Genomic DNA, 288,358 nt, shown 5'->3' with positions numbered 1-288,358 from the left:
TTTTTTGTTAAAGAGATTAAGCCTGTGACTGTTGGATCTATCCAACTACCATATCAGAAAACCCATCAGCTTAGAGTAAAGGGGACAGAGAAAGGAAAGAAAACCGTCTTTCTCATGGAATTCTACAGGCAGGAAACAAGCCAAAGGAACTACACTTGTTGCCCTCCAAGAAAAGAAAAAGACCATCTCTGGAGCAGCTTGAAGATCAGCAGAACTGTTGGAAGGAGCATGGGAAGCTGGGTCTTCTTATTTTCAAAGGGTAGGGCTACAGCTTCCTAGGTTTCAAAGAGTTGGATCTTTGCCAACTCAGTTCTGAAGTGTCGGGCTGACATTAAGGTGTGTCAGCGGATGAGGCTGCTGCACAAGCTGAGTGGGCAGAGCTGCCATGCCCAAGAGGCAAAAGAATGGGGCCTGCCAGGGCCAAGGTGGTGAGATTGCCACTCAGATGGACTATGAGAATAAGGCTGCACAAAGCCAAGACAGCAGAGTTGCATCCCAGTGGGCCTGGAAGGCAAAGGTGAAGCTCTGGGTCAAGGGGCCTCTACCCAGAATTCAGAAGGCATGGCCAACACCCAGAATCTGGAGGGTGGGGCCAGAAAACAGGTCAGTGGTTGCTGAGAATGGAGTGGAGGGAAGAATAGATAACAAATGGGCAAATGAGAAAATTTTGAAGGTGTTAGAAACAGCCTGAATGGTATTGCGGTGGTATAGGGGTGATACATGCCTGTATATATTTGTCAAAACCCATACACAAAGCTATACACAACACTACATGCAATTTTTTTAAAAAACCAGCCAGAATGTTGGGAGGAGCCCAAGATGGAATGTAGACTGTGATATATGAATCTAACTATTACAAATGTATGGCATAACCACACTGAAGGAGGTGGGAAAGAAAGGAGATGACTTATGTAACTTTGTAAAACAGTACTTTAATTAGATATTTTGAGGTTAAAGACAAAAAGAATGGTACACAAACATTTCACTCTAATAGTTTCTCAGGGAAATGGGTGAGTAAATTTGAAAGTACTTTGTATGCATAATTGCTGTTGTTAGCTGCCATTGAGTCACTCTTGACTCACAGTGACTCTCTACAAGACAGGATTGCACCATTGTGATCCATAGAGTGTTTGTTGATTTTTGAAAGTAGATCACCAGACCTTTTTTCTTAGTCTGTCTTAATCTGGGAGCTCTACTGAACTCTGTTTAGCATCATAGAAACCCTCAAGCCTCCACTGACAGATAAATGGCAGGTGCACTTGATGGGGATTAGCCTGGAATTGAACCCAGGTCTCCCCTATCTTTTTGTTATTGTTGTGTGCTGTCAAATCAATTTTGACTCATAGAGACCCTATGGGACAGAGTAGAATTGTCCCATAGGGATTCCTAGGTTGTAATCATTATGGAAGCAGATCACCAGGTCTTTTCTCTTAAACAGCAGCTGTGGGTTAAAATCACTGACATTTCAGTTAGCACCAGTACGCTTAACTATTGCACCACCTGGGCTCTGAATTTCCCCTATAGGGCTGAATAAATAAATAAATATATTGTATATAATGAGAATTGGGTATCTCACTGTTAGGAAAAGACTTAAAAAATAAGGCTATAATGAATTTTGTAGTGTTGGGTTAGTGTCTTTGAAGATATCAGCATGAACTATGCTAATTTTATAATAGATAAACAGAAGATAGACAGACAGATAAGAGAGACAGAAAGATAGGAATATAAATATAGATAATGTATTTTTATATATATATATATATATATATATATATATATATATATACATACATGGGTTAGTTACATTTCTTTGTTTACTTAGAGGGCCTTAAAAACAATGGTACTCTAAAAGCAATGAACAAACCCAACACCTAGGTTTTGAATTCTAAACATCATTATTCAATACAAGGAACCAGAATTTTGTGTGAAGTGGTTGAATTTAGGCTCTGGCTGGGAAAAAAATAAGGTGAGTCTGAAGCATCTTATGGTGTCTCACAAAGGAAAGAAGTGCTCAAAAAAAAAAAGAAAGAAAGAAAGAAAATGGATGGGGTATGCCAACCAGAAATTCTCTAATACCCAAGCTGGAATAATTTATACAACAAAATAAAAAACATACTAATGGATTATAACCCAAAGTATAAATAAATATCAAAGAGTTCATACTATATAAACAAATGATTGAATAAATAAATAGGTGAGAAGAGACAATTTTTCCTTTTAGAAGAATTCCAATTAATAAATGTAGAAGATATGAGGGGAATATAAAATCACCATTAGAATATAACGTTAATAATTGCTACCATCATTTGTGGGTTATAGTGGGATACTACACAACGATAAAAAACAATGACGAATCTTTGAAACAGCTGATAACATGGATGAATCTGGAAGGCATTATGCTGAGTGAAATTAGTCAGTGGCAAAAGGAAAAATATTGTATAAGACCACTATTATAAGGACTCAAGAAAATGTTTAAACACAGAAGAAAACATTCTTTGATAATTACAAGGGTAGGGAGGGAGGGAAAGGGGTGTTCAGTAACTAGATAGTAGACAAGAATTATCTTAGGTGAAGGGAAGGACAACACACAATACAGGGTAAGTCAGCACAACTGGACTAAACTAAAAGCTAAGAAGTTTCCTGAATACAACCAAACACTTCAAGTGACAGAGTAGCAGGGATGAAGGTCTGGGGACCACGGTTTCAGGGGATATCTAGGTCAATTGGCGTAACAAAGTTTATTAAGAAAATGTTCTGCGGGCCCAAGATGGCTGACTAGGTAGACGTTACATCGGATCCTTCTTGCAACAAAGACTCGGAAAAACAAGTGAGTCAATCACATACATGAAAATTTACGAACCCTGACCATCAAACACAGATCTAAAGAGTTGACCTGAGTGTCAGAGACTGAGAACGAGCAACCATGGAGAAGCAACGACTGTTTTTGGAGCCTGGAGCCAGCGTCCCAGTCAGAAAACCTTGGCACCGAGCTTTGGACTGGACGCGGGGGGGCTGAGCATGGCATCCTGAGACAGCACAAACACGGGACACAGCCCTAGCCCCCAGAAGTGACCTCGGGGGAAGCCCAGCCCGTGCACGCAGGCAGCGCAGTGATGCAGCTGACAGGAGAAGTCACCGGGAGGCAGCAAATGGTTTTGGATCCTGGAGTGCAGGGTCACGGCCAGGGAACCTTGGCACTGGACTTTGAACTGGGAGAGGAGGAACTGACCATGGCTTCTGAGACAGCACAAGCAAAGGATGAGGGCCTGACCCTCTGGGACAGTCTGGACCCAGCCAATGTGCACAGGCTACACACCCCTCCGGAATCTCAGATAAAACAGTCATCACCAAACAAGATAAGTAACTTTGTCTATATTCCAGGGTGCTACTCTTTCCTATCTATCTGATCCCTCCCCTCCCCCTCCCAGGCAGCTTCATTAACATTGGAATTTCCTGAGCCAGAGAGTGATGTGCTCTTCGGTTTATTTATTTATTTATTTAGGTCTTTTCCTAACCCATTCTCCTAGCCTGAGAGAAGCGATACAAAAAACCCAGGGACCAAAAATCCTTCCCAGACTCCCCAAAATTGGAGTAAAATTACAGAACCATCTCCAGCCAAGCATATGAGATCCACAGTCTTGGGCTTTCATCCCTACAGGGAACAAGGTGGCTATTATAATGCAAAGGAAATTCTGATAGGGATCTGACTGTAACTGTTTTAGCAGATTACTGGAAAGACAAGTTTCCCAGGTCTGATAACTCTGCATATTCAACAGAGCCCTCACTGATCCACAACGGGAAACTGAGGGCTGAAGTTCCCCCCATACCACCTAGCTTCCTGCCTTAGGGGTCTGAGGATGGTGATACCTACCAATTTGTAGAGGTACATCCATTGGGTGCCTAAGGTACAGCTACAGAGCCCACCCACCAAAGTGCTTTAAGAATAGAGACACACCTACCTCACTGGCACCTGGGGGAAGCCTATCAGCATACTGCCCCCCCCCGAGGGTGACCCCCTGGTGCTACTAGAATCTGGTGCACACAACTAGCACGACTACTCCTCTTGGTGGATAGGGGACAGTCTGCACCACACACTTGGTGACCCAAAATCAGATTCTACTCAAGAATAGTGAATGGACTCTTAGGCTTATATATCTGGTAACAGCCCAAACCAGCTGGTAATAGGACATAAGTGATTCAAAGGCTAAAACAATCAAGACAGCACAATCTAGTACCCCATCTGGGTATACTGAAACAAAACAAGATAAGACCCAGTGAGCAAATATAAAATAAATCATTACAATATCTTATAGATGGCTCAAAGACAGCAGTCAATATCAGACCACATAAAGAAGCAGACCATGATTGCTTCTACAGCTCCCCAAATTAATGAATCAAAATCTTTCCCAAATGAAGATACAATCCTGGAATTGCCAGGTGCAGAATATAAAAAACTAATTTACAGAATACTTCAAGACATCAGGGATGACCTCAGAAATGAAATAAGGCTATCTACAGAAAAAGCCAAGGAACACACTGATAAAGTTGAAGAAATCAAAAAGATTATTCAAGAACATAGTGGAGGAGGCGGGGCCAAGATGGCAGACTAGGCAGACGCTACCTCGGATCCCTCTTGCAACAAAGACACGGAAAAACAAGTGAATCAATCACATACATAACAATCTACAAACCCTGAACAACAAACACAGATTTAGAGACGGAGAACGAACTAATACGGGGAAGCAGTGATTGTTTTCAGAGCCTGGAGCCAGCGTACCAGTCAGGTACGGCACAAGCACAGAGGGCTGCTCCACTCCCCTGAACTAACACCAGGAGGGGGCCCAGCCGGTTCTCGCGGGCGGCGTGGCGACGCAGCCAGTGGGAGAAGTCCCCGGGAGGCAGTGACCAGTCTTGGAAAGCGGAGAGCAGCTTCCCAGCCGGGGAACCATCCCGCCGGGATTTGGACTGAATGCAGGTACGGCATAAACACGGAGAGCGGCTCCACCCCCCTGAACTAACCCCGGGAGGGGCCCAGCCGGTTCGCTTGGGCGGCGTGGGAAGCAGCCGGTAGGAGAAGTCCCCGGGAGGCAGCGACTGGTATTGGAGTGGGGAGAGCAGCGTCCCAGCTGGGACACTCAGTCACGGCACAAGCACGGGGAGCTGCTCCACTCACCTGAACTAACCCCGGGAGGGGGCCCAGCCGGTTCGCGGGAGCGGCACGGCAACACGGCTGGCGGGACGAGAAGTCCCCGGGAGGCAGTGACTGATTTTGGAGTCGAGAGTGCACCATCCCAGCAGGGGAGCCTTGACCCTGGGCACGGGGCCTGAAGCAGAGGATCTGACTGTGACCCCCCGGGGGCAATCTCGACACAGCCAGCATACATAGGCGACGCGCCCCGCGGGAATCTCAGATATAATAGTCATTCCAAGCAAGACAAGCAACTCTGGCTATATTCTGAGGTGCTACTCTCCTATCTCTCTGTTCCCTCCCCCACCCTCCCCAGGCAGCTTCATTAACATCCGAATAGCCTAAGCCTGAGGGAGAACTCTGATAGGGATCTGACTGCATTTTTTTTTTAGCGGATTTTCTGGAAAAACTAGTTTCCCAGTGATGGCTCGGAGACAGCAGTCCATAGCAAACCACATAAAGAAACAGACCATGACATCTTCTCCAACCCCCCAAACAAAAGAATCAAAATCTTTCCCAAATGAAGATACAATCCTGGAATTATCAGATACAGAATATAAAAAACTAATTTACAGAATGCTTCAAGACATCACAAATGAAATAAGGCAAACTGCAGAAAAAGCCAAGGAACACACTGATAAAACTGTTGAAGAACTCAAAAAGATTATTCAAGAACATAGTGGAAAAATTAATAAGTTGCAAGAATCCATAGACAGACAGCATGTAGAAATCCAAAAGATTAACAATAAAATTACAGAATTAGACAACGCAATAGGAAGTCAGAGGAGCAGACTCGAGCAATTAAAATGCAGACTGGGACATCTGGAGGAACAGGGAATCAACACCAACATAGCTGAAAAAAAATCAGATAAAAGAATTAAAAAAAATGAAGAAACCCTAAGAATCATGTGGGACTCTATCAAGAAGGATAACCTGCGGGTGATTGGAGTCCCAGAACAGGGAGGGGGGACAGAAAACACAGAGAAAATAGTTGAAGAACTCCTGACACAAAACTTCCCTGACATCATGAAAGACGAAAGGATATCTATCCAAGATGCTCATCGAACCCCATTTAAGATTGATCCAAAAAGAAAAACACCAAGACATATTATCATCAAACTCGCCAAAACCAAAGATAAACAGAAAATTTTAAAAGCAGCGAGGGAGAAAAGAAAGGTTTCCTTCAAGGGACAATCAATAAGAATCAGTTCAGACTACTCAGCAGAAACCATGCAGGCAAGAAGGGAATGGGACGACATATACAGAGCACTGAAGGAGAAAAACTGCCAGCCAAGGATCATATATCATATATCAAAACTCTCTCTGAAATATGAAGGCCAAATTAAGATATTTACAGACAAACACAAGTTTAGAGAATTTGCAAAAACCAAACCAAAGCTACAAGAAATACTGAAGGATATTGTTTGGTCAGAAAACCAATAATATCAGATACCAGCACAACACAAGGACACAAAACAGAACGTCCTGATATCAACTCAAATAGGAAAATCACAAAAACAAACAAATTAAGATTAATTAAAAAAAAAAAATACACATAACAGGGAATCATGGAAGTCAATAGGTAAAAGATCACAATAATCAAAAAGAGGGACTAAATACCGGAGACATTGAACTGCCATATGGAGAGTGATACAAGGCGATATAGAACAACACAAGTTAGGTTTTTACTTAGAAAAATAGAGGTAAATAATAAGGTAACCACAAAAAGGTATAACAACTCCATAACTCAAGATAAAAGCCAAGAAAAACGTATAACGACTCAACTAACATAAAGTCAAACACTATGAAAATGAGGATCTCACAACTTACTAAGAAAAACGTCTCAGCACAAAAAAGTATGCGGAAAAATGAAATTGTCAACAACACACATAAAAAGGCATCAAAATGACAGCACTAAAAACTTATTTATCTATAATTACGCTGAATGTAAATGGACTAAATGCACCAATAAAGAGACAGAGAGTCACAGACTGGATAAAGAAACACGATCCATTTATATGCTGCCTACAAGAGACACACCTTAGACTTAGAGACACAAACAAACTAAAACTCAAAGGATGGGAAAACATATATCAAGTAAACAATAAGCAAAAAAGAAGAAGAGTAGCAATATTAATTTCTGACAAAATAGACTTTAGACTTAAATCCACCACAAAGGATAAAGAAGGACACTACATAATGATAAAAGGGACAATTGATCAGGAAGACATAACCATATTAAATATTTATGCACCCAATGACAGGGCTGCAAGATACATAAATCAAATTTTAACAGAATTGAAAAGTGAGATAGATACCTCCACAATTATAGTAGGAGACTTCAACACACCACTTTCGGAGAAGGACAGGACATCCAGTAAGAAGCTCAATAGAGACACGGAAGACCTAATTACAACAATCAACCAACTTGACCTCATTGACTTATACAGAACTCTCCACCCAACTGCTGCAAAGTATACTTTTTTTTTCTAGTGCACATGGAACATTCTCTAGAATAGACCACATATTAGGTCATAAAACAAACCTTTGCAGAGTACAAAACATCGAAATATTACAAAGCATCTTCTCAGACCACAAGGCAATAAAACTAGAAATCAATAACAGAAAAACTAGGGAAAAGAAATCAAATACTTGGAAAATGAACAATATCCTCCTGAAAAAAGACTGGGTTATAGAAGACATCAAGGAGGGAATAAGGAAATTCATAGAAAGCAACGAGAATGAAAATACTTCCTATCAAAACCTCTGGGACACAGCAAAAGCAGGGCTAAGAGGCCAATTTATATCGATAAATGCACACATACAAAAAGAAGAAAGACCCAAAATCAGAGAACTGTCCCTACAACTTGAATAAATAGAAAGTGAGCAACAAAAGAATCCATCAGGCACCAGAAGAAAACAAATAATAAAAATTAGAGCTGAACTAAATGAATTAGAGAACAGAAAAACAATTGAAAGAATTAACAAAGCCAAAAGCTGGTTCTTTGAAAAAATTAACAAAATTGATAAACCATTGGCTAGACTGACTAAAGAAATACAGGAAAGGAAACAAATAACCCGAATAAGAAACGAGAAGGACCACATCACAACAGAACCAAATGAAATTAAAAGAATCATTTCAGATTATTATGAAAAACTGTACTCTAACAAATTTGAAAACCTAGAAGAAATGGATGAATTCCTGGAAAAACACTACCTACCTAAACTAACACATTCAGAAGTAGAACAACTAAATAGACCCATAACAAAAAAAGAGATTGAAACGGTAATAAAAAAACTCCCAACAAAAAAAGCCTTGGCCCGGACGGCTTCACTGCAGAGTTCTACCAAACTTTCAGAGAAGAGTTAACATCACTACTTCTGAAGGTATTCCAAAGCATAGAAAATGACGGAATACTACCCAACTCATTCTATGAAGCCACCATCTCCCTGATACCAAAACCAGGTAAAGACTCCACAAAAAAAGAAAATTACAGACCTATATCCCTCATGAACATAGATGCAAAAATCCTCAACGAAATTCTAGCCAATAGAATTCAACAACATATCAAAAAAAATAATCCACCATGACCAAGTGGGATTTATACCAGGTATGCAAGGCTTTTTTTTTATGCAAGGCTGGTTTAATATTAGAAAAACCGTTAATGTAATCCACCATATAAATAAAACAAAAGACAAAAACCACATGATCTTATCAATTGATGCAGAAAAGGCATTTGACAAAGTCCAACACCCATTCATGATAAAAACTCAGCAAAACAGGAATTGAAGGAAAATTCCTCAACATAATAAAGGGCATCTATACAAAGCCAACAGCCAACATCATTCTAAATGGAGAGAGCCTGAAAGCATTTCCCTTGAGAACAGGAAGCAGACAAGGATGCCCTTTATCGACATTGTGTATTCGACATTGTGCTAGAGGTCCTAGCCAGAGCAATTAGGCTAGACAAAGAAATAAGGGGCATCCGGATTGGCAAGGAAGAAGTACAAGTATCTCTATTTGCAGATGACATGATCTTATACACAGAAAACCCTAAGGAATCCTCCAGAAAACTACTGAAACTAATAGAAGAGTTCGGCAGAGTCTCAGGTTATAAGATAAACATACAAAAATAACTTGGATTCCTCCACATCAACAAAAAGAACATCGAAGAGGAAATCACCAAATCAATACCATTCACAGTAGCCCCCAAGAAGATGAAATACTTAGGAATAAATCTTGCCAAAGATGTAAAAGACCTATACAAAGAAAACTATAAAGTACTAGCACAAGAAACTAAAAGGGACCCACATAAGTGGAAAAACATACCTTGGTCATGGATAGGAAGACTTAACATAGTAAAAATGTCTATTCTACCAAAAGCCATCTATACATACAATGCACTTCCGATCCAAATTCCAATGACATTTTTTAAGGTGATGGAGAAACAAATCACCAACTTCATATGGAAGGTAAAGAAGCCCCAGATAACTAAAGCATTACTGAAAAAGAAGAAGAAAGTGGGAGGCCTCACTCTACCTGATTTTAGAACATATTGTACAGGCACAGTAGTCAAAACAGCCTGCTACTGGTACAACAACAGGCACATAGACCAATGAAACAGAATTGAGAACCCAGATATAAATCCATCCACATATGAACAGCTGATATTTGACAAAGGCCCAGTGTCAGTTAATTGGGGAAAAGATAGTCTCTTTAACAAATGGTGCTGGCGTAACTGGATATCCATTTGTAAAAAAATGAAACAGGACCCATACCTCACACCATGCACAAAAACTAACTCCAAGTGGATCAAAGACCTAAACATAAAGACTAAAACGATAAAGATCATGGAAGAAAAAATAGGGACATTAGGAGCCCTAATACAAGGCATCAACAGAATACAAAACATTACTAAAAATGACAAAGAGAAACCAGATAACTGGGAGCTCCTAAAAATCAAACACCTATTCTCATCCAAAGACTTCACCAAAAGAGTAAAAAGACCACCTACAGATTGGGAAAGAATTTTCAGCTATGACATCTCCGACCAGTGCCTGATCTCTAAAATCTATATGATTCTGTTAAAACTCAACCAGAAAAAGACAAACAACCCAATCAAAAATTGGGCAAAGGATATGAACACACACTTGACTAAAGAAGATATTCAGGCAGCTAACAGATACATGAGAAAATGCTCTCGATCATTAGCCATTAGAGAAATGCAAATTAAAACTATGATGAGATTCCACCTCACTCCAACAAGGCTGGCATTAATCCAAAAAACACACAATAATAAATGTTGGAGAGGCTGTGGAGAGATTGGAACTCTTATACACTGCTGGTGGGAATGTCAAATGGTAGAACCACTTTGAAAATCTACCTGGCATTTCCTTAAAAAGTTAGAAATAGAACTACCATACAACCCAGAAATCCCACTCCTCGGAATATATCCTAGAGAAATAAGAGCCTTTACAAGAACAGATATATGCACACCCATGTTTATTGCAGCACTGTTTACAATAGCAAAAAGCTGGGAGCAACCAAGGAGTCCATCAACAGATGAATGGTTAAATAAATTATGGTATATTCACACAATGGAATACTACACATCGATAAAGAACAGTGATGAATCTGTGGAACATTTCATAACATGGAGGAACCTGGAAGGCATTATGCTGAGTGAAATTAGTCAGGGGCAAAAGGACAAATATTGTATAAGACCACTATTATAAGATCTTGAGAAATGGTTTAAACTGAGAAGAACACATTCTTTTGTCATTACGAGAGGGGGGAGGGTGGGAGAGGGTTATTTACTGATTAGTTAGTAGATAAGAACTACTTTAGGAGAAGGGAAGGACAATACTCAATACACGGAAGGTCAGCTCAACTGGACTGGACCAAAAGCAAAGAAGTTTCCGGGATAAACTGAATGCTTCGAAGGTCAGCGGAGCAAGGACGGGGGCTTGGGGACTATGGCTTAAGGGAACTTCTAAGTCAATTGGCAAAATAATTCCATTATGAAAACATTCTTCATCCCACTTTGCAGTGTGGCTTCTGGGGTCTTAAATGCAAACAAGTGGCCATCTAAGATGCATGAATTGGTCTCAACCCACCTGGATCAAAGGAGAATGAAGATCACCAAGGTCACACAATAACTATGAGCCCAAGAGACAGAAAGGGCCAGATGAACCAGAGGCTTACATCATTCTGAGACCAGAAGAACTAGATGATGCCGGCCACAACCGATGACTGCCCTGACAGGGAGCACAACAGAGAACCTCTGAGGGAGCCAGAGAACAGTGGGATACAGACCGCAAATTCTCATAAAAAGACCAGACTTAATGGTCTGACTAAGACTAGAAGAATCCCAGCGGTCATGGTCCCCAAACCTTCTGTTCGCCCAGGACAGGAGCCATTCCTGAAGACAACTCGTCAGACATGGAAGGGGATGGACAATGGGTTGGAGAAAGATGCTGATGAAGAGTGAGCTATTTATATCAGGTGGACCCTTGAGACTGTGTTGGCATCTCCTGTCTGGAGGGGAGATGGGAGGGTAGAGAGGGTTAGGAACTGACAAAACCAGCATGAAAGGAGAGACTGGAAGGAGGGAGTGGGCTGACTCATTAGGGGGAGAGACAGACTGACTTGATTTGTAAACTTTCACTTAAAGCACAATAAAAATTATCTAAAAAAAATAAAAATAAAGTAAAGAAACTTAAAAAAAGAAAGAAAATGTTCAGCGTCCCACTGTGGTGAGTGGTGTCTAAGGTCTTAAAAGCTAGCAAGTGGCCATTTAAGATGCATCAATTGGTCCCAACCCACCCGGAGCAACAGAGAATGAGGAAAACCAAAAACACAAGGAAAATATGAGCATAAGAGAGAGAATGGACCACATAAACCAGAGACTCCATCAGCCTGAGACCAGAAGAACTAGATGGTACCTGGATACCACCAATGACCATCCTGAAAGGAAATACAACAGAGAGTCCCTGAGGGAGCAGGAGAAAAATGGGGTGCTGAACTCAAATTCTAGTAAAAAGTCCAAACTTAACAGTCTGAGACTGGAGGAACCCCAGAAGACATGGCCTCCAGACTCTCTGTTAACCCAGAACTAAAACCATCCCTGAAGCCAACTCTTCAGGCAAAGATTAGACTGCACTATAAGATATAAAATGATACTCCTGAAGAGTGTGTGTCTTAGTTCAAGTAGATACATAAGACTAAATGGACAGCTCCTGTCCAGGGGCGAGATGGGAAGGCAGAAAGGAACAGGAGCTGGTTGAATGGACGTGGGATATCCAGGGCAGAAAGGAAGAGTGTGCTGTCACATTACAGAGAGAGCAGCTAGGGTCACATAACAATGCGTGTATAAATTTTTGTATGAGAAACTGACTTCAGCTCTAAATTTTCACTTAAAGCACAATAAAAAATAAATAAAGTTTGTGGGTGAAACTTTGAGAAGAAACAGGATATTTGCATATCCGCAAAATAGCTCCCCCTAAATTTGACTAATTATCGTGATTTTTTTTTTAACATACATTCACAAATTCGTTGATACTTCTCTCCAGTAACCGCATTGCCATCAAGTCGATTCCGACTCATAGTGACCTTAGGGTTTCCAAAGAGCTGTTGGTGGATTCAAACTGCTGACCTTTTGGTTATCAGCCAAGTAGGTGAAGCCTAATTCCTATCCTCCTCCTCTTAAAAAAAATAAGCATGGGATAAATTTAGTAATTGTTATGAGTATGAAAAATAGGATATGAAAATAGAGTATGGAAAGGAAAAAAAAGTCAATTTACAGTGAAGAAACCTGGCAACATATCTTTAACCAAGAGTTCAAAGTTAACATCACCATAATGAGACATTTTTATATCATGTTGTTGTTGTTGTTGTTAGGTACCATTGAGTGGGTTCTGACTCATAGCAATCCTATGTGCTACAGAATGAAACACTGCCTGGTCTTATACCATCCTCAAAATTGTTGTTATGCTTAAGCTCATTGTTGCAGCAGAAACCCTGGTGGCATATGGGTTAAGAGCTAGGCTGCTAACCAAACGATCAGCAGTTTGAATCCACCAGGCGCTCCTTGGAACTCTATGAGGGAGTTCTACTGTGTTCTATAGGGTCACTATGAGTCAGAATTGACTCGACAGCAACCGGCTTTTGGTTTTGTTGCAGCCACTGTGTCATTCCATCTCATTGAGGGTCTTTCTCTTTTTCGCTGACCCTCCACTTTACCAAGCATAATGACCTTCTCCAGGGACTGGTCCGTCCTGAGAACATGTCCAACATATATGAGATGTAGTCTCTTTATTCTTGTTTCTAAGGAGCATTCTGGTTGTACTTCTTCTGAGACAGATTTGTTCATTCTTTTGGCAGTCCCTGGTATATTCAATATTCTTCTCCAACACCACAATTCAAAGGTGTCAATTCTTCTTAGGTCTTCTTTATTCATCGTGCAGCTTTCACATGCATAGGAGGCAATTGAAAACCCCATGGCTTGCATCAGGTACACCTTAGTCCTTAAAGTGACATCTTTACTTTTCAACACTTTAAAGAGGTCTTTTGCAGCAGATTTGCCCAATGCAATGTGTCTTTCGATTTCTTGACTGCTGTTTCCATGGGTGTTGATTATGGATCAAAGTAAAACAAAATCCTTGACAACTTCAATCTTTTCCCCTATTTATAACATGGGCCACTTAATATGATTTAATGAGAAGCATACATTACTTTTTGGTATTCTTCCCCAAAATTCCTAAAGTCAGTCTAATTGTGAGAAAACACCAAATAAACTCAAATTGAGGGACATTCTATAAAATACCTGAGCAGCACTCTTCAAATGTGTATCAGTCATGAAAGACAAAGAACAACTGAGGAACTATCCTTATTGGAGGAGACTAAGGAAACATGACGACTAAATGCAATGTGGTGTATGGGTCCTAGAAAAGAACATTAATGGAAAACTGAGGAATCCAAATTAAGTCTGTAGTTTAGTAAATACTATTTTACCATTTTGATAATTGCACCATGGATATGCAAGTAAAATTTTGCTAAAGATCATTCAAAAGCAGCTGCAGTGGTATAATGACAGGGAACTGCCAGAAATTCAGGCAGGATTCAGCAGAGGACCTGGAACCAGGGATATCATTGCTGATGTCAAATGGAACATGGCTGAAAGCAGAGAATACCAGAAAGATGTTTACTCTGTTTTATTGACTATGCAAAGGCATTCAACTTTTTGGTATTCGTAACAAATTACGGATAACATGGGGAAGAATGAGAATTCCAGGACACTTAATTGTGCTCGTGAGGAACCTGTACATAGATCAAGAGGCAATCGTTTGAACAGTATAAGGGGATACTGTGTGGTTCAAAGTCAGGAAAGATGTACGTCAGAGTTGTATCCTTTTGCCATACCTATTCAGTATGTATGCTGAGCAAATAATCTGAGAAGCTGGACTGTATGAAGAAGAACAGGGCATTAGAATCGGAGGAAGACTCATTAACAATTTGCTTTATGTAGTTGACACAACCTTGCTTGCTGAAAGTGAATAGGACTTGAAGCACTTACTGTTGAAGATTAAAGAAAGACTACAGCCTTCAGTATGGATTGTACCTCAACATAAAGAAAACAAAACTCCTCACAGCTGGGCTAATAAGCAACATCATGATAAACAGAGAAAAGATTGAAGCTGTCAAGAATTTCATTTTACTTGGATCCACAATCAACAGTCATGGAAGCAGCAGTCAAGAAATCAAGAGACGCACTTTGTTGGGCAAATCTGCTGCAAAAGACCTCTTTAAAGTATTGAAAAGCAAAGATGTCGCCTTGAAGACTAAGGTGCACCTGACCTAAGCCACAGTATTTTTATTCACATCATATACATGCGAAAGCTGGACAATGAATAAGGAAGACTGAAGAAGAATTGACACCTTTGAATTGTGGTGTTGGAGAAGAGGATTGAATATGCCATGGGCTGGCAAAATAACAAACACATCTGCCCTTGAAGAAGCACAACGAAAATGCTCCTTAGAAGCAAGGATGGCGAGACTACATCTTACATACTTTGGACATGTTATCCAGCGGGATCAGTCCCTGGAGGAGATCATGCTTGGTAAAGCACAGGATCAGCAAAAAACAGGAAGACCCTCAATGAGATGGACTGTCACAGTGGCTGCAACAATGTGCTCAAGCATAACGATTATGAACATGGTGCAGGACCAGGCAGTGTTTCATTCCGTAGTACATAGGGTCGCTATGAATCAGAACTGACTCGACGGCACCTAACAACAGCAACAACCACGGTTATGAACATATTCAGGTATTAACCAAAAAGCTGGTGGTTCGAACTGACCCAGGGGTGCCACGTAAGAAAGTTCTCATGATCTGTTTTTAAAAGGTCGCAGCACATTTCTACTTTGTAACAGAGAATGTCACCACGAGTCAGAATCTGCTATTTTTGCGATACTTCCGAAATACTTTTTTTAATTGTGTTTTAGATGAAATTTTACAGTGCAAATTAGTTTCTCATTCAAAAATTTATACACAAGTTGTTCTGTGACATTGGTTGCAATCTGCAATTCTTAAAATATTTCAAAATAAGCAGTTACAAATTCTAATTATAAATCAATGTGATTCTTGGTTTGATAAAAATAGTGTTTTAAAATACTAAACCAGCAAACTGCAAACACAAAATACATAACTCATTTGAATTTTTAGGTCTTTCTTTTCTCCAGACTTTTTCTGCATTTCTGTTTTTTCCAATTTTCCAAATAAAAATGATTTTTTTGCCTGTTCTGAACAAAATGTTTTAGTTTAGCTTTGAGATTCTGTCTTTTGCATTCCTTTTATTATGTTTTCTTTTTAAAAAACTTAAGATATATTTGTTATAAAAACCCAAAAAAAACAAACCCAGTGCTGTTGAGTCGATTCCGACTCATAGCGACCCTATAGGACGGAGTAGAATTGCCCCATAGAGTTTCCAAGGAGCGCCTGGAGGATTCGGACTGCCAACTTTTGGTTAGCCGTAGCACTTAATCACTATACCACCAGGGTTTCACTGCACACTTTCACATTTTTTAATGCAATTGTAATTGGTATTTTAAAATCTTAATTTCTGATTTTTTATTGCTAGTGTATAAAGTAAGACTGATTTTTACACATTGAGCTGGTATCCTGAAACCTTGCTAAATTCATTTATTAATTCTAGTAGATTTTCCATACACTTCATGGTACCATCTACATACATGACCTTTCATCTGTGGATATAGGCAGATTTATTTCCTCTATTCCAGTCTGATGCTTTTATTCAATTATTTTTATTGCACAGGTTAGAATTTCCATAAAAATGCTTAATAGGAATGATGACAGCAGATATCCTTGCCTTGTTCCAAATTCTAGGAGGAAATAATTCAATCTTTAACCAATAAGTATGATATAATTTACAGGATTTTTGAAGATACCCTTTATCCAATTGAGTAAATTTCCTTTTATTCTTAGTTTGCTGAGGATTTTATTTTTTCGGGAAAGGATGTTGAATTTTGTCAAATCCTTTTCAGCATCACATGTATCATTTTTAATCTGTTAATTTGGTAAATTGCACTAATTGATTTACTAATAATAATCCTGTATTACTGAGATAAACCCCACCTTTTCATGATATATATTCCTGGGTTTAATTTGCTAAAATTGTCTTAATATTTTTGCAATGATTTTCATGGGAATATTGGTATGTAGTTTTCTTGCAACCAATTTTTCTGGTTTTAGTAATGGTAATTCTAGACTCATAGAGTAAGTTAGGATGTATTTCGTCTTCTTCAATACTCTCGAAAAAGTTGGTGTATACCAAAACCCCCTGCCATCGATGGATAGTTGGTATTATTTCTTCTTTAAATATTTGGTAGAATTTACCAGTGAACCTCACTCACTGACTGAATTTTTTGTGAGAAGATTTTTAACTACAAATTCAGTTCCTTTAATAAATACAGGGCTATTCCATTTGTGCATATCTCATATTTCTTACTGAGTTTCTTTCAGGGAATTCGTCCATTTCACCTAGGCTGTTGAACTTACTATTGCAATGATTTTTATAGAATTTCCTTATAATCCTTTTAGTATCTGGAGAAACTGTAATTATGGCATCTCTTATTCCTGATGTTGGTAATTTGTGTCTTCTCTCACTTTTTTCTTGATTGGTCTGAATAGGGGTTTATCAGTCTTATTTATCATCTTAAATAACAAGCATTTTGTTCTCATTACTATTTCGTTGATTTCCACCTTGATATTTACTATTTCCTTTCTTTTGCTTACTTTGGGTTTTATTGGTTCCTCTTTTTTTAGTTTGTTAAGGTGGAAGCTGAGGTCGTTGATTTGAGATTCCTTCTTTTCTAGTATAAATGTTTTGTGGCATGAATTTTCCCTAAGCACTGCTTTGCTTCATCCCACAAACTTTGGCATGTTATGTTTTTGTTTTCATTCAGATAAAAATTATTTCTAATTTGTCTTTTTATTTCTTCTTTGACCAATGGACAATTTAGCTCTGTATTATTTTGTGTCTAAATACTTGGGAATTTTCCATAGATCTTTTTATTTTTGATTTGTAATTACTTCCATTGTAGTAAGACAACATACCTTATATGATTTGAATCCATTTGTTTTACAGAGACTTGTTTTATTGTTCAGAATATGGCCTATCCTGGTAAATACTATGTGTGCGCTTGAAAATAATGCGTATTCTGCTGTTGTTGGGCAGAATGTCCCAGAATTAGGTCAAGTTGGTTGACAGAGTTGTTTACATTTTCTATGCCATTATTAAGTATTGTATTGTACTCCATTATTCAGATATTCCATTGTATTATCATTTTTGCAAGAAGGATGATGAAATCTCCAACTATAATTGCGTATTTGTCTGTTTCTCCTTGTAGTTCTAGCAATTTCTGCTTCATTACTTTCGAAATCAGTTAATAGCTTCATAAATGCTTAGAATTGTTGTGTCCTCTAGATGAATTGACCCCTTTATCATTATTAAATGAACTTCTTTATCGCTGGTAATACTTTTTTGCTCTGAAGTCTACTTTTTCTTAATGTAGCCACTTAATTTTGAATGTTGGTAGCATTTGTTTCCTATTTGTTCAATCTGTTCTTTCTCCTTTTTTGTCTCCTTTTGGATTTAGTATTTTTTATAATTCCATTTTATCTTTCTTGTTGACTGATTAGCTATAATACTTTGTTATTTTAGTGGTTGATTTAGCATTTATGGGGTATATCTTTATCACAGTCTACCCTTAAATAATATTATTCCCAAGTTATCTCAAGTATAAATTCCTTACAACAGTATACTTTCATTTCTCCTCTTGAGCCTTTGTGTTATTACTGCCTAACACTTACTTCTACACAGGGTGGATTATCCAATAAACAAGGTAAGCGTGGGCTTATTTGTGCTTACTTACTAATCTGTAGTGAATAATTTCACATGGGTTTAATCACATCATCCACCCCTGTCAGGGATTTTAAATTTGAAAAGAGGCTTTGATTCAGTAGGAAGGTGTTGTGGGGTTGGGAGAGAGACGGATGCCAACCATACGTATAAACGGAACCTTTGATGTGGTAAGAAAATGTGAAATTACTCACTATAGATTAGAAAGTAAGCACAAGTAAGCCCGTGCTTACCTTGCTTATTGGATAATCCATCCCTGCATCTAAAAAAAAAAAAAAAAGCCTCAGAACACAAAGAAGAACTGCTGCTCTCCACATGCTGTTGTTTCCCCTGAAGCCGATTTACATGGTAGAATAGTATACTGCTGAGAGAACTGTTCTCTTTCTCTTAATCTGGAAGATGTCCTCTCCCTGCCTATACTTAGGGATACCAAACCTATTGTCATAGAGTCAATTTCAACTCGTAGTGACCCTACAGGACAGAGTAGAACTGCCCGACAGGATTTCCAAGGAGGAGTTTGTGGATTCGAACTGCCAACCTTTTGGTTAGTAGCCAAGCTCTTAACTGCCATGCCACCAGGGCTCCTGACACGTAGAAAGGAAAAAACTAAGGTCTTTTAATGCTTTAGTAGACCATTTTTATTATTAAACCCACCCACCCAGTGCCCTCGAGTGGATTCTGACTCAGTGACCCTATAGGACGGAGTAGAACTGCCCCGTAGAGTTTCCAAGGAGAGCCTGGCAGATTTGAACCGCCGACCCTTTGGTTAGCAGCCGTAGCACTTAACCACTACGCCACCAGAGTTTCCTTTTTTTATTATTATTGCTTTAAAATAACTATTTCTAAGTTTAGATCTGTTTTGCCAAACTTCAGCTGATGTAGTTTTCTTTTGATGGTGCTAGCCAATAATTGACTTGCGTTTTGTGATCTTATGGGGGAAAAAAATCACACTTGTTATATGTTAATGCTAACAGTTAACAAGTAGTCATTGTTTATGATCATTAATATATATTGTCTTTATAATTCAAATTTAAATTTCTGTGTTGTTTAACATTTAACATGTTAACTATTTTGCATATGAATATAATGCATAAAATGCTTATAAAATTGCAGGCACATCTGAGTCTCTTGATAAATTCAAATTCTTGATAAATTGGTCTATGACTTCTGGAAAATGGATATAGTCACTGATAAGTATATGGCAATTCCTCAAGAAATTAATCATTGGGCTCATTAGTTATATAAGAGAAGACAATGAAATATTTGAATAAATGAAAAAAGTATTTTAATATTTTAGTAACTATTAAAATATAATTAAATGGTGTATGTTATATACAACTATTTTAACAAGAAAAGTACTTTTTTTTTACTTACTGAAAAAAACTATTAAATGGTATTGACATACATACAATACAACCTGAATAAATGCAGAAATATTCCATATTCCAGTGTTAGGTCTAATATCTTTCAAATATCAGTCCTTTCTAAATTTATGTGTCCCTTCTGTGTATGTATATTTAAAGCAATTAAATTACATTGTGTTGTAATTCCTAATAGAATTTTTTGAACTGACCAAAATCATTCTAAAGTTCATAATGTATGAGAATTTTCAAGAAAATTGCCTTACCAGACAATAAATCTTATTAAAAAGCAATGATGATCAAAAGAGTACAGTACTGTGATGATTAGTTTTATGTGTCAGCTTAGCTAAGTTAGAAACCCAAAAGCCAAGCCCGTAGCCAACAAGTCGATTCTGACTCATAGTGACCCTACAGGACAGAGTAAAACTGCCCCACAGCATTTCCAAGGCTGTAGTCCTTAATCACTCTAGTCCTTATGGACGCAGCCTGCCACACCTTTCTCTTGTAGAGTGACTGGGGGGTTCGAACCTCAAACCTTTTGGTTAGCAGTCGAGTGCTTAACCACTGTACCACCAGGGCTCCTTGGCTAAGTTACAGTACTCAGTTAATCAGTCAAACACTAATTTAGGTGCTATCGCAGAGGTATTTTGTGGATGTGGTTAACTCTACAATCAGTAGACTTTAAGGAAAAACTACATTGATAATGTTGGTAAGTCTCATCCATTCAGTGGAAGGGTTTAAGAGCAAAACTGAGGTTTCCTTGCTGAAAAAGAAATTCTGCCTCAAGGCTGCAGCATCTGCTCCTGCCTAAGAGTTTCCAACTTATGGATTTCAGCCTTTCCAGTTGCAACAATTACATAAGCCAGTTCCTTTAAGTGGATATATTAATAGATAGATGATAGATAGATAGATGATAGATAGGTAAATAGATGACAGATGATAGATAGATAGGTAGGTAAGTAGGTAGATAGATAGATAGATGATAGATAGATAGATAGATAGATAGATAGATAGATAGATAGATAGATAGATAGATGATAGATAGATAGATAGATAGATAGATAGATAGATAGATAGATAGATGATAGATAGATAGATAGATAGATAGATAGATAGATAGATAGATAAATGATAGACAGGTAAATAGACAGATGATACATCATTTAGTCCTACTAGCTCTGTTTCTCCAGAGAACATTACTGATACAGATTTTGATGGCAGGAATTGGCATGCTGCTGTAACAAACACCTAAAATGCAAAAGTAGCTTTGGAATTGAATAACGGGTAGATGCTAGAAGAATTTAGAGGCACATGTTAGAAAAAGCCTAGACTGCCTTGAAGATACTGTCAGTGAAAATACGGATGTTAAAGGTAATTTGCATGACAACTTTGAAACAAGTGAGAACTGTAAAGCAAACTTCTACCATCTTATAAAAATAAAAATTTTTAAAATTGTCTTAGAGAATACATATATTATGATAAATAGAATGTTGGTGGAAACATGAACATTAAAAGTGCTTCTGGTGAGGCCTTAGGAGGCAATAATAAACATGATATTGAACACTTGAGGAAAGAAATCCTTGTTATAAAGTAGCAGAAAGCTTACCTGAATTTGTTCTACTGTTGGGTGGAAAGTAGAGCTTGTATGCGATGAACTTGTATATTAAGCTGAAGAGATCGCCAAGCAAAGTATGAAAGGTATGGCCTGATTGATGCTTGCTGTTTATAGTAAAATGCAAGAGAAAAAAAAAAAAATGCAGGAGAAAAGAGGTAAATTGAGAAAGGAAATGTTAAGCAAAAAGGAAACAGCACTTGATGACCTGTAAAATTCTCAGCATTTCCTGGTAGCAAAAAATGAGAAAGAATGTTCTGGAAAGGACACCAAGATTGTACCTGGACAACTTTTTGCTGAAGAGATTTGGCATGTGACTCACGGATCCAACCAACCATCTCAGCAGGAGCCAGGAGTAGAGATGGGGTATTGAAGAAAAAACTGTGGAGGACCCTTTTGTTTGATGACTTAGGCCCCCAGGAATTTCACAGATCAACAAGTTTTTGTTGAGAATGTTATACCAGCAGAAATAGCACTAGTCTGGACTGAAAGGGGCAGAGACACTGTAAAATGAAGGAAGGCTATGAGACTTCCAAAATTCCATAGGCAGAAAATGGCCTGATAGAGGTATTCAACTGAAAAAGAATGATGCCACAGGTGGCTCAGAGGCTGGCAGAGGTCTGAGCCCAGAGGATGAAGCCATGGGTCCAGTGGGCAGAGCCGCCAGGCACAAAAGATTATTCCCAGGCTTTGAAACCTAATAAAAATTGCCCTCCTTGGTTTAGAACTTACTCGGGACAAGTGACCCCTTTATTCCTTCCATTTTCTCCTTTTCAGAACAGGAATGTGTATCTTATGCCTATCCCACCATTGGATTTTGGAAGCAAATATCTTTTTTTTAGGCTAAACAGGTTCACAGATGGAAAGGAATTTTACCTCAGGATAGACCACACTGAGAGTCTCACCTATACCTGGTTTAAATGACTTAGATAATGAGATTTGAGAATTTGGGGGTTGATGATATTAAGATGAGATGATAGTGTTGATGCTCCAATCAGTTAAGACTTTTGAGAACTTTGGAATGAGGTGTATATATTTTGCACGTGGAATGGACATGAATTTGGGGGGTCATGGGGAAGACTGCAGGGTTGAAAAGTGTTCCCCAAAAATTCATGTCTGCCTGAAACCTCGGAATGTGACTTTATTTGGAAATAAGGTCTTTGCATACGTAATTAGTTAAAGAACTTGAGATAAAATCACCCTGGATTTAGCGTAGGCCCTCAATCCAATGGTCAGTGTCCTTATAAGATGACGAGAGGACACAGAGAGACACAGAGAAGAAGGCAATGTGAAGATAAAAACATAGATTGGGGTGAGGCACCTATAAGACAAGGAATGCCAACGATAGCTGGAAAACACCAGAAGCATGGCATGGTATCTCTTTCCCTACCTCCAGAAGGAACCAACTTTGCTGACACCTTGATTTTGGATTTTTGGTTTCCTGAAGTGTAAGAGAAGGAGTAACAATGTATCTAGGCCTTAAGAGGCATCCCCATGTTTCCACTTGTCCCTTTGACTAATTCCACCCTTGACCACAATAAGAACATGTCCGTGATAACTACCGTCCCTCAGTCCGGGCCCCAGCTAACCCACAGACCACTTAATAACAGGCATTGTCTTAAATGTTTTACATAATTTAAGCAAATTCTATCCTTGCAACAATGCTTTGAAGTAAGTAGCTATGTTTATTCTCTCCATTTTACAGATGAGGAAACTGAAGCAAAAAGAGCTGAAGTCAATTATCAAGTTTAAGACAACAGTTAAGATTTAAATATACTTTAGCCTCGGACACTGTAATTTTAGTCACATGATATACTTATTTTAATAAATGTCTTCCTTCTTCAAAAGATTGCAAAGATATCATTCTATATTTTATTATAAAAAGTTTTAGAATTTTCCTTTCACCTATGTTTTTTTTTTGTACAGTGAGTTTCTCTTTTAACTTGGAATGCTAGTTAAACTCTCAGTACTTTAGATTCTCAAATCTAAAATCTTTTTAGAATTAAAGTAATTTTTATTTTGATGTTCGAATTACTTTAATTTTAGGACTATCATTTACGGGTCATTTAAAATTTAATTCACACTAGCAGCTGTCCACTCTTGGTTCTCTAAAGTACAGTTTTCGTAGTATGCATTTGCATAGGTAAATAAATGGATAATATTTATAATATAGAAACAGAAAGAAACACAACCACCACAATCCAGAAAGATTTGTGAAAGTACAAATATTTCAGTTTTGCTGTCTGAAAACTACCCAACAATCTCCACCCTCAAGCTCATTATATAAACAGACCACAGGAATTTTCTTTCTATCGTGATTAAAAGAATCCCAGTAAGGGAGACCAGGGAGAAAATGCATCCATCTTCAGTAAAACCAAATAAGCATCTCCACAATGCTTGGCATGAAGAAGGAGGGATCAAAGAGAGTAACTGAAGATGCTGAAATGACCAGCATGCTATAGAGAACCCACTTATTAAAAATTTATACTTACCTGTTTTACTTTTGGATGACAATATAAAACAGTGGAAAGCATAATATATAATGGATCAGAGAAAGCTCATCTTAAAAATACATTAAGCTAAAACTATATTATGAGAAAAAATATTTTATCTTTTGCACTTACTGTAACTTTTGAAAACGAAAAGGTGAGTAAAAATATAATTTTAAAAATCTCATTGTTATGTGATTTATATATTACATATCTTATTGGTTATTTATATCGTGTCTGCTATCAATAAAAGATTAATGGAATTGCTCATGGAATATTCAGAGCCTGAGAGAATATAGCTTTTAATGGAAATATAAATCCAATACTTTTTATGGATTATTCATTGTTTTCAGCTTCTCATAGCATTTACGTAAAGTCATATGTTTAAGGTGCTGTGCAATTATTTCTAAGTTTTGCTTCATCATTTGTCAATGATCTAGCTTAATGTTTTCATCTCTGTTTAATTGGAAAGAAACGTGAAATTAACAGATTAAATGAAGTATTTTAGCTACTCACACAAAAGTAGGACATGTGCTAAGATTATTTTTGTTAGACTTTTCAGACAAAACTAAGAACTTACTTAACTGAATTATAATTTACTCGAGTATAATGTACACTTTCTATTCAACGCTGAATGTTTCTTACAGTAGCACAGCATATTCTCAAACAGAAAAAGAAAAAAACCTCATTTTAATAAGAACAAGCTAGTAACTGAAGGCCAAATTATGTCTCTAATTATTTTGTATATTTTAGTGTGTGTGTTTACATGTACATCAACCACCCATTCTCCAAGGATTCTTCCTGTTGTTGCCCCATCAGGAGGACTTCCCTCAAGATGGCTACATATTCTAGTACAAAATATGCAATACATCATCAACTATTTCCAACATTTGCTTCCTGGGAATACTAATCTCCCAATGGAAATAAAAATAGAGTAGACGCTGGTGCATTAAAAGAATAAAGGGAAGGAAAGAATTAGATATTGGTGTGGCAGAGGAGTAAAGACTAGGGAAGGACACTGACATTTATGTGTGCACACCAGGTGTTCTGATAAGAGTGGCCTTTGCAACCAAAGGTTAGGTGCTGCCTCTAGAGGTCATTCAAAGTCTTTTATACCTTCTTTTAGCTATTCATACTTTTGTGATTCAGGATGTAGAGCATACATATTACTAGATTATTCTTACAAACAAAATCCCCAAAGAAAATGCTGTTAGGAAAAAATTTTCAAGTGACATTTATTTTTAGTCTTTAGTTTCAAGCATGGATGCTGGGTGTATGTGTGTATAGTGTGTTTGTGTGTGTCTGTGTGTGTGGCTTTAAGGACATTCCTACGGAAAGTCTCATCAAGTGTTACAGGCTCCCAGCTCTGCTGTCCAAATAACGCCCAACCTCCACCTGCTTGGCAACGGAAATTTAGCTAAAGGCTGTATGTGCATGTCAGCCTAATTTCCAGGTCAAGATCTAGGCAAGTAAAATCTTTCAGTGAACAAGTAGGATGTAAGAGGCTATAAAACAAATTCCATGTGTCTTCTGACAGTAAATATAAGACTTGCATAAATCTATTTGCAAAGGTGTAATGAGGAAGAAACAGGAACAACAACAATAACAATAGGAAGCCTTTGAAAAACATTTTGCTGCCAAGGGAAAAAAGAACTATGGAAAAGAAAACTAGGAGAAAGTATTAACTTTGAAAATGATTTAATACAGAAAACAGAAGGACATTTTAGAAACATACTTCATATCTTCAGTAAAATCAAATAGGTACCTCTACAATGTACCATAAGTAAGGAACACGTGAAGGTAAAGACAGAAATGAAAAGGAATATTACGGAATAAAATGTAATTCAAGGACACAAAAATAAATAACGGGTCTGCACTTAAAAAAGTATACACATAGACACACTCTAAAAATATATAATGGATATCAAGAAAGACAGGAGAGGCAAGACTAACTGAGAAAAATTCCAGGATGCACCATCTTCACCGGAAACAAGCTAGCAGAACACAGGGTGGAGGAGAAGCCATGCATGGCCAGCTGGCTCTGACTGTCAACCTTCCCCAGCATAAGAGAAACAAAGGATCCAGACTAGATTGAGTCACACAAAAACAGTGTTTACCAGACTTCTCTGTGAGCTAGAGTTCCATTCATAGCATACAGGGAGAGAAAACACTTCCTTTAGTTATTGTCCAAAGCCAGCCTAAGATAATAAAAGTGAGGACCAATAGTACCATTGGACATTAATGCAAAAAAAAATTCTTAGGTTTAAATGAACATTTCATCATGATCAAATAGGCCGCCACTAGGAATAGATGGATGATTTAATATAAAGCAATCTTTTAATATGATCTACCATCTTAATGTGTGTGGGGTAGAGGGAAGGAGATAATTATCTTCGTAGACTAAAAAGCACTAGATAAAATTTGAAGCAGTCATTTAAAGAAAAAGCCTCATTAAACTGGGAATGGGGGGTGCCTCCCTACAATAATAAATAAATAAGTATACATATGTTCTTGTACACATAATGTAAAACCTTAAAGTGAACGTGTGTGTACATCAGTCCAAAAGCTAACATCAGGCGGAATGTTGCAGCAATAAAAGCATTCAGATTAAAACCAGAAAGAAGACAAATGCTCATTATTGTCGCTATCATCAATTACTCAGGCAGAACTAGCCAAGGTAAGCAGCAAAAGACAGAAATGAAAGGAATAAAAATTTAAAAGGAGAATGCAATATTATCTTTGGTTGCAGATACTATTATTGTACCTGAAAATTTTTAGAGAATAAATTGTACAGCTATTAGAAATAGTGAGAAAAAATTGTACAGCTATTAGACACAAATAGGTATGCTGGATACATAAAAATTAAATGCATTTCTGTATAGAAACATCAGCCAGTTAGAAAAAAATAATGAAAATAAAATCTGTGTTTACAAAACCACCTTCGATATGAAACATCAGAAGTGATGGATTAAATTGTGTCTTCAAAGCATTTATGTTGAAGGCCTAAGCCTTGGCACTTGTGACCTTGTTTGGAAATAGAATCTTTGATGAAATGTTACCAGTTAACATGAGATCATACAAGAGTAGGCTGGGTCCTAATCCAATCAGAGTGGTGTCCTATAAAAGAGAAGAGACGTAGGGAAACAGAGAGGGGCAACGACCATGTGAAAATGCATCTAGGAGACAAAATACACATGGGACTATGAGAAGCTGAAAGAGACTAGAAAGAATCTTCCTCTAGAGCTGTCAGAGCGATCATGGCTATGCCAGCACCCTGAATTTGGACCACTAGCCTCCAGAACTGTGAGACAATGAATTTCTATTCTTATATTAAGCCACCCAATTTGTAGCACTTCATTACCACAGCCTTAAGAAACCAGTACAACTGAGGAAAGACTTAAGAAGAAAGACAGTATATTTATATAATGAAAGCCTTAAAATGCTGTTGAGAGACATTCAAATAAGACTTGAATAAATGCAAAGAACTATCATATTTTTGGATAAGAGAAATCAATATTGCAAAGATGAGAATTCTCTCTAAATTTTGAAGCTAGGTAAGCTGATTCTAAAATTTATATGAAAAAATAAAGTTAGTGGGAATAGTTAGCGAATTTTCAAAAAAGGAAGTAAAGAAAAACTAATGCTACCAGATATTTTAAAGCCACAGCAGTTAAACTCTACAGATAGAAAAATGCATATGCCAAAGGTAGGAATAAATGGATTATCCAATAAAAGGTATTAAAGTAGTGATCAACTATCTGGAAAAATGAACCATTACCATATTTCTTTTATCAAATTAACTTTGAAACCTGCAAAGATTTAGTAAAACTAAGATAGTTCTAAACTGGCATATGAGATTTTTTTTTTTTAATAATCTTAATTAGAAATGTCTTTCTAAGTAAGACACAAAGCCCAATAACGATAGGGAAAGAATACTAAATTTCACTGCAAGAAAATATCTGCACAAAAACATAAAGTCAGAAGACAGAAACTAAGAACAATGCAATACATTGTGCATAAGTGATGGCTAGTGTTTTTCATCTATGTAGCAGTGTTTCAAAAAAAAAAACTAAATGTAGCGGTGTTTCAAAGCAATAAGAAAAAAGAAAAAAAACAGCAACAACAAAGGGGTAAAAGAATAATTTTGAGAAAACAAAAAATATTAGGCATTTAAATATGTTTTAAAAAAACATTTGACTTAAAAGCTATACAATTTCTTAACCTATTATTTTAAGAAAATATTTGAAAATTCACTGATGGAGAGGTTATGGAGAAAAGGTATCCTAGGACACTGCCAGAGGGAGTGTAAATTGGCATAAACTCTTTGCAGAACAATTTGGCAAAGTCTATCAAAATTAGAAACGTATACACTTCATCTCGTTGTTTACCTTCAAGAAATATGTACATGTCTACCAGTAAAATTAAGGTACGCTAGTAGTGCAGTGTGTAAGCACTCAGCTGCTAAGTGAATGGTCAGCGGTTCGAACTCGCCAGCTGCTCCGCAGGAGAAAGATGTGGCAGTTTGCTTCCATAAAGATTTACAGCCTAGAAAATCCTATAGGGCCAGTTCTACTCTGTCCTATAGGGTCTTTATGAGTCAAATCAACTCCATGGCAACAGGTTTGGTTTTTGGACTAGCACAACTATCTAATAGCATATGTACCTATTTATGTATTGCAGTATTGTTTTTAGTACAAAAGGCTGGATTGTATAGATGACTTTCAGTACTTAAATAACTTACAGTTCACTCAAACATTGACATGTTTTGTAGTAATGCAAAAGAATGAAGTATATCTATATCTATATCTCTATGCTTTGATATGGAATACTTTAAAAACAAATTAAGTGAAAAACAAGATGCAATGGCCCCTCAGATTGCCCACTTTATATTATACCTGTGATAAAATATTAATGTCACACACTCACCTTTAGTAAAACCATAAAACGTGAAATGAATAACAAGAGCTTGTATTTTAAAAATCATTTGGAGTTTAAAAAATGATTTTTAAGGAGTAAATCTAAGGAAATAAAACATATTTTTACACTATTTTGAAAAGAGTAAAAATAAGAATGATTGATATTATTTGATGAACTGACGATAAGATATATAATATATACACTATATTAAGCATCTTAAGTTCATGTTTGATTGCAGCTTTCTGGGTCCATTAGAAAAAGAGACAAAAAATGGAAATAAACCTAAGTTAACATTGAAAACCAGATACTTGCAGGAAGTAAATACAGGACTTCCTGGACTCCACGAGTAGAAATGGATGAGCGCTAGAAGAGTGGGCAGGCAGTGACACCTAGAGGAAAAGCTCTGATTTTAGCTCATTTAAGTATTTCTTACTGGCGAGATTCCAAAACAGCTACCTCTGGACGCTGAGAGTTGTGAACATAAAGTATAAGTCAGTTGCAGCAGCAGCTCTGAAGCAGCAGATTCCCAGGCAATGGAGTTCTTATTCAATGTGATATTTGCCAGGGGCAGTGTTTTTCAAGCCTTTTAACCATGACCCATGGTAAACAATGCATTGTAGTCAGAACACGCCCACGATTAAAGCAAAACTTCACAAAACAATAATTGCCTTTACTACATGCAAAACACTTTGATAGTTCCTATTCTGTCTTGTTTTATTTTTTAATAATAGCTGCAAACAACGAAACTGATTTTATAAGCCATTGATGAGTTATACTCTGCATTTTGAAGAACACATATCTAGTAAACACTGGAATAAAGATGTTCAGCTAATCTGGCAACATGGAGCAGGCCTAACTATATCAATTGTAGCATCCCACAAAATTTGTTACAAAAATCAGAGAAGAAACAAAAATTAATTGTAATGTGATTCCCTATGACCCCAGCTCACTCTCTGGTCCTCCTGGAGACCTAGATCACAAAATTACCATATTTTTTACACAAATAAACAGATGCCTTCTGCATTTGTTTGCTGGCCACACCTTCCCCCTGCGAGGCACCCTCACAAGCGTCACCATGCTAACACTCCTCCACATATCGTTGTAAAAAAAAAAAATTAGCATAGTGCTCGTGGGGGGAGGGTCCATCCAGCAGACAAATGCAGAAGGTGTGCGTTAGTTGGATAAAAATACAGGAATAACAAAACCCCCATTTTCAGATCTAAAAGGAGATTTCTAAGAGAAGTTGCATAAACTGAAGAAATTTAAGAATATTAAATGTACCACCTTCTGAGAAAACCCTGGTGGTGTAGTGGTTAAGACTTTGGCTACAAGCCAAAAGGTCAGCAATTCGAATCCACCAGCCACTCCTTGGAAACCCTATGGGGCAGTTCTACTCTGTCCTGTACGGTCATTGTGAGTCAGAATCGACTCTTTGGCAATGAGTTTCAATTGGTTTGGAAGTAGAAAAGCAATAATATGAGAACTATGGAAATATCATTGAATGTAGGAAGAACACAGGGAAATAACAAGTATAGAAAGAATAAGTGATACAAAAAGATTTACTGTGAGAAATAGAAATTAATTTTGGGCATAATTTTATAAAGCATTAACTTTATAAAACTCTCAGTAAACTAAAGAAAACAAGTTACTTATAAAACAAGACATATAAGATGAGATGGAGCATAGAGTGAAAGTTTAAAAGGTTGTCAGATGAAAGATAAATAGAATAATAAATAAATAAGTAGGATTGTGGGTTTCAGCTCTGACCTATAAGGAGATTGGGAGTTGTTACTTCAATCCTTATAATGACAAAATGCTGAACAAAATAAAACCAAAGACTTTTGGCATCCATCAGAGAACTGATATCACAGGGCAAACCGCCACCCTGAAATATGGAGAGACAGGTAAATACAGAGAGTCACACCTGAGATCAGTTTACCTAGAGCAGAAACCACTGGAGTCATAAACTGGTAGGAACACTTAAATGGTAATCTTAATGAATTGCTGGAAATTGAGAGTGAGAAACTCCTGGGGGATCCCCACACTTCTGTAGGTATTAAGTTCAGGAAACCCACTAGGTTCTCCTGGTAAATATCTAAGAACAATCCCCTTTTTCTGACAGGGGGAGAGGGAAATTAATCATTTGAAATACACCCAGGACGTTATCCATAACAAAGTCTTCCCCAAGAAGGCAAAAAACTTTACATGATCTTAATCATGCTTTAGAAACATCAGTTAGCCAATTAAAACCCTCTCTAGCCATTCTGTCTCATCTAGGGGAGAAACCAAAAATCTAGAAATACTGAAGACCATAACTGTAGGAGTCAGGCCTACGGAGACTGAGATTTAATCATAAAAAGATAGAATGCTTTCCCTCCTTCACATTTTACCACAGTGTCACTAGGACTCCTATATAAAAACAGTGGATTAAAACAAAAAGAGCTACAAGGCACAGAGTCCATTCTTAGGGAATTCCTTCTTAGGAAAGAAAATAAGTGGGAAAAAAATAAGCATATGAAAGAAAATTGAAGTCCATGTCACCTACAGCTACAGTTAACATTGAACACAGCCCAACATAAACCAACATAAGCCAAATTAACAAAAACTCTCACACTAAGGGTCTATATACCTCAGATCCTATAGTCCACTATATGATGTAGAACTGTCAACAAAAAAATTACAAGGCAAACTAAAAGACAAGAAAAAGTACAGCTGAAGAGGCAAAGAAAGCATCAGAATCAGGCTCAGGTGTGACACAAAGTTTGGAATTATTAGACACAAAATTTAAAATAACTATGACTAATAGAAAGCTAATTGAAAACATGCAAGTACAGATGGGTAATGTGAGCAGGGAGACAGAATAGAAAGTAAATGCTAGAAATTAAAAAAATAAAATTATAAAAAGAATAATGAATTCTTTTGATGAGCTCATCAATAGGAAAGAACCAGTGAACTTGAAGATATGTCAATAGAAACTTCCCCGAACTGAAATGAAAACAGAAAAAAATGAATGAAAAACCAAAGCAGAATAGTCAAGAACTGTTGAACAATCACAAAAGTTGTAATGTATGTATAATTGGAATACCAGAAAGAGAAGAAAGAAGGAATATTTGAAGTAATAGTGGCTAAGAATTTTCCAAATTTAATGACAGACACTAAATCACAAACCCAAGAAGCTCAGAGAAGCCTAAGTAGGATTGATTCTGAAAAAACTGCACCTGGGCATATCATATTCAAACTATGGAAAATTGAAGACAAAGAGAAAACCTGGGAAGAAGCCAGGATTGGGAGGTACTTACCTATAGAGGAATAACAAAAATAAGAGTAAGAATTACATCAGTCTTCTCATCAAAAACCATTCAAGCAAGAAGAGAGTAGAATAGAATATTTAAAGTGTTAAAAGATAAAACCAAAAACATCAAACTAGAATTCTACAGGCAAAAGATTATACTTCAAAAGAATAAATACTTTCCCAGACAAATAAAAACTGAGGGAATTCATTTCCAAAACTTCTCTGCAGGAAATGTTAAAAGAAGTTCTTCAGAGAAAAGGAAAATGATACAAGTCAGAAACTTGGATCTACATAAAGAGAGGAAAAGTGTCAGAGAAAGAACAAAAGAAAGTAAAATAAAATCTTATATTTTTCTTATTCTTAATTTATCTAATGGATCATTTTTTATTCAAAGTAATAATAGTAACAATGCACTGGGTGATTATAGTATATTGATAATGAAATGAATGACAGGAATATTATAAGAGAGAAAGGGAGAATTCAGAACACCCGGCTATAAGTTAGTTGTGCTAACCATGAAGAGGTATAGTGATATTTGAAAGTAACCTTAGATTCATTGGAAATGTATTCTCTAGGGCAACCACCAATCCAATCCTGATGGTGCATTCTTCTTCATATAGTCCACCTTCTTGGATTATTTGTTGAGCGTACAGATTGAGTAAGTATGGTGAAAGGATACCCGTAACACACGCTTTTCCTGATTTTAAACTACACAGTATCTCCTTGTTCTGTTTGAATGACAACTTCTTTGTCTGTGTACAGGTTCTGAATGAACATAATTAAATGTTCTGGAATTCCTATTTTTTTGCAATGCTATCCATAAAAAAAAAAAATTTTTTTTTTTATCCATAATTTTTTATGATGCACACAGTCGAATGCCTTTGCATAGTCAATAAAACAAAGTAAATATCTTTCTGGTACTTTCTGCATTCAGCCAAGATCCATCTGACATCAGCAATGACATCCCTAATTCCACACATTCTTGTGAATCCAGCTTGATTTTCTGGCAGTTCCCTGAAGATGTATTGCTACAACAATTTTTGAATGATCTTCAGCAAAATTTTACTTGTGTGTGGCATTAATGATATTGTTTGATAATTTCCACATTCTGGTGGATCACCTTTCTTTGGAATAGACACCTATAAGGTTCTCTTCCAGTTGGTTGGTTGGTCAGGTAGCTGTCTTCCAAATTTCTTGGCATAGATGGAGCACTTCCAGCGTTGCATCCATTTGATGAGACATCTCAGTTGGTATTCTGTCAATTCCTGGAGTCTTGTTTTTCACAAATGCTTTCAGTGCAGCTTGGACTTCTTCTTTCAGTACTGTCAATTCTTGATTATATGCTAGCTCCTGAAACTGTTGAATGTCAACCAATTCTTTTCAGTACAGTGACTCTGTGTACTCCCTTATTCCCTCATTTTCTTTTTTTTTTTCTTAGCAGGAATTGTTTATTATTATTATTATTATGGTAAAATATATATAACAAATCATTTTTCACTTCAATAGTTTTTATCTGCATAATTCAGTGACATTGATTACGATCTTCACCCTGTGCAACAACTGTCACTATCCTTTTTTAAAAAATAATTTTTATCGTGCTTTAAGTCAAAGTTTATAAATCAAGTCAGTCTCTCACATATAAACTTATATGCCCCTTACTTCATACTCCCATTTACGCTCCCCCTAATGAGTCAGCCCATTCCCTCCTTCCAGTCTCTCCTCTTCTGACCGTTTTGTCAGTTTCTAACCCTCTCTACCCTCCCATCTCCCCTCTAGAGAGGAGATGCCAACACAGTCTCAAGGGTCCACCTGATACAAGTAGCTCACTCCTCATCAGCATCCCTCTCCAACCCATTGCCCGGTCCAATCCATGTCAGATGAGTTGTCTTCAGGAATGGTTCCTGTCCTGGGCCAACATAAGGTTTGGGGACCATGACCACCGGGATTCCTCTAGTCTCAGTCAGACCATTAAGTCTGGTCTTTTTATGAGAATTTGGGGTCTGCATCCCAATGTTCTCCTGCTCCCTCAGGGGTTCTCTGTTGTGCTCCCTGTCAGGGCAGTCATCGGTTGTGGCCGGGCACCATCTAGTTCTTCTGGTCTCAGGATGATATAAGTCTCTGGTTCATGTGGACCTTTCTGTCTCTTGGACTCATAATTATCTTGCGACCTTGGTGTTCTTCATTCTCCTTTGATCCAGGTGGGCTGAGACCAATTGATGCTACTTGTTAGCATTTAAGACCCTGGCCATCACACTTCAAAGCGGGATGCAGAATGTTTTCATAATAGAATTTATTTTGCCAATTGACTTAGATGTCCCCTGAAGCCATAGTCCCCAAACCCCCGCCCTTGCTCCGCTGACCTTCGAAGCATTCAGTTTATCCTGGAAACTTCTTTGCTTTTGGTCCAGTCCAGTTGAGCTGACCTTCCCTGTATTGAGTGTTGTCCTTCCTTTCACCTAAAGTAGTTCTTATCTACTATCTAATCAGTAACTAACCCTCTCCCACCCTCCCCCCTCTCGTAATGACAAAAGAATGTGTTCTTATCAGTTTAAACCATTTCTCAAGATCTTATAATAGTGGTCTTATACAATATTTGTCCTTTTGCATCTGACTAATTTCACTCAGCATAATGCCTTCCAGGTTCCTCCATGTTATGAAATGTTTCACAGATTTGTCACTGTTCTTTATCGATGCGTAGTATTCCATTGTGTGAATATACCATAATTTATTTACCCTTTCATCCATTGATGGACACCTTGGTTGCTTCAAGCGTTTTGCTATTGAAAACAGTGCTGCAATAAACATGGGTGTGCATGTATCCGTTCATGTAAAGGCTCTTAACTTCTCTAGGATATATTTCAAGGAGTGGGATTTCTGGGTTGTATGGTAATTCTATTTCTAACTTTTTAAGGAAACACCAGATAGATTTCCAAAGTGGTTGTACCATTTTACACTCCCACCAGCAGTGTATAAGAGTTCCAATCTCTCCACAGCCTCTCCAACATTTATTATTGTGTGTTTTTTGGATTAACGCCAGCCTTGTTGCAGTGAGATGGAATATCATCATAGTCTCAATTTGCATTTCTCTAATGGCTAATGATGGAGAGCATTTCCTCATGTATCTGTTAGCTGCCTGAATATCTTCTTTAGTGAAGTGTGTGTTCATATCCTTTGCCCAATTTTTGATTGGGTTGTTTGTCTTTTTGTGGTTGACTTTTAACAGAATCATATAGATTTTAGAGATCAGGTGCTGGTCGGAGATGTCATAGCTGAAAATTCTTTCCCAATTTGTAGGTGGCCTTTTTACTCTTTTGGTGAAGTCTTTAGATGAGCATAGGTGTTTGATTTTTAGGAGCTCCCAGTTATCTGGTTTCTCTTCGTCATTTTTAGTAATGTTTTGTATTCTGTTTATGTCTTGTATTAGCGCTCCTAACGTTGTCCCTATTTTTTCTTCCATGATCTTAATTGTTTTAGTCTTTATGTGTAGGTCTTTGATCCACTTGGAGTTAGTTTTTGTGCATGGTGTGAGGTATAGGTCCTGTTTCATTTTTTTGCAAATGGATATCCAGTTATGCCAGCACCATTTGTTAAAAAGACTATCTTTTCCCCAATTAACTGACACTGGTCCTTTGTCAAATATCAGCTGTTCATATGTGGATGGATTTATATCTGGGTTCTTAATTCTGTTCCATTGGTCTATGTGCCTGCTGTTGTACCAGTACCAGGCTGTTTTGACTATGGCGGCTGTAAAATATGTTCTAAAATCAGGTAAAGTGGGACCCCCCACTTTCTTCTTCTTTTTCAGTAATGCTTTACTTATCCTGGGCTTCTTTCCCTTCCATATGAAGTTGGTGATTTGTTTCTCCATCACATTAAAAAATGTCGTTGGAATTTGGATCGGAAGTGCATTGTATGTATAGATGGCTTTTGGTAGAATAGACATTTTTACTATGTTAAGTCTTCCTATCCATGACCAAGGTATGTTTTTCCACTTATGTAAGTCCCTTTTAGTTTCTTGCACTAGTACTTTGTAGTTTTCTTTGTATAGGTCTTTTACATCTTTGGTAAGATTTATTCCTAAATATTTTATCTTCTTGGGGGCTACTGTGAATGGTATTGATTTGGTGATTTCCTCTTCGATGTCCTTTTTGTTGATGTAGAGGAATCCAAGTGATTTTTGTATGTTTATCTTGTAACATGAAACTCTGCTGGACTCTTCTGTTACTTTCAGTAGTTTTCTGGAGGATTCCTTAGGGTTTTCTGTGTATAAGATCATGTCATCTGCAAATAGAGATAATTTTACTTCTTCTTTGCCAATCCTGATGCCCTTTATTTCTTTGTCTAGCCTAATTTCTCTGGCTAGGACCTCTAGGACAATGTTGAATACGAGCGGTGATAAATGGCATCCTTGTCTGCTTCCTGTTCTCAAGGGAAATGCTTTCAGTCTCTCTCCATTTGGAGTGATTTTGGCTGTTGGCTTTGTATAGATGCCCTTTATTATGTTGAGGAATTTTCCTTCAATTCCTATTTTGCTGACAGTTTTTATCATGAATGGGTGTTGGACTTTGTCAAATGCAGTTTCTGCATCAATTGATGAGATCATGTGGTTTTTGTCTTTTGTTTTATTTACACGGTGGATTACATTAATGGTTTTTCTAATATTGAACCAGCCTTGCATACCTGGTATAAATCCCACTTGGTCATGGTGGATTATTTTTTTGATATGTTGTTGAATTCTATTGGCTAGAATTTTGTTGAGGATTTTTGCATCTGTGTTCATGAGGGATATAGATCTGTAATTTTCTTTTTTTTGTGGTGTCTTTACCTGGTTTTGGTATCAGGCATATGCTGGCTTCATAGAATGAGTTAGGTAGTATTCCATCATTTTCTATGCTTTGAAATACCTTTAGTAGTAGTGGTGTTAACTCTTCTCTGAAAGTTTGGTAGAACTCTGTAGTGAAGCCGTCTGGGCCAGGGCTTTTTTTTGTTGAGAGTTTTTTGATTACCTTTCCAATCTCTTTTTTGTTATGGGTCTATTTAGTTGTTCTACTTCTGATTTTGTTAGTTTAGGTAGGTAGTGTGTTTCTAGGAATTCATCCATTTCTTCTAGTTTGCAAATTTTTTAGAGTACAATTTTTCATAATAATCTGATACAGTTCTTTAATTTCAGTTGGGTCTGTTGTGATACGGCCCATCTGATTTCTTATTTGGGCTATTAGTTTCCTTTCCTGTATTTCTTTAGTCAGTCTGGCCAATGGTTTATCAATTTTGTTAATTTTTTCAAAGAACCAGCTTTTGGCTTTGTTAATTCTTTCAATTGTTTTTCTGTTCTCTAATTCATTTAGTTCAGCTCTAATTTTTATTATTTGTTTTCTTCTGGTGCCTGATAGATTCTTTTATTGCTCTCTTTCTATTTATTCAAGTTGTAGGGACAGTTCTCTGATTTTGGCTCTTTCTTCTTTATGTATGTGTGCATTTATTGATATAAATTGGCCTCTGAGCCCTGCTTTTGCTGTGTCCCAGAGGTTTTGATAGGAAGTGTTTTCATTCTCGTTGCATTCTATGAATTTCTATAACCCAGTCTTTTTTGAGCAGGGTATTGTTCAGTTTCCAAGTATTTGATTTCTTTTCCCTGACTTTTCTGTTATTGATTTCCACTTTTATGGCCTTGTGGTCTGAAAAGATGCTTTGTAATATTTTGATGTTTTGGATTCTGCAAAGGTTTGTTTTATGACCTAATATGTGATCTATTCTAGAGAATTTTCCATGTGCACTAGAAAAAAAAAAATTACTTTGCAGCTGTTGGGTGGAGTGTTCTGTATAACTCTATGAGGTCAAGTTAGTTGATTGTAGCAATTAGGTCTTCCGTGTCTCTATTGAGCTTCTTACTGGAAGTCCTGTCCTTCTCTGAAAGTGGTGTGTTGAAGTCTCCTACTATAATTGTGGAGCTGTCTATCTCACTTTTCAGTTTTGTTAAAGTTTGTTTTATGTCTCTTGCAGCCCTGTCATTTGGTGCATAAATATTTAATATGATTATATCTTCCTGGTCAATTGTCCCTTTAATCATTATGTAGTGTCCTTCTTTATCCTTTGTGGTGGATTTAACTTTAAAGTCTATTTTGTCAGAAATTAATATTGCTCCTCCTGCTCTTTTTTGCTTGTTGTTTGCTTGATATATTTTTTTCCATCCTTTGAGTTTTAGTTTGTTTGTGTCTCTAAGTCTAAGGTGTGTCTCTTTTAGGCAGCATATAGACGGATCGTGTTTCTTTATCCAGTCTGAGACTCTCTGTCTCTTTATTGGTGCATTTAGTCCATTTACATTCAGCGTAATTGTAGATAAGGGTGAGTTTAGTGCTGTCATTTTGATGCCTTTTCATGCGTGTTGTTGACAATTTCATTTTTCCACTTACTTTTTTGTGCTGAGACGTTTTTCTTTGTAAATTGTGTGTTCCTCATTTTCATAGTAGTTGAATTTATGTTTGCTGAGTCATCATGTTTTTCTTGGTTTTTATTTTGAATTATGGAATTGTTATACCTCTTTGTGGTTACCTTAATATTTAGCCCTATTTTTTCTACATAAAAACCTAACTTGTATCGTCCTACATCACCTTGTTTTCCTCTCCATACGGAAGATCTATGCCTCCTGTATTTAGTCCCTCTTTTTGATTACTGTAATCTTTTACATAATGACTTCAATGATTCCCTGTTTTGAGCATTTTTTTCTTTTTAAAATTAATCTTATTTTGTTTTTGTGATTTCCCTATTTGCGTTGATATCAGGATGTTCTGTTCTGTGACCTTGTGTTGCGTTGGTATCTGATATTATCGATTTTCTGACCAATTTCCTTTATTAATTCTTGCAGCTTTGGTTTGGTTTTTCAAATTCTCTAAGCTTGTTTTTATCTGTAAATGTTTTAATTTCACCTTCATATTTGAGAGAGTGTTTCGCTGGATATATGATCCTTGGCTGGCAGTTTTTCTCCTTCACTGCTCTATATATGTCATCGCATTGCCTTCTTGGCTGCATGGTTTCTGCTGAGTAGTCTGAACTTATTCTTATTGATTCTTCTTTGTAGAAGACCTTTCTTTTATCCCTGGGTACTTTTAAATTTTTCTCTTTATCTTTGGTTTTGGCAAGTCTGATGATAATATACCTTGGTGATTTTCTTTTTGGATCAATCTTATATGGGGTTCGATGAGCATCTTGGATAGATATCCTTTCGTCTTTCATGATGCCAGGGAAGTTTTCTGCCAACAGATCTTCAACTATTCTCTCTGTATCTTCTGTTATCCCTCCTTGTTCTGAGACTCCAATCACACGCAAGTTATTCTTCTTGATAGAGTCCCACATGATTCTGAGAGTTTCTTCATTTTTTTTTAAATTCTTTTATCTGTTTGGTTTTTTTTCCAGCTGTATTGGTGTCAATTCCCTTGTCCTCCAGCTCCCCCACTCTGCATTCCAATTGCTCGATTTTGCTCCTCTGACTTCCTATTGCGTTTTCTAATTCTGTAATTTTACTGTTAATCTTTTGGATTTCTGAATGCTGTCCCTCTATGGATTCTTGCAGCTTATTAATTTTTCCACTATGTTCTTGAATAATTTTTTTGATTTCTTCAACTGCTTTATCAGTGTGTTCCTTGGCTTTTTCTGTAGATAGCCTTGTTTCATTTCTGAGGTCATCCCTGGTGTCTTGAAGCATTCTGTATATCAGGTTTTTATATTCTGCATCTGGCAATTCCAGGATTGTATCTTCATTTGGGAAAGATTTTGATTCTTTAATTTGGGGAGTTGTAGAAGCAATCATGATCTGCTTCTTTATGTGGTTTGATATCGACTGCTGTCTCCAAGCCATCTATAAGATATTGTAATGATTTATTTTATATTTGCTCACTGAGTCTTATCTTGTTTAGTTTTCTTTCAATATACGTAGATGGGCTACTAGATTGTGCTGTCTTGATTATTGTAACCTTTGAATCACTTTTGTCCTATTACCAGCTGGTTTGGGCTGTTACCAGATATATAAGCCTAAGAGTCCATTCACTATTCTTGAATAGAATCAGCTTAGGTGTTCTGATTTTGGGTCACCAAGTGTGTGGTGTAGGCTGTCACCTATTAACTTAGAGGAGTAGTGGTGATAGTTGTGTGCACCAGATTCTAGTAGTGGCAGGAGGTCACACTCCGGGGGGGAGAGGGCAGGATGCTGACAGGCTTCCCCCACGTGCCAGTGAGGTAGGTGTGTCTCTATTCCTAAAGCACTTTGGTGGGTGTGCTCTGTAGCTGTACCTTAGGCACCCAATGCTTGTACCTATAAAGATTGGTAGGCATCGGTGTCCTCAGACCCCTTTGGCAGGTGGCTAGGTGGTTTGGGTGGAGCTTCAGCCCTCAGTTTCCCGTTGTGGATCAGTGAGGGCTTTGTTTAATAGGTAGAGATATCAGACCTGGAAAACTTGTCTTTCCAGTGATCCACTAAAACAATTACAGTCAGATCTCTATCAGAATTACCTTTGCATTATAATAGCCACCTGGTTCCCTGTAGGGGTGAAAGCCAAAAACTGTGGATCTCATATGCTTGGCTGGAGCTGGTTCTGTATTTTTATTCCAGTTTTTGGAAGTCAGAGAAGGATTTTTCAACCCTGGGTTGTTAGTAGCTGCTTCTCTCAGGCCAGGAGAACAGCTTAGGAAAAAAAAAAGTCAAAAACCTATAGCACTTCACTCCTGGCCCAGGAAATTCCAATGCTAATGAAGCCACCTGGGCAGGGAGGGGGGGATCAGATAGATAGGAAAGAGTAGCATCCAGCAATATAGACAAAGTTGCTTATCTTGCTTGGTGATGACTGTTTTATCTGAGATTCCCAAGGGGCGGAGTGTAGCCTGTATGCGATGGCTGGGTCGAGATTGCCCCCGAGGGTCAGGCCTGCGTCCCGTGCTTGTGCCATCTCAGAAGCCAGGGTCAGCTCCTCTGCTCCCAGTCCAAAGCCCAGCGCCAAGGTTCCCCTGCTGGGACACGGCCCTCCAGGCTCCAAAACCAGTCACTGCCTCTCAGTGACTTCTCCTCCTGTCAGCCGCATCGTTGCACTGCCTGCATGCGCTGGCTGGGCTTCCCCTGAGGTCACTTCAGGGGGCTAGGGCTGCATCCCGTGCTTGCGCCATCTCAGGAAGCTTTGCTCAGCTCCCCTGTGCCCCGTCCAAAGCCCGGCGCCAAAGTTTTCTGAGTGGGACACTGGCTCCAGGCTCCAAAAACAGTCGCTGGCTTCCCGTGGTTGCTCATTGTCTCATTAGCCATGTCAGTGTGCAGCCTGCTTGCGCTGGCTGTCTCTACCAAGGTTACCCCTGGGGGCTAGGGGCTAGGGCTGTGTCCCATGCCTGCCCCACCCCAGCAAGCCGCAATCAGCCCCACCACTCGGCACCAGGGAACTGCGAGGGCTCTAGGCTGTGGAGTGTGGAGTGGGACGCCGGTTCCAGCAGCAGTCGCTGCTTCAGGGCTCAGCTTTCCACTCCCCTGTCACTCAGGTCAACTCTTTAGATCTGTGTTTGATGGTCAGGGTTCATAGATTGTCATGTCTGTGATCGATTCACTTGCTTTTCAGAGTCTTTGTAGTAAGAGGGATCCACAGTAGCTTCTACCTAGTCAGTCATCTTGGCCCCTGGGTATGATGACTCCACTATCCTTTTTTGACTTATTCCTCCACCATTAACTCAGTATCCTCTAAATAGTATAGCAAGATTTTTTTCTCTAAATTTTAGTTTGTTGTTGAGAATATACACAGCAAAACATATACCAATTGAACAGTTTCTACATGTACAATTTAGTGACACTGATAACTTTCTTTTAGTTGTGCAACCATTTTTACCCTCCTTTTCTGAGATGTTCCTCCCTCATTAACATAAACACACTGCCCCTAAGGTTCCTATGTAATCTTTTCAGTTGCTGTTGTCAGTTTCATCCCATATAGATAGTTCTTAAAAGAGCATATGCTCAAGGCACACCTTTTTTACTAGGTAAGCTAAACTATTGTTCAGTTTTAAGATAACTTCAGGGACTATTTTTGGTTTAAGGTTTAAAGATTATATCAGGGCAATAGTTTCAAGGGTTCATCCACTCTCATCTTCTTCTGATGCTTTCTGCATTCAATATTTTACACATAAAATCCTTCAATATTGCAACTTGAGGCTTGAATTTTTTCCTTGGTTCTTTCAGCTTGAAAAATGCCTAGACCGTGTTCTTCCCTTTTTATTTTCTAATACCAGGTCTTTGCACATTTCATTATAAAAATTTACATTGTCTCCTTGCTTTGAAATCTGTTTAGCTCTTTTACTCCATCACTTCTTTGGCTCGCTTAGTACTCTACATTCAAGAGCAAGTTTCAGAGTCTCTCTTGACATCCATTTTGGTCTTTTCTTTGTTTCCTGTCTTTTTAATGATCTCTTGCTTTCTTCATATATGATGTCTTTGATGTCATTCCACAACTCATCTGGTCTTTAGTCATTAGTGTTCAATGTGTCAAATCTATTTTTGGTATCTAAATTCTGGAGAGATATACTCAAGGTCGTATTTTGGCTCTTGTGGACTTGTTCTAATTTTCTTCGGTTTCAACTTGAACTTGCATATGAGCAATTGTTGGTCTGTTCCACAGTCGGCCCCTGGCCTTGTTCTGGCTGATGATATTGACCTTTTCCATTGTCTCTTCCCACCAATATAGTTGATTCAATTCCTGTGTATTCCATCTGGTGAGGTCTACATGTATAGTCACCACTTATGTTGTTGAAAAAAATGTATTTGCAATGGATAAGTTACTAGACTTTCAAAATTCTATCATGCCATATCCAGCATTGTTTCTATCACCAAGGCCATATTTTCCAGCTACTGATCCTTCTTTTTTGTTTCCAACTTTCTCATTCCAATCACCAGTAATTATCAATGCATCTGGATTGCATGTTTGATCGATTTAAGACTGCAGAAGTTGGTAAAAATCTTCAATTTCTTTACTTTTGGAATTAGTGATTGGTGCATAAATTTGAATAATAGTTGTATTAGCTGGTCTTCCTTGTAAGTATATGGATATCATCCTGCCACTGACAGTATTGTACTTCAGGATAGATCTTGAAATGTTCTTTTTGACAATGAATTGATGTCATTCCTCTTCAATTTGTCATTTCCAGCATAGTAAACCAAATGATTTCCATAGGGAAATCACATCAGATGATAAAATGGTAGACAATCATACAAAGGAATCATGACTTAGCCAAACTGACAGATATTTTTGGATGGCACAATTCAATTCGTGACACTTCACTATGGATTACACTTCGACATAAAGAAAACAAAAATCCTCACAACTGGACCAATAAGCAACATCATGCATGACAAATGGAGAAAATATTGAAGTTGTCAAGAATTTGTTTTACTTGGATCCACAATCAACGTCCATGAAAGCAGCAGTCAAGAAATCAAACAACATATTGCATTGGGCAAATCTGCTGCAAAAGACCTCTTTAAAGTTTTAAAAACTAAACATGTCACCTTGAGGACTAAGGTGCACCTGACCCAAGCCATAGTATTTTCAATTGCCTCATAACTACGAGAAAACTGGACAATGAATAAGACAGAAGAATTGTTGCATTTGAATTATGGTGTTGGTGAATAATATTGAATTACCATGACCTGCCAGAAGAACGAACAAATCTGTCTTCAAAGAAGTACAGTCAGAATGCTCCTTAGAAGTGAGAAGGGACAGACTTTCTCTCACTTACTTTGGACATGTTCAGGAAGGACCAGTCCCTAGAGAAGGACTCTGTGCTTGGTAATGTAGAAGGTCAGCTCAAAAGAGGAAGATCCTCAGTGAGATGGATTGACACAGTGGCTGCCACAATGGGCTCGAACATAGCAAGGATTATGAGGATGGTGTAGGATCGAGCAGTGTTCCATTCTGTTGTACACAGGGTTGCTATGAGTTAGAATGGACTTGATGGCACTTAATACCAACAACAATCACTTAGAAAAAATTAAAATATGTATAACTAATACATTAAAAAAGGAGAGAAATGGAATCATACAAAATCTTTGAAACCAGAGATGGCAAAAATTAAAAAAAAGAAACAAATATCAAGTGTATCAAACAGAAAACCATTACAAACATTTCAGGAATCACTTTATATGCAGATGATCTAAATATATCAATTAAATATAGAGACACAGTGGATAGAAAATATAAGGCACAAGTATATACTATCTACTATTTACAAGAAACCTACCATACTTATAAAGGAACAAGTAGGTTAAAAGTAAGGGGATAGAGAAGGACATACCATTCTTACATTTAAGACACCTGGAGTAGCAATGTGATTTTTGACCTTAGAACAAGAAAAATTTTCAGGAATAAAGAGGGGCATTGCATAGTAAGAAAGAAGTCAATTCTTCAAGAAGACACAACAATCCTTAACATGTATACACTTAACAAAAAAGCATCAAAATATGTGTGATAAAAACTGATAGGAGTGTTTAATACACAGAGATAGTACATTTATATTTGTTGACTTCAAGGTCCCTCTTTCAATAATTGACAGATTAAGCAGGCAGAAAAATCATTAAGGATATTTCAACTGAATAACACCATTACTCCACTTTATCTAAATGACATTTATGGGATACTTCAACCAAAAATAGCAGAATACACTTTCTTCTCAAGCTCACATGGAAGGTTCATCAAGAAGACTAAATTCTGGGCCATAAAATATACTTTAACAATTTTAAAAGAATAGAACTCATGCAAAGTATAATCTCAGGCCATAACATAATTAAACTAGAAATCAAAAATAGAAAGATGGTTGGAAAATCCCAAAATATTTGGAGATTAGCTGACACACTTCTAAGTACTGCATGACTAAAGAAGTCTCAAGAGAAATTAAAAAATATTTTAAACTAGATGTAAATGAAAATACAATTTGTCAAAGTTTGTGGGATAAAGCAAAAGTGGTACTTCTAGAGGAAAATTTATGGTGTTAAATGCATATGGAAAAGAAGAAATCAAAAATCAATAATCTAAGCTTTCACCTTGGGAAACTAGAGAAAGGAGAGTAATATAAGCCTAAAGCAAGCAGAAGAAAAGAAATAATAAAATTTAGAGCAAAAATCAACAGAATTTAAAATAAGAAATCAGCAGAAAAAAATTTAAGAAAAGAAGAAGAGTTGGTACTTTCAAAAGACCCAGATTTCATACGGACCAATGTCATATGCAAAAAAGAAAAAGAAAAAAAAAAAACTGAATTTTAACAGAGACCATACAACTTTCACAAAAATTGACTTAAAGTGGATCATAAACCTAAATGTAAAATGCAAAACTTAAATCTTCTGGCAGATGACATGGAAGAAAATATAGGTGACCTTGAGTCTGGTGAAGAGTTTTTAGATACAAAACCAAAACCAAAATCCATGAAAGAAAAATTGACAATTTGAACTTCGTTAAAATTTAAAACTTCCGCTTTCCAAAAGGTACTGTTAAGACAATAAAAAGGCAAGCTGCAGACTGGGAAAAAATATTCAGAAAACACACATTCAATAAATAAGAAAATAAACAATCCAATTACAAAATGGGAAAGAGATCAGAATAGAGACCTCACCAAAGAAGATATACAGATGGCAAATAATCATGTTTAATGATGTTCAATATCACTTGTCATTGTTGTTGCTGTTAGTTACCATCAAGTTGGCTCTGACTCATGGTGACCTTATATACGTAAGAGGATGAAACATTGCCTGATTCTGTGCCTGCCATCTTCATGATTGTTGATATGCTAAGTCCTTTATTGTGGCTATCGTGTCAATCAATTTCATTTAAAGTTTCCTTCATTTTTGCTAATCCTCTACTTTATCAAAGGTGATATCCTTTTGTAGTGATTAATTAAAACAATGAGGTACCACTACACAACTTTTAGAATGACTAAAATCCAAAAATGTGACAAGGCCAAATGTTAACGAAGGTGCAGAGCAACAGGACTTCTTATTCACTGTTGATGGAAATGCAAAATAGTAAAGCCACTTTGGAAGAGAGCTTGGTAGTCTCCTAAGAATCAAGGCATAGGCTTACAGCACTATTCAGTCATTGCATTCCTAGATATTTACCCAACTGATTTGAAAAGTTATGTTCACACAAAAGCCTACTCGTGGATATCTGTATAGGTTTATTTATAGCCACCAAAAACTGGAAGTGAACAAGGTGTTCTTTAATAGGTGCATGAATTAACAAAGTGTGGCACAGCCATACAAAGGAATATTATTCAGCAATAAAAAGAAATAAGCTATTGAATTGTGAAAAGGTTTGGAGGAAATTTAAATGATATTGCTAATGAAAGAAGCCAGTCTGAAAAGCAACATATTGTATGATTCCAACTGCATGATATTCTGAAAAAGGCAAAACCGATAGTAAAAAAGATCAGTGGTTGCCAGGTGCTAAAGTGGAGAGGGAGAGAGATAAATAAGTGACGTACTTTTTTTTAACTGGGGATATTTTAGAGCTGTGAAACTATTCAGAATGATGCTTTAGTGGTAGATTAGTGACATTATACATTTGTAAAAACCCACAGAACTTTACAGCACAAAATAGAACTTTAGTGCTCAAAAATTAAAAAAAAAAAAACATTCAGGAGCTTGGGGTAATCCCAGGAAAAAATGCAGATTGTGAGAAGAGAACCTGTGGTTGTTGTCAGTTTCTTTCAAGTCAATTCTGATTCATGGTAACCCCCCGTGTTTCAGAGCAGAACTGCTCCATAGGGTTTTCAAAGCTGTGACCTTTCGGAAGCAGATCACCAGGCCTACATTCCAAAGAGTCTCTGGGTGAGTTTGAACTGCGAGCCTTTTGGCTACTAGTTGAGCGCTTAACCATTTGTGCCACTCAGAGTCACCGTAGAGAAGAGAATCTAACTCTGTTAAAAATGTATGAAAACACCTCATTGGAAGGAGTGGAAGGAAAGGTGCTGATGTAAGTGATTTCAAAAATGAACAGAGTGTATAAGGCTAAAGGCAATGACATTTTTTAGTTTTCTATCTTTTTTTATATAGAAGACTGTGAAGAAGTATATATAGATTATATATAATTTCACTATATTTCTAGGAATTTAATGTTTTAGATACTCTAGTTGGTTGAATAGTTCATGTCTACTTGGAATCTCAGAATGTGACCTTATTTGGATATAGGGTCTTTCCAGAAGCAATTAGTTAAGATGAGGTCATGTTCAATTAGGGGGGACCCTAAATCCAATGACTGGTGCCCTTTAAGAAGAGAAGAGAGCACACAGAGATGCCAGAGGGAGGAAGGCCTTGTGAAGACAAAGGCAGAGATCGGAATGATACAGTTACAAGCCAAGAAGCACCAAGGATTGCCGGGAGTTACCAGGAGCTGGGAAGAGGCAAAGCAAGATTCTTCCCTAGAGCCTTCTGTGGCAGCACGGCCCTGCCAGCACCTTGATTTCAGACTTATACAGCTTCCAGAACTGGGAGAGAATAAACTTCTGTTGTTTTAGGCTTCTCAGTTTGTGGTAATTTTAATCAAGTGACCAGTGACTTTGAGCAACTCTGCTTCTAAGTAGAATTTTGTAAGATTTTGTTTGAAAAGAGAGTTCTTCAGCTTAAAAAAAATAAAGTTTGAGAAGTAATGCTCTAATCCACAGATAAGAATACAATTGGGAACAGATTAATGACCATTACACTCAACCTTATTAATGGCGAAATTCTTGCTGGTTCACACATATTATTCACTTTGCTTTTTTCAATAACACTGTAAAATTACCTGTGTAGATATTATTTTTGTAGTTTCACAATTGGAAAAAACTAAGGTTTTAAATAGGTCACCCAAAGTCATATAGTTTACAATAGACAAAGATTCCATTAGAATTTAGATTCTCTGAAATAAGATCCAAGAGTCCCTGGGTGGTGCAAACAGTTAATAAGCTCCACTGCTAAACAAAGTTTGAAGTTTCCAGTCTACTCAGAGGTACCTTGGAAGAAAGGCCTGGCAATCTACTTCCAAAAAATCAACCATTGAAAACCCTATGGAGCACGGCTCTACTCTGACACACATGGAGTCACCGTGAGTTGAAGTTGACAATGGCAACTGGTAATATAAGATCCAATGTATTGTCCAGAAACCACCTTGCCTTCCACTGTAGACTTAACCTCTTTTGAGGCCAAAAAGGAATAACATGCTTAAGGGGAGCCCTGTAAACCTTAGCATGTCATTCTCTTTTTCAGTAATAACGAATACTTTGGTACTTATATTTGCAACACATTTTACTAAGTGTTTTTCAGGGATTATGTCACTGAATTCTCACAACTATTGTTATCTCCAATTTAGAGATGAAAAAACTAGGGCTTGGAGATGTTAAAGAACTATCACATGGTTGGTAAGGGGCAAAGCCAAAATTTTATACCAGGCACTCTGAATGCAGAGCCCACACATTGAATCATTACACTTTAACGTCTCCTATATAGAAGTATTCTTTAACAAAGTTGTGAAAACGAACATTTTCATCCTAAATGTCTGAATGAATAAATGAAATTTTTATATTAGAACTAAAAATGGAGTGAATAATCATTTGCATATCAATGTAACTTTGAAACAAAATAATTTTTTTTAATAATTTTTATTGAGCTTTAAGTGAACGTTTACAAATCAAGTCAGCCTGTCACATACAAGCTTATATACACCTTACTCCATACTCCCACTTACTCTCCCCTTAATGAGTCAGCCCTTCCAGTCTCTCCTTTCGTGACAATTTTGCCAGTTTCTAACCCTCTCTACCCTCCCATCTCCCCTCCAGACAAGAGATGCCAACACTAAGTGTCCACCTGATACAAATAGCTCACTCTTCATCAGCATCTCTCTTCAACCCATTGTCCAGTCCCTTCCATGTCTGACGAGTAGTCTTCGGGAGTGGTTCCTGTCCTGGTCCAACAGAAGGTTTGGGGACCATGACCACCAGGATTCCTCTAGTCTCAGTCAGACCATTAAGTCAGGTCTTTTTATGAGAATTTGGGGTCTGCATCCCACTATTCTCCTGCTCCCTCAGGGGTTCTCTGTTGTGCTCCCTGTGAGGGCAGTCATTGGTTGTGGCTGGGCACCAACTAGTTCTTCTGGTCTCAGGATGATGTAAGTCTCTGGTTCATGTGGCCCTTTCTGTCTCTTGGGCTCAGAGTTATCGTGTGACCTTGGTGTTCTTCATTGTCCTTTGATCCAGGTGGGTTGAGACCAACTGATGCACTTTAGATGGCCGCTTGTTAGCATTTAAGACCCCAGAAGCCACATTTCAAAGTGGGATGCACAATGTTTTCATAATAGAATTATTTTGCCAATTGACTTAGAAGTCCCCTTAAGCCATAGTCCCCAAACCCCCGCCCTTGCTCCGCTGACCTTTGAAGCATTCAGTTTATCCTGGAAACTTCTTTGCTTTTGGTCCAGTCCAGTTGAGCTGACCTTCCCTGTATTGAGTATTGTCCTTCCCTTCACCTAAAGCAGTTCTTATCTACTAATTAATCAGTAAAAAACCCTCTCCCACCCTCCCTCCCCACCCCGTAACCACAAAAGTATGTGTTCTTCTCAGTTTATACTATTTCTCAAGATCTTATAATAGTGGTCTTATACAATATTTGTCCTTTTGCCTCTGACTAATTTCACTCAGCATAATGCCTTCCAGGTTCCTCCATGTTATGAAATGTGAAACAAAATAATTTTTTAAAAATAAAGTTGATAGAAACAGTTGAAGTCTAACACTCAACTGAAATTTCCTTAACTTTACTAACCCGCACCCGTTGCTGCTGAGTCAGTTCTGTCTCATAGCAACCTTATAGGACAGATTAGAACTGCCCCACAGGGTTTCCAGGGAGTGGCTGGTGGATTGGAACTGCTGAACTTTTGGTTAGCAGCCAAACACCTAACTACTGCACCAGCAGGGCTCCTAACTTTACTAAAGCGGTTCCATTTTCCAGTGTTAGAAAGTTTTAATAACTTTACTAAAGTGGTTATCAAAACTTTCTAACACTGGAAAATGGAAATTACTACATATTAGTTTCTGAAGTGAATATGTAAGCTTTCATAATTATTCCGAATGATGACTTTTGTTAATTTAAAATGTGATCCCATGTTCAAAGCAAATTCTATTGAAAAGACTACTATTATTTTTTCAATGGCTTTGACACTATCGTTTGCTAGAATTTGTACCACTTTAATATTCTTTCTCGCATTAATAAATACTCATGAAAGGCAAAGCCACTTTACTTCCTCTCACACTATCTGAACTGTACCATGAAGGCTCGTATATCACACCATACCTCCACAATATTTCCATTTCTATAGTACCATCAATTACTTAACAAAAGCTACTCAGTTGTCAACTGAATTGACAAATAACATCAAGCATAACATGAGTCACTGTTTTTACAGTCTAAATAGATTTTTAAAAACACTTATAAAAAAAGTTATGGAAAATCTCTTTTTGAAATATAAATGACTGCCTAGCAAATGCATCAAATAACAATGGAAGTCACAAAAATGATTTTCATAAAGTTTTTTTAATAATTACAATGGAAATGGTCATATTTAGAATATGTTGATGTGAAAAACTTTAAAAATTGATCTTATAAGGATAATAAAATACTGTCATAATAATAACATTTGTTCACGTTGTCTGCCCAATTGGTTGACTTTTACATCAAGCCAACTAAGTGCTTTTAAGCTTCTTTTTTTGCCTCCTTGAGCCAGTAACAACACAGCTGCTCAGCTGATAAATAGTGTTGCTCCACGAATCTTCAAGGCCTGGAAACTGTCATTGCTTTTCCCGATCGAGAATCTAAAGCTTATGCAATTAAATTAGTCCGCATCCCCAAAACTGGTACAGGACAACTAGCCATCTCATTGGAATATTTTGACCAGATCTTTTAGATGCCTAGTTTGCTATCTCTCCCAGGACACTGAGGCTTATGGGAGAAGCCCTGCCTCACCTCCAGTCAGCTGGCTCCATTTCCTACACACTTCTTCTCTCCTTAGTCTTCTGTCGGGAGAAATTTCTGGCATGACATACCCAGCTCTATATTGGACACACTTTAAAATCTTTACTCAGCATTTGCAAAGCTGTTTCTACCATTTCCCCAATCACATCTCCTAAGATCAATCTGAACCTTTAGTTCCCTGAACCCAGCCTAAAATGAGACTGCATGCTCCCAGAATGCTGGTTGGCTACTCCCCACCTCCCAAACCATCCCAAACCCTGCGGAGGTTTCTGTTCTGCCTCATTTTCTTATGTCTGTATTACTGTCTGTTAACTCCACTTCCCCTAAAGTCCAATTCTCCTTTGCTATTAGGATTTTTTTTTTTTTTTTTTATTAGGATAGGCACCACTGTTAGGGAGAAGAGTAGTCTATCTGCCTTCTGGGAACAACCCCGAGAATTAAACTGAAAGTTGACCTTGGACTGAAATTCTTGCTCAAAGAATACCACGGAACTGATGATAAGTGAGAAATATTGGTAGGGTTGCTATGATCTTTGTAATATTCTGGGGTTGTCCTGAGCTGGCTTTACCTGTTATTGAGATTGTTTGTTGTGTGATCTTTATTATGGACTTCAGCTGCACCAAAGAATGGGAACTAGCTAGAGAAAACCCCTTTGCAACTTCAAGACTATGGAAACTGGGAGGATCAAACAGTGCCAAGTGGTCTGTGCCCAGGTCAGTCTCACCTCTTGCAATCAAGCATATTCCAAGTGGTGGTAGACGATTAGAGGATGGGAAATAGTGTCTGGTTCATTGTGGGTCCAGACGATGTTTCCGCACATGCTATACTTCTTGTCCTGTATTCTCTCATGAAACTTAAAAAAAAAAAAAAAATGGTGCCAAAGTTAAACGTATTTTGTCCTGTGAGTTTGATAGTCTAACCAAATCCAATAACCATTTTTTGTGATCATTTAGCACCTTTGAGGGAATTAGAAGAAGACGTCTCCTTCAGGAAAATGAAGTCCCAAGAGGCATTGCTTAGTAACAAGATGGTATTTTGTGTAAATTATAAAATGATGTCACATCAGAACAGAGGGCCTGGTGAGTCAAACTCAGACTGAATTTCAGTGCTTACTCATCCTGCAGGCCAGGTGAACCACTGGAAGCAAACTAACTAAGCAGCCTTTTTTTTTAATCATTCACCCCAAATTTGCAAATTTTCTTTAGATGACTTTACTGAGAATATAAAGTTATGAACACCAAGTCTCTCAAATTTAGTTCTCTTTCCATAATTGAGTATTACTTCAATTCACAACTTACCTAATAGATTTAACTACCTTTGTTTTCTTCCTGTTTGTCTTATAGGGGAAAAAAGAAAAAGCCCTTACCTCTTCGCAAGTCAAGTAAAAACCCTATGTAAATTCTTTTAGTCGTTAAATTTTTTTATTTTCTTTTCTTGGTTCCTTTATACATCATATTCACATACATATAATTTTATATAAATGAATAAAGACAACATTAGTATACATGCCGGGGGTCTTTTTGTTTTTTTCCCAACCACAAACCCCAATGTCCAGATAATTTAACAATTAACTCACAGCTTCTGTACTTTTTTCATGATCATATATGACCATATCCAAACATTTATAAGATTACATGTAAATACATATGCATACACAAATACAGATTTTAAAAATCTTGGTTTTACAAAATAAATATATTTTTGCCTATAAATATATGTCACCTATAGACATAACAATATTTTGGAAAACCCTTCCAAGTCAATATGTATGAAAGAAATTCATTACTTATACTGCCTACATCACATTCCACAGTATGAGTGTTTTATAATGTATTCCTCTAGTTATATATAAGTAGCCATTCACATTCTTTTCAGGGTTAGTCACTATAGAAATAAAAATGTAGTCACTATAGAAATAAAAAACTATTATATAAATAAAAAACTATTATATAAATAAAAATTGTTATATACTGGTTCTTTTATTTTTAAGGAATATAAATCATTTTAAAAAGTTTTAATACATATATTTTATCTCTTAAGAGATATTATGAAATTACTTCCCAAAAGAGCTGTGAGAATTAATTGCTGCAATAATTTACCTACCTATGGGTATTTATGAGGGTAGCTTTTACCCGCATCCACAATAATAGCGGGTATGATTAATTTTCTTCTGCAGTAGGGGAGGGTAGGTACCTGGCTCCAGGGCACAAGGAAAGGGACCTGAGGACCCAAGTGTCCTTCAGCCCATATATTTACAGTCAAAGGTACTTACGGATTGCCATCTAGTTGATTCCCACTCACAGCAACTTTACAGGGCAGAGTAGAACCGCCTCATAGGGTTTCCAAGGCAGTAAATCTTTATGGAAGCAGATTGCCACGTCTTTCTCCTGCTTAGTGGCTGGTGGGTTGGAACTGCTAACCTTGGTTAGCAGCGGAGCACTTAACCACTGCACAACCAGATCTCCTCAAATGTACTTACGGCCTCCAATTCCTGAACATTTCTGGGTGTCTGAAGTGGAATTTAGTTGACCTGTGGTTGGGCCCCCATATTTTCCCCAACCCCAAGAGACTTGCTTTTTTAGCTTTCTTTGATGTGCTAAATCAGCTACTACTCCCCCGTCTCATTTCATGCCTCCGGGCTTCCTGTCTGGAAACCCTGGTGCTGTAGCGGCTAAATGCTAGGGCTGCTAACCAACGGGTCTGCAGTTCGAATCTGGCAGGCTCTCCTTGGAAACTCTGTGGGTCAGCTCTACTCTGTCCCGTAGGGTCGCTATGAGTGGGAATCGACTTGACTGCACTGGGTTTGTTTTTTGGTTTTTTTGGCTTCCTGTCTGGTCTTTTGTTACATGCTTGCCAATTTGCTTTGTCCTTGCAGGTTAAAGCCTTTCATTTATTTTTTGTTTTTACACTAATTTTCTTGAGGTGTCAGAAAGGAACAGAGTTAGACGAGTATGTTTCCCCTGTGGACTCTTTCATTGGTAGCTATTCATTCAACTTTCAGATTTTATGTAATCAGTCTACTCTAGTTTTTCATTTCTTCTAAGTTTGTTTGGTATTCTTTTGTCAGTTTTGGTTATTTATATTTTTCCATTATCTGATTGCTGCAGTTTCTCCAATATGTGGTCATAGAGTTCATGCAATATCCTTTTATAATTATCTTAATCTTTTTATTTATAGTTGTGACTCCTCTCTCATTTTTAATCTTTGATATTTTGGTTCTCTTCTCCTTCACTACGCTTATGAGGAGTTCATTTTGTCTTTCACAAAAGTAGCTCTTGCATTTGCTTTAACTTTTTCCTTTTCAATATTTCAGATTTTATTTTATAATTACTTATTCCTACTTTTGTATTGTTGTAGCTTTCTAATTTCTTAACATGTGTATTTAACCGTTTTGTTGTTCATCTCTCTTCTTTACTGATGAAGGTAAAGAAAGCCAAACATACTCATCTGGCTGCATATTTCACTGGGTCCATAGGCTTTGGTGTGATGTATTCCTTTTTCATTGCTTTTCTAGATGGTTTGCTAGTTTATTTATAAAGATGTTACGGAGTGCACTTCACCAAAGAAGACATTCAGGTGGCTAACAGACAAGTGAGGAAATGTTCGCAATCAGTAGCCATTAAACCAAAGCCAAACTTGTTGCCTTCAAGTTGATTCCGACTCATAGCAACACTATAGGTTAAAGTAGAACTGCCCCATAGGTTTTCCAAGGAGCAGCTGGTAGATTGAAATTGCTCCAGCTAGCCATTAGAGACATGCAAATCTAAACTATAATGAGATACCACCTCACCCCAACATTACTGGCACTAACCAAAAAAAAAAAACAGAAAATAACAAATGTTGGAGAAGTTGAGGGGAGATTGGAACTCTTATTCACTGCTGGTAGGAATGCAAAATAGTACATCTATTTTGGAAAATGATACAGCTCTTCCTTAAAAAGCTAGAAATAGAAATACGATATGATTCAGAAATCCCACTCCTAGGAATATATTCTAGAGAAATAAGAGCTGTCAAATGAATGACATATGCATACCTGTGTTCTTTGCAGCATTTTCCACAATAGCAAAAAGTTGGAAACAACCTAAGTGTCCATCAACAGATGAATGGCTAAACAAACTACGGTACATACACACAATGGGATATTATGCAATGATAAAGAACAATGATGAATCCATGAAACATCTCACAACATGGTGAATCTAGAGGGCACTATGCTGAGTGAAATAAGTCAATCACAAAAGTGAAAATAATCTATGAGATCACTACTATAAAAAGTCATAAAAAGATTTACACATGGAAAGAAACAACATTTGATGGTTATGAGAGAGGGAAGGGACGGGGAGGGAAAAACACTAACTAGACAATATATGGAAACCCTGGTGGTGTAGTGGTTAAGTGCTACAGCTGCTAACTAAAGGGTCAGCAGTTCAAATCTGCCAGGCGCTCCTTGGAAACTCTATGGGGCAGTTCTACTCTGTCCTATAGGCCGCTATGAGTCAGAATCGACTCAGTGGCACTAGGTTAGACAATACGTAAGTGGTAACTTTGGTCAAGGGTAAGACAGTAAACAATACTGGGGAAGTCAGCACAACTTGGTCAAGGCAGAGGCATGAGAGCTTCATAGATGCATCCAAACTCCCTGAGGAACTGAGTTACAGGACTGAAGGCTCTGGGGACCATGGTCTCAGGTAACGTCTAGATCAATTGTCGTAATATAGTTTATAAATAAAATGTTGTATATCCAACTGTTCGTGAGTAGCATATGGCATCTTAAAAGCTTGTGAGTGGCCATTTAAGGTACTCTACTGGTCCCACCCCATCTGGAGCAAGGGACCAAAGACACAAGAGAAAGATTAATCCAAAGTACTAATGGACCACAACTTCGACAGCCTCCACTAGACTGAGTCCAGCACAACTAGATGGTGCCTGGCTACCACCACCAACTGCTCTGACAGGGATCACAATAGAGGGTCCTGGACAGAGAGGGAGAAAAATGTAGAACAAAATTCAAACTTACCAAAAAAAGACCGTACTTACTGGTCTGACAAAGACTTGGGAAACCCTGCGTAACCCCAGATTCCCTTTAACTCAGCACCGAGGTCACTGCTGAAGTTCACCCTTCAGCCAAAGATTAGAAGCCTATGTAACAAACAATAACACACACAGTTCAACCATATATATGAGACTAAATGAGCACACCATCCTAAAAGCAAAGACGAGAAGGCAGGAAGGGATAGGAAAGCTGGATGAATGGAAATGGGGAGCCAAAGTCGAGAAGGGGAGAGTGTTGACACATCACGGAGTTGGCAACCAATGTCACAAAACCATTTATGAATTAATTGTTTAATGAGAAACTAATTTGTTCAGTAACTTTTATCTAAAGCACAACAAAATAAATAAATAAATGCATGAATCAATGGAAAAAAAAAGATGTTATGGGATGTATTTCTTAATTCCAAAGCAGTTACATTTTTTGGAGATTTATTTTTTATTTATCTCTAGTTTTATTCATCTAGTCAATAAATACTCACTGAGGGCCAACTATGTTCCCAGAACAGTTCACAACACCTGGAATACCTCTGTGAACAGATTCAATATGTAATCTCTCTTATTGTTTTTCCTGTAATTATTTTGAAGTCTCGCATGCTTTGTCTCTAAGTTTGTCCACAGCCTGTGAGCCAGAGGCATGCTGTCTTACCTGCCTATCTTGGGTTCACCAGCCCCAGTGGCTACATGAGTCAGAAGAAGCCTCCAGCCTGACCCACGGATTTGGGACTTTCCAGCCTCTACAACTGCATGAGCCATTTCCTTGATATAAATCTCTCTCTCTATATATATATTTATATGCTTCACTGGTTTTGCTTCTTCACAGAACCCAGCCTAAGATACCTGTTTCAAAAATTTTTGCATAAACTATCCTAAAATATTTCACAAGTATTAATTAGTTTTTGCTTTGTATTATTTTTATTCTTAAATCCCTTCTTGATTTTCTCTGGTTATCTATATTTTTTTCTTGGGTGACTTGTTTTATACTATGTCTTCTCCTTCCCTTTTATGCTACTCCTTTTCTTCATCCATTTTGAGTGAATTTATCCAAAAAAATGGAAGATTCAGATGATTTTTCTAAAGAGCTGATACGGATTATATTTGTAGGCCTGTTCTTTTCTGCTAGGTTTCTGTGTTAAGGAGTCAAGAGCTCATGCCCAGATCCAGTGATTTACTAGAAGGACTCACAGGGTTCAACATAGAGTTGTGCTCATATTACAATTTATTACAGAAAAGAATGCAAATAAAATCAGCAAAGGGAAAAGGTGCATGGGGAGGATTCTGGAGCAAACCACATACAAGCTTCCAACAGTCCTCTGGAGTTGCACAGGATGCATTTAATGTCTTCAGCAATGGGTTGGGACAATGTGTGCAAAGTATTCTCTACCAGGGAAGCTTAATAGAGGCTTAGAGCCCACGGCTTTTATCTAGAACTGGCCAAGTTCCCAGATTCCAGCAAATGGTAAACCTTTCAATCAAGCCTTTGTAAAGATAGTAGTCTCAGACCTACCAAATTAACTCTTTTCTGCACAGTACCTCTCATGAATAGGATGTTTACTTTAGAGCTCTGTATTTGTGAGTTCGGTTTGTTAATATTCACATTATAATGAGTAGGTGGGGAGCTGGCCTTCAGATCAGGAAAGGTGAATACACATGCTGGAGAGAAGAAGGAGTGCAATGTCCCAGCACCCATATTTCTCCCTAGCAGTTCTAATTTCTTTGGAGAAGAGACCTCAGTCTTTTGCCTACAGTTAATTTCTAGACTTCCAGGTTCATTTTTTAAAGACGTGAGGAAGGAAGTAGAGGAAGAAGAAGGAATTGTGGAGAGACAACTAGTATAGTTATCCATTGGACAAACTTTCAACTACATTGACAAAGAGCAATCAAAATTTCAAGGCACTTAGCATTACTGAAGGAATTGACAAAGGAGTAGACCAAAACTCCATTTTATTTCTGTTCCTCTTTTTATTCTGTGTTTAAAATTAACCTCTGTACTAGCTTTACAAGTAACAAAAGGGGGTAGCATGAATATGATTATGCTTAAACCAGGAGATAATGTTCCAGGAAATATATGATAAGATGTAATTTGCTTAAGATTGCTTTTGTTCTCAGAAACTACCTAATAAAACCATGTTTCGCTTAAAATTCTTTTGTTCTCAGGATGTACATACATAAGACCACATTTTGCTTAAGATTGTTTGTGCTAAAACCATCCCCAGAAAAATGTGTTCCTATATGGAATGTGTCCCTGTCAGTAATCATATGTGAAAACCTTATGACCAGGATTTGTCATCATTCTGTAAATATTTCACAACATTAATCATATTCTGTAATTGCTTTAGAAATATCAACCAAACCTGTATAAAAGGCACTGTAAAAATCCTACTCCTGGGAGCACTTAGCAGAGAGCATTTAGCCCCTGGCTTAGTGTTTCCACCGGCGATGGCTCTATGGCCATGTTTGCTCTTTAACCTCAATAAAAACTCTCTTGCTTTTAATTTTAAACAGGCTTCGTGACTTTTTCAGCTCTTCGACATATTTGGTGTCAAAAGTCAGTGATTTCTTTTCTTCTACAACCACATCCTCCCTTCATGTACTCCTTTGCATGCAAATTTGTATACTAAGTCAACCAACTTGAACCAAAAATTATTATAAAATTTTTTATCATTTTTGTTAACATGGTGAACATAAACAGAAAACTTCCATGTTATTAAAACACACTTTGACATCTCTATACTTTTTGTAGTATTTAGTCAAAACTTCTTCAAATGGAGCATTCTAGGCCTTTGACAAGCTGAACATGGCCACTTTCCCTTCTCTTTCCATTGTGCATGAACCCTACGCTATACTCTATTACAGCTCCCCCGCAAAGCCCTGCTTATGCAAACCCCTGTGTCTTTGTGCATGCTTTATTCTCTGTGTGGATTCCACAAGTCTTCCCTTCTCCACTTTTCAAAAACACCCTCTTGTCTCAAGAATCAGCTGACACTTCCATTACAACTTTCTCCAATGTCATCGTGCAAGACTACTTAATAACGCAGTCAACAAAAATGTATTGAGCAATAGGCATTGTGCTAGGAGATTAAGATATTAGCAAAATTCCTGTCCCCCATAGAGCTTGTAAGTGCTAAGATTATATTACTAACCTCATATTTTATACCATATTATAAAGAAGCCTTAGTGACACAGTGGATAAGTGCTTGGCAGCTAATTGAAAGGTTGATGATTTGAACCCACCCACTGGCTCTGTGGGAGACTGACCTGGCAATCTGCTCCCGTAAAGATTATAGCCTAGAAAAACCCTATGGGAGCAGTTCTACTCTGTCACATGGGGTCACTATGAAAATTGCCTCGATGGCACCTAACAAGGAAAACATAGATTTATATGCCTTTCCTAATAAGTGTTGATTTATTTGTGGTTCTATATTTATTCTTACGTTTATGCTAGCACAGAATGTATTAACACAATAGGTAGTAAACGAAATGCATTTTCTTCAAAGACAAACAGAGGTTAATGCAGTTGAATAAGCATCTTAGAACGTTTAGAATGTCCCACTCTGGTATGTATCTATTTGGGTGTACACATCAGCTATAAAACTAAAAAGAAGGAAATGACACACTAAGAAGAATGTGAGTAGAGTGGATGGCAGTGATTTATCTTTGGATGCATATTACATTACCTCTGAAACTTAAAAGAAGATGAAAATGGTGCCCACTTTTGATCAGTAATCATAAAAACCTTCTTCTAGCGCTCTAACATCAAAACGCATCCAATTCTACTTTCATTTTCTGGGATGAAATATTTCTAATGTTTTATCTTTAAATGAAAGACATACAGCCATCTTGTAAGCGACAATCCAAACCAAATTGGTTTCATATGGGATCACAATTATGCTTTCTTTGTTGTTTCCACTATCTTTGTGATACTAATTCTAGGTAAAATCAGAATTTAAACCCGAGCACATGAAGTTGCTCATATATGTCTCCTCAGTGGACATCTTGAGCAAAAGAGTTTGAGAAACTCAAATGCCTCTCCAGAGAGGGGAATTTGGAAGCCCTTGCGATTTTTTTTTTTTATTTTAATGTAGTTTATCCGGAAGACTTACTAGAATTTTGTTTAAATTACTTAGCACATTTTTATTAGCTTTTCCAAAAACAATCAGCATGTTTCTGCTTTTGTAGAAGCAAAGATACAGGCAGAGAATAAATTTTTTCATTTTTAAGAACCTAAAACCTTGTTTTTCTACTGATTCCATTATTAAATATTGCATATTTTAAGTACAGTGATTAGTTATCCCTACAGTGAGTATCTGTGTTTGAAAATTAATGTTTTTAAATAATTTATTATTTCCTAACACACTGATTGTGAGGATAGCGCAGGACCGGACAGTTTTTCCTTCTGTTGTACATAGGGTAGCTATGAGTCGGTACCGACTGATGGCACCTAACTACACCACCACCACCACACCGGTTACCGTTTCTCAGTATCTTTTGCTGGTTTCCTCTCATCTGCCCAATCTAAGCTTTGGAGTTTTACAGGCTCAATCTTCAGATCTCTTCTCTACTCTTTACACATTAGGTGAGCATATTGAATTTCCTTTGAAATACCATCTATATCCTGATGCCACCACCTGTCTGTCAGTTTGTTGTACTGTGGTGGCTTGCATGTTGCTATCATTCTGGAGGCTATGCTACCAGTACTTCAAATAACAGCAGGTCACTTAAGGGCAGGGGTGGATTACCAATAAGCAAGGTAAGCACACGCTTAGGGAATCAATAAAACAGGGGCACCGGTTGTCCAAACCAAAGGTCCATAGATGCCATGTAGACAGCACACAAGGAAAAGTAAGCACCAAAGTGGAAAGGAACTGGCAAGGCACTGAATGATACTGATACCAGCTCCAGTGCATGAGACTCTGCTGGCCGGAAATAAAGGTCACGAAGGGTCACAAGGGTACCCATGTGCAAGGTTGTTTAAGCTATGAGGCTGCTACCACTACAACAACTTCATTGACATCTATCTCCTATGGACCCTCCCCTGTGATTTAAACTCCTTATCTCAGAGGATCTCTTGGAAGTACACTATGTCTTTCTAATAAACAAGAGTTGGGGCTGGGATGTCAAGTCTAACTCTTACCACATTCACCCAATATGCAACTAGATCCAATATGAGCTGCTATTTGGCAAGAACAGATTACATTCATAGATAACAGGGCCCTGATCCATTCTGAGAGAACTGTCTTTTACATCCACATCTGCTGATCCATCAACTCCAAACAGGTGGGACAACAACGTTCTTTGCCATGACACAAAAACAAGAGTGTGCTCTTGCGCATGTCCTGGTAAACAACCAATGGGAACTCCAGTCCCAGATGATGTGCAAAAGCAAGGGAAGTCTAGTAAATTGACCATTGTAATGAATTCAATCAAGTTACTTTTTAACTGTATAGCATTTACATACAGAATTATGACATAAGTGTTGTAAGAAATAATACTTATAATTTTAGCTTTACAATAGTTAAACATGCACACAGTATACAGGTAGATGCAGTCGAGTACACATTTAATATAATATTGACATGGGCAATAATTTAATACTAACATAGCAAATATCCAAAAATACTGGAAATGTTAATATTTATCTAACATGAAAATTTTTCATTTATGTATCAAGTGAGTTTAGTTTTTAATTGTCTGTTGCTTGAGATGCAGTGCTTGATATTACTCTATGTATGCTAATAAATGAGGTATTAGGCACACTAACCAAAGATAAAAACCACTTGTTGCCATCGAGTCGATTCCAAATGATAGTGACACTGTAAGACAGAGTAGAACTGCCCCATAGGGTTCCTAAGGAGCAGCTGGTGGATTTGAGATGCTGATCTCCCATTAGTTTGTTGTTGTTGCTGTTAGGTGCCATTGAGTCGGTCCTGACTCATAGTGGCCCTAAGCACAACAGAACGAAACACTGCCAGGTCCTGAGCCATCCTTACAATCGTTGTTATGCTTGAGCTCATTGTTGCAGCCACTGTGTCAGTCCACCTCGTTGAGGGTCTTCCTCTTTTCTGCTGACCCTGTACTTTGCCAAGCATGATGTCCTTCTCCAGGGACTGATCCCTCCTGACAACATGTCCAAAGTATGTAAGACGCAGTCTCACCATTCTTGCCTCTAAAGAGCATCCTGGCTGTACTTCTTCCAAGACAGATTTGTTTCTTCTTCTGGCAGTCCATGGTATATTCAATATTCTTCGCCAACACCACAATTCAAAGGCATCAATTCTTCAGTCTTCCTTATTCATTGTCTGGTATTCACATTCATATGATGACCTCATTAAGAGGACACAAAATTCAATATTTATTTATTGTGCAAAATGTTTCTATTTTGCAATAATGAGTGTGTATCCAAATTTGACTTCCAAGAAAGCAACAAGGGATGTTTACCAGAACATTAAATTTATATTTTATCAGGAGGGTACCACTCAGGTTATCAATGTTTAGGGTCCTCACATGCCTTAATCTGGCCCTGCTCGTGGTGAACAGATTTCAGCAGAACTTCCAGACTAAGACAGACCAGGGATTCATGCCCAAGGCAAACAGTGTACCTAAGGAAGAATAGGTTTGACATAAAGAAGTTCATCCTCCTTTGATTTAGTTATTAAGAGACTGTGTCTTGATATTAGAAAGGGACAAACTGTCCCAAAGATAATTCTCTCAAAAGATCTGAAATTGAGATCCACCTTGAATAAAAAACTAGTACAAATGTACACACTTTAAAGGGTCCACAAAAAGATAGTGTCACAGCAATTGAGATTCTGAAGATCTTGTTATACCCAGATGGCTATGAACTCTTGCTACTGCTATCCCTGAGGCTGGCTCTGCTTTATGTCTTAGAAGCAGTGGGGCCTGATTTTTGAGCTGGTTGCCTTTGCTTCTTCGCCTCCTCAAGGGTATTTATAACAGCAACATTTTCTAAAGTTAGTATGTTCACGAGGATTACAAATAAACTGTTTTGTGATCAAATGTGGGTGGGAGGAATTCTCGGTTTAATAAAATAAAATACAATTCTTTATTGACCAAGTGAGAAGGAATACAGCACATTTATTAAAAGCATGGACTTTGGATCCAGAGTTCCCGAATTCAAATTCTGACTGCTGCTTACTACCTACGTGGACTTGTGCAGTTATTTAACCTCTATGTGCCTCAATTTCCTCATCTATAAAATGGAGATAATATAATTACTTACCTCAGCGTACTTCTTAGATGACAATACTATGACCTACCTACCTATCTAATTCTTGCTAAGATTAAATAAGTTAATATACTTGAAGGTCTCAGAGAAGTGCCTGGCACATAGTCAGCATTCCATTAAGTATTCTGTACCGTGGTATGCGATCTCATTTAGTCCTCACAAATCCACAAGGCCAGTTCTAATATGCCACATTTCTGGTATGAGAAAAGCAATGCTTAGAGACTGTTTAAGTAATATGTCTGTGACTGAGCCAGGATTCCGTGCTTTATTCCTCCAAACTCCATGTGGCTAACCACTCTGCAGTCCCAAAATCCATTCCTTTGTGGATCTTTTTTCCTCAAGACCACTCAAGAAACATTGGTCTGTCAAACATGCTGACTCAACATAAATAGGGCTAATTTAACAAAATTGTAGTTCAAGACTTTTGAAGATCATCCTCAGAAAAATTTTAAATGGTGCATTTTTTTTATTGACTTTTATTGAGCTTCAAGTGAACGTTTACAAATCAAGTCAGTCTGTCACATATAAGTTAATATACATCTTACTCCTTGCTCCCACTTGCTCTCCCCCTGATGAGTCAGCCCTTCCAGTCTCCCTTTTCGTGAAAACTTTGCCAGCCTCCAACTCTCTCTATCCTCCCATCCCCCCTCCAGACAGGAGATGCCAGCACAGTCTCAAGTGTCCACCTGATATAATTAGCTCACTCTTCATCAGCATCTCTCTCCCACCCAACTGTCCAGTCCCTTTCATGTCTGATGAATTGTCTTCGGGGATGGTTCCCGTCCTGTGCCAACAGAAGGTTTGGGGACCATGACCGCCAGGATTCCTCTAGTCACAGCCAGACCATTAAGTATGGTCTTTTTATGAGAATTTGGGGTCTACATCCCACTGATCTCCTGCTCCCTCAGGGGTTCTCTATTGTGCTCCCTGTGAGGGCAGTCATCGATTGTGGCCGGGCACCAACTAGTTCTTCTGGTCTCAGGATAATGTAGGTCTCTGGTTCATGTGGCCCTTTCTGTCTCTTGGGCTCTTAGTTGTCGTGTGACCTTGGTGTTCTTCATTCTCCTTTGCTCCAGGTGGGTTGAGACCAGTTGATGCATCTTAGATGGCCGCTTGTTAGCTTTTAAGACCTCAGACACCACATTTCAAAGTGGGATGCAGAATGTTTTCATAATAGAATTATTTTGCCAATTGACTTAGAAGTCCCCTTAAACCATGGTTCCCAAACCCCCGCCCTTGCTCCGCTGACCTTTGAAGTATTCAGTTTATCCCGCAAACTTCTTTGCTTTTGGTCCAGTCCAGTCCAGCTGAGCTGACCTTCCATGTATTGAGTGTTGTCCTTCCCTTCACCTAAAGCAGTTCTTATCTGCTAATTAATCAGTAAAAAACCCTCTCCCTCCCTCCCTCCCTCCCCTTCTTATAACCACAAAAGTATGTGTTCTTCTCAGTTTATACTATTTCTCAAGATCTTATAATAGTGGTCTTATACAATATTTTTCCTTTTGCCTCTGACTGATTTCGCTCAGCATAATGCCTTCCAGGTTCCTCCATGTCATGAAATGTTTCACAGATTCGTCACTGTTCTTTATCGATGCAGAGTATTCCATTGTGTGAATATACCACAATTTATTTGCCCATTCATCCATTGATGGACACCTTGGTTTTTTCCAGCTTTTTGCTATTGTAAACAGAGCTGCAATAAACATGGGTGTGCATATATCTGTTTGTGTGAAGGCTCTTGTTTCTCTAGGGTATATTTCGAGGAGTGGGATTTCTGGGTTGTATGGTAGTTCTATTTCTAACTGTTTAAGATAACGCCAGATAGATTTTCAAAGTGGTTCTACCATTTGACATTCCCACCAGCAGTGTATAAGAGTTCCAATCTCTCCGCAGCCTCTCCAACATTTATTATTGTGTGTTTTTTGGATTAATGCCAGCCTTGTTGGTGTGAGATGGAATCTCATTGTAGATTTAATCTGCATTTCTCTAATGGCTAATGATGGAGAGCATTTTCTCATGTATCTGTTAGTTGCCTGAATATCTTCTTTAGTGAAGTGTGTGTTCATATCCTTTGCCCACTTCTTGATTGGCTTGTTTGTCTTTTTGTGGTTGAGTTTTGACAGAATCATGTAGATTTTAGAGATCAGGCACTGGTCGGAGATGTCATAGCTGAAAATTCTTTCCCAATCTGTAGGTGGTCTTTTTACTCTTTTGGTGAAGTCTTTAGATGAGCATAGGTGTTTGATTTTTAGGAGCTCCCAGTTATCTGGTTTCTCTTCATCATTTTTGGTAATGTTTTGTATTCTGTTTATGCCTTGTATTAGGGCTCCTAGGGTTGTCCCTATTTTTTCTTCCATGATCTTTATTGTTTTAGTCTTTATGTTTAGGTCTTTGAACCACTTGGAGTTAGTTTTTGTGCATGGTGTGACGTATGGGTCCTATTTCACTTTTTTGCAAATGGATATCCAGTTATGCCAGCACCATTTGTTAAAAAGACTCTCTTTTCCCCAATTAACTGACACTGGGCCTTTGTCAAATATCAGCTGCTCATATGTGGATGGATTTATATCTGGGTTCTCAATTCTGTTCCATTGGTCTATGTGCCTGTTGTTGTACCAGTACCAGGCTGTTTTGACTACTGTGGCTGTATAATAGCTTCTGAAATCAGGTAGAGTGAAGCCTCCCACTTTCTTCTTCTTTTTTAGTAATGCTTTGCTTATCCTAGGCTTCTTTCCCTTCCATATGAAATTGGTGATTTGTTTCTCTATCACCTTAAAAAATGACATTGGAATTTGGATTGGAAGTGCATTGTATGTATAGATGGCTTTTGGTAGAATAGACATTTTTACTATGTTAAGTCTTCCTATCCATGAGCAAGGTATGTTTTTCCACTTAAGTATGTCCTTTTGGATTTCTTGTAGTAGAGCTTTGTAGTTTTCTTTGTATAGGTCTTTTACATCCTTGGTAAGATTTATTCCTAAGTATTTTATCTTCTTGGGGGCTACTGTGAATGGTATTGATTTGGTGATTTCCTCTTCGGTGTTCTTTTTGTTGATGTAGAGGAATCCAAGTGATTTTTGTATGTTTATCTTGTAACCCGAGACTCTGCCAAACTCTTCTATTAGTTTCAGTAGTTTTCTGGAGGATTCCTTAGGTTTTTCTGTGTATAAGATCATGACATCTGCAAATAGAGATAATTTTACTTCCCCCTTGCCAATCATGATGCCATTTATTTCTTTGTCTAGCCTAATTGCCCTGGCTAGGACTTCTAGCACGATGTTGAATAAGAGTGGTGATAAAGGGCATCCTTGTCTGGTTCCCGTTCTCAAGGGAAATGCTTTCAGGCTCTCTCCATTTAGAGTGATGTTGGCTGTTGGCTTTGCATAGATGCCCTTTATTATGTTGAGGAATTTTCCTTCAATTCCTATTTTGGTAAGAGTTTTTATCATAAACCGGTGTTGGACTTTGTCAAATGCCTTTTCTGCATCAATTGATAAGATCATGTGGTTTTTGTCTTTTGTTGTATTTATGTGGTGGATTACATTAATGGTTTTTCTGATATTAAACCAGCCTTGCATACCTGGTATAAATCCCACTTGATCGTGGTGAATTATTTTTTTGGTATGTTGTTGAATTCTTTTGGCTAGAATTTTGTTGAGGATTTTTGCATCTATGTTCATGAGGGATATAGGTCTGGAATTTTCTTTTTTTGTAATGTCTTTACCTGGTTTTGGTATCAGGGAGGTGGTGGCTTCATAGAACGAGCTGGGTAGTATTCCATCATTTTCTATGCTTCGAAATACCTTTAGTAGTAGTGGTGTTAACTCTTCTCTCAAAGTTTGGTACAACTCTGCAGTGAAGCCATCTGGGCCAGGGCTTTTTTTTGTTGGCAGTTTTTGGATTACTGTTTCAATCTCTTTTTTTGTTATGGGTCTATTTAGTTGTTCTACTTCTGATTGTGTTAGTTTATGTAGGTAGTGTTTTTCCAGGAATTCATCCATTTCTTCTAGGTTTGCAAATTTGTTAGAGTACAATTTTTCGTAATAATCTGATATGATTCTTTTAATTTCAGTTGGGTCTGTTGTGATGTGGCCCTTCTCGTTTCTTATTCGGGTTATTTGTTTCCTTTCCTGTATTTCTTTAGTCAGTCTGGCCAATAGTTTATCAATTTTGTTAATTTTTTCAAAGAACCAGCTTTTGACTTTGTTAATTCTTTCAATTGTTTTTCTGTTCTCTATTTCATTTAGTTCAGCTCTAATTTTTATTATTTGTTTTCTTCTGGTGCCTGATGGATTCTTTTGTTGCTCACTTTCTATTTGTTCAAGTTGTAGGGACAGTTCTCTGGTTTGGGCTCTTTCTTGTTTTTGTATGTGTGCATTTATCGATATAAATTGACCTCTGAGCACTGCTTTTGCTGTGTCCCAGAGATTTTGATAGGAAGTATTTTCATTCTCGTTGCATTCTATGAATTTCCTTATTTCCTCCTTGATGTCTTCTATAACCCAGTCTTTTTTGAACAGGGTATTGTTCATTTTCCAAGTATTTGATTTCTTTTCCCTAGTTTTTTCTGTTATTGATTTCTAGTTTTATTGCCTTGTGGTCTGAGAAGATGCTTTGTAATATTTTGATGTTTTGGATTCTGCAAAGGATTGTTTTATGACCTAGTATGTGGTCTATTCTAGAGAATGTTCCATGTGCACTAGAAAAAAAAGTATACTTTGCAGCAGTTGGGTGGAGAGTTCTGTATAAGTCAATGAGGTCAAGTTGGTTGATTGTTGTAATTAGGTCTTCCGTGTCTCTATTGAGCTTCTTACTGGATGTCCTGTCCTTCTCCAAAAGTGGTGTGTTGAAGTCTCCTACTATAATTGTGGAGGTGTCTATCTCACTTTTCAGTTCTGTTAAAATTTGATTTATGTATCTTGCAGCCCTGTCATTGGGAGCATAAATATTTAGTATGGTTATGTCTTCCTGATCAATCGTCCCTTTTATCATTATGTAGTGTCCTTCTTTATCCTTTGTGGTGGATTTAAGTCTAAAGTCTATTTTGTCAGAAATTAATATTGCTACTCCTCTTCTTTTTTGCTTATTGTTTGCTTGAGATATTTTTTTCCATCCTTTGAGTTTTAGTTTGTTTGTGTCTCTAAGTCTAAGGTGTGTCTCTTGTAGGCAGCATATAGACGGATCATGTTTCTTTATCCAGTCCGGGACTCTGTCTCTTTATTGGTGCATTTAGTCCATTTACATTCAGCGTAATTATAGATAAATAAGTTTTTAGTGCTGTCATTTTGATGCCTTTTTATGTGTGTTGTTGACAGTTTCATTTTTCCACATACTTTTTTGTGCTGAGACGTTTTTCTTAGTAAATTGTGAGATCCTCATTTTTGTAGTGTCTGACTTTATGTTTGTTGAGTCTTTACGTTTTTCTTGGCTTTTATCTTGAGTTATGGAGTTGTTATACCTCTTTGTGGTTACCTTATTATTTACCCCTATTTTTCTAAGTAAAAACCTAACTTGTATTGTTCTATATCGCCTTGTATCACTCTCCATATGGCAGTTCTATGCCACCTGTATTTAGTCCCTCTTTTTCTTTATTGTGATCTTTCATATTGACTTCGGTGGTTCCCTGTTATGAGCATTTCTTTTTTAATTAATTTTAATTTGTTTTTGTGATTTCCCTATTTGAGCTGATATCAGGATGTTCTGTTTTGTGACCTTGTGTTGTGCTGGTATCTGATATTATTGGTTTTCTGACCAAACAATATCCTTTAGTATTTCTTATAGCTTCGGTTTGGTTTTTGCAAATTCTCTAAACTTGTGTTTATCTGTAAATATCTTAATTTCGCTTTTGTATTTCAGAGAGAGTTTTGCTGGATATATGATCCTTGGCTGGCAGTTTTTCTCCTTCAGTGCTCTGTATATGTCGTCCCATTCCCTTCTTGCCTGCATGGTTTCTGCTGAGTAGTCTGAACTTATTCTTATTGATTCTCCCTTGAAGGAAACCTTTCTTTTCTCCCTGGCTGCTTTTAAAATTTTCTCTTTATCTTTGGTTTTGGCAAGTTTGATGATAATATGTCTTGGTGTTTTTCTTTTTGGATCAATTTTAAATGGGATTCGATGAGCATCTTGGATAGATATCCTTCATCTTTCGTGATGTCAGGGAAGTTTTCTGTCAGCAGATCTTCAACTATTTTCTCTGTGTTTTCTGTCCTCCCTCCCTGTTCTGGGACTCCAATCACATATGAGTTATCCTTCTTGATAGAGTCCCACATGATTCTTAAGGTTTCTTTATTTTTTTAAATTCTTTTATCTGATTTTTTTTCAGCTATGTTGGTGTTAATTCCCTGGTCCTCCAGATATCCCAGTCTGCATTCTAATTGCTTGAGTCTGCTCCTCTGACTTCCTATTGCATTGTCTAATTCTGTAATTTTACTGTTAATCTTTTGGATTTCTGCATGCTGTCTCTCTATGGATTCTTGCAACTTATTAATTTTTCCACTGTGTTCTTGAATAATCTTTTTGAGTTCTTCAACAGTTTTATCAGTGTGTTCCTTGGCTTTTTCTGCATTTATCCTAATTTCATTTGTGATATCTTTAAGCATTCTGTAAATTAGTTTTTTATATTCTGTATCTGATAATTCCAGGATTGTATCTTCATTTGGTAAAGATTTTGATTCTTTTGTTTGGGGGGTTGGAGAAGCTGTCATGGTCTGCTTCTTTATGTGGTTTGATGTGGACTGCTGTCTCCGAGCCATCACTGGGAAACTAGTTTTTCCAGAAAATCCGCTGACTGGGACCCTGGCTCCAGGATCCGAAAACAGTTGCTGTTTCCCCGTATTTGTTCGTTTTCTGTCTCTAAATCTGTGTTTGTTGTTCAGGGTTCGTAGATTGTCATGTATGTGATCGATTCACTTGTTATTCTGAGTCTTTGTTGCAAGAGGGATCCGAGGTAGCGTCTACCTAGTCCGCCATCTTGGCCCCCTAAATGGTGCATATTTTATAGCTAGCAATTTGGCATATTATATGACCACTCATCATTCAGTAACAGGTGTGATGGTAGTATAAGCCACCTGTCTTGTCAGTTTGTCTTACTGTGGTGGCTTGTGTTGCTATGATGGTGGAAGCTATGCCAACAGTATTTCCAAATGTCAGCAGGGTCCACCCATGATGGACAGGTTTTAGCAGAGCTTCCAGACTAAGATAGACTAGGAAGAAAGGCCTGGAAATTCACTTCCAAAAACTGACCAATGGAAACCCTGTGGAACACAATAGAATGTTGTTCGGTATAGTCTTGGAAGAAGAGCACCTTAGGTTGAAAGGAACTGCACAATAGCTACAACAATGGACTCAAATGTAATAATTATTGTGAAGACGGCACAGGACCAGGCAATGATTCGTTTTGTTGTACATAAGGTATTTGGAAGTTGGAGCCAACTCAATGGTAACTAACAATAATAATGACTGACTATATTTCATGGCCATCTGACCAATTAGGCAAGAATTGTTGTTTTACTTAGAGTCAGAATCATTCAATTTTTCAGTTATGAGATTTAACCAATTCCCTTTATTGATTATCTGTGTTCATTGAGTTTTCTCTTACTTTCAACTGAAAACATACTATTACCATGGAGATTTTTTGAAATCCCCTTTCACTTGATTCCAACTCGAGCAAAGCATTAAATAACATTCCTAAGTTTTAAATTTGCCTTCTTATCAAGGAAAATTCAAAGCTTGAATAACTTCCCAAATTGCAATTTAAGAAAATTTTGATATTAGAAATCAAGAAGCACTGGTAAGTAAGTCAAGCAATTCTGAGATCTCTCGTAAGTGCAAATAAAACTAGATTAAGCATAGATAAAAACCTCAAAATTTTGGCTATTCAACCTGAGATATGGAACTTATATCTTGAATAGAAATTGTTTTTGATTCACTACCATAAAGACAATATAACAATTGTAAAGAAATTTCCTTTAAATTAACCACACTCAATCATTCCAACACACATCTGTCAGTTTGTCATACTCTGGTGTCTTACTGTATGTGTTACTGTGATGCTGGAAGCTATACCACCGGTACCTCAAATACCAGCAGGGTCACTCATGTTGGACAGTTTTCAGCAGAGCTTCCAGACTAAGACAGACTAGGAAGAAAGACCTGGAGGTCTATTTCTGAAAAAACTGGCCAGTGAAAAGCTTATGAATAGCAGTGGAACATTGTCTGATATAGTGCCAGAAGATGAGTCCCTCAGGATGGAAGGCACTTAAAATATGACTGGTGAAGGGCTGCCTCCTCAAAGTAAAATTGACTTTAATGACATGGATAGAGTCAAGCTTTCGGGACCTTCATTTGCTGATATGTCACAACTAAAAATGAGAAGAAACAGCTGCAAACATCCATTAATAATCAGAATGTGGAATGTACAAAGTCTGAAACTAGGAAAATTAGAAATCATCAAAAATGAAATGAATGCATAAACATCAATATCCTAGGCATTAGTGAGCTGAAATGGACTGGTATTTTGAATCAGACAGTCTTATGGTCTACTACGCCAGGAATGACAAATTCTGAAGAGGAATGGTGTCAGATTCATTATCAAAAAATTATAAGATCTATCCTGATTTTTTTTTTTTATCCTGATGTACAATGCTATCAGGAAAATATGATTATTATTCAAATTTACACAGCCAAAGATGAGGAAACTAAAGATTTTGACCAACTTCTGCAGTCTGAAATTGATCAAATATGCAATCAAGATGCATTGATAGTTACTGGTACTTGGAATTCGAAAGTTGGAAAGAAAGAGGAAGGATTGGTAGTTGGGAAATATGGGTTTGGTGATAAAAATAACACAGGAGATTGCATGGCAGAATTTTGCAAGACCAATGACTTATTCATTGTAAATACCTTTTCCATCAACATAAAAGGCAACTAACTGTACACATGGAGCTCACAAGATGGAATACACAGGAATCAAATTGACTACATCGGTAGAAAGAGGTAATAGAAAAGCTCAATATCATCACTCAGAACAAGGCCAGGGATCGAATGCAGAGGAGACCATCAATTGCTCATGTACAAGTTCAAGTTGAAGCTGAAAAAAATTAAAACAAGTCCTCAAGAGCAAAAGTATGAACTTGAGTATATCGCAACTTAATTGGAGATCATCTCAAGAATAGATTTGACACATTGAACACTAATGCCCGAAGACCAGATAAGTTATGGGATGACATCAAACATGAAGAAAGAAAAAGGTCACTAAAAATATCAGAAGAAAGAAAAGACCAAAATAAATGTCAGAAAGACTCTGAAATTTGCTCTTGAATGTAGCTAAAATGACTGAAGTAATGAAGTAGAAGAACTTAACGGAAGATTTCAAAGGGCAGCTTGAAAAGACAAAGGGTTATAATGAAATGTGCAAAGACCTGGAGTTAGAAAACCAATAAGGAAAAACACGCTTAGCATTCTCAAGCTGAAAGAACTGAAGAAAAAATTCAAGCCTCAAGTTGCAATATTGAAGGATTCTATGCACAAAATATCGTGCTACGCAGGAAGCATCAAAAGAAGATGGAAGAAATACACAGTCATAGTTCCTGAACGAATTGGTCAACATTCAACCATTTCAGGAGGTAGCGTATGATCAAGAACCAATGGTACTGAAGGAAGAAGTCCAAGCTGCACTGAAGGCATTGGCAAAAAACAAAGCTGCAGGAATTGATGAAATACCAAATGAGATGTTTCAAGAAACAGAAGCGGTGCTGGAGGTGTTCACTCGTCTATGCCAAGAAATTTAGAAGACAGCTACCTGGAAGAGATCCATATTTATGCTCTTTCCAAAGAAAGGTGATCTCACCAAATGCAGAAATTATGGAACAATATCATTAATATCATACACAAAAAAAAAATTTGCTGAAGATCATTCAAAAGTGGCTGTAGCAATACATTGACAGGTAACTGCCAGAAATTCAAGCTGGATTAAGAAGAGGATGTGGAATGAGCAAAATCATTGCTGATGTCAGATGGATCCTGGCCGAAAGCAGAGAATACCAGAAAGATGTTTACCTGTGCTTTATTGACTATGCAAAGGCATCTGACTGTGTGAACCATAGCAAATTATGGATAACATTTTGAAGAATGGGAATCCCAGAACACCTAATTATGCTCATAAGGAACCTGTACATAGACCTAGAGGCAGTCATTCCAACAGAACAAGGGGATACTGCGTGGTTTAAAATCAGGAAATGTGCGTACCAGGGTTATCACCATACTTATTCAATTTGTAAACTAAGCAAATAATCCTAAAAGCTGGACTATCTGAAGAAGAATGTGGTACCATGATTGGAGGAAGACTCATTAACAACCTGTTATACAGATGACACAACTTTGCTTTCTGGAATGTGCAGAGAACTTCAAGCATTTACTGATGAAGATCGAAGACTACAGCCTTCAGTATGGATTGCACCTCACCATAAACACAACTAAAATCCTCACAACAGGACCTATAAGCAACATCATGATAAATGGAGAAAAGGCTGAAGTTGTAAACTATTTCATTTTACTTGGATCCACAATCAATGCCCATGGAAGCTGCAGTCAAGAAATTAAATGGTATATTGCATTGGGCAAAATACTTCTTTAAAGTGTTGAAAAGCAAAGATGTCACTTTGAGGACTAATGTGTGCCTGACCCAAGCCATGATATTTTCAATCACCTCATATGCATGAGAAAGCTGGGCAATGAAAAAGAAAGACCAAAGAAGAACTGATGATTTTTTATTATGGCGTTGGCGAAGAATACTGAATGTACCATGGACTGCCAAAACAATGGACAAATCTGTCTTGGAAGAAATACAGACAGAATGCTCCTTAGAATCAAGGATAGGGAGACTATGTCTCACATACTTTGGACGTGTTATCAGGAGAGACCAGGCCCTGAGAAGGACATCATGCTTGGTAAAGTAGAGGGTCAGTGGAAAAGAGGAAGACCTTCAACAAGATGGATTGACACAGTGACTGCAACAATGGGCTCAAGCATAACAACAATTATGAGGACGGCACAGGGCTAGGCAGTGTTTTGTTCTGTTGTATATAGGGTTGCTGTGAGTCCCAACCAACTCAATGGCACCTAACAACAACATGATGTTAATGAGGCAGGATTAGAAGCTGTTATGTTAATGAGTAAAGACTCAATCTACAAGATTAGGTTGTATCTTGAGTCAGTCTCTTTTCAAGTATAAAAGAAAGAAGTGAACAGAGAGACATGGTGGCCTCATACCCTCAAGAAAGTACTGCTAGGAGCATAGTACGTCCTTTGGACACGGTGTCCCTGTGCTGAGAAGTTCCTAGACCAGGGGAAGATTGATTACAAGGAACTTCCTCTACAGCCAGCAGAGTGAGAATGCCTTCTGCTGGATATGGTGCCCTGAATTGGGACTTCTAGCCTACCAGACTAAGAGGGAATAAATTTCTGTTTGTTCAAGTAATTTCTGTTATAGCAGCACTAGATAACTAAGACAAGTGTTAAGCAAAAGAGATGTGGCACCTTCTCTATGAACTCTTCCTCTCCAAGGTCCACTGTGGAAAGAAGAATATAAATGAGGAAGCAAATAGAGTACTAAATAGTTACATAGTTCTGGTAAGAACTGTGTAGAAAACAAACAGGGTGAAATGATAGAGAACAACGGGTAACAGGAATGATTAACTTGTATAAAACATTCAGAATAGATTTCACTTAGGAAACAATATTTTAAGTTTATGATTAATCTTGGTTATTGTCAGGAATTGAAAGAAGTCCAGTGTAGCTACAGCATAAGAGCAGGGGAGAAATAGAAACAGAGTTCAATTGAAAAGGTTATCAGGGTTTTTATTATTTAAGGACTTGTTGCTTGTGGCAAACATTTAGATTAGAAATGTCTATCCCCTAAACAATGTCACCATTATCTATCTGTTCCCTGGACTGTTCTCCTTACTTGAGTCCCTGCATCACTCTTTAGTCTCTCTATTCTCACTATAGCAGTCAAAGAAATCTTTTTTTAATATAAATTTGATCATGTTTTTCCCTGTTAAAAACTTAAAGGCCAATGAAAATGTATCAAGACATATAAAGTATGGCAAGAGTATTTTTTTTTTTTTTTTGCTACTTTCCCATTTCTACTGTCTTGTACAAACACGCATAAATTATATCGATTGCTGTGAGAAAACCCATCTCTGAGAAATAGGAGATCACCGCAGCCCTGCCTTTCATCTTGTCCCATCATCCCACAGGAAAAGTAAGAGAAAAAGTAAGAGGAAACCTAGCTTAAAAGCCCAGAGATACAGAAAACTTCGAGTATGGGTCTATCAGGACTCTGATTCTGTTTCGCTGAAGTTCTTTTATTGTTGCCCCTTCCATGTGATAGTGTTGCCGGAGACTCTACGCCTTTAGATCAATAGGATTCTTGCCTCTCACTGGTCAAGAATGAGCAGGTAAAGCATGGAGAGTTTTCCACACAAGCAAAGCTTTATTGAAAGAGGCTTGCAAGCGGAGACGAGGAGGGCCTAGGCAACACTACCAAGTCTCACAGAACAAAAACTTTTTTAAAGTTTTTGGGAGGGAAAAGATTCATGTTTATTCATAGGCATAGGTGGGGATATGTTAACTATGGTGCACGCATGGCAGCTTTCTAAGATGGCTCCTGTCCCAGAGGCCTCTGGGATTTGTAGCAGGACTTGTTATGGGGTGTTGCATCTGCACAGTCTCTCGCTCCCTGAGTTCGATTCCCTGGTTGCAGCTGCAGCCCCTCATTGCCTCTGATGGAAGGTCACACAGCCGTCACAGGTGGATGTTTTGCGCATGTCCCTGGGGCTGGTTTCATTCGGCTGCTTCTGAAAGGCAACATTAAGGAAGTTTGTGGCCTGTTTTCTGATACCCTGCCCCATTGTTCTGGGGAATGGCTTTGTTTCTGTGCCCTGGACCCTTTCCTTTTACTTAGTTACTTTAATTTGTTTATGTGAATTGCAGATTTGGGGGCCCCTCTGTTCCCTGTCTTAATAGCTTTTCCCCCCAATTTTTTCCCTTTTTTCACAAAATGGATGTCAGCAGAACACAGGGCTACACGTGTCTTCTATTACTTCCAAGAAGGGGAGATGACATCTTCCAAGGATCGTTGAGAAGAATTCCACCAGCACGACCAGGGAAATGCCATGACCAGAGTGGCTTAGATCTCAGCTCAGTTCTCAGTATGGAGCCAATTACTGTGCCAAGGGCAATAAGACCAATAAGGGCCTACCCATAAAACTGGGGTGGGGTCAATCCTACCTAAACTACGCATCCACTACATTAATGGAGAGGAATGGAGTGGATGTCGTACAACCAAAATGTCATTGGTAAATATCATGGGTCTTAAGGTAGGAGACTGAATCAAGAATGAAGGAATCATCAACTATATTTAATTTTAGTGCAGTTGAATGGGGAGAAGACACACTGAAGAGGGCAGATATGTGAATGAGTGGTGAGAAAATAGAGACAGCATGTACAGGTGATTGAACTGATATGGCTTAAATGGGAGCAGAGTAGCCGAAGTGGGGCATGGGGTCAGATGCTGAATTTTTAGGATAGGAGCTTCTACAACATGTTTTATGCTTTGGGGGGTGATCCAGTTTCAATAGAAAAAGAAAGAAAAATTGATTATACAGGAAGAAAGGGCCATGACTGATAAGTCAAAGCCATTGAGATAAGGAGAAGGCTTGGGAGTAAAAGCATGTGAGGAAAGACTGGTCTTTGATAAAAGGTAGGACACTTCTACCCCTTTAACAAGCAAAGAAGGTTGGCATCAGTGTGGAGATGATTAAGTTCCCATCAATAGTTTCAAGTTTTTTGATGAAATGTGTGACTAATTACTAGTTTTTTTTTTTAGGTGACAAGAAGGATAGGCTGTCAGAGGTGGAAATTTAAGGAGAAAAGAAAGGGACGTAATAATTGCTTTGGTGAGGGAGGAAATAAGAAGAGTCATAAACCAGTTGCCATCAAATTGATTCTGATTCATGGTGATCTCATGTGTATCAGAGTAACAAACTGTGCTCCACAAGGTTTTCAATGGCTGATTTTTCAAAAGTAGATCACGAGGCCTTTCTTCCAAGGCTGCTCTGGGTGGTCTGGAACCTCTCCAATCTTTCAGTTAGCAGCTGAACACATTAACCATTTGCACTTAATTTAGCTTTAATGCTTATTTCTGGAAAAATATCTCACTTTAGTTCTTACACAATATAGAACTTTTATAATTTTCAATCCAAAAAAAATATGAGAAAAGAAAAAAAAGTGAATTCATCATAAGTAGAAACAATTTATTATGCGTCAATGTTTGGATTGAAAAGGACCTCTTTTATGAACTTGGAATTTTTTTAACGTTAAAAGATTAAAACTCTTGGAAATGAGAAAAACAGACTGTCTTTTAAGAATTAAACCAAAAGTTTCACAATTCATGGTCAACTGAAAGCATCAGAAATGTTCTCTGTGTCAGCAGTATTACATGTTTGTCACAAAACAAAACAAAACAAATCTTGAGTGAGAGAAGTAAACATTGGCTATGACTATCCAAGCACACTCCTGGGCACATGAAGTCTCAGCAAATGGATTTCAAATATTTTACATTTCAGTGGAGAGGAATGTTGGGATTATAGCCAATGTCTTCAAGTCTTTCCAGTTGCATCAGAAAGACCATCAAATCATGAGATGGATACATCAGGGTATCTTACTTAGCCTAACACTATTAAACAAATCGTATCTCTACCTTCCTTTAATCCATTTCCAATTTCAAAAGTCACTTTCTGATACCCATGTTGATCTGCCAAAATGGACAAAGGGTACATTGCAAAGGATTCCAACTCTATGACAGTGATGTATTGTGGTAAATCAGTACAGCCGTATCTTATTACGACTTGGATTCTTCTGTTGCTTGACTACAGGGAAAGAATGTGCTGATCGTGCTTACTTAGGTAATTAGGTGGGTAACAATGCCATTCACTATGATAGGGAAAACAGGAAGAAAACCATGGTTGAGAAAGGAAATAATGAATTCAACTTTAAAAATGTTAAGTTTGATAACTCTGAAAGGGGAGGCATCCTGAATACAGTAAGATTTATTAATCTGAAGCTAAAGAGAAAGAAAAATAGAAATATAGGTTTAACAATTATTGACATATGGACACAGTTGAAGCCATTGAAATGACGATGTAACCTAGGGAGAGTATGTATAAGAGAGGAGAGAGGAAAAGATAAAATCCTTAGTACAGCATGGTCAAGGAGATAGCTAGGAGCATCTGACTTAGACAAGCTGCCTAAGATTTGGAATGCCTATCTTTGAACTTCTTGATACCTAAAATAACGATAGTAATAATTCCTCTCTTTTTTAAACTACACTTTTAAAACAAACACTGTAGATGGTATGTATCCAAACACAATCCCAGGAGACTCAACCTATGCAAAGGCATACTCATGACAGTGATATCTATTTTTATACCCCTAACTTGACTACATGCTTTTGTAGCCTCTTCTCTCAACATCTTCCTAGGAAATTCCTGGAGAATGCTGCTCTTTAATTTCTAAAACTTTGCATATTCAGTCCCCTCTTCCTGAAATTCTATCCCCACCTGTACCCTTCACTTACTTTACCTGCATAACTCCTATTTGCCTCATAAGTCCGTCATAGATGCTCCTTCCTCCAAGAAGTCTTCCCAGACCCCAAATATGTGGGTCAGGTTACCTCTGTGTGTATTCCCCTAGTACCATTTATCTCTATTCCACAACCCTGTCTAAAGTTCAAGCCCCTTGGGGGCAGGGTTCCTGTCTGTTTTGTTCACCATTTTATACTGAAGACCAATATACACTTGTCTTAGTCATCTAGTGCTGCTTTAACAGAAATACCACAAGTGGATGACTTTAAAAAAGAGAAACTTATTTTCTCACACTCTAGGAGGCTAGAAGCTCAAATTCAGTGTGTCAGCTCCAGGGGAAGGCTTTCTCTCTCTGTTGGCTCTGAAGGAAGGTCCTTGTCATCAGTGATTCCTCAATCTGGGACCATCTCAGGGCAGGAACCTCAGGTCCAAAGGACGTTCTCTGCTCCCGGCACTGCTTTCTTGGTGGTTTGAGGTCCCCACCTCTCTGCTCGCTTCTCTCTTTTATATCTCAAAAGGGACTGGTTTAAGATACTATCTAATCTTGTAGATCTCATCAATATAGCTGCCGCTAATCCATCTCATTACATCATAGTGATAGGATTTACAACACATAGGGAAATCTCATGAAATGACAAAATGGTGGATGGTCATACAATACTGGGAATCATGGCCTAGCCAAGTTGACAGATGTGTTTGGGGGACGTAATTCAATCGATGACAACACTGAATACATATTTGTGGAATGAATGAAGATAGACATGCATACATATATAATTAAAAATTCCCAGTTGTTCCTTGGGCAGAGTTTCTATCACTAAAGAACTTACTGTTGTTTTACTTCCTATACATTGGAAGGTTATGTGAAATAGAAAAAATAGATCTATATTCATATCCCAGTTTTACAATTTACTAGCTCCTGAGGGGTAATTTACCTAACTCCTAATCCAGTGTAGTGCTATCGAGTCGTTTCCAACTCATAGCGACCCTATGCAATGCCCCGTACGGTTTCGAAGGATTTGAACCAGTATAGGACTCTATATAAGCTGCTAAGGAATTTCATGTAAAGAACTGTTAAGCGCTCAGCTGCTAACTGAAAGATTGACTGTGCAAGTCCACTCAGAGGCACCTCGGAAAAAGGCCTGGCAATCTACTTCCAAAATATCAGCCACTGAAAACCCTATGGAGCACAGTTCTACTCTTAAACACTTGGGATCACCATGAGTCAGAATCAATTCGATGGCAGCTACACTGGATAACCTCGTATACGCACACAGACCTGTGGCAATCAAGTTGATTCAGACACATAGCCACCCTATAGGACAGTGTAGAACTGTCCCATAGGGTTTACACGGCTGTAATCTTTATGGAAACATACTGCCACATCTCCAGTACGGGGATTTAAAAATATCTACTTTATGGAGTTTTTGTGATCACAAACTGGAATTATTTATGTAACTATCTATCATAGCAAACTCACAATAACGTTGGCTCTCTTCCTATCCCGATATGTGTCTTCTCTTCCAGTTAATGCAAGCTCACTCATTCATTAAAGGACCCAGCTTTATCAGTGGACTCAAGATGCCCCTTTACACACCAGCCCTTTTCATTCTCTCACTTTTACAATCACAAAATTTCCACAGTTCTTAAAAGCACATAGAGAAGAGGTAAAGATAAATAATACTTGTTTACAAAGTATTCACAAACATAATAGATTTAAAGAATATATGCGTATGAAGAACTTATTAAGATTTTAACTCAAACTTTGTGAATTCAGGCTGATACGTGACAAATGACTACTAACAACTGACTTGAGTAATGGAAATACTCCATATCATAATTTTTGTTGTGGTTATACAACTGTATACAATTGTCAAAACTCATCAAATTGTACGTGTAAATCTGCTGAATTTAATGAAATGTAAATTATATTATAATAAAGCTGATTTAAATTTTAAAAGCTATAGCACCTATTTCCAGTAATAGGATATTTATTCAGGTCAACCCCTTTACCAGAAAAAAAGTATTACTGCATTAATTATATAAAGGATATGAAATGTGTTTTTGTCATGAAGGCATATGACAATTCAGAAAAGTAGTATTTTAGGGAGTGCTGACACATTGCTGGGTTGGCAGTGAATGTCACAAAACAGTTTGTGTATTAACTGTTTAATGAAAAACTAATCTGCTATGTAAACTTTCACTTAATTCACAATAAAAAATTTTTTAAAAAGTAGAATTTTAGTCCAACCAGTCTTGCAGAAGTAGGAACGAAAGTGCATGTCTTACATAATAGGAGAATCTAACAGGGGTACCCCATCTCACATTCCCCAATAAGCTAGGTTCCCAAAGGGCTGCACATCAAAGTAAGAGTATACTGGCAATGGATCCCTCCCCGCAACCCTCTGTGAAAAGTTATAGCCATTTTCAAATCCCCTTGGACATGATGTTTTTTCAGAATGTAAAAGGCTTTGGGATGTAAATTAATAGAAAAAAATGTAATTCAAGTAACAAACAATAAAGACACATATCACTTCATGCTGTACTGTACAACCATGGGGTATCTGATAAGAACACCTCTAAATCTGATTGATAAAATATCTAGTACTGTCATCAAAGACTGAAGCATTTTCCATCTCCAGGTCTGCCAACTTCATAACATTGGTTTTGTTTTCAGGATAAATTCTCCTGTGGTCCCAAAATGGGTTCAACATTTCCTATTGTTGTATCCAGAATCACCAACTTCCAGGTCTGCAGAGGCAGGCCAAGTATTCCACTTTAAGGAGAGGGAAGAATGATTGCGTGTAAGAAGAAATGAATGGGTCTATATATTTGATAATTGGAAGCTTCTATTTTCTTTATAAAATAGGATGTAAAGTCTCCTGCTGAGAGTAAGGAGGGAGGTTGGGCAAGCAAGTTTCAGAGGACGTTTGAAATAGTCGTTGCAGGGAGTAAGAACGAGAGTTGAACAAAGAAACACAATAGAAAAGCTGAGCATCAGTGAGGGCCCAGTCGGGGTGGGTGACTGTGAATTTATACTGATAACAATCTGCCTTGTTCGGTGATTGTCTCTTCCAGAGCACTCAGTTACTCAAGTGTGACCACTGAGAAACTGAATAGTTCAAATTATCCAGGCTGGGGGCTTTATCGGCACCTGCAAAAGAAAGAAAGAAGGGCAAGGGTTTTGAGGCTTAGAAACAGAATGACAGGAATGAAGGACCTTGAAATCTGAGCTGCGCTGCATAAGGAGAAGTAGGGAGATCAATACCATGGGAGCCCAGGTACACACAAGCATGGTCATAGAGGGAGCAGTTGAAAGAGTATGTTAGAACAATAGAAATTGTGGTCAGGAATTAGTGTTTTTGAAGGCAGGGAAGCTTTTGAAAAATTAATTCTTTATAAACAGGGAAAACATTCTCCTATAAAACATTAGAGGAAAAGCCAAAGTTCTTTAACACATTTTTGAAAAAGCCAGTCTCCTTTGTCCATACCACCTTCTCCCTCTCTGCAAAGATAAACCAAGATAAGACTCTGAAGTATGTTTTATGTACATATATATGTGCCCATAGAAAATATATCTTACTGGTTTTTATGTTTAGTTAAATAGGTAGACAGAAAAAAAAAAAGATGATAGGTAAATAGATATTTGTTGTTTATACAACTAGCAACTTGCTTTTTGTATTTAGCCGACCAACTAAGGAAGCTACTACCTTTGAGGCCACCGCTGTAGCTACACCAAAGTTAGATGCCACCAACACTTCCTCTCAACACCCAGGAAGCTGGGGAGTGGATTCAGGAATGCTGCTGCTGCTGCAGGAAACAATCCATCAAACAACAACAGCAACAACAAAACTCCCACACATTTCTACAACTTCGCTTACCTCCAAAATTAACCAAATAAAAATAGGAAGATGGTGGCCACTTCACTTTTGCCCTCCACATTTCATATGAGTGCATGCAATTCATCAATCCTATTTTGTACCCAGAACCCTAGTTGCAACAGTGTCTGGGAAACAAAGTTTTTAGCTTCCAGACCTCTAAGAATAAACCACAAAGCAAACCCATTGTCGTCGAGTCAGTTCCAACTCATAATGACCCTAAAGGACAGAGTAGAAGTGCCCCACAGGATTTCCAAGGAGAGGATGGTAGGTTCAAACTGTTGACCTTTTGGTTAGCAGGTGTAGCTCTTAACCACTGTGCCACCAGGGCCCCACCTTTAAGAACCCCACCCAATGCCTTCGAGTCGTTTCTGACTCATAGCAACCCTATGGACAGAGCAGAACTGCCCGATGAGAACAGAAGAAGGTAAGATGAAAGTTGAGTGAACTGATTAACAAAATGCAACACTGAAGAAGGCTATCTGAATTATTTCTAGTTCTTTGCAACTACAAAAATGCAATAATGTAATAAGCATCCACGTTTCTATCTAGGGAAGACACTAATAACTGGCATCTCTGGGTTAAAAATATATACAATTTTCATTTGATAAATACCATCAAATTGCTTCTTAAAGGAATTTTACTAAATTACACTCCAATAACAAAATTTGAAAAGTGGAACTTATGGTTCTTATCTATATTTTTATAATTTTTGAGTTTCAAAATCTTTCTATATGCTTAAAGTTTATTTATTTATATTTTTTGACAGTAGGAATGAGTGGCTGACTTAAAGTGGTCAAGAGGCATTTTGAGATAAGGAAGATATGGAACGTAGAGGTCATCATGATGAAGAGATTCACTCAGGATGACTGTAGGGTCTTGAGTAGAGAGAAATACTGTGAACCTGAGGCCAAAAGTGTCAAAAATTAAGAGAAGTGATAGAGAAGTAAGTAGATGACATTATCAAGCACGTGCTACATCCAAATGGCATATGCCTGATATGCTTCAGATTCGTGGGAAAGACGATATAAGGTCTTTGCCTTCGAGTAAGTTCACCAGGATTTTCACTTAAAAATAATTCTTTTGATACAGCCATTCAAATGATATAAGAAATATTTTTACCTAGGACTTCTCATATAAATGCTTCTTGTCAGCTTTTTTAAAAAACAAAACCAACAAAAGAAGTTCTACCTTACAAGACTAAACTTTTACATAAAATGTTTAGAGCAATGTCTTATTCTATGATAACAACTATTATTTTTTCAAAAGGTTAGGTCAAGGTTAAAACTTGTGTTGATTACTTATGAGCACAACTGTTTCCTCTGCTCTCAGAGCATATTAATAATTCACTGTACATTTGCTCTTTTTTTCCTGAAGGTTTTAAATGTTTTAATCTACTTATTCACCTCTTTTTATATATTTGTTTTGCTACATCATTATTTACAATCAAGTAGAAATTTTAGAGTTTTTTTTTTTTTTAACAAGAACACTTTAATTTTCTTAAACATTATGTAATGTAGATCATTTGAAATATTTATCCAGGTCAAAGCCTAGATACCAAGTGCAGATACTAAGACGACTGTTACGTTGCTGTTAGTTGCTGTGGAGTCGATTCCAATTCATGGTGACCCCATGTATGCAGGGTAGAACTGCTTTATAGGGTTTTCAAGGCTGTGACCTTTTGGAAGCAGATCGCCAGGCTTGCTCCTGGGGTACCTCTGGGTGAGTTTGAACCACCAGTCTTTCAGCTAGTAGATAAGTGCTTAACCATTTGTGCCACCCAGGGACTCTTACAGATACTAAGAAAATTGTTATACAAGTTCCATTTGGAAACCGAAATGCAGTTTTAATAAGCAAAAACCAAAGACATTTAAAAAAAAATTAGCTCCCAAACTCTGCAACATAAGAAAAAGAGGTGTGAAAACTACTCTTCCTCTAAGTAGTTTTTTAGGCTTTTTTGTTATTTACAGAAAATAAGCATTAGAGACAACTTCTGGAATGGCCGCATGAGGAGCTTCACAGATCTGCTTCCAAGTGAAATAACCATAAATGGTGAAAATTAAAAAAAAAAAAAAAAACCTAAAGTTTCTGGAAATTATCCTAAAGACATATAAAAAAAAACCTATTGCTGTTGAGTCAATTCGGACTCATAGTGACCCTACAGGACAGAGTAGAACTGCCCCATAGAGTTTCCAAGGAACACCTGGTGTATTCAAACTACTCACCTTTTGGTTAGCAGCTATAGCACTTAACTACTACACTACCAGGGTTTCCTAAAGACATATAGAAAATAAAAAATCATTTATTCAAGAAAATCTACTAAAGCTTGGTAGGAACACTGAGAGTCTATGACACCTGAGCCATGACCTACTTCCTTTCTACTCTCTCTCCTAGCTCGGGGTGATGGAAGTACCACATTGGGTGCAGGTCACCAAGACTATAGGGCTCCCTTTCCCCCAGGTCATAGTCAAGGGCAGAGTATCTCCCAGTGAGGGATAGGCTATCAGCGTTTCTATACTCTCCCCCACCCCTGTGTGGCAGAACTAAATTCCAGGTAAGAGAATAAGGGGTTAGGGGTCTTTTTCTCCTCCAACCCCCATTCATAGGTCAGAGTTTCTACTTCAGGAATGCAGGCCAAGAATAATGGGGTCCTGAGCATTCTTGCCCCAGTTCACCTACTGAGAATAAGTTTCACATAGTGAGAGGCAAGCTAAGAAGACCAGAGGCTACCAGTTCTTCCCAGCACCCTGCTCATAAAGCAGAACGTCACTCCAAGAGAAGTGGGCTAATATCAGTCTACTCCAGCTCCAGAGCAGTGGCTTGGAGATTTTGTCCAGGGAGAAAGTCATGCCCTAAGAACAGAGAACTCTAAAATTCTCCCCAAAGGAATTCACTTTACTTGGAACAGAGTGTGGGATTATTCAAAACAACAGACATTCTCAAAAACAGTGGAGATTTTTGGTGGTAAGCAGTTAAAATGAGGCTGGTAGGATCATGGGAGCAACAAACTGACCCATAGGTAAGCTAGTTTACCAAGAAGAACCAGGGAATGAAACAATTAAGAACAGTCCTTCTGCAGTCAGAACAAACACCAAACACTAACCTCAAAAACTATCCCTGCAAAGGGGACCAACTTTAATAAAAATGATTATAAAGGAATGCTGTAAATAATGTGAGTCAACAAATTAGATTCCTTGGATGAAATGGACAAATTCTTAGAAATTCACTAGTGAATTGACTAGTGAAACTGCCTCAGGAAAAAATAGAAAATCTGAATAGACCTAAAACAAGTAAAGTGATTTAATTTTAATTTAAAAACTTCTCATAAAGATGGCTCAGGCCCAGATGGCTTTACCGGTGAATTATATAAAACATTTTTTTTAAAAGAATTAATTCCAATTCTTCAAAACCTCTTCCAGAAAACTGAAGAAGAGGGAATATTTTCCAATTCATTCTTTGAGGTCAGTGTTACCCCAATAGCAAAACCATATAAAGGCATTCCAAGAATAGAAAACTACAGACCAATATCTCTTGTAAATATAGATCAAAAATCCTTAACAAAATATTAGCAAACTGAACACATAAGCATATAAAAAGGAATATACACCAGGAACAAGTTGGATTTATCCTAGGAAAACAAAGGAATTACTGTGATACACCATATCAGTAGAATAAAGAACAAAAACCCTTGATCGTCTCAATACATGAAGAAAAAGTACCTAAGAAAACCCATTCATGATAAAAACATTCAACCAACTATGAATAGAAGGGAACTTCCTGAATCTGATAAAGGACAAACCCACCAAACCTGTTGCCATCAAGTCAATTCCAACTTGTGGCAACCCTATAGGACAGGGTAGAACTGCCCCATAGGGTTTCCAAGAAGCGGCTGGTGGATTTAAACTGTCAACTTTTTGGTTAGCAGCCAAGCTCTTAACCACTATGCCACCAGGGATCCAACAGCTAACACCACATTTATTAGTGGAAGACTGAATGCTTTTACCCTAAAATGAGGAACAAAGAAAGGATGTCTGCTCTAGCCACTTCTAGTCAGTGTTCAACTAGAGATTCCACACAAGGCAATTAGGCAAGAAAATGAAATAATAGGCATCCAGATTGAAAAGACATGAATAAAACTATTGTATTTTTACACAAATAATGCACGCCTTCTATGTTTGCCAACAGCTTTCTCCCCTTGTGAGATACTTTTGCAAGCACATTATCCTAAATTTTTTTACAGCAACATGTGAAAAATTTGGCATAATGGCACTTACAAAACACCTCACAGGGGTTGGGGAGAGAGTGGTTGCCAAACAAACATAGAAGGCACATGTTATTTGTATAAAAATACAGTATTTGTAGATGACATGATCTAGAAAATCCTTTAAAAAAAAAACAAACCAAACCCATTGCCACTGAGTTGATTCCAACTCATGGTGACCTCATGTGTTACATAGTAGAACTGCTCCATAGAGTTTTCTCAATTGTAACCTTTATAGAAGCAGATCGCCAGGCCTTTCTTTCACAATGCCACTGGGTGGGCTCAAATCACCAAACTTTAGGTTAGTAAACAAGAAAATTCTAAGGAACCCACTAAAAGGGTATATTGGAACTAATAAATGAGTTAAGCATGGTTGCAGGGTATAAGAAAGCTGTTACTGAGTTGATCTGACTCATGGCAACCTCATGTTCAACAGAACAAAATGCCCAGTCCTGTGTCATCCTCATGATTGTTGGCATGTTTGAGTCCATTGTTGTGACTATTCTTCCAGTCCAGCTCACCAAAGGTCTCCCTCACCCTTCCTGACCCTCTACTTCAAATATATGTCCTCCTCCAGTGATTAAGCCCTCCTGATGATGTGTCCAAAGCAAGCTAGTTGGACAATGTTGTGATCCATAAGGTTTTCATTGGCTAATTTTTGGAAGTAGATTTCCAGGCCTTTCTTCCTAGTTTGTCTTAGCCTGAAAGCTTTGCTGAACCCTGACACCATGTGTGACTCTGCTGGTATTTGACATACTGGTAGCACCGCATCACTGTTGAAAGAAATTAAAGAAGATTTATGTAAATGAAAAGGCTTCTTATGTTTGGAAACCCTGGTGGTATAGTGGTTAAGTGCTATGGCTGCTAACCAAAGGGATGGCAGTTCGAATCCACTAGGCACTCCTTGGAAAATCTATGGGGCAGTTCTACTCTGTCCTATAGGGTCACTATGAGTGAGTATCAACTCAACAGCACTGGGTTACAGTTATGGTTCCTATGTTTGTGGACAGAAGGCTTAATATTATTAAGATGGCAATACTCTCTAAATTGACCTACAAATTTAGTAAAACCTCTATAAATATCTGACCTGCCTTTTTTGTAGGAATTGAAAAGCTCATCCTAAAATTCACACAGAAATGCAAGGAATCCAGAATAACCAAAAAATCTTGAAAAAGAATAAAATTGGAAGACTTACACGTCCCAATTTAAAAACATATTACAAAGCTAATCAAAACAGTGTGGTAAATGGCATAAGGACAAACATATAGATAAATAAGATAGATAGAACTGAGAGGTCCTAAATAAACCCTCATATTTATGGTCAATTGATTTTTGACATGGGTACTAAGACAATTCAAAGGGAAAGAACTGTATCTACAAAAAATGGTGCTATATCCACATACAAAAGAATGACGATGGACGCCTACCTCACATAATACATACAGATAAACTTAAAATGGATTGTAGAACTAAAACCATAAGATTCTTGGAAGAAAATCAGTGTAACCTTATATCACGGATTGGATTGTGTCCCCAAAAATACGTGTCAACTTGGTTAGGCCATGATTCCCAGTATTGTGTGGTTGTCCTCCATTTTGTGATTGTAATTTTATGTTAAAAGGATTAGGGTGGGATTGTTTCACCCTTACTAAGGTCACATCCCTGATCTAATGTAAAGGGAGTTTCCCTGGGGTGTGGCCTCCACCACCTTTTCTCTCACAAGAGGTAAAAGGAAAGGGAAGCAAGCAGAAAGGGGGGACCTCATACCACCAAGAAAGCAGTGCCAGGCGCAAAGTGTGTCCTTTGAACCTGGGGTTCCTGCAAGGTGAAGCTCCTAGTCCAGCAGGTGATTGATGACAGGGATCTTCCTCCAGAGCCAAAAGAGAGAGAAGGCCTTCCCCTGAAGCTGACGCCATGAATTTGGACTTCTAGTCTACTAGACTGTGAGAAAATACATTTCTCTTTGTTAAAGCCATCTTTTTGTGGTATTCCTGTTATTCTAGAAGCACCAGGTAACTAAGACACCTTGGGTTTGTAGAAGCCTTCTTAGATAATGCATCTACAGCATAAATGAAAATGTATAAATAAATTATACTTTACCAAAAGTAAAAATCCCCCACGTGTCTGTCAGTTTGTCATACTGTGGGGGCTTGTGTGTTGCTGTGATGCTGGAAGCTGTGCCACCGGTATTCAGATACCAGCAGGGTCACCCATGGAGGACAGGCTTTAGCTGAGCTTCCAGACTAAGACAGCCTGGGAAGAAGGACCGGCAGTCTACTTCTGAAAAGCACTAGCCAGTGAAAATCTTATGAATAGCAGCGGAACATTGTCTGATATAGTGCTGGAAGATGAGTCCCCCAGGTAGGAAGGCACTCAAAATATGACTGGGGAAGAGCTGCCTCCTCAAAGTAGAGTCGACCTTAATGACGTGGTTGGAGTAAAGCTTTCGGGACCTTCATTTGCTGATGTGGCACGACTCCAAATGAGAAGAAACAGCTGCAAACATCCATTAATAATCGGAACTTGGAAATGTACAAAGTATGAATCTAGGAAAATTGGAAATTGTCAAAAATGAAATGTGACGTATAAACATTGATATCCTAGGCATTAGTGACTTGAAATGGACTGGTATTGACCATTTTGATTCTGACAATCATATAGTCTACTATGCTGGGATTGACAACTTGAAGAGGAATGGTGTTGCATTCATTCTCAAAAAGAACATTTCAAGATCTATCCAGAAGTACAACACTGTCAGTGATAGGATAATATCCATATGCCTACAAGGAAGACCAGTTAATATGACTACTATTCAAATTTATGCACCAATCACTAGGGCCAAAGATGAAGAAATAGAAGACTTTTATCAGCTGCTGCAGTCTGAAATTGATCAAACATGCAATCAAGATGCATTGATAATTACTGGCAATTGGAATGCAAAAGTTGGAAACAAAGAAGAAGGACCAGTAGTTGGAAAATATGGCCTTGGTGGTAGAAACAATGCCAGAGATCGAATGATAGAATTTTGCAAGACCAACGACTTCTTCATTGCAAATACCTTCTTTCACCAACATAAAAGGCAACTATACACATGGACCTCACCAGATGGAACACACAGAAATCAAATTGACTACATCTGTGGAAAGAGACGATGGAAAAGCTCAATATCATCAATCAGAACAAGGCCATCAATTGCTCATATGCAAGTTCAAGCTAAAACTGAAGAAAATCAGAGCAAGCCCACGAGAGCCAAAATATGACTTTGAGTATATTCCACCTGAATTTAGAGACCATCTCAAGAATAGATTTGACGTGTAGAACATTAGTGACCGAAGACCAGACGAGTTGTGGAATGACATCAAGGACATCAACCATGAAGAAAGCAAGAGGTCACTGAAAAGACGGAAAGAAAGAAAAGACCAAGATGGATGTCAGAGGAGACTCTGAAACTTGCTCATGAATGTTGAGCAGCTAAAGCAAAAGGAAGCAATGCTGAAGTGAAAGAACTGAACAGAAGATTTCAAAGGGCCTCTCGAAAAGACAAAGTAAAGTATTATAGTGACATGTGCAAAGAGCTGGAGATGGAAAACCAAAAGGGAAGAACATGCTTGGTGTTTCTCAAGCTGAAAGAACTGAAGAAAAAATTCAAGCCTCGAGTTGCAATAGTGAATGCTTCCACGGGGAAAATATTAAATGACGCAGGAAGCATCAAAAGAAGATGGAAGGATTACAGAGTCGTTATACCACAAAGAATTAGTTGATATTCAACTATTTCAAGAGCATATGATCTGGAATCGATGGCACTGAAGGAATAAGTCCAAGCTGCTCTGAAGGCACTGGCAGAAAACAAGGCTCCAGGAATTGATGGCTTATCAATTGAGATGTTTCAACAAACAGATGCAGCGCTGGAGGTGCTCACTTGTCTATGCCAAGAAATATGGAAGACAGCTTCCTGGTCAACTGACTGGAAGAGATCCATATTTGTGCCTATTCCCAAGAAAGGTGATCCAACTGAATGTGGAAATTATGGAAAAATATTATTGATATCACATGCAAGCAAAATTTTGCTGAAGATCATCCAAAAATGGCTGCAGCAGTATATCAACAGGGAGCTGCCAGAAATTCAGGCTGGTTTCAGAAGAGAACGTGGAACCAGGGATATCATTGCTGATGTCAGATGGATCCTGGCTGAAAGCAGAGAATACTAGAAGGATGTTTACCTGTGTTTTATTGACTACACAAAGGCATTCGACTGTGCGGATCATAACAAACTATGGATAACACTGCAAAGAATGGGAATTCCAGGACACTTAATTGTGCTCATGAGGAACCTTTACATAGATCAAGAAGCAGTTGTTCAGACAGAACAAGGGGATGCTGATTGGTTTAAAGTCAGAAAAGGTGTGTGGCAGGGTTGTATTCTTTCACCATAACTATTTAATCTGTAGGCTGAACAAATAATCCAAGAAGCTGTACTATATGAAGAAGAACAGGGCATCAGGATTGGAGGAAGACTCACTAACAACCTGTGTTATGCAGATGACACAACCTTGCTTGCTGAAAGTGAAGAGGACTTGAAGCACTTCCTAATGAAGACCAGAGACCACAGCCTTCGGTATGGATTATACCTCAACATAAAGAAAACAAAAATCCTCACAACTGGACCAATAAGCAACATCATAATAAATGGAGAAAAGATTGAAGTTGTCAAGGATTTCGTTTTACTCGGATCCAGAATCAACAGCCATGGAAGCAGCAGTCAACAAATCAAACAACACATTGCATTGGGCAAATCTGCTGCAAAGGACCTCTTCAAAGTGTTGAAGAGCAAAGATGTCACCCTGAAGACCAAGGTGCACCTGACCCAAGCCATGGTATTTTCAATCACATCATATGCATGTGAAAGCTGGACAGTGAATAAGGAAGACCGAAGAAGAGTTGGCGCCTTTGAATTGTGGTGTTGGCGAAGAATATTGAATATACCGTGGACTGCCAAAAGAACGAACAAATCTGTCTTGGAAGAAGTGCAGCCAGAATGCTCCTTAGAAGCAAGGATGGCGAGACTGCGTCTTACATACTTTGGAGACATTGTCAGGAGGGATCAGTCCCTGTAGAAGGACATCATGCTTGGCAGCGTACAGGGTCAGCGGAAAAGAGGAAGGCCCTCAACGAGGTGGATTGACACAGTGACTGCAACAATGAGCATAAGCATAACAACGATTGTAAGGATGGCTCAGGACTGGGCAGTGTATCGTTCTGTTGTGCATAGGGTCGCTATGAGTTGGAACTGACTTGACAGCACCTAACAACAACAACAACAAAAAAGGTAAAAATATTTTTGCTTCAAAGGACATCATGATGAAGTGAAAAGGCAATCCACTGAATGTGAGACAATATTTCCAAATCACGCATCTCACAAGAACTCCTAGAACATTATAATAATACGACAAATAATACAAATAAAAAAATAGGCAAAGGATCTGCATAGGTATTTCTTCATACCTTATACAATAAGCACATGAAAAGATGCTCAAAATCATTAGTCATTGGGGAAATGCAAATCAAAACCACAATGAGAGACCACTTTATACCCACTAGGATGGTGTCTTAGTTTCTTAGTGCTGCTATAACAGAAATACCGTATGTGGCTGGCTTTAATGAGCAGAAATTTATTTTCTCACACTTTAGGAGGCTTGAAGTCCAAGTTCAGAGTACTGGCTCTAGGGGAAGGCTTTCTCTTTCTTTCATCTCTGGGAGAAGGTCCTTTTCTCTTTTCGACTTCTGTTCTGGGTTCTTTCACAATCTTCAGGTGATATGGTATCTATCTTCCTCCAACTGTGCTTGCTTTCTTCTGTGCCTGGTCTGTCCCTTTTATATCTCAAAAGTGATTGGCTTAAAACACTCCTTACACTGATATGGCGTCATTAACATAATAAACCCAGTGCCCTCAGTCAATTCTGACTCATAGCGACCCTATAGGACAGAATAAAGAAAACTCTATTCCCAAATGGGATTACATCTGCAGAATAGGGGTTAGGATTTACAACCCATATTTTTGGAGGACATATTCAATACATAACAGATGATTATAATCAGAAACACAGACAATAACGAGGGTTGGGAAAAATGTGGAGAAATTGAGACACTCATAAACTGCTGAAGGGAATGTAAATGATTGGTACAGCTGCTTTAAAAAACAGCCTGGTAATTCCTCAAAATGTTAAACAGAATTATTATTTTAAAAACCCGTGGCCATCAAATCGATTTTGACTCATAGCAACCATACAGGACAGAGTAGAACTGCCCTATAGAGTTTCCAAGGAGCGCCTGGTGGATTAGAGCTGTCGACCTTTCAGTTAGTAGCTGTAGCACTTAACCACTATGCCACCAGGGCTTCCATCAAAATTATTATATGTCCCAGAAATTTCCATCCTAGGTATATACCCTAGAGAAATGAAAATATATGTCCATGCAAAAACTTGTAAGCAAATGTTTATAGCAACATTGTTATGGATTGCATTGTATCCTCCCAAAATACACGCTTAAGTCCTGACCCTGGTACCTCTGAATGGGACCTCGTTTGGAAATAGGGTCTTTGAAGATGTTATCAGTTAACATGAGATCCTACTAGAGAAGAGTGGGTTATAATCCCATCTGAGTGGTGTTTTGTAAAAGAGACCCAGAGACAGACACAGACAGGAAATACAGCTATGTAACTACAGAGGAAGATGCACGCCAAGGAAAGACAAGTATTACTGGGACCCAGGAGAAGCTAGGAGAGAGGCATGGTACAGTTTCTTTCTCAAGAGCCCTCAAAAAGCACCAACATGGCTAACACCCTGATTTGGACTTCTGTTCTTTAAAGCCACCTACTTTGTGACATTTTGTTAAGGCAGCCCTAGGAAGTCAATACAAACATTGTTTACAGTAGTCAAAAAGCAGAAACAATCCAAATGTCCATTAACTGATAAATGGATAAAGAAATTGTGGTCTATCCGTATTATGGACTATTATTTGGTGATAAAAAGGAATGAAGTACTAATGCATGGTATATGGTATGTTTTTACAAATAACGCACTCACACATGTAACGCACACAGCGTGGCTAGGGGAATAATGTACGAGGGGGTTTTGCGGTTGGCAAAAAAAAAAAAGTATACCAGCATGTTATTTGCATAAAAATACAGTAACAAGGATTAATTTTGAAAACATTATTCTTTTTGAAAAAGCCACCCATATATTGTATAATTCCATTAATATGAAATGTGTTATATTATTCCATTAATATAAAGTGTCCAGATTAGGCAAATCTATAGAGACAGAAAGTAGATTAGTAGTCAGCTAGGGCTGGTTGGTCAGCGGGTGGGGAGAGTGAATGGTGAGGGACAGCTAATGGGTATAGGGCTTCTTTTTGGAGTGATGGAAAAGTTTTATAATTGATTGTCGTGATTGTTGGACAACTCTGTGAATGTAATAGAACCCACTGAATTGTACACTTTAAAAGGGTGAATTGTATGGTAATGTGAATTATATCTCTAAAAGCCTGTTATTAAAATAAAAACACAATAAGTATGAGAGTCTAACTTCTAAAACATGGTTCCTTTATGTCCATTAACCTCTTCATTTAGAGCCATCACCAAACTCATATAATTTATTAAAACAATTCATGGTGAAGCTTTCTTAAAGTGAAGATCTTCAAGGAACTTTTGTTCTAGAAATGAAAGGGAGTGCACATAAATTCCCATTACACTGGGCACCACCTGAGTGAAATTCCATGATAGCTATAATCTATCCTATAGATCTACCCACAGAAACAGAGTATAGTAGTTCTGAGATGCTGTTAGAAACACCTAAGCATTCCTTTTCAGTTAAAAAACAGCAACAATTTAAAACAAGTTTGGCAATATTAAGCAGTTTTTAAATTGACTCATTCGTCCAATTCATAAAGTAATATTTATCAAACAATTACCTTACTATGCCTAGAGTTCACCCTGTCTTTATTTCAAGTTATGCTGTATAATAAATTTGCTTCCCATTTTTAATGAAGGTCATTCCTTGGTCTCTGCCTTTGATAGTAGGAGCATTGCACCCCATTTAAGAGTAGAGCAGGCCACCATCAGTCACAGAATTACATGCATATTCCATGTTCTTTTGAGTTTTGATGTTTAAAATTTTGCCTCATTATTCTAATGCATTTACTTATTTCCGTGTTACCTATAAATGACAGAGGACTTGAAATTGCTAGTGTCTTAATAGTGAGGCAAACCCTTTTAAAACACATATGCTAGTCAAAGCTGTAAAGCCTTATGTTGCATTACCGGAACTAACCAAAAATTACTGGTTGAGGGTTCAAATGAAATTATGGATCAAATATGGCTATGACATGCTACTACTTAAATTAATAGATTAACAGTTATAGTAATAAAACAATTAAGATTTAATTAGATCTTCACAAATAATTTCTCATGTATTAGCTTCTTTGATTCTCATAAACTTTGAAGTATATATTATTAGTTATCCCCACTTTGGAGATGAGAAAACTGCAGCTAATAATATAAAACATTTGCCCAAGTTCTCTAAGCTGGTAAGTAATTTCATGTACAGAACTGTAAACTAGCAGAATAATTGGGGTTAATGACAGGCTGGTGATTATGGCCCTTCCATCAGCTTGTCTTTGCTTCATGCTAATCACCTGGAATTAACCAGTTATAGGGTGTAACTGTCATTTGTACTATTCACCAAGTATTTCTGACCTCTCTTGTCCTAGGTTGGGTTCTCTAGAGACGCAAAACCAGTGAAGCATATATATAGAGACAGAGAGAGAGGAAGAGAGAGAGTAGAGAGAGAGATTTATCTCAAGGAAATGCCTCACATGGTTGTAGAGGCTGGCAAGTCCCAAGTCTGGGTCAGGTGTCAGGCTGGAGGCTTCATTTGACTCACATAGCTGCAGGAGTTGATGAACACAAGATTGGCAGGTCAGATAGCAGGCTACTGGTTCATGGGTTGTGGAAGCTGATGAATCCAAGATCAGCAAGTAAGACAGCAAGCTGTTGGCTCACAGGCTATATAAAAGCCAACGAATCCCAGGGTTGGAAGGCAATACATCAGGCTGCTGGCTCAAGTCCCAAGAACCAGAGGTCAGATAATGATGAGCTGGATGCAGCATCTAGAGCAAGCAAAAGCCAGCACACTTTGCCAGAATGTCCATATATATTGGATATAGGCCACGCTCCTAAGGAAACTCCCCTTACAACTGATTGGCTGATCATATCAGATCACATTATGGAGCTGATTGTATTATATCACAAAATGTAGGATAAATACATCATCACATAACTGCCAAATTACATCATTATGTAACTGCAGAACTACATCATTACATAACTGGCAAACGCCTGAGAATCAAGACCCAGCCAAGATGACATAACCTTAACCAGCACATCTGCCTACTGGGATTATGGTACTTCCTGACCATCTATAGTTAGGTAGGAGACTCGGTGGCACAGTGATTAAGAGCTCTGCTGCTAACCAAATGGTTGGCAGTTTGAATCCACCAGCTACTCCTTGGAAACCCTATGGGGCAGTTCTACTCTGTCCTATAGGGTTGCTATGAGTTGGAATTGACTCAATGGCAATGGGTTTTTTTTTTTTTTTTATAGTTAGATAGAGCCATGTGACCAGTTCTGGACAATAAGTTGCGACCAAAAGAGACACAAGTTAGTGCTGGGCCAGAAGAGGTGGGATGAAAAAAGCAAAAGTTCTTCAGGTGGATTATTAGGTGTAACAGTGAGAGGAACCACTCTCACTTTCACTCCTTGATTCCTGGTTCCATATTTTCTACCTATGTGAGTGAGAGCATCATTTAATGAATCCAGAGTATATACTGCATCCTCTAAAACAAAAATCCATTATTTCAGGATGTTGTCTCCCAGTTGGCATCACAACTGAATTTTTAGCAAGCTAGTCTATCTTCAGTTAAGCTGGCCACATTCAGGTTACAGAATATGTGGTAAGATCAGTCAATTCCATGGGCAAGGGCCCACGTTGCACTTCCTATTCTGTGAAATGAGTTTCTTGATCAGATATAATGCTGCAAGACATGCCATAATGGTGAATTCTGTGGGTCCATGGATGGTGGTAGCATTGATGGCAGGGAAGGTAAATTTATATCCAGAATGTGTCTATTGCAATGCCCACTTCATCACTGCAGATGTCCTATGTAACTAGCCTGCCACTAGATGGTTGGTTTAGCCCCCACAAACCCAAGAAATAATGCAATACGGAAGGCTTAATGTTGGTCTGTGCTGATGAATGATTAGGCACTCAACAGGCCAGGTCAGCTTCAGCGAAGGAAAGTCCATGCAATTAAACCCATGCATAGGTTTCATCTCTGCCATCTCTACCACCACAGCTACTTTGCTCACAGGACCACTAAGCAAGGACTGTGATGCTGATTGACATCTAACAGAGTACATTTTGTCCACCTGATCATTAAGAGCCTCCTTTGCAATAGTGGCCTTTTGGCAGGCATTCACATGGGACACAGTCTGTGTCCATTTTGCCCATAAGCTCCTTTTCACCAATCTTCTAATATTGTTCTTTCCAAGTCCTTGACCATCCAGCCAAACCATTAGCGACTGCCCATAAATCATAGACCTGTATTTCTAGCCATTTCTCACTCTAGATATTGTGGACAACCAAATGTAACACTTGATGTTCTGACTATTGGGAGGGAACTTCCTGCATGTTACTCCTGACTGGGGCTGTAGTGCTGCAGCTGCCCACTTTCGGGTGGTACTGGCATATCAGGCACAAGATTTTTCTCTTCAGTCAACTGGTTGTAAGGAGATTTCCAGGAGGCCATCTTGGTAGGGCTATCTCCTGTCTCCCGGGACCATTCCTGGTATCAATTCTTTGTTGTTTAGGTCCAGTCAGGAGACAGAAACCACATAGTCATTTGAATAGAGAAAGTTTAATATAAATAGTTATTACCAGGGGAATGCAGTAAAGGGGAATTGGCTAATGAGAGTTAAAGGTAACTGTAAAGATATAGGAATAGCAGATATAAAAAAACCCGCAGATATAAGAAGTGGGAATTACCCTAGTGCTGAAATAAGCATCCAGAGAAATGCCCTCTCCCTACTACAGCTGAGATTCAGACTCATTGGAAAGAGTATGACCTTGGCTTGCTGGATGGTAAAGAAGTCATTGATTACCTCATTGGTGGGACTTGTTGAGAATCTACCCTCTGGAAGCTGCTGAGCCTCAGAGCTTGTTAGGTGCCAGGAGAAGCTACTGGCTGTTGGATACTGCTGGAGCTAGGAGCTTGAGGGGCCTTCCTCTTCAGGTGTCTAGTACACTTCCATGTCCATCTCGGGCTGGGTCAGCTCTGGGCTCGTTGTTTTGTGCACCATCGAGTCAATTTTGACTCATAGCAATCCTATAGCACAGAGTAGAACTGCACTATAAGGTTTTCTAGGCTGTAATCTTTACGAGAGTAGATTGCCTTTTCTTCTGTGGAGCTGCTGGTGGGTTTGAACCGCTGGCCTTTCAATTACCAGCTGACCACTTAACTACTGTGCCTGAACAGGACAAAGGTTGGGAGATGGTTTGCAGCTAGTGGCCTTGGTGTATGTGTGAATACCTGGGACCAATGAAAAGGTATGTTCCAGGATGCAACAGCATGGACTATAAGGCAGGCCCACAATATCTGGGACTCTGGACTATGCCATCACAGCTGCCTGAGTTTGCCAGTGGGTCAAAAACTGTAAAAAGCTACACCCTGCAGGAGACTTGCACAGGACAAACTGTGTAGGAACCGAATAATGGAGCAAAAGCTCTCCACAGGAGCCTGGTAAGATAGCATACCAGAAACAGGAAGACAAAAAACCCTTCCTCCTCCAGTGTCCCTCCAGGCCCACCATGGACAAGGCTTAATATTATGCTGGTTAGCAAAGGAGAAATATTTATAAGGCCCAGCTCCATTATCAGAGAACGAGCACAAAAAGTGAATTTGAAGCTGAGAGGCAATAATTAGACAACTGGCACAATGACTATATTTTTCAGTTTTAAGCTTTTTAGTTCTTTTTTATAGTACCCTGTAGTTATTTTTACTACTTTTTATTATTTAATTATTTATACTTTTGAGGTATTGTTTGATTATTTAAAGTCCTGTGAGGCTCTCATCCTTCTATTAATTTTGTATGGTGATTCTGGCTCATGGTAAATTGCTTCCTTGAATGTTTTTAATTTTGTATTGTGATCTCATCTACAGTATGACTTTATCTTGTTGAATAGGAACATCAATAACAGACATGCTACTTTGATCTTAAGGCTTTTCTTATCCAAGAAGCCAAATATTAAAACCATAAAAAGCCTGCCAGAAACTGCTCTACGGCAAAGTAAATTTATCTCATCCTATTGAAAAAGATAACTGTCAAACCATTCCCTCTTAATTTAAATCTTAAAAAGTCTCATGGCTGAAGGTGGGTGGAAGGTCAAATTACTAGCAGCCAAGCCAGAAGTAACTGATGTCAGTTAATCTCAGTAAAGGGAAGAAGGCACGGTTCAACCAGTCACGTTAAGATTAGCCAATGGTTGATTCTATATTTCTCCCTCTTCTTCTCTTTATAAGCCTCATCGTACCTAGCTTCTTTGAGCCATTTGATGTCCTGGAATCGAAATGGTCTCCCTATATGCATATGGGGAGCCCTGGTGGCGCGGTGATTAAGAGCTGGGCTGCTAATCTAAAGGTCAGCAGTTCCAATCTACCAGCCACTCCTTGGAAACCCTATGGGGCAGTTTTACTCTGTTGTATTGAATCACTACTAGTCCGACTTGACAACAATGGGTTTGTTTGTTTTTATGCATATAGAATAACTGCTCAGAGTAAAGCTTATGTTGAAGTTTTATAATTTTTTAACAATCTATAGAAACTCTATTAAAAGTGAGTTGAAAGAGAGATTTTGTGTTTGTTATGCCAGAGGTCTCAAGCATATTACTAACCCAGGAACAATCTTAGTTTTTTGAATTGTGTCTTCCTGACCCATGGTTACCATTTTTTCGCAGGAGGTCTCTTTCCAAAATAGAAGTACAAAATGATTCAGAAGCATTTTGTTACTGAGTGACAATTTTTACAAATTTACACCTTCATCATTCCTTCATGATAATTCAAACTCAAACCTTTAGACTATTGAGGCCAACCCAAACCACCCAACCCCGGGGGCAGGCCGAGTATCAGCTCAAATATTTACCACTCTCATTCTTTCGGTTTCCTTGGAAGTCAATTACTTTCTTACAAGCTCAACCATGCATTTAAAAGATTCTTGTTATAGTTTGTCAGACTTTGTAGTGGGGAGATTTTAGACTTACCTGTTCTGCTATGTTCCAAGAACTGAGAACCTCCAATATCCTTATAATTCTTCTTTTCTATTTGTATTTATTTATTTATTTTTTGAAGGCAACATATATAACATTTAATGTTGTACTCTGATTCATTTACTGGGTCACCTGAAAGTACGTCACTGGTGAGTGTGGACTGAGAAAATAAAAGCCCTATGACTCAACCAGGCTGCAAATCAAGCAACTCTATTACTTGATTTTATGATCTCTTTTAGACCCTAAAAGCAACCTGATCTCTGAATCCAAACTTAAAAAAAAAAAAAGACTAGCCATCCATTTGATTTCAACTCATAGTAACCCTACAGGACAAAGTAGAACTGCCCCATAGGGTTCCCAAGGCTGTAAATCTTTATGGAAGGAGCTCTGGTGGCATAGTGGTTAAGCACTCGACTAATAACTGAAAGGTTGGTGGTTCAAACCCACCACCTGCTCTGCAGGAGAAAGATGTGGCAGTCTGTTTTCGTAAAGATTACAGCCTTGGAAACCCTATGGGGCAGTTCCACTCTGTCCTTTAGGGTCACTATGAGTTGGAACAAACTTGATGACAATGGGTTTGGTTTTTTGGTAAATCTTTATTGAAGCAGATTGCCACATGTTTCTCCTTTGGAGTGGTCGGTGAGTTCGAACCACTAACCTTTTGGTTAGCAGCAGAATGCGTAACCACTGCGCCACGAGGACTCTTCCAGATCCAAACTACCTGGGTTGAAATCCCAGGTTTGTCACTAACTAGCTGAGCAAGTTAAGCCCTCAAGTAAGTTACTAAACCTTTCTGTTCGTCAGTTTCCTCATCTGTAAAATAAGGATGAGAATCATAACATCTACATCATAGAATGATCCTGAAGATTAAATGAGTTAATTACATAAAGTACTGATAATAGTGTCTGACTCATAATAGGCACTGATTAGCTATTAATGGTAACATTATTGATTTGTCTGTGGAAAAAAAGGATGTTCTCTGAAACCTGTGACAAATTCTGAAAGAGAATCAAACTGAGAATAAAACCCAGTGCCGTCGAGTTGATTACGACTTATAGAGACCCTATAGGACAGAGTAGAACTGCCTCATAGAGTTTCCAAGGAGCACTTGGTGGGTTCAAACTGCTGACCTTTTGGTTAGCAGCCGTAGCACTTAACCACTATGCCACCAGGGTTTCTAAACTGAGAATAGGCCTCTAAATATTTAAAGCAAAACACACCCTCTTCTCTATTTAAGAAACCAGCCCCTGGCTTGTTACTAGGTTTTGACAATGACTAAATTGCTGCAGTAAACCCTGGTGGCGTAGTAGTTAAGTGCTACAGCTACTAACCAAAAGGTCAGCAGTTCAAATCCACCAGGTGCTCCTTGGAAAGTCTATGGGGCAGTTCTACTTTGTCCTATAGGGTAGCTATGAGTTGGAATTGACTCGATGGCAATGGGTTTGGTTTGGTTTTAAATTGGTGAGAATGGGCTATCAAGATGACCATATGACCTGAGAAGCACATCATGAATTGGGTGATATAGTATACACAAAATCATAAGATTGGATGAGTTTTCAGGACACCACACTTGGATAGAAATGGTGCGCATAAAAGTGGTCCTAAAAACATGTGGCTCTCACTCTCAGCAAGCCTACGCCTATGATCTCATAGAGTTCCATCTGAACGGTTAAGTAAGGACTAAAAAAATTCAAATGTGGTTTACACATGGTTCTTTATCATATGCTGGAATCATCTACAGCTGAACTGCTGTGAGTTTAAAGGACAGTGGACAAGGGAAATCCTCCCAGTGATACATAACAAAGCCCACTTGTTTCAAAGGAGGTAGAGTCTAGGTGATGACCCAATGCCATTTCAAAGACAAGGAATAATGGTTTGACTGTATGGAAATTTATGAGTCGGAATCAACTCAATGGCAATAGGTTTGGTTTTTGTATAGGACTTAGAACAAGGTTAGATGTTGGTGTTAAGGAGGTTTGGGAAAATGCAGGTGGACCTTTTGAAATGGTCCCAGAACAAAAGCATATGTGTAGCCCAGGGAAATGCTTTCCAAAAAGCCCCAGTTTTGGAGAAAATGCTTAACAATAAATTGGAAAAGAAATCATGTTCTGTGGATGCTAATCCTACGGCTTTCCGAGGTACTCCAGTGTTTATTCCATGGCCTCACAGACCCAGCAGCCGGGGGCCAGGGATGGATATTTTGTGTTGGCTCAACAATGTTGGAGGCCTGGTGGCTCTGTGGTTAAGAACTGCAGCTGCTAACCAAAAGGTCGGCAATTTGAATCCACCAGCTGCTCCTTTGAAACCTTATGGGGCAGTTCTACTCTGTCCCATAGGGTCACTATGAGTTAGAACGGACTCAACTGTAACTTTTTTTGTGTTGTTAAAGAAGTGGCTACTTCCATTGCTAAATGCTCAGTTTGCCACAGCAGCAACTACTTATGTTGCTCCCAATGCCACATAATGTGGAGGGTGCTATGATTTGTCCTTAATGGAAAAACACTTTGGGTGTGCTTTTTCTGCTGAGCAAGTTTCTCCCAACACCATCATCCATGGACTTACTGCTCTATTCTCATATTTTGCACATAACACGTTTTCTTACCAATTAAATCATTTTCTAGCAAAAGAAGTAAGGCCATTGGCCAGTGTGCGTGGGGTGGCTTGTCTTATCATGAATCCCATTACTAGAAACAGCTGACTTCAGGAACGGTGGGAAGGCACATTGAAGGCTCCGTTATACTGTCAGGAGACCCTCCTGGAAAAAAATTGGGGGGGTGGGGCTTTTTAACAAGATGTTGCATATGCTCTGAACCAAAAAATTTTATGATATTATTTCTCCAATAACTACAGATGGTTTTGAAGGTAGAACTATTAATACAAAGAAAGGACTGCGGACATTTTTGTTTGAGTAATACCAAGGGCGGTCCTCAGAGGCAGCTGAGGTAGTGCTCAGTGACAGCACCTGGTGTCCAGGGACATCGGTATTAAGGCAGGATGTGCAGGCATCCAGCATTCAGCAATGGTGTCAGCAATGTCTGCACCACCAGCTCTGTGGTACGGCTGTGATCCAAGCTATGTAGCTTTGGTTTATTCTGTTCATTTTCTGAGCCTGCTCTCTATGCTTCCTGACAATTTTGTGAGCCCACTCAGTGTCGTTAAGAATTTCCTGGTTCAGCTTGCAATTAGAAAACCCTGAATCTCTATCATTAGCCAGAATGAGTTAAAAAACAAGTTAGAGAGGAAAAAATAAATAAAGTCCTTTAATAACCTGTATTCCTAATAGGCCTTAGAAGAGAGCCTCTTTGAATTAATTTATCTGATAATGTGGTTTAAAAATACATAATGTGATCCCTGACCTAAAAATCTTATGGTTTACTAAGGAATACAAGACATATTTATGAAACAAATATAATCTGTAAGATGGAATAAAATCAAATGCTCAATTGGGTGCAGCCAACTGTGTCATTTGGAAAGTTATCTTGAAAAAATGGGACTATAGTTAATTCTTAAATGATGGGCAGGAGATGATATTTTGGGTACAGGAGCCATAAAGCATAGAAATGAGGTTGGATGTTCACGGAGTAGCAAGACCAGCCTGACTGGAAAGGTGGATACATGTACTGAAATTAACCCCAAAACCCATTGCCATGCAGCCATTACCAACTCATAGCGACCCTACAGGGCAGAGTAGAACTGCCCCATAGGGTGTCCAAAGAGCAGCTCATGGATGGGAGGTACATTTGAATACTGGTTGTTGTTGTTAGATGCCAGGCAGTCAGAAAACAGCGACCCTATGTACAACAGATTGCACCTGGTCCTGTGCAATCCTCATGATAGTTGTTATGCTTGAGCCCATTGGTGTACCCACTGTGTAAATGGTTAAGAGGGAGTATATTACAAAGACCTTGTCCTGTAATCAGAAACACAGAAATTCTCTATTTCCTTAAGTGATAAATTTTACATATATATATATAAAAGCTAAAAATTGTAAACATTGGGCTAAATATTTTGGCAGGAGAAGCTTCAGAAATCAAGTTTGACTTAGCCTCCTCCCTGGCTATAGCCAAACTTCTTAGACATTCTTTCCAGGCTAGGCAACTGAACAAAAGAAGTGGGGCTTGAGGGGAGTAATAACAAAACCTGAAGATAGTTAACAACAACAACAAAACAATCAATTTGCATTCAATTTTCCATTATTTTTAAAATATAGTTTTTTTTTTTAAATAAGCAGTGAATAATTAAATAATTACAGCTTTGCACTGGCAACGCAAAGATCAAAGATCATTTCACGGAGCCATGTACAGCCCCATCTTGATCTTGGCTCTTAAAAACAGTCTTGGTCATTAACTTCAGGAAGAATTCCAGAAGTAGAGATACATTTGAAACTGGCTGAAAATAGCTCTTAAATATCAATTTCCCTGGACTGACAGTGAAATGACCACAGTCCGGTCACTGGGTCAACAATCAATTATAAAACAGAGGTTTTCATGTGTCATATTTTTGCATTAGTCTTAATAAAGACCGACTCGAAAATCACAACCAAAGGAAGCAATCATGAAAATACAGTATTGATTTTTCCTCTTTGCGGGATGGGTCAGCTGCCTCCAGCGCGGCTGTGGATCCCCTAAAGTTGACGGTTCTCCCCTTCGCTTCTTCCCAGACCTCGTCCACGGCGGAAAGCCTCTCTTGCGGCCTCAGTGCCAGGTCGGCGCGAGAACGCCCGCCTCCTACCTTCAAGCCCCACCTTTCCTCCAGGACACTACCGTCCCTTTCCCCACCCTAGCGGGAGTCCGACCACTCCTTGGTCTCCAGCAGGCCTCAGGCCAGATAGGGATGCCCCCGGGCCCCGCGGCAGCCCTTCCCGGGCGGGGAGCTGTCCCAGCAGTTCCGCGTCTGCGCAGCGGGCGAGGGGCTGGAGCGGGGCCGGCCCGGGAGGCGCAGGATGCGAGGGAGCCAATGGGCACGCTCGGGGGAGCTGGGCTGGCGGCGGCGGCCAGCCCGGCGCGCACTCTCGGGATGGAGGGCGAGCGCCGGGCATCTCAGCCGCGCTCCTCCGGCCTCCCGGCTGGGGGCGCCGGCGCGGAGAGCCCGGGGAGCGGCGCCCCAGTCTCGGGCAGCAGTGGCTCCTCCGCCCTGCTGCAGGGGGAGGTGCTGGATCTGGACGAGGACGAGGACGACCTGGAGGTGTTCAGTAAGGTGAGGGCGGCGGCGGCGCGTCCCGGCAAAGTTCCCACGTCAACTCTGAGAGTTGCCTCCACGGTGCCCGAGTAATGCTTTCCAAAAAGCCCCCAATTTTGGAGAAGACACTTAACAGCTGAGGCTCGGAGCGGAGGTGGGTGGGGTCTCCTCGGGATGCTTGACCCTGCCTGGAGCTGTCGCCGCACCCGGGGCTGCGTCCGGGTAGGGCCCTGAATCTCAGCCGCTCCCTCCTCCGCACTTTGACCTTCGGCTCGACTAGCCGTGGCTTAGTGCCACCTACAAAGTTGTAGTGTTCCCCCCCCCCCACACACTTTCTCTTTCTTCTCTGACGGGGACACGTCCTCAGGATAGTGCCCGAGCTCGGGAGCGGGTGACTCGACGCCGTGCCCTCCCCTGCCAGTTCTTTTTTTTCCTTTCTTTCTGGGCGCGGCCAGCCAGCCCTGAATTTAGGGAGAAAAATAACCCGAGTTTAGGGAAATTGCTCTCGATTTAGAGCGGCTAGTTGTGAATTTGAGACTTGAGTAAAACCAGAGAAGAGTCTCCACGTTCAGTAGGAATTAAGTGTGAGAGAATTCTCTCAACACTAGAAAACGGTTCAGTGTGTCCAAAAGGAAGCTTCTCCACTGCGGAGCTAAGGATTTCTCAGACGTTCACCCAGTTTACAGACAACAGCTTTCATTTTCCCCATGTCCAGGAAACCTAGGACCGAAAGTCACCTTAGCTTGTGTTAGAGTTAGGGAGGGATTGGCTCGTGGGGTGTGTGTTTTAGACTTTTGGTGTATGTAGACTGGTGATTTAAGTTTCCTAAAGGTTTTGGAAAAAATACCTTTCTTATGGGGCGGTTGAATGTCATTCTAATTTCTCAAGTTACTGCTAGTATACACTTGAAATCAATACATTGTATTAATTACTATGACGCCTGGGCAATAGTTACCTAACACTTGGGGTGTTAGATAAAGTAACCTACTTAAACCCTTACTTTATTCTGGGAGAATGAACTGACTGAAGTTAGATAGTGAACATGCATACCTTGACCCCAAAGAGGAATACGTAAAACTCATTTTTTTCTTAGGGTTAAATGAAACAGTAGGACCAGTTATATCAGTTTTGTGTTCTTGATAAGGTTATTGGACTTCTCAAGTTATTGAAATTATAAAATAATGGAGTTATTTTATGTTCAGTTATAAAAAGTTAACATTGCCTTTTTCTATTCCATATATTAGTATACTTCATGTTCAGATCAAAGACAGTCGGCTGACTATTTACTGTACTCCTTTCTTCTTTACATCTCCTAAATACTATTAAGAAAAAAAAAAAAAACGTTGCCAGTTGAGTGGATTCTGACTCATAGGGACTCTATAGGACAGGATAGAACTGCCCTGTAGGGTTTCCAAGGAGTGCCTGATGGATTCGAACTGCTCACCTTTTGGTTAGCAGCTGAACTCTTAACCACTGCACCATCATTATTAGTGTATGGCTATGCCTTATGAAACTTCCAATATGGGAAGGGGGCCTGAGGTAGAAACTGTGTATTAGAACCATGTGGGACTGTTTTAAAGTTGTCATATGGTTTCTCTTTCCCTAAGCCCCAGCCTCCTCATAGGTATCACTGTTTTAATGAGCCCCTGTTTTCAGATCTAAGGTGAAAAAAAAAAGGTGAAGCCAATGAAATTTAAGCTTTAGAGCTGTTCATTTGCTTAGGCTTGTGGGAGTGTTGGGAGCTGCTGGGAGTTGTAGATGTTTTAGGTGGGAAGGGAATAAGAGGTTGTAGTAAAAAGCATTTCTTAGTAAGCCTTTCTGGTCAGTTGCCTAAACCTATCTCAGAAGACAGAAATCTGGATCTCCATGGCTCCAATCATTTGTTGAAATGTCTTTTTTTCATTCTAAGTAAATATTGGCTTTTCCGCCTAATTTTTTATTTGTAATTTTGTACCTTTTTAAAAGGATACATTTCAAATTATGTAAGCTTTAGGCTCATACAACTGGGATCCACCCTGCTTATTAGTGTTGTGTTAAGTACATGTGTTAGATACTGCGAAAAATGTTAAGAACCTCTTCTGTAGAAACTGACCACATGCATTAGGGTAAAGATATAATAATGGTTGAAGTCTGGAAAGAACATTTGGAAATTTTTTAAATTTAGCTGCCTGCTTACATTTCCTTAAGTCGAATTTTTTTTACCATTTACCATAGTTCAACAGCCAAATTTAAGGAAGTCCCTGCATTTGCCCTACTCTTGGTACTACTCCCTTTCTAGCCTGTTCCTCTGTAGAACAACACCATTGTCCAGCCTACCTAGGATGGTAGCTAACAATTATGAATTGTACAGTGGTACAGTACCATTGCCCAGCCTACCTAGGATGGTATCTAACAGATACGAATTGTACAGTTGTACAGTACCATTGCCCAGCCTACCTAGGATCTAACAGTTACGAATTGTACAGTTGTACAGTACCATTGCCCAGCCTACCTAGGATGGTATCTAACAGTTACGAATTGTACAGTTGTATAGTACCATTGCCCAGCCTACCTGGGATGGTATCTAACAATTATGAATTGTACAGTTGTACCGTACTATTGCCCAGCCTACCTAGAATGGTATCTAACAGTTATGAATTGTACAGTCGTACAGTACCATAGCCCAGCCTACCTAGGATAGTATCTAACAGTTATGAATTGTACAGTCATACAGTACCATTGCCCAGCCTACCTAGGATGGTATCTAACAGTTATGGATTGTACAGTTGTACAGTACCGTTGCCCAGCCTACCTAGGATGGTATCTAACAGTTATGAATTGTGCAGTTGTACAGTACCATTGCCCAGCCTACCTAGGATGGTATCTAACAGTTACGAATTGTACAGTTTCCACCCTTTAGAACTTTGAGATTCACTACTTGTGTGTTCAGTTTACATTCACATTCGTAGCCCCCTTATTCTCAATATTATTTGTGTATGTGTACCTATTGCCCCTCTTGATGATCAACATTTTAGAGTAGGAACTCAGACAAATTATTCCTTTTCTTCCTACAAGTACGTGCAAATAACATGTTCAATAATTTTGTGTAAGGCACTGTGCTGGGTGCTCTTTGGAAAGAAAGAAATATGAAATTTGTTTTTTGCTATAACAACCCTGCAGTCTAGGTGGGCAGATATTACAGAAACTCTAAATGATAATATAAACAATAGGGATGGAAAGTAAAACAAAGTATTGTTCTGAGTTTTCAAATAATCCACTGAGGAGAAAAATGATGCCACATCTCAAGACACCACTGAGAATGCAGAAGATGTTCTCTTGAGTTGGCTTAAAAGAATAGGTATTCATGGATGTTGGAAGGTAAAAGGGCAAAACTAGTGGTACGAAAAGAAAAAGAAAAGATCCTTGTTAAGAACAGTGTTAGGACAACTAGGCCAGGATAATATAGCTTGGTAAGTAAACTTTGTCTGGGGCCAGTTTCTCTACGTCTAAAGAAAAAAAAAAAAAAAACCTCCTTTTGGGGGGAGAATAGTATTTTAAAAATAAAATAAATTGCCTTTATTTTTACTATATACTGTAATGTGTAGAAGAAACATAGCATACGTGACTAAACCAAAAAACCCAAACCCATTGCCGTCCACTTGATTCCGACCCTTTAAGACAGAATAGAACTGCCCCATAGAATTCCAAGGAGTGGCTGGTGGGTTGGAACTGCTAACCTTTTGGTTAATAGCCTAAGGCCTAACCACTGCACTGCCAGGGCCCCAGAGGTGTGTGACTAGATCACAATAAAGCACTGAGATGCTTATCCGGCAGTCAGTAAATATCTCTCACTGTTGGCCTCTTCAGGGTATTTAGGACCATAAAGTGAGACATATATCATCTAAGGTAATCAAGCACCTTGCAGATATAATCATTCGTACCACCGCTAGTGATCTTTGAGAAATCATGGAATGTAGGAGTAGTGCCCCAAAACTAACAAACCTCCCCCCGCAAACCCAACTCAGTTGCTATTGAGTCGATTCTGACCTTCAGTAACCCTAAGCATATCAAAGTAGAACTGTGCTCCCCAGGGTTTTCAATGGCTGATTTTTGGGAAGTAGATTGCCTGACCATTCTTCCAAGGCTCCTCTGGGAGGATTTGAACCTCCAGCCCTTCATTTATCAGCAGAACACATTAACTGTTTGCACCACCCAAGTAATGCCCCCAAACCAGAAGTAGATAAATTCTTTTTTTTTTTTATTATTTAAATTAATGGGCAAAAAGGAATTTATGGAAGTTACTGATCAATAGCCTTAGTTTCAGTCTCCAGCAAAATCATATAGTGAATTATTTAATATTTTGTTTATAAACACTTTTTAAAAAAGGAAAGATGATCAATACAAGGTAGCATGTTTTTTAAGAATGATGGAACACTGTGATTGTCTTAATGGTAGATCAGAAGTATAACAAAGAAACTGTTTATCTGAGCAAGGCTTTTGAAAGAATCACTCATTTTTGTGGAAAAGATTATTGCTGAATGAATAATAGATTATAGTTCTTTAGACATCCAGCTCCTATGTCTATCGGATTGCTGCCAATGTGGAAATTCAACATAGTGTGGAAGAGACATAATGTACTGTTTAACAATTTTATCAGATACATGGGGGAAGACTTTGGAGGTCATATTAATTTTTCAGACTCATTCTCTGAATAGTCACTCTTTAGTTTCTGTTTTGTGTCTGTAGCAGTCACGGCCTTTATAAGACTCAGAATTCTTCAATGGTTTACATGAAGAGAGTCTAAGGCAGGACTATTTATAGAAGTGTGGGTAGAGTCAGGAACAAGGAATATTGAGGCACTCAGAGACTTGTGGAAACCCCGGTAGCATAGTGGTTAAGAGCTACGGTTGCTAACCAAAAGGTCAGCGGTTCGAATCCACCAGGCGCTCCTTGGAAACTGTGTAGGGCACTTCTACCCTGCCCTATAGGGTCGCTATGAGTCGGAATCGACTCAACGGCAACAGGTTTTTTGGTTTGGTTCAGAGACTTGTAGTAGCAAAAAGCCATTAGCTACTATGTACATATGTGTGGGTGTGCATCGTATTTATTCTCAATTACCCAACTTAAAATCTAGCATGCAGGAATGCAGATAGGCCACATATTCCCCTTTCCACAAGGCCTGCACCCTGATACTGGCTCAATGGGTTCTTACCTTTTTGGTAATTTAAAAGAAAACAAAGGAAAGTAGGGCTAATCTAGGCCTATTTATATTCTTCCCACTGCAAGCTCTACTCTGTACCATAATAGCGCTCTTCTATGTTACCCAGTTGCTGTGGAGTTGATTCTGATTCACTGTGACTCCATGTGTGTCAGAGTAGCACTGCCCTCCATAGTTTTTCAGTGACTGTGATCATTCAGAAGTAGATTGCCAGGCCTGTCTTCTGAGGTGCCTCTGGGCTGACTTGAACCAACAGCCTTTTGGTTAGAAACCCTGGTGATGTAGTGGTTAAGTGCTACGGCTGCTAACCAAAGGGTAGGCAGTTCGAATTCACCAGGCGCTCCTTGGAAACTCTTTGGGGCAGTTCTACTCTGTCCTATAGGGTCGCCATGAGTCAGAATCGACTCGAAGGCACTGCGTTTGGCTTTGGTTTTATTTGGTTAGTAGCTGAGTGCATAAATATGCTACCTAGGGGCTCCTTCTTCTATGTTTAAGTACTCTTTTATATAAAAGTTTCCTTTCCTGGGGGAGGAAGAGTAGGTAAGTCAAGTGGAAAGAAGAAGAAAAATCCTCAGGTTCTTCTTTATAAGTTTGTGTATGTGGTCAACAATAAAATTAAAATAAGAAAACTTCAGAATAAATTTGGAGAGACCTGGTGGCTTCGTTATGTAGTGCTGCCACAACAGAAATACCACAAGTGGATGGCTTTAACAAAAAGAAATTTATTCTCTTATAGTCTAGAAGCCTAGAAATCTGAATTCAGGGCACCAGCTCCAGGGGAAAGCATTCTCTTTCTGTTGGTTCTGGGGGAAAGTCCTTGTCATCAATCTTCCCATGGTCTAGGAGCATTTCAGCACAGGGACTCCAGGCCCAAAGGACACACTTCACTCCCAGCTCTGCTTTCTTGGTGATAGAAGGTCCTGCTCCTCTCTACTGATTCTCTCTTTTATATCTGAAAAGAGATTGACTCAAAATACAACCTAATCCTGTAGATTGAGTCCTGCCTCATTAAGGTAACTGCCTCTAATCCTGCCTCATTCACATCGTGGGGGTAGGATTTATAACACCGGAAAATCATATCAGATGACACAATGGTGGACAATCGCACAATACTGGCAATCATAGCCTAGTCAAGTTGACACATATTTTGGGGGGACACAATTCAATCTGTGACACCTGGTATACGAGTATTTTATGTACAAGTATTCCTAGAGGTTTTCGGTTGACTGAAAGATTACACAATTAACATAGTATTGAATCTTAACAGACACTATGTTTTCAAGGTCATATGGAGTTTTAGTTGTACTGTAATCTGAATTCCCCATATCATTTTTGCCATTGCATTCCGTACTCTCTCTGAAAATGGCAAAAGGATATTATCTCATCCACTGATGCCAGTGCCTCATTATTGATTCTTTGGAATGCTGTGTTCATTTGGTGCCTGAAATCTTGTCTGGTTTTTGTAGAAGAGCTTGCTTCTATTAGCACTGTCTTTCATTGGCACAGGAGGTGGGTGGGTGGGGGAGGACTGAAGTAGCAACAGCCTTGCCACATATCCATGAAGGAGAATAATCAAAGGAGTTTCACTGATGATATGATAATACATTCTGGCAATCATGGCCTGTGAAGAATGGTTGGGGAAGCAAGAAAAATAAATAAAAGTGGATTTATTTGGTAAAGACTTGGGTGTTATGTTAGTTCTTTTAACAACTCTTTGTGAAGTTGCTGTGGTCTAGGTGGATTAAATTTATGTGATTGTGAAGGGCAAAACTAGGACCACTGAGTCAAAAATACCTGGAGACAAGTTTTAAGTCAGCTTAAGGAACAGCGCTTTAATTGCAGGTCCTAAATGAAAGGGACTACCCAGTACATTTGTGAGTACTGTCACTAAAATGTTCTGTTGCAAGCTGAATGACTAATTGTCCCAGAAGTAAAGAGGGTGTGACAGTTGAACTTTTGCCTTTCCACTATTAAGAAGTTTTAACTTAGTAAACTTTAACTGTAAGAGCACTGTACAGTTTTAATTAAAAAAAGAAAAAAATTTTTTTTTTTTAATTAGATGGTCTTATTTACCTCTCCAACTCAATTCCCAGACTGAGCTATCTTCTTTTATTCCTTTTTTTTTATATTTCTCTTCCCAAACCTGTTTCTTTTCCATTTAGTTCTCTGCAAATGATGTCAGAATTTGTCATGGTTATCCAGGATGAAATACTTAATATTGCCTTCTACTTATCCCTCTCACTCTCTTTCCATTTCCATCTATATATTTGAAAAGTCCCCATCACTCTTACCTTCTCCATGTCTCTGTAATCAGTGTCTTCTTTCCATTCCCACTGACACAGAGTAGTTATGTGGTTGCCTCTGGGAACCATTACAGTAGTCTCATTAGATCTTTGTTCTTCCCGTCTTCCGTCAGTCCTACCAGCTCCAAGCAAATTAATGTTTCCAGAGCACCAAGTTGTGATTAGACCATCACATTTTACCGTTGAAGGTCCTTGGTGACCAAGCTGCCTGTATCCTGGCTCTCCTGCCTTCTTCTTCACCACTTTCTCCCCTCTAGAAGCTTACTGTTCAGTGTGTTCCATGAGTCACTTGCATTAGTGTCACCTGGGAGCTTCTTAGAAATGTAGAGTCGCACACCCCACTTCAGACCCAATGAATCTGTATTTTAACAGAATTCCCTGGTGATTCGTATATACCTTGCAATTTGAAAAGCACCCATAGAGAAGCAGTGATCTAGGTTAGTCTACTTGCTATTACCTGAGCTTACTCTGTATTTTTCTACTTCTGTGTAATTAGTTCTGGATCAGCAAAACAAAATCTTTTCTCATGTTTGTGGCTCTGTGAGAAGGTATCTCTTCCCCAAGAGCTGTCCAGCACCCCACTCTGTGCTCCCCTTAATAGTGTTTTGAGTCTTGTAATACTGAATACATTCTGCAGAATAAATAGGCACTTATTTCTCTTCTCTAAAACCTGATGATTGTCTACCTCTAGTAGATTAAAGGAAACCCTGGTGGCGTAGTGGTTAAGTGCTGTGGCTGCTAACCAAAGGGTCGGCAGTTCGAATCCGCCAGGTGCTCCTTGGAAACTCTATGGGGCAGTTCTGCTCTGTCGTATAGGGCCGCTATGAGTTGGAATCAGCTCGACGGCACTGGGAGTAGATTAAACTCCTTGAAGACAGCTCGACGGCACTGGGAGTAGATTAAACTCCTTGAAGATAGAGAGCATAGGAACTCTGAATATTTATGTAATAAATGCATTAATGAGTGACATGGCCTGTGGCTTTTTCCATAGGTATAGACACAATTAGCATGATAATTTGCCAGTGATCTGAATTTTAATAAATTCAGTTTGTATTGTATTGGTCTTTCAGATACTAAACCAAACAGAATTAAAACAAATTCATTTTTAATCAATGGTAAGTAAATGTTATTGCTGCATGATGCAGATATGTTGAGCCTCAATTCTACACTATATCTCCTATTTAAATTGCATTAGAAGAAATAAACACAGAGTATCAAACACCCAAGGGAAGCATTTAAGAATCTTCTTTTAATTGGAAAATGAATTCTTACAGGTTAATAGGACCTGTCTTAGGGAATTTGGTTGTAAGCAGTGGAAACCAACTCTGGCAAGAAAGGAATGTGATGAATACTAGGTAGCTTACAGAGATCACAAGGTTAGAAAGGCAGGTGCAAAAAGGGACAAGCACTAGAGGGAACTATAAACAAAAACCAAGCCTGTGACTGTCTAGTTGATTCCAACTCATAAAAACCGTATAGGACAGAGTAGAACTCTCCCATAGGGTTTCCAAGGAGCAGCTGGTGGATTTGAACTGCTAACCTTTTGGTTAGCAGCCAAGTTCTTAACCATTGTACCACCAGGGCTCTTTACTCAATACTATATTTGGAAAACGATCGGTTGTTGTATAGCCAAAAGAAAAATCCATAGGAACCTACAAGAGAGGTTCAGTTTTATGTAGCAATAATATTTACTTACTTATTGGTCAGGGGCAGTGGGGGAAATTACTACAAATGATTTGGGAAAATATTGTTTAAAAATTCTGTACTTGAATTTATATACTCTTAAAAGCATATTTGTTTCCTTTGAGTTTAAAGATGGAGTTTCATTTTTGCATTCCTGGGATTCCAGATAGGATGCTGTAGCACAACTCTAAGCTGATGGCCTGCTACAGTTTCACAAGTGGCAGTGCTCTTGTTGTTGTTGGTAAGTGCTGTCGAGTTGGTTCCAACTCATAGTGACCCTATACAACAGAATGAAACACTGCCCGGTCCTGCGCCATCCTCACAACTGTTGTTATGCTTGAGCCCATTGTTGCAGCCACACTGTCAGTCCATTTCATTGACGGTCTTCCTCTTTTTTACTGAGTTTCTACCTTACCAAGCATAATGTCCTTCTCCAGGGACTGATCCCTCCTGATAACATGTCCAAAATATATGAGACATAGTCTCACCATCTTCACTTCCAAGGATCACTCTGGCTGTACTTCTTCCAAGACAGACTTGTTCGTTCTGGCAGTCCATGGTATAGTCAATATTCTTCTCCAACACCACAATTCAAAGGCGTCAATTTTTCTTCAGTCTTACTTTTTCATTGTCCAGGTTTCACATGCTTGTGAGGCAGTTGAAAACACCATAGCTTGGGTCAGGCACACCTTAGTCCTCAAGGTGACATCTTTGCTTTTAAACACCTTAAAGAGGTCTTTTGCAGCTGATTTGTCCAATGCAGTGCATCTTTTTGATTTCTTCACTGCTGCTTCCATGGCTGTTGATTGTGGGTCCAAATAAAATGAAATCCTTTACAACCTCAGTCTTTTCTCTGTTTATCATGATGTTGCTTATTGGTCCAGTTGTGAGGATTTTTGCTTTCTTTATGTTGAGGAGCAATCCATACTGAAGGTTGTGGCCTTTGATCTTCAACAGTAAGTGCTTCAAGTCCTCTTCAGTTTCAGCAAGCAAGGTTGTGTCATCTGCATAATGTAGGTTGTTAATGAGTCTCCTCTAATCCCGATGCCCCTTTCTTCGTATAGTACAGTTTCTCGGATTATTTGCTCTCAGGTTGAAGAGGTATGGTGAAAGGATATAGCCCTGATGCACACCTTTCCTGACTTTAAACCACGCAGTATCCCCTTGTTCTGTTTGAAAGACTACCTCTTGATCCATGTACAGATTCCTCATAAGCACAATTCAGTGTTCCAAAATTCCCATTCTCTGAAACATTATCCATGATTTGTTAGGATCCACAGAATCAAATACCTTTGTGTAGCCAGTAAAACACAGGTAAACAAACATCTTTCTGGTATTCTGTGATTTCAGCCAGGACCCATCTGACATCAGCAACGATACCCCTGATTCCATGTCCTCTTCTAAATCCAGCTTGAATTTCTGGCATTTCCCTGTTGAGGTACTGCTGCAGCTGCTTTCAAATGATCTTCAGGAAAATTTTGCTTGCATGTGATATTAATGAAATTGTTCCATAATTTCTGCATTCAGATGGATCACCTTTCTCGGGAATAGGCATAAATATGGATCTTTTCCAGTTGGTTGGCCAGGTAGCTGTCTTCCAGATTTCTTGGTATAGACGAGTAAGCATGCTGCATCCGATTATTGAAACATCTAATCGGTGTTCCATCAATTCCTAGAGCCTTGTTTTCCCCCAATGCCTTCCGTGCAGTTCGGACTTCTTCCTTCAGTATTATGGGTTCCTGATCATATGTTACCTCCTAAAATGGTTGAACGTTGGCCAATTTTTACGCTATAGCGACTCTGTGTTCTTTCCATCTTCTTTTGATGCTTCCTGTGTCATTTAATATATTTCCCTGTGGAATCATTCAGTATTGCAGCTTGAGGCTTGAATTTTTTTCTTCATTTTTTTCAGCTTGAGAAATGCTGAGCTTGTCCTTCCCTTTTGGTTTTCTATCTCCAGGTCTTTGCACATGTTATCTTAATACTTTGTCTTCTCGAGCTTCCGTTTGAAATCTTCTGTTCAGCTCTTTTATTTCATATTTTTTCCTTTTGCTTTAGCTACTTGATGTTCAAGAGCAAGTTTCAGAGTCTCTTCTGACATCTTGTCTTTCTCTCCTGTCTTTTTAATGGCCTCTTGCTTTTTTCATGTATATGTCCTTGATGTCATTCCAGAACTCATCTGGCTTCAGTCATTAGTGTTCAGTGCGTCAAACCTATTCTTGAGATGGCCTCTAACTTCAGATAGGATATACTAAAGGTCATACTTTGGCTGTCATGGACTTGTTCTAATTTTTTTCAGTCTCAACTTGAACTTACGTATGAGTAATTGATGATCTGATCTGCAGTGAGTCCCTGGCCTTGTTTCTGACTGATGATATTGAGCTTTTCCATCATATCTTTCCACAGATGTAGTCAATTTGGTTCCTGTGTATTCCATCTGTTGAAGTCCATGTGTATAGTCCCCGTTTATGTTGGTGAAAAAAGGTATTTGCCATGAAGAAGTTGTTGGTCTTGCAAAATTCAGTCATGCAATCTCCAGCATTGTTTCTGTTACCAGGGTCGTTCTTCCCAACTACCAATCCTTCTTCTTTATTTCTGACTTTCGCATTCCAATCACCAGTAATTATCAGTGCATCCTGATTGCATGTTTGATCAATTTCAGACTGCAGAAGTTGGTAAAAATCTTCAGTTTCTTCATCTTTTGCCTTTGTGGTTGCTGGGTAAATTTGAATAGCCCCCACAGTAAGAGAAACTGACATACACGTAGGGTGCGGTACTCTTAGAGTGTTTACAATTTATTCTATGTGTTAGTTTAGGTATATCCTGCACTTCCCAAAGAGGATGTAAGACTAAAAGTTAAAACAGACATTACAGTTACTTTAAAGAGATATTTTAAGTTTTCTCAATAGAAAAAAAATTTTTTTTTCAATAAACAAGTGAAAAGTATGTGCTTAAAAGATGTCTGTTTTAAACAGTGTTTGATTAACTCTGACATGTTTTGTATCCATCGTGCTGGATAACACAGTGCTACCTGTAGGATGAATGATAAAGGATATAGTCAGGCAATCATAGCCATTAGGCAAATACTGACGTAAAAAAATCAGCAGAGCACATTTATGACAAAACAGCAGAAAGGTAAACCAAGAGCTTTTAGAGTTGAAACTGAAAGGATTTCATCATTATTGTTGTTTTGACTTCCAGAAATGCTTTTATACAACATGCTTTTTTTTTTTCTTGCTTTTAGCCAACTTTATTGAGGTGTAATATGCATACCAGGAAATTCACCCATTTGGGGTTTAAAATTTGTTTTTTTTTAGCAAATTTATTAAATTGTACTCAATCATCACCATAATCCATATTTAGAACATTTTCATCACCCTAATAAGGTCCCTATGTCTAATTACAGTTAATCCCAGTTGCCCCTCCCAGCTGTAGGCAGTCACTAATCTATTCCTTTCTGTCTCTACAGATTTGCCTTTTCAGGACATTTCATAAAAATGGAACCATACAATACGTGGCCTTTTGTTCCTGGTTTCTTTCATTTAGTGTAATGTTTTCAAGGTTCATTTTTGTTGTAATTGTTATTATTTTTTAATCACTTTTTTTTATATAAGAAAGTTTTTATTTTAAAATGGAACACAGAGGACTTAGTCATTTAAAATGAAATATTAAGAATAAAAATTCTGTTTCGAATTCAAGTGAAAACCTTATTATGTGTGGCCAAAAATGAATGGCATACTCTTGGTATATGAATCTTCAAAATTGGGGAAAAAAAGTCTAAGGTTATATACATACATACCCAAAAACCCAGTGCTGTATGTATATACATACATACATATCTATAATTAAAAAAAAAACCAAACCTGTTGCTGTCGAGCTGATTCTGACTCATAGTGACCCTATAGGACAAAGTAGAACTACACTGTAGCATTTCCAAGGAGTGGCTGGTGGATTCCAACTACCGACCTTTTGATTAGCAGCCATGGCTTTTAACCACTGTGCCACAGGACTTCATATGTATAATATATATATTTTGTAGTATAATTGAAAATCAAATGTTATCTCTGTTAGCCTTTACTAGTTTATGCTATAATACAAACCACCTCATGACTGCATTGGCTGACCTACGACAAAGATTTACTTTTTGCTCATTTGCTTGTCAGCTGTGGCTCAGTAGTAATTCTGCTCTGGGCTGCTCCACGTTTTCTTAATTTTGGAGTCAAAACTGACTAGAGCCACCTCTTACTGGGACATGTCATTCTCGTAGCAAGGAAAAAGAACATGAGCACAGATGGAAGCAAGTAGTGGCCCCCATATCTTCCCCAGACACATGCATTGTCCAGTCAGTCACTGGTCAAACCCATTAGTGAGGCACTATTCCCCTTCCACAGGAGACACTGAAAGTCACCTGGCAATGGGTGAGAATGTGTAATCCTCCCACTGAGAGACAAGGGATCGTTGACAGTCGTACCATCTCCCACTATGGTTATGTGGAAAAGTTACAGGCAAATGTCATATTGAAACTTTTCAAATAAGGAAGATCATTGTTTTCCTATGGAATATTCAATACAAAAAACAGAATTTTCCACTGGTTAAGAAATAGCCCAAGCATAACTGAGATGAATGGAAATGCATTAGTCATAATTAACAACCTCCAATTGACTAATGTTCATAAGTAGTCAGAGTAAGACCACACAGATCCTTAAAAATATCTGGCTGTGCAATAGATCTCTTACTTTTGGATTTTCAGCTACAACATTCATTTATCCTGGAGCTCTCCCATTCCTTTTTTTTTTTTTACAATCTATACAGTTACAATGTAAATACTTGAATTCTATCACAGTAAATGTCAAAATGAGTTTTGTTGGTTCTCCTCTTTGGTCTTTACCACCTATATCCTTTCCTATCTTGGGCCTTCTTGGTCCCTCTGCCTGTAGTTGTCTTCCCTCAGTGTTTTCGATGGCTGACTCCTTACTTTACCTCTTTAAAGATGCCTTCCCTGACCACTCTATCAGAAGCATTCTTCTTCCCTGCCTTAATCCCTCACTCCAGCAACCCTCTCTAGAACTTATCCCCCCTCCTTTTGTTGTTGTTTTTTTTTTATTGTTGTAAAAATGTATATGTAACACAACATTTGCTAGTTCAATGTTTTTTTTGGTGAACAATTTAGGGATATCAATTACATTAATTATGTCGTGTGCAACTATTACCATCAGTGCTAAATTTCCCATCACCATAAACAGAAACTCACTGCTTCCTAAACGATGGGTTTCCTCTGCCTCCTGTCCCTGGTAACCAGTAATAAACTTTGGTCTCCATACGAGCTTATTCTTGTCATTTTATATAAGTGAGATCTTAAAATATTTGTCCTTTTGTGATTGACTTATTTCAATCAGCATAATGTTCTTTATTCCCTTTTTTATTAATACTTATTCATATCAGGATTATCTTGTTTATTTGTTTGCTTATTTATTATCTGTACCCTCCTAACTAAAGTATAAGCTTGAAGAGAGCAGCCTTGGTCACTGTTGTATCCCCAGGCACATGGTAGACATTTCAAGCAACATTTGTTGAATGAAATGGAATTGCTATTACACTGGGTGCTTTTTGTGTGCAAATAGATAATTGTCGTCATCTCTATGTCACAAGTTTAATTATCTGTAAAACAGGGATGATGATCAGGTTGTTGAGAGGATTAAATGAAATAATACAAATATGTGGTGCTGAGAATCAGTTCGTGACACTTAGGAAAGACTCAGTGTTTGCTATTATCGTATAAGCATCCATTTTTCATTTGTAGTGACATCTTCAGAGGATCACAAAAGTATATTTGTTCCTCTTTTTCAGGAGTTTATAGTTATTTAACGGAGGTAATGAGGAGTCCTGGTGGTGCAGTGCTTAAGCACTTGGCTGCTTACCGAAAGGTCACGGTTGGAATCCACAGGGGAAAAGACCTGGAAATCTGCTCCTGTAAAGATTAAAAACCAAACCAAACCAAACCCAGTGCCATCGAGTTGATTCTGACTCATAGCAACCCTATAGGACAGAGTAGAACTGCCCCATAGAGTTTCCAAGGAGTGCCTGGCAGATTTGAACTGCCAGGCCTTTGGTTAGCAGCTATAGCACTTAACCACTACGCCACCAGGGTTTCCTAGGCTGTAAAGATTACAGCCTAGGAAACCCTGTGGGGCATTTCTGCTCTGTCCTATAGGGTCGCTATGAGTTGGAACTGACTCAATGGCAATGGGTTTCGTTTTTTATTGTGGTAATATGTTAGTAGTTTGGATGGGACTAAGGTCCCTGGGTGGCATAAAAGGTTTGTACTCAACTACTAACCTAAATTTTTTTGTTTTTTTTTTTTTTTTGTTGGGTATACTAACCTAAATACTGACAGTTTGAATCTACCCCGTGGTGCCGTAGCTTCCCTAAAGATGACAGCCAAGAAAACTTTTCAGAGCAGTTTTACTCTGTAACACATGGGATAGCCATGAGTCAGAATTAACGGGAACAGGAGATAGGACTAATCACGGAACCACTTAGTTAAGAATGGAAAATGTGATAAAAACTTCCATGGTGGCAGAGGAGGCTCCATGGAGATGACATGTAGGAGATAGATTACTTTTAATTTGGGAATAATTAAAGCATATGTTTTCTAGTTACTGTTGAGAGTGATACCAAAATTCTGATATTGTTTCTTAAATGCTATCTTACGGGTATACCTCCCCCACTGAATGAATCATTACATAATAGTATCTGCCAGGCTTTATTTAGAAATACTAGGAGATGAGAATATAGTTGGTATAGTTGTTTTATCTGCCAGTTTTTCTGATACATATGTGTATATTCAGTCTGTTCAGAAATGCCGTATAAGTTTATAGGTGAAGCTAGATAATGAAGGCCACTCAACCCCTTTGCTGGATAGCATCGACAACGATAGAGCTTTGGTTTAGGGGAGTAGTTTTAATTCACTGTAGGCCAGGATCCATGCCTCTTAAACTCGCAGTCAGCTTGTTGCTCTCCTTAGACACCATTTTGATTATATTCCTGAGTGGGGTCTGCAGTATTATCTGTCCATAGGACATGTATTCATTCTCTTGAGAAGTTCAGTTTACTATAATTATTTTTCTTGGCTTGTTCTGCTTTCAGTTAATCATCACTGAATCCACAGTTGGGTAGCTGGCTGATACTGTGTTTCATGTGTATCCAGTACCCAAAGTTGTTTTAAGGCAGTTTCAGTAGGTCTTTATCATTTACGGAGCTCTGGTGGCTCAGTGGTTAAGCATCCGACTGCTAACTAAAATGCTGGCAGTTTGAATCTACCAGGCTGTCCTTGGAAACCCTATGGGGCAGTTCTGCTGTGTCCTATAGGGTCTGTATGAGTTGAAATTGACTTGATGGCAACAGGTTTGTTTGTTTCTTTTATCATTTATAGAGTTAGTATGTATGTATGGCTTTCTATATCTCTGGCATATAGTAATACAACATATTGTTGAGGCATACATATGAACCACATCAGTGTGTTAGAGGACACGCTTCATTAGTGAAGGAGCCTTGCCTTTCTGCCTTAGCATTTTATTTTTTTAAATTGTACATTAGATGAAGGTTTCCAGAACAAACTAGCTTCTCATTAAACAGTTAGTACACATATTGTTTTGTGATATTGGTTACCAAACCCACGACATGTCAACACTTTCCCCTTCTTGACCTTGGGTTCCTTATTATAATTTCCTGACTTCTCTTGCCTTCTAGTCATTGCACCTGGGCCCATGTGCCCTTTTAGTCTCATTTTGTTTTATGGGTCTACCTAATCTTTCATCCTTAGCATTTTGGTTGTTCTTTACTTTTCTTTGCTTTCATATGCAGTAATCTTTATAAAAAAATAGAGGTGATTAAAACAATGATTGTGAGTGTGTGTGTGTGGTTCAGAGTAAAAAGGAGCCCCTAAAAGAAACACAAATGATAAAAATGTAGAACTTACCTCCCACCTCAGGAAAACTTTATTTTTACTTCTTCTAAGTTTCATAAGAAAATTGTGAAAAGAAAATTAATGGACAAATTTTAATAGTCTTTATCCTTATCCTATTTGAATATACCCTTTTAAAGTTTAAAAATGTCTTTATCATAGAATGGTTTCATGCATACAAAAGAATATACATAAATATATGTGTTTATATTACATCTGTCTATGTATCTGTATTAAACAGCTATCTCTGTAGCATCCATAGGATGAAACAGGCAAACGATGACCAGTGAGCCAAATGTGCTTGCCACCAATTTTTGTAAATAAGGTTTTATTGGAAGGCAGCAACTCCCATACACTATGTATTGCTTGTGGCTACTTTCACCCTTTAATGACAGAGTTGAGTAGTTGTGACAGAGACCATATGGCCCATAGAGTACAAACTCTTACTGTCTGGCCCTTTGCAGAACAATCTGCAGACTTCTGGTATAAACAATAATAAAATATACATCCATGTACTCAGCACTTAGTTTAAGAAGCAATATGTAAACAAAAGTTTTGATGTCCTCTATAGACTCCTCCCTGGATTATCTTTCTCTTGCTTAAAAGAAGTTGATAATCTGAATTTTATGTTTATTCTTTTTTTGCTTTACATAAAATTTTACTGTACATATGCACCCCTAAGCAATATACTTTAAGGATTTATGCATATTTGGACTTTGTATGTTTTGAGACTTTTTAAATTGATAGTACCCCAAAAAACCAAACCCACTGTCATTGAGTTGATTCCGACTCATAGTGACCCTATAGGACAGAGTAGAACTGCCACATAGAGTTTCCAAGGAACGCCTGGTGGATTTGAACTGCTGACCTCGTGGTTAGTAGCCGTAGCACTTAAACACTAGGCCACCAGTGTTTCCAAATTGATAGTATCCTATATGAATTCTTTTATAACTTTTTTTTTCTACATTGGTTTATGAGATTAATCCATGTTGTTGCATGAAGTTGTAGTTGATTTTTACTTCTGTGTGGTATATACGCCTTTGTATGCATATACCACAATTTATTTATCCCTTCTATTTGTTTTTTTATTGTGTTTCAGGTGAAATTTACAGAGCAAATTAGCTTCTCATTAAACAATTACTGTACAAATTGTTTTGTGACATTGATTGTTTATCCATGCTTTTGTTTCTAGTTTTATCTAATTTCCAGTAGTGCTGCCTTGAATTTACTTGTTCTTCCCCAGGTTTTGTGTACTACATAGCTGTATATTGACCAGAGAAATTGATCTGCTCTGGCTTTAGATTTCTATTTACTCTTGTGGAAAACTGCGAAAGTGAATTCAGTGACAGAACCCAGGATCAGTAGCATATCTTGATGTAACCTTGAGTTACTGGAAGTTAGGAAGTCAGACCCTGATTCTCCAGTTAAGAGCAAATGATTTAACTTCTCTATTTTTTCATCTAAAAACAGAGGTAAAAGAATATCTACTTAGTAGCATTGCTGTCTGGTTAAAAAGAGGGAAAAATGCAACACATACTCTATGTGTTTGTAATGAGGTTTACATACAATAATTCATATAAAGTCTTCAGCATACTGTGTGGCACATATCAAGAAGCCAGTATGTATGGACATTTATTTTCTTTCTTTAATCTCTTGATAATCCTTCCTTATCCAAGGTGAGTGAGATACGACCTTTCTGAGAGGTTACAAGTGAGAAAACTTAACCTCAGAAAAGTGACTTGACCAAGTTCACACAGCTAGTGTATGTCTAAACTTGGATTAAATTTAGCTCTGCTGACAACGGAGACTTTTCCTTTTAATATACTACATTTTTTTTTTTTTTGACAGAGTGAATATTTGTTAAACAAGGTTAAGTGTTGTACACTCCTTTATAAAACATGACAGAGGTCAGCTCTCCCCGCCAAATCACTTTTTCAACTACGTTCCACAGAAGGCCTTTCTCATTTATTATTATTATAAGCAGGCAGATTGGAAGGATTTGTAAACCAAAACACAGCTGGTAAGTCTAAATTTAGGCCTGTCAAGATGAGTATCCCTCTTAACAACATGGTTTCTCAAGCTCCTTCCACTTTAAGTTGCCTTTTTACCAGATGTCTCTTGGTGTGCGTGTTTCTTGTGCATCAGCTATTTTATTTGCATGGCCTTTTCATGCCAGTATTCTGATTTATCACACTTCACACGTTGATTTTTTTTCCCCTCTACTTGTAAAAAGAAAATAGCTGTTTGTGCACAGATGGTGGATGAGATTTAGTATTATCAGAGTAATTCATGTTATATTTATGAGATGTTCCTAAGTAGCATTTTATAGAGACACATTAAGGAGAGACATATCTTAGAGAGGTCATATTTCACCTTTTAACCTGTTTCTTTAGGTTTTTATCTCCTGAGCACTCAAATATTAACGAGTCATTGTTTTAAATTTCAGCTATATATTCCATTTACTTCAGTAGTAGAATTTTTGAAACTTTCTAATAGCATTAAAGAAGGGAGGAAAAAAAAATTCCAGAAATTATTGGAGCTGATTGTTAACTTGAAAAGAAATGAATGAATGAAAATGAGGATGAAATATTTTAATCATGATTCCTTCCTTCATCCTTGCTTTGTTTGACAAATTTTCAATGAGTACACTTCTGTGTACACACCAAGTACATCAATTTATGCACCAACCACTCATGCTAAAGATGAAGAAACTAAAGATTTTTTTACCAACATCTAAGTCTGAAATGGATCAGACATGCAATCAGGACGCATTGATAATTATTGATGATTGGAATGCGAAAGTTGGAGACAGAAGCATTGGTAGTTGGAAAATATTGACTTGGTGATAGAAATGAAGCTGGAGATCACATGATAGAATTTTGCAAGACTAATGACTTATTTGTTGCAAATACCTTTTTCAATGACATAAATGGCAACTATACATGTGCACTTCCGTGGATGGAATACACAGGAATCAAATCGATTACATCTGTGGAAAGAGATGATGGAGAAGCTCAATGTCATCAGTCAGAACAAGGCCGGGGCAGAATGTGCCAATAGACCATCAGTTGCTCATATGCAAGTTCAAGTTGAAGCTGAAGAAAATTAGAACAAGCCTACGAGAGCCAAAGGATGAGCTTGAGTATATCCCACCTGAATTTAGAGACCATCTCAAGAATAGATTTGATGCATTGAACACTAATGACCAAAGGCATGATGAATTCTAGGATGACATCAAGGATATCATACATGGGGAAAGCAAAAGGTCACTAAAAATTAGAAAAGGAAGAAAAGATCAAAATGGATGTTTAGAAGATACCCTGAAACTTATTCTTGAATGTAGAGTAGCTAAAGTGAATGGAAGAAATAATGAAGTAAAAGAGCTGAATAGAAGATTTCAAAGGGCAGCTCGAGAAGCCAAAGTATTATAATGAAATGTATAAAGACCTGGAGTTAAAAAACCAAAGGAGAAGAATAACCTTAGCATTTCTCAAGCTGAAAGAGCTAAAGAAAAAATTCAGGCCTTGATTTATAATATTGAAGGATTCTATGAGCAAAATAATGAATGACACAGGAAGCATCAAAGTAAGATGGAAGGAATACACAGAGTCACTGTACCAAAAAGAACTGGTCGACATTCAACCGCGGTACCGAAGGAAGAAGCCCAAGCTGCACTGAAGGCATTGGCCAAAAACAAGGCTCCAGGAATTGACAGAATATCAAATGAGATATTTCAGCAAATAGATGCAACACTGGAAGCGCTCAACTCGTCTATGCCAAGAAATTTGGAAGGGAGCTAGCTAGCCAACTGACTGGAAGAGATCCATATTTGTGCCTAGTACCAAGAGAGGTGATCCAACTGAATGTGGAAATTATCAAACAGTATCAGTAATATCACAGGCAAGTAAAATTTTACTGAAAATAAGTAAAAAATGATTGTAGCAGTACATTGACAGTAAACTGCCAGAAATTCAAGCTAGATTCAGAAGAGGATGTGGAACAAGGGATATTATTGCTGATGTCAGATAGATTTTGTGTTAAAGCAGAGAATACCGGAAAGATGTTTACCTTTGTTTCATTGACTATGCAAAGGCATTTGACTATGTGGATTATGATAAATTATGGATAACATTGCGAAGAATGGGAATTCTAGAACACTTCATTGTGCTCATGCAGAACCTGTACAAAGAGCAAGAGGTAGTCATTTGAACAGAACAAAGGGATACTGTGTGGTTTAAAACTAGGAAATGTATGTGTGAGGGTTGTATCCCTTCATCATATTTATTCAGTCCGTATGCTGAGCACATAATCCAAAAAGTCAGACTATATGAAGAAGAATAAGGCATCAGGATTGGAGGAAGACTTATTAACAACCCGCGATAAGCCCATGACACAACCTTGCTTGCTGAAAGCGAAGAGGACTTGAAGCACTTACTGATGAAAATCAAAGACTACAGCCTTCAGTATGGGTTACACCTCCACATAAAGAAAACAAAAATTTTCACAACTGGACCAATACACAACATAATTGTAAATGGAGAAAAGATTGAATTTGACAGGAGTTTCATTTTACTTGGATCCACAGTCAATGCCCATGGAAGCAGCAGTCAAAAAATCAAGGAACGTGTTGCATTGGGCAAATCTGCTGCAAAAAAAACCTCTGTAAAGTATTAAAAAACAAAGTTGTCACTTTGAGGTATGTCTGACCTAAACCGCACTATTTTCAGTCACCTCATCCTATAGAGTCGCTATGAGTCAGAGCCAACTCGACGGCCCTGGGGTTTTTTTGTTTGTTTGTTTGTTTGTTTGTCATATTTGAAGGCTGGACAACAAATAGGGGAGACTGAAGAAGAATTGATGTGTTTGAATTATGGTGTTGGCGAAGAATAGTGAATATGCCACGGACTGCCAGAAGAACGTACAAATCTGTCTTGGAAGAAGTAGAACCAGAGTGCTCCGTAGAATCTAGGATGATGATACTTCGTCTTACATACTTTGGATATCTTATCAAGAGGTGTCAGTCCCTGGAGAAGGACATCATGCTTAGTAAAGTAGAGGGCCAATGAAAAAGAGGAAGACCTGTGAGATGGATTGACACAGTGGCTGCAACAAGAAGCTCAAACATAGCAAGGATTATGAGGATGGCGCAGGACTTGGCAGTGTTTTGTTCAGTTGTACATAGGGCTGCTATGAGTTGGAACCGACTCATGACACCTAACAACCTAGCTACAGAACAACACGCTTGTATGTACAGAAATGCTTATAGTAAACCAAGAGTAACTACAAGAAAATGTTACTCTGAAAGTAACTTTGCCAATAAATTCCAATTGCGGTAACACAATTCTAATGTCGTTTCAGTAAAATTACTTAAGTTGTTTTTTTCCAGTGGTTGTGTTGTTTTACAGTAAGGATAAAAGCCAGTGATTTCCAGCAACAAGTTGTGCTTATTTTTCTCTTGCACATATTCAGTATCTACCTGAAACTATCCCAGGGTTTTTTGTTTTGTTTTTGGTTATGTGTGTATGTGTGTGTGTTTTCCCTTTATTAGCTATGAGAATGGTATTACAGAGATAATTTTTCTGACTTTTTAAATCTCTTGAAGAAAAAATGAGAAGATGTATTTTTACTGTGAAAAAGCCATAAGATAATAGACATATATCCAAATGTCAAGAATGAGTGAAAGAAAAAAAAAAAAAAGGGAAGAAGAAAGGGAGAGAGAAAGCACATATAATTGTGGACCTTTTTTTGGAAAGAACAAATTTTAATGATCCATTCCCCTGAAAAGCATCAAATACAAAAGGTTAAATGGAATTTTTTGGTTAATTACTTTTTCGGATCTTCTCACTTATTTTCCTTAGTTATTCATATCCAAATGTAAATCTTTTAAGTATCATCAGTATATTTTTTTTTGAAGTGAATACAAAACACTTTAGATAGTCATTTTACTGAAGTTTTAAGAATGTTTTTGAGTGATTCATAGTAATTTAAATCTTTCCACTGAAATCTTGGATGTTGCTAAATTTTAGCCTGTAATTTTCTTCCTCCACTAGATGTTGAAGCATATTTTTATGACACCACACTACTCATTGGAATCGTGAGCCTTTGTAAATTCATACAGCTCTATCCCACTCTACAAAAGGGTGCATTTTAAGCAGAAGAAATAGAATGCTAAATTATCTAGTAAAAAGAGTGGTAAAAGGAGTGGGTTGTGACATGTTAGGAGGGTGAGTACAAAGAACCCCAAAGCACATGGTTGTATGCAATGTCAGTAAGATTTAAAGTACACTAGCCTGTGAAGTTAAAACTTGTCAGCTTTTTTAATTTTTTAAGGTGGAAAACTACTATTTATATGAGATGGTTATTGAGAGAGGTTTTTGTATGGGCTGATTGCACATTTATTTGGAAGCTCTAAATTCTGATTTCTAATGACTGTTTGGTATTCCATTGTTAACATTCTATATTTTACTTTGACAGTCTCATTTTTATAGGATTCCATACATATTTTTTTTATAATTTTTATTGTGCTTTAAGTGAAAGTTTACCAATCAAGTCAGTCTCTCACACAAAAACCCATATACCCCTTGCTGCACACTCCCAATTACTCTCCCCCTAATGAGACAGCCCGCTCTCTCCCTGCACTCTCTTTTCGTGTCCATTTCACCAGCTTCTAACCCCCTCTACCCTTTCATCTCCCCTCCAGGCAGGAGATGCCAACATAGTCTCAAGTGTCCACCTGATCCAAGAAGCTCACTCCTCGCCAGCATCCCTCTCCAACCCATTGTCCAGTCCGATCCATGTCTGAAGAGTTGGCTTCAGGAATGGTTCCTGTCCTGGGGCAACAGAAGGTCTGGGGGCCATGACCACCGGGGTCCTTCCAGTCTCAGTCAGACCGTTAAGTCTGGTCTTATGAGAATTTGGGGTCTGCATCCCACTGCTCTCCTGCTTCCTCAGTGGTTCTCTGTTGTGTTCCCTGTCAGGACAGCCATCAGTTGTAGCCAGGCACCATCTAGTTCTTCTGGTCTCAGGATGATGTAGTCTCTGGTTCATGTGGCCCTTTCTGTCTTTGGGCTCGTAATCACCTTGTGTCCTTGGCGTTCTTCATTCTCCTTTGATCCAGGTGGGTTGAGACCAATTGATGCATCTTAGATGGCTGCTTGCTAGCATTTAAGACCCTAGACGCCGCTCTTCAAAGTGGGGTGGAGAATGTTTTCTTAATAGATTTTATTATGCCAGTTGACTTAGATGTGCCCTGAAACCATGGTCCCCAGACCCCTGCCCCTGCTATGCTGGCCTTCGAAGCATTCGGTTTATTCAGGAAACTTCTTTGCTTTTGGTTTAGTCCAATTGTGCTGACCTCCCCTGTATTGTGTGCTGTCTTTCCCTTCACCTAAAATAGTTCTTATCTACTGTCTAATTAGTGAATGCCCCTCTCCACCCTCCCTCCCTCCCTGCTCTCGTAACCACAAAAGAATGTTTTCTTCTCAGTTTAAACTATTTCTCAAGTTCTTATAATAGTGGTCTTATACAATATTTGTCCTTTTGTATCTGACTAATTTCACTCAGCATAATGCCTTCCAGGTTCCTCCATGTTATGAAATGTTTCACAGATTCGTCACTGTTCTTTATCGATGCGTAGTATTCCATTGTGTGAATATATCATAATTTATCCATGCAACCATGAATGGGCACCTTGGTTGCTTCCATCTTTTTGCTATTGTAAACAGTGCTGCAATAAACATGGGTGTGCATATATCTGTTTGTATAAAGGCTCTTATTTCTCTAGGATATATTTCAAGGGGTGGGATTGCTGGATCGTATGGTAGTTCTATTTCTAGCCTTTTAAGGAAGCGCCAGATCAATTTCCAAAGTGGTTGTACCATTTGACATTCCCACCAGCAGTGTATAAGTGTTCCAGTTTCTCCACAGCCTCTCCAACATTTATTATTTTGTGTTTTTTGGATTAATTCTGGCCTTGTTGGAGTGAGATGAAATCTCATTGTAGTTTTGATCTGCATTTCTCTAATGGCTAATGATCGTAGACATTTCCACATATATCTGTTAGCTACCTGAATGTCTTCTTTAGTGACGTGTCTATTCATATCTTTTGCCCATTTTTTAATTGGGTTATTTGTCTTTTTGCAGTTGAGTTTTTGCAGTGTCCTGTAGATTTTAGAGATCAGGCGTTGATCAGAAATGTCATAGCTAAAAACTTTTTCCCAGTCTGTAGGTAGTCTTTTTACTCTTTTGGTGAAGTCTTTGGATGAGCGTAGGTGTTTGATTTTTAGGAGCTCCCAGTTATCTAGTTTTTCTTCTGCATTCTTTATGTTTTGAATACTGTTTATGCCATGTATTAGAGCTCCTAACGTTGTCTCTATTTTTTCTTCCATGATCTTTATCATTTTAGATTTTATATTTAGGTCTTTGATCCATTTTGAGTTAGTTTTTGTGCATGGAGTGAGGTATGGGTCTTGTTTCCTTTTTTTGGCGGCTGGATATCCAGTTATGCCAGCACCATTTGTTAAAAAGACTGTCTTTTCCCCATTTAACTGTTTTGGGGCCTTTGTCAAGTATCAACTGCTCATATGTGGGTAGATTTATGTCTGGATTCTCAATTCTGTTCCATTGGTCCATGTATCTGTTGTTGTACCAGTACCAGGCTGTTTTGACTACTGTGGCAGTATAATAGGTTCTAAAATCAGGTGAAGTAAGGCCTCCCACTTGGTTCATCTTTCTCAGTAATGCATTATTTATCCGGGGCCTCTTTCCCTGCCATATGGAACTGGTGATTTGTTTCTCCATCTCATTAAAGAATGTCCTTGGGATTTTGATCAGAATTGCATTAAATGTATAGATCGCTTTTGGTAGAATAGACATTTTTATAATGTTAAGTGTTCCTATCCACGAGCAAGGTATGTTCTTTCACTTAGGTAAGTATTTTTTTGTTTCTTGCAGAAGTGTACTGTAGTTTTCTTTGTGTAAGTCTTTTACATCTCTGATAAGATTTATTCCTAAGTATTTGATCCTCTTGGGGGCTACTGTAAATGGCATTGATTTGGTGATTTCCTCTTCGATGTTCTTTTTGTTGGTGTAGAGGAATCCAACTGATTTTTGTATGTTTATCTTGTATCCCGATACTCTGCTGAACTCTTCTATTAATTTCAGTAGTTTTCTGGAGGATTCCTTAGGGTTTTCTGTGTGTAAGATCATGTCATCTTTAAATAGAGATACTTTGACTTCTTCCTTGCTAATCTGGATGCCCTTTATTTCTTTATCTAGCCTAATTGCTCTGGCTAGGACTTCAAGCACAATGTTGAATAAGAGTGGTGATAAAGGGCATCCTTGTCTGGTTCCCGATCTCAGTGGGAATGTTTTCAGGCTGTCTCCATTTAGGGTGATGTTGGCTGTTGGCTTTGCATAGATGCCCTTTATTATGTTGAGGAATTTTCCTTCTATTCCTATTTTGCTGAGAGTTTTTATCATGAATGGGTGTTGAACTTTGTCAAATGCCTTTTCTGCATCAATTGATAAAATCATGTGATTCTTGTCTTTTGTTTTTCCATACTTATTTTTTTAAATTTTATATTTAACTCTGCGACTTTGGTGAGTTAAGGAAAAAGAAAAAGAAAAAAAAAAAAAATCAAATGTAATCCAAGGTCTTCTGCCAGGTGGCCCTAGACAATTATTTTGGTTTATCACAGTGGTTCTTACTGTCTCCGGACACATTGTATACACTCTTGCCTCTATCAAATTTAACCTTTATTTTTTCCCCCTGATTGAAAAACAATGTGTTTATTTTAGAATATTTGGAAGATAGACATGCACATAGAAAAATATTAAATTTAACAGTAATCCTAACGCCTGGAATAACTTCTGTTCATATTTTCATGTATAGCTTCTGTCTTGTCATCTAGTGCTGCTGTAACAGAAATAGCACAAGTGAATGGCTTTAACAAAGAGAAATTTATTCTTTCACAGTCTAGGAGGCTAGAAGTCCAAATTCAGAGCACCAGTTCTAGGGGAAGGCCTTCTCTTTCTTTTGCGTCTAGAGGAAGGTCCTTGTCATCTATCTTCCCTTGGTCTCAGATCTTCTTCATGCAGGAACCTCAGGTCCAAAGGACACGTTCAGCTCCCAGTGCTGCCTTTGTGGTGGTGTGAGGTCCCCCTGTCACTCTGCTCAATTCTCTTTTATATCTCAGAAGATATTGGCTTAAGTTGTAGATTAATAATTAATTGAGTTTACATAACTATCACTATAGCATAGAGGTAGGATTTACAACACATAGGGAAATCCCATCAGATGACAGAATGGTGGACAATCATACAATACTGGCGATCATGACCTAGCCAAGTTGACCAGTATTTTGGGGGGACACTGTTCAATTCATGAGAGCTTCTAAATTTGTTTTTTCTCTCTCTTTCTTCCTCCCCACTCCCTCTCCCCATATGCACATAGAATCTGGGTTGTACAACCGTTTTATAATCTGCTGTTTTCTCTTAAGATAATGGTGAACCTTTTTCCAAGTTACTATATATTCTTCTAAAACATTATTTTTAATCACTGTATTGTATTCTATCATATGAATAGTCTTTATTGTATCATGGGTATATAGCATAATTTGTTTCACTGAACTTTGGTTGTGATATATTTATTGCTTCTACATTTTTGTGTGTCTGGTTAACCCAACTGGAATTGCTTTCTACTCCATGGTCCAAATCATGCCTAAATACTTTTCTTTTTATAAATGTTTTTGTGATCAAAAATAGCCTGTATCTCCCTAATTTAAATAACGGTTATTTTCTGACATCTTCCGTTAGTATGTCCTACACATTATCACTTTAAAAACTTGCCAAAATGGTTTGTTATTAGGACAATTGGAGGATTGTGAATGGAACTATGGAATAGATTACAGTATTGTATCAACGTCAGTTTCCTGATTTGAATATTTGTGTTTTGGCAATGTAGAGGAGTGTCCTTGTTTTTAGAAAATATGAACAGGGCTATTTACGAGTGATGAGATATGTCTCCAACTTTACACACAAAGGAAGCAGAAGTGGTAAAATGGTATCAATTGGGGAATCTAGGTACTTTGTAATTTGGCAACTTCTCTCCAAGTCTGAAATTATTTCAAAATAAAAATATGTATGTAGTTTTAAAAACTGAAATCATTCTATAATGCTTAAAATGAAACAAAATTTTTTGAAAAGGCAACATTCCCACCTCCAGTATTGTCATTACCAGCTCATCTTCCTCAGAAGCAAATCACAACTCTCTTAGCTATTTTTTCTTGTTATTTTCTCCTTTCAAATACAATGTTGCTATTTTTATAATTTTTCAATTTAGATGTTATCAGTAAGCTGCCTACTAAGGACGATGAAGAGTATTATTTATCTATTTGTTTAATTATATCACTTATAGATTCCTATTTTACTCAGTGGGCTATAATCCATTAATATATTTTTGTTTTGATGCTCAAACTGCCCGGAATTTGGCTGGTGGGAGCTCCTTCAAGCTGGCATCTGTGCTTCCCTTTTGATATGTCTTCATCATTCCTTGAGTACTTCTTTACTTTCTGGTATAACAAAAGGTTTAGTGTTCATCTTGTACTTTCCCTGTCCTGGTCCCAGAATCAGGCATTTCTCCCAAGGAGCCCTCGTTCCTTTTACAGGAGATTGGAAAGCTAGGAAATGTATATATGATACACACACACAAACACACACTGAGATCCAGATATATAGGTAGAAATATACCAAAAAAACCAAACCCACTGCCATTGAGTCAATTTCGACTCATATGGGACAGAGTAGAACTGCCTGATAGGGTTTCCAAGGAGTGGCAGGTGGATTCAAACTGCACCACCAGACTCCATAGAAAAATAAGTAGATACCAAATATCATGAGTTCACAGTGGTAGCTCCAGTACTGATTTGATGCCACATGGCTTATTCTAGCCTTCCCATTTTTCATATTTATAACTCCCTTCTCCAGTAGTGAGAAGTCTGGCTCCCATTACCTGAATCTATTATTTACTCAATCCTCCTGTATGTAACCAACCTCTGGACCATGCTAGCTGCCTCCTCAGCCCTGAGCACTTTGGCCAAGGCAGCCTGATTCTCAATCCCAATCACGTTGGACACCTCCTCAGCCCCAGTTCCACTGATCACACACACACTGGTCATCTTCTCAGCCACCTTCAATAGATTTTTTTTTTTTAATTAAAAAAAAGAACGAATGGGAAAGGAAGGGCTACATGTTCATTTTAAAATGAAAAATAAAAGGATAATATACAGTAAACTAAAGACTAAAAATATGCTCCAAATTTATTCTCCAACTCTATACTTTCTCTTTTAGATAACTTTTTTTTTTCCCCAAAAGTAAGGATATAGAAGTTAGAATTAAAAATTCTGCCTATTGTTATGAGAAACAGTAAAGTTAACTGACACAGTCGGGGATGAAATCTACAACGAAGCCCATTTTAGGCTTAGGAACACAGCTGGCCAGTTCTGAGAGAGAAAACTGTGATAAGGAAATTGAAACTGGGTCCTAGTTCTGTCTCTGCCATTAGCTAATAACCATCAGGTAAAAGTGCTATTGCTGCTAACCAAATGGTCGGCAGTTCAAGTCCGCCAGGTGCTCCTAGGAAACCCTATGGGGTCGCTATGAGTCGGAAATGACTCAATAGCACTATTTTTTTTTTTTTTTTAACCTGGTTAACTTAGCCTTTTAGGTGAAATTGAAAAGTTGGACTTGATGAACTCCAAAACCTCTTCCAGCTCAATGGCTAAAGTAATAAAAATTCCAAATGCTTTAATATAGTAAAATATAGTAAATTCTGATGCTTCAAGGAAAGGCATCCTTTTTTTTTTTTTTTGGTACTATAAATGAAAAAGAAAAAAATGGATGAAATCATAACATGGACTGGTTTTACCCCCAAAACAAATCAATTCAAATGCTTCTGGAGCACCAGCAACACCCAGAACACTGTTCTAAACACTCTTGCCTCAGAAAGGTTCAGGGAACTATAACAAAGAATTTTGGTAAGTTTTTAATGTAATAATAAAAGTGTCCTAATAATCCTTTAGAGAGATTCGGGGAAAAAAAGTTCTGGTACAGGATCCAATCCAGGATCATGGCTTACATTTAGCTATTGTGTCTCTCTGGTCACTTTCAATCTGGGACACTCCCTCATCCTTTTTCCTTCGTGGCATTGACATTTTTGAAGCTATTTTATAAGCATGGTCCTCTCCCCTCAAATATATACATATGTTTTCCTTCCTCCCATCATCTTAATCAAATTCTATGACCATTTTTAGTTACATCCAGGATTAAGATCAATTTATTATCGACAGCCAATCCGTATAGTGAACTATGATTACGTTTTCATTCTTGTACAGCTTTTTTTTCTCCTGAGATTTCAGGATTAATATATTCATATTCATTCTCTCCCCCTTTTTCCTTCTTCCCTTCCTTCTTCCCTCCCTCTGTGTTCCTTTCCCCCTTTCTCCCTCCCCCCTCTTCCTCCCCTTCCCCTTTCTTCCTCTCTTGCTTTCTTCCTTCCTTTTGGTTTCCTTATACGAATTGTAATTCCTCTCCAAAATCTAATGGAAGTGCGCCTTCTCTCATTATGTTTAAACACATGAGATATTTATGACTTTCCTTCCTCCCTCCCTCCCTTCCTCACACCCTCCTTCCCTTCCTTGCTCCCTCCCTCCCTTCCTCACTCCCTCCCTCCATCCCTCCTTTCCTTCCCTTCCTCCCTCCCTCCTTTCCTTTCTTCCTCCCTTCCTCCTTTCCTCCCTACCTCCCTCTCCCCTCCCTAATTCCTTCCTTTCTTCCTCTTCTCTTTCTCTCTCTTTTCCTCCCTCCCTCAGTCATCTCTCTCTCTTTCCCCCTTGCTCCTTCCTTCCTTCTTCTCTTCCTTTATTCTTTGATCCTCTTCTTCTCCCTGCCTCCCTGGAGACTCTGTCTCCCTGGTCCAGTCTGTATAGGTTTGCTCTAGATCTGCTGCAGATTGTCAACTGTGAACTTCCTTTCACTATATAGGAAATTCCCTTTACTTTTCTATTTTGTTGGATCTCCTGTTTTTAAATCCTAGTTCTTCTTGGTATATAATCTTGTTTAGGAGAAGTAAACAAGCTTCCAAAGAACAGGTGCATGGCAGGGGTGGGGATTAGTTTTTGAAATCTAAGGTATCTGAAATGGCTTTATTATGCCTGTACACTTGAGTAATAATTTGCTTGGCTATAGAATTCTAGATGGAGAATATTTTCTTCTCAAAATTTTGAAGATATTTATTGCCCTTTAGATTCCAGTGTTGCTTTTGAGAAATCTGATCCCATTCTGATTGCTAAGATTTCTGTTGTATGTTACCTATTTATATTCTTTCTGAAAGCTTTTAGGATTTTTTCTTTAACATCTATTATTCTGAAGTGTCAGATGACACTTGCTATCCACCCCACCACTGACCCATCAATTTCGAGGGGGCTTGACAGACCCTATCAATCTGAAAACACTTCAAGGACATTTTCCTATGTTATTGCTTTAATAATTCCATCTTTTCCCTTTTCTGGAATTCTTTTTATTTACGCTCTGTCTGCCTGGATCCTTTAATTTAAAAAAAAAGTCTGTTCTCTTTGATTTCCTGTTTCTTGTTCTTTTCGTTCAACTTAGCAGAAGGGTTCTTGAGGTCCTTTTTTCAAACTTTTGTAGTTTTATTAATTCTGATGTCATCATTTGATTTCTATTAACCTCTTTTCATTGTCGTTAATCTCTGAGTATTCTTTTTACAGTGTCATGTTCTTATTCATGGACTTAATATTTTCTCTTATCTCTCTGATGATTTCATAGTTTATTTATTTATTTTTGCTTTTAGTGCTCTGCTCTATCTACTTCATCTGCCTCCTCTGGTTTTCTGATTTTTCTTTGTGACTTGTGACTCTCTGTCATTTTACAGGCTTTCCTTATGTTTGGTGGTTCCTACACGTGTGACTGAAAAGCTGAGTAGACATTCTGCATGCATGGTGGGCCTCTGCTGTAGGGTGATTATGCAGAGACCTGGCTAATTCAGTAAGGGGCTCTAACTCTCAGTTTTCTTTGGACTTGGTCAGCAAAGAGGAAACCTCCAACCACTGGGGTTTTGCCCCTTGTTGCCAACATTGTTGGGGCAAGTGAGAAAAGAGGTTGGATGTGTGTCTATCTGGTATGTAGGACTTTTTATTTGATACCTGCAATTTCATAAGGCCCCTCCTCTCATTCTGCCTGCTACCCTTGAGTACAGAGACCCTTCAAAAAGTAATTCTTCTAGGTTTCAGCCAAATGGGAGAGGGGCAGTCACCTAGAGACCCTTCAAAAAGTAATTCTTCTAGGTTTCAGCCAAATGGGAGAGGGGCAGTCACCTGATTGCATGGGGTAGGTGAGACAATCTAAGATTCTCTTTTTTGTTTTACTAAATTTTCATCCAGTGTTTCTGGTTTTAGCTCTGTACAGTACCTCTGTGCCCACAGATTCCTGAGCCTCTACTTCCTGAGTCTCCCTGGGATTCTCAGTCGAGTGTGCTTGCTTCATTTGTAGTTTGCCGTCCTTCTCTGTATTGTTATTTCACTTATCCTGCCTGTGATCAAATTTCCAGTTTCCAAAAGATAGTTAACATATCTTGTTTGCTATAGTCTCTTCTTTATCCTTGAAGTTTAATGCTTTATTTATTTATTTAGTTTGTTTCTTTACTGTCATTTTTGGGGTGAGAATTTAAGAGGCAGCAGAGATAAACATAGATATTCACTATAGCATATTTAGGAAACCCTGGTGGCATAATGGTTAAGAGCCACGGCTGCTAACCAAAAGGTTGGCAGTTCGAATTCACCAGGCACTCTTTGGAAATCCTATGAAGCAGTTTTACTCTGTATGGGGTTACTATGAGTCGAAATCAACTCGATGGCAATGGGTATAATGTATTTAACCAGAAATTCAGTTATCCTTTTTATTCATGACATGTTTCATTAATATTATTGATGTTTAAAAAAACAGGATTTTAACTATATTTTCTATTGATGGTAATTTTTTGAATGTTTTCTTCGTTAGGATGCCTCACTGATGGACGTGAATTCCCTCAGCCCTATGATACCAACATCCCCTTTGTCAATGATAAACCAAATCAAATTTGAAGATGAGCCAGATTTGAAGGATCTATTCATTACAGTTGATGAACCTGAAAGCCATGTTACTACAATTGAAACTTTCATTACTTATAGGATTATTACTAAGGTAAACATTTAATGGGCATTTTCTTGAATATAGCTGCTCTCTTTCAACTATCAGAATTACTTCTTGTACATTATAACTCTCCACATTACAAGATCTTAGCTGAATAGACTTATGTGTTCAACCATTTTGGGTAAGACTGCAACTTATCTGCCCTATCTTTATAAGTTATAGTATTTTATTTTTGAAGCCTCAACCTAGCCCAGTGTAGTTTATAAATGTAAAAGTAAACCTCTTTTATAGCTGAATAGTTTCTGGACTGTCTTCCAATATTCACATCTTTCAATGCACCTTCCACACTGCTGCTAGTAATAATTCTTAAAAATGTAGAAATCTGATCTCTTCACTCAAATGTTTAAGATCTCCCTTGCCTCCTCGTTTCCTATAGAACAAAGTGCACACTCCTTTGTATGACATTTTATAAAGAGCAACCTACCATACGCAACTCATCTCTGACTCCCCACATCAGATACCTTGCTTACCACTCTCATAGAACTGCTTCTGTTGTCCGAATATTCTAGGGTATTTCTTGCTCTCAGGAGTTCGCACATGTTTTTCTTTCTGTCTGGTGTGTCCTTCCATCTCTTAGACACAAGAACACCTATTTATTTTTTAAGGCACAGCACAAAATATTAGTTGCCACTGAAAGCTTCTCTGGTTGTTTATTGCCCCCTGGCTGAACTAGTCCTCTTTTCTGTATTCTCATGCTGTTCTAACTTTTCTCTTATAGAATGTAAAATGTTGGAGTCAGTATGGCAAAGAAATTAAAAGCATAAATTTAATTCCTCCAGGCCTCAGTTTTTGCTTCAATAAAACTGAGATGATAATAGAACTTAGTACTGTATAGTTGATTTAAGAATTGATTTAGGGCAGGGGACAGTGGTAGTTCAGTGGTAGAATTCTTCTCTCCTATTATGAGGGAGACCTAGGTTCAGTTCTGGCCAGTGTATCTCAGGAACAACTACCACCTCTCTGTCAATGGAGGCTTGCATGTTGCAATGATGCTGAACAAAGTTTCAGCAGAGAGTCCAACTAAGACAGATTAGGAAGAAATACTTGGCGAGCTACTTTCGAAAAAATCAGCCAATGAAAACCCAGTGGATTACAATGGTCCAGTCACGTTGTATGTGGAAATATTGATAGGAGTAACTGTTTTCTTGTGAGAGGTGAGTATGCTTTAGATAATCCAGATTTTTGTATTTGGCTTGGAATTCAGGCAATAGAAGTGAGATTGAGATTGTTCCCATGTTTTCTTCTTGCCATACATGTTGGCATAGATTTTTCGGTTTGTTGAGAACATATATTTTAATGTCTTTGCTTAATTTTTACGAGCTTGGGCATACAGCTCTATACAAAATTCCTTGGGAAATGGCAGGAAGATTTCCTTTTCACATCAAATATCCATTAATAACATTTTTAAAACAGTGGTAAAATCACTCTGTAAAATGTTAGAATTTTCATATGCTGAAATCACATTTTAGCAAAGCAATTCATTTGAGCAAATCCCAGGAAAACATTTTTCTCAGTTACATCCAGGTTATTTTCCAAACTGTAAAAATAGGACCTTCCTCAAATTCTGAATTCTAATCATCTGGAGAGAAGATATATATTTGAAGCCTAAATTCAGAGCACACTTGTTAGCAAGAAAGTCATGCCAAAGATAATAGTAGTTAAAATCTTGTAGAAGACAGATGGTTGTTATGAGACAGATTTTTGAGTGTGGATTTTAAATTTCAGCATAATGTTTGCTTTCTTTCTGGAAATACAGAAAAGTTTGCTTTGTTTCATGTGCTACATGAGTAGATGACTGTAAAAAAAAAAGTGCAGGCTGGCAAACACTGAATAATTAAGGCTTATTATTTTTTCTTAGAGATCCATTTATTTCAGAATGTCTAAAATAACATTAGGCAACTGTCTCCTGTCTCATATTGCATGGGATGTTATTTTTTTCCCGCTTTCTTCAGACATCTCGTGGTGAATTTGACTCTAGTGAATTTGAAGTTAGAAGACGATATCAAGATTTCCTGTGGTTGAAGGGAAAACTTGAAGAAGCACACCCCACTCTGATTATTCCTGTAAGCTTTACAAGTGTTTCATTGACTGGTTACCATTTTGTTCTGTGAGTCTTTCGAATGCCTAAACACTAATCTGAGACCTTTAAATTCAGTGTAATTCATTTATCGTAGAAATATTTGTTTCTAACTTTTTAATCTATGTATAGATTTTTAAAAGAGCTATTGTAACATTATTTCTAAGATTTTGGTTCTAACACTGTGAATGTAAAAAATAGATTTTTGTAGGAAATGATTAAATGCACACTAGTCTTCCAGAAAGGAAATGACCTATAGAGGAGCTTATAAACTTGTGCAATATAATGTTCGGACATCTTTTTTTTGCTTCAGCCATTGCCAGAAAAGTTTATAGTGAAAGGAATGGTGGAGCGCTTCAATGATGACTTCATTGAGACACGGAGAAAGGCATTGCATAAATTTTTGAACCGAATTGCTGATCATCCAACTTTAACATTTAATGAAGACTTTAAAGTTTTTCTGACTGCACAAGCGTGGGTAAAGAATTTTGATTTATATTCATATAATCCTTGAGTACCTGTGTGTATAGTTGATTGTACACTTCCTCTTTTTTACCTTTATAATCAGGTATCATCATGCTTGACTTAAGGTGGCTTAAAAAAAAAAAAAAAAAACCTTGGAGCGATATCCTTCAAATATAGCCCTGTGTCAATTCTACATTATAACCATTATAAATCTGATACCTTCCCCACGTACAAACACTCATTTTTCTTGATAGATGAAAGAAATTTTCTTTTAATGCTGGGGTTCATATAATAGCCAGTACAGATCGTATGCAAATATATTCTTATATTGAGACTTTTTGCAGTCAGATTGGGTCCGTGTTTTCCAAGTTAATATGAAAATTTCATTAGATAGATATAGATCAATAGGTAGATTGATTAGATAGATGTATGCTACAGTATTCTTACTTGTCTGTCAGCTACCTCGTGGAGGGTCTCATTTCTAATATAGAAAATGTATATGTCCTCTTCCTTTTAATTTCCTCCTTGAGGAAAGATAATGGATGGACAAAGGGTCACTATTAAATACAGACCACTTTTGAGTTTTCTGTCTGTCAGTTCTTGCCAAAGTGGTAGAACCTAAAAAGTGGCTCATCTCAATCTTAACAGATAGACTTATTGTTGGGAAACCTTTTGTGGCTAATGTGAAATTAGCCCAGCTCCTGAACCTTAGAAGCTGTTAGAAACATTCTCTGTAGTCAACAATTGCAGTAACAGCTCGTCAGTTGTGACTTGTGGTATCTCTGATAATGCGTACTGTATCAAATGATGCCACAGACTCCTAGATGGATATGTTGCTTGGTCAAAGATGGGATCTGTTATTATTTGGACACAAATCATACTGACTTAGAAATAAACATGTTTATGTATATTATTTTCTGTAAGACCTTTGGGAAAGAAAATCTGGAGAAAGATGAACAATATTTTATTTAATAATTGGGTAAATAATACATAACATTATTATCTGTGAATTAGGTAGTCATCACTGTTATAGATTTTTTTCTTGTGTGTTCCTCTTCAACTTCTCTTTGTCCCCAGATCTATGTTCAAGAAGCGCTACAGCCATCATTTAGAACCCCTTGTCCTCTTTTTGTTGTTGTTTTTAGACATGGCCATATTTCTGAAGGGATACTTCTATGTAGTAGATCCTTTTATAGCATTTCTTTCATTCAGCACATTTGTAACTGTCCTTTATGGATTCACTATGAAAGAGCTAGTTAGATATCTTATCAAAAATCTTATTAAACCAGCCAGTAGAATGGGTATCACAATTAGCCCCCACCTCATTTGGTTGAGGAGCTATGGCCATGTAGTATCTTTTTTTGTAAACCCACCCCGTGACTTTACAGAAGCAAAATAGGCTAATGCTAAACAGCAGTCTATGGAGTCAGACTGGCAGCATTCAGATTCTTGCTCTACCACTTATTAACTCTTAGACCTTGAGCAAGTTACCTAACATTTCTATGCCTCCATTTTCTTCTGTAAAATAAGGGTAATAATAGAATCTGCTTCATAGAGTTGTTGTGAATTGTGTATATAAAAATGTGAATATAATGCCTAGAATACGTTAAGTTCTCAATAAATGTTAGCTATTATTAAGATCAAAGAATAAATGGAGTTTTCCAATTTTTTTTTTAATGGAATAACTCAGGTCCTGAGAAATCTTCCTTTATTTTTTCCATTAAGTTCCTGTTATAAGATATAGGTTGCACATTATGTCATCCTCATATCTTCTCTAGTATCTTCTTGAGCACTATTCCCTCCGTAAAACCCTGTTCTTATAAAGATGAATGCTTTAAGGAAAGTCTGTACACGTGTTTTACATAAGTACTTAGCAAGGGAATATTACCAAAGAGACGGACTTAGAGGAGAAATTGTACCCTAATGAAACTCATTTGCTTCAAACTAGCATTAAAACATTTCTATTCCATGCTACTAAAAAGACCTATATGAGTATTTTTATTGTCTTTATTTTATTCGTCTAATTAGGTTCCTTTTGTTATTGAATCTGGGAATATTGTTGCTTGCTTCAGTGCAAATATTTCATGTTTTGTTTCTAGGAACTCTCTTCTCACAAGAAGCAAGGGCCTGGATTGCTAAGCCGGATGGGGCAAACAGTCAGAGCTGTTGCATCCTCAATGAGAGGAGTTAAAAATCGCCCAGAAGAGTTCATGGATATGAATAACTTTATTGAAACATTTAGCCAGAAAATAAATTTGATCGATAAAATATCTCAGAGAATTTACAAGGAAGAAAGGGGTATGTAGACTCTCTGATCTGGTATTTCAGTTGTTTAGTTTCTGATGAAGTCATTGGTCTTGCAAAATGCTATCATTTGATCGCCAGCATTGTTTCTATCATCAAGGCCATATTTTCCAACTACCAATCCTTCTTCTTTGTTTCCAGCTTTCACATTCTAATCATCAGTAATTATCAAATGCATCCTGATTGCGTATTTGATCAATTTCAGACTGCAGCAGATGATAAAAATCTTCCATTCCTTCCTCTTTGGCCCTAGTGGTTGGCTCTTAAATTTGAACAGTAGTGGTATTAACTGGTCTTCTTTGTAGGCATATGGATATTATCCTATCACTGACAGCATTGTACTTCAGGATAGATCTTGAAATGTTCTTTTGATGATGAATGCAACACCATTCCTCTTCAAGTTGTCATTCCCAGCACAGTACACTGTATGATTGTCTGATTCAAATGGCCAATACCAGTCCATTTCAGCTCACTAATGCCTAGGATATCAATGTTTTTGCATTCCATTTTATTTTTGACGATTTCCAGTTTTCCTAGATTTGTACTTCAGACATTCCAGGTTCCGATTATTAATGGATGTTTGCGATGACTTCTTCATTGCAAATACCTTCTTTCAACAACATAAATGGCGACTATACACATGGACCTCACCAGGTGGAACACACAGGAATCAAATTGACTACATCTGTGGAAAGAGACGAAGGAAAAGCTCAATATCATCAGTCAGAACGAGGCCAGGGGCCGACTGTGGAACAGACCATCAATTACTCATATGCAAGTTCAAGCTAAAACTGAAGAAAATCAGAGCCAGTACATGAGAGCCAAAATATGACCTTGAGTATATCCTACCTGAATTTAGAGACCATCTCAAAAATAGATTTGATGTACTGAACACTAGTGACCAGAGACCAGATGAGTTGTGGAATGACACCAAGGACATCATCCATGAAGAAAGCAAAGGTCATTGAAAAGACAGAAAGAAAAAGAAAAGACGAAGATGAATATCACAGGAGACTCTGAAACTTGCTCAGGAATGTTGAGCAGCTAAAGCAAAAGGAAGCAATGATGAAGTGAAATAACTAAACAGAAGGTTTCAAAGGGTGGCTCGAGAAGGCAAAGTATTATAATGACGTGTGCTGGAGATAGAAAATCAAAAGGGAAGAACACACTCGGCGTTTCTCAAGCTGAAAGAATTGAAGAAAAAATTCAAGCCTCGAGTTACAATAGTGAAGGATTCTATGGGGGAAAATATCAAAAGAAGATGGAAGGAATACACAGAGTCATTACACCAAAAAGAATTAGTCAATGTTCAACCCTTTCAAGAGATGGCATATGATCAGGAACTGATGGTACTGAAGGGAAGAAGTCCTAACTGCTCTGAAGGCATTGGCAAAAAACGAGGCTCCAGGAATTGATGGAATATCAATTGAGATGTTTCAACAAACAGATGCAGCGCTGGGGGTGCTCACTCATCTATGCCAAAAAATATGAAAGACAGCTTCCTGGCCAACTGACTGGAAGAGATCCATATTTATGCCTATTCCCAAGAAAGGTGATCCAACCGAATGTGGAAATGATAGAACAATATCATTAATATCACACGCAAGCAAAATTTTGCTGAAGATCATTTAAAAATGGCTGCAGCAGTATATCGACAGGGTACTGCCAGAATTCAGGCTGGTTTCAGAAGAGGACATGGAACCAGGGATATCATTGCTGATGTCAGATGGACCCTGGCTGAAAGCAGAGAATACCAGAAGGATGTTTACCTGTGTTTTATTGACTATGTAAAGACATTCGACTGTGTGGATCATAACAAATTATGGATAACTTGCTAAGAATGGGAATTCCAGAACACTTAATTATGCTAATGAGAAATCTTTACATAGATGAAGAGGCAGTTGTTTTGACAGAACAAGGGGATACTGAGTGGTTTAATGTCAGGAAAGGTGTGCGTCAGGGTTGTATTCTTTCACCATACCTATTCAATCTGTATGCTGAGCAAATAATCCGAGAAGCTGGACTGTGTGAAGAACGGGGCATCAGGATTGGAGGAAGACTCATTAACAACCTGCATTATGCAGATGACACAACCTTGCGTGCTGGAAGTGAAGAGGACTTGAAGCACTTACTAATGAAGATCAAAGACTACAGCCTTCAGTATGGATTGCACCTCAACATAAAGAAAACAAAAATCCTCACGACTGGACCAATAGCAACATCATGATAAATGGAGAAAAGATTGAAAGATTGAAGTTGTCAAGGATTTCATTTTACTTGGATCCACAATCAACAGCCATGGAAGCAGCAGCCAAGAAATCAAACAACGATTTGCATTGGGTAAATCTGCTGCAAAGGACCACTTTAAAGTGTTGAAAAGCAGAGATGCCACCTTGAAGACTAAGGTGCCCCTGAACTAATCCATGGTATTTTCAATAGCATCATATGCATGTCAAAGCTGGACAATGAATAAGGAAGATCGAAGAAGAATTGACACCTTTGAATTGTGATGTTGGCGAAGAATATTGACTATACCATGGATTGACAAAAGAACAGATAGATCTGTCATGGAAGAAGTCCGAGCAGAATGCTCCTTAGAAGTAAGGATGGCGAGACTGTGCCTTACATACTTTGGACGTGTTGTCAGGAGATCGGTCCTTGGAGAAGAACACGATGCTTCGCAAAGTACAGAGTGGAAAAGAGGAAGACCCTCTACAAGGTGGATTGACACAGTGGCTGCAACAATGAGCTCAAGCATTACAAAGATTTTAAGAATGACGCAGGACCAGGCAGTGTTTCGTTCTGTCATGCCTAGGGTCGTTATGAATCGGAATGGACTTGATGGCACCTAACAACAACAACAGTTTCTGATGGACCATTACATTTGCTGGCACAATATGGCAATATTAAGTTAGAATTTCACCTTTAAGGAGTGGCTTATGCCCAGCCATGCTGTGAAATTTTCTAATTCCTAAACCATTATGGAGGTAGCCATGGCTAGTCCTTATTGCTTTACTCAGATACTAGCTGTTCTGGCTTCCATTTTGGGTAATGGAAAAGTAAACTTAAGGATTTGGATATAATTATATGAAGTTGCCATCACAGGTTTAATATGGAACAGAGCTTATGATAAAAAAAAAATGATGTTTCAAGGAAAATGGTTTCCATATTTTCTAATGAGTTTTTGGGACAAATACTCTGTACTAGACCTCTCCAAGCATGGTAGATGGATTTATATTTTAGAAAATAGGTCTCTTCTATTTTCTATTACCATTTCACTTCTGTTTTCTATTTTTTCAGTTTATAAGTTAGACTTTATTCTGCAATGATTCTTTCCTAATTGGAAGGAGGTATATTTTTGCATTTGCCTACATTAAAAATAGGTAGGTTTTTTTTTTTTTTTTAACTGAGTTAGGAAATATATATCCTAGCACGAGTTCGTATTCGAGATGAGGAATTAAAGAGAAACAAAAGTCAGTAGACAATAAGGTTCATGAAGGTAAGAAGGCAAAGTTTTAATTTATTTTTAGTATCTAGAAATAGCAATATCTGGTATCTGCTCTCTAGCATCTAACATCTAGAAAGTGCCGAATACATAGATTTGTTCAGTGTTTAAAAAAATAATGAACATAAGATTTAGGAATGGGGATAGGAAAATTTTCTTTATAATGAAATAATTATTCATCAAATAGAGATAAAATATGGAAAATTGTTATAGCTGCTTCTACTTTTTTCTTCCCTCTACCTTCCATTTCCATGCATTGCGCCTGAGATCATCGTGGCATGTGGTGACAGAACATGGTTTGCTTTAAGCCTTCTTAGTTTACCCTTAAGCCCACCCAGTGCCATCGAGTCGATTTCGACTCATGGCGACCCTATAGTTTGCCCTTGCATTTACCATTTGTTGTTTTTGATGTCAAACAGCGAATTCTTTTAATAAGGTTCTGTGAGTCCAATTTTGTTACATAGATTGCTAATGTGTAGTTAGGTGGGATAGTAATTCAAAAAAGCTTCTGGAAACTCCTGACACTTAAGAGCTTTATAGAATGTCATATTGATTTGTGCAAGGGAATAGTTTTAAAATCTTTGATAAAACCAAAAAAAAAAAAAAAAAAACACACCAAACCCAGTGCCATCGAGTCGATTCTGACTTATAGTGACCCCCCGATAGGACTGAGCAGAACTGCCCCATAGAGTTTCCAAGGAACGCCTGGCAGATTCGAATTGCCAGCCCTTTGGTTAGCAGCCATAGCACCTAACCACTACGCCACCAAATCTTTGATAGGTTATACTATTTATGAACTGCTCAGAAGGAAAACTGGATTTTGTGCTAGACTTTATAAATTTGAACTGTCTTTAAAGGAGAGCATTAAATGGTTTTCCTGTTAATGTGAGCTACCACGGTGGTTAAACGCTTAGCTGTTAACCAAAACGTTGGCAGTTCAAATCTACCAGCCACTCCTTGGAAATCCTATGGGGCAGTTCTGCTCTGTCCTGTAGGGTCACTATGACTCAGAATTGACTTGACATCAATGGGTTTGATTTCCTTTTTTTTTTTTTTAATTACATATTTAGGGGACAATGGCAGTTCAGTGGTAGAATCCCCATCTCTTATGCGGGAGCCCCAGGTTCGATTCTCAGCTAATGTGCAACCACCACCACCCATCTGTCAATGGAGGCTGGTGTATTGCTATGATGTTGAACAGATTTCAGCAGAGCATCCGGGCTAAGATGGACTGGGAAGAAAGGCCTGGATAATCTACTTCTGAAAACCAGCGAATGGATCGCAAGGTCTTATCTACAACAATCATGGGAATTTATGCAATACCAGGCTTCATTTTGTTCTGTTGTGCATGGCTTCACTGTAAATCAGGAGCTGACTCAACAGCGGCTAACAGTAACAGCAGTACGTATTTGGAGGTCACTGGCCCAAACTTCAAAGGCTTCTTAGTCTTTAAAATGTGAAGCCCCCCGGCCAAGTTTTATGCAAAATGATGAGATGGTTTCTTCTTTTTTGAAATAAAATCTTATTTTAGCAACATAGAGTATTCATTCATATTCATATCACAAAGAATTTGGTGATTATAACTCGGGGGTTTCCTTTTTATGTCTTTTTGGGTACTATTTTTTTCTTTGGTTTTGTTTTGTTTTTCCCAGTTATTCAGCAAAATTTTACTGATCCTGTTGTGTTACTTCTTTGTGCTGGTGATTAAAGGAAGAATAATATGGTGCCTGTTCTTCAGCTCACAATCTAGTTGGGGAAACATAAATTATAGCGCAGCTCATTAAATGTTTGCATGAAGACGTGATTTGAGTGCTGTGTAAACACTGTTTAGAATTTTACAGAAGCTCTGTATGTAAGAATAAATATTGTACAGGTATAAATAATGACACATTGATATACACACAAATTGAGAAATTAAAAAAGTGGGAAATTTTCTAGAAATATTAGTGGAATGTGGTCATTATTTAAAATAAAGGCCAGGCATATTCTCAGGAGATTGGAGTTTGGAAGAACTCTAAAGGTCATTAAATTTAATACTTTAATTAGGTGACATCTAATATTTTCTTCTTAAAAAAATTTCTTTATATTTTCCATTTATTTGAACATGCAAGATTTTGAAGTTGTAATGGTTTAATTTAGAGCAATATGACCGATTTCAGCCAACATTAATGAGTAGTCAGGTGATTAAATGTATTGTTGTACTCATATGAATATTAAACCAAAACCAAACCTGTTGTCGTCAAGTTGATTCTGACTCATAGCGACCCCATAGGACAGAGCAGAACGGCCCCATAGGGCTTCCAAGGAACACCTGGTGGATTTGAATGGCCAGCCTTTTGATTAGCAGTCGAGCTCTTAACCACTTGACCACCAGAGCTCCGTATGAATATTAGACAAAATAATACATTGTATTTATATGAATGTTGAAATAGTGAAAATTACTCACTGCTAGTAAGTTCCTAGATATAAAAAGTTATTTATCATTGAATGTTGATACTGTTAAAGTAAAAAAAAAAGTAAAAATATTCAGATTTTAAAATGAACTCTAGATTTTTTAATAAACAGCTTATCAAATATTGAAGTCTTTCATTAATCATTCTTTCATTGATATGAAAATATTATTAAGCACATTATGTATCGGGATTTGGGATACAAAGATAAGAAAACTCCGTCCTGTTTTAAGAATCAAGCAAGTTATACACATGATTATAATACAGTGGGATAATGCTTTAATATAAATATAAAATTATGAATGAGCAAGTATTTTGACTCAAGTCAAAATATGTATGGAGAATATCTCCAAAATATGTATGGAGAAAGAGAGAGATCTGGAAATACTGGAATTGGTGATTGATTGGCTTGGTGAAAGTGGGAGTCTAGGATTAACCCAGATTTTTTGCTTAGATGGATGGATTACACACTAAGTAGGGTATGTAATTGGGGAAATGAAGAAAAAGAAGACAAGTTTTGTTTGGAGACCTTCAGGTTCTTGTTGTTGTTGTTAGTTTGCCTTCAAGTTGAATCTGACTCATGGTGATCCATATATGCAGAGTAGAATTTCTCCCTAGAGTTCTCAAGGCTGTCACCTTCAGAAGCAGATTGCCACATCTGTCTTTTGAGATACCTCTGGGTGGGTTCGAACTGCTGACCTTTTTGCTATTAGTTAAGCACTTAACTGTTTGCACCACCCAAGGATTCTTGTTGTGTGGTAGGCAGGTATAGATATATAGTTCTGGAGCTGAGGGTATTAGTCCTGTGAGTAAGAATTATGAATGCATGGTCAGGAGGTTTTAACAATCTCTCCATGCTGATTCACACAGGAATAGTTCTGTAGCCTCATTGTGTGTGCCCTGTGGTAGGTGAAGGGTGTAGCCTTTTGGATGATAGCCTATCGAGAGGATATCAGCTTGGCAGGGCAAGGACTGCTGGATGTCCAAACCTCTCTTTTTCATTTGCTCAACTAGAACCTGGAACCTCTGGTTATCCACACAGTGTAGTGCTGAAATTAAAAAAAACTTGTCAGCAGAAACATAGTATCTTAGAGAAATAAACACAAAATTGTGTAATTCCCAAAAGAGAGCTTCCAAGCAGATTGATAAGTATATATAAGGGCCTAGGCAATACTAGGAAACCCTGGTGGTGCAGTGGTTAAGTGCTTTTACTGCTAACCAAAGGGTCGGTAGTTTGAATCCACCAGGCACTCCTTGCAAACTCTATGGGGCAGTTCTACTCTGTCCTATAGGGTCCCTATGAGTTGGAATCGACTTGACGGCCCTGGGTTTGGTTTTTGGTTTTTAGGCAATACTAAGGATTTGTAGTGTGGAGAATGCTAGGCCTGGAGTCAGGAGAACAGAACTAATATCTCTGCCCTGCCTCTTCTTGGGGTTGGGGAAGGCCTTTATTTTCTCCTCCGGGAATAGTAAGTAATACTCACTTTGGAGGTTATCAGGAGGAAAAAAAAAGGAGGTAACGCTTCTAAATAAAACATGTAGAGCGACAGTAATCACTAAATAGGTGGTGAGTGTTCTTAATATTTTTATTGCCACTTCTTGGAGAAAATGGTGAGAAGGATATCATCAAAAGTGAAGAGCTATACAAGAAGCTCAATGAACCCCACACAAGGTGGCTTCCAAAAGAAAGTCACCAAGACATGTTATAATCAAACTTGCCAGAGCCAAAGATAAAGATAGAATCTTGAGAGCAGCTAAGGCTAAATTAAAAGTCACCTATAAAGGAGAGTCAATAAGACTAAGCTCTGACCACTCAGCAGAAACCATGCAGGCAAGAAGACAATGGCATGAAATATATATAGCCTTGAAGGAAAAAAAAATTGCCAGCCAAGAATTGTATATCCAGCAAAACTGTCTCTTAAATATGAAGGCAGGATTAGGGCATTTACAGATAAACAGAAGTTAAGGGAATTTGTTAAAACCAAACCAAAATTACAAGAAATATTAAAGGGAGTCCACCAGTTAGAGAACCAACAATATCAGATAAAAACCTAAGACTAGAACACAGGACAGAGCAACCAGAAAGCAACCCAGATGGGGAAGCCACAAAATAAGTTAAAGCTAAATGACTGAAAATAGGGAAACAGAGATGTCAATATGTGAATGATGACAACATTAAAACAAAAAAGAGGAACTAAATAGCGTAATCATAGAACTTCCATATGGAGAGGACGTTAAGGTGATATCAAGAAATAAAAGATTGGTTTAGACTTAAAAAAAAAAAAGTGAAGAAGCAAAACAAAAATAAAGAGGACTGACACATTGGGAAAGGACAGAGCAGAGGCACTAGAAGAAATAGGAAGGGGAGATTCTTATCCTAGTAATGTTGAGCCTAGAGACATAGCAAAAGAGTCAGAACTTGTAATTCTGATACTACTTAGTGCTCATTTAGAAGTCCATGATAGATAGGTGGTCATGTAATTCATCTTCCAAACCAGGACACTTTTGAGGGTGAAAAGGGATGTTATTACTGATTACACCTGGACAGTAGTCATTCAGGGACTAACCAGGGCAAACTGGAATGACTGGTCAATTTAATGACAGATAAAATCCATTTTCTTACGGTCATATGCAAGAACATGTGCACAATGAGAGAAATAAAGTCTTTTCTTACTATGATATAGGGACTTTGAAAACTAGTGGAAATTGAAAGAGTTATTAAGAAGTCATTAATTTTTTTTTTGTAGAATATTTTGAGGAAATGAAAGAATATGGCCCAATTCATATCCTTTGGTCGGCGTCAGAAGAGGACCTGGTTGATAGCCTAAAAGGTGTCGCCAGCTGCATTGACAAATGCTGTAAGGCCACTGAAAAACGAATGTCCGGACTCTCAGAGACCCTGCTGCCTGTTGTACACGAGTACGTGCTTTATAGTGAAATGTTAATGGTAAGAACACCTAATTCTACATTTATGTAGTCCCTTACCTGATTATAACTCTTTAAAGGCAGCTTCTATATCTATTTTGTTCAGCACTATCTTCCTATCCTAGCAGGATGCTTTGCAAGTAAATGCGTAATAAATATTTGTTCACTGAATGAATGGTTAAATGTAAGAATACATTACTGAAAGACAGGAATACTCAACAGCCACAAAAAAATGTTCGTAAGATTACGTATAGATTGGAAGCATCCTCGGTCAAGATCTACTTAAAGAAAATGAATAGTTTCCACACCCTTTTTAATTTTACTTTTTAAGAACTTTTAGTGCTTTGGGTATTTCTTTTATCAAAGAGTTGCTTTTACTTTTCCAGATACATTTGATTGAACAATTTACTAAGCACCATTCTGGAAAAAGTACTCGAGTAGGATCTTGATGCTTGTTCTATCCTCTAGATCCTATTGAGGATGTTTCAAAAAAAAAAAAAAATCCTTGAAGTTAAAAATGTTTCTCTCTCACTGTTTAAAAAGTCTTTTATTCCTTTTAAATTAAAGTTCTGCATTTTAAGTCCTCAGTTCAAGTTAAGGTTTCTAGATATTTGGGATTTGGCAATGATTTCTGCAAATTTAATGCTTATCATTCAGTACTGTCCTTTCACAGTCCCCTGTACAGCCAGACTGGCACCCTTAGGTCTCTGGTGTTTTCACATGAAGGTAGGGGAAGGAAGTCAGCTTGCATTCAGATATAGCCCATTTCTTCTACTGTTTATAACTGAAGCCATGTCTGTTTTCTGTTTTCCTGTACACTTGATTTCTAGAATTTTTTTTCTTTTTTAAAACTTTGCCTTTGTCTTGGTAAGGAAAGCTCTCCTAGCCTTGCGGAGCTGTGATAATGGACTGCCTTCCACATCCTTAGGTCCTTCCTTGACAGAGCCTTTAAATATTTTGTGGGATACTTCAGACTTCTGCTGTTGCTTGACTTTATTGAGGTTCCCCTATAAACAAACCTTTCTTCCTTTTCTGGATCTTCTAATGGTTCACTGCTGTGGAGTCTCCGTCCTGTCTGTCAAATTCCTCAGCTATAGCCTATGATTGTACTTCATTGTTATTATTATTGTGCTTTAAGTAAAAGTTTACAATTGAAGTCAGTTTCTCATACAAAAAGTTATATACACTTTGTTAAGTGACCCTAGTTGCTCTCCCTACAATGTGATAGCACACTCTTTTCTACCATGTATTTCCTGTGTCCATTCAACCCCCTCTGCCTTCTCATCCGGCCCCCAGACAGGAGCTGCCCACATAGTCGCATGTGACTACTTGAGCTAAGAAGCACACTCCTCACCAGTATCATTTATGTCTTATAGCCCAGTCTAATCTTTGTCTGAAGAGTTGACTTCGAGAATGGTTTTGGCTTTGGGCTAACAGAGTCCAGGGGCCATGGCTTTTGGGGTTCCTCCAGTCTTAGTCAGACCATTAAACCTGGTTTTTTCAATTAGAATTTGAGGTCTGCATCCCTCTTTTATCCTGCTCCATTGGGGATTCTCTTTTGTGTTCCCAGTCAGGGCAGTCATTGGTGGTAGCCAGGTACCATCTAGTTTTTCTGGTCTCAGGCTGATGGAATCTCTGGTTTATGTGGCCCTTTCTTTCTTGTGGGCTCATATTTTCCTTATGTCTTTGGTGTTCTTCATTTTACTTTATTATTGATCTCTGTCTTGTGCGAGTTCACAAAGAAATCTGATTTGTATCATTAAAAATAGTATATGTTTCTTCCTTAATTGGATGATGTTTTGCCCTTATTATGTCAGCTGGAAATTCTAGTCAGAGCATTTTAAGTCTTGTGTTTTTAAAGGTGTGGAAAAATTATAATAGCAACCAGAAATAATTATTTTTGAGGTCCTCATTTAATTGTGTTATTTTGCAGCCTTTTAGGGTATGATTACTGTATTTATTTTGCGGTGTTCTGGTTCTGTTTTATGTTAGAATTTTTTTTATTATTGTTTTTCAGTCTGAGTTAAAAAATATATGTCTTGACAAAATGATTATTAAGTTTGTGTAATTTTCACAACCGTCCTTCATGTTTTTTGGAAAAAGACCTGAAATAAATGGGACTAAATTACAGTATGAGTCATTTGAGTTAGAGAAAGGAAGGGGTTTCCCAGCACTAATGGCAGTTAAACATTGAAATATATACAAAGGAACTTGTGGTACTGAGTTGAATATTTCTATTGATTTCTTTAAAAATAGAGAAATATCAATCTCTCCTGAATGATTTAAAAGTGACTCCACCAGACACAGGCCCTCAGGATTCTTTTTTTTTTTTTTTTTTGTTCTTTAGATGGTTTACAGAACAAACTAGTTTCTCATCAAACAGTTAGTACACACATTGTTCTATGACTTTGGTTAACAACCCCACGACATGTCAACACTCTCCCTTCTCAATCCTGCGTTCCCTATTACCAGCTTTGCTGTTCCCTCCTGCCTTCTAGTCTCTGCCCCAGGGCTGGTGTGCCCCTTTAGTCTTGTTTTGTTCCATGGGCCTGTTCAATCTTTGGCCCTCAGGATTGTTTTTATCCTTAATACCTCTCAGTTCTCACTCAAACTCTGTAGAGCTGTCTTCTTTGACCTCTGTGTAACTGATTCGTTTCTACATTCTTCCCTTCCTCTGTGAGACACCAAAAGAACTCTACCTCATAAGGCCCTTTTCTTCTTGCATTTCCCCTTTCATTGATTGTTATACTTACCCAGAGTTAGCTCTATTTTTTTCCTTAATCTGTTTAGGCTATTTATGTTCATTATTAGAATTTCATTATTTAATTGATAGTGTGAAAATCAAAGTAATATGAGCACAAATTAAAAAATAAAAAGAGTCCTTATGTCAGTAAAGTCTAAAAGGATGTATTTGGAGAAAAGTGAGTCTTCAAGAGAAAGACATTATAAGAGATTGCCGAAAGTAAAAAAAAAAATGTAGATGGATTCTGCATTCAATTTCTTCACAAGAATGTTTCAAGTTAAAGAAACAAGAAATTGTGCTTATTCAAGAAAACAAGTTGGGATTCCTGTCAGTCAAAGAAAAGGCCATGATTTCTCATCAAAAGCTTGGCTAATTAATGAATATTTATACATTTTGAGCTAAAATAAAATGCTTCAGATGTGAATACACACTTCAATTTTCTGATTCCCCACTATAATTGCCTGTTTTGATTAACCATCTCTTTGGAGTTGGATAAGAGGGCTGCCACTAATTGTAGATATTTTCAGGTGAGAGTCCCATGGTAACCTCTCAGCTGTGACCAGTTTGTACTATAGACTTTATTTCTAGTGCACCTGCTGGTTTTCTTTTGTATGATTGTTTTGCTCTTTGCTCTTTTTAAAGAGTTGTATGTGGTTAGGGTGCCCCTTCAAAAATTGTACATATGTTGCTTAAACAGGTAAAATATGCAATGGGAAGACTAATAAGAAGATTTATGGAAAACATTCTTAATATGTGCTTCTGTTTGATTTAGCTTTTAAAGATTTAAAACAATTTTTATCCCTAAAAGACTGATGGCTTGGGGAGGAGAAGCAATTTATATTCTAAAAGGTATATTTTTATTATAGAAAAGTTTATACCTATTTTATACTCATGTTTTATATGAAGGGTGTTATGAAAAGAAGAGACCAAATACAAGCAGAACTGGATTCCAAAGTTGAAGCTTTGACCTACAAAAAGGCAGATACTGAGCTGGTAAGTTTTCAAGTTTCTTGATATAATCATACAGAGTTCATTGTCAAAAATTTTTATTAGCAATGTAAAGCTCAGTTGCATGTTTTTTCTAAGCATTCAGAAAATGATACTAGAATCTCTGCCAACGAATCTATTATACATTGAATACCAAGTGAGTCTGCAAGTTTAACAATCATGCCTTTCTGCCTTCCTGACTTAAAAGTCTTATACTCTGAGGAAAGCACAAATTTTTTAAAAAGGATATTGTGTGTTAGAAAAAGACATGGAAAGTACCACAATTGTTCCAGAGGATTAATAGATCCCGAATAAATAAACCCACTTATTGCTAGTTTATAAGATATTTATATAAAATAAGTTGGTGTTCCTATATGCTTTTTTTCCTAGTTATTGTAAATGTCTTTACAAAGGAGCTATCATCTTTTGCAAGATGAATGCTTTTCTTAAAATACTTTATAAGGGCAATTTTCCAGCATAAACAAAAAGAGATCTAATAATGTAATGAACTCATCACTGGACTTCAGCAGTTCCCAATAGGATGTTGCCAAACTTTTTTCATAGCTCTCTGTTCCATCTGTTTTTTTTTTTTTTTGTCTGAAGTATGCCAAAGGATATATTTTACCCACAGATATTTTAGTATTTGTGTTTTACTGTCTTTCCATATTTTCTTAATTATCCTATCATATTGGAATTACTCTCATTTTAAAATTGAGGAAGAGACTTGGAAGGTATAGTAACTTGTCCAAGTTTATACAGCTCTTGAAAGACAGAAGTGGGATTGAAGGTGATGGTATCTCTTGGCCACTTCAGACAATGCTGTCTCTCAGAAAGCAAGCATAGAGCTGGGAAAAATTGATTATTATTCTAGCTAACTTCTGTTGAGCAGTCTATAAAAGATGCATTCTCCTTTTTTTTTTTTTTTAGTTTAAGAATTTAGATTAGAGTTGAGTACTGCACAGAGTATAAGGACCTTGGTGGGTCAGTGGTTAAATGCTTGTCTCCTAACCAAAAGGTTCAAACCTACCAGTGGTTCCATGGGAGAAAAGACCTGGCATTCTGCTCCCATAATGATTATAGCCTAGGAAACCCTATAGGGCAGTTCTACTCTGTCCTGTAGGGTTCCTGTGAGTTGGAATCAACTTGACAGCACACAACAAAAACATTAACAACTGTATTGGATATATACGTGTCAGGTAAGTAGAGGAGTCCTTGAAGTCCCCTGTTAATCTGTAGCGTTGTAGCCTCCGTCCTGACTGGGCTGGGGACTCTGCATCCCTCCTCCCTGCTTTAGTTTTCTCCATAGCTTTAATCACTATCTAATATATGATTTTCCTAATATTATGTTCCTCTCTCTCCCTACCTCCAGAATCTAAGCACCTGAAAGGCAAGAATTTTTAATTTATTCACTGCAGTGTTCCTAGCTCTCAGAACAGTGACTGGCACATGGTAACTCATTGCCTTTGAGTTGATTCTGACTCATAGCGACCCTGAAGGACAAAGTAGAACTGCCCCATACGGTTTCCAAGGAGTGCCTGGTAGATTCGAACTGCCAACCTGTTGGTTACCAGCCTTGGCTGTTAACAATTGTGCCACCAGGGCTCCATGGTAGTCACTCAGTAAATATTTGCTGAATGAATGAGTAAATGAATGGATGAAAATTAGTGACTAATCTGATTCATGAAAACATATGGGTGTCTTTTAGCAACAGGTGTCTGTAAAGTCAGGTTTTATGAAAAACACTGAGATTTCACTAAATAGTAATTATGAATTAAATTGTTAGTATGGCTTTTACTTGCTATGTTTCATAACCATAGTTTTGTAAACTGAAATTCTTTTCTCCTGAATGGAATGTGCATAGAGATGGAGGGCTGCAGTGGACAGAGTAGGAGAAAGGAATCTGGGGCAATGAATAATAGAAAATGCTGAATCAATGGAACTAGTGCTTGAGGGAACAATTGTCTATATTTTTACCTTAAAATGAGGAGAAGGGAAGGGTACCCAAGATCAACTTTTTCCAGCCAATAAGGAACTTCTATTTGCTTTTTGGGTAGTTGTACAGAAATTTTATCTTCATCTCTTGAACTTTAGAATTTGTTTGCTATTTGTTAAATAATTATTCAAAATGTCAAAATTGGTGTATAGATAAAATTTTACTGTTGGCCAAGTACTATAAAAAATACAGTATTTTAAAGTTCCAGAAGAGTAAGATGGCTTAAAAACCAAGCATCTGTTCAGGATGGCCTATATTCGTATTTTAAAATGAAAGGAAGATTTCTTGGGATGGTTCCAACAGCAGAAACACGGGAAAAAAAATAGATTTGTCCCAAATATGTGTAGGCATTTCAAACTCAGCTGAAGGAAATTAGTTTTTGCTTTTTTTCCTTAATTTGGTTGGCAAATACTTATCTTTTGCTCCATCAAAATGTCTTTGGTACTCTTATTATAACCTAATGGTCAATATGTATCTATGATTTCATTTGTTTGTTTCATGTCCACTGTAAAGTATTTAATACCTAATTATTTGCTAAATTCTAAGATTGGAGAAATTTGAGACTTTAGTTATCTGTTTTATATTCTGTAGATTACTTTCAATTAATATTTGAAACACATATTTAACAGAGGCATTGTAATCATTATGATTATTTGTTACCCATCAAAACAGATCCTTCCTATAATATATAGGGATTGATTTTATTTGCAAATGGCACCATTTATATCTTGTTTACATACATTCTAACTTTCAAATCTTGATGTGTTATGATGGAGTCTTTGGGGTAAACCTTCCAGGGTTACTCTAAAAATGAACCTGCCATGATTGGTCATGGTATAAATGAAGGGAGGTTGCTTAGAAATACGCAAGCTAGGGTCACCATGGAAACGTGCCCTTGTGAGGTCCTTCTAAGAAGCAGTTCTTTGCAGTCACCATGGCGACCCTGGCAGAGAACTGAATATAGCACTCTAGCCTGGCTGTTTACCATGGCAACCCAGGCAGGGCCATTTTGGGGACAACCCTGGGGCCATTTCTATAGACCTGCTGAAGCTGCCTTCAGAGGCTGCGTCAAAATCTGCTTTGGGTGAGATGCTGTATGCAAACCGAGCAAAGCGACAGAAATGAAAGGGTCGGGTGATGAAGCTCTATCAAGAAGGGCAAGGACTAGGGAAATTATAATTACTGGGTGGTCATGCTCAACGTATAAATTGACCTTTATGTGGGCTTTATGGCTTACAAATGCAAGGCTCTGTTCTTTCTACCTTGCCTATGATTTTGTAAAAGTTATGAATTGACAGTAATGGCGTTATATTCTCATCACACACATTTACCCACAAAAGCTACGGTTTTTTTTTTGAGGGGGGGGCAAACTGACACAATTTTTAGAGTGTACACCTTAATTTATTATCTGGGTAGTTGTAGAGTGGTTCCTTCTTACCTTTTGTGGTTTGTAGTTCTTGTCTCATGGCAATAAAATCAGTAGTTTCAAAATGACCTTAATTCAGTAAAGACAATCAGATGAGCAAATACCTTTACCTTCAAAATATACACAGAATACTCATCTGAAAGTCAGTTCAGCTGTTTTTCCTTTAGACTTTAGAATTAGACCTAGAATCAAAAACCTTGCTCATCTTCTCATTCATTTTGTAATCTAAAACAAGCTCCTTCATTTCTTTTAGCCTCTTTTTTTTTTAATCATCAATAATTTGGGGAAATTATTAATACCTTTCCAATCTAAGGATTAAATGAGATAATACAATTAAATTATTTAGATCACAGTAAGCACTTAGTCATTGTTAGCTGTTCTGATTTTGATGACTTGATAGAAGTGATATTTGAGGTGGGTCCTGGAAAATGACTCAGAAATTGTTTATCAAAGGAGGAATGTTCTTTCTAGGCAGAGGGGGTATTAAGAAAAGCAGTAAAACTCAAAGAACATGCTATACTGAGGAAAGCAGGATCTGTGGAGAGCAGGGTTTCGGGGAGAACTGAAGATATGAGGCTGTTAAGGTAGGCTGCATTCTGATGGAAAGAGGGCCTCATTTTTCATGTTGAGGAACATGGACTTCGGGCAGTTTGGATCCAGTGAGAGCCTGAACTCAGGAGGTGGTGCTGGAGTTACAGAGGGTGTAAATTTGAGAGAGAGAGGTGGGTGATAGACTTAAAGAATGAACTACCAGTTGCCAGTGAGTTGATTCTGACTCATGGCAGTGCCATGTGTGTCAGAACTATGTTCCATAGGGTTTCCAGTGGCTGATTTTTTCAGAAGTAAATTACCAGGTCTTTCTTCTAAGGCACTTCTGTGTAGACTTGAACCTCCAACCTTTTGGTTAGCAACTGAGCGTGTTAACCCTTTGCAGCACCCAGGAACTCCTAGAGAATAAAAGGAAGCCAATGTTTCAAGTGATTAGTGATTCTGACATTTCTAGCTTGTGAGGATGGCAGATAATGGCCCTATAAACTAAGCTATAGAATATGAAAGGAAGAATAAATTTGGAGAAGTGCTACTTTATGTCATGATAAGATGACATTTTTAAGGTAGAGCTTTTCAACAAAAATAAATCAGAAAATTTTATTGACTACCTATAACAGAACTATTCCCAGTACTGGAAAAACAGCATTAAAGAAAACAGGCAACAATTCCTGCCCTCATGAGGCTTACATTCTAGTGGGTAGAGACAAAAAATAAGAAATTAATTAAAATGTATAGTGATAAGTGTGGAGGAGACGGGGTGTTGCATGGTGGTGCACTTTTAAATTAAGAGTTAGGGAAGTCTTCACCAAGAAGATAGTGTTTAAATAAAATCTGAAAGACGTGAGATCTTGAGCCATGTAAATACCTGGGAGATGGGCATCCCAGGCATAGGAAACAATAGGTGCAAAATGGAAGTATGCCAGGCATGGTCCAGGAAAAGCAGGGAGTCTGTGTTGCTGGAATGGAGCAAGTAAGGGGGAGAGTTGTGGGAAATGAGGTCAGAGAGGGAACCAGGGGTCAATCACGTAAGGCCTAAGGCTTTTGGTCTCATGATATAGAGAGCCACTAAAGGTCATTTGAACTGAAGGGTAACATGATCAGACTTAAATTATAAAACAATTACGGTGGTTGTGAAAGACAGAAGATGATGTCTGTATTGTGTGTGCAGGTAATTGGGGGAAGGCCAAAGCTAGACACTAGCTTTTACAATCCTAGTGATACATGATAGCTTGGACCAGGGTAGAAGTGGTAAGAGGCAGTTAGATTCTAGGTATATTTTGAAGGTAGAGCTGTTGTTGGATTGGTTGCAGGTTGTGAGAAGATAAAAGGATTCAAGGATAATTTTGAGATTTTTGGGCTGAGCAGCTGGAAGGTAAAAGTTGGCATTGGTTGAGTTGTGGCAGACTTCGGGAAGAGCAGATTTAATGGGGAAGGTGGGGAAATCAGATTTGGGCATGTGACATTGATGTGCCTATCAGATACCCAAGTGGAGATGTTCAGTCGGTAGTTAGATATAGAAATTCCGAGTTCAGGCGAGGAGTCCAGCTGGAGATATAGATTTGGAAGTTGTTATTAAATACATGGTATGTGAAGCCATGGATTTGTTGAGGTCACTAAAGGATGAGAAAAAAAAAAAAAAAAGGAGAAAGCAATCCTAGGATTGAGCCTTGGTGTATTCCAACATTAAGAGATAATGATAATGGAGAAAAAAGAGGAGTGGCTAGTGAGGATAAGCAAAGTGTAACTTTGGCTGGTGGTAGATAACTGAATCAATAAGATGAATGAAACAGACCTATTTAGGGTTATTTAACATTTTAGACCACTTTTACATTCGTGAGACATTTATAAAAAATATGATACAAATTAGTAGTAATTAGGCAAGCTTAGATAATGAAATATTTGAAGAGACATTGAGCATTGTGTTATGTGCTCTAATAAAGAAGACAGTCAATGAAATAGATATTGTCCTATCAAAGGAAGAAAATTCTGGACTGTGGAGAGAAAGGTGTAACAATGACTGAGATTATGAGGAAAACTCAGATATGTGGAGGAACTTGTGTTTTTTGCAGTTCTTTAGAAGTTTTCAAAGCCAGAGTTTCTGTTTAAAAATGCTTATTCACTTCACTGCTGAACTGTAAGATAAATAAGGTTCATCTGCGGTGCTAAATAATGCTGCATATCCATTTTATTTTTATTTTTGAATGGATGGTTTATAGTTTTCTACTCAAAGCAACATTCAAATATAAATGAATATGAATATATTTGACATTTAGCAACATGTGCATAGAATCTGAGAGTTGGATCTAGAAATAATGCCATAGTTGTTTGGCAGTGTATTTATGTGAGCAAAAAAAAAAAAAGTTTTTTTTCTCCATAAGATCATTATAGTCTGAATTTGCATATAGCCACGTTCATTAGATTGAAACAGACATCAAATTTATTCAAACTGGTCCTTGCTCTGTATAACTGCTATTTTTGAACAAATACTTTAGTCATTCTCAAATAGTGGTTATTAATATTCACATGTACAGTGTAGTGTACTAAATGCTGCACAGACCAAGATTTGCCTTCTTTCTAGTTCTGGGAAGCTTTCAGAAAAGTACCATATTGACATAGTGTTTTTGTGGTTGTGGTGGAGTTAGCCTTTCCCTTTTATCAGATATTTATTTGCTGGCTCACCTTTGTCCCCTGACCTTTTTATAAATGCATTGATTTCTATGTGCCTCATTTTGTAATATAATCATTTTTCCTGTCTCTCTTTTTTGTCTGTTCACATCTGTGTGTGTGTGTGTCTCTCTCGGTCATACACACTCAGACCCCACACATATGCACACACTCACCCAACAGTTAAGGGCATGGCGATATCCAGTGGAAGAAAAAAGGGCCCCAGCAGACATTTTCACATCTCTTTGGCTAGAATTGCAGAAAGTCCATGACCATAAGAATTGTCTTAGACTGGCCACAGTATACCTCTTGGCACAGATACCTGAAAAAATTAGCACTCTCTGAGGCAGTAAGAAGGGGAGTAGGGACAGATTCACTAATAAATGTCTGCCCCCGCAAGTAGTGTTGAGGCATGTTGGCGTCACATACACTCAGCTTGGGGGAGTTTGGGGTGGGTGAATGAGTGATGCTGTAATCAGAAAGGCCCTTGACAACCTTCTCCAGAATTCAGTGTCTATAATTCCCCTTCCCTTCATAACCACACTGGAAGGCCTCACATTCGGGGCCCAACTTGAGTGGTAGGAAAAAAACCTGTGTGTTTCTGTTTATATAAACTTAATAATGAGTATTTGATTAATTTGCAAACAATGTGTCTACCCTATGAACAAGAGTCTGTTGAGCACAGGATCTGTATTTAAAATCTTACCATATTGGCCTTTTCCCTCTCTCATTTATTTTTATGCCCCTGGCACTTCCAAGTAGATCATTATTCTCTGGACAGGATATAATATAAGGTCTAATCCCAATAAAAAACAAAAATCCTCACAACTAGACCAATAAGCAATATTATGATTAACAAAGGAAATAATGAAGTTGTCAAGAATTTTATTTTACTTGGATCCATAATCAATGCCCATGGAAGCAGCAGTCGAGAAATCAAATGCATTGCATTGGGCAGTTCTGCTGCAAAAGACCCCTTTAAAGTGTCGAAAAGCAACAATGTTACTTTGAGGACTGAGGTGCACCTGACCTAAGCCATGGTATTTTCAATCACCTCATGTGCATGAGAAGGCTGGAAAATGAATAAGGAAGAGTGAAGAAGAATTGATGCCTTTGAATTATGGTTTGATGAGGAATATTGAATATACCATGGAGGATCAGAAGGAAGAACAAATCTGTCTTGGAAGAAGTACAGTCAGAATGCTCCTTAGAAGCAAGGATGGTGAGACTTCGTCTCATGTACTTTTGACATGTTGCCAGGAGGGACCTGATGCTTGGTAAAGTGGAGGGTCAGGAAAAAAGAGAAGACCCTCCATGAGACGGATTGGCACAACAGCTGCAGTAATGGTTTCAAGCATAACAACAATTGTGAGCATGGTGCAGGACCGGGCAGTGTTTCGTTCTGTTTTATAGAGGGTCGCTATGAGTCGGAACCCACTTGAGGGCACCTAACAACAACAATCCCAACTGCAGTGTTGCATGTGACCTCAACCACAGCATTCTGTGGCAGAGAGGCCACTTAATGTCTTTGTAGTTTGAGCCAAGTTACTTACATTTCCTTGGTTAATTTCCTCAACTGTGAAAGATGTGGGTATCTTAGTTATCTAGTGCTGCTGTAAGACAAATACTACAAGTGGATGGCTTTAACAAAGATTTATTTTCTCACAGTCTAGTAGGCTAGTAGTCCAAATTCATGGTGTCAGTTCCAGGGGAAAGCTTTCTTTCCTTGTCGGCTCTGGAGGAAGGTCCTTGCCATTAGTCTTCCCCTGGGCTAGGAGCTTCTCTGCACAGGAACCCTAGGTCCAAAGACACTCTCTGCTTCTGGTGCTGCTTTCTTGGTGGGATGAGATCTTTACTCTCTGTTTGCTTCACTATCCTTTTATCTCGTAAGATAAACGGTGGTGTAGGCCCCACTCCAGGAAGCTCCCTTTACATTGGATTAGGGATGTGACCTTAGTAAGGACCCTAATCCTCTTTAACAAAATTACAATCACATAATGGAGGACAACCACACAATACTGGGAATCATGGCCCAACCAAGGTGACACATATTTTTTGGGGGGGGACACAGTTCAATCCATGACAGTGGGTAATATTTTCCCTAGAGTATTGTTAAATCGGCACATGAAAACCTTTAGCCCAGTGCCAAACCTGTGTTAGGTCATAGACATTTTTATAAACAATACTTCTTTGAAGTATATATTGGGTTTTTCATTCTTTTTCTAGATGAAAGGTTGCAAAGTAGTAGTGCAGTTCTGCTTGTTAGACCTTCATATTATTTTTTTAAAAAATGACACAACAGTTAGCTTGAGCTAAATAGTGACCACCCCCCATCGGCCCCACCTAGTCATTCTAGGCAATTGAATAAAAAAACAAAAAAAACAAAAACATTTGCCTTCAAGTGGACTCAGACTCATGGCAGTCCTCTGTGTGCCACAGTAGAACTGTGCTCCATAGGGTTTCAGTGGCTGATTTTCAGAAGCAGGACACCAGGCCTTTCTTCCAAGGTGCCTCTGGGTGAACTCAAACTGCCAACCTTTGGGTTAATGGATGAGCACATTAATCATTTACTCCACCCAGGGATGCCTGGCAATTGAATAGGTACTTTAAAATGTATCTGAATTCATGCAGCCTATGAAAAAGTTGTATTTTGTACCCCCTTAGAATTATTTTAACTAAACTGTACTTGATAGTGTATCATTGATCTATAATGAGGGGCATTTTAAGAAGGGGAGCGCTAGAACCTCTTTATAATAAGCATCTACATCACTGACTACATTATAAATTATGAGGGCTTGTGGGAAAAGTTCCATTTAGGTTTTAGTACCAGCAGTAGCATTTAATTTCTCCTGAACCACTCACTGGCTTCTTTTCAGCCTGTAAATGTGTATTTGTGCCCGACCTTATCCCATGCTTTATCCTGCCCTTGGCATTAATTGCTAGACTACTGAGAACCTCAATTATCCCCTATTTCTCCCTGGCAAGTGTGTGTTTTGTGTATTAACCTCACCCCTGGCTTTACCTTGTTTTCTCCATACCCTTATTCTCCCTTTGCAGTAGTATCTTTACTTAACTATCTTTAAACTAGTGGTAGTGTATAATTTTGGAAGCCATCTTAAATCTAATATAGGAAAAGAAACTAAAATCTAGACGTAAAGATCAACATCATTTTTTTTCTTACAATGTATCTGTGACAAAATTGTGTTTTAAGTTTTTTTTTTTTTTTTTTTTGGAGTCCACAAACAATAGCATGTCTGTTGGAATCACAGGCCTGAACACTGACTGATTCACATAACTGTTACCAAAAACATTCAGGCAGGAGATATTTGAGGGCGAGGTGGAGAAATTGTACTACTTCCAAAATTTTGACCAATGAAATTTGCTTAGGGACGTTACTGCATATTAAGGTTTACTAGTTTGAGAAAAGAACATATAAACTTACAGTCTTGATGAATAAGTCCTGTGTATGTTTGTAAAGGGTGAGGATGGGGGGAGGGGAAAGACAGTGAAAGACTGTGGAAAAAGAGAGTCAGTGTAACATTGTTGTAGATACATTTTCCTAAAGAAAGCTTGTAAGCTTTGTCTTTCTCTAGTAACATTTTTTTTTTTCAGTGTTTAACTGCAATAGAAAAAGTAACAGATGGATAAGTAAAAGAGGTAGTTTAAAATTCCAGTCATTTCTTCTCAGGACTTTTAACAAATGCTACTTATAGCATCCTTATGGATTTGTGCTTTGGTTTGTGGGATTTTGCCGACAATTCATATGATAGTTTAAACAGCTGTCCTATATAGAAACTCAAAATAGATTCAATTTCCTTTTAATTTAGACTTTTTGTTAGTAAGAAATGTATCCTAAGGGTCTGTCTTACATATCTCTTTTACTCTCAGCCCTGTCTGGGCATTCAATAAATATTTGATTATGCTTATAGCAATAGCACTCTGGAAGTCAGAAGCCTGGAGAGGGCTTTGATTCACTTTTACTTAACTTGTAACCTTAATCAGACATTAATTATTCTCTATCCATAAGCATGCAGAAATAATGCTTGTTTTGAGGAATTTTTTAAGGTAAATTAATGTTTATAAATCTGTTTGAAGCCAATTTAGGAACTTGTGTCAGTAAAAATTTTATTAAGTTATAGTAAGAAAGTGTAAAAGAATAATGGAGAATGTGTAATGGTATCATAAAAATATTATTTAAAGTATGAATAATTTAAATAGTACTTTTAAAAATAAAAAATAAGATTTCTACAAAGAGTAGAATGAGTAATTTTTCTTCTAGCTCAGTGGAATATCACTAAATTAGCTGCATTTGATTTATTGTATTTCTAGGATTTAGAAAATAAGTTTTTTCGCTCTACTGAGGTTTAGCTCAGTGTTGTTAGCTGCCATCGAGTTGATTCCAACTCATAGCAACCCTATGCACAACAGAATGAAACACCGCTTGGTCCTATGCCGTCCCCACAATCCTTGCTATGCCTGAGCCCACTGTTGCAGCCACTGCGTCAGTCCATCTCACTGAGGGTCTTCCTCTCCTTTGCTGATCCTCTACCCTACCAAGCATGATGTCCTTCTCCAGGGACTGATCCCTCCTGATAACTCGTCCAGCGTATGTAAAACACGTAGTCTCGCCATCCTTGTCTCTAAGGAGCATTCTGGTTTTACCTTCTCCAAGACAGATCTGTTTGTTCTTTTGGCAGCCCATGGTATGTTCAATATTCTTCACCAGCACCACAATTTAAAGGCATCAATTCTTCTTCAGTCTTCCTTATTCATTGTCCAGCTTTCACATGCATATGAGGCAATTGAAAACACCCTGGCTTGAGTCAGGCGCACCTTAGTCTTCAAGGTGACATCTTTGCTTTTCAACACTCTGAAGAGGCCTTTTGCAGCAGATTTGCCAATGCAGTGTATCCTTTGGTTTCTTGACTGCTGCTTCCATGGGTGTTGATTGTGGATCCAAGTATAATGAAATTCTCGGCAAATTCAATCTTTTCTCAGTTTATCATGATGTTGCTTATTGGTCCAGTTGTGAGGATTTTTGTCTTCTTTATGTTGATGTGTACTCCATACTGAAGGCTGTGGCCTTTGATCTTCATCAGTAAATGTTTCAAGTCCTCTTCACTTTCAGCAAGCAAGATTGTGTCATCTGCATAATGTAGGTTGTTAATGAGTCTTCTTCCAATCCGTTGTTCTTCATATAGTCCAGCTTGTTAAATTGTTTGTTCAGCATACAGATTGAATAGGTATGGGGAAAGGATATACACCTGACGCATACCTTTCCTGACTTTAACCCATGCAGTATTCCCTTGTTCTGTTCAATGACTGCTGCTTTATGTATGCGTTCCTCATGAGCACAATTAAGTGTTCTGGAAGTCCTGTTCTTCTCAATGTTATCAATAATTTGTTATGATCCACATAATCAATGCTTTAGCATAGTCAATAAAACACAGGTAAACATCTTTCTGGTATTGTCTGCTTTCAGCCAGGATCCATTTGACATACACAATGTTCTAATTTTGTAATATCCCTGGTTCCACATCCTCTTCTGAATCCAGCTTGAATTTCTAGTAGCTCCCTGTCCATGTGGTTGGTGGTGGGTGGGCCCTGTCCATGTACTGTTGCAGCCACTTTTGAATGATCTTCAGCAAAAATTTTACTTGCGTGTGATATTAATGATATTGCTCAATAATTTCCAGCTTTGGATCAGCTTTCTTGGGAATAGGCTTAATGTGGATCTCTTCCAGTTGGTTGGCCAGGTAGCTGTTTTCCAAGTTTCTTGGCATAGACGAGTGAACACCTCCAGCGCTGAATCCATTTGTTGAAAAATCTCAGTTGATATTCCGTCAGTTCCTGGAGCCTCGTTTTTTGCCAATGCCTTCAGTGCTGCTTGAACTTCTTCCTTCATTACCATTGGTTCCTGATCATATGCTACCTCCTGAAGTGGTTGAACATCAACCAGTTCTTTTCTGTATAGTGACTCTGTGTATTGCTTCCATCTTCTTTTGATGCTTCCTGCATCATTTAATATTTTCCTGATAGAATCCTTCACTATTGCAACTCGATGCTTGAGTTTTTTCTTCAGTTCTTTCAGTTTGAAAAATACCAGGTGTATTCTTCCCTTTTCATTTTCTGTCTCCAGGTCTTTGCACATGTAATCATAAAACTTTGTCTTCTTGAGCTGCCCTTTAAAATCTTCTGTTCAGCTCTTTTACTTCATCATTTCTTCCTTTTGTTTTAGCTGCTTGAAGTTCAAGAGCAAGTTTCTGTCTTTTCTGACATTGATTTTGGTCTTTTCTTTTTTTCCTGTCTTTTTAATAACCTCTCGCTTTCTTCATGTATGATGTCCTTGATGTCATTCTACAATTCGTCTGGTCTTTGGTCATTAGTGTTGAACACATCCAATCTATTCTTGAGATGGTCTCTAAATACAGATATAATACATGCAAGGTCATTCTTTGGCTCTCATGGACTTGTTCTACTTTTCTTCAGTTTCAACTTGAACTTTTATGTGAGCAATTGATGGTCTGTTCTACAATTGGCCCCTGGCTGTGTTCTGACTGCTGATAATTGAGCTTTTCCATTGTCTCCGCAGATGTAGTTAATTCTTGTGTATTCCATCTGGTAAGGTCCACATGTATAGTTGCTGTTTATGCTAGTGAAAAAAGTGTTTGCAATGAAAAAGTCATTGGTCTTGCAAAATTCTGTCATGCAATCTCCAGCATTGTTCTTATCACCAAGGCCATATTTTCCAACTACCAATCCTACTTTGTTTCTAACTTTTGCATTCCAATCACCAGTAATTATCAATGAATCCTGATTTCATATTTGATCAATTTCAGACTATAGAAGTTGGTAAAAATCTTCAGTTTCTTCATCTTTGGCCTTAGTGATTGATGTGTGAATTTGAATAAAAATCATATTAACTGGTCTTCCTTGTAGGCATATGGATAATATCCTATCACTGATAGTGTTGTACTTCTGGATAGATCTTGAAATGTTCTTTTTGACAATAAATACAACACCACTCCTCTTCAGGTTGTCATTACCAGAATAGCAGACCATATGATTGTCCAATTTAGAATGGCCAATACTAGTACATTTCAGTTCACTAATGCCTAGGGTATTGATGTTTATGTGTTTCATTTCATTTTTGGCAATTACTTATTATTCTAGATTCGTATTTTGGACATCCCATGTTCCGATTATTAGCAGATGTTTGCAGCTGTTTCTTCTCATTTTGAGTCATGCCATATCAGCAAATGAAGGCCCCAAAAGGTTGACTCGATCCAAGTCATTAAGGTCAACTGTACTTTGAGGAGGCAGCTCTTCCCCAGTTGTATTTTGAGTGCCTTCCAACTTGAGGGTCTCATCTTCTGGCACTATGTCAGACAATGTTCTGCTGTTGTTCATAAGGTTTTCACTAGCTAATTCTCTTTAAAAGTAGACCTCCAAGACTTTCTTCTTAGTCTGTCTTACTCTGGAAGCTCTGCTGAAACCTGTCCACCACGGGTGACCCTTCTGGTGTTTAAATACTGGTGGCGTAGCTTCCAGCATCACAGCAACATGCAAGCCCCCATAGTAGGACAAACTCACAGACAGGTGGAGAGTAAATTTAGGGGAAAATAACCCAATCAAATCACCATTCAGTTTTCCAAAAGTCTCTAGGCCAAAGCAGTGCTTTCTTCTGTAAGCATAATTAACATCTGTTCTGTTGTTATTTGCCATTGAGCCAGCTCCAACTCATGGCCACCTCATGTACAACAGAACTAAACATTGCCTGGTCGTGTGTCATCTTCACGATCATTGGTATGTTTACATCCATTGTTTTGGTCACTCTGTATTTTGAGTGTCTTCCAACATAGGGGGCTCATCTTTCAGCACTATATTAACAATATTCTGTTGTGATCTGTAAGGCTTTTGTTGGCTAATTTTCAGATGTAGATCACCCTTTATTTGTAGTCTGTCTTATCTGGGAGCTCTGCTGAAACCTGCACACTGTGTGTGACCCTGCTGGTGTTTGAGATACCAGTGGCATAGCTTCCAGCATCATAGCAATGTGAAAGTCACCACAGTAAGACAAACTGACACAAAGGTGGTGGAACATCTATTTATCACATATGATATGCCAGAAAAAAAAAAAAAACAAGTTGTCATCAAGTCAATTCCAACTCATGGCAGTCCTGTATGTGTCAGAATAGAACTGTACTCCATAGGGTTTTCAATGGCTGTAACCTTTTGGAAGTAGATTGCTAGGCTTTTCTTCTGAGACACCTCTGGGTAGATTGCAGCCACCAACCTTTCACTTAACTTAACTGTTTGCACCACCCAGGGACTCCTAGTATATGCCAGGTGCTGTGCTAATCATTTGCATAGATTTTCCATTAAGTAATCTTGTTAGGTAGCTAATAGTTTATTCACATTTTTTAATGATAAAATTGAGGCTTATAGAACTAATCGGCAAATAGTTATTAGCTTCTTTATTGTTCAAATACTAGGTGGTGGGAAACAGTAGTGAACACTACTGACAAGGTGCTTGTCCTTAAGGAGCTTACAGTACAATGGAAAGAGATTGAAAATAAATGAAAAAAAAAAAAATAAGTACATGAATAGTATACTTTTAGATAAGAAGCCCTGGTGGTACAACGGTTAAGCATGCTGCTGCTAGCCAAAAGGTTGGCAGTTCCAACCCACCCAGTAGCTCTGTGGGAGAAAGACCTGGCAACCTGTTCCCATAAAGATTATAGCCTAGAAAACCCTATGAGGTAGTTCTGCTGTGTCATGGGGTTGCTGTGAGTTGAGAGTCGACAGTACCTAACAGCAACACAGCATACTTTTTAACATTGATTAGTTCTGTGAAGAAAATATGATACAGTAATAGAGAATGCCAGGAGGAGGATAGAATTTTAGCTAAAGTGGTCAGAGAAGACCTTTCTGAGGAGGTGACATTGAGAGGAGAGTGGAATGATGATAAGGAGTACAAGTTCTCTAAAAGGAAAATCATGCGTTAAACTGTGAAATGGGAATAAGCTTAGCATGTTTCAGGGGCAGACTTAAGTCCAGTGTAAGTAGAATATAAAGAACAAAGGTATGGTAAGGGCTGGGGAATGAAAACTAAGAGCAAGCAAAGGCACAGTTTATAGCTCTTGAGCTTTATTCTGGTTACAATGAAAAGCCACAGAGTAGTTTTGATCAGGGAAGAGCTGTAATTGTTATTGCTTTTAAATATGGTACCTTTTTTTTTTTTTTTTTGAAATGACTAGTTTACAGAATAGTTACAAGCCAGTTCACAGACCTCTTTTCCCTTGAACCATTGGAGAGTAAGTTGCAAACCTTACATTCATACATCCAGTGTGTATTGCTTATCAACAAGGATAGTCTCCTACATAACCACAATGCAGTCATTAACATCAGGAAGGTAATGTCAATGCATGTCTATTACCTAATGCTCAGACGCCATAGTTGTTCCTTGTTTTACTAGTTGTTTCCACATTCTTCTTGACAGTGTTTAGTTGTCTCCTTTAGTCTTGAAGAAATTCCTAGATCTTTCCTTGACTTTCATGACCTTTACACTTTTGTACTTCAATTATCTTGTAGAATATCTCTAATTTGAGCTTGTCTGCTATTTCCTTATGATTAGTTACAATTTATGAATTTTCAACAGGAATAATAACTAAATTCACACTGTGATCTTTTCTCAGCATTTTATCAGGGGTGCATAATTTTTATTTTTCCCATTAGTAATGGTGTTCACTTTGATCACTGGATTCAGGCGGTGTCTGTCAGGCTTTTCCACTGCAGAATCACTCTTTTCCCTTTGTGAGGAGTTACTTCAAGTCTGTGTGATTGTCTCATCTCTTATCAGACTTTCAATTTGTGTGTGTGTGTGTGTGTGTGTATGAACTGTGATTTCCTACTTTAGTCAGTGGATTTCAGTTCATTACTACTATTTGTTTTGCTGCTCAAATTGCCTATATTTTGCCCAACAGGACCACCTTCAGGTAGGCTTCTGTATCCTTTTGACACATTCTCATCATTCTTTTAACATTTCTTTGCTTTCTGGTACAAGACATTCCATGATCTTCTTGTACTTACCCATCCCTAGCCCTGGGATTAGCCATTTGTTCAAGGATGCTTTGTTCTTTTTAGTGAAAAAAAAAATAATATTTGGAATCTAAGATCTTGGTGGATAAAGCTGGGGAATATATCTATGTACACTCACACAAAAATACACATATACACATTTTTAGTATCTGTTTTTTTCTGTTTGTATATTCAGAGCAATGAGTTCATACCAATGCCTCCAATTCTAATTTAATATTGTAGTGGTTTGTTCTGGTTTTCTTTCTTTCCATATTTGCAGCTTCTTTCTGACAGTGAGAAACTGGCTCCCATTATCCTTCATAAGTTTTCAAATTTGATCAATCCCCATGTATATGACCAATCTTACATAGCCTGTGCCATCTTCTCACTTAGAAGTATTCCTCTCCCCACGTGGTCAAACCCATGTGAGGGCATCCTCTTTACCTATCTTGGACTCTGATTCCCCATGCCAGGCTACCCGTCTACATAGTACTCTCCTCACTCTTCCTGGACTGTTAGCCAACACACACCAGGCCATTTTCTGCACGTACTTTACCTTACTAATGATCTGACATGCTGCTCTGGACTTACTGTGGCTTCGTCCCCTTATCGTCAGCCAGCACAGACACCATCCTTGCTCTTAAAGTTATCTGATAGCAATACGATGGAGCCCTGGTGGTGCAGTGGTTAAGTGCTCGGCTGCTAACTGAAAGGTTGGTGGTTTGAAGCCACCAGCCACTCCACAGGAGAAAGATGTGGCAATCTGCTTCCGTAAAGATTACAGCCTCGGAAACCCTATGGGGCAGTTCAACTCTGTCCTGTAGAGTCGCTATGAGTCAGAATCGACTTGATGGTAATGAGTTTGGTTTTTGGTGTTTTGATAGCTCCAGGACTGAATTGTTCAGCAAGGGAAAGAAGAAAAGAAGAGCAGATAGCTATTTTCAAATACTCTGTTTTCTGTATGGGAAACCTAGAGAACTGTTATGAGTCTATTAAAGTCTAGGCCGGAGGTGATGGTGGTTTAAGCTAAATTAGTAGTAATAAAGATTTTGAGAAGAAACATTAAATGATTTGATCATAATTTTATAGTTAGTTAAATAGCAAAGCCAGACCTATAACCCTTGCACTATATTCCTGATCTTTTACAAATACTTCCACCCCTCATCCTCCAGTTGGTGGGTTTGAAGTCTAGAGGCGTAGAAAAAATTGAAGGCAAATGACAATGCTTGACTACTAAAATAAAAACAAATAGGACTTTTAAGAGTTAGTCCTTTCTTCTTTTTTCCTCTCTAAAAATAACACTTAGATTTCACAATAAAGTGGAAGCTTTAACTTGAAAACACTTTGGAATATGTAGAGATTAGAGAAAGTAGAAATTCTTTTTTCTTTCAAGGAATTATATAGATTTTTGTTTTAAATAGATCAATAAATGATGCTAAAACTAATTGATGATAATACAGCTAACATTTACTAAATGTTTACTGTGTGTCATGTAGCTGTTTTTTTTTTTTTTTAATTGATCTTTAGATGGTTTACAGAGCAAAGTAGTTCCTCATCAGTTAGTACACACATTGTTGTATGACATCGGTTAACAGCCCCGCCACATGTGAACACTCACCCTTCTCAACCCTGGGTTCCCTATTGCTACTTTTCCTGTTCCTTCCTACTTTCCAGTCCCTACCCTAGGGCTGGTACGCCCCTTTAGTCTTGTTTTGTTCCATGCGTCTGTCCAATCTTTGGCTGAAAGGTGAATCTCACAAGTGGCCTCATTACTGAGCTGAAAGGGTGTCTGGGGGCCATAGTCTCAGAGTTTCTCCAGTCTCCGTCAGGCTAGCAAGTCTGGTCTTTCTTTTTGAGTTAGAATTTTGTTCTACATTTTTCTCCAGCTTTGTCTCGGACCCTTTATTGTGATCCCTGTCAGAGCACTCAGTGGTGGTGGCTGGGCACCATCTCGTTGTATTGGATTCAGCCTGGTGGAGGCCATGTGTCTTTAGTTTTCTTCATTCTTCCTTGCCCCCAAAGGGGTGAGACCAGTGGAGTTTCCTAGATGACCGCTCACAGGCTTTTAAGATCCCAGACGCTACTCACCAAAGTAGAATGTAGAACATTTTCCTCAAAAACTTTGTAATGCCAATTGAGCTAGATGTTCCCTGAGACCATGGTCCCCACCACAGCCTTCAGCCCAGCAGTTCAGTCCCTCGTGGAGTTAGGGTGTGTCTATGGAGCTACTATGGCCCTGCCTGGTACAGGCTGTGCTGGCTTCCCCAGTATTGTGTACTGTCTTACCTTTCACCAAAGTTACTGCTTATCTATTGTTTATTAAGTGTTTTTCCACCCCCACCCCTTCCCACCATCATAACCATCAAAGATTGTTTCTTTTTGTATGTAAACTTTATCACGAGTTTTTACGGTAGTAGTCTCATACAATATTAGTCCTTTTGTGATTGACTTACTTCACTCAGCATAGTGCCCTCCAGATGCATACATGTTATGTGATGCTTCACAGATTCATCGTTGCTCTTTACTGTTGCGTGATACTGCATTGTGTATATGTTCCACAGTTTGTTTATCCATTCATCTGTGGATGGACATCTAGGTTGTTTCCATCTTTTTGCTGTTGTGAACAATGCTGCAGTGAATATGGGTGTACGTATATCTATCTATCAGTGTGACAACTCTTATTTCTCTAGGATATATTCCTAGGAGTGGGATTGCTGGATCATATGGTATTTCTATTTCTAGCTTTCTAAGGAAGCACCATAACATTTTCTAAAATGGTTGTATCATTTTGCATTCCCACCAGCAGTGCATACGAGTTCCGATCTCACCACAGCCTCTCCAACATTTGTTATCTGTTGTTATTATTAATTTGTGCCAGTAATGCCAGGTTGAGATGGTATCTCATTGTGGTTTTGATTTGCATTTCTCTGATGGCTAGAGATCCTGAGCATTTCCTCATGTGTCTGTTAGCCACTTGCATGTCTTCTTTGGCGAAGTGTTTGTTCATTTCCTTTGCCCATTTTTTAATTGGATTGTTTATCTTTTTGTTGTAGAGGTGTTGGATTTTCTTGTAGATTTTAGAGATTAGGCCTTTGCAACTGGTTTTAATGGTTCTCAGGGGACAGTGGTGGTTCAGTGGTAGAATTCTTACCTTCCATGTGGGAGACAGGGTTCAATGCTCCGCCACTACACCTTATGCACAGCCACCGCCCATCTGTCAATGGAGGCTTACGTGTTGCTAGGAAGAAAGGCCCAGTGATCTACTTCTAAAAATTAGCCAATGAACACCCCATGGATAACAAAGTTCAGTCTGCAACTGATCACAGGGATGGTGCAGGACCAGGAAGCATTTCCTTTTGTTGTGCATGGCATCACCATGAGTTAGGGGCAGCCTCAGCATCAACTGACAACAACTACAACAACATGTGCCAGGCAGAGTTCTAAGTATTCTTCATGTATTATCCCACTTAGGATATATTATGATCATTTTATAGATGTGAAAACTGAGGCACAGAGAAATAAAGTTCCTGGCTCAGTATTGCACACATAGGAATTGTTGAAGCAAAACTCCAGAAACTGTGCTATTAACCTTATTCCAGGCCTTGAAAACAGACAACAGCTTTAAAGAGAGTTCTGCTTTTCACCCAATGCAGACACCACTGATATTTCGTGGGCCTTTACTTTTGAGCCCAGACAAATCCCTGAAAATACTTATGAGCATGCTTCAGACACCATCGATCAGTTGGAGTCTGCATTTGTGATGAATTTTATTTGCCATCCTTGCTGCAGAAAATTATTGATGATTTGAAATATCTTGTCATAATGAACTGGAAGTTTTAATGGTATTTATTTTAGAGTAATTTGACCGGCCTTGCTTGTCTCACTGTAAAAAGGAGGGTATGAAATGAGTGAAGGAGGTGCAATTTCTTCCCTTTATCTGTGTAAGTGGCTCTCAGTGGCCAGGAGAGGGGAAGAGCAGGATCACTGGAGGAATTTTCAGGGTATACAAACTTCCAGAGAGCCTATCCTTCCCAAGACATACCACACTCTTTTTGGTGAGACCCTCTGATCTACATACTTTTAATCTAAAGCATGTAAGAGATGGAGATATCAATGAAGTGCGTTCAAACCAAATCACCAGTGCACGAAAAGGCCTGTCACAGACCCTTGCACTGGAAACAAGCCGGGCACGTTATGGGTTTTCCGTAAATGAGAGGATGAAAGGGGCATGAACATATGACAGATGGACAAGGGGAGTAGCAGAGGTGGTCATCATTTATTACACGTACAAGTGCAAATGTAAGGCTACCCCAACACAGTTTTCCCAGGAAGATCCTTCACCAGGAGACAAGGCTTTTGTCCTCATAGTGACCCTGAAGGACACTATAGGCTTCCAGTGAGTGGCTGGTGGATTTGAAGTGCTGACCTTTTGGCTAGTAGCTGAGCACTTAACCACTATGCCACCAGGGCTCTAGTTATATATGTAGATTAACTTAATTACAAATATTTAAGATCACACACTTAAAGGTATGTGATTTATGTATTGCTATGGATTGAATTATGGCCCCCCAAAATATGTATTGTAAATCCTAACCTCTGTGCCGGTGATTATAATCCACTTTGGGAATGGGCTGTCTTTATTATGTTAATGAGGCAGGATTAGTATAGGGTGTATCCTGAGTCACTCTCTTTTGAGATATAAAAGAGATTAAACAAGCAGCAGAGGAGAAATGGGGAAAGATAGATACCAAGACACATGGAGATCTCCAAGGAACCAGGAAACAGAAGCTGAAGAGACAAGGACCTTAGGTCCTCCAGAGCCAACAGAGAGAAAGAGCCTTCCCCTAGAGCCAGCACTCTGAATTCAGACTTCTAGACTCTTAAACTGTGAGAAAATAAATTTCTGTTTGTTAAAGCTATCCAGATTTGGCATTTCTGTTATAGCAGCACTAGATGACTAAGACGTGTGTGTGTGTGCGCACGCGTGCACGCGTATGCGTGTGTATGTATGCACGTGTGTATTTATCTATATGGAGCCCTGGTGCCAGAGTGGTTAAGAACTCGGCTGCTAACCACCAGGTCAGCAGTTCAAATCCAACGACTGCTCCTTGGAAACCCTGTAGGGCAGTTCTACTTTGTCCTATAGAGTCGCTATGAGTCAGAATCAACTGGACGGCAATGAGTTTGGTTTTTGTTTTTAATGTGTATATAGACATGTAATACATACATATATATGTCATGTAGAAATAAAACTATTTTCCATTCTCACATTTCATAACCCAACCTTACTCTCTTCACATGCGTTGTCAACAGTTATGCCTCCATCATTACTAGAGCTACTTCTCGAGTCATCTAACACACTTTATTCGAAGAAGTACTATGTTCACTCATCAATCAGAAAAATAGAGCCCAGTGTTTCTGTTCTCATGCCTCACTTTTTGAATCCTTATGTAATGGGGTCCCTACAAATACAATCTCCAACCATCAGTAGTCTTTTATATAATATCAGTAACTTTGATTTTTCATTTCTCCCATATGGTACATATTCTTGGTCGTTAACATATAACTAGTTAGCACATTGCCAGAAAAAGAAAGATGGTTTATATGAACTGGTAATATATTCACATGGTTTAAAATTCCTAAATTTATAAAACACATTGAGGGAAAAGTTGCCTTCCCACTCCTATATCCTATCCTCCTAGTTCCTACTGCCTACGTTGCAGGTAAATATTGTTGTTCATGTTTTGTAACCTTCCAGATTTCTTTATGGATTTACAACAAATAAAAATATACGTTCTGATTTCCTTTCTTTTGTGTGTGTGTGTGAAAGTGATAACATATGTTATAAATATTTCTGTACTTGGCTTTTTTCACATGATAACATCTTAGAGATCATTTCTCTTACTGCTATTTTAGTTGATATTCCATTGTGTGGATGTACCAGAACGTATTAACCTGGAACCTGCTGATGAACATTTGTTCTTTGTAATCTTTTCCTGCTATAAACAGTGCTCCAGGAAATAAGTCTGTACATACATTATTTTATAAACATACCAGTATATCTGTAGGATAAATGTGTAGAAATGAAATTGCTAAATCAGAGGATATAAGATGTTGACAGCTCTTTACTCTGTGGTCTTGGACAGGTTAGTTAACTTCTCTGTGCCTCAATTTTTAATTTGTAGATTAGAGATCATAATAGTACCTATCTTATATGACTAAATGTGTTAACACATAAAAACCAAAAAAACCCATTGCCTTCCAGTCGATTCCGGCTCATGGTGACCCTATAGGACAGAGTAGAACTGCCCCGTACAGTTTCTAAGGAGCAGCTGGTGGACTCGAACTGTTGACCTTTTGGTTAGCAGCCAAGCCCCTAACCACCAATTTTATCAAATTGCAGAGCTGTTGCCATCTGGGTATCTACATGTATCAGTACCAGTAGCTGTTGAGTACACTTACTCATGGCGACTCCATGTGTCAGAACTGTGCTCCGTAGGGGTTTTACCCAAAAAACCAAACCCATTGCCGTCGAGTCAACTCCGACTCATAGTGACCCTGTAGGACAGAGTAGAACTGCCCCGTACAGTTTCTAAGGAGCAGCTGGTGGACTCTAACTGCTGACCTTTTGGTTAGCAGCCATAGCTCTTATCCACTACACCACCAGGGTTTCCATAGGGGTTTTAGTGACTGATTTTTCATAAGTAGACCACAAGCCTTTCTTCGGAGGTGACTCTGAGTGGACTTGAACCTCCAGCCTTTCAGTTAGCAGCCAAGCTTGTTAACCATTGGTATCACCCAGGGACTCCATATGATGTATAAGTTTAATATAAATGTACATAAGTATATGTAAATATATATGCATAAAGAGAATTAAATAAATAATTTGTTAGATCTTGTTCAGTAAGTAGTGAGTGAAATATAAATATTTCATGACAGAAAATGGTATAGCCTGTGAGTCTGTGAAATAAGTAAATTTAGATTCTGGCTTTAAAGGGGTTTTAAACCTTGGAAAACATAATGATAATATAGCATATTACTTAGGCTAGATTATTTCTAGGCTTAGGTTATTTCTACAGAAAGAAATACAGGAACTTCACATATTTAAAAGACCTTGAGTTTTTTTTTTTTTTTTCTTTTAAGGAGCCATATCTTTCCTTTTTTAGTGGCTTCTTTTAATGCAACTCATGGAATCTCCTGAAAAGAAATGAACCCTTTTCAATCCAACGTGTATTTACTGAGCCAATGTTATGCAGGAGATTCAAAGGAGATCTCTATATTTATGAAACGTGACAGTTAAATCACTGACTTTCTGTTGCCTGCAGTGTCCCAGGAAATCAGGAATTTATTCTTTCTTTCAGGGACGATGCATCAGCTGCGTATGTGGGTGTTGTATGACTCCATTTATCATTTTTAGAAAATACATTGTTTTTAACTGAACAAGTTACATTTGAGTAACAAAATCCACAAAGAGTTTCAGGGAGAGAGGTTTGTATTATAAAGTATATAATTACAAAGTATATTTGTATTATAAAATGTATAAAAAAGCACTGCTTAATAATCATACGTATGCCTGCAAAGCATTGTATAATCAAGCCCCTAATTTCTTCAAACACATCTTACCTCTGTTACACATCAGAAAATAATATAATTTTATTGTTAAGAGGCCTCTTATCTCTCCCCTGCAATTTAATTAATACTTGTTGAGGAGATGTAGCTGTCACATTAGAACTGAATTTTTGATTTTTCCATTGTCTTCTGATGGAGTGGTAATTAAATTTTTTTATTTAGGTATATTATTTTCAAGAACTTTTCAAAATGATAATTTCCCAGCCTTTCTGATTATAAAGAGAAAATTTCAGCATTTGAATAAATAGATTGAATGGTTGAATTTTTTTTCCATAAAAGGAAATAATAGAGAAACCACTTTAAAAGGAAAATGATGATATTTTTATGTAAGAGTAACTATCGTATTCAAATTGCAGTGTTTTGCTAAAAAATTTTGGTGATATACCTTATGGTTAGGTATAGATAAATTTTAAAGTATTGTGGCATTTAAAAGTTTAAATAAATCTTTGAAAAGGCAGTAGGAAAACAAGTCTAGTTATAAGTAACATTTTGCTTTTCTAAAATCATTCATTCTACAAATACCAAATTCCCACATAGTGTTATAGAAAACAGTTGTCATTAAGTCAGTTCAAACTCATATGTGTCAGAGTAGAACTGTGCTCCACAGGGTTTTCAGTGGTTGATTTTTCAGAAGTAGCTCACCAGACCTTTTTTCTCAGGTGCCCCTGGGTAGACTAGAACTTCCAACTTTTTAGTTAGCAGCCAAGTATATTAATAAGATAGTGTTAGTACCAGGGATACAATGGTGAAACGGGAGATTTTACCTTTGAGTGGTAGAACTTACATTCCAACAGGAAAGTACGTAGACAAAAAAATTAAAATAATTGCTAATTCTAATGAATACTCCCCCATGCATCTGTCAGTTTGTCCTACTGTGGAGGCTTGCATGTTGCTGTGATGCTGGAAGCTATGCCACCAGTATTCAAATACCAGCAGGGTCACCTATTGTGGACAGGTTCCAGCTGAGCTTCCAGACTAAGACATACTAGGAAGAAGGACCTGGTGGTTTATTTCTGAAAAGAATTAGTGAGGAAAAATCTTATGAATAGCAGCAGAACATTATCTGATACAGTGCTGGAAGATGAGCCACCCAGGTGGGAAGGCACTCAAAAGACGACTGAGGAAGAAAGCAGAGTTGACCTCAATGCTGTGAATCAAGTCAAGCTTTCAGGACCTTCATTTGCTGATGTGGCGTAACTCAAGATGAGAAGAAACAGCTGCAAACATCCATTAATAATCGAAACCTGGAAATGTATGAAGTATGAATCTAGGAAAATGGGAAATTGTCAAAAATGAAATAGAACGCATAAACATCGATATCCCAGGCATTAGTGAGCTGAAATGGACTGGTATTGGCTATTTTGAACCAGACAATCATATAGTCTGCTATGCTGGGAATGACAACTGGAAGAAGAATGGTGTTGCATTCATCGTCAAAAAGAACGTTTCAAGATCTATCCTGAAGTACAACACTGTCAGTGATAGGATAATATCCATACACCTACACGGAAGACCAGTTAACACGACTATATTATTATTCATATTTACGAGCCAACCACTAGGGCCAAAGATGAAGAAATAGAAGATTTTCATCAGCTGCTGCAGTCTGAAATTGATCGAACATGCAATCAAGATGCATTGATAATTATTGGCGATTGGAATGCGAGAGTTGGAAACAAAGAAGGACCAGTAGTTGGAAAATATGGCCTTGGTGATAGAAACAATGCTAGAGATCGCATGATGGAATTTTGCAAGACCAATGACTTCTTCATTGCAAATACATTTTTTCAACAACATAAACAGGGACTATATGCGTGGACCTCGCCAGATGGAATACACAGGAATCAAATTAACTACTTCTGTGGAAAGAGATGATGGATAGGCTCAATATCATCAGTCAGAACAAGGCCAGGGGCAGAATGCACCAATAGACCATCAATTACTCATATGCAAGTTCAAGCTGAAGCTGAAGAAAATTAGAACAAGTCCATGAGAGCCAAAGTACAACCTTGAATATATTCCACTGAATTTAGAGACCGTCTCAAGAGTGGATTTGACATGTTAAACACTACCGAAGATCAGATGAGTTGTGGAATGATATCAAGGACATTATATGTGAAGAAAGCAAGAAGTCATTAAAAAGACAAGAAAGAAAGAAAAGACCAAAATGGATGTCAGAAGAGACTCTGAAACTTGGTCTTGAATGTCGAGTAGCTAAAGTAAAAGGAAGAAATGATGAAGAGCTGAACAGAAGATTTCAAAGGGTGGCTGTAGAAGACAAAGTATTGTAATAACACATGCAAAGACCTGGATGGCGTTAGAAAACCAAAAGGGAAGAACATGCGTGGCATTTCACAGGCTGGAAGAACTGAAGAGAAAATTCAAGCCTCGAGTTGCAGTATTGAAGGATTCTACAGGGAAAATATTAAAGGACACAGGATGCATCTAAAGAAGATGGAAGGAATACACAGACTCACTATACCAAAAAAATTAGTCAATGTTCAGCCATTTCAGGAGGTAGCATTTGATTAGGAACTGATGGTAATGAAGGAAGAGGTCTAATCTTCACTGAAGGCATTGGTGAAAAACAAGGCTCCAGGAGTGTATTGAACACCAAATGAGATTTTTCAGCAAATAGATGCAGCACTGGAAGTACTCACTCGTCTATGCCAAGAAATTTGGAAGACAGTTACCTGGTCAACTAACTGGAAGGATCCATATCTATGCCTATTCCCAAGAAAGATGATCCAACAGAATTCCGAAATTTTATCGAACAATATCATTAATATCACACACAAGTATAATTTTGCTAAAGATCACTCAAAATCAATTGCACGGGTACATCAACAGGGAACTGTCAGAAATTCAAGCCAGATTGAGAAGAGGACGTGGAACCAGGGATGTCACTGCCGATGTCAGATGGATCCTGGCTGAAAGCAGAGAATACCAGAAAGATGTTTATCTGTGTTTTATTGACTATGCCAAGGCTTTCGACTGTGTGGATCATAACAGATTGTGGATAATATTGTGAAGAATGGAAATTCCAGAACACTTAATTATGCTTACGAGGAACCTGTACATAAATCAAGAGGCAGTCATTCGAACAGAACAAGAGGATACTGTGTGGTTTAAAGTCAGGAAAGGTGTATGTGGGTCAGGGTTGTATCCTTTCACCATACTTCTTCAATCTGTACGATGAGTAAATAATCTGAGAAACCAGACTGTATGAAGAAGAATGGGGTATCAGGATTGGAGGAAGACTCATTAACAACCTGTGTTAGGCAGATGACACAACTTGCTTGCTGAAGGTGAAGAGGACTTGAAGCACTTACTGATGAAGATCAAAAACTACAGCCTTCAGTATGGATTACACCTTAACATAAAGAAAACAAAAATCCTCACAACTGGACCAGTAAGCAACATCATGATAAGTAGAGAAAAGATTAATTTTGTCAAGGATTTTGTTTTACTTGTATCTATGATCAACACCCATAGAAGCAGCAGTCCAGAAATCAAACGACATGTTGCATTGGGCAAATCTGCTGCAAAAGACCTGTTTAGAGTATTAAAAAGCAAAGTTGTCACCTTGAAGACTAAGGTGCACCTGACCCAAGCCTTGGTATTTTCAGTTGCCTCATATGTGAAAGCTGGACATTGAATAAGGAAGACTGGAGAAGAATTGACGACTTTGAATTATGGTGTTGTTGAAGAATATTGAATATACCATGGACTGCCAGAAGAATGAAAAAATATGTCTTGGAAGAAGTACAGCCAGAATGCTCCTTAGAAGCAAGGATGGCGAGACTTCGTCTCACATACTTTGGACATGTTATCAAGAGGAATCAGTCTCTGGAGAAGGATATCATTTTTAATAAAGTAGAGAGTGAGTGAAAAAACAGAAGACCCTTGGCGAAATGGATTGACGCAGTGGTTGCAACAATGGACTTAAGTGTAGCAGCGATTGTGGGTATGGCACAGGTCCAGGCAGTGTTTCATTCTATTATACATAGGGTTGCTATGAGTGGGAGCTGACTCGATGGCCCCTAAGGACAACAGTGAATGCTAAGAAGAAAAAAACAATGAACTGAGATATGGAATACCAAATAGGGATCTACTTTGTACATAAATGCTGTTCTGAAAAAATTATCTAAGAATCTGATATTTAAGCTAAAATCAAGAGTTTGAGCTAGTATATTTGAATAGGGAGAATAATTTTTCAGATACCATGCCATTTATTTAGGTCTTCTTTAATATATCTCAATAAATTTTTATGTATTTTTCTTAGGTATTTTGTTAAATTTATTTCTAAGATTCCTAATTACATTATTTTTTTGTTTGTTTTAACTATAAATTATATATTATTAAAATTTTATTTTCTAGCTTTTGTTTGTCCAGAGTATAGAAATATAATTCACATTTGAACATTTATCTTATGTTCAACAATCTTCTAAATTATTTTTAATTTTAATAACTTATTTGTATACCATTCGAGGTTTTCTATATAGAAAATTCTATCATGAGTACATAATGGTAGTATTATCTCATTTGTCCAATCATTATACATCTTTTTCATTTGTTATAGAGATAGCTAACAAATACATTTTAGTGTTTAATAGTGATGCAGCACTATTTTTCATTTTAAAGTAAATGCCTTCAATGTTTTTTCCATTAATAATCATGTTTGCTGTATATTTTTGTAAACACCTTTAATCAGGTTAAGAAGTTCTTATCTACTCCTGTTTGATTAGAGCTTGATTCAAAAATGGGTGTTAAATTTTATGAAATGATATTATATATCTATTCAGATAATTGTATGATTTTTCTCTTCCATCAAATGGTATCATACACTGAAAAAAAAAAACCCATTGCCATCGAGTCAATTCTGACTCTTAGTGACCCTGTAGGACAGGGTAGAACTGTCCCATAGGGCTTCCAAGGAGCACCTAGTGGGTTCGAACCGCTGACTGGTTAGCAGCTGTAGTTCTATAGAGTCGCTATGAGTTGGAATCAATTCAACAGCACTGGCTTTTGGTTTTACACTGAGGAGGCCTATAAGAAATAACATTTAACCAGCCTTGCATCTCTGGGGTTATCCCAGCTTGGCCATTGCTGGATTTGATTTGCTTTTTAGCACTTTTGTATTTATATTTCTTAATAAGAATGATTTGTAATTACCATTATTTGTACTAGAAATGTCAGTCATTAATAGAGGTTATATTCAGATTACATTAAATATTTTATTTGTTGATGTTCTTTTGATTCCTTCCCAGTGTACTTGGTTATTTTCCATAGTCTGCTGCTTCTTACTCATGATTTTAATACTTTCTTTTATTTATTTCAATATATTTAATATGCTTATTTTATATACTTTCTACGTATACTTTCTACGATGAAATTTTTGGGTAATAATTCTTCTGAGTCGTGTTTCAGCTCTTGCTCATAATGTCTTCTTTTTTGTGTGTTTGTGACTCATACACTTAGAACTTTATCTGTAAGAACTCTTGTTGTTGTTGTTGTTAGGTGCTGTCGAGTCAGTTCCGACTCATAGCGACCCTATGCACAACAGAATGAAATGCTACCCAGTCCTGTGCCGTCCTTACAATTGCTGTTATGCTTGTGCTCATTGTTGCAGACACTGTGTCAATCCACCTCGCTAAGGGTCTTCCTCTTTTCCGCTGACCCTGTACTCTGCCAAGCATGATGTCCTTCTCCAGGGACTGATCCCTCCTGACAACATGTCCAAAGTATATAAGACACAGCCTCGCCATCCTTGCCTGTAAGGAGCATTCTGGCTGCACTTCTTCCAAGACAGATTTGTTCGTTCTTTTGGCAGTCCATGGTATATTCAATATTCTTTGCCAACATCACAATTCAAAAGCGTCAACTCTTCTTCGGTGTTCCTTATTCATTGTCCAACTTTCATATGCATATAATGTGATTGAAAATACCATGGCTTGGGTCAGTCACACCTTAGTCTTCAGGGTGACATCTTGGCGCTACAACACTTTGAAGAGGTCCTTTGCAGCGGATTTGCCCAATGCAATGAGTCTTTTGATTTCTTGACTGCTGCTTCCATGGCTGTTGATTGTGGATCCAAGTAAAATGAAATCCTTGACAACTTCAAACTTTTCTCCATTTATCATGAGGTTGTTCATTGGTCCAGTTGTGAGGATTTTTGTTTTCTTTATGTTGAGGTGTAATCCATACTGAAGGCTGTGGTCTTTGATCTTCATTAGTAAGTGCTTCAAACCCTCTTCACTTTTAGCAAGCGAGGTTGTGTCATCTGCATAACGTAGGTTGTTAATGAGTCTTCCTCCAATCCTGATGCCCCATTCTTCTTCATATAGTCCAGCTTCTCGTATTATTTGTTCAGCCTACAGATTAAATAGGTATGGTGAAAGAATACAACCCTGACGCACACCTTTCCTGATTTTAAACCAATCAGCATCCCCTTGTTCTGTCCGAACAACTGCCTCTTCATCTATGTAAAGGTACCTCATGAGCACAATTAAGTGTTCTGGAATTCCCATTCTTCACAGTGTTATCTATCCATAGTTTGTTATGATCCACAGAGTCGAATGCCTTTGCATAGTCCATAAAACACAGGTAAACATCCTTCTGGTATTTCAGCCAGGATCCATCTGATATCAGCAATGATATCCCTGGTTCCACGTCCCCTTCTGAAACCGGCCTGAATTTCTGGCAGTTCCCTGTCGATACACTGCTGCAGCCGTTTTTGGATGATCTTCAGCAAAATTTTGCTTGCGTGTGGTATTAACGATATTGTTCTATAATTTCCACATCCAGTTGGATCACCTTTCTTGGGAATAGGCATAAATATGGATCTCTTCCAGTCAGTTCACCAGGAAACTGTCTTCCATATTTCTTGGCATAGACGAGTGAGCACCTCCAGTGCTGCCTCTGTTTGTTGAAACATCTCAATTGATATTCCATCAATTCCTGGAGCCTTGTTTTTCACCAATGTCTTCAGAGCAGCTTGGACTTATTCCTTCAGTACCATCGGTTCCTGATCATATGCCACCTCTTGAAACGGTTGAATGTCAAGTAAATCTTTTTGGTATAATTAAAAAAACAAAACCAAACCCAGTGCTGTTGAGTCGATTCCGACTCATAGTGACCCTATAGGACAGAGTAGAACTGCCCCATAGAGTTTCCAAGGAGTGCCTGGTGGATTTAAACTGCTGACCCTTTTTGTTGGCAGCCGTAGCACTTAACCACTACACCACCAGGGTTTCCATTTTAGTATAATGACTCTGTGTATTCCTTCCCTCTTCTTTTGATGCTTCCTGTGTCATTTAATATTCTCCCGGTGGAATCCTTCACTATTGCAACTTGAGGCTTGAATTTTTTCTTCAGTTCTTTCAGATTGAGAAACACCAAGCATGTTCTTCCCTTTTGGTTTTCCATCTCCAGCTCTTTGCACATGTCATTATAATACTTTACTTTGCCTTCTCTAGCCGCCCTTTGAAATCTTCTGTTCAGTTGTTTTGCTTCATCAATTCTTCCTTTTGCTATAGCTGCTCGATGCTCAAGAGCAAGTTTCAGAGTCTCCTCTGACATCCACCTTGGTCTTTTCTTTCTTTCCTGTCTTTTCAGTGACCTCTTGCTTTCTTCATGGATGATGTCCTTGATGTCATTCCACAACTCATCTGGTCTTCGGTTGCTAGTGTTCAATGCTTCAAATTTATTCTTGAGATGGTCTCTAAATTCAGGTGGGATATACTCAGGTCATATTTTGACTCTCATGGAGTTGCTCAGATTTTTCTCAGTTTCAGCTTGAACTTGCATACGAGCAATTGATGGTCTGTTCCACAGTCGGCCCCTGGCCTTGTTCTGACTGATGATATTGAGCTTTTCCATTGTCTCTTTCCACAGATGTAGTCAATTTGTTTTCTGTGTGTTCTATCTGGTGAGGTCCATGTGTATGGTCACCGTTTATGTTGGTGAAAGAAGGTATTTGCAATGAAGAAGTCGTTGGTCCTGCAAAATTCTATCATACAATCTCAGGCATTGTTTCTATCACCAAGGCCATATTTTCCAACTACTGGTCCTTCTTCTTTGTTTCCAACTTGCATTCCAATTGCCAGTAATTATCAATGCATCTTGATTGCATGTTCGATCAATTTCAGACTGCAGCAGCTGATGAAAATCTTCTATTTCTTCATCTTTGGCCCTAGTGATTGGCTCGTAAATTTGAATAATAGTCGTGTTAACTGGTCTTCCGTGTAGGTGTATGGATATTATCCTATCACTGACAGTGTTGTACGTCAGGATAGACCTTGAAACGTTCTCTTTGACGATGAATGCAATGCCATTCTTCTTCCAGTTGTCATTCCCAGCATAGTAGACTATGTGATTGTCCGATTCAAAATGGCCAATACCAGTCCATTTCAGCTCACTAATGCCTAGGATATCGATGTTTATGCGTTCCATTTCATTTTTGATGATTTCCAATTTTCCTAGATTCATACTTCATACATTTCCAGGTTTCGATTATTAATGGATGTTTGCAGCTGTTCTCATTTTGAGTCATGCCACATCAGCAAATGTAGGTCCCGAAAGCTTTACTCTATCCATGTCATTAAGGTCGACTCTACTTTGAGGAGGCAGCTCTTCCCCAAGTCATCTTTTGAGTGCCTTCCAACCTAGGGGACTCATCTTCCAGCACTATATCAGACAATGTTCTGCCGCTATTCATAAGGTTTTCGCCAGCTAATGCTTTTACTCTGTCCTGTAGGGTCGCTATGAGTCGGAATCGACTCAATGGTACTGGGTTTTGGGTTTAATGCTTTTCAGAAGTAGACTGCCAGGTCCTTCTTCCTAGTCTGTCTTAGTCTAGAAGCTCAGCTGAAACCTGTCCTCCATGGGTGACCCTGCTGGTGTCTGAATACCAGTGACATAGCTTCCAGCATCACAGCAACACACAAGCCCCCACAGTACGACAAACTAACAGACACGTGGGGTGTAAGAACTCTTAGGCCTGGAATAAAATTTTGTTTTTCCAGAGCTTATTTTGGTTTTCTTTTGGGGAAAATTCAATAGACCTCTTCGGCTGGAGTGTAGACCTAAGTACCACCAATCCAGTAACACTTTAAAACAAATGTTTAGCTTGATGTTTTTTAATCTTCTAGTTGCATGAATTTAGACTGTAAAGGTATATGAGGGCTGGCTTGAGAGTCCATGTTCTACATACTCAGGAGAGATGTCTTTATTTTTTCATATACTGAGTTAGAAATAGGCAATTTCACTTGCTGTACCCTGAAGGGAAGAGAGACAAGTTTATATCTTGTTATCCCTCACTTGAAGCTGTGACCTTTCATGTTCTCAGTTTATCCGAGAAGAAGATCTTACAGTTTGAAAAACTAAACTAGTGCTACTAGGGGTTATAAATGCCCTCTGGGTGAAAGGCAGTATTTCTTATTTTCTTTCCATATCATGAATGCATTTAAAATGATGGTTTCTACATTTTATATAGCCATTTTAGAGTTATGTATTGTGAAAGTTGGTCATGTTATCTAGTCCACTATATTGATCAAAATCAAAGTTTTAAAATGAAGCTTTGTGACCTCACGTCCTCGTATGTTCTACAGTGTAGGTAGCATTCTACTGATACTTTGTTGTTCTCATACCATTCCTTGCATTTGGAATGCTTTTGTCACATTTCTACCTATTGAAATCATCGTGCTTTTTTTTAATTAACTCAGATGCGGCCTTCTCTTTGATCCCTTTTTTAGGCCTCGTGGTATAAAAAAGCAATGGAAAAAGTTCAGACAAAATAGATCAGCTCTACCATTTCTTAGTGGTGGAAACTTGGGCACGTGTCTCAACTTCTTTGAACCTAGTTTTTTTCCCTCTAAAATGAAAATAATATTTGCCCGAGAGGGTTGTTACGAGGATTAAATATAGTGGTATATGTAAAGTCCATAGAACATACTGTTGTGTGCTATCAAGTCAATTCCTACTCATCGTGCCCATGTAGACTGGAGTAGAACTGTCCCATTGTGTTTCCTAAACTCTGGTGGCATAGTGGTTAAGTGCTATGGCTGCTAACCAAAGGGTTGGCAGTTCGAATCTGCTAGGCGCTCCTTGGAAACTTTATGGGGCAGTTCTACTCTGTTCTATAGGGTCGTTATGAGTCGGAATCGACTCGACGGCACTGGGTAATCTTTAAAGGAACAGATCACCAGTTCTTTTCTCCTGTGGAGCTGCCAAAGAGTTCTAATCTCCGACCTTTCAGTTAGCAGCCGAGTGCTTGACATTGCATCACCAGGTCTTAGAGCATACCATGAGGCACTAAATAAAAAGAAGCCCTGGTGGTGCAGTGGTTAAGAGCTATGGCTGCTAAGCAAAAGATTGGCAGTTCAAATCCACCAGCCACTCCTTGGAAATCCTATGGGGCAGTTCTGCTCCATCCTATAGGATCGCTATGAGTCAGAAGCTACTCAGCAGCAATTAAATTGTTCTTATTATTACTCCGTTAATTTTGGTTAAATATGTGCCTCCAAGTTATATCCAAAACCTTGTACAGCTAGGCTCTAATGTTTATAACATTTTTCCTGGAATTAAAGTTCATACCTCTGTCTTCCTTACAACATATAAGTTCATTATCTTGTTTACCCATAAATTACATATAGTGGGGAATCAGAAATGTTGGGAAATGGAATCAGAGTATGGTTCTGTGGCTCCTCTTACAAAAATCAGACCAGGATCATAATGTTCCCAAATCTCCACTGTTACCAAACTCCAGGTTTAGTCCAAGAACGTCAGCTCTATTATCTAATTTTTTGTAAGATCAATTTATTATTTAAATGATGTGAATGTAGATATGTATATGGCTTCGATTAAATTGTATTTAAAGTGCCATGTTAACAACTTCATTAGGTGATTTTTTTAAATTCTGCAATCTTTATCGAAATGTAAAATGTATGATCAGTCACTTCATTTATCAACCATGCATAAGTCCAGGTTTGTTTAACTCTTTCTAAAATCAATTAATGTTCTGCTAGTGAAGAAAAAGAACTCTTCCAATAATGCATTAGTATGCTTCATGTCAAAACAATTACTTGTACCAAAAGAGGTCACAGGCCACAAATAGAAGCAGGCTTCTATATTTATGCATTTTCATAAGTTGGATTAGGCATTCCTTTCCTAGGAGAAAGTGTTTTAACAGTTTTCAAATGAGCCATACCACTGGTTTTTGTTCTAGAAGGAACTCTAAAGCAAATGTAGGCATCATTAAAATAGCAAGTTAAAAACCGTGATAATGGAGAGAGGTCTCTCCCAAAAGATCGGAACTGCACATCAGCTGCTCTGAGAGGTAAAGTGCATCTCTGGGTAGTTTCCTTACAGTTTTTCTTCTCTTTTTCATGCACGAAAAAAAAAAAAAAAAAAAAAACCATTGCTGTCGAGTCACTCTGACTCAAAGTGACCCTACAGGACAGAATAGAACTGCCACCATAGGGTTCCCATGGCTATAAATCTTTAAGGAAGCAGGCTACCACATCTTTCTCCCATGGAGTGGCTGGTGGGCTTGAACCGCCATCCTTTTGGTTACCGGCCAGGCATTTAACCACTGTACCACCAGGGCTCGTTAACCATAATGAACCATCTGTAATTCTCTAGAAACTCCAAACTAAACATGATGATGTAACTTTCCATAGGTTATTTCTTCTACATGTAATGCCCTTCACATTTTCTTTTTCATCCATTTGCTTTTCAGTTTCTCCTCTTAGGCATGTGTCTTTGAGGGCAAGTTCTATTTCTTTGCCCTCCACCTAGTTCCTGACACAGTGTAGAGAGATGCTGAGTGAATTCTGCTGTGTGAGTGTGAATGAACCAAGTTCCCCTTGTCTCCTTCCTTGGTTATCTCAATTGTCCTATTTCAAGTGAACTGGTTCCCTTCCTCCTCCCCTCCTCTCTCTTTTAACCGTTCCTACATACTTCTGACTGAGGAATCTATCCAAAATACTGTTCTGCCCTGGTCAAAAACCTTTAGTGGCTTCTCATTTCCTGTAGAAGTCATTTCGTGCTCAATGTCTTTTATAACCTCTTGGCATCATTTTCAACCAGCCTTTCCAGCTGCATTTCCTATGTTTCTTTTTACCCACTCCAGACTCCAAACACAACACCAGTTCATTCTTTGTTGTACTCTATATCATACCATCTCTGTGGTTTTATGCCATACTCTCCACCAAGTATCCCTTGCCCCAGTTATTACCTGGAGAATTAATGGTCATAGTGCCCCCTACCCCACAATCAGAATTAACCCTCCATTTTGTATCTTTCTATACAGCTTCAGTTTTTTCCTTCATTATGGCATGTATCATGTTCTATATTATATTATAGCCTTTTTATTTGTTTGCTTTTGTTTTTGAACATCTGTATCCTAATACATTACAATTCCTTCAGATAGGAGCTACATCCAGTCTACCTTTGAAAGCCATGGGCAGGCTAGCTCTATGTCTGGTTTGTTCTGTCAGTGTAGAAAGAACATGAGCTTCAACTTAGACCGACCTTAGTCTGAATCCCTAGTATGCCACAACGAGCTGTGTGACCATTTTCATCTCTCTCTGTTTCACAGCTTGTAAACGGACGATAAAGATTTTAACTTTGCAGCATTATTATGAAGATTAAATGAAATAATATATGCTAAGCATGTAGCTTAATCCATTGGCCCTTGGTAAACCAAAACCAAAAACCAAACTCGTTGCCACTGAGTTGATTCCGACTCATACCAACCCTACAGGACAGAGTAGAACTGCCCCATAGGGTTTCCAAGGAGCAGCTGGTGAATTCAAACTGCAGACCTTTTGATTAGCAGCCAAGCTCTTAATTACTACGCCCCCAGAGCTCCTGGCCCTTGGTAGGAGTGCTATAAATGGTCACTAATATTAACTACCGTTATTGTTACAATAGTAGATATATGATTGGAGAAGGGTATTGTTTTGTTTGTCAGAACTCTTAGTATTAAAGGTTTTCATTTAAATCATGTGGGTAATTTCTAGCTGAATATAACTGAAGCTAGAAATTACCCATTGGCCTTGCTGTTAAATGTAAAACCTTTTTTTTTCTTTTCAGTCTTCCAATATTTTATTACTACGTATTCCATTATTACATCTTTTTTACTGGCAAAAAAGACTGCTTGCTTTTTTAGTTTTCCACTATCACTAACGGGGGGCCAAATCGATGCCAGTATTGGTTGAAAGAATTACACGAGCCTTTTTGGAGTCCATAAAAATGGGTGGTGCAAATGACTAATGCATTTGACTGCTACGTGAAAGGTTGGAAGTTGAGTTCACCCAGAGGTTCCTCAAAAGAAAAGCCTGGTAATCTACTTCTGAAAAAATCAGCCGTTGAAAACCTTGTGGAGCACAGTTCTACACTGGAACACACGGAGTTGCCATTAGTTGAAATCAACTTGATGTTAACTTGAAAGTCCTTTCTACCCCTGTCTTTTGCATGCTATTTTGCAGTAGAGAATGTGAATTAAATGCTCTACCTTTAGAGTTTCTGAAACTTGCTATGTGGTGTTTGAAGAGTTACCAAACTAGAGGAGGGCAAGTTTCTAACACATCTTTTCATACTTCATTGACCATTTGTTGAGTGTGTATGTGGTGATATGCCTGACTTGCATAGTCAGAATGCATACTATCTTGTACCAAAGAACTTCCCTAACACTGAAGTCAACTAAGAAGAAGCACAGCCTATGATACTATACTTTATGTATAAATTGTGAGGAAAGATAGCATCCAGATCATTCTTAATTTGAATTAGGTGTGCTGTGCTTAGTACAAATGAGAGTTTCTTAGAATTGAAATTCTGGGAAGATGATTCATTGTGGGGAAATACCTACTGCCTCTTTTCTCCTTTTCCAGTTAAAATACCAATGAAGTCATCAGAGGAAGGAAAAAACAAAAAACTGTAATACAGACACAGAAAATGACAAGAATTGATTATACTTATTTAAAGCATATGTATCATCTTATACACTGATGAGATCAGATTAATAAACAGCACTTGAAATTAACCTAAGACCTAGGCCCTGGCAGAGGAATGACACATTTTGACAGGTTAAAATTCTGGAAGAGGAAAGGCAGGCTCATTTTCACCAATTAATAATAATGATGATGATGATGGAGGTGATGGTGAGGGTGTAGTGGTGATGGTGGTAATAGGCAAGTTGCCAGGCATTGTGTGAATCAGTGTTTATTATCTCATGTAATATTTATAAAAACCATATGAAGATAGGTGTTAAATTTTAATATTCATTTCACATATCAAGAAACTACAGCTGCAATAGGTAATCTTACCCAATGTCACATAGCAACTAAAAGACAGAATTGGGACTTAAACTGAGGTCAGTCTGACCCACAGCCAGCGTGTATGCTGCCCTAGTGTACTGATCCCTGTGCTGTACTGATAAGGTCATACACCTTCTTTCTGTAGGTGAGAATGGGATTCAGAGAACAGGTCCCAGCACAGGACCCCTTGTCTAGGAAAGCATAGCTTTTGGCCAGAACAGAAGAACCACCCAGCCTGATCATCACTTTTGGGGGCATTCTCTTCCTAGAACTTGAAGGAGGGATTTGCAGCTTATTGCTTTGCTATAAATCTCTTATGGTAGTAACACCACTACAGGAGGAGGATAGATTATACAATTTTTTTTTAAGTACCGTATTTCCTAATGGCAGAGTCGGGAGAGCCAGTCTGCAAGTAGGTCCCTGGGTGGTGGCACAAACAGTTAATGCATTTGGCTGCTAACTGGCAGGTCGGAAGTAAAAGTCCACTCAGAGGCACCTCAAAAGAAGTCCCTGGCAATCTACTACTGAAAAAATCAGCCATTAAAAACCGTATGGAGCACAATTGCACTCTAATACACAGGGGTTCACCATGAGTCAGAATTGACTTGATGACCACTTGTTCTGGTACTGATACTCTACCAGTGATCCCACTCTGGTGATAACAATTTTAGACTGCAAAACCTAATCAGAGGAGAGTAACTGTGGTTACAATAGTTGTATATACTTTTTGGTAGGGATTGCAGGAAAGACATTTTGCTAATAATCTCCATCTGACTATGAAAGTGGCAAGAGAACATCTGACATCCCAGAGGAGTGTGGGTCCCTATCAACCCCTGAGTTCTTTCCAGCAGGCCTAGATCCTTTTTGACATTGGCCTTTGAACAACTTTACTCTTAGCTCATCCCCTAGCAACCACAGCCTACCATTAATAGCTCTTCAAGTAACATCCCATTAGATATCTTCTTTAAGGGTTTAATGAAATAATTACTCCAAGGACTGCATATACCTACTGAGTAATAAATAGCCTTATTGAGATAGTTCTACCCTACCAACAAAACAAGAAAGTAAAAAAAAACATGAAAATCAACCTTACTGTTGAAATAAATCTGTCATAGGTAATGGAGGATTTATGTAATACCAAACATCTGTTACCAGGAAAATAAAAGCAAATATCATTGTGATGAAATAAGAAAAGAGAAATGGCATTCTGTAGCCAAAAAAGTAATAATTCAAGAAAACATTGGAAGCAAAGTACTATATTATATAGATTTTAAGGCCCACATTTTTTCACACACGTTAGCATCTCTGAAATAGGAATTCATCTTAAATGATGGGGTCTTACAAATGGTTTCAGCCAACAACAGTGGTAATGTAAAGTGCTCCTGTTTAAACATTGCTCGGCAAGATTGGGTCACTCACTGCTTTTCTGACCTCATCTCCTAGGACTTTCCCTCTTTTTCATTCTGTTACAGTCATGCTGCACTCTTAGCTGTTCCTTAAACAAGCCAGGCACGCTTCCACCTCTGGGCCTGGGCCTTTGCCTTTGCTGTTTCCTTTTCCTACTGAGAATTCCATGTCTCACTCTCATATTTAGATATTTATTCAAATGGCATTTTCTCATGTTAGCCTTTTCCTCCTCACCTTATCCAAAATCACAGTATTCTAACATTCCCCATCCCCCTTTCCACTTTATTTTTCTTTTGCACTTACAACCATCTGACGTAGTTCGTATTTTGCTTGCTTATTTATGGTTTGTCTCTCCCAATAGAGTACTAAAAAAACAAACCTGTTGCTGTCAGGTAGATCCTGACTCACAGTGACCCTACAGGACAGAATAGAACTGCCCTATAGGGTTTCCAAGGAGTGGCTGGTGGATTCAAACTGCCGACCTTTTGGCTAGCAGCTGTAGCTCTAACCCATTATGCCACCAGGGTTTCCCAATAGAGTATAAGCTCTAGTAAAGGCAGGAATTTTTGTCTGTTTTCTTTACTACCAAATCTCCCCAGCTTTTAGAAGAATGTCTTATGCAGAGTCAATACTTAATATATATATTTGCTGACTACATGAATAAAAGAATAAATCAATGGATCACATGCTCAAAGGCTAGTGGGTAAGGTGGAGAAAGAGGTACAAATGTCACACTAAATATGGCTAATGGAGCATGGACTAGGCCATCAGGCACTTGAGGTATAAACCTGCCTTTGTTTCCAGCTATCTGAGTGAAGTTTGGCTAGTAATCCCCCGGGCCTCGAGGTTAGAGTATATAAGCTTTGTGGGTGTTATAACATGTTCATTAATTGAACTTTCTGCTAAAAGAGAATTGAAAAATGAGGTCCAGGAATGGAAAACCCAAATGAATGAAACTTTAAACACAAACATTATTGGTAATGAGAATGTTAGTGCAAAAGAACTTTGAGATAACTAGTAGTTCAATTTCCTTTATTTTATAAATAGTGACACTGAAGCCCAGGAATTGAGAAATTAGCCAAGGTCGTGAGCTAATTGGTGACAGACTTTGCACTCTACTCAATGTCTCAGTGTCCATGAGGGAGCCCAGTGTCCTTTTTACACTAAGCAGTGAATCCTTTAAGTACACTTATATAACTCCCCTGATGGCACAGTGGTTAAGAGCTTGGCTGCTAATGAAAAGTCAGCAGTTCAAATCCACCAGCCACTCCTTGGGAACCCTGTGGGACTGTTCTGCCCTGTCCTATAGGGTTGCTGTGAGTCGGAATCGACTCAATGGCAAGAGGTTTGGTTTTGGTTTTAGTCCATATGATAAACACTGATGACTTGTCAAAGAAAAAGTTATTCTTAAACTGTTTTGATGTAATGTTCAGCTTAGATTCAATGAAGTCATCCAGTGGTGAGAATACATAGATCAATTTATCTTTCTTTGTGATCTAATTCAGCTTACAGAAGAGATTGGAAAACTTGAAGATAAAGTGGAATGTGCTAATAACGCCCTGAAAGCAGACTGGGAAAGATGGAAACAAAATATGCAAAATGATATCAAGTCAGCATTTACAGATATGGCCGAGGAGAATATCAGCTACTATGAACAGGTAATTAGTGCTCTTTGATATTATTTCACTTTAAAGAAATTCTTTTCTCTCTTGCTGTCTTTTTTTCCTGTGTTGAAAGAGTATATGAAGAAACAAAGGGACACACTCAAAAGCCTCTTTGGCGGCTCCATGCCTCCATTTGGTTCTCTCCCTGACAAGTCAGGAGTAACCAGACCTGCTGACGGGAACAACTGTGTTTATGGAGGAAGACTGATTACCTCTCCTTTTTACACAGCATGCCCTGAGTGCCTAATCCGAGCTAAGCCTGATGTGAGAAAGAGTACGCTACCATGTTTTGTTTTGTTTGATTTTTCTTAGTTACTTTTTTTGGAAGGATTTGCAATACTGTTCTAGTATTTTTTAATTCGTCAAAAGCACTTGATAAATCTTCTCCTGCCCTCCACCCTCCCTCCTTCTTCTATTACAAAGATAAAGCTCTGCCAAGGGAGGAAAGGAGCAGAGGTTGGAATAAGCCAAAAACCAGTTCAGGACCTGTACCCTGTGCCCTTGCCATCCCCATCTTCTGTAGCTGTTTAAAAAATCAGCAGTGGAGTATGCTATTCTTTTTGCTGAAGAGTAACAACATTTTGTTTGTTTGTTTTTAGTTTAGAAAAGAGCCTGGTCATCATTTTGGTTTTCAATGATTGTGTTTCATTTTTTACAACTAACTTTTTCAGAGCAGTTATTTTTAAAGTGAATTTTATAATACTATCACTTTTCTCAAGGAGCTGTGGTGGTACAGTGGTTAAAGGTCTGCGGTTTGAACCTACCACCTGTTCCACAGGAGAAAGATGTGCCAGTTGGCTTCTGTAAAGACTGGAAACCCTATGGGGGCAGTTCTCCTCTGTCCTACAGGGTTGCTATCAGTTGGAATCAACTTGACAGTAATAGGTTTTGGTTTTTTCACCTTTCTCCGCTCAGCATATTCTAAGCGTACTTTCTCTAGCAAGTATATTTTAAACATATCTTCAACCATCTCTGGCTGAATTAATGAATATAAAATGTTTAAATCGAGAGCATTATTTTATGCGTTATAGTCCACAGTGCCCATCAGTTTAAAGATAATTTAAACTGAAATGAGTTTAAAGATAGTTTAAACTGAAATAGTATATATTTTGAAAGATAAGCAAATTGATATTTCCATGCAACAAATGTTAATGGCGTACCTTCCTAAGCTGGGGGGGAGCAGTTAGAGGGAACAGCATGCGAGATACACACCAGCCCTTTTTGTGTAGTTACAGTCAAGGACAGAAACAGCCAGTTAAAACAAGTGGTCATAGTAAAGTGTAATAAGTTACATGATGGGGAGACATTGCAGGGAGGGACATCTAACCTAACCTAGAGAGAATGAGGGAGGCTCCTCAGAGGATATGCTTAAGTTGAGACGAGAATGGTGAATAAGAGGTCACCAGATAAAGATGTGAGGGAGAGAGTTCCAGGCAGAGAAAACATGCACAGGAGCCCAGACGTGAGAGAGAATATGACCTGTTCAAGTAACTTAGGTCCTTTTTGGAAGGTGGAGGGATAGAGATAATTTTGAGTTGAAGGATGGGGCTAAAGAGGACCTTATAAATTCAGTTAGTCTTTTATCGTTCATTCTAAAGGAAGTGGGAGCCATAAAAGAGTTTTCAACAAAAAGTCACAAGGTCAAACTTGCCTTTTGGGAAGATAATTCTGGCTATGTATAGGTGAGAAACCAAACCAACAAATGAAAACACTAAACCTGTTGCTGTCAAGTTGATTCCAACTCATAGCAACACTGTAGGACAGAGTAGAACTGCCACATAGGGTTTCCAAGGAGCGGCTGGTGGATTCGAACTGCAAGCTTTTTGGTTAGCAGCTGAACTCTTAACCACTACACCACCAGGGTCCCTATATATAGGTGAGAGTGGTAGAAAACTGGAGATGGTAAGAATAGTTAGGAGGCTTTTGCAATAACTGAGGCAGAGATGTGGACCGACCTGGCTTGTAGTAGTGGACTAGAGACTGGTGGACAGATTCAAGTGATACTTACTTTTAGGGGGTGGAGTTGGACTTATGAATTTCTGTCCCCCCTTCATTCTTTATTCTGTATTACAACCTTAAGTGAATTTAAATATATAAAGGGAATTTCTCATTCATCTCATATTTTGAAATGACTTAGAGTATTCTTTTGAATAAGTCACGTTTGTCACCTTAAAGCTTTCTAATAGTAATTGCCTAAGCCATCACTGCCTTGGGGCAGCATGAAGACATGGATTTCTAGCACTAAGTATACCACCTAGCAGATTAAATCCACAGAAGTAACTTTACTTTTCCTTTACAATACAACCATATTTACATTACAGGATTGTTGTGACAATCGACTGAGATAATATATAAGGAAATTCCTTGAAAATTAGAATATGCAATATACTGTAAGTGATTATGATTATAAAACTTAAGTATGTTGTTAGGTGCCGTCAGGTGGGTTCCGACTCGTAGTGACCCTATGTACAACAGAATGAAACGCTGCCAGTCCTGCGCCATCCTCACAGTTGTTTCCATGCTTTAGCCCGTTGTAGCAGCCACTTTGTTAACCTATCTCACTGAGGGTCTTCCTCTTTTTTGATGACCCTCTATAAGAAAAATAGTTGCATAGCAGTTAAGTGCAACAGCTGCTAATCAAAAGGTCAGCAGTTTGAATTCACCAGGTGCGCCATGGAAACTCTATGGGGAAGTTCTACTTTGTCCTATAGGGTCTCTCTGAGTTGGAATCGACTCAACAGCAATGGTTTTTTTTTTTTTCTTTCCTGCTTTACCAAGCATGATGTCCTTCTCCAGGGACTGATCCCTCTTGATAGCGTGTCCAAAGTATGTGAGACTAGTCTCACCATCCTTGATTCTAAGGAGGATTCTTGTTGTACCTCTTCCAAGACAGATTTGTTCGTTCTTTTGGCAGTCCATGGTATATTCAATATCCTCCAACCACAATTCAAAAACGTCAGTTCTCTCTTCAGTCTTCCTTATTCATTGTCCAGCTTTCGCATGCATATGAGGTGACTGAAAACACCAAGGCTTGGGTCAGGCTCACCTTAGTCCTCAGGGTGACATCCATGCTTTTGAACACTTTTAAGAGGTCTTTTGAAGCTGATTTGCCCAATGCAATTTGACCTTTGATTTCTCGACTGCTGCTACCATGGATGTTGATTGTGGATCTAAGTAAAATGAAATCCTTGGCAACCTCAATCTTTTCTCCGTTTATCACGATGTTGCGTATTGGTTCAGTTGTGAGGGTATTTTTCTTAATATTGAGGTGTAATCCATACTGAAGGCTGTGGTCTTTGATCTTCATCAGTAAGGGTTTCAAGTCCTTTTCACTTTCAGTAAGCAAGGCTGTGTCATCTGCATAACACAAGTTATTTATAAGCCTTCCTCCAGTCCTGATACCCTGTTCCTCTTCATAGAGTCCAGCTTCCCAGATTATTTTCCCAGCATACAGATTGAATAGGTATGGCGAAAGGATACAACCCTGATGCACACCTTTCCTGACTTTCAACCATGCAGTACCCCCTTATTCTGTTCAAACAGCTGCCTCTTGATCTGTGTACAGGTTCCTCATGAGCACAATTAAGTGCTCTGGAATTCCCATTCTCCTTAATGTTATACATAATTTGTTATGACCCACACAGTTGAATGCCTTTGCATAGTCTATAAAACACAGGTAAACATCTTTCTTGTATTCTCTGCTTTCAGCCAGGATCCATCTGACATAATCAGTGATATCCTTAGTTCCGCATCCTCTTCTGAATCTGGCTTGAATTTCTGGCAGACCCCTGTTGATGTACTGCTGCAGCCACTTTTGAATGATCTTCAGCAAAATTTTACTTGCCTATGATATTAATGATAAAAAAAAAAATTCTCGCATTCAGTTGGGTCACCTTTCTTGGAAATAAGCATAAATATGGTTGTCTTCTAGTCGGTTTGCCAGGTAGCTGTCTTCCGAACTTCCTGGCATAGACAAGTGAGCACTTCTAGCGCTGCATCCATTTGTTGAAACATCTCAACTAACATTCTTTAAATTCCTGGAGCCTTGTTTTTCGCCAATGCCTTCAGGCAGCTTGGAGTTCTTCCTTCAGTACCATTTGGTTCCTGATCAGATGCTACCTCCTGAAATGGTTGAACGTCAACCAATTCTTTGTGGTATAATGGCTCTGTGTATTCTTTCCATCTTCTTTTGATGCATCCTGCATTGTTTAATACTTTCCCCGTAGAAGGCTTCGCTGTTGCAACTCAAGTCTTGAATTTTCTCTTCAGTTTTTTCAGCTTGAGAAATGCCGAGTGTGTTCTTCCCTTTTGGTTTTCTATTTCCAGCTCTTTGCACATGTCATTGTAATACTTTACTTTGTCTTCTCCAGCCACCCTTTGAAATCTTCTGTTCAGTTTTTTTATTTCATCATTTCTTCCTTTTCCTTTAGCTACTTGATGTTCAGTAACAAGTTTCAGAGTCTCTTCCGATATCCATTTTGGTCTTTTTTTTCTTGCCTGTCTTTTTAATGACCTCTTGCTTTTTTAATGTCTAGTGTCCTTGATGTCATTCCACAACTCATCTGGTCTTCAATCATTAGTGTTCAACATAGCAAATCTATTCTTGAGATATTATATACTTAATATACTTAAATATATTAGGGTATAAAATCACAAGACAAAGAAACCTAATATATTTTCCTTTATATATAAGATTTGTCAAACTTTTCTAGATTTGGACTTTTAGTATTTTTTTTAAGAGAAAATATTCATAGCAGTTCCATAGACCGCCCCTCCCCAAGTGAAATGTTTTGGCTTTTTCCATTCCTATTACATAAATACATATTTTTATTATACTCAAAGATTTGAATTTGTTTTACACAAAATGCTATTTTCTTAAGAACAGTTAAACTAGCATAAACGTTGTTGTTGTTGGTAGGTGCCATTGAGTCAGTTCTGACTCATAATGACCCTGTGTACAACAGAACAAAACACTGCTAGAACGTGGGCCATCCTCACAATCGTTGTTGTGCTTGAGCCCATTGTTGCAGCTACTGTGTCAATCCATCTTGGTGAAGGTCTTCCTCTTTTTCACTGACCCTCTAGTTTACCAAGCATGATGTCCCCCAGGGACTGATCCTTCCTGATAACATGTCCAAAGTATATGAGACGAAGTCTTACCGTCCTTGCTTCTAAGGAGCATTCTGGCTGTACTTCTTCTAAGACAGATTTGTTCGTTCTTCTCGCAGTCCATTGTATATTCAATATTCTTCACCAACACCATAATTCAAAGGCACCAATTCTTCTTCGATGTTCCTTATTCATTGTCCAGCCTTTGCATTCATGTGAGGCAGTTGGAAACACCATGGCTTGGGTCAGGCACACCTTAGTCCTTAAAGTCACATCTTTGCTTTTCAACACTTTAAAGAGGTCTTTTGCAGCAGATTTGCCCAATGTAATATGTCATTTGATTTCTTGACTGCTGCTTCCATGGACATTCATTGTGGATCCAAGTAAAATGAAATTGTTGACAACTTAAATCTTTTCTCTGTTTATCATGATGTTTATTAGTCCAGTTGTGAGGATTTTTGTTTTGCCTAAGCTAGCATATTATAAATTTTGTTCTTCACAGCAATGTATAGCAGTGTGTTACGTTTAAATCTTTTTCCTAGACGAATTCTATTCTCAGTGTTACACTAAAACTGTGTCAAGGGCTTTGCATCTTGGATGTATAAATTTGGAGGAATCTTTGGTTTTCATTATTATAACTTCAAAAGCCCCCTACAGCTCCAGCTATTTAACTTTTTTTTTTTTTTGCTTTGTTTTTCTGAATGAAAAACTTTAACTGATTTGGCACATCAGTCCAGTAAAGCATAATCAGGAAGTTGAAGCCCCTAAATAAATCAAGTTTTCTTAATTAGCATATAGGCTGTAAGGCCTGAAATAGCAGCAGTCTACTATTATCTGTTAACTTCAGAATATTCCACATATACAATAAGTGAAATGTTTTCCTGTCTGTCCTTCCCCTTTTTAAAAATGTAATCACATTCTTATTGGAATACTTTTTATTTTCATTAACATTTGCATAGATAAATTCCCAAAGGGTCTGTTGCTAGTGTGATAGATGAAATGGGGTGTAAACACTTGCCTTTGGATTTGCTTGCATGAATTGAAATGGTCACAGCTCATTTACATCTTAAAATTTAAGTGTCAGTGTGACAGAGGAAAATCAGAGTGTAAATATGAGCTATGACTCTATTAGACTCCAATTATCTTCTACTACAATGTTGCACGTAGATGTGTGAATTTACTTAGAGACAGTTGATGCCAAATATAAAACAGGTGCCTCTAAATAAACTTTGAATAGGTAAAATAATGTTATTCCCCTTTTGTCTAATAAATTTGTTGAGTCTTCTCTTTTTATTGTGCTTTAAGTGAAAATTTACAAATCAAGTCAGTCTTTCATACAAAAACTTATGCACACCTTGCTATGTACTCCTAGCTGCTCTCGCACCTAATGAGACAGCACACTTCTCCACTCTACCCTGTATTCTCTGTGTCCATTCAGCCAGCTCCTGGTTCCCTCTGCCTTCCCATCTCGCCTCCAGACAGGAGTTGCCCACATAGTCTCATGTGTCTTCTTGAGCCAAGAAGCTTACTCCTCATCAGGATCATTTTCTGTCTTGTAGTCCAGTCTAATCCCTGTCTGAAGAGTTGGCTTCAGGAATGGTTCCAGCCTTGAGTCTTTAAAAAAAAGAAAGTGACTAAACAATAAACCCCCAAATTCAATTGAACACTGGTGAATCATTTCAAAATATACTGGTACCAAACTAACCAAAGAAAATTATTTCCTGCTCTTGTGACAGAAAGGAGTCCTGATGGCACAATGGTTAAGTGCTCGGCTGCTAACAGAAAGATTGGTGGTTCAAACCCACCAGCTGCTCCATAGGAAAAAGATGTGGCGTTCTGCTTCCGTAAAGATTACAGTCTTGGAAACCCTGTAGGGTAGTTCTACGCTGTCCTCTACAGTCTTCTATGAGTTGGAATTCACTCGACACCGCACAACAAGAACGTTAAGGAATGTTAAAACAATAAAATGTGACGTGTTAGATAAATTGCACAAATGGTTTTTAATTGTTCCCTAGTTAAGTACAAGAGTATCTGTTTTTGTTATTGTTGTTGATGATGATGGTAATGGTAGTAAAGAATGCTTGAGAGGAAGAGGTCCTTGGCAGTTACTACAAATTGGAAAAATGTCCTCTTTTTAAAAGTTTATTTTAATACTCATAATTGAGAAGAGACCACATAATGTTGATTTTCACCAAACAAAGCAGTTTGTAATTAAGTAATTATAGCACTTAAAGGAATATAATTCATTTCTTTTTATAGTTTATTTTAGAGTTATTATTGCTGTCGGTTGTTTTTAGCTGCCATCAAGTTGGCCTCCGACTCATGCACGATGAAAACATTGCCCGGTTCTGTATCATCCCCATGATTGGCTGGGTATCGGACCATTGTGATTCATAGGGTTGTCATTGGTTGATTTTTTTCAGAAGTAGATCGCTAACCCTTTCTTCCTGGTCTATCTTAGTCTGGAAGTTCTAGTGACACGTGTTCAGAATCATTGCAACACGCCCAGCCTCCACTGACAGATGGGTGGTGACTGCGCTTGAGGTGCGCTGGCCTGGAATTGAACCTGGGTTTCTGCATGGAAGGCAAGAATTCTACCACTGAACTAGGAATTATTATTAAATACATGCAAGCCCTTGTTTCATAGATTTATTTTCCTGTTTATAAAATTAATACATGCTTACTTAACTAAATATAAGCAAAATAACAAAAAGTAAATACACTAACGTATAAAGAAATAAAGAATACCCATAACCTTTTCTCCTAGACAGTGGTGCATTTAAATACAATTGCAGAAAAATAACTTGATATTTTGAGGTAAAAATATTAATGATTTAATTCTATATGGGCTCTTTAGAATGTGTCAACATAAAAGCATATGTGGTCACATATTTGTGTCATGATGATTACAGTAGATATATATTGTTTTGACTTTCGTATTTTTCATTTGTTTTATAACAGTTCCTTGTAACAATATATTCTTCATATAGTATATTATGTTACTATACCTTTCTTAGCTTAGATAATTACTGATAGTTGTACATTTATCTTATTTCTCTTTTTTTGCTCTCATAAATAATACTACAAAAAATATTTATGAACATTAGTCTTTTAAAACATTTCTTGATAAGAATTTAACAAATAACCAGATCAGAGGTAACTGCATTACAAATGCTATCAGTCTTATTTAAGAATGTCAGTTGCCTCATGTATAATCATTTATTTAAGATTCTGTTATCATTGCAACCCTGTACTAAGCACTATGAGGGATCTAAAATCAAACTTAAGCCTTGCCATTACAAGGTTACAGTTTATTAGAGAAGAATAACGTATTTTCAGTTGATTAATAAAGCTCTACAACATGTTAATATTTTAGGTGAAAAAGTTTTAAAATTAGTTTTATTTACTTAAGTCATGATGAACAGAGTTCATAGAAAGATTTTATCCGCACTGGATGACAAAAATATATGTATCTACATGGAAATCTAGGAAGGAGAAAAACAATTATAGCGAAGGAATTTTCAGTAAGATAGTTGAAGAGAGAAAAAGATCATTACAAGGATACACCAGCTAGCCAAATGAGAAATACTGCTCATGGTTTCCTGAATCCAAGTCCAACTATTTATGATCTATGTAAAAATCACAGACATCAAAAACAAAAAAACAGATATCACAGCGGTCCTATATTGGTAGTGATTATAAAACTGCCACCTAAGCAAGATTCTAATGGGTGACATTTAGATACCTACCAGAAATTTCTTTCTTTTTAAAGCTAACAGTTGGGTAAATTATTGATTTGAGCTAATATATGAATTACACCACCACCTATGTGCCAGAGTTTCATACTGTGGTGCCTTGCGTGTTGCTATGGTGCTGGAAGCTATGTCACCAGTATTTCAAATACCAACAGGATCACCATGGTGGACTGGTTTCAGCAGAGCTTGTAGACTAAGACAGACTAGGAAGAAAGGCATGGTGATACAGTTCTGAAAATTAGTCAGTGAAAACCTAATGGATCACAACAGAGTATTGTTCAGTATAGTGCTAGAAGATGAGCTCCCTAGGTTGGAAGGCACTACACAGTAGCCACAACTATGGAATGAAACATACCAATGATCGTGAAGATGGTGCAGAACCGGGAAACATTTTATTCTGGTGTAGTGGTTAGAGCTCGGCTGCTAACTAAAAGGTTGGCAATTGGAATCCATCAGCTGCTCCTTGGAAACCCTGTGGGGGTTTCCACAGGGGCATAATCGACTCGAAGGTGACGGGTTTCGGTTTGGTTTATATATGTTTGCTGTGAGTTGAACCCAACTTGATGGCAACCAACAACAACAGCATATAAATTAAAAATAGTCACGAGAGGAATGTCCTCTCTAGATTAAATTCTAACTAAGAAAAAGTCTCAGGTAATGTAACACAAAAGGAACCTAGGGGAAAAAATACCATTTTCAAAGTCTAGGAGGTAAAAGCAAAGGAAGCAAATCCTAGCATTCTCAGTCATATTCTCTAGAATTGAGTTAAGGAAAAAAAAAAATCCAACCTTCTTGGCCATCGAGTCATTTCCAACTCATAGCGACCCTATAAGAAGTGTAGAACTGCCCCATCGGGTTTCCAGGGAGAGGCTGGTGGATTCAAACTGCTGACCTTTTGGTTAGCAGCCTAGCTCTTAACCACTGTACCACCAGGGCTCCAGAACTTAGTAAAATGCTTTTTAAAAATTACAGAAAATTTAGTTATAATTTCATGGTCACTGATTCTGAAAGAGAATGTGACTCAAGAGGAATGAGCAATTCTAAAAAATGAAAAGAGTGAAGCAGCTAAAGAATCAAGTATGATTAAGCTCTGTGAAGAGAGGTATTGCCAAGGACGGATACAGGAGAAACAAGGAGTGTCTGGGAGGCTGCTTTTTGGGAAGAAGCAAGGTTTTTGAATAAATAAATAGCCAAGGACTTCCAAATCGTACCAGAGTCAAATGGGAGTGGGTATGTGGAGCCTCTTTAGGAAGCAAGAAAATTAGAAATAAATAAACTATCATAAAATGAATCTCTAGTGGCAGTCACGTAATGCTAACTGAGAAGGCAGAACTATTTCACCTATTATTTCACTCTTCTTTTCTCCATCAAGGAGAATGACGGTGTAAGTTAAAAGGGTTAGGCAAATACAAGTAAAAAAAAAACAAAAGGTAGCTAAAATCCAGTACATCTGAAGAGATAAAACAGCAACTCTCCATTGCCCCCAAAAGGGAAGGCTGGGTATATTCTTTTATACAATGAATGGTGCAAAGGCCCTTCCTTTACAAATCCCAAAGCAGCACTCACAGAGCCACCACTTGAAGCTCTTGATTCGGAACAGACTCAGGTAGGAAAGATTTAGAGACCTCCGCTCACCCCCCAGAAATGCAAACCACATTTCTTTCCCAGGTGAATACTAAAATTAACTCCAGAGAGAGTTTTTTGGGAATACTGGAGCAATAATACCTGTTTGGAAAAAAAGTTTACCTCCTCTAATTTTTAATGCACACCATGCGTGATCACCTGATGCTGCTCAACTCTGAACAACTTATCTATCTTGGAGAGGGAAAGATGGAAGTGGTAGAGGATTTACCCAGAAAGAGTTTAGTATAGTTTTGAGCCTAACAAATGGCAGATGGTTTTTTAGCTTCTTTTAAAAATTTCTGGACAGAGGCATAATAGATGGTCTGTGACCAAATTGTTAAAATTATTTTTTCCATTGGCCATCTCTTAGGATGAATTGAATAAACAGATGCCTTCTTTAAACATAATTTACCTTTTCTTAGTGTAAGAACAAAGAAGTTGGCTAGGGCTAGAATTATTCACAGAGCTTATGGTACAGAGATTTTTTTAAATCCATATCAGTGTGCTTATCTTTTTAAAAATTATGTCTCCTAACATTCACCAAAGCTGGTAGGTGACATAAGCCCTAGGGCCCTAGAAGACAGACTTCCTGATGATATAAAACAGCTCTTCAGAAAAGAGTAGTCTATCTTAGAAATTATTTAAAGAATATCTCAGAGCTACAGCAACATTGAATAGATTCTAATTGTATGTAGACTAGATTTCCTGTAAAGCAAACACACCAGCATTAGAGGCTTAAGATGCTTAGAAATTTACTCAGCCTAATCATTTTTACACTTGTTAAATCTACTGACCCATTTCTGATCATCCTTGTGCCCACATTGTTGTTAGCTGCTTTCAGGTCAACCCTCAACTCATGGCTGACTCCATGTATTATAGAGTAGAACTGCTGTATAGGGTTTTCTTGGCTGTAATCTCTACAGAAGCAGTTCACCAGGACTTTGTTCCCCAGAGTGCTGGGTGGGTTCAAACTGCTAGCCTTTAGGTTAGCAACCGATCGCAAACAGCTCGCTCCACCCAGGCTCCTTCTGAGTCCACTCTACCTACTTTCTCATCCGTTGTGAGGTACTCACTGGAGGCCTGAATGTCAGGATTAAAAATTCAGGCCACATCACACCACTTTTCTGTGGACCATTCAATTCATTTAGGGTTGGTCATCTTCATCAAAAGGAAAACAAAAGGAGTTCTCATCTCTTTAATGCTATTAAATGACAATTTCTTCTTGAATTTCCTATAAAGAGACCAGCCCAAAGCCAAGCCAAGCCTAGTGCCATCGAGTCAATTCTGACTCAGCGACCCTATAGGACAGAGTAGAACTGCCCCATAGAGTTTCCAAGGAGTGCCTGGTGGATTCGAACTGCCAATCCTTTGGTTAGCAGCCATAGCTCTTAACCACTATGCCACCAGGGTTTCCAAAGAGACCAGCACTATTGATTAATGATAAATGTTGTCCTTCTTTTCACCATCTGTACCATGGAAAGGAGCCCTGGTAGCACAGTGAGTAAGCGCTCGGCTGCTAACTGAAAGGTTGGCTGTTTGTAGCTCCCCAGTGGCTCTGCAAAGGAAAGATGCAGCGATCTGCTCTGGTAAAGATTACAACCTGGAAACTCTATGGGGCAATTCTATTCTGTCACATGGTGTCGCTTTGAGTTAAAATCGGCTTGGTGCACCTAACAACAACATCATACCATAGAAGAAGTCCCTAGGTGGTGCAAATATTTAAGCGCTTTACCACTAGGCAAAAGATCTGCTTCCGAAAAGCCACAGCCTTGAAAACCTTATGGAGCAATTCTACTAGGTATACATGGGGCCACCATAAGTCAGAATTGACTTGACAGCAGCTAACAGCAACAATATAACATGAAAACCATTGTTTGATGAGCAATCAGTTCCTATTTTAGGTAAACCTAAAGACATACGATAACAATGATCAGAGCAAGGGAAACACAGATGCAGCAATCTTGTATGTTCCCATACTTTGTATTGTTACTGTGCTGAGAAGCTTCCCCATTGATTATGGATCTAAAATCATCAATGAATGCCCAAATGGACTGGGAGGCTCTTCTGGTCATCTATTACTGATTGGGAGATTGGCTTCTTAGTTTGACAAATTGTACCAGGAATGAATTGTGCCATGAATAAAATAAAGAAGTGAGAATTACATGCTGTGCTCAGTGAAATCTATGTAGAAGTTTTTTACATTTAAGACATTTAATAAATAGCTTTTTGTAATTGACTATTACAAATGTCAGAGGCAGACCAGGCGTAGTTGTTTGGGTCTCCATTCGTTGTATATTTGAGGACATAGTTGATTCCCCAGTCATTTACTTCCCATTGATATTACTTTGACAGCCATTGAGTATAGCAACTTGAAAGCTAAGTGACTTCCATCCAGGTTATCTTGTTGGCAGTGCACCTTAGCATATTAAATTATCTAAGAAACTCTTCTGAAAAGAAACCTGTTCACCTTTGTTTAAATTTTTATGTCCCAGATTTTTTGGTCACAGAAGTCATTTGTGGAATAAATGTCTGAAATGCTCTCTAGAACACACTTAGAGAAATGGTAGAGATGTAGGGCTTCTAATGCTTATTAGAGGTTTTTACCATCTGAAGAAGTTTAGGTAGCCGTGAGCTCTTGACGGTAAACGTCAATTGAATGTGGCTTAAAACACTGCTGTGTTGTAGCCAACTACCTTGTGAACTTATGTCTGAATAAATTGATAGATGAATTCTCCCCCAACACAGAAAATAAGAAGGTAAACATTGTCCTCCATATTGATTAAAAGCTCCTGCTTTCATATTTCAAGAGGTAAATCTGTCTCTAACTAGTTTCTTTCTGAAGAAATCTTTATATTCAAACCAAAATTATTTCACATAAAACAATTTTCAGCATTTAAATTGATAATGCACTTTTAAGAGGTCAACTCAATTAATTTACAGTCGTTATCTTGGCAACAGCATTGGAATCTTCTTTTTTAAAAATTTAAGTTTCATGAGAGTCCTGTTAAGGTTATGTTATATTAGATGACATTTCTTTTAAGAACTTTTGGAGTAAAATAATTTTCTCCACTCTTCACCAGCTATCCAGAATACTGAGTTCAGTCCTGATGATGTATTTTGAGAGTTACATTGGCAAACTGAGATGTGGTCAGTAAGACATTGACCAAAATAGGGTTATCAAGGTGCATAGTGATCTTAGAAGCTTATCTTTATTAAAAGAATTGAAGAAAAAAGGATGATCTTTTTAGGTTTTTAGAGGGCAGTCATAGGAGAAGGAATATGTTTTTTAATTGCTGCTTGAGAGGACATATCTAGAATGAACTCTTCGAAATTGTTTAATTTGAACTCACAACAAAGAAGTATTGCCAATATATTAAATTTTTCCAAATTTTATGGTATTGCCTTGCAAAGAAACAATTTCCCTTCCTCTGGAAGTTTTTAAGTAATTACTGAATATTATAAATTAGTAATTCTATCTATACTAGAGTTTAGCAGTGCATGCTATGGAAAACTCATTTTTTTTAATGTTAATGAGTATTATCCTTTAATTAAAAAGATTCAGCTGTCAAATAAGTTTGGGTTAAACAAAGTTAAGCAGGTTTATTTACTACAGAAGTTCTAAGTCTTTTTTGTGCTCCTGTGGTTAGTAAATCGTAATATGTATGATTTCCTTGAATAGAGCATCTTTTCTTCAATGTTTTTTCTTGCACCGTTAGTGTTCCATGGAACGTATTTGGGAAAACTTTGGTTAATTATGTGTGTCTCTGAAATAATGATACTTAAAAGTATAAATTGTTCGTTACATGTTCTCAACAAGATAAATTCAGAAATTAAAAGGAATTGAATAAAATCTTTTATAACAATAAGACATTGCCATGATATCCATGTAGGTGACTAGTAGACTTATCTTGTTGACCAGTTTGGGTACTGTTTAACTTTTGTAGTGACACACATGTGGAATGAACTACACACTAGTCATGCTCAGTAGGACCACTTAAGGGCCTTTGCAAATTAAAAAAAAAAAGTTCTGTTTTTTGCCACAGGCAGTTTGAGAAGCATTGCTCTAAAATTTTTTTTTTTTAGAGTATCTTCATCTCTTACACATAGTATAAGTAGTGCCCTTTCTCATTTAAAGGCCTGTAATCTATATAATGGAGCCCTAGTGGCACAGTGGTTAAGAGCTCGGCTGCTAATCAAAAGGTCGGCAGTTCAAATCCACCAGCCGCTTTTTGGAAACCTTATGGGGCAATTTTACCCTGTCCTATAGGGTCATTATGAACCGGAATTGACTCTACAGCAATGAGTTTATGGGTAGTCTTTGTAACAGCCAAGCATTATATAAGTATTTAAACACAGTCAGTGATAGTTTAAGTGCATCAGGGCATGATTTTTACTTGTTAAAAAAAAAAAAAAAGGAACCTTTGAAATGGAATGTTGGTCATTTTTAGAACTCTAAAGTATTATTCACTTTGCTATTCTGTTGTTTTCTTAAGTAACACTTTCTGTTCTGAATTAAATATTTAAAGTCATAGCAATAGCTCATGTTTCCACATAACTATGCCATCTTTTATTATGTCTCATATAAGTCTTAAAGAAAGATTATTGTTGTTTTGAAGATGTCTATTTTCTTAAAACCTTCTGTTATTAAAAATGTTCTGTCCAATTGTAAAAATGGTATCAAGGGGCATCTGGTCTCCTCTGACTTCACAAGGGGGAGTGTCATTATCAGTATCAACAGCCCAAAGCTGATTCCTAAGAGGCGGAGGTCAGACATACCTGCTCTCTTCGACCTTTTTACCAATTCTGACACTAGCCGTCCCTCCCACGGCACTCTACTCCTCTGCTGGCTTTGGTAATTCGCCACAGTGAATGCACAGAACTCACAACGCTCAAGATTATGGGGTTTATTAGGAAAGTGGCAGGTTGCAGTTCAGTATCAGAAACAACTCAGGATACAGACCTTCGATCAGGACAGTTTCTCAGCAATAACTCTCTCTGGTCCTTGACCCCTCAGCTTCTCGGACTTGCCTCTGTCCTGCAAGTGTTACAAAGCTGTTTAGCTCCACTAACAAATGCCCAGAGGCACCCTGCTCCACCAGTAAGCCTTGGCCCAAAGGCTCTCAGCTCTCTAGCTCCATGGGTCAGCAAGTCTATCTCCACCGACAAGTGCCTGGAGCTGGCAAGCCTTCTGCCTGAAGTTTTGATGCTCTGTGGGCCAGGAAGCCCACCACGCCATCTTCTGCCAGTCTTCTGGTTCTGCGGCCTCTGCTGCTGCCATTTCTTTGCCACTGCTTCTCACCACCTCTCGCCATCTCCAGTGTTACAGATTTCTCTCTTTATCTCCTGGGTCTAGGAGATTCTTGATTCAGGAACCCTCAGTCCAAAAGATGTGCACTGCTCCCGTCTCTTCCTCTTGGTGGTAGTGAGGTACCCCTTTCTGCCTCCAGGATGGCTCGTTTTGATTCTAGCAGGATAAGAAAACTGACCAATCCCCTCATTAGTGTTCCATAGACCTTATTTGCATGGTCCCACCCCCACGGGTGCCATGCACCTTATTTGCATTATTAGCACACTTTCTGATCCCCTTGATGGGCCACAAGCACTTTATTTCTGTAGTCCCACTCAATCATTTGATGGAAGTTATAAGACCATGGCAAGGAAGCCATATAAAAGTGACCCACTGCACCACACCTGTCCTCCATATTCTGCAATATAATTATTGATCAATTATCTATGTAAATGGAGCTGGGTGTTGGTGAGCATAGGCATTCTGTGTCTTTTCTCATCCTTTGGCCCAGGTAATTTTTCTGTAGTTAGTGATTTGAAATGAAGGACATTTCATATTAAAATAATTTATAGAAATGTCTAGTTTCTGAACCAATAGCTTTCTCCTTATGGTACTTTATAAATCACAGACTGCGTACTATGGGCCAATACGGTTCCTGTAAAGAAAAGGAAGAGATTACTTAGAACACACACAATTGCACACACACACACTGCATGATATCACAATTTGAAAAAAGAGTGTGGGCTTACTAATGAAAAAACTGAAGTTGTATATCAGGAAGCCTGGATGTTTATCCCTGCTCTGTCACTAACTAATTGTAAGTTCTTAATCATGTCCTCTCTATACCCCAGATTTCTAACTGTCAAATGGAAGAATTGATTCTTCTCCTATTGCCCCCTCTCCCAATGCTCTCACACCCCTCCTGAGTCTTTAGGAGAATAAAATTAGAAAATATATGTAAAATGTTTTTGTATAATAGAAACTCGGTGCTGCTGAGTCAACTCATAATGATCATATAGGACAAAATAGAACTGCCCCATAGGGTTTCCAAGGCTGTGATCTTTATGGAAGCAGATTGCTACATCTTTCTCCCATGGAGCGGCTGATGGGTTCAAACTGCCAACCTTTCAGTTAGCAGCCAAGCGCTTAACCACTGCCGTACTGGGGCTCTCTACATAATATAAAAATGTGTGCCTAGATAATTCTTCAATAATTCAAAGGTAAAGATGCTATTGTTTATAGTTTATTGTACTTGCAACATATCATTAAACAACAAATAAGCTTAATATATGAAGTGTTTACTACTAAACTGGACAAACTTCATGTAATTGACTTATAATAAGTAAAAGGGAATGCTGATAGGATATAGAAAAAAAGGTGTGAGTTAAAAGGATATGAATTCAATTTTTGGTTCTTGTATTAATTCCTCTTACAAGGATTTCCAATATATTAGACCTTTTTTGAGCCCCAATTTTGCCATGGGTAAAAATGAAAGAAATGGAATTATCTCTAAAGATTTTATCTTTAACAGATCTGGAGTTAGTTTATAACTGTGGAATAATAAAAAGAAAAGGACCACAAGATGGCGTTTGTGGCTAATGAGTCCTTTTGCATTAACTGTGCTATGATCGCTTAAGTATTCACAGTATTCCAAGTACAGACATTATTTACAAGACATTCTTGAGAGATACCTAAAAGTAGTAGCTTTTAGAAAAATAATATGCAAATCCTGTTATTTTAAAGTTATTCACATTTCTAAAATTATAAATTGACATGATTTTCATAAGTTGAATTTAGACTTTTCTAAAATGAAATTTAATGAATAATTTGAGTGATTGCAAAATAATAGAAGTTTCTTTCTTTTGGCAACTTTACTTCCTCTCTGGATTTGACTACATTTCAGAATTTTGAAGTATGCAGCTCCGGAAAGTTTTTAATACTCTTCCTAATCTTAGGTGTCTAAGTGATAAAAAGCAATTACTAAAAGTTTACACACCCCATTGGCCTCATTTTAGGCATACCACACATTTTTTATAGATGCTAAATAATTTTGCAGTGATAATGGCCTCCTGTACAGATGATTACAAATTTGAGCTTCAATATGTCCTTAACTCTAGGTGATATTATCTGTGTCCAAAATCATTTGAGACAGCATTAAATATAATTATAGGAAACTCAGCCATATTTCTCTTCTTTGATTTATTGAGAGAAGCATTTGCCATGGTACTCTTTAAAAGGTACTTTTAGGTTAGAGAAGAAAAGTCGAGGAACAACAATTTTTGACTTAATGTGAGAATTTATGTGATTTCTGTATTTAAATGAAATATATAAAGGTTTGGCTTTTATCACATTTATAATAATAGGTATCACTTATTGTTGCAGGTGAACTTCTAGTTATTTTATTTACCATGTAAATATATAAATAACATCTTACAAATTCTAACGTATAATAATCTAGATGAAACAAAATTTTCTGTTGTCCATTTTTTTTTGAACAGGCTGGTGGCATTACCTGGGGAGATGTCAGATGTTATGTTGGCATTATCACATGTTGGCTAACAGGGTGGACTTTAGATAGGTGTAAGTTTTGACCTTGAGCTAAGTGGCCTTGAGGATTTTTCTTTTTTTCAATGATCCTCGGTTTACTCATCTATAAAGTCCTGATAATAATAGTACTTACCCCATAGATTTACTGAGTATTAAATCATATATGTATTTATGTATGTGTATTTTTTTATGTATATGTAATGAAATAACTCAAATGAAAGAAAAATCATAGAAGCAAAGTTTAATATTCCCAGTTAGTCACTGAAAATATTTTTTAAGCTCCCATGCTTATAAATATCTCTCCAAGGGTCTCAACTAGCATATCCCTTAAGCCATTACTTACTTTACTTGAACCTGACATTGCCAGAATAGAAAATAAATTTCAAAGCTGTAAATGGAAAAGATAAAATATATAAAACACAACTCAGTGCCAATCACATGGTAAGCATTCAGTAAATCTAGCCTAATAGTAATAATAATAATAAAGGATCCCTGGTGGCAGAGCAGTTAACTCCTCAACTGCTAACCAGACGGTTGTGTTATGGATTGAATTGTGTCCCACCAAATGTGTGTCAACTTGGCTAGGCCATGATTCCCAGTATTGTGCGATTGTCCACCATTTTGTCATCCAATGTGATTTTCCAATGTGTTGTAAATCCTACCTCTTTGATGTTGATGAGGCAGAATTAGAAATAGTTATGTTAATGAGGCACGACTCAGTCTATAAGACTAGGTTGTGTCTTAACCTCTTTGGAGATATAAAAGAGAGAAGCTAGTAGAGAGGCAGGGGGACCTCATACCACCAAAAAAAGTAGTGCCAGGAGGAGAGTATGTCCTTTGGACCCAGGATCCCTGCACTGAGAAGCTCCTAGACCAGGGGAAGATTGATGACAAGGACCTTCCCCTGAGCTGAGTAGAGAGAAAGGCTTCCCCTGGAGCTGGCAGCCTGAATTTGAACGTCTAGCCTCCTAGACTTTGAAAGAATAAATTTCTGTTTGTTAAAGCTATCCACTTGTGGTATTTCTGTTAGCAGTTCAAATCTACCAGCTGCTCCACAGGAGAAAAGATGTGGCAGTCTTGGCTCCAGAAAGATTAGAGCCTTAGAAACCCTATGGGGCAGTTTTACTTGGTCCTCTAGGATCATTTTGAGTTGAAATTGACTCAGCGGCGGTGGGTAACAGCAGTAACAATAACAGCAGGAGTTGCTGTTGTTGCTAATTGCTGTCAAGTCGATTTCGACTCCTGAAGACCCCATATATACAGAGTAGAACTGCTCCATAACGTTTTTAAAGCTGTGATCTTTTGGAAGTAAATCACCAGGCCTGTCTTCCAAGGCACCTCTAGGTAGGTTTGAACCAGCAACCTTCCAACTAATAGTCAAGCATTAACCATTTACCCCATCCAGTCACCTTAGTAGCAGTAGTAGTAATTGAAAATATTTCTCATTTATTTGTGCACCTTACACTATTGAACAGAATCTCCTCATGTTCTATGGGCTTGAGGAACTAATTTGGAAGTTTCCATGAAAAACTATATTGTATCTATTGAAATGCCATTTTTGTCACTATTTACTCTTTAGAAAACATGATTACTTTTGCTGGTAAGATCACTACCCTGTTGTGCTTTGATATCCACTTACTAGAACTGAAGAGAATTTACCTTGGCAGTTGGCAAAATGTCATTGACACCTTTGCTGAAATAACAAGAGATTTATTCTCAAAACAAAAGTTAGTTTTGGAATTAAAGCCTCATTTTCTAAAGTATTCAGGGTTTGTATATTTGGTAAGGTTTTTTTTTATTTTTTAATATTTTTTCACTATGGTAAAATATATGTATATATAACATAAAATTTGCCATTTTAAACTTTTTTATGTGTACAATTCAATGGCATTACATTCATAATGTTTGTAACTGTCACCACTATTTCCAAAATTTTTTCATCACCCCAAATAGAAACTCAGTTGTTTTTGTTGTTGTCACTGCGTCATCTCCAACACATGGCAACCTTATGCATAATAGAACCAAACATTGCCCAGTCTTGTGCCATCTTCAAGATAGTATTTTTGAATCCATTGTTGTGGCTGTGAGTCCATCTCATTAGGGTTTCCTTCATTTTTGCTGACCCTCTGCTTTACCAAACAGAATGTCCTTTTCTAGCAATTGGTCTTTCCTGACTACATGTCCAATGTGAGGGAGCTGAAGAACTCATTAAGCAATAACTCCCCAGTCCTCCCTACCCCGTGCTCCTGGAAACATCTAATCTACTTTCTTCATGAATTTGCCTATTCAAGATTGTTCATCTAAGTGGGATGCTACAATATTTGTCCTTTTGTGTCTGGCTTTTTTCATTTAGCATAATGTTTTCAAGGTTCATCCATGTTGTAGCATGTATTAGAACTTTATTACTTTTTAGGACATGTGTATTTTTTGATATGTATACACATTTTGTTTATTCATCTCTTAATGAACATGTGGTATTTTCAGGTTTTGACTCTTGTGAATAATGCTGCAGTGAATATTGACATACAAGTTGTCTGTTTGAGTCCCTGTTTTCAATTATTTTGTGTATATACCTACGAATAGAATTACTGGGTGATATGGCAATGCTATGTTCAACTGCCCCCAACTCCCCCACGTGGCTGTCGGTTTGTTGTACTGTAGGGGCTTGCATGTTGCTGTGGTGCTGGAAACTATGCCACCAGTATTTAGATACCAGCAGGGTCACGCATGGTGGACGGGTTTCAGCTGAACTTCCAGACTAGGAAGAAGGACCTGGCCGTCTACTTCTGAAAAGTATTAGCCAGTGAAAACCTAATGAATAGCACCAGAACATTGTCTGATATAGTGCCGGAAGGTGAGCCCCCCAGGTTAGGAGGCACTCAAAAGACAACTGGGGAGAGCTGCCTCCTCAAAGTAGAGTTGACCTTAATGGCATGGATGGAATCAAGATTTTGGGACCTTCATTTGCTGATGTGGCATGACTCCAAATGAGAAGAAACAGCTGCAAATGTCCATTAATAATCAAGATGTGGGATGTATGATGTATGAATCTAGGAAAATTGGAAGTCATCAAAAATGAAATGGAATGCATAAAGATCGATATCCTAAGCATTAGTCAGTTGAACTGGACTGGTATTGGGCATTCTGAATTGAACAGCCATATGGTCTCCTGTCCCGGGGATGACAACTTGAAGAGTCATGGCATTGCATTTATCATCAAAAAGAACATTTCAAGATCTATGCTGAAGTACAGAACTGTCAGTGATAGGATAATATCCATACGCCCACAAGGAAGACCAGTTAATGCGACTATTATTCAAATATACGCACCAACCACTAAGGCCAAAGATGAAGAAACTGAAGATTTTTACCAGCTTCTGCAGTCTGAAATTGATTGAACATGCAATCAGGATGCACTGATAATTCCTGGTGATTGGAATGCAAAGTTTGAAATGAAGAAGGATCGGTAGTTGGAAAATACGGCCTTGGTGATAGAAATGCTGCTGGAGAAATTTGGAAGACAGCTGGCCAACTGACTGGAAGAGATCCATGTTCGTGCCCATTTCAAAGAAAAATCATCCAATAGAATGCATTAATTATTGAACAATATCATTAATCTCACATGCAAGTAAAATTATGCTGAAGATAACTCAAAAATGGTTACAGCAGTGTGTCGGCAGGGAACTGCCAGAAATTTAAACTGGATTCAGAAGAGGACATGAAACCAGAGATATCATTGCTGATATCAGATGGATCTTGGCTAAAAGCAGGGTATACCAGGGAGATGTTTATCTGTGTTTTGTTGACTATGCAAAAAGCAATTGACTAGGGATCACAATAAATTTTGTATAACATTGTGAAGAATGAGAATTCCAGAACACTTCATTTGTCCCATGTGGAACCTTTACACTGACCAAGAAGCAGTCGTTGAAACAGAGTAAGGGAATACTGCATGGTTTAAAATCAGGAAAGGTGTGCATCAGGGTTGTATCCTTTCACCATACTTATTCAATCTGTATGCTGACCGAATAATCCAAGAAGCTGAGTTATATAAAGAAGACTGAGGTGCCAGGATTGGAAGAAGACTTATTAACAACCTGCGATATGCAGATAAAACAACCTTGCTTGCTGAAAGTGAAGATGACTTGAAGCACTTACTGATGAAGATCAAAGACTACAGCCTTCAGTATGGATTACACCTTAACATAAAGAAAACAAAAATCCTCACAACTAGACCAATAAGCAATATCATGGTAAATGGAGAAAAAGTTGATGTTGTCAAGGATTTAATTTTACTTGGATCCACAATCAATGCTCATGGAAGGACCAGTTAAGAAATCAAGTGGTGTATTGCATTGAGACAGTCTGCTTCAAAAGACTTCTTTAAAGTGTTGAAAAGCAATGATGTCACTTTAAGGACCATGACGTGCCTGACTCAAGCCGTGGTATTTTCAGTTACCTCATGTGCATGCGAAAGCTGAACAGTGAGTAAGGAAGACAGAAGAAGAGTTGATGCCTCTGAATTACGGTGTTGGCAAAGAATGTTGAATATACCATGGACTGCCAGAAGAATGAGCAAATCTGTCTTGGAAGATGTACAGCCAGAATGCTCCTTAGAAGCAAGGATGGTGAGACTTCATCTCCAGTATTTTGGACATACTGGCAGGAGAGGCCAGTCCCTAGAGAAGGACGTCATCCATGGTAACGTAGAGGGTCAGGAAAAAGAGCAAGTCCCTCAATGAGAAAGATTGATGCAGTGGATGCAACAATAATAGGCTCAAGCATAGCAACTATTGTGAGCATGGCCAAGTATCTGTTCAAATCTTAGGTCCTTTTTCTTTCCTATATGAAAATTTTGAAAGTTCTTTCTGTATCCTGGATATAAGTAATTTATCAGATGTATGCTTTGTAAGCATTTCCTTCTAATCTGTAGTTTGTCTTATTATTCTTTTAAAGGTGTTTTTCAAGGAACAAAATTTTTAAATTGTTAAAGTTTATTTTTTCTTTTCTGGGTCATACTTTTGGTGTCATATCTAAACCATCTGCTTGACCTAAAATCTGAAAGAATTTTTCTTGTATTTTCTTCTAGAAATGTGATTTCAGATGATACATTTAATTGTGTAATCCATTTCGTGTATTTTCATAACTGATGCAAGCTTTAACTGAAGCTCATTTTTTGTGTAGGGTTGTATCTAATTTTTCCAGGACCATTTGTTGGAAAGGCTATCCTTTCTCTGCTAAACTGCCTTTGCACTTTTGGCAAAAATCTGTTGCCCGTGTATGTGGGTGTATTTTGAGACTCATGTGGTCCACACTGTCTTGATGACTGTATGTTTATAATAAAATTTGAAATCAGGTACTGTTAACCCTCAAATTTTGTTCTTTTTCAGAGTTATTTTAGCTATTCTAGAGCCTTTGTATTTCCATATCACTTTTAGAAATAACTTTTCAATTTATACAAAAATAATCTGCTGGGATTTTGATAGGAACTGTGTTGAATCTATATAACTCAATTTTGGGAAAATTGACATTTTAACACTATTGAGTCTTCCAGCTTGTGAAAATATATATTTCTCCATTTATTTAGGTCTTCTTTAATTTCTCTCAGCAGTGTTTTGTAAATTTAGTGTATCAGGTTAAATACCATTAGACAAATTTGTCCCTAAATATTTAATATTTTTGTGCTCTTGTATGTTACTGTTTTTTAATTTCAACTCCAATTGTTCACTGCTAGTATGTAAAAACAGTGGATTTTTGTATATTGATCTTCTTTTCTTCAGAGCAGCTAAACACGCTGATATAGTTCTAGTAGCTTTTTTTTGTAGATTCCTTTGTGTTTTCTACATGTACAATCATGTTTTCTGTGAACAGAAACACTTTTACTTCTTCCTTTTCAGAGTGGATGCCTTTAATTCTTTTAATTGGATTACAGACCTAGCTAAAACCTCCAGTACAAGGTTGAATAGAGTGTTGAAAGTGAACATCCTTGTCTTGTTTCTGATCACCCAATCTTTCAACATTAATTACAATGTTAGCTGTAGGTTTTATGCAGACATTCTTCCTTGGGTTATGGAAGTTCTTTCCTATTTCTTATTTGCTAAGAGTTTTTATCAAGAGTTGACATTGTAAGAATGAGTGTCTGGGTCTACAGCTATGTGAGCCCTACTTCTTCCTGCCTCCCTACCCAAGCTCACTTTTGGGGGAAGGGGGCTTTGTAATTCACAAATATGGAAGAAAAATTGTTCCCCTCCAGCCAGCCCCTCTGCCACTCGTGTGACAAATGTTCACACTCTTGCTGCCTGATCACACGTACCAGTAAATAGTATAAATATTGATTCACATTAAAGAAAAAAAAAAAGGAATTGACATTTTAACTTTGCAAATGCTTTTTCTGTGTCAGTTGAGATGATTATATGATCATGCTTTCTTAGTTTAATATAATGAATTATATAAAGTAATATTTGAATGCTAATACAGCTTTCGTTCTTGGGATAAACTCCATTTGGTCCAGATGTATAATTTTTTGTATAGATCACTGGACTTGATTTGCCAAAATGTTATTCAGAATTTTTATATTTATGTTCATGAGAGATATGGGTCTGTAGTTCTTTGTTTCCCTTGTTTTGTTATGTGCCTAATGTGTATATCCAATAGAATTAGCTGGGAAATATTCCTACCTTTTCAGTTTTTTTGAAGAGTTTATGTTGCATTGGTATTATTTCTATAATTTACCAGTCAGGCGATCTGGGCTTGAGGTTTTCTTTGTAGGAAGACATGTAACTACAAATTAAAATTCATTAATAAGTATAGGGCTATTAAGGTTATCAGTTTCTTCTGGAGTGAATTTTGGTAGTTGGTGTCTTTCAAGGAATTTGTCCATTTCATATGATTTGTCAAATATATAGCCATGAAGTTGTTCACAATGCTTACATTCTTTCTCATACCAGTAGAATCTGAAGTGATGTCACCTCTGTCATTTTTTATATTGGTAATTTATATTGTCTTCCTTTTTTTATGATCAACCTGACTAGAGCTTTATTGATTTTATTGATCCAAAAGATCCAGTTTTTTGTTTTAATGACTTTTCCCTATTGTTTTTCTTTTTTCCATTTCATGGATTTCTGCTCTGATCTTTTCTGGGTCTTTTTTTTTTCTTGGTCTGCTTACATTGTATAATCCGTTGTCCTTTTTTAATTCTTAAGATAGAAATTAAGGTCATTGATTTGTGACCTTCTTATATAACATTGAGTACTATCGATTTCTATGTATTTCTTCAGAGACATCCCATACATTTCAATATGGTTTCATTTTTATTAAAAGTACTAATTATTATTTTGATTTCCTAATTGATCACTAGGTTAATTTAAGTGTCCTATTTAGATTTCAAATATTTGGGGATTTTATAGAAATCTTTCTGCTGCTGTTGTGGTTGCTGTTGTGTGCCATTGAGTTGACTCTGACTCATAGCGACCCTATTGGATAGAGTAAAGCTGCCCTATAGGGTTTCCTAGGTGGTAATCTTTATGGGAACATGGAGCAGATCACCAGGTCTTTTCTCCTATGGAGCGACTGATGAGCTTAAACCACTGACCTTTTGGCTAGCAGCTGAGCGCTTAACCATTGTACCACCAGGGTTCCTTATCTATCTGTTATTGATTTCTAATTTAATTCCATGTATTCAGAGAACATACTTTATATGACCTGAATCATTTTAAATTTAGTGAGACTTAGTTATTGCCCTGAATATGGTCTGTCTTGATAAATGTTGTGTGTTCACTTGGAAAAACCATGTATTCTGATTTTGTTCTATAGGTGTTATTTAGGTTAAGTTGGTTGATAGTGTTCAAATTTTCTATATCATTGTTGGTATGAATTCTTGAGAGAGGGGTATTGAAATCAACTATAATTGTGAACTTGTCTTCCTCCTTGCATTTCTGTCATGTATATTGAAACTCTCTCATTATATGTATAAATGTTTGGAATTTTTTTTTCCTTTAGATGAATTAGCTCCTGTATCATTGTGAAATGGTCCTTTTTTTTTTTTTAATTTTTGATAATATTCTTTCCTTTGAAACCTACTTCCTCTGATGTTAATATTGCCAACCCAACTTTATTTTGACATGGGTTACCTGGTTTAAATTTTTTTGATCCATTCTATTTTAACCTTTATATTTAAAGTACATTTCTTAGGAACACAATATAGTCGGGTCTTTTTTTAATTTAATAGAACAATTTCTGCTGTATGTTAAGGTGTTTAAGCTGTTGACAAATAAGCTGATTATTGATATGGTTATATTCGAGTCTATTATTATTTGTTTTCTGTTTGTTCCATCTGTTTTTTGCTCTCATTTTCGCCTTCTTTTGGGTTATAGTCAATTTTACGTAATTACATTTTGTATCATTTGTTGGCAAATTAGGTGTAACAGTTTCTTTTATTATTTTAGTTGTTATGTTAGGCTTATTGTATGCATCTTATCAAGTGATGTTATACCACTTTATCTGTCAGATAAGAACCTACAGTTATATCTTTCTATTCCCATTCCCCTGGCCTTTTTGCTGTTTTTATCATATATTTAGAGGACCCCCTCATAAGACCTTATTATTATTTTTGATAAAGTAGTCAATTATATTTTAAATAAGTTTAAATAAGAAAAAAAATTATACGTGTACACATGTAGCTACCATGTCCATCATTCCTCATTTGTTTGTACAGATCCGTATTTACACCTTGTGTCATTTTCCTTTTGCCTGAAGGACCTTTTTTTCTTTCTTTTTTTTTAATCTCTTTGTAATGTGGTCTACTGGTGATAACTCCTGTAGCTTTTGTATATTTGGAAACATCTTTTTACTTCATTGATAGTGGATATTTTTGCTGTGTATAGAATTGTAGGTTGATAGTATTTTTTCTTTCACAACTTTAAAAAAGTTGCTCCATAGTCTTCTCTCTTGCATTATTTCTGATAAGAAAAGCTACTATCCTTATCCTTGGTCCTCTGTACATATTTTTTTATGTGCTTTTTTTTCAGAATTTTTCCTTATCATTGGTTTTGAGGAATATGATTATGAAGTGGCACAGGACACTTTTCTTTATGTTTCTTGTGTTTGAGATTTCTTGGGTTTCTTGAATCTCTGGATTTAGAATTTTCATCAAATTTGGGCAAAGTTTGGGCTTTTATTTCTTCAAGTATGTTTTCTGCCCACCCCTCTTAAGGAATCTAATTATTCGTATGTTACGCTGTTTCAGGTGGCTCCACAGCCCACTGATGCTCTGTACCTTTTTTCCGTTCCTTATTTCTTTTATTTTCTCTGTGTGTGTGCATGTGTGTGTGTGTGTGGCTTCTTTTGGTAAGATATTTTCTATTAATGAGCTTTAATTTCACTAATCTTCTGCAATTTCTTATATGCCATTAATTCTATCCAGTATATTTTTCATCTCTCACATTGTAGTTTTTATCTCTAGAAGTTCTATTTGAGTCTTTTAAAAATATCTTTCATGTCTCTACTGAACTCTTTGAACATCTGGAACTCAGTTATAATAACTGCTTCGGTGTCCTCGTCTACTAATTTTTTGTCAAGTGTGGGTCCGTTACAATCGATTGACTTTTCTCTTCATTATGGGTTGTTTTTTCCTGCTTCTGTGCATTCCTGGTAATCTTTAGTTGGATGCCACACGTTGTGAATTATACCTTGTATTATACTGGATATTTTTGTGTAACTATTCTTGAGCTTTGTTCTGAGACGCAGTCATGTTACTTGGAAGTAGTTTGATCCTTTGGGGTCAGCTTTTAAGATTAGTTAGGTGTTACTTGGGCAGCTTTTAGTGTAGGGATAACAGTTTCTCACTATTAAAGTAAGACCTTTCTTTGTATTCTACCCAATACTCCATGAATTATGAGGTTTCCCTCTGCTTGATGGAATCCTTCACTATTCTGTGCCCTATGAAAATGCTAGACATTGTTCACTCTGATTATCTCCAGTGGATTTTTCAGTACTCTGGTGGTCTCCCTCTGTCTGTATCTCTCTCTTCTCTGGCACTCTGCCCTGTGAACTCTAGCTGCGTTGTTTTCCCTTATCTGCATCTCTTCAACTAAGGGAATCTGCCAGGCCATATCCAAGTTCACCCTCCCTCCACCATGCCCTGGAAGTTCTCTTAAAGCAGTAAGCTGAGACAATAATAGGGCTCACTCCATTTGTTTCTCATTTCTCAGGGATCACTCTCCTTCATTGCCTGATGTTCAGGGTCTTGAAAAACATCGTTCATATTTTTGACTGGTGTTTGTTGTTTGTTTTTTGGTTTGGTTTGGCTTGATTTTCAGCAGAAGAGTAAATTCAGTCCCTGTTACACTATGTTGGCCAGCAGCAGAAGTCCTGAGCCTGAGTTCTTAACCACTACACTATATTGTCTTTTCCCTGTTGCCCTTCCAAAATCATACACATGGATTTACCTTCTGCTCATTCTTCAGTCTCAACTCATTGATCACTTCCACTAGGAAACATTAGTTAGCATACCCTAGTCCAATTTAGATCCCACTGTTACTTACTCCAGTGGTACCCTGTAACTTCATAGTCCCTATAGGTGATTATCTTTGCTCATTGGTGTTACTTGCTAAATCACAGGTCTGTGAGGTCAAGGACTGTTACCCCCACACTTTCATAGTCCCTGGCACACAGTAAGAACCCAAAACTACTTATTGAATGAATGGGGGTTTTATGCTCCCCCATCTCAAATCATGGAAAATTATATGGTCACTTATATATTACTTTGATTTCTAATTTGAATAGTATTTTTAAATGTGAAGCATTTATCTTTTATCCTCTTCCATGGGTGTAAATATGTAGATATACTTAAAGACATCTGTCTTCTTCTCGTATGCTATCTAAAAAGAGGCCGCTATGACCTGGCGGTCTCTGTAGTAACTACCTGGTCCTATTTGTCTTCCCTACCCACTCTTTCTGTATGCCTGTCTTATTTAGTTATTTCTCCATCCCAATGAGATAAATTGGAAACCCCGGTGGCGTAGTAGTTAAATGCTATGGCTGCTAACCAAGAGGTCAGCAGTTCGAATCCACCAGGCACTCTTTGGAAACTCTATGGGCAGTTCTACTGTGTTCTATAGGGTCACTATGAGTCGGAATCGACTCAACAGTGGTGGGTTTTTTGGTGGGTTTATGAGATAAATTATTACTATTGTACATGTAATGAAGGTGAAGTTAGTAACTCACCAAAAGATAAAGGGAGACCCATGTCTGATTCACTGCAGTGGCTGTGCTTCTTGCATTTTTCTTGACTTCCAGTACTCTCTAGAGCTTTTTAAAGCAAAAATATCCCATAAAGTTTCCATAGACTTGATTATTCTCATAAGACCTGCATTTTTTCAAGCCAGGTTTTCAAAATAAATGGATTACAAAATAAGTATATTTTATCCAGAATTTTTGTTTTTATTTGATAATTAGGTTTTTCAACAGTGTTATTTTATTGTTCCTATGCAAATATACAGTCTAATGGCCACATTATTAATTTCATACTCTTTTGGGGACTATCGCAGAATCACAAAACTATATATAACCTTTATAAAAACCTGATTTGACAAAATGCTTTTCAAGTTCTAAATGATCAGTTTGAAAATACATACACACACAAATATTTTTTGGAACACAGCCCACTTATAATGAAGGTTTTCATGATTCATGTTTTTATAGTATTTGGAAAATCTCTGGTCTGCCAGTTAGTACTGGTTGTCAGATATGGGCATGTTAAAAATGTGAAAGGATTAGAGGGAAAAGAAATGAAATAGTACTTCTCCTAAATTCAGGTAATATTTAGGAAGAGAAGTCCAGCTTTGAAATGTATAAAAAACATGTACATTTAACAGTCTGCCCACATTTGGGAAAAGCACATTTTCTTCCCTAATTAGGTATAGCTTAGGCTGACTCACCATTACAGTAAATATGTTTTAGAAGAATCATAAATGTATACAGAGTATTAAAATTATGCTGTGGATAAACTTCACATGGATAATTTAGACTAGTCTATCTTTTTTTTTTCATCAGAAAAACAGCCCTAGGCAAAATCATGAAATAAGCCACATTATGCTTGTGTGTCACTACCACCTTCAATCCCCTCTGATCCTTTTTCATTTCCTGTGACACATTAATGCCCCAGGCTCACCACTGAATCCCAACAGATCGTCATAACATAATAATTGCTAATTTTTGGAGCATTTACTTTGTGCCCAGCATTCTGCATAGAGATTTACACAGAATTAGATTTTATTCATCTAATTTTCGTAGTCGCCTTATTGGTAAGTACTGTCATTAGTCTAGTTTATAGCTGAAGAAACTAATAAAAGCTCCTCAGCTTTCCCAAATTCACATGCCTCACACTTGATAGAGTGGGATTCAAATCTGGTTGAGGGCGTGCTTGTGTTCCTTTTTAGGTGCTTAATGCCTGACTCCTTGGATCAAAACATGTCCTTCTTTTTGTCTATAGATCAGAGCTCTGTTTTCTGTTCTGACAGTGGAGTAGTAGCGGATTATTTAAAGAAACTAGTGCTAAGGGCAGTGGTAGTTCAGAGGTAGAATTCTTGCCTTCCATGCAAGGAGATCTGGGTTCGATTCCTGGCCAGTGCACCTCAAGCACAGCCACCACTCCTCTGTCAGTGGAGGCTTGCATGTTACTATAATGCTGAGCAAGTTTCAGTGGAGCTTCCAGGCTAAGTCAAAGAAGGAAGAAAGGTTTGATGATCTACTTCTGAAAATCAGCCAGTGAAAACCTGTGAAGCATAATGGTCCTTTCTATGAGTTGGGCACCAACTCAACAGCACCTACCAAGAACAACAATAGTTCGAATCTTTTAACCATTAATATAGTTTTTCCCTTATTTAACAATAGCAGCCCTTATTAAGGGTTGAAATATGTAGAAAATAACAAAGATTTTGCAAGTTGATGGGAGAAAGTAGGACAGACTGCTATAGGAACAAATACATCAGTATTTATTAGTCTTTTTGACTTTGAAAGTAACTATTGTTGATCTCATGGTGGTATGTTTCCATTTTTTAGTGCCTTGCTACGTGGGAATCCTTCCTTACATCACAGACTGACCTCCACTTGGAAGAAACCTCTGAAGAGAAATCTTAATCCCATTGAGGACTTCTGTGTGATTCTTAGGAGACAGCATTTATCGACCAAAGTTAATCTTTCCGAGTGGGCTGTGTCTGCCATAAAGTAGATAAAAAAATGTTTTACACTATCTGGAAAATCAACAGCTTGAAAACTCAGGTATTCCAGGTCACTGACATGAATTAGAATATGTGTATATATAAATATTTAGCTTGGTTTTAATTATGTTCTTAAATTTGTGTACCAATGATTGCATTTGGAAATTTTTTTTCCTTAAGTATTTGTCTGTGGGACATGCCATTTTAAATACGTTGTAAAGACACAGTTTTAATAAAAAGTTTAATATGAAATGGCTGGCTGTAGTATATTCTTTTTCTACCAGTACCTCAAGCCACAGAAGTAGATTTTAACATGAATTCAGCATGTGTTAATATGTATACTCTGTGTTCACTTTTACTTCATCATAATTTTCTTTGAAATATTACTCACTTTGATATTAGGAATTCCAAGTAAATATGTAATAAAAAAAAAACAAAAACCCGTTGCCGTTGAGTCGCTTCCTCCTCATAGCGACCTATAGGACAGAGTAGAACTTACCCATAGGATTTCCAAGGCTGAACCAATGGGCAATTGCAAAGGAGCTCTGGTGGTGCAGTGGTTAAAACACTCACTTGCTAACCAGAAGGTCAGTGGTTTGAAGCCATCAGCAGCTCCACGGGAGAAAGATGTGGCAGTCTGCTTCTGTAAAGATTAAAAAAAAAAAAAAAAAAGCCATCCCATGGAGCTGCTGGTGGCTTCAAACCACTGACCTTCTGGTTAGCAAGTGAGTGTTTTAACCACTGCACCACCAGAGCTCCTTTGCAATTGCCCATTGGTTGCCTAATGTTTTTTGTACTGATCATTTTCCCATCACTTTGTTATGTATAAAATTTTCATTAATACTGAGAACCATTTCTAGAGTATGTTCTGTTTCACTGATTTATTTGTCTAATACTTTGAACATTCCAAATCAATTTGATTGTAGTGTGTTTATTGCATTGCCTAATACCTTTACCATTTTTTTCCCCATAATTTTCTTAGCTTTACTTAGGCATCTATTTTTCCATACAAATTTAAGAATTTTAGCTAATCCTTCTCCAAAAATATCTGTTAGAAATCTAATTGGAATGCAGTACATTTTATATAATTTTCAGTGGTATATTTGTTAAGTCTTCCCACCTAAGACCATAGTCTGCTGCCATTTGTTTAGATTATATTTCATAACTTTTACTAAGGTTTTTTAATATTTTTCATGGTGATCCTGTTTCTTGTCCATTCACCCCTAAATAGTTTATGTGCTTTGTTACTATTCGAAGTGAAATATTTTCTTCTTTGGAAACCCTGGTAGCATAGTGATTAAGTGCTACAGCTGCTAACCAAGAGGTCAGCAGTTCAAATCCTCCAAGAGTCTTTGGAAACTCTATGGGGGCAGTTCTATTGTGTCCTATAGGGTCGCTATGTGTCGGAATCAACTTGGTGGCAGTGGGTTTTTTTTTTTTTTGGTTTATAGGGTCATTACGAGTTGGAATCAACAGCAACAGGTTTATTGCAAAGAAGGCACCCTGGTAGCACAGTGGTTAACAGCTTGGCTGCTAACTAAAAGGTTGACAGTTCGAATCCACTAGCTGCTCCTTGGAAACCCTATGGGATGGTTCTATTCTGTCCTGTAGGGTAGCTATGAGTTGGTATCAACTCGCCGGCAATGGGTTTTATTGCAAGTAAAAGTTATTAGTTTTTAATGTGTATATCTTGTATCTAACCTCCTATATTTATTCCAATATGATTTTTTTGTAATTTAAGATTTTCTAATTATTCAAGCACATTACCAGCAAAAAGATAGCTATGTCTCGTAATTTTGAAACATTCCCACAGCCCACTGCCGTCAATTTGATTCTGCCTCATAGAGACCACATAGGATAGAGTAGAACTGCCCATAGGGTTTCCAAGGCTGTAAATCTTTATGGAAACCCACTGTCACGTCTCTCTCCCTCAGAGTGGCTGGAGGATTCAAACCACTGACATTTTGGTTCACAGACGAGTGCTTTTAACCACTGTGCCACCAGGGCTGCTTTTGAAACATTAACACCCATTATTTATCTTTTTTCCTGTAATAAATTTTCTAGATTTATAAACATTGCTGAATAATAATAGTGAAAATAGTCATTCTTGTTTAGTTACTGATGTTAGTAGAAATTATTTTAGTATTTTGGCATGTAAAAATTACTTGCTCTCAGTTTTTTGTAAATAGCTTTATTACACTGAAATAGATTTATTCTACTTTAATCTACTTATAAATTTTCTTTTAGGAATGGTGCTGAATTTTATCAAAGGACTTATCAATATTTATTACTATTTTCATATATATATATTTAATTTTGCAAGTTGTTGATATAGTAGATTATGTTGGTAGGTGTGCTAACATGAACCCCTCTTGCATTCCTGGAATAAACACTAATTAGTCATAGTGTATTACTTGTTTGCTGCATTGCTGTTTTTTAAAATGTTGTACCTATATTCCTAAGTGAGATTCGTCAGCAGTTTCCATTAACTATGATTTTATCTTGTCAGTATTAAAGCTATGCTCCCTTCCTAAATTGAATTAAGAAAAAGATTACATCCTTTTTTATAAACTAGAATAATTTAATGTTAAAATTACCTATTCTTTAAATATTAACTCAGTTGTGAAGCCATCAAGGCTTGTTGTTTTTTTCAATGATAAGTATTTAGCCTCCTTTCTAATATTTTCCGTTGTAATTGGTATATTTGAGTTTTCTAACATTTTTTTTCCTTTTAAAAAAATCATCCTTTAATTAGGAAATATAACATTTACAACTTGTAATGAATGTGAATTGTAATTTTAACAGCCATGATGATACTTAATGCTGAACCCTACAGCCTACTTTGCCAACTCCAAGTGTGGTTCAGAGGCTTTATACATTGGTGTGACAATGGTATCAGACGGGCAGCCAATGTAATAATAGAGGCATGACTTCCAGGATTTAAAATCTGAAACAATCTAGGATTAGAGCTAAATCTTAAAAGGTTATATCTTTTAACCCTTTGTATGCATATCTTCCAGATATAAACCAATTTTTTTTTTAAGTAATCTACCTATGGTAATTTATACTAACAATTGAACTTGAAAACATTTTAATGGTCTTCGAATTTGAATTTGTTGAATTGCTTTTTGTATCTTTTAGGGCAGTGCCATTTTAGATTGTAAAATGCACCCAGCTCAGTCTTTTGGGGAACAGAAGTACCAAAGAATACATGCAGATTGTGAGTGTGTGTGTAGCAAATGTTTGTTTCTTTTATAAGTTATTTGATAATTTTGCCTGGAAGCAGTGGAGATTTTTTTTTTTTTTTAATCTTTTCAATCTGTTTTACTATGATATATTTCAGAGTTAGTCATTTTATGTTAATTTTCTCAGCTACCCAGTGGACATTTTTAATGCATATATTCAAGTCTTTTTGTAATTTCTATTAAGTTTTTTAGATTATAGTTTTAAATATTAGAGGTTTTTTGTTTGTTTTCTCTTTCTCCCTCCCCCCCACCCTTTGTTTTCTTCTTCAGGAATCCAGTGATATGAAAGTTATTCTTTTTTTGCTTACCTTTCATTACCACTACCTTTTTTTTTTACTTCTTTTTCTCATTTTTTTTTTTTTTATCTTACTATAGATGAAGGTTTACAGAACAAACTAGTTTCTCATCAAACAGTTAGTACACACATTTTTCCATGACATTGGTTAACAACCCCACTACATGTCAACACTCTCCCTTCTCAACCCTGGGCTCCCTATTACCAGCTTTCTTATTCCTTCCTGCCTTCTAGTCCCTGTCCCAGGGCTGATGCCCCTTTAGTCTTGTTTTGTTCCATGAGTCTGTTCAGTCTTTGGCTGAAGGGTGAGCATCAGGAGTAACCTCATTACTGAGCTGAAAGGGTGTCCAGGGTCCATACTCTCAGGGTTTCTCCAGTCTCTGTCAGACCAGCAAGTCTGGTCTTTCTTTTTGAGTTACAATTTTGTTCCACATTCTTCTCCAGCTCCATCTGGGACCCTCTATTGTGATCCCTGTCAGCAGTCAGTGGCGGTAGCTGGGCACCATCTCGTTGTTCTGGACTCAGTCTGGTGGAGGCCATGGTAGATGTGGTCCATTAGTCATTTGGACTAATCTTACCCTTATATGTTTATTTTTCTTCATTCTTCTTTGCTTTCAAAGGGGAGAGACCGGTGGAGTATCTGAGATGGCCGTTCACAGGCTTTTAAAACCCCGGACGCTCGCTACTCACCAAAGTAGAATGTAGAACATATTCTTTATAAACTATGTTATGCCAGTTGAGCTAGATATTCCCCAAGATCGTGGTCCCCACAGCCTTCAGCCCAGTAATTCGGTCCCTCAGGGAGTTTGGATGTTTCTATGGAACTACGATGACCTTGCCTTGTGCCAGCTTCCATAGTATTGTGTACTGTCTTACCCTTCACCAGTTTCCACTTGTCTATTGTTTATTAAGTGTATTTGCATTGAAGATTGTTTCTTTTTTGTATGTAAACCTTTTCATGAGTTTTTATAGTAGTGGTCTCATACAATATTTGTCCTTTTCTGATTGGCTTATTTCACTCAGCATAATGTCATCCATATTCATCCATGTTATGAAATGCTTCACAGATTCATTGTTGTCTTTATCATTGCATAATACTCCATTGTGTATGTACCACAGTTTATTCATTTATCTGTTCATGGGCATCTAGGTTGTTTCCATCTTTTTGCTATTGTGAACAATCTTTTTCTTATTTTCATTCTATTATTTGTTTTTATGTCTTCCCTCAATGCCCTTTAATTTTTTTTTTTTTTACTTGAGTCTATTATCATTTAATCATCCTATAATTTAATTTCTAGGACTTCTTTTCTTAATCCTTTTCTTTCTTGAGTTCAATCAACTCTGTCTTTAAATTTCTTCTTGCCTTTTCTGGATTTCAGAATTTTTAAATTTCTGATTCTAGGTTTCTTTTTTTTTTTTTCATATCCACAAATATTTGCTTTGAGTATTATTAAGTACAGGAGGCAGTTGTCAAGGCCATCCTCACTTCTGACACCAGTTGCAAGTTTGAAGGTCCCCAAGACCACTCCCAGGTTTAGTAATTCGTTAGAAGGGCTCACAGAACTTACTGAAAGCTGTTATCATTACAATTCATTAAAATGAAAGGGTATAGATTAAAATCAGCTAAGAGAAGAGATATATGGGGCAGAGGCCAGGAAATTTCAAAACACAGATCTTCTAGTTGTCCTCTGCAAGTGGCCTTGCAGGCAACACTGCTTTTCCCAGCAACACTGTGTGAAAATATACATGAAGAATTGCCAATCAGAGAAATTCAGCTGAGCTTTGGTGTCAGTTATTATTGAAGCTCAGTTACATAGCTCCATGTATTAGTTTCCTAGGACTGCTATAACAAAGTACCATAAACAGGGTGGTTTTGAGACAGATAGGGTTAACTGTGCTGGTGGAACAAAAGAGCTGTTAAAAGATTACCATGTAAAAGTTGAGTAAACAGGAACCACACTCTGCCAACATGAAATAAGTGAAAATGACCATGAATTACTACGTCCTTCTTAGTGTTAAAACAACCAGTGAATTACTACCTCCTTTTTTTTTTTCTTTCTGTTTTTCTGGTTCCTTCTTCACATGCGCAGAGGAACAAAGTGTGACTGCTCTTTGACTTTCCTTAGCCTACCAAAAAGATCAGTGCACCTGTGCTGTATCCCATAATAAGTGATGCCAAGGGCTGCTGAGAGGACCCCATCTTGAATATAAGCGGTGTTCCAGATGCCTGTGCAACCTAGTAGTATGCGTAGCCATTCTGAGAGGTACCTGCCCTCGAAAGAAACCCACTAAACATTCATTACTCTGTTGTCTCCACCGACCGCATATAAGCCCTAAACTTGCCCCCACTTTCCAAGTCAGACCTTTGGAGCGGCTTGAGTTCTCTCTGACACCTTTTAGTTGTCACAAAACCTGTTGGAGTTGAATCCAAAATTGTCTCCTCTGTGTATTCGTACAAGAGAAGGACAAAGACCAATTGAGTTCGGGGGGCCTCCATGCCCTCAGCAGTAACAGTTTGAAACATACTCCCTTGGAGCCCTCTAGGAGAGAATCTTTCTTTGTCTCTTCCAACTTCCAGTAGCCCCAGGCATTCCTTGGTTTATGGCAATGTAATTCCAATCTCTGTTTCTATTTTCACAAGATTGCCTTACCCCTGTGTCTATGTCTCTTACTCCCTCCTTGTAAGGACACCAGTCAGATTAGGGCCTATCCTAATGGCCTCAACTTGATTTTATCTGTAAACACCCAGTTTCCAAAAGGTCACATGGACAGGTACTAGCACTGTAACTTCAGCGTATCTTATTTGGGGATACAATTCAACCCATAATAATTTGATTGGCTGCCCATGTGGCTAACCTCAGTCTCCAGCCCTTCTGGAGGTGAAGGTGATCCAAAACCACAACCGTAAATCACATTTTTAGACTTCCTGGTGTGGCCTAGAGCCCCTACCCTAAAACATATTGTTAGAATATCTGATGTGTCCCACAGCCCCAGGTGAACAAAGACACTCTTATTAGGCATGACATTCCAAAGGGCTGAGGGCAAAAACCAGATCTCTCTATGGGCCAGTTTAACTTCTTTACAACACAAGTATGTTTAATTATGTTTGGAGTGTTGTCTTAGTTATCTAGTGCTGCTACAACAGAAATACCACAAGTGGATGGCTTTAAAAAAGAGAAGTTTATTCCCTCACGGTAAAGTAGGTTTAAAGTCCAAAATTAAGGTGTCAGCTCCAGGGGAAGACTTTCTCTCTCTGTTGGCTCTGGAGGAAGGCCCTTGTCCTCAATCTTCTCACGGTCAAGGAACTTCTCAGGCACAGGGGCCCTGGGTCCAAAGGACCTACTCTGCTCCTGGTGCTGCTTTCTTGGTGGTATGATGTCCCCAACCCTCTGCTTACTTCCCTTTCCTTTTGTCTCTTCAGAGATAAAAGGTGGTGTAGGCCAAACCTCAGGGAAACTCCCTTTACCTTGGATCAGGGAGGTGACCTGAATAAGGGTGGTGTTACAATCCCACCCTAATCCTTTCAACATAAAATTGCAATCACAAAATGAAGGACAACCACACAATACTGGGAATCGTGGCCTAATCAAGTTGATACGCACATTTTTGGGGGGACATGATTCAATCCATGATACCTACAGTTTGTTTGCTTGTTTTTTTTTTTTTTTTTTTTGCTTCATGATTGTTTTTCTGGTGAATTTTCCCCCGTTATTGTGTGTTGATTTCCCTTCTGCCACCCCCCCATTAATTCTATATGAATCTCTTAATTTTTTTTCTTGTTCTAATTTTGTGATATTGTAATGTTTTATAAGATTACCTTTTAAAGGGTGTTCTCTTCTATTAGTATAACAAAATCCAGATACTTCAGTGGACTTTTTATTTCATTGGAGGAGGGGCGTTTTAATATGTGTGTATGTGTGTGTGTGCACGTGCACACATATATATGAACACATATAATTTATTGTTTATTACACACACACATGCACGTTCTTTTGTCCTTCCACTGCCATTGAGTCGATTTCGACTCATAGCGACCCTATAGGACAGAATAGAACTGCCCCGTAGAGTTTCCAAGGAGCACCTGGCAGATTTGAACTGCCGACCTTTTGGTTAGCAGCCGTAGCACTTAACCACTATGCCACCTTCAGGATCCTAAAATTTCACTTTTCATTAATTATTGTCTCCTTCACTATCCAGTTTTCAAAGGGCACCTCTCCCTTCTGTTTTGCCTCCCGCCCTACCACCCAGAAGCTATGTGTTTCAAAGACTCCTCTCTCAAAGGCACATAATTTTAAGTCACTTTCCTGTTGATTGTGCTCTGATCCACCTATGCACTGTTACCATATTTTCAAGATTAGGGCAGACTTAGTTTTTCCAACAGTAATTTTGCATCAACCTTAAAAAAGCTCCTCATTTGCTTGCCTCTGCTCTTTCCAGCCAGAATGCTCTTTAGAGGCAAGGACAGTAAGACCACGTCTTACATATTTGGACATGTTGTCAGGAGGGATCAGTCCCTGGAGAAGGACATCATGCTTGGCAGAGTACAGGGTCAGCGGAAAAGAGGAAGACCCTCAACGAGGTGGATCAACACGGTGGCTGCAACAGTGAGCTCAAGCATAACAACGATTGTAAGGATGGCTCAGGACCCGGCAGTGTTTCATTCTGTTGTGCATGGGGTCATTATGAGTCCAAACCGACTCCAGGGCACCTAACAACAACTAACAACAAAGCTCTTTCCACAGTTTTTCTCCGCCTGTCTATGTTCACCATAAAGCTGAGACAGATAGGGTTAACTGTGCTGCTGGAACAAAAAAGCTCTTAAAAGATTACCATCTAGAAGTTGGGTAAACAGGAACCACACCCTGTCAACATGAGAAAAGGTTGAAACAACCCATGAATTACTGTCTCCTTCTTAGTGTTTTTCTAGTCCCTTCCACCTTTACAGGCTCCTGCACAGGCAGACGATAGTGATGTAGTGCCAAAGATCAGTGTGCTTGCTCTATATCCCATAATAAGTGATGCCAAGGGCTGCCGAGAGGACTCCATCTTGAATATCATATCAGCGGGTTCCAACTTGGATTCCAGATGTACAGCAAGCAACCTAACAAACATGCACCGCCATTCTGAGAAGTACCCATCCCTTGAAAGAAGCCCACTAAATATTCATTACTCTGTTGTCTCCACTGAACCCATATAAGCCCTAGCCTTGCTTCCCTTTTCAAGTCAGCCTTTTGGAGAGGCTTAGACTCCTTTTGCTTGACTCAAGCAAAATAAATCTTGCTGAAGATAAAGTTTGTCTTTTGCATGTATTCTTAACTCGGGAAAAGACAAGGACCCTTTGTGTCAGATTGTCAGCTGGTAACAAAGCCTTGCAGCAGGGTGGGGTTGGGATGAAATAAGGGATCTCTTTTTATTTACAGGTATTTTGAAATTTGGACACTCTCCTGTTTCAAGTTGCAATAAGGGTATTTTGTGTACACGTGTATTTTATGCTGTCTTCTTGTTTTGGGGGAGGGAGATATGGACAGATAGAAACCTAGAGCACCACCACTGTCTTTAGCTACTCTAGCAGCTTTTAAGCTCCTTATTTACTCTTTTCTTGTTTGAAAATGTCTAGAATCCTTTTTTCTTTCCTGACCAAACATTGGTCAATACAATGTGCCATATTCTAAATCTTTGCATGTGCCTAACTGGTGAACGACAGCTTGGCTTGTTGTAAAAATCTTGGGCCATAGACGTTTATTCTTGATAGCCCGCAGATGTTATCTAATCATCTTCCTACTTAATAGGTTATAGATGAGAAGTCAATGTCAGTCTGATCTTTTCTTTGTATGTAACTTTTTCTTTTTTCTGGAAGTTCGTAAGATTTTCTCTTTATTTTTGGAGTTTAGGAATTTTTTTTTTTTTTTTTATGCCTACGTGTCTTTTCTCTTCAGTGCTGCCTGTACTCCTTTACAATCTGAAGACTCGGGTACTATTTCAGCTCAGGGTAATGTTCCATTATTTATTATGGTTTTATATCTCTTTCCATCTTTTTTCGTTTTCTTCTAGAACTCTACTCTGCTCATGTTAGAGCCCCTAGGCCTATCATTCAGATTTCCTCATCTTATCCCTTAATGATGGAATTGCTGGTAGCGTAGTGGCTAAGTACTACAGCTGCTAACCAAAGGATCGGCAGTTCAGATCCGCCAGGTGCTCCTTGGAAACTCTATGGGACAGTTCTACTCTGTCCTATAGGGTCAGTATGAGTCAGAATTGACTCGACAGCAATGGGTCTGGGTTTTTTTTTTGGCTTTATCCCTTAATGTTGCTACCTCTTTCTGTTTTCTCTGTGCTTTTAGATATTTTTTTATTGAATTCACCATTTTGTATTTCAGTAACCGTCCTGATTTTTGTTCTTCTGTGAAATGTTCTACTGAAAAAATCATAGATTTGAAAGTTGTTTTGAGACTTTGGTTGAATTTCCTCTTGTTTGTGTATTACTGTTTTATTTTGTTGTTGTTACTCAGTTTTCCATAAGTCTCTATTTGGGGAGAGGGGCATACACTGTGGTCTTCTGTCTGGCTACTTGGGCACCATAGATGTGTTAGTTTACTTCTTCAGATGTGTTAGTTTACTCCATTATGGTTGTTGGAGTAACAAGTAGAGGCAGTTCTGTAAACAATGAAGGCAAAGAGTTCTCTGGGGTGGTAGTGGAGTCCTGATGGCACAGTGGTGAAGAGCTTGGCTACTAACCAAAAGGTCAGCAGTTTGAATCCACCAACCACTCCTTGGAAACCCTATGGGGCAGTTCTACTCTGTCATATAGTGTCACTATGAGTTGGAGTAGACTCGTTGGCAACAGGTTTGGTTTGGTTTGGTTTTGATTTTGGGGTGGTATTGTAGGATCAGGCAAGCTACAAAGTATATTAGATAATGTCTATTGTAGGGTTTCATGTCTGGCCACCCTTGCCATTTTAACTTCTGCTAAAATTTACCACCACATATTTTATAACTACATCTTCAGGATCACCTGAAGGCTAGCAGTTGTTATGGGGATTGTGGATATTTAATCCCTAGATGTCTGAACTTCTTAAGCATCTATGCTCTGAACCTCTTTTTTTTTTTTTTTTTACATGGGCCTACTGTGTTCACTTCCTAAGCTAGAGGCCATTACTGTATTTTTTTATAGCAGCATGAGAAGGAGGAAGGAAAAAACCCTTTACAATAAATACAATTTGTGTATGTGCAGGAATTAAAAACTATATAAAGTAATTCAACACTAAACTAAAACTAAAAAACTAAACCCAGTGGCATTGAGTGGATTCTGACTGGTAGTGGCCTATAGAACAGAGTAGAACTGCACCATAGGGTTTTCAAGGAGTGGCTGGTGGATTCGAACTGCCAGCTTTTTGGTTAGCAGTCATAGCTCACCATAGCTCTTAACCACTGTACCACCAGGACACCAATTCAGCATTAGCCTGAGTTAATACACCTCCTTTAGTGAAACAAGTTTACCAAAAAAAAAAAAAGCCAGACCCATTTCCATCAAGTCAATTCCAACTCATAGTAACCCTGCAAGACAGAGTAGAACTGCCCCACAGGGTTTCCAAGACCGTAATCTTTACGGAAGCAGACTGCCACATCTTTCTTCTGTACAGTGGCCAGTGGATTCAAACCTCAGACCTTTTAATTAGCAGCCTAGTGCTTAACCACTGTGCTACCAGGACTACTTAACAAGTTTATAAGCAGGTTCAATATCCTGTTCTGTGGACCTTTGGCCATTGTGCCAGGGTCAGATTTCCCATTCAGATCAAGATAAGCAAACAAAAACTCTCAAGAATATGGGAAATCGGAGATATAGTAAGATAATAGCGGAGGAGTATCCATTAAGCAGCAGAAGTGTAGAACAACTTACCTTGTCTCTTTTCTGACCTTCTAAGATGCATGACAAAAGACTTGGATATCTCAAGCTGTACCCACAGTTCTTCACTGAGTCTGAGAAACCACACCCATCAATTTCCCAGCCAAAGAATATAACTATTCATTGCATATTATTTAATATTTACCACCTCATTGTGTGTGATTTAATATTTAACTCTTCTTTATGTGTGATATAATATTTAACTTAAACACATTCCATTTAATATGATAAACACACAGCTTAACAATGGGCCCCTGTAGCATGTCCTACTTGTTTATAACTTTGGGAGACCACAGTCGGTGTTACTGTTTAAACATTCCCCCTCAATGAACCCTCACTAGAGGGATTTCAGTTTTTAAATTCCCAAATGATTTCTCAGTTTGAAATGAATTAGATCAAAGAAAGAACCCTGCGTTTTAAAGTTATTTTAATTCTAAAATAAATGATGACTACTTCAGTAGTTTACTTTTCTGTTGAAGTGATCTCTACAATTTTAATAGTGTAGCTGCATTGTTGTTTTTTAATAACAGTTTGAGATGTAATTCATATGCCATATAATTTACCCACGTAAAGTGTGCAATTAAGTCATTTTTAATATATTCACATATATGTATAACCATAGTCAATTTTAGAACATTTTTATCACTTCAAAAAGAAACCTCATACTGTACTCCTTTAAAATCATCTGTATGAGACCAAATGGTCAACCATTACTCTAAAGCACAGATGAGAAGGTGAAGGGGTGGGACAGACTAGATTATTGGAAATGGAACAACTAGAACAGAAATAATGAGAATGCTGACACAATGTGAAGAATGTAACCAATGTCACTGAACAACATGCATAAAAATTATTGAATGGGAACCTAATTTGCTGTGTCACCAAAAATACAATAAAATATTATATAAAAAAGAAAGAAATTCCATGCTTTTTAGCTATCGACTTCCTTACCCCTAATGCTCTCAGACCTCAGCAACAATTAATCTGTTTTCCATCTGTGGATTTGCCTATTCTGGACCTTCCATATAATGGAATCACATAATACTTCGTCTTTTGTTATTGGCTTCTTAGAATGTTTTCATGATTCATCCATATTGGAGCATGAATCGGCCCTTCATTCCTTTTAGTAGCTTAATACTTCGCCATTGTATAAATATACCACATTTTGTTTATTCAGTCATTAGTTGATAGACATTTAGGTTGTATCTACTTCTGATTGTTATTAATAATAATAGAAAAAACTGCTATAAAAATCCAGGTACAAGTTTTTGTGTGGACGTATGATTTCATTTTTCTTGGGTATGCACCTAGGAGTAGAATTTCTGGGTCATCTCATAACTCTATGTTGAATCATTTGAGAAACTACCAGACTGTGTTTCAAAGTGACTGCACCATTTTACATTCCCACTACCAGTGTACGAGGATTCCAATATCACTATATCCTCACTAACATTTGTTATTATCTGACTTTGATTTTATCCATCCTAGTAGGTGTGAAACCCTGGTGGAGTAGTGGTTAAAAGCTATGGCTGCTAACCAAAAGGTCAGCAGTTTGAATCCACCAGGTTCTCCTTGGAAACCCTATAGGGCAATTCTACTCTGTCCCATAGGGTTGCTATGAGTCGCAATTGACTTGACGGCAATGGGTAATGGATAATAAGTGTGAAATGGTGTCTCATTTTTGCTTTGATTTGTATTTCCCTGATAAGCAATAATGTCAAGCATCTTTTCATATCCTTTTTGTCCATTTGTGTATCTTCTTTGAAGAAATGCGGATTCTGATCCTCTGCCCATTTTTTAAATGAAGTTACTTGCCTTTATATTATTGAGTTTTTAAAAATATATTCTAGATGCAAGACTTTTATCAAATATATGATTTGCCAATATTTTATGCAGATATTTTCAGATACCGTATTCTCACTTTATTCTTGATAATGTCCTTTGAAGCATAAAAGTTTTTAATGTTGATGACGTCCAATTTATCTATTTTTCTTGTTGTTGCTTGTGCTTTTGGTGCCATATCTAAGAATCCTTTGCCAAATCCAAGCTCATGAAATTTTTCTTCTAAGAGTTTAACTCAAAGATTTAGGTCTTTGATCCCAGTTTGAGTTAAGTTTTGTGTATGGTACGAGATAAGGGTTCAAATTCAGTCTTTTGCATGTTGATACGCAGTTGTTCCAGCACCATTTGTAGAAAATACCTTTCTTTTCCCTTTGAATGGTCTTGGAACCTTTGTTACAAATCAGCTAATGATAGAAACAGGTTTATTTTTGTAGTCTCAATTCTATTCCTTTCATCTATATGTCTATACTTATGCTAGTACCATACTCTCTGGATTACCTTTGCTTTGTAGTAAGTTTTGAAACCAGAAAGTGTTAGTCTTCCAACTTGATTCTTCTTTTTAAAGATTCTTTTGGTTATTCTGGGTCACTTTGAATCTCATATGGATTTTAGGATCAGCTTCTCAATCTTGACAATGAGCCAGATGGTGTTCTGATAAGGATTGTGTTGAACCTATAGATTAATTTCGAGAGTATTGCCATCTTAACAATGTTAAATCTTTCAATCCTTCACCATGGGATATATTTCCATTTATTTAGATCTTCTTTTTCTGACTTCGAACAATGTCGTCTAGATATTTTATAGTTTTTGATGCTATTTTAAATGGAATTATTATTATTTTTTTATTTCATTTTTGGACTGTTGCTGTGAGTATATAGAAATGCAGTTCCTTTTTGTATATTGATCTTGTATACTGCAACCTTGCTGAGCTTGTTTGTTAGTTCTAATAGGGGTTTTAGTGGATTCCTTTATATAAGAATTTTCCGTGTATAAGAACATGTCCTCTGCAAATAGTATTTCTTCTTCCTTTCCAATCTGTGCCCTTCCTCCCTTCCTTCCTTTCTTTCCTTGGTTTCAACCTCTAGCACAATTTTGAATAGAAGTGACAGTTTTCATCCTTGTCTTACTCTTCATCTTAAGGAGAAAGCATCCAGTTTTTCCCCAATAAGTATGATGTTAGCTGTGGGTTTTTTATAGATATCTTTCATCGGATTGTGAAAGGTACCTTCTATTCCTAGTTTTTTGAGTGTTTGTATCATGAAAGTGTTGGATTTTGCCCAGTACTTTATCTGCAGCTATTCATGTGCTTTTTGGTTTTTATTTTATTAATATGGTATATTACCTAATTGATAATCATATGTTAAACCAATCTTGCATTTCTGAAATAAATCCCACTTGATAATGGTGTAGAATTCTTTTTCTATGTTACTGGATTCAGTTTGCTGATATTTTATTGAGCATTTTTTAAGGCATTTTTTTTTATTCATGAGATATATTGGCATGTAGTTTTCTTTTCTTACGATGCTCTTCTCTGATATCCTTGTCTGATACCCTGGCATCAGGAAAGTACTGGCCTCACAGAATGATTTGGGATATTTTCCCTCTTCTTCTGTTTTTTTGGAAGAGTGTATGAAGAATTTGTATTAGTTCTTCTTTACATGTTTGGTAGAATTGACCAGTAAAGTCGTGGGTACCTGCACTTTTCTTTGTGAGTAATTTTTTGATTACTAATTCAATCTCTTGTTACAGGTCTGTTCAGAATTATCTGTTTTTTCTTGTGTCAGTCTTGTTTCTTCTTGAGTCAGTTTAGTAGTTTGTAGCCTTTAGTATTTCTTGTAAGTAATGGTCCTGCTAGCAATGAATCCTCTCAGTTTTTGTTTATCTGGGAATATATTTTGTTTTCATTTTTGAAAGATAGCTTTGCTGGATATAAGCTTCTTGACTGACAGTTTTTCTTTGAGGACTTTGAATAGGCTATCCCGCTGTCTTCTGGCTCCCTTTATTTCTGATGAGAGAATATTATTGGGAATCCCTTATAAGTTATGAGACATTTCTCTTGATACTGTCAACATGTTCCCTTCTCTTTGTCTTTCAGCATTTTTACTATGATATGTGGATATCTTTGTGTTTATCCACCTTGGAGTTTATTGAGCTTCCTGGATGTGTCAAATAATATTTTTCAGTAAATTTGGGAAACTTTCAGCTTTTATTTCTTCAAATATATTTTTACTCCTTTCCTCTCCTTCTGGTACAACCATTATGTGTATGTTGGTACAATGAATGGCATCCCTCATTTCTCTGAGGTTGTGTTTATTTTTCTTCTTTTTTTCTCTCTGTTCTTAAGAATGTATAATTTCTATTGATCTACATGTTCACTAATTCTTCTGTCAGTTAAAACCTACTGTTGAGCTCCTCTGCTAAATTTTTATTACAGTTATTTTACTTTTTAATTCTTCACTGATATTCTCTATTTGATGCACCAAACCTTCCTTTATTTCGTTAATCATGGTTTCCTTTAGTTCTTTGAACGTATTTAAAGTGACCACTTTAAAGTCTTTTTCAGTTACAGCTGATATCTGATTACTCTCACAAGCAGGTTTTTTTCTTTGTTTCTTCCTGCTTTTTTCTAGTATATGGGTAATACTTTCCTGTTTCCTTGCATGTCTCATAATTTTTTTTTTTGGCTGGGAACCGAACATTTTGGACAATATTTTGTAGTGACTCCGGGTATTGGTCCACCCCCTCCGGGGTTCGTTATTGTGATTTGCTTATTTACTTGTTTTATGACTGGCTGTATTATTATTTTTTTTTTTTTCTGTATTACTTTAGTTTTTCTGTATTACTTTAGTAAAGACTCTCTACAACCACTTCGTGTGAAGTTTCTGATGTTGCTTCTCAGGGGTCACAGACATGTGTATCTACAGTGCTCCTGGGATGACTGGTTTTGGCAAGGCTTTCTTTTCCTGACTACACTTAGTTGTTCAACTCTACTAATGGGTTGCTGTCTGGTCGATTCCAACTTCTAGCGACCCTATAGGACAGAGTAGAGCTGCTCCGTAGGGTTTCCAAGGAGCATCTAGTAGATAGAACTGCTGACCTTTTGGTTAGCAGCTGTAGCTCTCAACCACTGTGCCACTGGGTCTCCAATTGCAGGTTTATTGCTCTATTGTTTTCAACAATGCCCTGGGGTATCAATTGCTCCACAGATTAAACCAACAAAATATAGGCTCTTCTCAAGGAATAGTTACAAAGATAAGTGCTTGAGATTTGTTCTAACCCCAGGGGACTCTTCCCAGGTGTCTCCTTCCCCAGTTTTCTTTGGAGAACATGCAGGCCTACTGTTTAGATTGTATCTCCAATTAACCTTCAGTCTTCTCCCAATTGCGTTTCTCCAAAACCTCCACTGTTTTTGAGAGTGGTGTTAGGATTCAACTTTTCCATAATCTATTTGCAAATAAAGGCAGTTCTTTGGGGGAGATATTTGGAGCTCTCAGTTCTGTGGAAACCCTGGCGGTGTAGTGGTTAAGTGCTACGGCTGCTAACCAGAGGGTTGGCAGTTCGAATTCACCAGGCACTCCTTAGAAACTCTACTGGGTAGTTCTACTCTGCTCTATAGGATCGCTATGAGTCGGAATCGACTCGATGGCACTGGGTTTGGTTTTTGGTTTGTTTTCTCATTTCTATAGGCTGCTTCTGTCAATCATAGCAAAATCTCTAAGCCATGGCTCTGGTGCTGGGTTGGGGACAATGGTATTTTCCCACTTTAGGAGCTGAACACTCAGTGGATGGGGCAGGTAGGAAGTCCAGGTGTCCTAGGGTTGCCTCTCTTGGCATGGAACCCCCACTCCATGATCTGGGACAATGGCAATCAGTGCCCAGTACTCACAATGGCATCACACGCAAGGTAGAGCCATCATCCCCTGAGTGGGAACTGGGCAGAAGGGAGCAATTACCTCTTGGCCACGTTTGACTAGAACTTAGCCCCAGTGAGAGGTAGCTGGGAGCAGAATAAGAATGCTGACATCCTGCTCCTCTCAGGAAGATAGTCCTTAACTGGGAGCTGGGGACAAAGGGAGCCCATTGTTATTGGCTATTCTAGCCTAGAGTGGAGTTTCTAATTTGCTGACCTGGGAAGGGGCAAGGGAAAAGAGGGCAAGGGCCTTGATTCAAATACCACAGACTCTCACAGTTCTTACTAGTTCTTAGTGGGTCCTCCACCCTTTTTAAAATATTTTATTATATTTTAGGTGAAAGCTTACAGAGCAAATTAGTTTCCCAGTCAACAAATTATACACGAAGTGTTCCATGACATTGGTTGCAATACCCTCACTGTGTCAGTACTCTCCCCATTTCTGCCCAGTGTTCCATGTTTCCTTTCATCTGGTTTTCCTACCACTTCCTGTCTTCTCCCCTTTACTTTTGGGCACATGTTGCCCTTTTGGTCATGTATAATTGTTTAAGCTATGGAGCATGTTCTTTTTGGGTATTATTGTTTATTTTATAGGCCTATCGCTTGGCTGAAACGTGGTTTCTGGAAATGGCTGCCTTTCCAAGTCAGAGGGGTGTCATTGTCTTGGGGGTTCCTCCAGTCTCTATCAGGCCAGTAAGTCTGGCCTTTTTTATGAATTTGATTTTTTGTTCTACATTTTTCTCTCACTCTGCCCAGGACCCTCTATTGTGATCCTGGTCAGAGCAGTCGGTAGTGGTAGCTTAGCACCATCTGATTCATCTGGTCTTGGGGTCATGTAGGCTCTGGTACACATAGTCCGTTAGTCCTTTGGACTAATTGCTCCCTTGAGTCTTTGGTTTTCTTCACCTTAGTAGGTTTCCTGAATGATTGTTTTTTTTCTATTTGCTGTATGCCCTTACGGACATTTCCAGAGATTTTAAATGGTTTTTTATTTTATAATTTTCACCACTTTCACTGGGGAGCAGGCCCGTGGAGCCCCTCACACTGTTATGCCAGAAGTAGAACTCCTGATGTAGCTTTCTTGAACTGATTGTTGTGATATGTGCTGTGATAGTTGTTGTTAGTAATATGGAAGAATAATTAATGGGAACTTCATCACAAAAAGCTTTCAAATCACAATAAAATAACACCTTTTACTTAAAAGAAAAATTCACCCTAAAATTTATATGGACTTTTCATTGAACACATGCCTGTTTTCAATAATTGCTTCTCAAACCACAGGTTTCCTGCTTCTCAGTTACTTCTCCCCCAAGCCTGTAGCCTTTCAAAAAAAGTCAAAGAATAATTTTAAGTGAACGTGCCAGTAGATGTTATATGGAATTGGTGATAGATTTAGTACATTTTCTAAGTAGATGACTATAAATCCCTTTTGTACAATCACTTAAAGCCAGGCAATACCATTCTCTTCTTTCTAAGGATTCCACTCCCTTCTTTTATTCCAGTTACCAAGAGGTAAATTAAAAATCTTTTTACCTCAACTGGCTATTCAAAGCAAAAGAATTGGTGATGAATTCTTTTGTTTATTTTTGACCTGAAATCCTGGGAAGAAAGAAACTATTTCCTGTGTCTATGGGAAATGGGGTTGTACTTGGGTAAAAGACGTCACTCCAGGCAGTCCCCAGATTACAAATGAGATTGTTCCTAAATCTGTCTTTAAGTCGAATTTGTTGGTGAGTTGGAGTAGATACATATGTTTCTTACTTAATGTCAGTTAGTCAAATGTTTATCTTAGTATATAGTAGGTATTTTACCTTTCTAAAAAAAATTTTTTTTATGCATATGAAGGAGCCCTGGTGGTGAAATTGTTAAGAGCTCAGATAGCTATCCAAAAGGTTGGCAGTTCAAATCCACCAGTCACTCCTTGGAAACCCGATGGGGCAGTTCTACTCTGTCCTATAGGGCCGCTATGAGTCGGAATCAACTCTAAGGCAAAAAGTTTGGTTTTAATGTTTTATGCATATAAAACACTTAAGAAACACTTCCAAACTGAGCAGTGTTTTCATGAGCATCACAAAGTAGTGCATGCATTCATTATCACAAACCATTATGTGTATTTAACTCAAATTTTTAATATAATAGTCTTTATGGCAGTCCATTCTTAAGTTTGTCTGTAAGTCAGACGTCATAACTTGGGGACAGCCTGTATAGAGGATGACTCGTGACCTTTGGAGCCAGCAGACTTAAATTTGAGACCTGATTTGGGGACCGGGCTTAACTTTTCTGGTTCACAGGTAGAGAAGCTCATATCCATAGTTTGTACTTTTTTATTACTGAAAGTTGATTCAGTAGGAAACATTATTTGCTCCGTACCTAGACAACTAGACACCCACACCCACACACACTTTAAACAGGAAACCATTGCTTGATATGTATATAATCCTAAGAAGATACCAATGAATATCTACTTTTTAAAAATTTTGTTTTCTCACTTTATCCCAAGATTACTGAATTTCATAGTGTCTGCAAAATTCATGTCCACCTGGAGCCTGACAATGTAACCTTATTTGGAAATAGTTTCTTTGCAGATGTAATTAGATAAGTTAAGATGAGGCCATAATGTATAACAGTGGGCCCTAGATGAAATATGATTGGCATACCAATCAGAAGAGGGGAAGAGTCACACAGACACACTGGGGAGAAGGCCATCTGAAGATGGAGGCAGAGACTGAAGTGCTATTTCTACAAGCCTAGCAACACCAAGCGTTGATGGAAACTATCAGAAACTAGAAGAGGCAAGAAAGGATCCTCTTTAGAGCCTTCAGAGAGAAAGCATGGTCCTGTTGACATCCTGATTTCAGATTTCTTGACTCCAGAAGTATGGAATATAGATTTCTGTCCCAGTTTGTGGTACTTTGCTATGGCAGACCCAGGAAATTAATAAAATTATCGTGAAGATAGTTTTATATTGCCCTGAAATCTCTTAGAATTCGGTTTGTGCTGTTCACCATCTATTTCATTGTCAATTTATCATTTTTTTCTTTGCACTGGATTATGTTTTTTTTTTTTTTGTTTTTAACTGATAGTTCAATCTATTTCTTCATGTAGCTTCATTGGTTGTTTTTTTTTTTTTTTTTTTTTTTTTGCCCCAGTTTCTTCACCTGTCTTTTCCTAGTATTGTTTCAGAATTCTTATATTGTACTCAACAAAAGAACAAATCAAACTAGAAAAGAGGTAACTGATCAGCTTATATAACCAAAAAGGAAAAGGTTATATCTGGGCAAAATTGATCCTGAACAGGTCTCATTTCTTTTTATATTTTTTTCTTACTTCTCTCAAATGGGTTCCCCTCATTTCCTACTGTTTCTGCTTTAAAAAAAAAAAAAAAATCAGGCTAATTCTGTGGCTCTCAACGGCGGGTAATTTTTGCCTCCCAGGAACTTTTGATGGTCTGGAAACATTCTTGGTTGTCACACTGGAGGAGGAAGGTACTACTGACATCTAGCAGGTAGGGGTCAGGGATTCTACTAAACATCCTACAATGCATAGGACAGCCCTCACAACAAAGAATTTCCCAGTCCAAAATGTCAATAGCATTCTGGTTGAGAAAATCCTGCACTAGATTAACGTGTACTAGTGGCCCCTGGCTCACAACTTCTCAGTTTTGCTTCTAGGAAAGAAAGAGCTCTTCCTTTCCAGCTTCACTTCAGTTGAAAATTTTCAGAGAGGAACCCACTTGGATCACAACCAACTCCAACCCTATCTCAGCTCCAGGCCAATCTTTGTGGCTAGGAGGTGCTGTTACCAACATAGCCTGGTTCCAGTTCTATTATGGATTGAATTGTGCCCCCCCAAAATATGCATCAATTTGACTAGGCCATGTTCCCAGTGTTGTGTGATTGTCTACCATTTTGTCATCTGATGTGATTTTGCTATGTGTTGTAAATCCTGCCTCTGTGATGTTAACGGTCAGGATTAGAGCAGTTATGTTAATGAGGTAGGACTCTATCTACAAGATTAGGTTGTGTCTTAAGTCAATCTCTTTTGAGATATAAAAGAGGGACACAAGCAGAGAGACAGGGGACCTGATTACCATCAAGTAAGGAAAGCCCAAAAAACATACTTGTCCTAGGGTCCCTATGCTGGGACACTCTTAGACCAGGGGAAGATTGATGACAAGGACCTTCCCCCAGAGCTGACAGAGAAAGGCTTCTCCTGGAGCTGACACCTGATTTTGGACTTCTAACTTTCTAAACTGCGAGAGAATAAATTTCTGTTTGTTAAAGCCATCCACTTGGGGTATTTCTGTTATAGCAGCACTAGTTAGCTAAGACAGGTCCCCATTTTTATGCTAATTACAGCAGGCAAAGGAAGATGACAACTCTCATTCAGAACACATTTTGGACATTCACCCTCCAAAAAAAGAGGGCCTGCTTTATTCAGAAGAAAGAAGGATATTGGGGAAGAAAAAGTAATACATTATATGTTCACACTATAATGTAAAAATGAACATATATTTGTATTTATTTAGAACTGTATGTTGTTGTTGTTGTGGGCTGTTGAGTCAATTCCAACTCAGAGTAAAACTGCCCCATAGGGTTTCCTAGGCTATAATCTTTATGGGAACGGATCGCCACATGTTTTGTCCCGCAGAGCCATTGGTGGGTTCGAACTGCTGACCTTTTGTTTAGCAGCCAAGCGTTTTAACCATTGCACCACCAGGGCTCCTTAAACCAAGAAAGCAAACACATTGCCGTCAAGTTGATTCTGACTCATAGAGACCTATGAGTCCTTGGAACTCTATAAAATTCTATATATTTGTATAATTATTACTCGGTTCTTATACCTAAAATTCTTCAACATGCGAGGATTAATGTAAAAATAGCTCTTAAAGGAACATGGATTAGAGATTACAAGTATAAATAAACCATTAGTCTAGCACATTTGGTTACATAGGAAGTCAGTCATAATTTTAGTGGCTAAGAAATAGCACAAAACTGTGAAATTGGAGTTGTTAGTGCACTCATCTGTATTTGAAATGACAACTTTTACATTAGATTTGATATAATAAGCACAGTACATAAAATATATTCCTATGTTGAAATACTACATTGAGATTTCACTGAAGCACAATGGGAAGAATATTTGAATAGCCAAGCTATTAAATAAAATCCTTTATTTTACAAACTTGTGCAACTATGTCATTGTCTTAAACGTGAGTGGTGTAATGAGGGACTGCTTCACCCAATTTCACTAAAGGTGAAGTTCAGTATTCTTCACACTTTTTCATAAAGGTACGAAAGTTAAGCATGATGAATCTAGTCTGTTGTGTGGACTTTTTTCCCTTTATTTTCAAGGCTTTTAATCCAAGGCAGACCTTGAAAATGGCATCTCAGCATCTTTAAGTTAAGCTTAAGTAACCACATATGTGTTCAGTTTTATAATTAGCCACCTACTATGTTATGGAGTCCCTCATTGATACACATTCTTAACACACTTAGCTGTTAACCATAAGGTCGGAGTCTATTCAGAGGCATCTCAGAAGAAAGGCCTGGCAATCTAACATATTTTTATGCAAATAACGTGTGCCTTCTATGTTTGCCAACCGCTCCCTCTGAGGTATTTTGGGGCAGTTCTACTCTGTCCTGTGGGGTTTCTATGAGTCAGAATCGACTCAACAGCACTGGGTTCGGTACTGCTATGCCAATTTTTTTTTTCACATGTTGCTGTAAAAAAAAAAAATAGCATGCTTACAAAAATACTTTCTGGGGATAGGGAGCAGTTGGCAAACAAACATAGAAGGTGCACGTTATTGTTGTAAAAATATAGTACTTCCAAAAAATCAGCCATTGAAAACGCTATGGAGCACAGTTCTGCTGTGACATACATGGGATCACCATGAGGCAGAGTTGACTCAAGGGCAGCTTTTTTTTTTTTTTTTTTAACTGGTTTTTGGTTACTATTTTGTCTTTTTTCCACTTTAGCAATTTACTCCTTAAATTCTGGCAACATGTGACAGAGTATGGGATATTGTTCATTTGAAAAGCAGCTGTATTAGTTTTCCAGAATTGCCAACAAAGTACGATAATGTGGGTGACTTTGATCAACAGGAATTTTATTATCTTACAGTTCTAGAGTCTAGTACTGTGGATTCAGGGTGTCTACAGGGACATGCTCTCTCTGATAACTGTAGGAGAAGATCCTTTCTTGTCTCTCTTCACCCTCTTTTAGCTCCAAGTGTCCCTGCCATGTAGATGCATCTTCACATGGCTGTCTTCCCTCTGTCTCTCTGTGTCTCTTCTCTTTCCTAAGGACACCACTCAGATGAGAATGGGACCCAGTCTACTGCATCTGATATGACCTCACATTAACTGATAACATCTTCAAAGACCCTATTTCCAAGCAAAGTCGCATTCATGGGTACCGGGTACCGGGGTTTAGGACTTCAACATATCTTTTGTGGGGGGACACAATTCAATTCATAAACAGCAACTAATTTTTCATAACATCTCAAATGAAACTTGCACAAACATGCATTACCTAAAAAACATCTTAACAGTTAATGCAGTAATTTCTTGCTCTCTCTACAGGTATTTTTCAAAAGATTTAATTTGCTGTTTTTATTTTATTTTGTTTTTTAATAGGATTAGTCTTAGTGTCTTCTCTTCTGAAAATGAAAGGAACAACAGTAGAGCATCGTGAGCCACCTGGTAGGCATGGTACAACTCCTAAATTCTCTGTCTATAGCACCATCATCTGCCAAGTCTCTAAGGCTTAAGCTGTTAAAGATTTTTTTTTTTTTTAGATCTCATATCTATTTAGAACATCCTAGAATCATGGCATTTGAGAATTGTTGGTGTTGTGTGCCATTGGGTCGATTCCAATTCACAGCGACCCTATAGGCAGAGAAGAACTGCCCCACAGGGTTTCCTAGGTTTAATCCTTATAGGAACAGATCTACAGGTCTTTTTTCCTGTGGAGCCACCTGTGGATTCGAACTGCCCACCTTTCAGTTAGCAGCTGAGCACTTTACCATTGTGCCACCGACTAGACCCTGATATTATCTCTATCAACCTCTCTAATATGAGAAAAGAAAAAAGGGGCACAGTATTTCCTAGTTGGTTCCCCTCTATTTTTCTTCACTCCTTTTATGCTTTCACTACCATCACCAGGAGTGTCACATCATTACTGGATTTCAGCCCAGGCCCCCCTCAATATTTCACTCTCTTTCAGGTTCTCTGATATCAGTCACAATGGTCTGCAAACCACAATTTTCTGACTCTTTTCATCCTGGCAGAGTTTTCTTTGGCCCACAGTAAAATGAGAAAATTAAGGACAATGTGCTGTAATTTTTCATACTCATACAGCCACATTTAATTCTATTTACATGTTGTTTTGAAATCACGTCCTTTTTAAAATAATGAATATACGTCTTTTTCTTATGAGATAGTAATTGCAGTGTCCTTACTTGGCAAAATAAAAAGTTAACCATAATTTCCTTTTCCCACATTTCTTTTCAAATGATACTGTTAAATGAAGAAGTTCAGAATCCATGTTCCTATCTACCCCACAATCACTGCCTCTAAGTCTATTATTTCTGCCTTAAGCCTATTAGGGCCTAAACTTTTGAGACACAAAGAGGTTTCTCTGCATCCCTGCTGTACATTCCAACTTCTAAGTTAATCAGTGCCTCTACAAACTAAATGAAGGTTTGGAATAGGATAAGGGGTACAAGATGGAAGGAAAATTCTGATTGATATTTCAATATATTGTATAAAGGAAAATCCTTTTCAGGTACTCTAAAACTATCCAAAACATAAATTAACTCTAAATTTAAGAGATACATTTAATAATGCCTATCAACTGTTCGGTGTTTTTTACGTGCCAGCCAGCCTTAGTTGTGAATGATTTTCTTACATATTGTTTTTCATTTTAACTCCCTACCAATCCAAGAGCAGAGTTACCATTATATCTATTGTTTATGAAGAAACTGAAACTTGGAAAAATTAAGCAATTTGCCCAAGATAACCAAACCTGAAAATAATACAGCAAGGATAAGCCAGGTCTGTTTCCAAAATCCATGTTCTCTATACCACTGCTTTGCAAATGTTAGCATACATCTGAATCACCGGGCATCTTGTCACATGCAGATTGTCATACAGTAGGTGTAGATTGGGGCCTGAGATTCTACGTTTCTGACACACTCCCAGGGGGTGCTGATGCTACCAATCCAAAGGCTACGCTGAATAACACGGACGTATCATTATTGGGAAGGTATGCCTGTGAGAATATATTAAGAGATGTATATAAAATCCTCTGTTTACTTCAGCTTTAGAGTCAGACTTTAGTTCATGTTCTAGCTCCCCCACTTACAGCACTGTTACCTTAGAAAATGATTTAATTTCTTTCGGCCTGATCTATAAAAGACTGGAGCCCCTGGGTGGTGCCAATGGTTAAAGTGTTTGGATGCAAACTGAAAGATTGGAGGTTGCAGCCTGCCCAGAGGTACCTGGGAAGAAAGGCCTGGTGATCAACTTCAGAAAAATCAGCCCTTGAAAAGCCCAGGAAACACAGTTCTACTCTGCACACATGGGGTCACCGAGAGAGGGAATCAACTTGATGGAAAAAAGATAAATAGATAGAAAGACTAAGAGTAAAAAAAAAAAAAAAAAAAAAGAGTAGTACCTAATAAATATGATGCTACGTAAGATAATGTATACGAAGGTCTGTGCACATTAAGGGCATAGATAAACGTAAAAAGTAAAACCAGGATCTTAGGATGATGCAATTGCTTTCCCAGAGGGACCTGCTTTATAGCATAGGCATCTTCCTAAATAGGAAAATTAATTTGATTGCTGTATAATTTGAAACAGAAACGTGCAACTATTACCAAAAACCAAACCCATTGCCGTTGAGTCGATTCTGACTCCCATTAGGTATTGATAAAGTCATAGAAAATACACTAGTCAAAAAAAAAAAAAAAAAAAAAAAACCTTTCCTATTTCCTAACTGTTTTTAACCACATGCAGGTGTACAGAAAAGTGAACCATGAGCAGCCTAACTTCAAAGAGAAATGAAATTTATCTGGAAACAGATTCATTCTGGCAACCCAATTCTGACATCTAGCTTATAAATGTAGAAATAATGTTCCTGTGTATTTAATAATGGCTTTAGCTAAATTCTTAAAGTTGTTAGAGCTAGAATTAAATTCTGAACATACTGTAAAAAAAAAAAAAAAGACTTTTTAGTATTTAAAATTCTGAGCTTGTTTGTTAACTACTCTAAGTCCCAATTTCCCCATCTGTGTAAAGGGGAAATTAATCTGCCAAATCTACATTGCTGGAATGTAAAAGGATAAATTAAACACAGCTGACTTTGCCTACTTATTTTGGTTTAAAAAAAAAAAGTGTTAAATTCTCCATCAGCTTCCCCTTGCTGTTACCCCCAATTTACTTGACACCCCTATTCCCGCCTTGAGTGTATCCATCTTTACTGAGGCATGTCATAGGCAGAAAGGTTTAGAATGTGATGCATGTGTGTGTATATGTGTGTATAAACACACGCATATGTATATGCATACATGATTGTATATATACACAGATAGATATTTAAATTCATATTTGTTGCTGTTGTTGTTGTTAGGTGCCGTCGAGCTGGTTCTGACTCATAGCAACCCTATGCACAACAGAACGAAACACTGGCCGGTCCTAAGCCATCCTTACAATCGTTGTTATGCTTGAGCTCATCGTTGCAGCCACTGTGTCGATACACCTTGTTGAGGGTCTTCCTCTTTTCCACTGACCCTGTACTCTGCCAAGCATGATGTCCTTCTCCAGGGACTGATCCCTCCTGACCACATGTCCAAAGTATGTAAGACACAGTCTCGCCATCCTTGCCTCTAAGGAGCATCCTGGCTGTGCTTCTTCCAAGACAGATTTGTTCGTTCTTTTGGCAGTCCACGGTATATTCAATGTTCTTTACCAACACCACAATTCAAAGGCGTCAGTTGTTCTTTGGTCTTTCTTATTCATTGTCCAGCTTTCACATGCATATGGTACGATTGAAAATGCCATGGCTTGGGTCAGGCGCACCTGTATGATATATGTGTGTGTAAGTTGTATGGGCGAGTGGTATGAGTCTATATATATATGTATGTATATAGACACAGAGAGAGAGAGAGAGAAACAGAAAGAAAAATTAGTGGAAAGACAAATTAAAAATTTTTGGAGCAAGATGCCCGTGGTGTTCATACTGTTACTTATCTCCATTTCTTCATGTATTACGATTCTCCCAGGTTGAAAAGTGCATTTATGTTCATGTTCATAAGGTTCCTTGGCAAGGAGACCCTTTAAAATGGGACAGCTATTTATGTGTGTTTGCCACCACTTTAGCTCCTGAAATTCTCTTTACATACTTTCAAAAGGGGAAAAACTGAACCCCCACAGTTCTTGTTTATATTTCTCTTAATGTAAACCATAGAGACTGAAGAGATCGTATTTTTTATTCTAAAATAAGACAGGGTGATCTTTTGGTAAGATCAGGAGAACAACTCCTTCCCATTTTGAGAGAAATCATCCCAGAACATGCAATTTAAATAGCTAATCAGAGCTGGTTAAATAAATGAGGCATTTGATAACTGCGTATGTTTTCCTTTCCTATTTGATGTATCACGATCACAGATTTTAAGACTAAGTTATTATTACTTAAAGTCACTTATTTGAACAATCTGAGATTCTAAAATATTTTGAAGCACTTTGCTTTGAAGTATAGTCATCCACGCATCCACTCATTCAATAATTCACTGATTTCACAAGTATTCCATTGCACCTAGGTGTCAGGTGCCATTATCTGTGCTGTTGTACACAATAATGGTAAATAAAAGAGACATTCCCTGACCTCATGAAGCTAAAAGTCTAATGAGAAGACAAATACACAATAAATAGTAAATAGATCTCAACTAATGCATAATTATAAAATAACAATTGTAAAGTGCTTTGTCAGGCTACTAAGAGAATAACATGAAACACCTATTTTATGTTGGGTAGAGAGGAAAGACTGAATGAAACAGCACATACCAAGGTCCTGAGGTGAGTAAGAGCTTGGTGCATGGGAGGAAGCAAGATGAAACCATGGTGTCTGGAGTGTATTATATGAGAGAAAAGTGGTTCCAAGATGAGTTGTTTAAATAACTGAATCTGTTTAAAGAAATTGTGAACAATTACTAGCACTCAACAGAGGTTAGCTAGTATGAACTTGGAAAAGACCCAATGCATATGGCTTTATCACATCCTTGGTAATAAGTGAAAAAGGTGGAAGCAGTGGAAGATACTGGCAAGCTGATAACAGCAAAAAAACAGGGAGAAGGAGGAGGCGAAAGCATAGATAAGAATATCAGTGGAATGCCTAACAGTTTGCAGGGCCAGGCTGCAAATTGCCATAACCAGTGTTGACCAGTGTTGGTATTTCAGGATGACTTGCACCAATGTAGCCATACTGTTCATTTAAACATTTAAGGTCTTTGATAAAACCAGGCCAGTTGCTGTCAAGTCGGTTTTGACTCATGGCGACCCCATCTGTTTCAGAGTAGAACTGTGCTGCATATGTTTTTATGGCTATGAACTTTTGGAAGCAGATTGCGAGGTCTTTCTTTCAGGGTGCGTCTGAGTGGGTTCAAACTACTGAACTTTTGGTTAGCAGCCCAGTGCTTAACTGTTCGCACCATCCAAGGACTCCAAGATTTTTTTAATAGCAGTTAAGGAATGCTGCTCCTGTTGGCCCCCAATCACCCACTGGCCCCTCTCCTGGAAACTAGACTGCCCCCAAATTCCAGCAAGTAAGGCATTAGCTCACGAGACAGCAGAGTCTCTGCTGCAGCAGCTCTATCACCTGCTGTTCTCTATTCTGATTGTTCTACCCATGAGGTGCTGGGCATATCATAGTAAGAAAGGTTTCAAATGTGATGCTCAAATATGAGTATACGGAAATACATATTTATGTGCATACACATGTATGTAGGCACAAATATATATGTAAATATTTTATAAACATAGATGTATTTCTGAAAACTAATTAGTGGAATAAACTGAAATTTGATTGTTTTATATACCTTTATTGGCCATAATCTCTGAAGTCTTAAATATTCACTAGGACTCAAAAGTAACGGCTGATTGGGAAGTTGTAGAAGCAAAAGACAGAGATGTGGCTGGGGAAATGAACCCAGCAGTAGAAAAATCCAACAGATGACCATCAGTTTGGTCTTGATTCAGTCTGGTGTCTACATCCAACTTGGTAACATTCAACAGAGAATGTATCAGAAGCAAGAGGCTTCAGGCAGAGGCGGTACCCAAAGTCTTGAGACATAACAGCATGTCAATCCCAGGAAAGCAACTGAGTTATGAGGGGCAGGAAGACCCGCTCGCCTAAGCTGGAGTCAAGACAGGGCTGCAATAAGTGGAGGAAAGGAAGGCTAACACTGACAAAGAAAGCAGGATACCTTTGACTATAATTAATAAGAACCTGACTTGTAGTTTTAAACAGGGAAGAAATGGATCCTCACTTAACTGGGAAGTCTAGAAACAGGGTGTGTTTTAGGATCAGCTTAGTCCATTGCCCCACCTCTTCCTCTGCAATTCACTTGTCTGTGAGCACTTTGCTTGTGGGCTTACTTTCCTCACAGTATGAAAATGACTTCATGGGTTTTGGTCTCATATTCACAGGCAAAATAACCAGAGGAAGTGAGAAGCTCTCTTCCGAAGGTTGTCTGTTTTTAAGAATAGGAAAACTCTTTCCCACAATGCCCAACAAACTTCTCTTTGTGTCTCATTTCTCTAAGTTAGGTTTTATGCCCATTCTTGAACCAGTCCCTGTGACCCATTCATTGTCATGCAGTGATTGGCTTTGGTCTGAGTTCCTGAACAGCATTACAAACAAGAAGAAGGAGATACTCTTAGTCTACTTCTGGATTTATCAAAATGTAGTTTTAATTATTTAGGATGGACCATTTCATTAGATCCTCTCTCATTTTGTTGAAAGCAAAGAATTGGAAAAGAATTTGTTAAAGTTATAGTGAGTCTGATTGATTCCTCAGGGAAGCAGATTCCAAGTCAAAGTTAGAGGCCTTAAAGATTTATGGTACTAGGCAGAGAAAGTCTTCAGACTGCAATGCAGGTCTGACTCTATGAGAGGAGAGGTGGGAGGAAAAGAAGCTTGGCTTGTAGAACCTCTGTAACACAGAACTGAGAAAGTCTTAGGCCAGAGGGAAGAACAGAGCAAAAATTACCTATTAGAGGAATTTCAGATTGGCAGGAATGGCCAGGCTCTTGTAACCCTGCCATGCTCAGCCACTGACTATGAGTAGCCAGAGGGGAGCATGACCTGAGCATAAACATTATAGTAGATCTGAAGGTATAGCACCTGGAGTCTGTCAGCTAACTATATTTTCTTCGAGAAGGAGATCTAAGCGCATACCTCTGTGGCTGTTAATCAGAGACTTTCTTGTTTCCAATATCTAGAAAGTATAGAAGATAGGTTTTACTAAGACTTATTCCATGACTGTTACTGAATCTTTTACTCTTGCAGTGAAGGCACATCGTTAGGCAGAAAAGTTTAGGATAATTGAAATATTACTGATTTGAATAACCTTTAAAAACCAAACCAAACAGTGCCATCGAGTCAATTCTGACTCATAGCAACCCTATAGGACAGAGTAGAACTGCCCCATAGAGTTTCCAAGGAGCACCTGGTGGATTCAAACTGCTGACCTTTTGGTTAGCAGCCATAGCTCTTAACCACTATGCCACGAGGGTTTCCGAATAACCTTTGCCATTGTTAAAATAGTTTGTGTTAAAGTGTCTATCGAAATCTTATCATGTACTTTAAATATATTTTTGTCAAAACCTTAGAATTATAGACTTAGTTCATTCAATTTATGAAACTGTCTGCTGTATGACCTGATTGGCAAATCAGACTTTCTGTAAGAAATATTCTGTCTTTATTTTTCAGTTAGAATAAAAATATAAATTCATATTCTATGAGAATCATCTCCCTTCTGAATTCTTAGATAGTTACATGAAGAGATAGTTGATAGATGGGAGGATGAGTGCATAGATAGATAAATAGATAAGTCATCCTTGCCATTAGTTTGTCAGAGCCCTGGTGGCACAGTGGTTAAGCGTTAGGTGTGAACCCACCAGCCACTCCGCATGAGAATGATGTGGCATTCTGTTTCCGTAAAGATTTACAGCTTCGGAAACCTTACCGGACAGTTCTACCCTATCCTATAGGGTCTCTATGAGTTGGAAGTGACTCAGTGGCAATGGGTTTGGTTTTTTAGTTATCGGTGTGTCACTTGGATAAAATAAGGCGTCTCTACCTTCCACATTTCTTATCATAGACTTTGCTCTCATGAGACACCAGAGCAATAAATCAGTAATGATCTTCCAGAGATGATGGATGAGATGAGGTCATTAATTAAAATTTGTCACACTCCTGCCTCACCCCAGATTCTGAGCATGGCAGCGTGAGTCAAATTCCATCATTTTTAATTCCACGCCATATACTTAAGACATGAAGTCCTCCCTTTGTATCTAGATTAAAGGAAGTAGACATCAATATTTTAATTATTTCTTTGTTTAATCACCATTACATTTACACCCCTGGCCAATTAGCTATAGAAAAACCTACATGTGTGAGAGATTTTCCTCTCTTTTGGCAAGTAGGATGATGTCTATTGTAAAAGGAAAGGTGAGAAAGGAAATTAGGCAAGATTCCTAGAAAGTAAGGGCAATCCCAGGCAGTCCATTTTAGAAGTGTATGTGTAGGCGTTAAAGACCTAGAAATTGTTACCAAAAAAACTACCTGGGCCACACCATCTCTTGGAAATTTTTCTTCTGTATCCACAGGCTAGTTTAGAGACTGCTGTCCCATATGAACTTTGAGTCTAAATTCCAGTCACATGGAATTACTTGGCATTCTCCAAACACGGTGCACTTTCATGCTTCTGTAATTTCACTCATTTTTTCCTTCTACTGATGAGTTCATCACTCCTGTTTATCAAACTCTTATTCATCCTTTAAGACTGATCTTAATGACAGCCCATCTCCAGGAATGGAGGAATTTCCTGTCTCCAGGAATATCCCTTCCCTTCATCTTGCCATAGCACTTTGTAGGTAGGTTTATTTATTATAACATGTCTCACTGACCTAAAGTTTGCTGGACTGCATCATCCTGGGAATAATATGGTCACAGGAATAATAATTCATCTCTAATTCTCTGCCTCATCGTACCAGCCTCAGGCTGCTCTCACTCAAAGCTATTAGAGAAAATATGGTGATTCAATGCATAACAAACTAAAAAATTGCATTTTAATCAGAGCTTGGAGATTAAATAAAAGGTTTTTGCTATACCAAAATTAGAGATAACAGATTTTGCTTAACTAAAGGAATGTTAGTAGAGATTTGAAAGGAGTTGTTAGGTTTACCAGTTGCCACTGAGGCAAGTCTGACTCATGGTGACCTCGTGTGTGTCAGAGAGAACTGTGGCCAAGAGGGTTTTCAAGGCTGTGACTTTTTGGAAGCAGATCACCAGGCCTTTCTTTGTAGCCATCTCTGGGTGTACTCAAACCTCTAACCTTTCTGTTAGTAGCTGAGTGCATTATCGGTTATACCACTCGGGGGAAAAAGTCAGAATTTTGTTTTGGAAGGTAAGGAAGGATGGGTTTTCAGAGTAAATAAAAACAAAAACAGTTAATTGCTTCAGAGTAAACATACAGGAAATGGACCCACTGAACCTGCTAACCTTAGTGAATATTTTACTTATATCTCAATGGCCAGAACTCATTAATATATCACACCTAGAAGGAGATGGAGATGGGAAAATTTAATAATTCATTGGTACGTGTTGCTTCCAGAGAATAATATCAGAGTTCTATTACTAAGAACAAAGGAAATGCTGAATATTTGGTAGGTACCTAACGGTATTGGCAAATAAGTCAGAACCTCAGGTGGGCAGTGTAGAAATCCCATTTCTCACCCTGGTGAGATGGCTGGAGTGGACCTCAGACCTTCAGACTGAGTATTATGAGATGTCCTTAAGCCTGATCCCAACTTTCATGTACTGCCCAGAGTTACTCTTGAATGACTTACAGATTATTTCCCCATTGTTTATTTCTTCTAAATCATCTTTGAATTTTGAAATTCCTTAATATAAAATGTGAATCTTTTTTAGGGTAATATCACAGTAACTTACTTTCCCTTGTTTCCTTCTCTTTTTCTCCATTTATTTTTTATCTTAGTGCTTCATGCCTCTGCATATTTCTGTCATATTACAATCCATCCCGCCTTAAGAAATGCAGATTCTGCTATTTTAAGAAGGGGAGAATTGTGCAAAATCAATACTTTGAGATGGAAAAACCCTCTTGTTTAATTATTGTATTACAAAAAAACCTAAAGAGCTCTAGATGACTTGATGGTACAATTTGCATCCTTCTGTAAACTTTAAAGGGCTAGAATGGAAAAGGCAAGCCATAGGACAGTAATTAATCTAAGCTTTCAGACTGAAAATACTTATAGCTGCATCCTTCCCCCATCCCTCCAAAGCTCTTATGCAGATCCTTTCTAACAGGTGAGATTAGCTGAGCGTTCCTTTAGAAATATGTGCTAGAGATCAGTAAGAAATCCATTTAGAAGATCAGTATTTTTCTCCTCTAAGGCAAGAATGCTACAAACACTAGATTTTCTGGTGATTAATTCACATTTAGAGAAAAAAAAAGTTCATAAAATTCTGCCATAACAAGTGAACATTATAGTCTTTTCCTCTAAAACACATAAGTGTTACGCAGTCATGGCATAGAATCCTAAACACTATAGGAGACCATGGAGATAATCTAATTTAGTAAGTCAGTCCTGAATTTACAAAGAAATTGTGAGCCAAGGTCTCAGTCAAGGTCAGCTTCCCGGTCTGTGATTGTACAAAATCCTGCTCTTAGAAGGGCCTCGTGATTGGTTTAATGCTCTGCTGTCACCAGCTTGAAATTTTCATAAATTGTGAACAAGAAGTCTCACAATTTCATTTTGCACTGGGCCCCACAAATTCAGCAGTGGTCTTGGTCTCAGTTATTTGAAAACAGGATCAGAATTAGAGCAGTTCATCCCCCTTTTCCCCACCTTCATCTCCTTTGCCCAATATTGTTCTAAGTGACTCTGCTTTCCTCTTTTCCATGCCTTCCTTCCTAATACATAGTCTCTGTACTTTTACTCCAGTTATACTACCATTACAGTTCTACCATCCAAGCATCAACTGCTGCCTTCTTTAGTTACATGAAATATAAGCGATTGGTTGTTGATAGCAAAGAAGTGGGAATGTGCTTTTCTTGTAGTCTCCGACCATAGCTAGGAGACACTCTGCTGGGGTGCATTTGGTTGTTGTTCAGCACAAGTTCAGTGCAAAATACTCATACAAAAAGAAAAAACTTAAAAAATGAAGATAGCTATTTTAACAGCAAACAGAAAACTTCAATTTATTGTAAATAAATAGGTTAATATTTGACAGTTTTAAAGAATTTTGACTTACTGATCTACATATGTGAGGCAGAGAGGGAGAAACTCAATTATAAGTTAAAGACCTCTAGTATCTGGAAGAGATATAAATAATAGATTAAAAAAATGCCTAATTTATTTTTTCTGATATAAATGATCCCTTCTTCCCACTTGGTATCACTCATATTTTTAATTTTATATTCAGAATGAAGATACTTTTTTTTCATTCTTCAGTTGCTCTTTGTCCATTTTGAGTAAATTACGGATCTAACCGTTAATAAACTGAAGCGTTTTCTTAGGAAATGTTTGTAAAATCTAAATAGAACATTTTCCTCTGAGGAAGCAAATGTGTGAAATTGCACTGGGGGCATTGGTGGCTATGGTAGAATTTTTTTTTTTTTTTTTTATGATGGAGACTAGGGTTCCATCTGGGCCAATGCGCCTCTATTGCAGACAATACCTGTCTGTCAGCGGAAGCTTGCGTGTTACTATGATGCTGAACAGGTTTCAGTAGACCTTCCAGACTAAGGTGGACTAGGGAGAAAGATCTGGTGATCTGCTTCCAAAAATCAGCCAGTGAAAACTCTATGGATTACAGTGGTCAGATCTGTGCAGGGCTGGGCAGCAGTTCTGATCCATTTATGCATGGGGTCACCATGAATTAGGGATGACTCAGTGGCAGCTAACAACCAAAAGGCAAGGAGTACACCAACTATTCCTGAGATGGTTCAGAAGCACATGGGAATTCTGAGTGCATTTTTTGTTTATTGCAGGTAGACCTCACTTTCAATACATAGGTTGGCTTGGGCTACTAAGTCTCTGGAAATTTTTGAAAATTTCCTCATAAAATAAAAATTTCTCACACTTTTAATTCACTCAAGAAATTAAATATACACCATATTCTTTTTTCTCTTTAAATTTAGAAAAGAAAAATTCTTTTCCTCCAAGCCCTGGTACTTCCTAGATATTAATTTATTTGGCAATCCCTGAAGAGACTGATCAAAAAATTTATCACCAGTTATTTCTTATTGACCATCTGGTGGGCTGAACATAACCAAAGCCACAGAAGTACATAAGATCTAGTTATGCAGGTAAATGCTCATATATGAAAAAGAAAACTAGGCATTCTCTTAACTAATGGTTAAGTGGAGGGCTCTGGGGTTAAGACCTGGGTTTGAACCAGTCATTTACTAACCGAGTTGTCTTGGGCAAAGTTATTAACTTCTCTGAGCTGCAGACTTTTTTGTTTTTCCTTTTCTGTAAGAATATCATAATAACGGTTCCTCAAAGAGTCCCTCTGAAGATGAAATAAGTTAATATGTGTAGAGTACTAAGTACAGTGTCTGTCATAGAGCCACAGAAGCACCACTACCAGATACTATTTATGTTTTGCTAATAACTCTTATGAGTTCACTAAAATTTCTAAGAAAAACTTAATCTACATGGCCAGTGAATATGGAAATATGAGTATCCACACCTCAACATTTCCTGGGTTATGTTAACATGGTAAATTTAAGCATCACTTCCCTCCTAGGCAACTCCTCGGCAGTAGTGAGTACTGGTGAACATTTCCACAAAATATTCTATTTTTAGGATTGTGTTTCTATTCTATAATTAAGAAAGGCAGACCAACTTAGTCTCAACATATGTAAAATGATTTTTAAATAAACAAAGGCAACCAGTTCATTCATTTAAGAAACACCTACTTATTGAGTGCTACTGTGTGGCATTGCCTAGAACAGTGCCTAGGCAACGGGGAGTCAGCGTTGAATAAAACAAAGTCTGCTCTCTTGGAGCTTATATTCCAGTGGGGGAGATCGAGGATGAAAAAATGAACAAATAAATATATAATATAATGGCAGTGTCATGGATTGAATTATGTCCTCCCAAAAATGTGTGTATCAATTGGACTGGGCCATGATTTCCGGTATTGTGTGATTTTCCTGTCTGTTGTAAATCCTGCCTCTATGACCTTAATGAGGGAGGATGGGCAACAGTTGTGTTAGTGAGGCAGGACTCAACCTGCAGGATTAGATTGTGTCTTGAAGCAATCTCTTGAGATATAAAAGATAGAAGCCAGCAGAGACACAGGGGGACCTCATACCACCAAGAAAGCAGCACCAGGAGCAGAGTGCTTCCTTTGGACACAGGGTCCCTGCACCTGAGAAGCTCCTCGACCAGGGGAAGATTGAGGACAAGGATCTTCTCCAGAGCTGACAGACAGAGAAAGCCTTCCCCTGGAGCCAACATCCTGAAGTTGGACTTCTAACCTACTAGACTGTGAGAAAATAAATTTCTCTTTGTTAAAGCCATCCACTTGTGGTATTTCTGTTATAGCAGCACTAGATGACTAAGACAGGCAGCAAATGCAATGAAGAAAACTACAGCAAGTCAAAGTCATAAAGATGTGGGTAGCTATTTGACACATAGTGATAGCCTCTTTAAAAAGATGATACACGCATGCATAGAGATGATGTAGTAAGTCATGCAGGTATGCAGGAAGGAACATTCCAGGAAAAGGAACAATAAATGCCAAGGCCCTAAATCAAAATTGTCCTTGATGCCTTTCAGAACAATAGTGAGTCTGATATGGCTGGGGCACTGAATAAGAGCGGGGATGGCAAGGAGATGAGATCAGAGACATCTCAGGTAACAGATAATGGCAGGCTTTGTTGGCCAATGTAAGAACTTGAGATTTTATTTTGAGTTAAAAGGCAAGTCATTGGAGAGTTCCTAACAGAGAAGAGTTAGGCTCTTACTTATGTTCTAGAAGGCTCATTAGTAGGAGGTGAGATAAGGAAGCAGGGAGGCCCATTAGAGACAATAGTATATTGAGAGATGATGGTGGCATGGCAAGAAGTGGTCAGACGCTGCATCAAGCTGATATACCCTTTGCCTTCCTACACTAATTCTGTTAAATTAAATTATTTTTTAAGTTGAAAATTTTAAAGTAAAGGGTGTTTAAAACCCCTGCTTATCTTCATCATTAACACAGTTATCATGAAAACACATTGTCATGTGCGTATCTTTGGAAAGATATACACATTGTCATGTGTGTATCTTTGGAAAGATTTAATGTATGTACAGCCCAGAACATCAAGGCTACACCAAATATTATAGCTATTATTTTTATTTAAAATATACATTAATCTCTGTACTCCAGAGTTTTGATTTACAAACTATTTCAGTCAATAGTAAACAAGTATCTTTTGAGTATCTATTTCATAAATGGCAGAGTTAATGGTAAAAAAAAGATTGACATCATTTGTGCTCACACAAGCAGCCGCTGGTCAATGCATTTGGACACAGGAGTGTTAATAGTAGACCAGCCTTCAGAGGAAAACGGAGCATGAGATCACTAGATTCTGGGTTATATTTGATTTTGCAGTCCTGGTTTGTGTTTGTGTGCAATTTGAAAAGATTTATTCTTGCAGTTATTTTACAATTGACAGATACTATTTTAATATTTAGCCTAGAGCAAATATAACTATATAACCCCAAGAATCAAAGGTATGTTATGTAACTTTTGGTGTTCCTCCTTCTAGGTTACTGTAAATGACTTTGTCCTTGATGGCGATTACTGTACAGCCATGGGAATATTATTAACAGTCAGTTAGTGATGAAAACTTTATTACAGATTTGGTAGAGTTAATTTATTCCTTTTAGCTTTCAGAAGTCTCTCATAAAAGTAGATAACAAAGAGACTAATGTATAATCTTGTTGTGAGTGGGAGGTTATACATTGAGAGAGCTGACACCCAGTTGTTAGAAAATCAGAAAGAATGCAAAGCCCAACTGAAAGGCTAATTGTGTTTTGTGTCACATGTGGTACAGCAGGGAAAGAGAGGCATACAGAGCTGGGACGAGCATGCTTCAGATGGCTGAGAGCCGTTCATAGGACAGCATGCCTGAACAAAACTTACAGAGAATAAATCAGTATGCATCCTCCTTACCTTCATTCATTAATTTGATAATTCATTCAACGAATGATCTTTAAAGATAAATAAGAGAAACATAAGTAAATTATTTATGTATGTTATTCTGAAATTCATTGCTTCTGGTTTTAATATAGGAAGCAAAGAGACACTTGAAACTGAGTTGATTCCGTGGTTCTCAAACTTTTCTCTCTTGCCATCTCATTATCCCTAACTCAGCTGCTACACTGAGTTTCCAGGAGCTGTTATCAACTAGTTGCATGGCTCCCAGTCCTTCTTGGAATACAGCTTGTCTGGAGGAAAAAGAGGCTGTAAGAGGGCCAGAGGGAGTCCCTGGGTGATGCAAATGGTTCATGCGCTTGGCTGCTAACCAGAAGGTTTGGTGGTTCAAGTCCGCCTAGAGATATCTCAGAAGAAAGACCTGGAGATCTACTTCTAAAAGATTAGACATTAAAAACTCTATGGAGCACACTTCTACTTTGGCATATATGGAATCACCATGAGTCTACTTAATGGCAACTGGTACCAAAGAGGTTTGAAGAGGTGGAGAAAACCATCTCAGCCAGTTCTGAAACTTATGGTTTGCTGCTATCACCACCACACTGGCTTTGAAGCTCTGTTGCTGCTATCATTCGAAGTGCACAATCCTTTGAGAAACCTGTGGCCTCAGATCAATCTGAAAGAAAGCTTGGGTAGCCATGGCTTTGATCTTCCTACGATATGTTTATAATACTTCACACTTGACTGATGCACGGAAGTGTCTTCTGGGGTTGCCTCAATTCATAAGCTATAAAAATATCATTTTTCCCATTGTGAATGTAGAGTACAATAAGGGATACCAGATCACAGTGTGCTTCTATGAAAAGAAACATAGGGGATGGGCAATCCAATCTGACTATATAGTTACAATAGACACTATTGTTGGATAGATACTGTAGAGCTCATGTTTTCCATGTATGAGGCCCCGGGTGTGATCCCCGGCACCTCCACCCTTGGAGCCCTGGCCGTGCAGTGGTTAAGTGCTTGGCTGCTAACCAAAAGGTCAGCAGTTCGAATCCACCAGGTGCTCCTTGGAAACCATGTGGGGCATTTCTGTTCTGTCCTATACGGTTGCTATGAGTCCGAATTGATGGCACTGGTTTGGTTTTGGTTTATGTCAAGCACTTTACATGTGATTAGTCCTTACTCAATATTATAAGATAGAACAATCATGACTTTTTTTTCAGATGGGGACAGTAAGGCCTGTAGAAGTGAAATAGCACCTACAATTTCACAATCAACGTGATTCACACCTAAGTCTGATTTACGCTAAACCCTGTGCTGTTAAACAGCACCCTAACCTAGCCTAAGAATCTCCAGGTTTTTTTGTTTCTATTTTATTTATTTTTTGTTTATTGTACTTTAAGTGAAAGTTTACAGAGCAAACTGGTTTCTCATTAAACAATTAACACACATACTGTTTTGTGACATTGGTTGCCAACTCATGACATGTCAACACTCTCCCTTTCTCCATTACCAGCTTTCCCTTCCCTTCTGCCTTCTCATCCTTGCCCCTGGGCCAGTGTATCCCTTTAGTCTCATTTTGTTTTATGCGCCTGTCTAATCTTTGGCTGAAGGGTGAACCTCAGGAGTGATTTCGTTACTGAGCTATAAGGGTGTCCGGGGGCCATACTCTTGGGATTTATCCAGTTTCTGTTGGACCAGTACCTCTGGTCCTTTTTTGTGTGTGTGAGCTAAAATTTTGTTCTGCATTTTTCTCCAGCTCCGTCTGGGACTCTGTATTGTGATCCCTGTCAGAGCAGTCAGTAGTGGTAGCTGGGCACTATCTAGTTGTGCTGGACTCAATCTGGTAAGTTTTTTGTTTTTAGTAAGCATAAGCCATTTTGCATTTCCCTCAAGTATTGAGATCTGCAGTTATGGGAAGGCAAAGCCGCTTGGGAGAGAGAGAGAGAGACTGTGAAGACCATTATGTTGAGTGAGGGAGAAATATTGCTGCCAGCCACTGCTAAATTTCCCTCACCTTTAGAAACCCACTTGAGCTGCAGAGAGGGAAATGCCAGTGTCAATAAATGTGGTGATCCAAGGTAAGACATTGAGAGCAACTAACAATAGATTTGCTCAGATGGGTCTTCATTCTGTCTGTATCTGAAGTTACTCATTTCTTACACTATACAACATTTTGGAATACATTAAATATGTTACCTGGATGTTAAAGTGTTTTCTAACGCTAAAATTATGTGGGTCTATGAGACATGACATTTTGATTTTAGTTCACTTTTACCTTAACCCCAGCCCTCATCTTTGATCATGTTATTTTCTTTCTAATGCTTTGTCCAACTTGCGTTGCCTTTTTTTTTTTTCCTCGACAAATACAGCCAGATAGCTAAGGAGCCCTGATGGTACAACGGTTAAGGGCTCAGCGGCTAGCCCAAAGGTTGGCTGTTCGAACCCACTCAGCAGGTCCATGGAAAAAAAAAACCTGACAATTTGCTCCCATAAAGATCACAGCCTGGAAAACCTTATGAGGCAGTTTTACTCTGTCACACGGGATGGCTATGAGTTGAATATTAATTTGATGGCACCAACTACAACAAGAAGGAAAGAAAACTAGAATAGTAAAGGTGCAACTGTCAATGCCATTTTAAACTACAAGTTTTCAAACAAACTATTTCCAAGATAGGCTTTGTCTACATCTCTTAATCCCCCAAATAACATTCTGAGCAAAGATTTCAATTCTTGGTACCAGGAAGAAGAAATGTCAAGCATGTCTCTTGGCATTGTCCGATGCAGTGGCAGTTCAGTGGTAGAAGTCTTGCCTTCCACGCAGGAGACCAGGTTTGATTCCGGGCCCACGTACTGCACGCCCAGCCACCACTTGTCTGTGAGTGGAGGCTTGTGTGTTGCTGTGATGCTGAACAGGTTTCAGAGGAGCTTCCAGACTAGGAAGAAAGGCCTGGTGGTCTACTTCTGAAAAAAATAAACCCTATGGATCACGGCAGTCTGATCCCATTTTGCATGGGGTCACCTAAGTTGGAGGATGATTTGACTGTAGCTAACATCAACAATTGGCCCTGTATTGCTTCCTGTCATTTGAATGACAAGAAGGACCAAGACATACTTTGGAAATTCTGTATGAATTCAGTTGCAACTTCAAAGACTTTTGAAGAAAAACATGACAGGAAAAGAAAAGACGCATAAATGTTTTCTTTGTGTTCTCCATAGTCCACAACTCCCAACGTAAGACTACTATTTCTGGATTAGAGTTATGGCTCCATTTTAAGTTCAGCCCTTTCTGATTGACGTGATGAGTTGGTTCAGTGAAACAACCCGTCAGTTTCCTACTATATAATGATCCGACCAATTTAACTGAACTGCCAGGGAATTTGAAACAAATGAGAAGCCAATTCAGGCAAAACAGTTAAAGTGATTTTACCTGTAGGGGCAGTCTAAGCGATTGACAAGAGGTTCTATAAGTTGGTATGTATTTATTCATGCAAAAATTTTGTGTTCTTTGTTATAAAATATCCCTGTTGTTTTGTTGTTTTTTACCTGTATATTCTTCTAAAGTTAAGTTTACATGAAAGCATCTTGAATTTTAAAAAAGAAATATAAAATTAACCTTTTCTGTATTTATCTCCATATCTGTTGAGAAAAGCTTTACATTGTCAATGAAAAGCAAAATTAACACATATACTTTAATAAATATAGATAAGAATAATATGAGACACATTAATTTTAAAAAGTAATTTTTAAAAAGAATAAAGTGTAAAATATTTACCCTGAGCAGTACCCCTAAACAACAACAAAATGATTCTGGTTGAAGTCATCTGTTCTTGGTGTTTTTTTTTTTTTTGGTTTTTGTATGAATTATTTCACAGAGGAATATTTGAGTCTCTGTGATTGTATAGAAATAACAGTTGCTGTGGGAATATTTCATCCATCATTCAGAATGCTAGGCTTATAACTTTGTCATTTAGGATGAAAATGGTAACACTTAGGGACATTCATTTCCAACCAAGATAAAGTAACAAGCAACAGAACTGCCACCCACCTCAATAAATAAAGGAGCTCTGGTCGCACAGTGGTTAAGAGTTTGGTTTCTAACCAAAAGGCTGGCAGTTCGAATCCACCAGCTGCTCTTTGGAAACCCTATGGGGCAGTTCTACTCTGTCCTCTAGGGTTGCTGTGAATCAGAATCAACTCAGTGGCAATAAGTTTTTGTTTTTTTTTTTTTTGATTAAATAAGCAAAGGGGCAAATACATGAAACAAGTTATGAAAACACTAGTCGTCAGCAACATTGGACAATGATCCCTGAGACATGGGGAGAAATTATGGTTAAGAGAATGAAAAGACAAGCCACAGACTGGATGGAAATATTTTCAAAACACATATTTGCTAAAGGACTTACATCCAAAATACACAAAGAAACCTTAAAACTCAACAACCCAATTACAAGATGAGCAAAAGAACTGAGCAGGACCTCACCAAAGAATATATATAGATGGAAAATAAGAGTATGAAAAATGCTTAATGTGTCATTAGGGAATTGCAAATCAAAACAATGAGATACCACTACACATTGTTTTGATTTGCAATTCCCTAATGACACACGTTAAGCATTTTTCATACACTCATTTTCCATCTATTTTTTAGATTGGCTAAAATCTCAAACACTGCTAACACCAAATGCTGGCAGGGATGTGGGGCATTTGGAACTCTCATTCATTGCTGGTGTTAATGCAAAATGTTACTGTCACTTTGGAAGATAGGTTGGCAGCTTCTTATAAAGCTAAACGTAGCTTACCATAAGATCCGGCAATCACGCTCCTAGGTATTTACCCAAAGGAGATGAAAACTTATGTCCACTTAAAAATTTGCACATGAATGCTTATAGAAGCTTCATTCAATATTGTCCAAAATTCCAAGTATCTAAGATGTCCTTCAACAGGTAAATGGATAAAATGTGGTACATCCACACAAGGATAAAGAAATGAGCTAAGAAGCCACAAAAAAGACATTCAGGAACCTTAAATACATACTGTTGAGTGAAAGCACCACCATTCCTCTGTCAATTTGTCATTCTATGGGGGCTTGCATGTTGCTACAATGCTGAAAGCTACGCCACCAGTTTTTCAAATACGAGCAAAGTCACCTGAGGTGCACATTTTTTAGTAGAGCTTCCAGACTAAGACAGATTAGGAAGAAGGGCCTGGGGGTATGTTTCCAAAAATTAGCCAGTGACAACCCCATAGATCACAGCAGAATATTGTCCGGTATAGTACTGGATGATAAGCTCTCTAGGTTGGAAGGCACTCAGGATACACAATGGCTGCAACTATGGACTTGAGCATACCGATGATCATAAAGATGGCGCAGGACTGGGCAAGAGGTCCCTATGAGTTAGAGCTGACTCAATAGCAACTAATAACAACAACAAGTGAAAGGAGAAGTCTGAAAAAGGTACACACTGTATAATTCCTACTATATGATAGTCTGGAAAAAGCAAAACTACAGAAAGAGTGAAAAGATCGATGCTTACTAGGGGTTCGAGGGGGTGGATAGGTGGAGCACAGGGCATTTTTAGGGCAGTGAAACTATTCTGTACTATACTATAATGGTGGACACATGGAATTATGCATTTGTCAAAACCCATAGGAATGTACAACATAAACTATGATTCCTAATGTAAACTATGGACTTGAGTTAATAATAATTTATCAATATTGGTTCACCAATTGTAACAAATGTAGTTCAAGGATGCAAAATATTAATAAGAGAAACAGTGTGTAGAGAAGAAGAGGGTATATGGGAACTCCCTGTATTTTCTGCATTATTTTTCTGTGAACCTAAAACTGCTCTAAAAATAAAGTCTAACAAAAATAATATTGAGATAAAGTAAAAAGTTAAGTTATAAAATAAGCAGAGTAGGCATTAGGGACAGAGTAAAAGTCAATCTATATTAATTTAAAAAAGACAAAAATAGTAATATAATAGAACAAATTCTCTGCAGGAGCAAAACCAGTGAAGCATGTATTTAAATACATACGTTCTTGTTAAGTGCTGTCAGGTCGGTTCCTACTCATAGTGACCCTATGTACAACTGAATGAAACACTGCCTGGTCTTGTGCCATCCTCACAATTCTTGATATGTTTGAGCCCATTGTTGCAGCCACTGTGTCAGTTCATCTCATTGAGAGTCTTCCTCTTTTTCTCTGACCCTTCACCTTACTAAGCACAATGTCCCTCTCCAGCGACTGGTTCTCCCGAAAACATATCCAAAGTACGTGAGATGAAATCTCACCATTCTTGCTTCCAAGGAGCACTCTGGCTGTACTTCTTCCAAGACAGACTTGTTCATTCTTCTGGCAGTCTATGGTATATTCAATATTCTTTGCTAAGACCATAATTCAAAGGCATCAATTCTTCTTTGGTCTTCCTTATTCATTGTTAAAAATATATAAAGAGGTTTTTTCAAGGAAATGGCTTATGCAATGGTGGAGTCTGGGAAGTGCCAACTCTGTGGGTCAGGCAGCAGGCTGGCGGCTTTTGCTGACTTATGTGGTAGCAGGGGCTGACGAATCCAAAATCTTCAGGTCAGGCAGCAGGCTACCGGCTTATGTCCCAAGAACTGGAGGTCAGAAGATAACAAGGCAAAGGCAGGATCAAATGCATGATTGAGAGAGAGTGAGCGAGCTTTGCCAGAGCATCCATATATATTGGATGCAGGCCACACTCCCAAAGGAAACACGTTTTCAACTGATCGGCTGCTCATATCAGTTCACAAAATAGAGGATGATTACGTAATATCTGCCAAACCACTGAGAATCATGGCATAGCCAAGCATACACATAAACGTAACCATCACATGCAATAACATGGGATAAATCTTCAAAAACATTATGTGAAAGAAAGCAGGCACAAAAGTATATATCCCATATGATTTCATTCACGTAAAATTCTCTAAAAGGCAAATCTTATCTATGGTGACAGAAAGCTGTTCAGTGATTGGGGCTGGGAGGGCTTGACTGCAAAAAAGCATGAGGGAATATTGGGGGTAATGGAAATAATCAGTATTTTGACTGAATGGTGGTTACATGGTGTGTATATACATGTGTCAAAATGCATTGAACTATTTACTTAAAATAAAATCCAAAAACCAAACCAATTGTTGTGGAGTCGATTTGATTCATGGTGGCTCCATGTGTTTCAGAGTGGAATTGTGCTACATAGGGTGTTCAATGACTGATTTTTTAGAAGTAGATTGCCAGGCCTTTCTTCTGAGATGCCTCAGGGTGGACTTGAACCTCCAACCTTTTGGGTAGCATACAAGTGCTAACCATTTGCACTACCCAGGGACTGGCAATGACACAGGGCTAGAAATAGCACCTTTTTTTTTTTTTGCCAGCCAGACTGGTTGAGAGCTACAGTTACTAACCAAAATGCCAGCAGTTCAAATCCACCAGCTGCTCCTTGGAAACCCTATGGAGCAGTTCTACCCTGTCCTATAGGGTCACTATGAGTCAGAATTAACTTGGTGGTGACAGGTTTAGTGAAATAATGTATGACTATTTAGAGAAGGCATGAGGGAGCTAAGAAAGAAATACCAGAATTTATTCTGGAATAACAGCTTGGAATAACCTGGACAGATAAACATAAGAGCACTTAGTATTCTGTAATCAGAATGCAGCAGAAAACTACTAAAAAAAAAAAAAAAAACCAAGCCTACTGCTATCAAGTGGATTCCAACTCATAACGACCGTATAGGACAGAGTAGAACTGCCCCATAGGATTTCCAAGGCTGTAAATTTTTTATGGAAGCAGACTGTCACATCTTTCTCCCTTGGAGTGGCTAGTGGGTTCAAATCACTGACTTTTTGGTTAGTAGCTGAGCACTTTAACCATTGTGCCACCAGGGCTCCTTAGGAAACTACTAGAGACATTAACAACAACAAAAAAAAAGTTGCTGTTGAGTCAATTCCAACTCATTACGACTCCGTGTGTGAGTAGAACTGTGTTCTTCTATAGTAGTAATATATCAGCAAAACTGTTGTAGAACTGTGTTCTGCTATAGTATAGCAGTTCTACTATAGTAGGGATTTCAACGGCTGATTTTTCAGACGTAGATCATCAAGCTTTGCTTTCAAGGTGCCTCTGGGTGGTCCGAAACCTTCGACCTTTTTGGTTAGCAGATGAGAGTTTTTTTTAATTGTGCTTTATGTGAAAGTATACAATTCAAGTCAATTTCTCATACAAAAACTAATACACACACTTTTATATGGCCCTAGTTGCTCTCCCTACAATGTGACAGCATACTTCTCCTCTCCACCGTGTATTTCCTGTGTCCATTCAACTAGCTCCTGCCCCCTCTGCCTTCTCATCTCACCTCCAGGTAGGAGATGCCCATTTAGTCTCATGTGTCTACTTGAGCTAAGACGCACACTTCTCACCAGCATCATTTTATGTCTTATAGTCCAGTCTAATCTTTGTGTGAAGAGTTGGCTTCAGAAATGGTTTTAGTTTTGGGCTAACAGAGAATCTGGGGGCCATGTCTTCTGAGGTCCCTCCAGTCTCAGTCAGACCATTAAATCTGATCTTTTTACTAGAATCTGAGGTCTGCGCCCCACTTTTCTCCTGCTCCATCAGGGACTCTCTGTTTTGTTCCCTGTCAGGGCAGTCATTTGTGGTAGCCGGGCACCATCTAGTTCTTCCTGTCTCGGGCTGATGGAGTCTCTGGTTTATATGGTTCTTTCTGTGTCTTGGGCTCATATTTTCCTTGTGGCGGACAAGAGTTTTAAGAACAGCTGTAAATAGGAAAGAAAATGGCCAGCAAATCCAAGATACTTCTGCTTCCAATTCCTACTCCCCATGCCCTGACAGACATTTCTAATCAATCTCAGCACTTCCTTTGCCATTAGGCCTCAGCATGAGCTTGGAATCTGTCTTAATATAACAACATGTGTGTTCAATACTAACAGATGACCTTTAAAGATTTCTAAAGTTACTTTCAAATCTGACATCTATTAATTCTTCAATTTTCTCATCCTCTGCTTATTTGAAGGGTACATGTCATGCCAAGACAGCACATAAAACAATTATATTTTATACATCTTGTCCATTGTCAACAGAATCCTAGGAATTATTCCATGCAAAGATGACAGCTCAGGTGAAAATTCACCTATGGTTACAAAAATGTGGTCAATGAACTGAGGTTAAAGCCCTTTACGTACACCCTAAAAGTCCTTCATATATGCAGAAGTTTTGTTTAAGTCATATTCTCCATGACTGTTGCTCAAAATGATCCCCCCATTTCTGAGATCTCACATCAGAGTTTTCTTCCCATTTGTCATTTGTTTTTTTTAGTAGTATTCAGTCCTTACCAAATCGTTCTATTATGGCATAAAGTATGCTTTGGGTAATTCATGTTTGCATGTATATCCCCCCATTAGGCTGCGCTCTCTGAGGGTGGCTTTAATCTCTGTATTCCTGGCACCAGGTACATTATCAGGAACATAGAATATTCCCAATACTTGTTGAACTGTAATTAGAATAAAAAATCTGTGTAACTCACTATATTTTAAACGGGCACTTTACTCTTATCATAGTCTCAGGTGAAGCTAGCAGCTCAGAGTTTTACTCCCCATCTACATTAGACATTTTCTAGTCACAGTGAATCTGGCTTCTATACAGCTTAGTCTGGGTGTTTGCATCCAATCCTGTAGTTCTATTTATGAATAAACACATGAGATACACTTCTAAATTATGTAATAATGTGCCTGCATTTCACTGGAGATAGCTCCCTAAAGAAAACTAGTAATTCTTTCACAAATATGTTTTCTTTCTGAGATTCAAAAACCTAAAATAGTAATGGGATCTTTGATTTTATCTCCATATTCACTCTTGCTACCAACTGCTAACTGGTTTTGAGATTCCAAAAGAAAAGCTTTTCATATGTGCCTTCTGAACATCATACAGTTTATCTCCTAAGAACTTAGGATTCGACTTGCTCAATTCTGGGGGTGGGGTGTTTTGGTTTATAGATCTATTGAGACAGCAGTGCACCAGCAAATTTGGATTGGGTAGGGAGAGGAATGTTTCAAGCTCACATTCCTACTGCCTTGGGAGGAATTTGTAATCTTGTTCCCTAAACTGTTGCTAAGTGGACCAGTGGGGTCGTTTTCCTCTAGCTAAGCCAGTAGGGTGTTTCCAAAACCTGTCTCTACTGCAAGATGTTCTTTGCATTTTTATTACTTGCTGTAACCTTAACAACTGTGTTTGGAGAGACATGATTTTTTTAAAAAACCCTTATAAATTATGTATGTCTCTGTTCACTTGAAATCATGCTCATTCACAGGTTCTGCGAATAGGAGAAAATAAAGAGCATTTGGATAGAGCCTGATTCTTAAAATGTTTTTCAAGAGAGGGAGCTAAATGGAGAGACTGATTTATCTGGATATTCTCAGAGAAGGTTTTGGGGGTGATGTCATAAAATCTGGTGTGTATGTGCGAGTGCGTGTTTGACTGTGTTCTGTGTGAGTTTGTGTATGTGTGTATGACATGCTCCTGAGTTCTAGGACTGAATCCATGAGTTTTACCTGCCTCTCCCTCTGTAGCACTGTGCTGCTTCAATGATTGACTCTAAATCTTCTGGCTGGAAGGCCCTGTGATTGTGGAAAGCAGTGAGCTGGGACGGTGTTGAAGACACCACATTTTACAGGAGACAACTTTCTAGAAGTAGACAGGCAGCAAGGGGCAGGTAGTTGGTGCCAAATTTTCTATATCACTATACATCTCACAGCAAAACAGTGCTTTGTGCATTGTAGGTTATCAGCAAATATTTACCAGTTTGACATTGTATTTTCTAATCTTTGCTTTGAAGAATTCCTTGTGTCCAAGTTTTAATAGTTATGTTTCATCATTTATACTTTTGGAGAAAACACACACACATAAAGACATATTAACAAGATAGTGTTTTATAATATAGATATACCAGATTCTGAAGATATTTGCTGCTTTTGGTTTCACAGAAACTCCTTTAGGAAGAAGAAAAAATTATTTTCATTATTTTTCCTTGTTATCAGTGTTTTTAATTTCAGAATTTCTCCCTTTAAGCAAAGAAGAGGCACTGAGTCCTTCAGACCACCCTGTTCTCATCTTCCACCCTCTTGATCCTTAAAGCTGACTTCTTGTTTTTAAAATGCATATTACATCTTTTGACCATATGAATAATGGCACAAAATAAATTCATGTTTAAAAATTACTTGTGATTCACAAAGGTTTGGTTTCTATAGCTTTGAAGTGTACAATGCAGAGTTGACGTACATGGTGAGTCATTCTTTCATTCAACAGCGATACGTTTCCTTCACTGAGCTTTGAATCGGCCTGGTGAAGAGGATTCTCAAGTGGAGTCTGGGGAGCCAGGCAGTCATAAATGACTTTACAAAAGCTGTTGTGGATACGTGTCGCCGTTTCACCAACATTTCTGGGGCTTTAAGTTAAAGCACTAAATTGGCTGTGACAAAATTAAGCAACAAATGGGGTGCAATTCCAGTAGCACATATTGTGACATCTTATCTAGGGGGTCTCAGCTGTTCTCCTGCAGAAAGACGTTTGGAACAGGGCTGCAATGCAACCTTAATTAGAGGGCAGACGGACCAGCTACAAACGGATGTTCTGTTCCAGAGAAGGACGCAATCAGTTCGAGCTGTTTTTGACTGATGTTTCAGATTGTGGTCTTGTAAGCAGGTCTTAAAATAGCCACTTTTTAAAGACTGTAAATTCCTATAATTAGGGTATGCCTTAAAATTAACCCTAGAAAGAGTAAGGGGCTACAGGATGGGATAGCTTTCAGTTTGGAATTAAGAGCTGAATGGCTATAGCACTCTGTTCTTAAAAGAGGAGGAAGCAGGTCATTAAAGGGGATGTGTCTAAATGCAGTGTGTCAGAAATGAAAGGAAAATGGAGTTTCCTTGGTGGGGAGAACTGTGTAATTAGCTGGGATAACAAGCATTGATATTTATTGTAGTGGAATGCAAGGAAGCAACTGAAAAACAAAACTCCTGGTGTCTCTGCTCCACATCTGCCGAACTAATTTGGGGGTAATTTTATCATTTCAAGCTGCATGGTGCTCTTCCCCAATTGCTAATGTACCCTGGTGTGTATAGCAGATGTCAGACATTTAATGAGGCTCCAAGACTTAGGATGGGTTTGATTGCAGGTGTTTAAAGCCTGCCTGGCCCTTGGACAAACTACAAGCCAGTGCTCCCTGGTTGGGAATGGTAAGGAATACTTAAACCTTCAGTAAGTGTTAGTGGCCACTCCGCCCACTAGGGGGAGCTCGAGGCTACTCCCTCCACTCTGCCCAACTTCACCAAGGCTCTGGGTCAGATGTCTTTTCGTGCATATTAAAACAAGAGACTTTATGTACTAGAGTACTAAGGATTTAGTATTGTGAAAGATGGGATGAAAACTTTCAGCCCGTAGAGGTCTGAGTTGCAGTATAGAGGTTAGGAGTGCATGGTTCCTGGAGTCAGACTACCTGAGTTGAAATCCTGGAAAAATACTGAATTTCTCTATATCTTGGTCTCCTTAACTTTAAAAAAACGACAACGCTAACACCTGTCTTTTAGGGTTGTAATGAGCAAGAAATAAAATAATCCAGGTAAAGCACTTCGCTTAATGGCTGGTACAGAGTTAACTCTGCCCCACTGATGTTATTTATTTTTTATATTAGTGTCTGATCCCCAGGTGTTCACCTTATCTTGGAAATATGTTTTTGTGGCGCTTGCCTTCCAGGGACGGTAGGCCATAACTTAAGCCACTGATGCTACAGTCACCCACTCCCCTTCCAGAAGTAGCTTAGCTCAGGTGTTTGAAGCACTGGGTCTACAGTCAGACAGACCTGGGTTAGACAGATGTAGTCCGTCACTAGGATTACAAATAAGATGATTCACATACCTGTCACTAGGATTACCCATAAAATGATTGAGGTACCGTAGTATCTGTGCATGGTTGTTGTTAGTTGCCACCAAGTCAATTCCGACTCCATAAATGGCTGCTAGTATTTTTATTTCTTAGTTCCAATGCTTATTTACTTACTTATAAGGATTCTATCATGTTTTATTTTCAATGGTTTCTATTAAAAAATTTCAGGCATCACTGATCACAGGAGAATGTATTTATGTGTTTATGATTTATTTTTTTTTACAAGTGGGTCTTCCCATTTCCCCAAACATCACTTACAAATTTGATTCTGATGCTAAACCCACCTCAGTCACCTTAGGATAACCGGCTATCAGGTCAAAATGTATGGTCTTCATTCTCATATCATTAGATGCCTTATTCTTTTGGCTAAGTATACCTGGATTTGAAGCCCACTGACATGTGACATTTTGAGAAAGAACCTCTGTTAGCATTAGTTTCCTCATCCTTAAAATGGGAATAAAAATATCTTCTGTATGGGATTGTATTTTTAAGTAAAACATAGGGCCTGGCAAATGATAGACCTTCAATAAATGAGCCAGACTACTGGGGGAAGGTGGGGCTGTGCTGGGGCAGAGGAGTTCTGACAACCCAACTATAGCTTGCTTTCAGGGCATAGAACCTACCAGAGGGTAGGTTCGAAATTTTTACCTAAATATAGCCCATTCTTTCCCTTCCTTTGCCAAAGACCCTTTCCTTTTTCCATTCTTATTTCCCTCTCTTCATCCCAAGGCCCAATCTACTAATACCTTGCCCATTAAGTATGGGAATATAAGTTGGTTCCCCTCGTAGAGACCACTGATGCTTTGGTATTTTCACAGCTGATGGGGAAGAATCAACAATGACTAAATGGTTAAATTGCTTACAGTTGCAGAGGAAGTCAAACATCAGTGTACTGTCAGGCAAAGATGGAAATCCTGGGAACTTTATGGATGGAGAAGGGCAGGGACAGATGGCCAAGGCCAAGCAGGAGGATGTATAAGGGACTCTACGACAACAGTAGTCCATTGGAGATACGGCGCCACTTAATTCAGGTTTCTACACACAGCTCCTTTGATAACTGGCTTCTTTAATAGTTTGATTTTGCCAAAATGAAGTGCACCTTAAAGTAAAAATTAAAGCAAAACAAAACACTCCTTTACCACCACTGATGAATCTGTGTTGAGAGTTTTTCCAACAGGTGACAACTGCTCTGAGAACAGCTGGGTGACAGCTGTCTGAAGTCAGCAGTTAGAGCTGGAATTGAAAAATGCATGTGATAGTGCTTCTTGGTGGGAACTAGACATTTTTTTTCCTCCAAGCTTTAAACCCTTTAATATACCTGCTAACGTGTTTTCTGATTTAGAAAATTGCCAAAGAAACTAAAAAGAGAGCAAGAACTACTGAGAAAGTGAAAATATTTTGCTGACATAAAGGACAAGAAAAAAGAACCTTTAATGACATTTTGAACAGGACTTTGTAATCTGTTCTTATAAATTGCTTATATATTTGGGCATGGATGAGGAAAGACCATGAAAGAAGTGCCCAAATTAAAATACTATCTTACTTTCAGTACAAGTGACTGAATTATCTTAAATATGATGAAAGATGTATCAAAAAGCATCTTATTTATTCAATAAAGAATTGGACAGATATTTTTAAATATTGGCTTATAAATATGCATGAAATTATTAACCAGCTTACCTTGCCCATATGTTTAGGTATAGCCCTGGCAGAAGGTTTAAGGTGTTCTGTTATGAGTTAGGTTAACTTTCTTTACTTTTATTCTGAAGTTTGATAAGAAATAAACTACTTAAGGTGTCTAGTAACATAGCTCCTAGTAGTTAATACTGGATAACAAGCAAAGGGAAAACTAAGTGAAAATGTTAGTAACATTTCAGTTGTGTTTACATTTCACCAATTGTGTGTGTGTGTATACAAACACATACACATAAAGCTCTTATATAATTTTTTTTTACCTGTAGTTTATGTATATAGTTGATAGATATAATTTATGTGTGTGTGTTGCCTTTTAAAATATGAATACATTTACATTTTATTTGATGGATTCAAATGGAGTCCATACATCAGGACTAGTTAACATTTGATAATGCTGGATAACATTGCTAACATTTTCACTTAATTTCCACTACCCACATATCCTTAAAATTGTATACCATTAAAAATAGTTTAGACCTTTTTATTTACCTGCTTTCTAGTCTACTCTTGGTACTGTCCAGTCTAGACTAGAGAATCAATAAGTATTATGAAATAAGTAAATCCCTCTCCCAGCTTCTCATCCTCAGAGAAGCTACATAGTTACCCATGTGAGAGGCAGCTTGATTACTAATTGATGCCTACAATTCAAAGTGTCTTTCCCTGTTCCTTTTAATTGGGGGTTTATATGTGGATGGTTAGTCTTTTGGTCTCAGTGTCTTAATACCCACTTTTCATCTTTTCTGAAGAGCATTTCCCCTGGTCTGTTGCATCTCAGTCTAGCTGCACATTAAGTTGACTATCTGTCCCTTTGAGTGCTCGCCACGGCTCCGGAAACACATTTTGCTTATGTCATATTCTGTACATGTTGACTCAGATCATTGCTAACATATTCTATAAAATTTGGTGATAATCCTTTCATCTGTTTTTAAGGGATGTAGACACAGAGGAGAATTTTTTTGTTTTATTTATTTGGTTTTATTACTAAATACGTTGTGAGCACCTACATTGTGTGCTTCTATGGAGAAAAAGAGTGGCTGGGCTGGAGACATCAATTCAATCAGCTGGTAAGGAAAAACCTCTGAGGAGGTAACATTTGAGTTTATATATGACACATAAAAAACCCAAAAAACCCACTGCGATCAAGTCAATTCTGATTTATAGCAACCCTACAGGACAGAGTAGAATTGCCCTATAGGGTTTCCAAGGGGCAGATGGTGAATTTTAACAGCCGACCTTTTTTTAAAATTAATGAATTAATTTATCGTGCTTTTTTTTTTAAGTGAAAGTTTACAAATCAAGTCAGCCTATCACACAAAAAGTTATACATACCTTGCTATGTACACCTAACTGCTCTCCCCTTAATGAGATTACACATTCCTCCTTTCCACCCTGTATTCCCCGTGTCCATTCAACCAGCTCCTGTCCCCCTCTTCCTCATCTTACCTCCAGACAGGAGTTGCCCACTTAGTCTCATGTGTCTACTTGAGCCAAGAAGCTCATTCCTTACCAGTATCATTATCTATCTTCTATTGTTGTTGTTAGGTGCCATCAAGTCAGTTCTGGCTCATAGTGACCCCATGCACAACAAAATGAAACACTGCCCAGTCCTGCGCCATCTTTACAATCATTGTTATGCTTGAGCTCATTGTTGCAGCCACTGTGTCAATCCACCTTGTTGAGGGTCTTCCTCTTTTTCACTGACCCTGTACTTTGCCAACCATGATTCCTTCTCCAGAGACTGATCCCTCCTGACAACATGTCCAAAGTATGTAAGACACAGTCTTGCCATCCTTGCTTCTAAAGAGCATTCTGGTTGTACTTCTTCTAAGACAGATTTGTTCGTTCTTTTGGCAGTCCATGGTATATTTAATATTCTCTGCCAACACCACAATTCAAAGGTGTCAATTCTTCTTCGGTCTTCCTTATTCATTGTCCAGCTGTCACATGCATATGATGCGACTGAAAATACCATGGCTTGGGTCAGGCGCACCTTAGCCTTCAAGGTGACATCTTTGCTCTTCAACACTTTAAAGAGGTCTTTTGCAGCAGATTTACCCAATGCAATATCTCTCTTGATTTCTTGACTGCTGCTTGCATGGGCGTTGATTGTGGATCTAAGTAAAATGAAATCCTTGACAACTTCAATCCTTTCTCCGTTTATCATGATGTTGCTCATTGGTCCAGTTGTGAGGATTTTTGTTTTCTTTATGTTGAGGTGCAATCCATACTGAAGACTGTGGTCTTTGATCTTCATTAGTAAGTGCGTCAAGTCCTTTTCACTTTCATCAAGCAAGGTTGTGTTATCTGCGTAACGCAGATTGTTAATGAGTCTTCCCCAATCCTGATGTCCCGTTCTTCTTCATATAGTCCAGCTTCTCGGATTATTTGCTCAGCATACAGATTGAATAAATATGGTAAAGGAATACAACCCTGACACACACCTTTCCTGACTTTAAACCAATCGGTATCCCCTTGTTCTGTCTGAACAACTGCCTCTTCATCTATGTAAAGGTTCCTCATGAGCACAATTAAATGTTCTGGAATTCCCATTCTTTGCAATGTTATCCATAATTTGTTATGATTTGCACAGTCAATGCCTTTGCATAGTCCATAAAACACAGGTAAACATCCTTCTGGTATTCTCTGCTTTCAGCCAGGATCCATCTGACATCAGCAATGATATCCCTGGTTCCACATCCTCTTCTGAAACCGGCCTAAATTTCTGGCAGTTCCCTGTTGATATACTGCTGCAGCCATTTTTGAATGATCTTCAGCAAAATTTTGCTTGCATGTGGTATTAATGACATTGCTCTATAATTTCCACATTTGGTTGGATGATCTTTCTTGGGAATAGGCATAACTATGGATCTCTTCCAGTCAGTTGACCAGGAAGCTGTCTTCCATATTTCTTGGCATAGACAAGTGAGCACCTCCAGTGCTGCATCTGTTTGTTGAAACATCTCGATTGATAGTCTAGCAATTTCTGGAGCCTTGTTTTTCACCAATGCCTTCAGAGCAGCTTGGACTTCTTCCTTCAGTACCATCAGTTTCTGATCATATGCTACCTATGGAAGCGGTTGAACATCGACTAATTCTTTTTGATATAATGACTCTGTATATTCCTTCTGTCTTCTTTTGATGCTTCCTGCATTGTATAATATTTTCCCCATAGAATCCTTCACTATTGCAACTTGAGGCTTTTACTTTTTCTTCAGTTCTTTCAGCTCAAGAAACTCTGAGCGTGTTCTTCCCTTTTGGTTTTCCATCTCCAGCTCTTTGCACATGTCATTACAATACTGTGTCTTCTCAAGCCGCCCTTTGAAATCTTCTGTTCAGTTCTTTTACTTCATCAATTCTTCCTTTTGCTTTAGCTGGTCGATGTTCGAACTATTTCAGTCCAATCCCTGTCTGAAGAGTTGGTCTCGGGAATGGTTCTAATCTTGGCCTAACAAAGGGTCTGGGGACTAGAATCCCTCTAGTCTCAGTCAGACCATTAAGCCTGATCTTTTTACAAGAATTTGACATCTGGATCCCACTTTTCTCCTGACCCATAAGGGACTTTCTGTTGTGTTCCCTATCAGGTCAGTCATTGGTGGTAGCCAGGCATCATCTAGTCCTTCTAGTCTCAGGCTGCTGGAGTCTCTGGTTTATGTGGCCCTTTCTGTCTTTTTACCGTATGTCTTTGGTGTTCTTCATTCTCCTTTTCTTCAGGTGGGTTGAGACCAATTGGTGCATCTTAGGTGGCCGCTTGCTAGTGTTTAAGACCCCAGACGTCTCTCACCAAAGTGGGATGCAGAATGTTTTCTTAATAATATTTTGTTATGCCAATTGACCTAGATGTCCCCTGAAACCATGGACCCCAAACCCCTGCCCCTGCTACTCTGACCTTCAAAGCATTTTGTTGTATTCAGGAAACTTCTTTGTTTTCTGTTTAGTCCAGTTGTACAGCTGACCTTTTGATTAGCAGCTGAGCTCTTAGCCAATGCACTACCAGGGCTCCAACTATGACAGATAAGAAAGACCACTTATGTAAGATCTAGGTAGACAGGTAGGTAGGTAAGTAGGTAGGTAGGTAGACAGACAGACAGACAGACAGATAGCTGCTGTTGAGTTTACTCAAGATGACTTTATGTACAACAGAACAAAATGTTGCCTGGTTCTGTGTCATCTCCACAATTACTGGCATGTTTGAGTCTGTCATTGCAGCTGTTGTGGCAATCCATCTCACCAAGAGTCTCCCTAACCTTTGCTGGCCCTCTACTTCATCAAACATGACAACCTTCTTCAGCAATCAGTTCATTCTTATGACACATCCAAAGCAAGCGAGCTGAAGTCTCAGACAATATTCTGTGATCCACAGGGTTCTTAACGGTTAAGTTTTAGAATTAGACTGCCAAGCCTTTCTTTCTAGTCTGTCTTAGTCTGGAAATGGCTGGTGCAAAGACCTGAAGGCATGAATGAACTCGATATCTTAATGGAATAGAAGAAGGCCCATAAGGTATAGTTGGAATACCCTAAAAGAGGGGAGAGTAAAAAGAGGAAACATTAGCAGGTAGATATCTAGGGCTTTGTAGATTGGGCTAAAGTGTTTGAATTTTAAATTTTATGCAATGGGAAGACATTAGAATAATTTAAACTGGAAGGATTTATTTTGAGGAATAGCATGATCTGATTTATGTTGCTTTTTATTCTATGAATTTTCATCTTTTTTTTAAGACTTAACTGTTGTCTCTATATAATTTTATTTAAGCTTTTTTTATTCTTGAAAATCTTAAACAAATACACAAAATAGAGAGACTAGTATAACGAACCTTCAGACACCCATTATCCACCTTTGTTTAGGTATCAACTAATGGCTAATCTGGTTTCATCTATCCTACTTACTCCCAGATGCCTCTAGATAATCACGACACAAACTTCATGCATCACATCCTTTCACTGGCAAATATTTCAA

General features: G+C 38.1%; 1 protein-coding gene across 2 annotated transcripts; it reads left to right on the top strand.

Moving 5' to 3' along the window:
- Positions 1-105,682: 105,682 nt before the first annotated feature.
- On the top strand, positions 105,683-230,283 carry SNX7 (sorting nexin 7). Of its 2 annotated transcripts, none has more exons than XM_049875759.1 (9): positions 105,683-105,946; positions 139,149-139,331; positions 141,293-141,403; positions 141,731-141,895; positions 143,982-144,180; positions 152,889-153,088; positions 156,716-156,802; positions 198,371-198,523; positions 229,910-230,283. In XM_049875759.1, exons 1-9 carry the CDS (start codon positions 105,707-105,709, stop codon positions 229,985-229,987), a joined length of 1,416 nt encoding a protein of 471 aa, XP_049731716.1. In that variant the 5' UTR covers positions 105,683-105,706; the 3' UTR covers positions 229,988-230,283. The 2 variants fall into 2 exon arrangements, with proteins under 2 accessions (XP_049731716.1, XP_049731717.1); XM_049875760.1 differs by lacking the exon at positions 105,683-105,946 and adding an exon at positions 129,821-129,919.
- The last annotated feature ends 58,075 nt before the right edge of the window (positions 230,284-288,358 follow it).

Source organism: Elephas maximus, chromosome 3 (genome assembly GCF_024166365.1).
Source record: "Elephas maximus indicus isolate mEleMax1 chromosome 3, mEleMax1 primary haplotype, whole genome shotgun sequence".
In the NCBI taxonomy this organism is placed as follows: domain Eukaryota; kingdom Metazoa; phylum Chordata; class Mammalia; order Proboscidea; family Elephantidae; genus Elephas; species Elephas maximus.
Note: the sequence above shows the minus strand (reverse complement) of the source record. Positions and strands in the feature narration are given on the sequence as shown.

Coding starts and splice junctions, on each gene's coding strand:
- SNX7 (XM_049875759.1), top strand. CDS start 105,707: ATGGGCACGCTCGGGGGAGCTGGGCTGGCGGCGGCGGCCAGCCCGGCG. Junction 141,896..143,981: donor TTCTGACTGCACAAGCGTGG/GTAAAGAATTTT, acceptor TTTTGTTTCTAG/GAACTCTCTTCTCACAAGAA. Junction 198,524..229,909: donor ATATCAGCTACTATGAACAG/GTAATTAGTGCT, acceptor TCCATTTTTTAG/TGCCTTGCTACGTGGGAATC.